A 288358-nucleotide genomic window follows, 5' to 3' on the forward strand; every position below is an offset into this window, starting at 1 on the left:
TAGAGAATTTGTACATCCAACTGGCCTCACAACCGCAGAACACGTGTAGCCCAGGATCTCCACCTCTGGCTTCTTCACCTGCGGAATCGTCTGAGACCAGCCACCCGGAGGACAGCTGGTGAAACATGAGATTTACACAACTGAAGAATTTCTAAACAAACTGTCAGTAACCGTCTCAGGAAAGCTTATCTGCATGCTTGTCGTCCTCACCAGACTCTTGACCTGACTGCAGTTCGGTGTCGTAACCGACTTCAGTGGGCAAATGCTCACCTTCAATAGCCACTGGCACACTGGAGAAGTGCACTCTTCACTGATGAACCCCGGGTTTCAACTGTACTGGGCAGATGACAGACAGCGTGTATGGCGTCATGTGGGCGAGCAGTTTGCTGATGTCAATGTTGTAAACAGATTTCCCTGTGGTGGTGGGGTAATGGAATGGGCAAACATAAGCTACTGACAATGAACACAATTGCATTTTATCAATGTCAATTTGTGTACATTTTTATCAATGTCAACATGTTTCAGTTCCCGAAAATATCCAGCTACTTTGCACACAGCCATTGAAGAGGAGTGGGACAATGTTCCACAGGCCACAACAAGAGCCCATTAGTAAGCATTTCACTCTTGGTGTAAACCTGTTTTTTTTAAGAAGCATGTGATAAATAAAATTTGATTTGATTTAAATATGATGAGGAAATTTGTACTTGCGCATTCAGCTATTTTTCTTGGAAATAAATGACATATTCTTGAGAACTTATTTTTTACTATTTGCTTTCCCCTCCATTCTCTTTCATGCTTGGCTGAGTTTAGCAAGCACCTCAGCCACAAGCCACCCCACTGGTGGACTTACCATTAGGCAGAAGAGGCAATTGCCTTAGTCCTCACATCATCAACCGCCCTCATGAGCTGGGCATATAAAAAACATGTTTATTTTTTTATGTGAAATAATTTCTCTACTTTAAGCCCCCTAACCCTAACCCTACAGTCTTGAGTCTTTTTGGGTATGACGCTACAATCTTGGCAGACCTGTATTTGGGAGTTTCTTCCATTCTTCTCTGCAGATCCTCTCAAGCTCTGTCAGGTTGGATGGGGAGTGTCGCTACACAGCTATTTTCTCCAGAGATCAGGTTCAAGTCCAGGCTCTGGCTGGGCCACTCAAGAACAATCAGGGATATGTCCCAAAGTCACTCCTGTGTTTTCTTGGCTGTGTGCTTAGGGTCATTGTCCTGTTTTTAAGATGAACCTTCGACCCAATCTGAGGTTCTGAGTGCTCTGGAGGAGATTTTCATGGAACATTGCCTGGTCACTTTTACCCCTACCAACATGTACATATTACCTCAACTACCTCACATTGACTCGGTTCCGGTACTCCTTGTATATTGTTATTTATTGTTCTACTATTTTTATTTGCAAATGTTCTTACTTTTTAACTCTGCATTGTTGGAATTGGCTTGTAAGTAAATATTTCACTGTAAACTCTACACCTGTTGTATTTGGCACATGTGATAAATAAAATGTGATATGATAGGAAATGCTTTCTTGATTGTTGTTTATATCCATCACAGAAAAAGGGGGTATTGAGAAGATTACCTAATCTGTGGGTTTTCTCTAATCAATTCCAACATTGGAGTAAGGACAATAAAACAATGTTCATTACAATTCCGTTCTGTGCAAATTACCATTTGTGGGAAAATCAATAAGGAATTATTATTTCTCATCCTCAGGAGAGGTGAGAGGTGGGCGGATTGTAAAGCTAACTCGGGTCGATGGTCGTTGGCTGTAATAGACGCATTCAATGTCACCTGAACTAACAGAGAAGGAGTGAACTTCATTATCTTGTATCGAGGTGTATGTGCACACAATTTTAACACACCAGGCCATCATGGTAAAAAATTGATTGCAGAGTGCACAACCGATTCTTACGAAAGGTTATGTAAAGGAATCAACATTTGTATGCCATGTGAATGTCTAATGGATGTCTTGGCATTTAAATAACGAAAGTCCCTATATGGTAATGCTTCTGTGCATTACTTATGCAGAACATAACAAAATTACCATTCTTGCCACCTTACTAAAGCAGAAGAGAAAAGGATGAAAAAATGTAATAAATTGAATATGAAGAGAGAGAAAGAGAGAGACTGCTGAGGGGCTCCAATATAGGGATCTGCCACTCTTCTTCAAAGCTAGAATTCTTAATTGAAACAATAGCAAAGCAGTCACCCTGCCTGTGTTGTTGTAAAACGATGAGGGATGGGCCTGGAGAAATGTAATCACCCTCAAATTCATAGACAGAGCTATGGATGCAAGGACTGACCATCCACGATATGACCGTTTTAACCATGTTTTGAAGCTATACAATGTTTGTTTACATTTACATGGTTTAGAAACGTAGTTAAACCAGCTTATATTTATGAGTCAGTTGAACTAATGTAGTGGGGCATATTTATAAGTTATATTCTTCAAGAATCGATGGGTATATACAGTATATAATTAATTTATAAGTCCAAAAATTGATGTAGCAACTAAGGATTCCAGCTGTAACCTTGTTTAATCTCCACATTTCTGCCGAAGAGCAGCGGTAACGAGATAGAACTTTTATCTGTGCCAATGGAGGAGCCCAGTGAGATGCCGCCATGAAAAAAAACGCGGGCATAAAATTAAACACAACAGATCCAGGTGCCTTGAGGATAGCCGCCCTTCGACGCAACACAGAGAGCCTCAATAGTGGACCGTCAGGCATATTCCCAGTTCCCCCTTACTTTTAAGGATTATCCTCTAGGGGATTTGTGACGCAAGCAGAAAGGTACAGAAACAACAACGGCACGATAAGTGAGTATTGGCATATCGCAATGATATTTAGCCCATTTTGTGGTGAATCACAACAGATCAAATCAAATTGCCTGACTGAAACAACATCTTTCCAACTGACTTCAGCAATTAAAGCCCTCCTGTTTTGCGAAGGCTGTGCTCACCAAAACCCCAGCTGGTAGCACTTTGAATGCTTTGGAGATATACAAACAAACAAGAGAAAATAGAATCTGTTTCCAGAGATGAAATCAAGATTCATTTGCCAGATTCTATAGAGACGGTTTTTCATCACATTTTAAGTGGGACAACCTTCTGTGTGTTTCGCTGTTTTAAACAAACCTTTCTTCTGGGACTGTTGAGCATGTGCTCACTGCAACACAAGACGCCTCTTGCTTTACACTTGGTTAAACAAACTGTTCATAGCGAGGCCGTTTGTGCTGTTTCACATAATTGAGGGGTAATTCCTCCCTAGTGGGAGGCCTTGTTAACACATCTCTCTAGGGAAAGGAAACACTTGTTTTTCCCAGCTTTGTCAACTGTCTTCCTGCTGTAGTTGGGCACAGGTTTGAAAGACCACTATTTTGGTCTTGGATTAACTGCCTTCATAGAAACCTGAGCCTTTGCTGTGAAAGACGGAACCACAGTGCAAATGTATTCATGTAAGGATTATTGGAATTCAGTTACAGTATAGCAAAATATTAAAGTGTGGGTGTGAAGGTACTTTCTGACCTGGTCAGCAAGGAATTCATATGTTAGGGTTGTGAGATGTTAATCACTTAATAATCACGTATACCGTAAAGGAACAAATTCATGACGTCAAAGTAGTTTGACGAGGTATAGTGGTTGTCTGTCCGAAGGTTCATAGAAAGGCTAAGCGGTTCCGTTTTCTAGTGGCACTCATGAGAGAAATGTTTGTTTTCAGATGAGGCACTACTTTGAAGAGCAATGCTGTGTACTTGTGTAGTATGGTATACAGTGCATTTGGAAAGTATTCAGACCCCTTCTCTGGTCTGATGAAACCAAGACCGACCTTAATGCCAAGCATCACATCTGGAGGAGACCTAGCACCATCCCTACGGTGAAGCATGGTGGTAGCAGCATCATGCTGTGGGAATGTTTTTTGGTGGCAGGGACTGGGAGACTAGTCAGGATCGAGGGAAAGATGAACGGAGCAAAGTACAGAAAAATCATTAATGAAAACCTGCTGCAGAGTGTTCCAGACCTCAGACTGGGACAAATGTTCACCTTCCAAGAGAGTACAACGACCCTAAGCACACAGCCAAGACAATGCAGGAGTGGCTTCAGGACAAGTCTCTGAATGTAATTGATCGGCCCAGCCAAAGCCCGGACTTGAACCCGATCAAACATCTCTGGAGAGACCTGAAAATAGATGTGCAGCGATGCTCCCCATACAACCTGACAGAGCTTGAGAGGATCTGCAGTGAAGAATGGGAGAATTTCCCAAAAAACAGGTGTGCCAAGCTTGTAGTGTTATACCCAAGAAGACTCGAGGCTGTAATCGCTGCCAAAGGTGCTTCAACAAAGTGCTGAGTAAAAGGTCTGAATAGTTAAGTAAATGTGATATTTCATTTTTTTTCTCGAAAAAGGCTGTAACGTAACAAATTTGGAAAAATTCAAGGGGTCTTTCCGAATGCACTATAAATGATTAATAAGAAAAGAGATGCCACTACCATGACATTGTATGGATAACTTTTTGACAATGTACTGATTATTCTAACTTTTAGACATGAATCACAACAAATTCAACCAAACATGGCTTTAGAGAAAGAAAATAACCCCATATTAGGATTTATTTAATGGCAGCATTTAAGTTATTCCCCAGCTCCAAGTGTATCCACTGCATGCCTCTGCTGCAACCTCCCCCTGCGAGGTCCATATGTAATGAGGCAGAAAACCAGGAGTGAAAGCGTCTGTGGAGGATCCGCGTCCGTGAATCCACAGCCTTGAGCTCTTGCAGCTCCAGTCCATGGGAAGCAAGCACTGAAAACCTCATTGGTGATGGAGGAGCGGAAGGAAGGCAGGAGGGGGGATGATGGGAGGGGTGGGTTAAGCAGGGGTGCGAAAAAGACAGGACTGCTTTTTTATAGGGAAAAACCTGAAAAGATTTGATGTCTGCTAGTTTTAGAGGGTGTCAAAACCCACTGTGTGCATTGTGCAGCGGAGAGAGAAGACAATACATTGAGCGATACTGTACGCTCATGTTACATCTAAAACAAGAGATTACCATGAACTGAACTCTGGGTGAATGACTGAAGGCTTACCCAGTGGCAGTCTGAAGGAAGAGATGAATTTCCAGGCGAGAGGTTTCTCATGAGTTGAAGGAGATGTTTTCTGTATGATCCCTTCTAACTCCCCCTCCCTTCCGACCCCTTTCATCCTTCGGACATGCACTCCTGCATTCTGACACTTCACCTGTTCTCGGAACGCCAGTTCCAGTAGAAAAGGGATGCCTAGCCATGGAGTCTTCAGTGCCGTATAGGCAGGACTTGCTTCCAAGCCTCCCAGCACCCCCAAACTGTCACTTCTGAAAAAAGGTCAAATAGGGGGTGCTTATATTTGTCCTGTTTCACACGTGTGCAAGTGTGTAACTTGTAGTATATCTTAGTAGTATTGTTTTGTATTATATCTTTAGTAGTAATGTACAGTACCAGTGAAACGTTTGGATACACCTACTCATTCAAGGGTTTTTATTTATTTTGACTCTTTTATACATTGTAGAATAATAGTGATGACATCAACTATGAAATAACATATATGGAATCATGTAGTTAGTTGAGATTCTTCAAAGTAGCCACCCTTTGCCTTAAGACAGATTTGCACATTCTTGGCATTCTCTCAACCAGCTTAACCTGGAATGCTTTTCCTGCGGTCTTGGAGTTCCCACATGTTCTGAGCACTTGTTGGCTGCTTTTCCTTTACTCTGCGGTCCAACTCCTGCGGTCCAACTTAAATAATGATAGACTGTTTCTCTTTGCTTATTTGATCTGTTCTTGCCATAATATTGACTTGGTCTTTTACCAAATAGGGCTATCTTCTGTATACCACCCCTACCTTGTCACAACATAACTTATTGGCTCAAATGCAATAAGAAGGAAAGAAATTCCACAAATTAACTTTTGACAAGGCACACCTGTTAATTGAAATGCATTCCAGGTGGTTGAGAGAATGACAAGAGTGTGCAAAGCTGTCATCGAGGCAAAGGGTGGCTACTTTGAAGAATCTCAAATATAAAATATATTTTGAGTTGTTTAACACTTTTTCGGTTATTACATGATTCCATATGTGTTATTTCATAGTTTTGATGTCTTCACTATTATTCTACAATGTAGAAAATAGAAAAAAATATTTAAAAAACTTGAGTAGGTGTGTCCAAACTTTTGACTGGTACTGTATGTGTCAGTGGGGAAGTGTGAGAGTCAGAGCGCAGATATAAACATGCAGGAGCAATGGCGGCATAGGGGATGGCTGCCGTTTTACAGGCTCCTTTCCAACTGTGCTATTTTGTTTGTTTGTTTTTTCGCATTTTGTAACTTATTTTGTACATAATGTTGCTGCTACTCTCTCTTATGACTGAAAATATATTCTGGACATCAGAACAGCGATTACTCACCTCGACCTAGATGAAGATTTTTTATTTCACGAGTCTGATGCAAAGGATATACTGCCTTCTCGAGACCAGAACCAAATCCCTGTCATTCGCGTGAAGAAAATATGGAGAAAACGGGGGCGGAGGTCGGGGTGCCTTGTGAGAATTCGGAGGTGGGTGAGTGTACCTCCACTACCATCCGTACTATTGGCCAACTTCAATCTTTGGAAAATAAACTGGACAATCTACAATTGAGACTATCCTACCAACGGGACATTAAAAACTGTAAAACCTTATGTTTCACTGAGTCGTGGCTGAATGATGACACGGATAATATAGAGCTGGCTGGGTTTTCCGTGTATCAGCTACCGCTGGTAATACAAGGGGTGGTGGTCTGTGTCTATTGGTCAATAACAGCTGGTGTGTGACGTCTAATATTAAAGAAGTCTCGAGGTATTGCCCGCCTGAGATAGAGTACCTCGTGATAAGCTACCAAGAGAGTTCTCATAGTATTTGTAGCCATCTATTTAACACCACAAACCGATGCTGGCACTAAGACCACACTCAACGAGCTGTATAAAGCCATAAGCAAACAAGAAAATGCTTTAATGCAGGCGAACCGTTTGACCTCATTTCTACCAGCATGTCACATGTGCAACCAGAGGAAAAGAAAACACCTTTACTCTACACACAGAGACGCATAAAAAGCTCTCCCTCGCCCTCCATCTGGCAAATCTGACCATAATTCTATACTCCTGATTCCTGCTTACAAACAAAAACTAAATCAGGAAGTACCAGTGACTCGCTCAATACAGAAGTGGTCAGATGACACAGATGCTACACTATAGGACTGCTTTGCTAGCACAGACTGGAATACGCTCCAGGATTCATCCAATGGCATTAAGGATGATACCACCTCAGTCACTGGCTTCATCAATAAGTGCATCGACGACGTCATCCTCACAGTGACCATACGTACATATCCCAACCAGAAGCCATGGATTACAGGCAACAACTGCACCGAGCTAAAGGCTAGAACTGCCGCTTTCAAGGAGTGGGACACGCCCTCAGACAAACCATCAAACAGGCAAAGCGTCAATACAGGACTAAGATTGAATCCTACTACACCAGCTCTGATGCTCGTCGGATGTGGCAGGGCATGCAAACTATTACGTAGTACAAAGAGAAACCCCCGAGCTACCCAGTGACGCGAGCCTACCAGACGAGCTAAATGCCTTTTATGCTCGCTTCGAGGCAAGCAACACCTGAAGCATGCATGAAAGCACCAGCTGTTCCGGACGACTGTGTGATCACGCTCTCTGTAGTCGACGTGAGCAAGACCTTTAAACAGGTCAGCATTCACAAAGCCATGAGGCCAGACAGATTACCAGGAAGTGTACTCAAAGCATGCGCTGATCAACTGGCAAGTGTCTTCACTGACATTTTCAACCTCTCCCTGACTGAGTCTGTAATACCTACATGTTTCAAGCAGACCACTGTGCCCACGATAGCGAAGGTAACCTGATTAAATGATTACTGCCCCGTAACACTCACGTTGGTAACCATGAAGTACTTTGAAAGGCTTGTCATGGCTCGCATCAACACCATCATCCCAGAAACCCTAGACCCACTCGAATTCGCATGCCGCCCCAACAGATCCACAGATGACGTAATCTCAATCGTACTCCACACTGCCCTTTTCCACCTGGAAAAAAGGAACACCTATGTGTAGCTCCCTTCAGCAACCACGAGCACAACCGTTCCTTGATTTTAACTGGCGGCTTTATTCTGTAGTTTTAGTCAGAATTATCACCTTCCGTGAGAACTATAAAGTAAATTAAAAATACAGTTAAGCACACTCTTACAACCTTATCTTACGAGTGACTTATTAGCTTGGTATAACTCTGGAGTGCTTACATACATAACAGTTTAACCGGCGTTATAACGGGTTCAGATTAAACACATGAATAAAGGAACAAATACCTCATTGGCTGCTTATTACAGAAGGGAGGAAATCAAACTTCACACTTATTATTCCTGGCATGAATTCACACTTCATCCTAACATACACTCTTCAACCTTTACGAATTACACCCGATGACATGAAAACTTAGCTAACGCAGCGCAGGATTGCCTTCCCTCCAAAAGTGTGTTGCTACAATAAGGATCCCCGTTACAACAGTATTACATTTACATTTACATTTAAGTCATTTAGCAGACGCTCTTATCCAGAGCGACTAGCTACGTAGTTCCGCTTGTATTATAATTTCCCCCGCACAGCGGACACATAAACAATTCAAACAAAAGACAACGACATAACCTGTAAGTGTTACTGTCAGTTACACTATGTAAGAATGCTGTTCATTGACTTCAACTAAGCGTTCCTCACCATAGTGCCCACAAATCTAATCACTAAGCTGAGTACCCTGGGACTATATACCTCACTCTGGAACTGGATCCTGATGGGCCACCCCCAGGTGGTAAGGGTAGGCAACACATCTGCCATGCTGATCCTCAACACTGGGGCCCCTCAGGGGTGCGTGCTTAGTCCCCCCCTGTACTCCCTGTTCACCCATGACTGTGTGGCCAAACACGACTCCAACACCATCATTATGTTTGCTGACGACACAACCGCAATAGGCCTGATCACCGACAACAAAGAGACAGCCTATAGGGATGAGGTCAGAAACCTGGCAGTGTGGTGCCAGGACAACAACCTCTCCCTCAATGTGAGGAAGACAAAGGAGCTGACCGTGTACTACAGGAAAAAGGTGGGCCGAACAGGATCCCATTAACATCGGCAGGGCTGTAGTGGAGCAGGTCGAGAGTTTCAAGTTTCTTGGTGTCCACATCACCAACAAACTATCATGGTCCAAACACACTAAGACAGAGAAGAGGGCACGACAACACCTTTTCCCCTTCAGGAGACTGAAAAGATTTAGCATGGGTTTCCAACATCCTCAAACGTTTCTACAGCTGCACCATCGAGAGCATCCTGACCTGTTGCATCACCACCTGGTATGGCAACTGCTCGGCATCTGACTGTAAGGCGCTATAGAGGGTAGTGCGTACGGCCCAGTACATCACTGGGGCCAAGCTTCCTGCCATCAATGACCTATATACCATATTAGCCTCGTTATTTTTGGTTACCTTTTAAAAATGTATTTAGTAAATAATTTCTTGAACGGCATTGTTGGTTAAAGGCTTGTAATTAAGCATTTCACGGTAAGTTCTACAGTACACATGTTGTACTCGGCGCTTGTGACAAATAAAATTTGAGGAATCCATTTTCCAGTTGTCGTTTTGTAGATGGTGCTCTATTGCCATATGCTTGCGCTTATCCCTTGTAGAAAAACAAACATTGCCCATAATTATTCTAACCAAGGGAGCTGGAACCAGGGGGAAAGAAGTGGCTTACGCAGTTGGAGGATTTACTTTTGTTTGTCTTAGTGTGGATTTAATGTTTCAGAGGTAGTTTCTGGGAATGGAAAATAACTTGGATTAACTTTATATGGGAACTGAGGTAATACTTCCCTTAAGGGTTTTCTTTGCCTCATGACTCCAGGCAAAGCCAGTTAGCCTCCCGTAGACAGAGTTTTACCTGTGATACCTGTCCCATTGGTAATAAGCATTTGCTTACACCGTGGCTGCATTGTGAGACGCATTCCCAGCTCATTTGATGCTGAGGGCGTATCAGCCCAGCTTGCACATAATGGAATATTCACGACTTGCTTTCTGTTCTCACAAGCCCCTTAAATACCTACGGTGATCCCGTCATCTGACAGATGTTTTTTTAGGAATGCAGGTTGCCAACAGATTGCCGGAATCTTTTTTTTTTTCAGACAAGGGGAAAACTAAATAATATCTCCATCTCAAAATGAAGGGAAATCGTCAGTGTGTAGAACTTGTTTAACCCCTGTGATCATGCAAAATATGTGTTTCTCTGTGCTGTAGTGACTGCTAGTGTCCTGTTACTGTGTGACTGTTTTAAATGAAATAACATTTTCATTCTCAATGTAAGGCAGTATGATATCTCAATAGCGGTGCACTTGAAAATGACCAAATAGTTCAAGAAAAGGCTCAATTAACTTTCACATTTTCATCCTATAATCTCCTTATTAAGATGTCACTAGTCACTCTGGAAGCTGTGGCATTATAAAAAATACCTTTTTCTGTGAAGAGGGTGTGTGTGTGTGCATGTGTGTTCACGTGCTGGTGTGTGGGTCTGCATGTCCAAAAAGAGCTCCATTTTTTTCTGGAGTCAGAGTTCCGATATATAACTGGCTGGAGGGGAATCTCAAGCGGCTCCTTCCCCACCTTCTCCCCTCAACCGTCTTTTTACATTTCACGCACATGTGGTACTGGGGATGTTCATGGAATGTTAAAACAGCTCTCTGACATTTAAAAGCAAGGAATTGTGTATCACCTTCCCACACTGAAAAAAAGTGGTACTAGGTTGTACTGACTCAGAAATGCGAACACAATTGAGAATTATCCCTTTACCTAACAAAAATGACCACCAATCCTCATAAACCAATTACCCTTTCACTAAGCCTAGAGCTATGAGCATAGCATGGCACTCATTGTGGGGTATTTCTAAGAAAATGTTTTTGGGTTGAAGCATTCAGTGTGCTGGGAAAGTCATGCAGGCACACAGTTTCACTTGTCGACTCTATGGCAGTTGGACATCAAGAGTATTTTTAGAGGTCAAGTACCAGGATATTTTATGTTTTAGTGTGTTCTCTCCACTAGTATTTGGGACACTTTCCCACTATGGGAACAAGCGTGGAGGAGCAAATGTAATGGTGATGTGCCAGGGGAGGGCTGACTGATTTTTTTTTACTAAAGCCTAGACATAGGCCAACAAAGAAAATCGGAATATAACTGTTATAGAGCAGTATGAAAATCAGAATATAACTGTTATAGAGCAGTATGAAAATCAGAATATAACTGTTATAGAGCAGTATGAAAATCAGAATATAACTGTTATAGAGCAGTATGAAAATCAGAATATAACTGTTATAGAGCAGTATGAAAATCAGAATATAACTGTTATAGAGCAGTATGAAAATCAGAATATAACTGTTATAGAGCAGTATGAAAATCGATACCATTTTCAGGTGGATTAGCAGTTGAGAAAATACAGTGTTTTGGCACTTTGCATAATCCTGAGGACAAAATCCAATTAAGATTACATTTACCTACCACCTCAACATGGCAATCCTCATAGCATTCCTGTTGCATTCCTAATGTTCAGGTAACTACTGTATTAGCATAGAGTAGACAGGAATGTGCACAGGTTTTGTCAGCGTGAGTACCTACTGCTTGTAATCAACATGGCAATTGTTAGCTAAAAGGATCTGATGATATGGTGACTAACACATTATTCAAAGTTTATTTTGAGGAGATTACCGCCACCTCACTCTTTTAAAACTTAAATGCATGGTACAAATGTGCAAGGCAGAGAATGTGCTGAGGAAAGTACCTATACACCAGTGGAGGCTGGTGGAAGGGCCTATAGGAGGACGTGCTCATTGTATTGGCTGAAATTGAATACATGGAATGGAGTCAAACATGGTTTCCATATGTTTGGTACCGTACCATTTATTCAATTTCAACCATTACTATGAACCTGTCCTCCTATAGTTTCTCCCACCAGCCTCCACTGCTATAGACTCTTTCTCTAAAGCCCCTTCCAGATATGACATTATATGGTTAGTTATTCAAAGCTCTTTCCCTTAGTGTTCATCCAGTGAGTACTGGGAGGTTTTTGTGTTGTACAATGCACCATAGAACATCACCTTAGCAACCATTTACAATTTTCAGACACCTTCTAGTTATCATTTAAAGAATGAGCAAAACATTTTTTTTCTGAGATTAACTTGGATTTAATCACAAGGCGCTTGATATTGGGTGCTTATCAATAGTACATCCAGGAGAATTGGCCATGGGTATGGGGTGTAGGGGTGTGTGTTTGTGTTGGGTGGGGGTGCTTCGCTGACAGAGGTACCAGCAGTAACTAATGGGCTTTGTCTGCCTTTCCCATCGCTTGGGTGGGGATCGCAGTTGAAGTGAAAGATTCCATAGTGATGCATTATTCCCATTATTCCCATGTAGGATTGATTGGGTAAACCAGATTTAACAGCTGCGTGGTTGTGCAGTCTAAGGGAATTAGCCATGTTTCTAGCAGATTGATGAGGTTTTGCCTGCTGGTTCTCAAGCAGGAAATGTGTTGGGCTTCCAGTGCTGTGGAATTTATGTCCAATTTCTGCAGTCAATCTCACAGAGACTTGTGGAATTGGAGAAATTAAATCAGGATGCAAGTTTAAGGGAAGGGGTAATGCTTGGTTAATGCAAGAGAAAAGTACTTAACGAGTTACCGTTCTGAGTGTCTAATTCTCTTCTCCGAAGTTGTATATAGTCTACCTTATTTTACTACATTTTAGTTCAGAATTCTCTTCAATGCAAAGGACGTGGATTGGCTTTAATCAGTGTTTGATTTAATTCCAGGTCATTGTGGTCTGGGTTAGGTAGATTAAGTAGGTTTCTTTCGTTTTGGGTAATATCTAGAGGCCCAATTTCTCTCTTGGATTTGTAGAGTTGACTTTCTTCTCAGAAAATGAGTTACAGGGCTCAAACTGGATTGTGTGTAACATCCTCTAAATGTCTCACAAATACCACTGATACCCAAATTAAGGTCTTCATTGTTGTTGGCATACAATACCCACACTGCAAATGTTAACATCATACTAAAGTATCAGCGTTCCTGATCTCGCCATATGTTACCATTGAGTATTCAGCCAGTACTTTAGCAATTGAGAGATTGTAATGATACGCTCTCCAGTGTTGCACATTTACAGGTAGATTGAACAATCGGCCTAGTGGATTCGCTGTTTTTCTTCAGGGTTAACACACAAGTAAATAGACAGCCTCATATTGCCTGAGGAGGTGACCTGTTTTAACATACCCCCCACCCCTCTCTCAATAAACCATGTAAACCAGGTGTGCGTTTAATTTGTTGTCAAAAACTACATTTCACACTCCAGCTCCTTTTTAATTTAACACTGTAGAGGGAGTTCCAGGTAGACAGATTGATATCTAGAGACACTTCAAGCTATTATCTGTGCCTCACAAATGCCCACCTCAACAGACGGCTTGGGGCTTCGTGCTGTAAATGAAAGGCAGAAAACTGACTGCTGGGAAAGAGGGACACACAAGTTTACCCGTGCGGAGCAGAGGGAAGCCTCACCAGTCGTTCCTCTTAGCAAGCTTTTGAACATATTCCCCAGCAGTGTTTGAATTAAAAAGCCAATTAATATGCCACTTGCGTAAATGAAGCATTAAGTAATGCAAGAAATGTCAATTGTCCTCCTCATATGGGGAAAAAAAGGTTGAAACTCTGAGTAACAGATGTATTCTAGGGAGAAACAATTAGTTGCAAGGAAATGTTTGAATGCCACTAGCTAGGTTTCCATCCAATTTGCGACAGATTTTCAGGCCAATATTCTAAAATCTGCATAAAACAATATGCTCATTTTCCTACCAGAGACGTTTCCATCAAACTTGCTTTTTGCGAATAAAAGGTTGTGTGCTATGACGTGGTGCACATAAAAAGTACTTTTGCGGTTAAATTCTCTACAAGTTAGATGGGTTTCCACCACATTTTCAGCTCTACTGATGGTTTTGTCATAAAAACTGTTGCGTTAAATAGTGAATGTGCCCACTCTAGTCTTGGCACGTGCGCTCTAGCCAACAGCTGGCAGATACATGATGAGGTAAGAGTGATATTATTTGTATTTCTCAAACGGCAGCCAAGCATGTCACCAGAATATGACCCTCAGTATTGATTGGAAAGGAGCATCAAGCTCATCACCTTGCATGTTCGCCAGCATATTCACCACCCTGTAAAGTTCATCATAACTTATTTCATCTGTAGCCTAATAAACTGCTTCTCGAGTGGTAGTGGGAGGACCACTATGGAGCCAGATAGCTACCAAAAGATGGAACGTACGTATCGTTAGGATCGCAAGAAAATCCATACGTAAATTGTTAGGATCGTAAGAAAAGACATGAATGAAACATAACTGTTAAATTGGATCTGTAAACATACAGATGTTGTTACGACTATGAATAAACATTTACATGTTCAATTCTTACTTTATGTCTCCCTTTACTCGGTTAGATATATTTGTTGTATGTACAAACTTTTGTCAGAAATGTGGCATCTGCAAAGAACATGAACCGAGCATAGCTAGTTGAAGTTGGCTCGTCAATCAAGCAACTCTAGCGCAGATGTTAGAGTTTCTTTGCAGCTTCCGGTTTCATTTCCAAAATAAAAGTCTAGAGTCTGTTTTAGAACGGCAATTGATAACGACGTTATAGCAGTAGATGGCGTAGTATAGACTTGGGCCTTCAGCAACTGACTTGTGTGAGAATGATACTATAAAGACACAGAAGAGCCTTGTCTAGAATAAATGCCAGAGCTGCAAAATAGAAAGTAATATGATTTAGGCTAGGCCTATACCACCATCTAAATATGCAATGCTGTTGTGTGTTATTTAATGGCCATATAATCGCATTTATTTGTATGGCTGCGTGGGGCTACTGTGGTGATCATGTAACCTAATGAATCACACTTTTTCCAGTATTTTTGAGCACGGACTGTAGGCCTTATATTAGGCTTTTTGACTACATTAGTGAATTCCACTCTGTATGTAGGCTTGCTATAGCCATTTGCATTACACAACCACATCACGCAGAGGCTATATCCATATTAATAAATTAGACAAAACAACATATTGATTCAGTCTTGGCTATAACCTGTCCTGAGCAGAAATAGACAAGGAGTCCCAAATGGTCAAGACTATCTACAGCCTATTCTTATTGACAGATCTATTTTCCCGATCAGCCACTGCATGTGCTTCTTCAACTATTTAGTTGAACATGTATTATTTAGAGGCTATATTTAGAGGCCTGTGAACTAGGGTCTCTTTTTAAGGGGCCTATAATAAACAGTTATAAAACACAAATGGAGTTCTAAAATTATTCCGCAAGACACCAGTACCCAAAATGATAGCCTAAATTGCAATGCCTACAAGTTGAGGGACTATTTTTTTTATTTGTATAGGCCTAAAATAAACAGTGAATTATTAAAATGATTGGCTAAAGAACTTTGGAGAATTTAGATAATTTTGAATACACACATGGATTTAAATACACACTCGAGAGTATGCTGACTGGTTGCATCACTGCCTGGTATGGCAACAGCTCGGCCTCCATCCACAAGGCACTACAGAGGGTAGTGCGTACGGCCCAGTAAATCACTGGGGTCAAGCTTCCTGCCATGCAGGACCTCTATATCAGACGGTGTCAGAGGAAGACCTTAAAAATTGTCAGACTCCAGCCCCTCTAGTCATAGACTGTTTTCTCTGCTATTGCACAGCAAGCGGTACCGCAGCGCCAAGTCTAGGTCCAAAAGATTTCTTAACAGCTTCTACCCCCGAGCCATAAGACTCCTGAACAGCGTAATCAAATGGCTACCCAGGGTATTTGCATTGACAAATACTCCCCTCTTTTACCCTCCCCTCCCCACTTTTACGCTGCTGCTACTCTGTTTATTATCTATGCATAGTTGCTTTAACTCTACCTACATGTACATATTACCTCAATTACCTCGACTAACCACATTGACTCTGTACCGGTACCCCTGTATATAGCCTCATTATTGTTATTTTACTGCTGCTCTTTAATTATTTGTTTGTTTTATTTTTAACTTTTTAACTTTCTGTTTTTTACTTAACACTTATTTGTCTTAAAACTGGTATTGTTGGTTCAGGGCTTGTAAGTAAGCATTTCACTGAATTTGATTTGATGCTGTAGAGATACACCTAGCGGACTGAAACTTCACTGTTGAAGGCATAATACAGCTAGTGCTATCTAGACTTGCGCTGGCAAACAAAATCATTATATTAACTTCCTAAATGTGAAGTAAACTCAACTGAGTAATAGAGAAATTAAATCAAATCCAATTTTTATTGGTCACATACACATATTTAGCAGATGTTATTGCAGGTGTAGCAAAAATGCTTGTGTTTCTAGCTCCAACATTGCAGTAGTATCTAACAGTTCACAACAATGCATACTAACTAAAAGTAAAATAATAGAATTAAGAAATATATCAATATTAGATTGATTGAGCAATGTCAGAGTGGCATTGACTAAAATACAGTAGAATAGAAATATATACATATGAGATGGGTAAAGCAGTATGCAAACATTATTTACACATTATTAAAGTGACTAGTGTTCCATGATTTAAGTGGCCAGTGATTCCAAGTCTATGTATATAGGGCAGCAGCCCCTGAGGTGCAGGGTTACGTAACCGGGTGGAAGCAAGTGATGGCTATTTAACAGTCTGATGGCCTTGAGATGGACGCTGCTTTTTAGTCTCTTGGTCCCAGCTTTGATGCACCGGTACTGACCTTGCCTTCTGGATGATAGCGGGGTGAACAGGACGTAGCTCGGGTGGTTTATGTCCTTGATCTTTTTGACCTTCCAGTGACATCGGGTGCTGTAGGTGTCTTGGATGGCAGGTAGTTTGCCCCCGGTGATATCTTGGGCAGACCGCACCATCCTCTGGAGAGCCCTGCGGTTGCGGTTGGTGCAGTTGCCGTACCAGGCGGTGATACAGCCCGACAGGATGCTCTCAATTGTGCATCTGTAAAAGTTCGTGAGGGTTTTAGGGGCCAAGCTAAATTTCTTCACCCTCCTAATGTTTTATTTATCCGTTATTTTACCAGATAAGTTGACTGAGAACATGTTCTCATTTGCAGCAACGACCTGGGGAATAGTTACAGGGGAGAGGAGGGGGATGAATGAGCCAATTGTAAACTGGGGATTATTAGGTGACCATGATGGTTTGAGGGTCAGATTGGGAATTTAGCCAGGACACCGGGGTTAACACCCTTACTCTTACGATAAGCGCCATAGGAGGGGCGTGCTTCCTCTGATGTTTCCTGAAGTCCACAATCAACTCCTTTGTTTTGTTGACATTGAGTGAGAGATCTTTTTCCTGGCACCACTCTCCCAGGGCCCTCACCTCCTCACTGTAGGCCGTCTCGTTGTTGTTGGTAATCAAGCCTACCACTGTTGTGTCGTCTGAAAACTTGACGATTGAGTTGGAGGCGTGCGTGGCCACGCAGTCATGGGTGAACAGGGAGTACAGGAGGGGGCTCAGAACGCACCCTTGTGGGGCCCCGGTGTTGAGGATCAGCAAAGTGGAGGTGTTGTTTCATACCTTCACCACCTGGGGGCGGACCGTCAGGAAGTCCAGGAGCCAGTTGCAGAGGGCGGGATTCAAACTCGGGGCCCCAAGCTTAATGATGAGCTTGGAGGGTACTATGGTGGTAAATGCTGAGCTATAGTCAATTAACAGCATTCTTACATTGGTATTCCTCTTGTCCAGATGGGATCGGCAGTGTGCAGTGCGATGAAAATTGCATCGTCTGTGGATCTATTGGGGCGGTAAGCTAATTGAAGTGGGTCTAGGGTGTCAGGTAAGATAGAGGTGATATGATCCTTAACTAGCCTCTCAAAGCACTTCATGATGACAGAAGTGAGTGCTACGAGGCGGTAGTCATTTAATTCAGTTATCTTTGCTTTCTTGGGTACAGGAACAATGGTTGACATCTTGAAGCAAGTGGGGACAACAGACTGGGATAGGGAGAGATTGAATATGTCTGTAAACACTCCAGCCAGCTGGTCTGCGCATGCTCTGAGGACACGGCTAGGGATGCCGTCTGGGACGGCAGCCTTGCGAGGGTTAACAGGCTTAAAATGTCTTACTCACAACGGCCACTGTGTTATCCTCAAAGCGGGTGAAGAAGGTGTTTAGCTTGTCCAGAAGCAAGATGTCGGTGTCCATAACGTGGCTGATTTCCCTTTGTAGTCCATGAATATCTGTAGACCCTTTCACATACGCCTCGTGTCTGAGCCGTTGAATTGCGACTCCACTTTGTCTCTATACTGACGTGTTTCCTGTTTGATTACCTTACGGAGGGAATAACTGTATTCTGCCATATTCCCAGTCACCTTGCCTTGGTTAAATGCGGTGGTTTGCGCTTTTAGTTTTACACAGATGCTGCTATTTATCCACGGTTTCTGGTTTGGGTAAGTTTTAATAGTCACAGTGGTTACAACATCTCCTATAAACTTCCTGATGAACTATTTAATACCTATTTCCAGTTTATGTGAGTCCCCGTATTTGTCAATGTTATTCTCAGAGTCTACCTTGAACATATCCCAGTCCACATGATCAAAATAATCTTGAAGCATGGATTCAGATTGGTCAGACCAGCATTGAATAGACCTTAGCACGGGTACTTCATGTTTGAGTTTCTGCCTATAGAAGGAGAGGAGCAAAATGGAGTCGTAATCAGATTTGCCGAAGGGAGTGCGGGGGAGGGCCTTGTAGGCATTTAGTAAAGTTGAGTAGCAGTGGTCCAACGTTAACTCAGGGAGAGTACTACAGTAAATGTTTTCATAGAACTTCGGTAGCGTTTTCCTCAGATTTGCTTTGTTAAAATCCCCAGCTACAATAAAAGCGGCCTTGGGATATGTGGTTTCCAGTTTGTATAAAGTCCAGTGTAATTCTTTGAGGGCCATCGTGGTATCGGCTTGAGGGGGAATATACACAGCTGTTACTATAACCGAAGATAATTCTCTTGGGAGGTAATATGGTGAGCATTTGTTATCACAATCACACCATGAGCATTTAATCATTAAACATACACCCCAGCCTTTCTTCTTCCCGGAGAGTTCTTTATTCCCGTCGGCGTGGTGTACTGAGAACCCAGCTGGCTGTATGGATGGGGACTGTATATCCCGAGAGAGCCATGTTTACGTGAAACAGAGTATGTTACAATCCCCGATGTCTCTCTGAAAGAAAATCCTCGGCCTGAGCTTGTCTACTTTATTATCCAGAGACTGAACATTAGCGAGTAATATACTCTGAAGTGGTGGATGGTGTGCATGCCTCCTGAGTCGGACTAGAAGTCCACTCTGAATACCTCTTCTCCACCGGCGGTGTTTTGGAGCAGCTTCTGGAAAAGTTAAATTGCCCTGGGGGAATACGAACAAAGGATCCAATTGGGGAAAGTCGTATTCCTGGTTGTAATGCTGGCGAGTTACCGCCACTCTGATATCCAAAAGTTCTTTCCGGCTGTATGTAATAACACAAAAAACAATTGTGGACTAATGATGTAAGAAATAATACACACAAAAACAAAATACTGCACCAATTCTTAGGAGCTAGAAGCAGAGCTGCCATATCTGTTGATGCCATCTTTTAACTTGAAAACTTGAAAACGTGCAGGATACCTATTTCCAGTTTCCCTGACTTCCGATTTTTTTTTATACTGTGTTATGCTTGTTAGTGTTTCACTCATCACAGGCCGTTTGGTGTATGTTTTTTGTTTGTTGGTGAGATGAAACTGCTAAAACTCTGAAAGGTATTATTGTACGTCAGAATTGCAACACAATATTGGTTCAAGCCTAAAATGTTAGTCTGTAATCATAACATGGTGTTTGTATGTTCACAGATAAAATTTCACGTTTACATTTCATGTTTTATGCAGGGATTTTCTTACAATCCTAAGGATATGTACATTAAACCTTTTGGCAGCTATCTGGCTCCATATACCACGCAACATATCATCACGTGACTCCAAGTTTACTTCGATATGATGGTTATTAGGCTAGATCAGTGGTTCTTAACCTTGTTGGAGGTACTGAACCCCAACAGTTTCATATGCGCATTCACCGAACCCTTCTTAATTGAAAAAAAAATCTAATTCAAAGCATAGGTATATATTTGACTGGTGCACAAAATGAACCGTGCATCAACATCACTGTGTTCAAAGAACAAAATCATCAAAACATTTTCATACAGATTATCATTTTCACACAAAAACAAAAACATAATAATGAATATTTACTGCAAATCAGTGTGACTTCTTCTGTTGCCTTTCAGAGACCAGTTCAGAAATGCGCGGCTTCACCTTGGCAAGTGCCACTCTCATGTAATTTTCGCAACAAAGTCTGTTCCTTTTCTTAGTTTTTATGTCCAGCATCCTCGAAAAGGATTGCTCGCAAAGATATGTTGTAACAAACGGTATGAAAATCTCCAGAGCTTTCTTAGCAATAACAGGGTACGTTACCATTTGTTGACACCAAAACGTTGAAAGCGTTGTTGTTCTGAAGAATTGCTGTTGGAACCTGGCTCTGCTGAATTTCAATGATTTCATCGAGGTATTCATCATTGACATCTGTTGTCTCAACACTAAACGTGAACGGCTGTCTCACCCATGCTGGATATGACTCTCTTGTAGGGAAGTATCCGTCGAGAGACTTTGCAAGCTCATCTAAGTGCATGGCAATTGCTTGCTTCAGTTCAGCGGGTACAAAAATGTCTCCGATTCCAGATACATCTTCGATCTTACTTACACAGTCGTCCAGCAGGGGAAAGTTTGCAAAGTTATTGTTCTCTGTTCGTCGTTTCCATAACGGTAGCTTTTTTTGAAAAGCCTTCAGGTTTTCCTCCGCTTTGATGATGTTGACCTCACCGCCCTGCATCTTTTGATTGAGATGATTGAGAGCTGCGAAGATATCGGCCATGTACGCTAAAATGAGAATGAACTCAGAATTTTTGAAGCAATCTGCATGACAATGTTGGTGGTCTTGCAAAAACAGGGCTAATTCCACACGCACGGCAAAAACACGATTCAGCACCTGTCCCCGGGATAACCACCTAACGTTAGAATGGTACAGAAGTACCTCGAATTCAGAGCCCATTTCTTTACACAGCTCACTGAAGATGCGATGCCGCAGAGCACTAGTTCGCACATAGTTCACACATTCAACTACAATTTTTAATACTTCTGCCAGTTTTGGAGGCAAGGTTTTTGTTGCCAAAGCATGCCTGTGCAGAATACAATGCGTAACAATGATGTGTGGTGCATTGGCTTTCACTAGCGCACCAAAACCAGACTTTCTTCCCAGCATGACTGGAGCTCCGTCCGAACAAACTGCAGAAACCATATCCCACGAAAGATTGTTGTCTTTGAAGAAGTCATCCACAAGTTTCTTCACATCGGCTGCCTTAGTTGTTGTTGTAAGAGGCTTACAAAATAAAAATTCTTTCTTTATCACGTCGTCTTTCACATAGCGCACGAATACAGCAAGCTGGCTTAGATTGGAAACGTCTGTGGTCTCGTCGAGTTGAAGGCTGAATTTTGCCGGGCTTGAAATCAGATCTGCAACTACTTGAGCCAAGATGTCTTTGCTCATGTCCTCTATTCTGTCGCTGATGGTGTCATTTGAAAGAGGAATTTGGGATAACTTAACTTCGGCCTCTTTTCCCAGCATGATATTCGCCATCTTCAACACAGCTGGTTTTATGAGTGTTTCACCAATGGTGTGTGGTTTGCCCTGCTTTGCGATCAGGTAAGTAACTTCGTACGATGCTGTGAGGATCGGTTTGTTGATGGGTACAAAGCCGAGAACAGGCAGAGTAGCCTTTTCATCTTCATCGAATCTGGCTCTCTTCACCTTGAATTCAGCGAGCGTTGTGTTCTTGTATTTTCCATCTCCATGCAGCTTAAGGAAGTGTTCTCTTAGTTTTGCCGGTGCTAGACTAGAATTGCTCAACTTGGCATTGCAAATCATGCAGTTAGGACACTGACTCCCATCACGTTCGGTTATACATGTAAATCCATATTGTACATATTCGTCCGACCACTTTCTTTTTTTGCTCGACATATTAAGTATGAAGGGATTAAAATATTAAGAAAGAAATCACAAGAAGTACCATCACCACAGTCACAAACTGAGCGCACCAAATTCCCTGCAGCACAGATAGGCCAAGCGATGTAGCGTGATCACCTGCAGCCAATGATGGCCAAGCAGAGCGTGTCATCACGAATCATATGAATCGGATGTTTGTCTTGACCTCCGCCGAACCCCTGAGACTGACTCACCGAACCCCTGGGGTTCGATCGAACCCAGGTTAAGAACCACTGGGCTAGATCAATATTTGCACATAAAGGCGTTTCCACCGTAATTTCTCGCATAATTAATTTAACTTCCATAAAAAGATCTCACTATGTCAAACAAGCAAATTGTCTGTCAGCATTTATACAATTCTACCGGGATTTAATGTTTCCATCAGCCAGGAAAATAATTCATCTGCATGAAATGACTGGATGGAAACGTGGTTAGTGACAGAACTTTTTAACACGTCTTGGTTGATTGTGTTTGGAAATTATAAAGCTGAAAAATAAACACTTGTAAAAATAAGTGTTTGAAGGTTTTTTTTAAATGTATTTTATTCCCAGTAATCCCACAGGAGGCCTATATAAACCAAACAACCCTCTTTTTTTAGCCTCTGACAATGTTACGGTAGTATCAGTAAGCTATTCTGGTTAATGACATTGGTTTTAAAAAAAAATTATCATGCCAATTGGTGGGCCAATATTCTTCTAGTGAAATGTCAAAAAGAGTTCATTCAGTAGACCTATCTGTTTTATCTACACAAGGTTTTTAATTGGTGCTGGTATTGACTGGTAGTAATTAACATGGTCTGAATATTTGATTTTCTGGAATGTTTGTTTACAGCGCCTTGTCTTTGCATTCATTCAGTACCATAAATCGTTGTTTTGAGCACCATGATATTAACAGTTCAAGAACTCCTCACAAAGCAATCCACATAAATATGTGTTGCTTCTCATAACCAAATTACAGTCACATAGATGATAGTCCAATAGTGCTGCTAGATATTTTTCGCCATTTCCATAAAATGGAGGACTTTTAGATTATGTGCATCAAGTCTATTGCTGATATACAATGACTATGTCTATTTCATAATGTATTTCAACATAAACTTTGACTATAAAGGTCAAACTTCAAATCGTAATTGAAATTACATTGTAAGTGCACCTGTTATAGCCTACCTGGTGTGTTATATGTAATTATACACACATTGACACGCATGTATAGCTATATCAAAATCAGTTCCATAGGATGCGTTTAGATTGTGCTTTTATTTCAAAACACTCATAGCCCATGGACTCCAATTCGTGACTTGGCGGTAACAAATAAAAACAACTCAAAGGAACTGTTCAGGTTGATTCAGTGCAGTTTCCCAAAGTTAGTTTGGCCTCTCTCCAGCTGAGACTGTATTTTATCCTGGGTTTAAAAGCCGATTTACCATGGAGATTTATTTACCCATGTCCTCTGCGCGTGCCAAGTCATCCGACGCCTGCGCAATTCCGCTTTTTGGTCCAATCACTTGCTCACTCTCAGGAGTGTCACACCTCTTTTTGGACATTCATTAAAAAAATAGATCCTGAGCACGAGCTTTGATGCCCGGAGCCATTTGTGTAAATACATTTGGAATTGAGAGAAACAGTTTCAGGTTGATGTATTCAATTAATGCCACCCCAAATCTTTTTCACAAAGGCTGTTTATTATACATCTGGTTAATGAGAGTTATTTAATGAGGTGGTTTCACTTTTTACTAAAGCTAGTAAGTAAAAAAGTACAAGTTCGAAATAAACAAATGTTAGCATTGTTTTCATGTTGGCAACACGTAGGTGTCTTCATTTGCCAATAACCCTTCCAATACTCCCGCCTCGCAACTGCTGTTCCGCTAGTGTTCTCCGAGGATGACAGTCCAGTGGTATCTCCGCCTTTCCATCGTGCACTCCCTCCCCCCTTCTCCTAGTCACACATTCTCAATGTAACTCCATCTGTAGATCACTGGTCATATAATCGTCAACAAAAGGAATAAAGGACCATACAGCAAAGAAAAAGGAAGAAGGAAATAAAGGCAAGCGATGCTATCTTCTGACAATACCTCATTCTGTTTGAGAGCGCAGCAGGATGAATTTAATCTTCTCAAGATTATTGGCATACTTTTACTTCGGATTCCAAGTCATTCTACAGTTCTACATCGACCCTTGTCACCTCCATCCCCAGCCGTGTCACATTCTGGCGCAGATAGGAAACACCGTGCGCCTTGGTGCCCTTCTGCCCACCCGCCAGACGGCCAGGGTGCAGGCTGCCCTGAACCGCGCCCTCGCCGGTCTCGCTCAAACTGGGGACAACTTTCTACCTTTCAACCTGAGCCTGGAAGTGGTTCCCCAAGAGCCAGCAAAAGGAGACCCCGAGTCCCTTTTCAGGTGTGTTTGTCAGGCTATCGTTGTTCAAGGGGTCTCCGCTGTGCTCGCCTTCCCCCAGACCCAGGAAGAGATCGTACAAGTGGAATTTATGGCTTCATTTTTGGAAATACCTTTTATAAGCATCATTGAATACGGAGAGCCTCTGAAAACACAGGTAACGCATTTACATGCAGTTTTGTCACAGATGAAGTTGTCTATACAGTGTTTGTTGTCAGGTAACTTTGGCAATTCATATGTCTATCTGTGCGTTATGTTGTGCCAGTGTGCGCAAAAAGTGTCGCGCAGCATTCACCCCCCCAATCGAAAACTAGGGTAGTATGTGCAGTTAACAGGGTTTTCTGGAGATCTAGCTTTATATAATACATGTGTGGATATATATATATATTATGAAAAGAGCACGTGAATACAGTTGCAGTAGTCTTATGCCGAGTAGCCACTATTTTGTCTCTCCAACGTGCCTTTTTCGATTTCTACCCCCAGTGTCAGGGTTTTGGTCCTTATAATATGACATTCTCCCTCTGAATCTGACATTTTGTTATCAAGGGAGATTTTATTCAAAAGTAGGTGCAATTATTGAACTGATCACATACAAGGTCTGTCGCGGTAGAGCACTGTGCGAGAGGGCACTGGTTGTAATCCAAAAACGATTTCCATCATAGGCTATACTTTCCATTCCGTCCTGAAGCCATTCGTTTCTCATTTATAAGTGAGCAGAATACATTGCCAATGTATATGTTTGCATTTGGGCCATAATGTGATTATGTGCTCATTGTGCTGTGTGAAATGCTGTTGTCCACCGCAGACTCACTCGTAATGGTTATTGATTCGCCCTATATGAATCTTCTTGGTCACATGGAATGAGCTACAGCTAATCAGCATATTATTGCAACACAAGAGGCGTCATCCGAAGGCAGAGTATTTGTTTTTGTTTTCTTGTAAAACCTAGATTAGCCTTCTACATTTTTACATATGACAATACATTTTTTTATTTTAGCTTTATTTAACTAGGCAAGTCAGTTAAGAACAAATTCTTATTTTCACAATGACTTGACAATGACTTTTTTTTACCTACCTACACACACTTCCATCTGCATATTATAGAACGTCAGTGACTTCGGAGCAATGTGAAGCAACGTGACTGTCATGGTAAAAAGGCTCCGCAATGATTTCCCTCAAAATGTTGCATATCGGTAACTTCTAGAGAGACCATGACATTGTTCATTCGCCTTGTTGATAAGGGACAAGGCCGTGTACTTGAGAGAATTTCACCATCTTTCATTCAAAATGTCTCTGAAAATATGTATGATTTCACAGTGTAAGTGGAGTTGGTATTGCTATTTCCCTTGGCATGCAAGGGAGACGATTCGCACATAAATCTTGCAAATGATAAGATTCCTTTTGATCACTGCAAGCTCGGGGCAATTCTTGGGGAGAGCTTTCCCTCAAATCTGAGAGAGAAAGCGCGGCAGGGGTTAGAGTTTGAGACACAAAACTGAGAAGTGCAGTTACAGTATGCCTATACTGATTGAAAGCTTGCACTCTTGTCTCATTTTGTATTCATTTTGCCATCAAAATCAAGATCACACCACAACAATGGCTAATGTTGCATCCTGCCCTGTCTTTCAGAGAGTTTGATCAGCACCACATGAGATGACAGGGGGTTTGGCTGGGCTCTGGCAGTCTCTGTCTGACCCTGCAGGCCTGTCATGCTGTATCTAATGCACCTGTCCCAGGTTTAAGATACTCCTGAATAATGGTGACAGTTCCACACCACCAGCTGAGCCACCCCAGTCAGTCAGCCAGTCAGTCAGTCAGGCAGCCTGCCATAGCATGATTTCTCAGAGAGCTCACTCTGGCAGTTCCAGCAGGAGTCTCTAGCTGTGGCTCTCTTATGGTTGTTCTCTGTCTCTTTCTGTCTGTCGGTCTGTCACCCTCTCATTGTCTCTCTCTGTCTCTCGGTTTCTCTCTCGTCAATGGATGCTACCCTTTTTTCCTTATCGGCACTAACATGAAAGAACTGAACAGCTGTCTATGCAAATGGGCAGTAAGTGTCCTCCATGTTGCTTCCACCTATCCTGCTTTTTCATATCAGTGCAGATAAAGGAGAGGAGGGAAAGCAACTTTATGAAACCCGCCTCTGTTTAACCTGCCTCTGTTTAGGTAAAAAGCTGAGGGATGGGCCTGTAACCACTCTCAAATTCATAGACAGCTATGGATGCAAGGACTGACCATCATTGAGATCAAAATGATAGTTTTAACCCTGTTTTGAGGCTAGATAGTATTTGTTTACATTTATATTATTTGCAAACATTGGAGTAAAACAAGCTTTTATTTTGGGTTCTGATGGGGTACGACAGTTGAACTAAGCTCATGACGCATTTATATTAAGTTATATTCTTCAAGATTCAATGGGTATTTGCTTAATTTTAAGTCCCAAAGTGGATGTAGCAAATAAGGATTCTAGATAAAAGCTCACCTTTAGCTGTATGTCTGTGCCTCCACCCTCCACTAGTCATAGACTGTTCTCTCTGCTATCGCATGGCAAGCTGTACTGAAGAGCCAAGTCTAGGTCCAAAATGCTTCTTAACTGCTTCTACCTCCAAGCCATAAGACTCCTGAACAGCTAATTAAAGGGCTACACAGACCACTCTTTTACCCTGCTGCTACTCGCTGTTTATTATCTATGGATAGTCACTTTAACTCTACCGACATGTACACTACCGTTCAAAAGTGTGGGGTCACTTAGAAATGTCCTTGTTTTTTAAGGAAAATATTTTTTTTTGTCTGTTAAAATAGCATCAAATTGATCAGAAATACAGTGTAGACATTCTTAATGTTGTAAATGACTACTGTAGCTGGAAACGGCTGATTTTTTCAAATGGAATATCTACATAAGCGTACAGAGGCCCATTATCAGCAACCATCACTCCTGTGATCCAATGGCACGTTGTGTTAGCTAATCCATGTTTATCATTTTAAAAGGATAATTGATCATTAGAAACCCTTTTGCAATTATGTTAGCACAGCTGACAACTGGGGCGGCAGGTTAGCCTAGTGGTTAGAGCATTGGACTAGTAACCTAAAGGTTGCAAGTTCAAATCCCTGAAGCCACAAGGTACAAAATCTGTCGTTCTGCCCCTGAACAGGCAGTTAACCCACTGTTCCTAGGCCATCATTGAAAATAAGAATTTGTTCTTAACTGACTTGCCTAGTAAAATAAAGGTAAAAAAAACTGTTGTTCTGATTAAAGAAGCAACAAAACTGGCCTACTTTAGACTAGTTGAGTATCTGGGGCATCAGCATTTGTGGGTTCGATTGCAGGCTCAAAATGGCCAGAAACAAAGACCTTTCTTCTGAAGCTCGTCAGTCTATAGTTGTTCTGAGAAATGAAGGCTTGCGAGAAATTGCCAAGAAACTGAACATCTCGTACAACGCTGTGTACTACTCCCTCCACAGAACAGCACAAACCGTCTCTAACCAGAATAGAAAGAGTGGGAGGTCCCGGTGCACAATTGAGCAAGAGGACAAGTACATTAGAGTGTCTAGTTTGAGAAACAGACGGCTCACAAGTCCTCAACTGGCAGCTTCATTAAATAGTACCCGCAAAACACCAGTCTCAACGTCAACAGTGAAGAGGCGACTCCGGGATGCTGGCCTTCTAGGCAGAGTTGCAAAGAAAAAGCCATATTTCAGACTGGCCAATAATTTAAACAAATATTGAGATGGGCAAAAGAACACAGACACTGGACAGAGGTCATTTAAAACATTAACAATGTCTACACTGTATTTCTGATCAATTTGATGCTATTTTATTGGACAAATAAAATAGCTTTTCTTTCAAAAACAAGGACATTTCTAAGTGACCCCAAACTTTTGAACGTTAGTGTACATATTACCTCAATTACCTCGACTAATCGGTACCCCCGCACACTGTGTCACGTTCTGACCTTTATTTCCTTTGTTTTGTCTTTATTTAGTAATAATAATATAATAATAATAATAATAATAATAGTACAGTCAGGGCGTGAGTTGGGGTGGGCAATCTATGTGTGTTTATCTATGTTGTGGTTTTGAGTTCAGCCTAGTATGGTTCTCAATCAAAGGCAGGTGTTGTTAGTTGTCTCTGATTGAGAATCATACTTAGGTAGCCTGGGTTTCACTTTTGAGTTGTGGGTGTTTGTTTCTGTGTGAGTGTTTGTTGCCACACGGTACTGTTTCGTTCGTTTCACGTTTATTGTTTTGTAGTGTTCAGTTTATGTCTTTAAATAAACATTATGGACACTTACCACGCCTCGCATTGGTCCTCCGATCCTTCTCGCTACTCCTCCTCAGACGAGGAAGAGGAATGCCGTTACACACTGACTCTGTACCGGTACCCCCTGTATATAGCCTCGCTATTGTTATTTTACTGCTGTTGTTTAATTATTTGTTACTTTTATTTAAAATGTTTTACTTATTTATTTTTTACTTAACACTTTTTTATGATCTTCTTAAAGCATTGTTGGTTAAGGGCTTGTAAGTAAGAATTTCACTGTAAGGTGAACCTGTTGTATTCGGCGCATGAGACAAATACAATTTGATTTGTCAGTTGGTGTTTGTCAGTTGATGTCACGCCTTGGTCTTAGTATTTTGTGTTTTCTTTAATTATTTGTTCAGGCCAGGGTGTGACATGGGGTTATTGTATTGTTTGTATTGGGGTTTGTAGTATTTGGGATCGCGGCTGATTAGGCTTGGCTGCCTGAGGCGGTTCTCAATCAGAGTCAGGTGATTCTCGTTGTCTCTGATTGGGAACCGTATTTAGGTAGCCTGAGTTTCGCTTTGTATTTCGTGGGTGATTGTTCCTGTCTCTGTGTAGTGTTCACCAGATAGGCTGTAATAGGTTTCACGTTCCGTTTGTTGTTTTGTATTTTGTATATTACGTTATTTTCATGTATCGTCATTTCATTCATTAAAGAACATGAGTAACAACCACGCTGCATTTCGGTCCGACTCTCTTTCGACAAACGAAGAACGACGTTACAGAATCACCCACCACACACGGACCGAGTGGCGTGGTTACAGGCAGCGACAGCAGGAGCAGAAAAAGGAGGACGTTATGGACAGCAATGGCATGGAGTATACGACATGGGAAGAAAGACAGGTGGGCGGCCGACCCAGAGAGAGTGCAGGAGCCCGCCTGGGATTCGCTAGAGCAGTGCGAAGAGGGCTATAGGCGAATGGAGTCGAAAAGAAAGACACGGCGGCGCAGAGCGAAAACCGAAAGTAACCCCCAAATATTTATTGGGGGAGGGCTCAGAGAGAGAGTGGCTGAGTCAGGGTTCAGACCTGAGCCATCTCTCCCTGTTAATAGTGAAGAGCAGTTGCAGTGGGAGAGGCTGCACTACTTGGAGAATTGGACATGGGAGGAAGAACTGGACGGTAAAGGACCCTGGGCGCAGACGGGAGAATATCGCCGTCCCAAGGAAGAACTAGAGGCGGCTAAAGCGGAGAGGCGCTGGTATGAGGAGGCAGCACGGCGACACGGATGGAAGCCCGAAAAGCAGCCCAAAAAATTATAAATTATTGGGGGGGGGGCTTAATGGGAGTATGGCTATGCCAGGTAGGAGACCTGCGCAAACTCCCTGTGCTCACCGGTGGGCTAGAGGGACCGGGCAGACACCGTGTTATGCTATGGAGCGCACAGTGTTTCCAGTGCGGGTGCATAGCCCGGTGCGGTTCATACCAGCCCTTCCTATTGGCCGGGCTAGAGTGGGCATCGAGCCAGGTAAGCTTGGGCAGGCTCGGTGCTCAAGAGCTCCAGTGCGCCTGCACGGTCCGGTCTATCCAGAGCCACCTCCACACACCGGTCCTCCGGTAGCAGCTCCCTGCACCAGGCTTCCTGTGCGTGTCCTCAATCCTGTAGCACCAGTTCCAGCACCACGCACCAGGCCTTCTGTGTGCCTCGCCTGTTCAGCACAGCCAGAGCCGTCCTTCCCTCCTGCGCTACTGTAGTCTCCCGCCTGTTCAGCGCTATCAGAGCCTTCCTCCTCTACAGCGCTGCCGGAGCCTCCTGCCTGTTCGGAGCAGCCTGAGCTGCCAGTCTGCAGGGAGCTGTCAGTCTGCAAGGTGCTGTCAGTCTGCATGAAGCAGCCAGAGCTGTCAGTCTGCAAAGAGCTGCCAGTCTGCAGGGTGCTGTCTGCCTGCATGGAGCAGTCAGAGCTGTCAGTCTGCATGACGCAGCCAGAGATGTCAGTCTGCATGGAGCAGTCAAAGCTGTCAGTCTGTTCGAAGCAGCCAGAGCTGTCAGTCTGCATGAAGCAGCCAGAGCTGTCAGTCTGCAAAGAGCTGTCAGTCTGCAAAGAGCTGCTAAGTCTGCAAGGAGCTATCAGCCTGCATGGAGCAGCCAGAGCTGTCAGTCTGCAAAGAGCTGTCAGTCTGCAAAGAGCTGCCAGTCTGCAAGGAGCTGTCAGGCTGCATGGAGCTGCCAGAGCTGTCAGTCTGCAAGGAGCTGTCAGTCTGCATAGAGCAGCTAGATCCGCCAGTCAGCCATGATCTTCTAGATCTGCCAGTCAACCAGTCTCTTCCAGATCTGCCAGTCAACCAGTCTCTTCCAGATCTGCCAGTCAACCAGTCTCTTCCAGATCTGCCAGTCAACCAGTCTCTTCCAGATCTGCCAGTCAACCAGTCTCTTCCAGATCTGCTAGTCAACCAGAATCTTCCAGATCCGCCAGCCAGCCAGGATCTACCGGAGCCTACTACCTGCCTGAGCTTCATCTCAGTACTGGGCTTCCTCTCAGTACTGGGCTTCCCCTCAGTTCCGGGCTGCCCCTCAGTCCCGAGCTGCCCCTCTGTCCCGAGCTGCCCGTCAGTCCCGAGCTGCCCCTCAGTCCCGAGCTGCCCCTCAGTCCCGAGCTGCCCCTCAGTCCCGAGCTGCCCCTCAGTCCCGAGCTGCCCCTTAGTCCCGAGCTGTCCCTCAGTCCCGAGATGCCCCTCAGTCACGAGCTGCTCCTCAGTTCTGTGGGGTTCTGGGTGAGGACTATTAGGCCATGGTCGGTGGCGAGGGTGGATTATCCCAGGACGCGAAGGGGAGGAACTAGGACATTAATGGAGTGGGGTCCACGTCCCGAGCCGGAACCGCCACCATGGACAGACGCCCACCCGGACCCTCCCTATGGTTTTGAGGTGCGTCCGGGAGTCCGCACCTTAGGGGGGGTTCTGTCACGCCTCGGTCTTAGTATTTTGTGTTTTCTTTAATTATTTGTTCAGGCCAGGGTGTGACATGGGGTTATTGTATTGTTCGTATTGGGGTTTGTAGTATTTGGGATCGCGGCTAATTAGGGGTGTTGTATAGGCTTGGCTGCCTGAGGCGGTTCTCAATCAGAGTCAGGTGATTCTCGTTGTCTCTGATTGGGAACCGTATTTAGGTAGCCTGAGTTTCGCTTTGTATTTCGTGGTTGTTCCTGTCTCTGTGTAGTGTTCACCAGATAGGCTGTAATAGGTTTCACGTACCGTTTGTTGTTTTGTATATTACGTTATTTTCATGTATCGTCATTTCATTCATTAAAGAACATGAGTAACAACCACGCTGCATTTCGGTCCGACTCTCTTTCGACAAACGAAGAACGCCGTTACAGTTGATGTGGTGGCAGGCCACGGGATTGTGTGTGCTTGTCTTTCAGCTGTTGATGCTCCTGTCCTGACATGTGCGTAGTTGCTACGTCAGTGTGTCTTCATGTGCTGTACAGGCCTTACCAGTTTCAGACGGCTTATATCACAAGGAAGGTACTCTAACATATTTAAAGGAAAAAAATCACACACTAAATCTTAGTGTAGGGAGGGAAAAGAGCACACATTTGTCTTGTTTAATGTCTGCCCATTAAAATCGCTTTGGAGGGTTCTTTAACTGACTTTTAAATTATCACTTGACTGAATGGGGCCAACAAAAGAGATGTCATGGAGGCATTAATGGCCCAAATCAACAAGTCAACTGCCCAGTCCACCACCTGGAGTGTTTAACTGCCCAATCCTCTGTGTTCACTAAGCCCACCTTCTGCCAACAAGTCAACTGCTATGATCAGTGGGCAGGCCCACATGAAACAAGTCAACTGTCAGAATCATTCATGACAACAATTTTACAATGTCATGACACACAGCAGTGGGCATTAATGGCCCACCTTCATGGTTAGCCAACAAGGCAACTGCCCAGTAAATCCCTCTGTGTCATGACACACAGCAGTGGGCATTAATGGCCCACCTTCATGGTTAGCCAACAAGTCAACTGCCCAGTAAATCCCTCTGTGTCATGACACACAGCAGTGGGCATTAATGGCCCACCTTCATGGTCATGACACACAGCAGTGGGCATTAATGGCCCACCTTCATGGTTTGCCCAGTAAATCCCTCTGTGTCATGCCAGTGGGCATTAATGGCCCACCTTCATGGTTAGCCAACAAGTCAACTGCCCAGTAAATCCCTCTGTGTCATGACACACAGCAGTGGGCATTAATGGCCCACCTTCATGGTTAGCCAACAAGTCAACTGCCCAGTAAATCCCTCTGTGTCATGACACACAGCAGTGGGCATTAATGGCCCACCTTCATGGTTAGCCAACAAGTCAACTGCCCAGTAAATCCCTCTGTGTCATGACACACAGCAGTGGGCATTAATGGCCCACCTTCATGGTTAGCCAACAAGTCAACTGCCCAGTAAATCCCTCTGTGTCATGACACACAGCAGTGGGCATTAATGGCCACACCTTCATGGTTAGCCAACAAGTCAACTGCCCAGTAAATCCCTCTGTGTCATGACACACAGCAGTGGGCATTAATGGCCACACCTTCATGGTTAGCCAACAAGTCAACTGCCCAGTAAATCCCTCTGTGTCATGACACACAGCAGTGGGCATTAATGGCCACACCTTCATGGTTAGCCAACAAGTCAACTGCCCAGTAAATCCCTCTGTGTCATGACAGTGTTCAGAAATGTGCCATGAACTTACATGAGTAGTATTGCAGGAGTCATGTCTAGAGCCCGACCAATATGTTTTTGGGGGGACAAAACTTACCAATACCGATATCTGCTAATGTACCGGTACTGTTTTTCGCAGGGGAAATGAATACGTTACATTTTTCCACTCTGAATTCTCGTACATTGCTATCCAAAAGAGCAATTGTCAAAGAAATACTGCATGCTTCAAGTGTTGATTTCTTACATTGTGAAATTAATGACATATCATGAGAATGGCTGCAAGTGTACAGATAAGCATGAGGTTCTCTTTTTTCATTCTATTGAATATCGGTTACCGGTGGAATTATCGTTCGATACCGATATGTAGAGTTTATCTAAGGCCCTGATGAGTCCATTAGCTCCACTAGGAGAGATATTTATAACTTCTCAGAAATGTACAGATAAACTAGCCCATGTCAGCTAATGTTGTTTAGCCAGGTTGTTTTGCCCATACATTTTGTTGTAATGCATGTGGGAAGTGCAATAAAACTAAATGTGTTGTCGCCACGGACAAAGACACTTAGACACAAATAGAATCACATGTGCTTGTCCAGGGCTACAACAACAAAAATGCGCTTTGGGGGGTACTGGAGGAGTTGGGAAACACTGATAGGTTAATGACATGGCCTTTGATGTCTTACTCTGCATCTAAAATGACTTTGAAAAATAGGATGATCCCTGTGCCAGGATATCATTTATTCAATGTCTACATGTCATAGTTTTATGTGGGTCATATGCTATGTTCAGTATTGTATACATTGCGTTTCACACAATATAAAGGCGACACAAAGAGCCTTTCAATCCTGTAAAAAGTGTGATGCTGGTATGGGAATGGCATTACATGCATGGGGAAGAGCAGAGATGGGAATCTTAGACACAATAAAGTTCCTCTCCCTTGCCTTCTTCAGTCTGCCAATCAGTCTAAAAGCTCTCATTGGTCTGCACTGTGGCGCATGTTGTGTAACAAAAAATTGATGACAGTGAGTAATATAGAGGGCTTGTAGAACACAATGCCTTATTAGAAAGGGGGATTGGCTGGCTTCCAGCTCCTTTGAGATGCATATTAGTGCCTAGAGCCGAGTCTACTTTAGATCAGACACTGAGATAGAACTATGGGCTCTGTGAGTGGATTAAGCTGAAAGATGGTCCCTGCTGTTCTGGTGAAATGTTTGCTTTAACAAGCATGGTGAGGTCTTGCAAACTGAGATTGTCATACTTTGCTTTCCCGGGCGAGTTTGCCGACTGCACTTGTAATGCAAGCGTGCTTATAAATGAACCAATCATCACTTGAGATGTGAGGCGCAGCCTGTTTCGAAGCTTTAAAAGTGAATCGCTATCAAAACCCTGTAATCTGTTTGAAGATTTGCTGTTGTTTGTGGCAAGCAGACATGATTGTGGCTGCTCTTAACTATAGAGCTAAACCCCTAATTATTTGCTCAATGGAAATGGTCATAGTGAGTTTGACAGGCAATTAACTTTGCCAGTTTTATGTGTTGGTTATAAATGGTTTGTTAATATTGCACAATGATTAAGCTAATATCACAGTAGGTAAGTCCTTTTATTTTTTAAATTGAGCTTTTATTTAACTAGGCAAGTCAGTTAAGAACAAATTCTTATTTACAATGACCGCCTACCCCAGCCAAACCCGGACAACGCTGGGCCAATTGTGCGCCGCCCTATGGGACTCCCAATCACAGCCGGTTGTGATACAGCCTGGAATCGAACCAGGGTCTGTAGAGACGCCTCTAGCACTGAGATGCAGTACCTTAGACCGCTGAGCCACTCGGGAGCCCCTTTTTTCAAGATTAAAATACCAAGCTGTGATGTACCTCTAATGCAAACAGCATTAACAGTAATCATGCCATGTTCTCATTTGAGAACTCCTGAGACATTAACTGTCATGGTGCCTTTTTCTGCTGCGGTTGGGCCAAGTGGATTGATTCTCAGAAATATTCAGCAATTTGCCCCCCTTCGCTTCATAATTCTAGAATCTCATTTAATCTTATTTCTCAGTGGTTCAGCACTAGGCATTTTCTCAGTAGGTCGTTACGCTTAATGAATCGTCTGCCCCAGAGAAATGTTTACAGATGAGTTTGCAGAGAAACACATATTGGAGAGAAATGGATTTTGCCTGAGGGTTCAAATAAATATCTTGCTCCATCCCAATGATAGAGGGCAAAGGCACAACTTTCAGAGAGGTTAACTTTCCTCCTTATGCAACTTACTTGAGTGTAACATTTAATTGGGATTATCTTTAGTGAGATGCTTGACTGCTTTGTTAAATAAGGGGTAAAGCTCTGGTGTGAAAGCTCTTTTGTGTCAATGTGTTTCTTTACCGCCCAATCCGGGCTTTGCTGTCAGCAGCAGAAGTTGGGCTTGCAGTGGTGGAAGTCAAGGCAGGCCAGTGCATTAGAGGAAAAAGGTCTGAGTCAGTAGACTCCTGAGCACCACAGATAGAGGCCTTCCTTTCATACCGCGGGTCTAGTTTCCGCTCAAGGGACAAAGGGCAGGGAGCAAGACGATTAAAACTCCCCCTTCCCCAAGACTTTGCCACAGCAGAACTAGAGGAGATGAGTCATCAAAGGGGATTTGGTTCACAAATGTCTAGCAAAGGTGAGTAAAGAGAAGGGACCTGGTTTGACACCCCTGATTCTTCTATTAGTTTCAGAGGCGCATTCCTATTTGGGCAGCATCTGAACTTTGACCTATTTCTGTTTGCTATTTCCCCCACCAATAAGAGGCGTTGCTGTTCACACTAAGAGGCTTTAACAGACCTCAGGGATGGGTGTTAGAAAACATGAGAAATGGGATTCAGAATATGCTGACATATACAGTAGCTCCATTTCCCTTTCCTCCAGGGAGAGTATGTGAGTGGAGCGGAGCTGGAATGGAGCTGGCATGAGGAACGGCGCTGGAGCGAGGAGCGGAGCTGGAATGGAGCTGGCATGAGGAACGGCGCTGGAGCGAGGAGCGGAGCGTTCCCAATTTGACTGGAGCGCGGAGTAAGATTCCTAAAAGCTGGAGCGTCGGCCTTCTCGTCTGTACCAATTTGCTCCAGTGGCACTCACTCCACGAGCTCAGGACATGCCCGGCCCAGCATGCATTTGTAGCCTACTTGTGTGCTGCTTTAGCCCCTTGCTTTAGCTACTGTCATGGAGTTCGCTGAATATTTTCATAAAGAAACTGATAAAACACACAGGTGCTAAATCAAGGTGACTTACAAAGATGAGGACCAAGAGAGGGAGTGTGGTGATGTAGTGTCCACAACTAAATAATCATTGTTGAATCTGAAAAGACACATATCCTGAAAACATGATGGTGTACTTACTACGTACACATGTTAAAAGAAAGGAACGAGGTGGGTAGATAACTAAATGCGTCATTGTAGCAAAGTATTGATGAACTAAAACTCCGATCTCTTTAACCTTTCATTCATTTTTGTTCTATTATCTATACAATATGGTCTTAATAGATTTTGGCCCAATTTTGGCCTAAAAGCCTTTAGGCCTACTGTACCGATAGAAAAATAAATAAAAACTCAGCATCTCTGCCCAGCCTTGCAAGAGTGATCAAAAGGGTGTTTAGCATCCACAGTGGCTATGCAAGTGTGTAGAGGGTATTCTCCGCTGCTGTCCCGCTCTCCAGGCACCATCAAGCTTAAAAAAAAAACATTACAAATTCTTATTTACAATGACGGCCTATCAAAAAGAAAAAGGCCTCCTGCGGGGACGGGGGCTGTGATTAAAAAGAAAAAGAAATGAAACAAAAAATATAGGACAAAACACATTACTACAAGAGAGACACCACAACACTACATAAAGAGAGACCAAAGACAACAACATAGCATGGCAGCAACACATGACAACACAGCATGGTAGCAACACAACATGACAACAACATGGTACTGTAGCAACACAACATGGCAGCAGCACAACATGGTAGCAGCGCAAAACATGGTACAAACATTACTGGGCACAGCCAACAGCACAAAGGGCAAGAAGGTAGAGACAACAATACATCACTCAAAGCAGCCACAACTGTCAGTCAGTAAGAGTGTCCATGATTAAGTCTTTGAATGAAGAGATGGAGATAAAACTGTCCAGTTTGAGTGTTTGTTGCGGCTCGTTTCCAGTCGCTAGCTGCAGCGAACTGAAAAGACGAGCAACCCAGGTATATGTCTGCTTTGGGGACCTTTAACAGAATGTGACTGGCAGAACGGGTGTTGTATGTGGAGGATGAGGGCTGCAGTAGGTATCTCAAATAGGGAGGAGTGAGGCCTAAGAGGGTTTTATAAATAAGCATCAACCAGTGGGTCTGGCGACGGGTATACAGAGATGACCAGTTTACAGAAGTGATGTGATGTGTCCTATAAGGAGCATTGGTGGCAAATATGATGGCCTAATGGAAAATAACATCTAGACGCTCGAGAGCACCCTTACCTGCCTATCTATAAATTAGGTCTCCGTAATCTAGCATGGGTAGGATGGTCATCTGAATCAGCGTTAGTTTGGCAGCTGGGGTGAAAGAGGAGCAATTACGACAGAGGAAACCAAGTCTAGATTTAACCTTAGCCTGCAGCTTTGATATGTGCTGAGAGAAAATCAGTGTTCAGTCTAGCCATACTCCCAAGTACTTGTATGAGGTGACTACCTCAAGCTCTAAACCATCAGAGGTAGTAATCACACCTGTGGAGAGAGGGGCATTCTTCTTACCAAACCACATGATGTTTGTTTTGGAGGTGTTCAGAACAAGGTTAAGGGCAGAGAAAGCTTGTTGGACACTAAGAAAGCTTTGTTGTAGAGTGTTTAACACAGGGGAGGGGCCAGCTGAGTATAAGACCGTATCATCTGCATATAAATGGATGAGAGAGCTTCCTACTGCCTGAGCTATGTTGCTGATGTAAATTGAGAAGAGCGTGGGGCCTAGGATCGAGCCTTGGGGTACTCCCTTGGTGACAGGCAGTAGCTGAGACAGCAGATTTTCTGACTTTATACACTGCACTCTTTGAGAAAGGTAGCTAGCAAACCAGGCCAAAGACCCCTCAGAGACACCAATACCCCTTAGCTGGCCCACAAGAATGGAATTGTCTACCGTATCAAAAGCTTTGGCTAAGTCATTAAAAATAGCAGCACAACATTGCTTAGATTTAAGGGCAATGTTGACATCATTGAGGATCTTTAAGGTTGCAGTGGCACATCCATAACCTGAACGGAAACCAGATTGCATACCAGAGAGAATACTATAGACATCAAGAAAGCCAGTCAGTTGATTATTGACAAGTTTTTCCAACACTTTTGATAAACAGGGCAAAATAGAAATATGCCTATAACATTTAGGATCAGCTTGAGCTCCCCCTTTAAATAAAGGACAAACTGTGGCTGCCTTCCAAACAATGGGAACCTACCCAGAGAGAAGAGACAGGTTAAAAAGGTCAGAGATAGGCTTGGTGATTATAGGGGCAGCAACCTTAAAGAAGAAATTGTTCTAAACCATCTGACCCAGATGTTTTTTTGGGGTCAAGTTTAAGGAGCGCCTTTAGCACCTCGGACTCAGTGACCACCTGCAGGGAGAAACTTTGTAGCTGGGCAGGGGAAAAAGAAGGAGGATCATCGGGGCTAGTCGCATTAGAAGGGGTGGGAGATGAGGAAATGTTGGACATGCAAGGAGGCATGGCTTACTCAAATAGGAATCCTGACTTAACGAAGTGGTGATTTAAAAAGCTCAGCCATGTGTTTCTTGTCAGTAATAGCCACATCATCAACTTTAAGGGACACTGTAAAACAGTGATCACTAAGGTCATTACAGAAAACACCAGACTGATACCTATCAGGATTATTTTTGAGGATAACATCGAGGAGAGTAGCCTTTTCTGGGTGTTTTGAGTCATACCTTGTGGGATTGGTAATAATCTGAGAAAGATTTAGGGAGTCCCATTGTTTCAGGTGGATAAAGCATGTCCCAGTTTAGGTCACCTAGCAGGACGAATTCAGACTTAGTTTAAGGGACCAGGGAAAAGCTTAGGGCAGGTAGGGTACAGGCCGGTGCTGATGGAGGATGATAATGCCCAGCAACAGTCAACAAAGAGCTATTTGAAAGTTTAATGCTTAAAACCAGCAAATCAAATTGTTTGGGGACAGACTTGGTGAATTGGAGCTGTGAACCCACACTTCCAATTGATCGATTTAGGTAATAAGCTTCTAGTGTTAACGTGCAGAAAACCCAGGCTTTTACGAGAGCAGAAATCAGTGAAACAGATAACAGAGCACAAATCAGAATTGAAGCTAGCAACATTAGCTGGGCCAGAGTGTACATGCACATTTCCAGATAAAGCCTGAAGCCACAGACTGTCCAAACTCATGTTTCTAAAAATGAATTTTAAAAATGAATTCAAAGGCACTATTAAGTAATTTTTTGTTTAATTTGAATTTCATTCTAAGTTAGTCACAGTCTATGTGCTCAATTTATTGACTGCTGATTTAATATGATGAAATGTTGTTTAAATGCTGAGCTCTTTATGTCCCTACCAGCCTATTGTGTCGCACTCACAAATGCTTGTTTTTCTTTGTAGGCCATAGCCTTGAAATAATTGAAATTAAATAGCCTAAATAATTAATTTTAGGCTCCCTGTCTAGCTCCTGACTATTTAATGTTTATATGCTGTTTAATATGACATGTAACCTATTTAGAGTGTTTATATGCTGTTTAATATGACATGTGGCCTATTTGAAATTGTGCGCTTCTTACATTCACTTTTCATGTTTAAGCAAATAGTTTTCATTCAAATCCATATGGTTTGGTTTCAATACTTCAAAACCAAATGGCAGGTCCAAGTCATCACAAAAATAGATGGGTGTTGGTTAATTAGAGATTATAGTGAATGGAGCGATTTTGTATTTTTCTGTGATATGCACACAAGCTGTGAGCACAGAGCGATTTTTAGCAGAGCGGTTGGAAAGGACGGAGCACCAGAGCAATACACAAGCTCTAACCGCTCAACTCTGCTCACATGCTCTGCCTCTAGGAGAAAGCACATACATACACGTACTGTTCACCATAGAAATCTTATAAGTCTCTTTCCTGTCTCTTCATTATGCAAATGCAGATTCACCATAATGGCAGTCTGTTAGGGCTCAAACACACCAATTGCCATTGATGGCCAAGAGTACTTAGCACCAGTGTAATTTACGATGAGGGAGGACAATTTTGAGCATGGCCTTATTTCTATTACAGCAGCATATTTTATGACTGTCATTCATATTCCATTAAACCAGCTCAATGTAACATCGATAGGTTTAGGCTACTACTTGATACTCAAATGTTCCCTATAACCATCAGGAGGTTGCGTCAACCTAGCCTACGAATGAAAGTTTACAGGTCAAGAGAAAATAATGGAGTAATCAAGGTGACAGACAGTGACACATTCATTACCGCCTTGCACACGCTAACACGTCATAGTCAATATATCTAGCTACTAGAAGGCTACTGTAGACATTCATTGCAAAACAGTATGTTTTAATCAATTATTTGGTGACGTGAATATATTTAGTGTAGTTTTATCTAAAAAAGGATAACCTTTTTATTGTTTCAATATTTTTTGTCTCTTCTGAAATTCACTGAGGAGGATGGTCCGCCCAGGTTAGGGCGAGAAGAGGGACAGAAGCAACACTTACATTGCCGCTGTTGACCCAGATCACTCAGTTGAGCTCTGCCCAACTGCTGGGGTTGCTGCGGAGAAGGAAGAGGTCAAAGGGAGGTGAGTGTAACCAGTGTAAAGTGGCTAGCTAGTTTGCAATGCGCACGAGTAGCGTTTCAATCGGTGACATCACTCACTCTGAGACCTTGAAGTAGTTGGTTCCCATGGCTTTTGTGGAGCGATAGGTATTATTTTTTTTAAACTAGGCAAGTCAGTTAAGAACAAATTATTATTTACAAAGACAGCTTAGGAACAGTGGGTTAACTGTCTTGTTCAGGGGCAGAACGACAGATTTTTACCTTGTCAACTCAGGGATTCGATTCACCAACCTTTCAGTTACTGGCCCAAAGCTCTAACCACTAGGCTGCCGGCCCAGGTAATGATGGTAATGATACTTCGTGGAAGCAGTTGTTGATGTTTTCAGAGGGTCTCTGATTCAAACCCAGGTTGGGGCAAGGAGAGGTACAGAAGCAACACTGTTACACAAGCTGGAGGTGCAGACTGGACTAGGGGACCGTGTTGGTGACAAAAAGGTGTGTTTATTTTAAGATAATCTTGTAATGATACTGCTGTAAACCGAGGGTTGTTAAACATTGTTTGCCTCCCCCTCAACAGTCTGCCAGCAGTAGAGCTAACTGGATCTGGCCCGTCTTGGCATCAGGCTAGTGGCTCCATTTAACAATGACAGTGATGCATGAGTCCAGTGAGCAATGGCACTGGACTGCCACTCTGATTTGGACCTGAAAAAACACCCTTGGTCCAACATACAGTAACAGGCAAAAGTTTGGACACCTACTCATATGTGTCATTTCATAGTTTTGATGTCTTCAGTATTATTGACGAAAGTACCAGTCAAAAGTTCGGACACACCTACTAATTCAACTTTTGACTGGTCCACTATTATATTCCCTATTATTCTCCAATATACACTACCAGTCAAAAGTTTGGACACCTACTCATATGTGTTATTTCATAGTTTTGATGTCTTCACTATTATTCTACAATGTAGAAAATGATCAAAATGAAGAAAAACCCTTGAATTAGTAGGTGTGTCCAAACTTTTGACTGGTACTGTTCGTCATCTGGGCGTTTCTGTGAATTGCTTTGTAAACCAACAAATTAACTGAGAGGGATAAGCGTACCTATATCAAATTATGTACTGTACACAATGCAATGTATGTCAGTGCTGAAAATGTATGTGTAGTAAGTAACTGTGATGGCTGAGAGATGTATTTTTAAGCGATTACATTTGATACACTGTAGTAGGAATATGAAAATACTGCACATAAAATTTCTGTTTGGCTTGTAAAAGCATATGTTGACACTGTGGCAAAACTTGAATTCATTTGAAATAACATGTCAGAGGAAGGGAACATTCCTTTTTCTATTGGAATCAGGGCTTTGAAATCAAGCCTAGTTTTGTAGTTTTGATACTGATCTCAATGGTATCAGCTGTTTCCAAAAAATCAATACTCCCATTTGTTGTTCTTAACGCTGCATTGATCTCAGATCTAACTAAAAACAGATTCATATCAGTGGCTTAGCATGTAATTCATAGCATTTTCCAGGGACATTCTGGCATAACTACTGTTTGTTTTGGTTATTGCTCGAATTGCAGATATTATTTTTGTTGAGTGATTTATTAATTTTTTTTACATTAGAGGCAGACTGTACTCAATCACGGTATTGTTTGGCTACTGTTGTTGTGCTTTGCCAAGATAAACAGCCTTGGATTATAACGCAGTCCCAAAAAAGTATTTCATTTGCCCGTATTCCCTCAGTGGATTTGTTTTTCATCACAGAGTATATCTGTATATTTATATATCTGTATTTTCTATTAATTTCACGACTTTTTCGCAAGAACGCCTCAGTACCATTTCCAAGATGACATAGATCACAAAGACGCTATTCGATTACAACCATATAAACAAGTGCAGGAAATAAAGGTGTCAGGTCAGACTGTGAAATGACCCCCAATATGGCTCAGTGAGTGAATATAATCAATACAATGTCATGCTGTCAGACCCCTCTGTGTTATTTCTGATTCACAGAGCATGGCTATTGACCTATCATTACTCTTAGAAGCCCTCCACTCTGCATCATTGCATATGAATTCAGCTGACTGTTTTTTTGTTGGATGAAGCAGCACAGCGAGAACGAGAGACCAGTCCAGCACCAGGGCTAGATGGAGTGTGCTGGCATCTCACTTCAGAGCTAATCCATTGTCTTCCCCTCTGACTGCAAACAGCGTTTTGGCAGGCACCGTCGCTCACTGAATTCTGCATTCGGCTCGTTCGCCTGCCAAAGACTCTCCTGCAGCCTTGCCGTTGCGCCCTTGTTATTGTACAACCTGTAGTTGTGTTAAGCTCTTCTTGTTAAGGTCGTGACCACAATTTTTTTGACACAACCTCATTTGCCCTCCTCTATAATCTAAATAATCACTCTTTGGTGAGTTTATTGCAGAATTTGCTCTGCAACAACCATCCATGCCAACCCTTAAATTAAACGTTGTCCAGACATTACAAGGTCCAGAGGTCCAATTTTCCCCATCATTGCTAAAGTGGGGGTCTTTAAATAGACTCGGTACTTCAGCCAGGACCCCCTCCCCCTCAGAAATGTAAAATCTTTTGAAATAAATAGCTTCTACTTTTCAATTTATTGAGAAGTCATTATTGATTATTGAATTGTAATTTTAGTTTACTTCCTAAATTGACTGCATTCAATTTCGAATTGAGCCCAACCCGTTCTGCCCTTGAGCAAGGCAGTTAACCTCCTACAACAACTGCTCCCTGGGCGCTGATGACGATTACGGCAGCCCCCCGCACCACTCTGATTCAGAGGGGTTGGGTTAAATGCAGAAGACACATTTTGGTTGAATCCAATCAGTTGAATCCAATCAGCTGACTAGGTATCCCCTTTCCCTGGTGTTTATCCAGTCAATTGAGCTGATAGTTAAACAGATCTAAGAACAATCAAAGCCTACAGTATGGGGATATTAGCAGAGCGCTTTCGTTTTCTGTCCATTCTAATCCTATGTAAACATTTTCGGCAAACAAATCCAGCTATTGAAGGGTATACTACTACTGTAACTACCTGTGTCAGTCATCACCTTGTTCACGCTACGATTTAGCAATGGAGGAAACTATATTCGTATACAATACTTTCCTTTCACCAATCTGATTAATTATCTGATAAACCTAAAGTTCATCCAGCCATTTTGTGCCAGACAGTTCCCAATCTTGAGTGGCAATATAATTGAATGATATTTGACAGTCAGCGTATTAGGATACTCTTCTAATAGATTTCTGAAACATTTAATTTAGCAGATAGGGTATGATATAATCTTAAAATATGTTATTCCTAACATTAAGCTAACATAAAGAGTCTGCAAATGGTTTATAATTATTTCTTAACAATTAACTATACAGTAGGTTCATGCAAAATTGAATATTCAAAATTCTGATATAATCTGTTTTATTAATAATGCATGCTCTCAGAGGTTACACAATGTTTAATTTAGTAATATATAGATCAAACATGAGATTAAAAGGACTAATCATACCCTTAACGTTAACATTGTCACCTCTATGCTTCTGTTAATCAGTTGTACAAAACTTATTTTTTGTTTATTACCTCAATAATGATTTATGTTGACTTTGTCCTTCACTCCCCTAATAGTTTGAAATGGGAATGAGCTGAGGGAAGGTAATTCTCTCCACTGAAGGAACTGTAATATATTGTTAATGAAAGCATGCTACTGTAGTATGCATATTTAAGCAACAAGGCATAAGGAGGTGTGGTATATGGCCAATATACCACAGCTAAGGGCTGTTCTTAAGTACGACACAATGCGGAGTGCCTGGGCACAGCCCTTCGCCATAATATATTGGCCATATACCACAAACCACAATAAGGTGCCTTATTACTATTATAAACTGGTTACCAATGTAATTATAGTAAAAGTAAATGTTTTGTCATACCCGTGGTATACGGTCTGATATACCACGGCTGTCAGCCAATCAGCATTCAGGGCTTGAACCACCCAGTTTATAATGTTAATGAAAGCTTGCTAATGCACTCTGCATATTAAGCCATAATAACTGGGTTGATGTGGAGGCGGGAGATGAGGAAGAGAAAAAAGGAAAGAAAAGCTCTGTACAATTGAACTAATCTCTTTGTAAGACTTTCAATTTCAGTTCCAATTTTCTTTTGAGCCCCTTATCATTGAAATGCATCTTACTCCTGCATGCCCATCGAAATCATAAGGGCTTGCCGACTGCAGAGAATGAAAGAAACAAAAAATACATTTGAGAATAACAGGAACGTGTAAATTAGTAACAATCTTCTCTACGGTTTTGACTTGAGGTTATTATTTATAGGGGTGCCAGGTAGGTTGTGCCTACCAGAGAAAACATTGGTTTCTCCTTTTAGTTTGGGTGGGAATGAGTCCCATCTGGTCCGTCAAGTCTACACCAATACAAAGGACGTATGTAAAAGTCAGGAGGGAAATAAACTTTTCATAAACCCTTAAACATTGAAAAGAACTTCAAAAACAACTATATTCTGTTGCGTGGGTTGTATTAGCAACAACAATGATTACACACACACATAATAATATCACAATGAGTTCTGGTTCCTCCAGAAATGTCCTGTACCTCGGGCCTAAAAAGAGTCCTGCCCGGTAAAGGAGTTCAGTGAACTCAAGTGACTTTTGTCACGCGATGTTTGTCCGTTCATTCAGTGTAGCGTAAACCCAGTATTAAACATACAATCAATATAACAATTACTTTACCACAGAACCTTAAAGCGGATCAACTCTTAATTAAGTCCTCAACTACCACTAACTACACAAATCACAGTATACATCACATCCAAACAAATGAAATACCGTATACAAAAAGGTGGTAGTCAGTCGGTCAGTCAGACAATCCAATCCGCCAATAGATCTCCAGCGGAGAAAGGCCACGAAGAACGGAGAGGTGTAGTCCAGGGACGCGAAGAGTGGATCCGATCCTGGGTAAACTCTCTTAGGCTACAAAACACACGTTTAACGGCAACAAAACAAACGGAATAGAGAAGCTTCGGAACTGAGGGTTGAACACATCCTCATGCACGTCTCCATCACAACCCCCTTTCGTGCAGCTGATGCTGGCTATTTAATTGGGAATTAAAGGGAAAGCGCCCTATTGGAAGGAGCTGCACTGAGACGGTTCAGAAAAATTCAGGGCCGTCACACACCCCCTCCCTGGAAAAAGCCGACCATTGCCCTGGAAGGCACATCTTGGTCGGGGGAAACCGAGAAAGGTCTCCTCATCACTTTCCTCTACAAAAATATTCATTACTTTTTGGAGCTCACGCTCCTCAGCTGAGGAGTCACAGGCCTTAAGGTGCGAGACTTCTGGGTCTGGGAATCCGAGAAAAGTATCCTCACTATCCTCTTCAAAGATATCCAGGACCTTGCGGCGCTCAATCGCCTCAATTCCTCAGCCGAGGGGTAACAGGCCTTAAGGCGTGAGACATGGACGATGCGCATATCTTCACCTGTGTCCTCTTTCACCACTCGGTAGTTCAAAGGGCCCATCTGCTCCACAATCCTATATGGTCCTTGCCATTTAGGAGCGAGCTTGGCCGAGAAGAATTGTTCAGCTTTCGAGTAAGGATGAGAGCGAAGCCACACCCGATCACGAAGCTGGAACTGCATGTCTCGTCTGTTCTTATCATAATTTCTCTTCTGCTTGAGTCGAGCCTGGATCATGTTCTTTGAGACAAGAGCTCTCAAGTCATGGAGATGGCCTACCTGGTCATAGCAAGCAGCGTCTGGAGTAAGCTGCTGGGGCTGTAGCACCATATCCAAGGGTCCTCGGAGAGGACGACTTAGGTTCAGCTCTGCAGGTGTGACTCCAGTGGACTCTTGCACAGCAGAATTCAGGGCAAATCGAAACTCGTGAAGGTGCTTGTCCCAGTGTTTGTGCTGGGTCCCTACATAGGAAGCAATCATTGTCTTCAAGGTTCGATTTACTCTCTCAGTGAGATTGGTCTGTGGGTGATAGGCCGTGGTCAACTTCTGCCTCAGGTTCCATCTTTGGCAGGTCTCCTCAAAGAGATCAGAGACAAATTGGGAACCTCGATCAGACAGGATGTAATCAGGCACTCCCCAGCGAGTCAGGATCTCTTTCGTAAGGATGTTAGAGACGGTCCTTGCTGTGGCCTGACGCAGGGAAAAGAGTTCCACCCACTTTGAATAGTAATCAACAAAAACAAGTATGTACACATTCTGATTGGAGCTTCTAGGAAATGGACCCATCAAATCCACTCCTAACATTTCCCAAGGTCGGGTAACCACCGTTTGCTGCAACTTGCCAGCAGGCTTTCTACCTTCTGGTTTGTACATTTGACAAACCTGACAATTTCGGATGTGTGACTTCACATCCATGCTCAGATGTGGCCAGTAGAGTAACGCTTGCAACCGCTTGTAGGTTTTGAACCTGCCCAAATGACCAGCTAATGGGTCTTCATGGAAATGTTGAAGCAGTTGTAGGCGTAGAGTGTCCGGTATGTACATTTGGTAGAGTGTTCTGTGAGGTAGTTGTACGACTCGGTAGACTTTATCTTCAATGATGGTCAGCTTTGTGGTAGGATTGACCATCTTTTCTCCATCTTCCAGGATAGTCTGGTACAAAGCCTGTACTTCTGGATCATCCTGTTGAGCTTTCCATATGGCCTCATCAGAGATGGGAAAGTCCGTTTTGGGCGAGTCTCGACTGCTTGACAGGACAGTAGCACATGTAAGATCAGGGCCACCGTTATCACAAGTAGGAGCTCTGGACAAGGCATCTGGAACAGTGTTGTATTTTCCTTTCCTGTATTCCACTGCAAATGTGAACTCTTGCAACCGTAGAGCCCATCTTATGAGTCTGGTGCTTGGTTTGTTGGTCTTGAACACCCACACAAGGGAGGAATGGTCAGTGACCACAGTGAAGTGTCTTCCCTCCAAGTAGTACCTCCACTTTTCCAAAGCCCAGACCACTGCAAGGCACTCTTGCTCTGTTGTGGAGTAGTTCCGTTCTGCTCCATTCAATGTCCGACTGGCGAACGCTAGCACTTCTTCAGTGCCAAGTCCAGTCTGTTGGACTAGGACAGCACCAAGTCCAACATCACTTGCATCAGTGTAAACAACAAAAGGGCAATCAAAGTTGGGATGACCTAAAATGGGAGGTGTGACGAGATGTCGTTTCAGGGTTTCAAAGGAAGTCTGGCACTCTGCCGTCCATTGGAATTTAGCTCCTTTTCGCTTCATCGCGTTGAGGGGTTCTGCCACCTGGGAGAAGTTCGACACAAACCGATGGTACCATCCAGCCATACCAAGGAACCGTTGAAGGGCCTTGAGTGTGGTTGGCACAGGGAAGTCTTGTACAGCCTTTGTCTTTTCAGGATCCACATGAATGCCGTCGAAAGACACAATATGGCCAAGGAACTTCAGGGAGGTTTGGCAGAAGTTGCTCTTCTTCATATTTAAGGTCAGACCAGCTTCTCTTAGCTTGTCCAACACTGCTTGAAGATCTTGAAAGTGTCTTTCTCTGTTCTGAGAGTAGATAATTATATCGTCCAGGTAGACGAAACAGATCTTCCCTTTGAGCTCACCTAACGCAATCTCCATGAGTCTTTGGAAAGTGGCAGGGGCATTCTTTAATCCAAAGGGCATCACCTTAAAGGAAAACAAGCCCTCGGCACAGACAAACGCAGTCTTGTCCTTGCTTTCCTGGTCCATCTCAACCTGCCAATAACCACTATTGAGATCAAGGGTAGTGAACACAACAGCGCCAGACAATGACTCCAGGATCTCATGGATGGTGGGAAGAGGATAGGCATCAGTCTGGGAAACATTGTTGGTCTTCCTATAGTCCACACAAAATCTAAGACCACCAGTCTTTTTTGGGATGAGGACAACAGGAGCAGCCCAGGGAGAGGAGGAACGTTCTATTATATCTTGGGTTAACATATCATTTATGAGTCCCTTTTGGATGATTAGCTTCGCTGGGGACAAACGATATGGCTTTTGCTTGATCGGCATTTCCTGTGTAAGGAATATTTTGTGCTTCAGGAGCCCGGTGCGTCCTAGCTTTGAAGTACATACATCAGCATTATTCTGCAGCTGCTCCAACAGCCTTAACTCCTCTGGCTGTTCCAGCTGAGCTCTTCTCACAGCCTGTAAAAGGAGATCATCAGAAGGATTATCAAGGGTTAGTGGTACCGGAGCAATGGCAGAGAAGACTGCCACATTTGAACCCCAATCATGTAACTTTTTAGCTTCCGATTGGTGCGGTATTAACTGAAAGGAAGGGGATGTCGATGGGGGCGTAGGCAGTGACTCTTGGGGTTTCAGCTCTGGTTAAAGCACCCAGAGAAGGATGGTCATTCCTGCGAAGAGAGTTAGGTGTGTTGGCCTGTTGTGATTTGTGGTTTCTGGAAGGGTTTACTTGATACGGTCTTGGACATTCAGAGGTGCCAGCTTGGCCCTCAGTGGTCTGAACTGAAGTGGACACCAGGGAAACTCTGTGTAAGGAGTTGTGCCTAATGGAGGCCATGTCCACAGACACGTCATCCAACATTTTAACACAATTAGAGAGTTCTGTCTGCAAGTGGTCTACAGTGTTAACCATGGGAGAAAAAACAGAATTAACATCCTTGAGGACCTCAGTGTGGTGATGTTGCAGGCGCCATTGGAGAGTGGCAGTGAGTTGGTTTCGTTGGTAGTCAAACTGCCTGTCCATGGCACCAGTCATTTCCCGTCTTCCACTCTCACTGAGCTCTTTCAGCGTGTGGGTTAGAGTGCTCAGTGAGTTTCTGAATTCCATGGCACTCTGTTGTTGCTCTTCCCTCAGACATTTGAATTTATGGTGGATAAGAGTTTGGAGATGTTGTTGAGTCCGACGAATATCAAGGATGTCACCTTGAAGTTGTAAGACTACAACCTCTGGAGATAAACCAGACAATGGAGGAAGGTTGGGTGTCAGAGGGAGGACTAGCTCAGTACTTCCACACAGATCCATGTCAATAAGTGAGTAACTGGTTAGACCTCCTGTGGCCTGTGGCTCAGGCCGAGCATTCAGATTCCCAGGGCTCTGGCCCAAATCAACTCCATTATCTCCATTCACATTATGATTTGTATTGTCAGCTTGATGGTCAGAATGGCCCTGTGTATTCCCATTGACAGGTATGACATGGATGAGCACATTATCTTGGGGTGAATCCATTGTTTTAATTCCACACAAAATATTTGCTTTGGTTAGTTCTCAATGTTGAGCTGTCCCATCTGGGGTGCCATTTTTATGTAACGGTTTTGACTTGAGGTTATTATTTATAGGGGTGCCAGGTAGGTTGTGCCTACCAGAGAAAACATTGGTTTCTCCTTTTAGTTTGGGTGGGAATGAGTCCCATCTGGTCCGTCAAGTCTACACCAATACAAAGGACGTATGTAAAAGTCAGGATGGAAATAAACTTTTCATAAACCCTTAAAACATTGAAAAGAACTTCAAAAACAACTATATTCTGTTGCGTGGGTTGTATTAGCAACAACAATGATTACACACACACATAATAATATCACAATGAGTTCTGGTTCCTCCAGAAATGTCCTGTACCTCGGGCCTAAAAGAGTCCTGCCCGGTAAAGGAGTTCAGTGAACTCAAGTGACTTTTGTCACGCGATGTTTGTCCGTTCATTCCGTGTAGCGTAAACCCAGTATTAAACATACAATCAATATAACAATTACTTTACCACAGAACCTTAAAGCGGATCAACTCTTAATTAAGTCCTCAACTACCACTAACTACACAAATCACAGTATACATCACATCCAAACAAATGAAATACCGTATACAAAAAGGTGGTAGTCAGTCGGTCAGTCAGACAATCCAATCCGCCAATAGATCTCCAGCGGAGAAAGGCCACGAAGAACGGAGAGGTGTAGTCCAGGGACGCGAAGAGTGGATCCGATCCTGGGTAAACTCTCTTAGGCTACAAAACACACGTTTAACGGCAACAAAACAAACGGAATAGAGAAGCTTCGGAACTGAGGGTTGAACACATCCTCATGCACGTCTCCATCACAACCCCACTTTCGTGCAGCTGATGCTGGCTATTTAATTGGGAATTAAAGGGAAAGCGCCCTATTGGAAGGAGCTGCACTGAGACGGTTCAGAAAAATTCAGGGCCGTCACACACCCCTCCCTGGAAAAAGCCGACCATTGCCCTGGAAGGCACATCTTGGTCGGGGAAACCGAGAAAGGTCTCCTCATCACTTTCCTCTACAAAAATATTCATTACTTTTTGGAGCTCACGCTCCTCAGCTGAGGAGTCACAGGCCTTAAGGTGCGAGACTTCTGGGTCTGGGAATCCGAGAAAAGTATCCTCACTATCCTCTTCAAAGATATCCAGGACCTTGCGGCGCTCAATCGCCTCCAATTCCTCAGCCGAGGGGTAACAGGCCTTAAGGCGTGAGACATGGACGATGCGCATATCTTCACCTGTGTCCTCTTTCACCACTCGGTAGTTCAAAGGGCCCATCTGCTCCACAATCCTATATGGTCCTTGCCATTTAGGAGCGAGCTTGGCCGAGAAGAATTGTTCAGCTTTCGAGTAAGGATGAGAGCGAAGCCACACCCGATCACGAAGCTGGAACTGCATGTCTCGTCTGTTCTTATCATAATTTCTCTTCTGCTTGAGTCGAGCCTGGATCATGTTCTTTGAGACAAGAGCTCTCAAGTCATGGAGATGGCCTACCTGGTCATAGCAAGCAGCGTCTGGAGTAAGCTGCTGGGGCTGTAGCACCATATCCAAGGGTCCTCGGAGAGGACGACTTAGGTTCAGCTCTGCAGGTGTGACTCCAGTGGACTCTTGCACAGCAGAATTCAGGGCAAATCGAAACTCGTGAAGGTGCTTGTCCCAGTGTTTGTGCTGGGTCCCTACATAGGAAGCAATCATTGTCTTCAAGGTTCGATTTACTCTCTCAGTGAGATTGGTCTGTGGGTGATAGGCCGTGGTCAACTTCTGCCTCAGGTTCCATCTTTGGCAGGTCTCCTCAAAGAGATCAGAGACAAATTGGGAACCTCGATCAGACAGGATGTAATCAGGCACTCCCCAGCGAGTCAGGATCTCTTTCGTAAGGATGTTAGAGACGGTCCTTGCTGTGGCCTGACGCAGGAAAAGAGTTCCACCCACTTTGAATAGTAATCAACAAAAACAAGTATGTACACATTCTGATTGGAGCTTCTAGGAAATGGACCCATCAAATCCACTCCTAACATTTCCCAAGGTCGGGTAACCACCGTTTGCTGCAACTTGCCAGCAGGCTTTCTACCTTCTGGTTTGTACATTTGACAAACCTGACAATTTCGGATGTGTGACTTCACATCCATGCTCAGATGTGGCCAGTAGAGTAACGCTTGCAACCGCTTGTAGGTTTTGAACCTGCCCAAATGACCAGCTAATGGGTCTTCATGGAAATGTTGAAGCAGTTGTAGGCGTAGAGTGTCCGGTATGTACATTTGGTAGAGTGTTCTGTGAGGTAGTTGTACGACTCGGTAGACTTTATCTTCAATGATGGTCAGCTTTGTGGTAGGATTGACCATCTTTTCTCCATCTTCCAGGATAGTCTGGTACAAAGCCTGTACTTCTGGATCATCCTGTTGAGCTTTCCATATGGCCTCATCAGAGATGGGAAAGTCCGTTTTGGGCGAGTCTCGACTGCTTGACAGGACAGTAGCACATGTAAGATCAGGGCCACCGTTATCACAAGTAGGAGCTCTGGACAAGGCATCTGGAACAGTGTTGTATTTTCCTTTCCTGTATTCCACTGCAAATGTGAACTCTTGCAACCGTAGAGCCCATCTTATGAGTCTGGTGCTTGGTTTGTTGGTCTTGAACACCCACACAAGGGAGGAATGGTCAGTGACCACAGTGAAGTGTCTTCCCTCCAAGTAGTACCTCCACTTTTCCAAAGCCCAGACCACTGCAAGGCACTCTTGCTCTGTTGTGGAGTAGTTCCGTTCTGCTCCATTCAATGTCCGACTGGCGAACGCTAGCACTTCTTCAGTGCCAAGTCCAGTCTGTTGGACTAGGACAGCACCAAGTCCAACATCACTTGCATCAGTGTAAACAACAAAAGGGCAATCAAAGTTGGGATGACCTAAAATGGGAGGTGTGACGAGATGTCGTTTCAGGGTTTCAAAGGAAGTCTGGCACTCTGCCGTCCATTGGAATTTAGCTCCTTTTCGCTTCATCGCGTTGAGGGGTTCTGCCACCTGGGAGAAGTTAGACACAAACCGATGGTACCATCCAGCCATACCAAGGAACCGTTGAAGGGCCTTGAGTGTGGTTGGCACAGGGAAGTCTTGTACAGCCTTTGTCTTTTCAGGATCCACATGAATGCCGTCGAAAGACACAATATGGCCAAGGAACTTCAGGGAGGTTTGGCAGAAGTTGCTCTTCTTCATATTTAAGGTCAGACCAGCTTCTCTTAGCTTGTCCAACACTGCTTGAAGATCTTGAAAGTGTCTTTCTCTGTTCTGAGAGTAGATAATTATATCGTCCAGGTAGACGAAACAGATCTTCCCTTTGAGCTCACCTAACGCAATCTCCATGAGTCTTTGGAAAGTGGCAGGGGCATTCTTTAATCCAAAGGGCATCACCTTAAAGGAAAACAAGCCCTCGGCACAGACAAACGCAGTCTTGTCCTTGCTTTCCTGGTCCATCTCAACCTGCCAATAACCACTATTGAGATCAAGGGTAGTGAACACAACAGCGCCAGACAATGACTCCAGGATCTCATGGATGGTGGGAAGAGGATAGGCATCAGTCTGGGAAACATTGTTGGTCTTCCTATAGTCCACACAAAATCTAAGACCACCAGTCTTTTTTGGGATGAGGACAACAGGAGCAGCCCAGGGAGAGGAGGAACGTTCTATTATATCTTGGGTTAACATATCATTTATGAGTCCCTTTTGGATGATTAGCTTCGCTGGGGACAAACGATATGGCTTTTGCTTGATCGGCATTTCCTGTGTAAGGAATATTTTGTGCTTCAGGAGCCCGGTGCGTCCTAGCTTTGAAGTACATACATCAGCATTATTCTGCAGCTGCTCCAACAGCCTTAACTCCTCTGGCTGTTCCAGCTGAGCTCTTCTCACAGCCTGTAAAAGGAGATCATCAGAAGGATTATCAAGGGTTAGTGGTACCGGAGCAATGGCAGAGAAGACTGCCACATTTGAACCCCAATCATGTAACTTTTTAGCTTCCGATTGGTGCGGTATTAACTGAAAGGAAGGGGATGTCGATGGGGGCGTAGGCAGTGACTCTTGGGGTTTCAGCTCTGGTTAAAGCACCCAGAGAAGGATGGTCATTCCTGCGAAGAGAGTTAGGTGTGTTGGCCTGTTGTGATTTGTGGTTTCTGGAAGGGTTTACTTGATACGGTCTTGGACATTCAGAGGTGCCAGCTTGGCCCTCAGTGGTCTGAACTGAAGTGGACACCAGGGAAACTCTGTGTAAGGAGTTGTGCCTAATGGAGGCCATGTCCACAGACACGTCATCCAACATTTTAACACAATTAGAGAGTTCTGTCTGCAAGTGGTCTACAGTGTTAACCATGGGAGAAAAAACAGAATTAACATCCTTGAGGACCTCAGTGTGGTGATGTTGCAGGCGCCATTGGAGAGTGGCAGTGAGTTGGTTTCGTTGGTAGTCAAACTGCCTGTCCATGGCACCAGTCATTTCCGTCTTCCACTCTCACTGAGCTCTTTCAGCGTGTGGGTTAGAGTGCTCAGTGAGTTTCTGAATTCCATGGCACTCTGTTGTTGCTCTTCCCTCAGACATTTGAATTTATGGTGGATAAGAGTTTGGAGATGTTGTTGAGTCCGACGAATATCAAGGATGTCACCTTGAAGTTGTAAGACTACAACCTCTGGAGATAAACCAGACAATGGAGGAAGGTTGGGTGTCAGAGGGAGGACTAGCTCAGTACTTCCACACAGATCCATGTCAATAAGTGAGTAACTGGTTAGACCTCCTGTGGCCTGTGGCTCAGGCCGAGCATTCAGATTCCCAGGGCTCTGGCCCAAATCAACTCCATTATCTCCATTCACATTATGATTTGTATTGTCAGCTTGATGGTCAGAATGGCCCTGTGTATTCCCATTGACAGGTATGACATGGATGAGCACATTATCTTGGGGTGAATCCATTGTTTTAATTCCACACAAAATATTTGCTTTGGTTAGTTCTCAATGTTGAGCTGTCCCATCTGGGGTGCCATTTTTTATGTAACGGTTTTGACTTGAGGTTATTATTTATAGGGGTGCCAGGTAGGTTGTGCCTACCAGAGAAAACATTGGTTTCTCCTTTTAGTTTGGGTGGGAATGAGTCCCATCTGGTCCGTCAAGTCTACACCAATACAAAGGACGTATGTAAAAGTCAGGATGGAAATAAACTTTTCATAAACCCTTAAAACATTGGAAAGAACTTCAAAAACAACTATATTCTGTTGCGTGGGTTGTATTAGCAACAACAATGATTACACACACACATAATAATATCACAATGAGTTCTGGTTCCTCCAGAAATGTCCTGTACCTCGGGCCTAAAAAGAGTCCTGCCCGGTAAAGGAGTTCAGTGAACTCAAGTGACTTTTGTCACGCGATGTTTGTCCGTTCATTCCGTGTAGCGTAAACCCAGTATTAAACATACAATCAATATAACAATTACTTTACCACAGAACCTTAAAGCGGATCAACTCTTAATTAAGTCCTCAACTACCACTAACTACACAAATCACAGTATACATCACATCCAAACAAATGAAATACCGTATACAAAAAGGTGGTAGTCAGTCGGTCAGTCAGACAATCCAATCCGCCAATAGATCTCCAGCGGAGAAAGGCCACGAAGAACGGAGAGGTGTAGTCCAGGGACGCGAAGAGTGGATCCGATCCTGGGTAAACTCTCTTAGGCTACAAAACACACGTTTAACGGCAACAAAACAAACGGAATAGAGAAGCTTCGGAACTGAGGGTTGAACACATACTCATGCACGTCTCCATCACAACCCCCCTTTCGTGCAGCTGATGCTGGCTATTTAATTGGGAATTAAAGGGAAAGCGCCCTATTGGAAGGAGCTGCACTGAGACGGTTCAGAAAAATTCAGGGCCGTCACAATGTGACCAATAACATTTAATTTTTTTAAATTAAAGGTTCATGGAGTATACTTTAGGGGTTGTTCAAATTGAAACTGTGGGGTAACCCCTATAAGTTCTTCAAATAACCCCTTTTAATGGATCCTCAAATAACTTTTTGAAGAACCTTTTGGGGTTTATTTTTGAACTACCCCCTACCCCACTATTATTATTAATAATAATAATCATAACAATAACGAAAGCAACATTATATTTTAGTTCTCAGTGTTTATTATGACTTTATTAGGAAATGGTGTCACATTCTGACCATAGTTCTTTTGTGTTTTCCTTGTTTTAGTGTTGGTCAGGACGTGAGCTGGGTGGGCATTCTATGTTGTGTGTCTAGTTTGTCTATTTCTATGTTTGGCCTGATATGGTTCTCAATCAGAGGCAGGTGTTAGTCATTGTCTCTGATTGGGAACCATCTTTAGGTAGCCTGTTTTGTGTTGGGATTTGTGGGTGGTTGTTTCCTGTCTTTGTGTTTTCTGCACCAGATAGGGCTGTTTCGGTTTTGCCACATTTATTGTTTTGTAGTTTGTTCATGTTAAGTGTCTCTTATTAAAGAACCATGAACTTCAACCACGCTGCGTTTTGGTCCTCCTCTCCTTCCCAGGAAGAAAGCTGTTACAAATGGCATACAAGACCACTGATAATCTCCCTCGATCTGGGGCTCCACGTAAGATCTCACCCCGTGGGGTCAAAATGATCACAAGAACGGTGAGCAAAAATCCCAGAACCACACGGGGGGACCTAGTGAATGACCTGCAGAGAGCTGGGACCAAAGTAACAAAGCCTACCATCAGTAACATACGCCGCCAGGGACTCAAATCCTGCAGTGCCAGATTTGTCCCCCTGCTTAAGCCAGTACATGTCCAGGCCCGTCTGAAGTTTGCTAGAGAGCATTTGGATGATCCAGAAGAAGATTGGGAGAATGTCAGATGAAACCAAAATATAACTTTTTGTTAAACTCAACTCGTCGTGTTTGGAGGACAAAGAATGCTGAGTTGCATCCAAAGAACACCATACCTACTGTGAAGCATGGGGGTGGAAACATTATGCTTTGGGGCTGTTATTCTGCAAAGGGACCAGGGCGACTAATCCGTGTAAAGGAAAGAATGAATGGGGCCATGAAGATGCAAGGGCATTGAAGATGAAACGTGGCTGGGTCTTTCAGCATGACAATGATCCCAAACACACCGCCCGGGCAATGAAGGAGTGGCTTCGTAAGAAGCATTTCAAAGTCCTGGAGTGGCCTAGCCAGTCTCCAGATCTCAACCCCATAGAAAATCTTTGGAGGGAGTTGAAAGTCTGTGTTGCCCAGCAACAGCCCCAAAACATCACTGCTCTAGAGGAGATCTGCATGGAGGAATGGGAAAAAATAGCAGCAACAGTGTGTGAAAACCTTGTGAAGACTTACAGAAAACGTTTGACCTCTGTCATTGCCAACAAAGGGTATAAACTTTTGTTATTAACCAAATACTTATTTTCCACCATAATTTACAAATAAATTCATTAAAAATCCTACAATGTGATTTTTCTGGATTTTTCTCATTTTGTCTGTCATAGTTTAAGTGTACCTATGATGAACCTGTGTACCTCTCTCATCTTTTTAAGTGGGAGAACTTGCACAATTGGTGGCTGACTAAATACTTTTTTGCCCCACTGTATGAAATAGTATTCACTAAGTTGATGGGTTATATTTAGGATGCTTTATAGCTTTGTCACTCTGTTTTTCATATTTAAATATCTCATTTTATTAATTTAGATATTTTTACATGTTCTGAAATGACCTAACATCCTTGAAGGTTTCCAAAATTCCGGTTAGTGTACTGGTAAATTTAGAAAGTTACCGGTAACATTCCCCCCCTTTGCAACCCTAAACAAACCTGATCATTCCATCAGCAGCAAGTTTTTTTTTTACACACTATCCAAAGAGAGTGGGTGACAAATGACTCACCTTAGTGTGGGTAAGGGACATGATGTATGGCATCTGATCTTGGTGCTGGGGTTTCAGTGTGGCAAGCCAGGCTGGATGCGATGGGTGTCAGGGAGGGGGAAAAAGCGATTGAATACCTGCACATAAATATCTTCATGAGGTCATAAATATCCTTGGCGCGACAGGGAACATTCTGCATCACCAAAGGCACAAACTCATTTGTTTTGACTTGAGCAGTTCTATGCTGTTCTGCACTTTCAATGCTTCCAGCTACAGATATCCACTGTACTGTGTTCCATGTTAAAGAATGCATGATGAGGACACTTCAAGCAGACTTGCTGAGTCAGGTCCAAGTATCAAGAAGTCAATACTTTATCATGATACACTAACACAACTATAATTGGTTTTCAGATGCACTACATTACCAAAAGTATGTGGACACCTGTTTGTCGAACATCTCATTCCAAAATCATGGGCATTACTGTGGAGTTGGTCAACCCCTTTGCTGCTATAACAGCCTCCACTCTTCTGGGAAGGCTTTCCACTAGATGTTGGAACATTGTTGCGGGGACTTGCTTACATTCAGTCTCAAGAGCATTAGTGAGGTCGGCAACTTATGTTGGGTGATTAGGCCTGGCTCGCAGTCGGCGTTCCAATTCATACCAAAGGTGTTCGATGGGGTTGAGGTCAGAGTTCTGTGCAGGCCAGTCAAGTCCTTCCACACCAATCTCGACAAACCATTTCTGTATGGGCCTCCCTTAAGGTAAAAAGTCTTCCCCAAACTGTTGCCACGAAGTTGGAAGCACAGAATCATCTATTTCTCTTCACTGGAACTAAGGGGCCTAGCCCAAACCATGAAAAACAGCCCCAGACCATTACTCCTCCACCAAACGTTACAGTCGGCACTATACATTAGGGCAGGTAGCCAAACCCAGATCCGTCCGTCGGCTTGCCAGAGGGTGACGTGTGATTCATCACTCCAGAGAACGCATTTCCACTGCTCCAGAGTCTAATCGTGGCAAGCTTTACACCACTCCAGCGCACGCTTTGCATTGCGCATGGAGATATTAGGCTTGTGTGTGGCTGCTCGGCAATGGAATCCCATTTCCTGAAGTTCCCGATGAACAGTTGTGAGTTGCTTCCAGAGATAGTTTGGAACTCGGTAGTGAGTGTTGTAACCAAGGACAGATGATTTTTACGCGTTATGTGCTTCAACACTCGCCGGTCGTGTTCTGTGAGCTTTGATTGGCCTACTACTTCATGGCTGAGCTGTTGTTGCTCCGAGACGTTTCCACTTCACAATAACAGCACTTACAGTTGACCGGGGCAGCTTTAGCAGTTCAGAAATTTGACAAACTTACTTCTTGGAAAGGTGGCATCCTATGATGGTGCCACGTTGAAAGTCACTGAGCTCCTCAGTAAGGCCAATCTACTGACAATGTTTGTCTATGGAGATTACATGGCCGTGTGCTCAGTTTTATACACCTGTCAGCAACGGGTGTGGCTGAAATAGCCAAATCCACTAATTTGAAGGGGTGGTCACATACTTTTGTCTATGTATTGAATGTTTCCCAAGCCTTTTATTTTGTTATGTTTAAAAGGACTTTAGCAAAGTGTTTTCTTAGTTACTACAGTAGATAGCTCAGCGTTTTCCTGTTTTCAGGGTTGGGGAGTAACAGTTTGTCAATATGTGTTTGATTGGAGTTTAATGAGTGTCATTCCCCACCACCTACTCCACTCAGCCTCTATCATGCCTTCACTTCCCCATGCTCATCTAGCCTGTTGTAACAGTAACAGTTGGCTGAAGGGTTATTCAAGGTAAACAATCAGGGTTCCCCTAAGAATGTGAAGTTAGCGCCGGGGGTTTCCCCCTTTGACTGGTAAAGATCTACAGTAGGGACTAGCTTAGCAGAATTCCAACGCAATGTTGTAGATTTGATTATGAAGTTGGATATTTCACTAACATCCGTCGATCTGACTCATGTTGAGTTTCCTGTTTCCGGTGTTTTCTGTGATCAAAGAGTTGTGTTTTATCATGTTTTATTGTCTATGTGTCTTTTTAAATTGCATTTTACCTATTTAAATACCCACTCATTTCAGTAATAGATTTGACGGCCATGTGGGATAAATAAATGAAAGTAGTAAGTAGAATTCACAGAGGTTATACTTTTCTTTGCTTTTGGTGTCGTTTGTTTTTGTTTTGCCGGCCTGCCGGAACTACAGCGATGTAGGGATCTGTGGCAGTAGAGTGATTAAGACGAGGTCATTCAGGCGCAGGACCTTTAATGCCTGGTATTGAGCGCTTGTTGTTGTGTTTCATCGAGCATGGCAGCTGATTTATTCCTTTCTCACTCAGAGCAACCACTTGTTTAAAAGGACATGGAGGTACTTTACATGATTGAGCTTGACTGATAAGGATCAGGAGTGATTTGGAAGGAGCAGATTGAGAGAAAAAGGAACATCATCCTATTAAAGTTTGAGCTATTCAAAATGTATCAAATTTGACATGTTCTTATTTACTATTCAAACCCAATCCTGACTTTTTTAAAGGGGGGATTGAAGTTTTTTGTCTCGCTATATTTAATCTCATCCACAACATAATACTTGAAATATGTTTGTCTTCTATTCGTCAGCCCTTTTTTCTTCTGCAATGTTCTGATTTTCCACCTGCTACAGTTGGAAGCTGATACCGTTGTTTCTGAATCTGAAACAGATTGCACATTATATGGGTTGCAGCCTTGGTTCTATAAAATGGAGAAATAGCAAAGTGAGGCATGGCATAAATACCTGGACTAAGGGCTGGATTCAATCCGTATCACGGAAGTATTGTGGAAGACCCGTATTAAAATGTAAAGTTCATTTCCGATTAAGCTGACACTTGCAGTGTTTACATTGAATTTGCGCTGTGGTTAATTAGCTAAACCAAAGGGATATTAGCTGGGTTACGGTCTGCATTGATTTATTCCAGATGAATCATATATTTTATACTATAAAAGGTCATTTGGATGTCATTGGCATGCAGCAGAGGCATGAAAGAACTGGTCAAAGTCAGCTCAATGATGACATTAATTTTTTATCCATATACAGTAAGTAACATGTTCTCAGCCGTCTCGTGATGTATTATTCTGTGGTTTTAGATCAGAGGTCTTAGTGCAGAATGAATTGCAGTTGACAGCTCCACACATTCTCGTTACTTGATCAACCTCTTGAATGTCTCCCACCTGTTAGCCTTGCATTTGGATTGAAAGTGATTGCAGTCATTTTGTACCATAAATCAAATCAAATCTCATCCAAGTGCGTTTAAACATCTCAATACACTTTACAGTAAAACCAACAATAAAAAGATGGTCCATTTCCAGCCTTTTTGTCTACTCCTTTATTATCCAAAAACCATCTTCACTCTACAGATTTAAAAGCTTTGATGAAGACAAGTGTCAAAAGCATTATTAATCTGTCCTCGTTTCTCCCAAACGTAACGCATGGCATGATTTATGAGGAGCTGTGTCCTCTCTTATGGATGATCCATTTTCTCTTCAACACTAACACTGCTGGGAGGAAGGGTGCATCTCTCCATTCATCAAGCCCCTAGAACTGTCATTGTGGTGACACGAACGACCAACATGGTGACACCCAAACAATGAGCTTGCTAACTGCCTTTCAACACTAGAGTACTTTGTCATAGATTAATCGTTATGGAACATTGATAAACGTATCTGAGAACGTTCCTCTTCTTGGACCTGATGGCATATTGTTTACGGAGCCAGTCATCTTGTTCCAAAATGACCCTTACCTCCTACCCACATTTAGGTTTGAAGAATATAACATTTCACCTAGCCTGTCGAAAGGCTGGGCAAGGTGGAGCTATTTCCATATTGCTACTGCCTTTAATCCAATCAGATCTAAAACAAGGGGCTAGTGGTCATTTTTGTATTAAGCGATCTTGTATTTTGAGATGAGTTTTTTTTTTTATGTCTCAGAATTTGGACTGCATTTGTGCCCCTCCTCCATTAAGGGCTTATGCCGGGGTTTCTTTGTGTATTTTTTTTTACGCTGAAGCTCCGGATAACTAAGAGATTAAATGGACACTGTTTCCACACAGAGCATCTTAGTATTATCTAGATTAAGCACCAAACTACAATGTTTAGTGCCCAGTATCCACTTACTTGTATGCTACAGAATGTTCCTTTGGAATAAAGAATAGGCTACTTGTGGGAATTGTTAGCGTAAATCTCAAATAGGTTTTTAGCATGCGATATGATTTCAGCCTGAATGAAAATGTATTGGGCGGGTGGGGGAACATGCAAAGTAGTAAGAGGGACAATGCCAATGGGGCGGCAGGTAGCCTAGTGGTTAGAGTTTTGTGCCAGTAAACGAAAGGTTGCTAGATCAAATCCCCTAGCTGACAAGGTAAAAATCGTTCTGCCCCTGAACAAGGCACTGTGCCTAGGCTGTCATTGTAAATATGAATTTGTTCTTAACTGACTTGCCTAGTTAAATAAATGCCTTTTGATGTGTTTAAGATCAGTTGAAATGCCTTTTCAGTCGGCTGGCATCCTGTAGGACAGCGTAAGGGCTAAGTCCTGCCTTTCCTTTCACAATTACATTAGTAACTACTGCACATGGTTGCAGGTAGTGTAGTGATTAGAGTGACAAGCCAGCAACTGGATGGTTGCACGTTCGAAACATGGGTTTGACTGGAAAAATCTGTCAGGAAGTGAACTGGCAATCACATGTTTTCTGGTATCAAATCCTAGATGCCATTGTGCCCTTGAGAACGGCACTTAACCCCCCACAACAACAGCTCCCAGTGTGGCAGCCGTGAAAAAAGATTTGATCTATTTTTACGTATTTTTGATACCGAATGTTACCAGATCTTCAACCAAACCTGATATTATATAAAGGGAATCTGAGTTTACAAATAACATAATATGTATATTTTTTGTAATAGATGTAATGAACAAAATTATGCAACTCCCAATTTCCCAGTGTGAAAAGGTAATTGCCCCCTTACACTCAATAACTGGTTGTGCCACCTTGAGCTGCAATGACTGCAACCAAATGCTTCCTGTAGTTGTTGATCAGTCTCTCACATCGCTGCCCACTCTTGCATGCAGAACTGCTTTAACTCAGCGACATTTGTGTGTTTTCAAGCATGTATTGCTTGTTTCAAGTCCTGCCGCAACATCTCAATTGGGATTAGGTATGGACTTTGACTAGGCCATCCCAAAACTTCAAATTTGTTGCTTTTTAACAATTTTTTGTGGACTTGATTGTGTGTTTTGGGTCATTGTCTTGCAGCTGCGCATAAGCTTCAGCTCAGACGGATGACCTGACATTTTCCTGTATAATTCTCTGATACAAAGCAGAATTTATGGTTCCTTCTATTAAGGCAAGTCATCCAGGTTCTGAGGCAGCGAAGCATCCCCTAACCATCACACTACGACCATCATGCTTGACCGTTGGTATGAGGTTCTTACTGTGGTATGCAGTGTTTGATTTTCGCCAGACATAATGGAACCCATCTCATCCCAAAAGTTGAGTAAAGTTTGCCTAAATGCACCTGGATGATCATCAAGACACTTGGAAGAATGTTCTATGGACAGATGAGTCAAAAGTATAACTTTTTGGATGACATCGGTCCCCATAAACTCAGGTTCCCTTTATCTAATATTAGGTTTTGGTTGAAGATCTGGTAACAATCAGTATCAAAAATATGCAAAAAATAAAGAACAACAGAAAGCGGGCAAGTACTTTTTCATGGCACATGAATGTATGTGTGTCTTTCAGAGGGGTTGGGTTAAATCAAATGTATTTATATAAGTCTTCTTACATCAGCTGATACATCAAAGTGCTGTACAGAAACCCAGCCTAAAACCCCAAACAGCAAGCAATGCAGGTGTAGAAGCACGGTGGCTAGGAAGAACTCCCTAGAAAGGCCTAAACCTAGGAAGAAACCTAGAGAGGAACCAGGCTATGATGGGTGGCCAGTCCTCTTCTGGCTGTGCCGGGTGGAGATTATAACAGAACATGGCCAAGATGTTCAAATGTTCATAAATGACCAGTATTGTCAAATAATAATAATCACAGTAGTTGTCAAGGGTGCAGCAAGTCACATCCAGTGAACAGGTCAGGGTTCCATAGCCGCAGGCAGAACAGTTGAAACTGGAGCAGCAGCATGGCCAGGTGGACTGGGGACAGCAAGGAGTCATCATTCCAGGTAGTCCTGAGGCATGGTCCTAGGGCTCAGGGCCTCCGAGAGAAAGAAAAAAAGAGAGAACGAGAGAATTAGAGAGAACATACTTAAATTCACACAGGACACCGGATAAGACAGGAGAAATACTCCAGATTTAACAGACTGACCCTAGCCCCCTGACACATAAACTACTGCAGCATAAATACTGGAGGCTGAGACAGGAGTGGTCAGGAGACACTGTGGTCCCATCCGATGATACCCCTGGACAGGGCCAAACAGGCAGGATATAACCCCACCCACTTTGCCAAAGCACAGCCCCCACACCACTAGAGGGATATCTTCAACCACCAATTTACCATCCTGAGCCAAGGCTGAGTATAGCCCACAAAGATCTCTGCCACGGCACAACCAAAGGAAGGGCGCGAACCCAGACAGCACGACCACATCAGCGACTCAACCCACTCAAGTGACGCACCCTTCCTAGGGACGGCATGGAAGAGCACCAGTAAGCCAGTGACTCAGCCCCTGTAAACCTAAGGATGTGTAATGGCACTCGGAACAAGATCTAAATTGTGGTTTAATGGATTTAAATATAAAACTTAGTTATCAAGAAGCATTATATAACGCGAAACCATCATGTCCATGACACATTTAATGGGATACCCTTAAGTCATTCAAATTCCATGCCACACATGCAATAGTATTGTTGAATGATTTGATCCATCACAGTGCAGATTAACATTGTCAGCTCCTCCATGTCTGTGGGGAACATATGGCGCATACAATCAATGTATATCTATGGTTAATCAACATGTCAGAAATAAGCTAATTTAGTGCAGCGAATCATTGTCGATTAGGAAGCATGTCTATCAATTTAAAAAACGGACCATATTGCCTTTAGTTTCTAAAGAAGTGTAGAATTTATGAGCAACGCACATGCACCGCCCACCTGAGGATCTGACTTTTTCAGCCATCTACAGTAGTTCCTGTGTTTGAGGGGTGCAACATCCACTTGTCACTTAAATCTCGCTGGATTGATTGCTTTCCAGTTATATTCCAGCGACTCGTTCATACTCTTGCATGTGCCTGTCGTTTCTTCCCGTTAACGTTACGACTGCAGAATCTTTTTTAATAACCTCTCAAACACACCCCGGTAATGGCTGAAATGGGCTCATTGGAATACATTATTTTACCGTTGAATCTATAAGAACGCTCAAGCTTTGTCAGGGATTTAATGCACCGTATTACATCACAAGAAAGAAAGAAAGAAAGAAAGAAAGAAAGAAAGAAAGAAAGAAAGAAAGATAACTTTATTTTCATGGGCATTCAATTTTTGTGGAATGAAAAATCATTCCACAAAAAGTAATAATTTAATACATTTAATGTTTACAAATTTGATGAGCTGAAATGAAATCAACTTCCGAAAATAGACATTCTGATTATTGTGATATTATGTCTGATCGTACGAACAATGTAAAGTATGTTTAGATGGGTATAATCTTGAGCCAAGCATGTTGATTGTTTTGTCCGAGAGTATCCTGCTATTGGCACACTTGTTGAATTATGCAACAGAACGTGACAACAACAGTAATTAATGAGGCAGTCTGGACAGCGCAGGTGAGTAGACAGAGCAAGTGTTTGGTGGTTCCAGTCCTTTATGGTAATGTGTTAATATATATGCAAATACAGCCTGTGTGTTTATGCAAATTAGGCACATACAATTGTCTTTATTTTAATACAAAACTTTTTTTAAATATCCGATGCAGTAATAAAATGTTTACAGGGCCTTCGGGAAGTATTCAGACCCCTTGACTTTTTCCACATTTTCTTACGTTACAGCCTTATTCTACAATGGATTAAATAAATACAAATCCTCATCAATCTACACACAATACCCCATATTGACAAATCACAAACAGGTTTTTAGATATTTTAGCAAATTATTACATTTAAAAAACGAAATACCTTATTTACATACAGTGGGGCAAAAAAGTATTTAGTCAGCCTAGTGGTTAGAGCGTTGGACTAGTAACCGGAAGGTTGCGAGTTCAAACCCCCGAGCTGACAAGGTACAAATCTGTCGTTCTGCCCCTGAACAGGCAGTTAACCCACTGTTCCCAGGCCGTCATTGAAAATAAGAATATGTTCTTAACTGACTTGCCTGGTTAAATAAAGGTAAAAAAAAAATATAAAAAAATAAAAAAAGTTCTCCCACTTAAAACGATGAGAGAGGCCTGTAATTTTCATCATAGGTACACTTCAACTATGACAGACAAAATTAGAGAGAAAAAATCCAGAAAATCACATTGTAGGATTTTTAATGAATTGATTTGCAAATTATGGTGGAAAATAGGTATTTGGTCACCTACAAACAAGCAAGATTTCTGGCTCTCACAGACTGTAACCTTTTTTTAAGAGGCTCCTCTGTCCTCCACTCATTACCTGTATTAATGGCACCTGTTTGAACTTGTTATCAGTATAAAAGACAGCTGTCCACAACCTCAAACAGTCACACTCCAAACTCCACTATGGCCAAGACCAAAGAGCTGTCAAAGGACACCAGAAACAAAATTGTAGACCTGCACCAGGCTGGGAAGACTGAATCTGCAATAGGTAAGAAGCTTGGTTTGAAGAAATCAACTGTGGGAGCAAAAATGGAAGTGGAAGACATACAAGACCACTGATAATCTCCCTCAATCTGGGGCTCCACGCAAGATCTCACCCCGTGGGGTCAAAATGATAACAAGAACGGTGAGCAAAAGTCCCAGAACCACACGGGGGGACCTAGTGAATGTCCTGCAGAGAGCTGGGACCAAAGTAACAAAGCCTACCATCAGCAAGGGCATTGAAGATTAAACGTGGCTGGGTCTTTCAGCATGACAATGATCCCAAACACACCGCCCGGGCAACGAAGGAGTGGCTTCGTAAGAAGCATTTCAGGTCCTGGAGTGGCCTAGCCAGTCTCCAGATCTCAACCCCATAGAAAATCTTTGGAGGGAGTTGAAAGTCCGCGTTGCCCAGCAACAGCCCCAAAACATCACTGCTCTAGAGGAGATCTGCATGGAGGAATGGGCCAAAATACCAGCAACAGTGTGTGAAATCCTTGTGAAGACTTACAGAAAACGTTTGACCTCTGTCATTGCCAACAAAGGGTATATAACAAAGTATTGAGATAAACTTTTGTTATTGACCAAATTACTTATTTTCCACCATAATTTGCAAATAAATTCATTAAAAATCCTACAATGTGATTTTCTGGATTTTTTTTCTCATTTTGTCTGTCATAGTTTAAGTGTACCTATGATAAAAATTACAGGCCTCTCATCTTTTTAAGTGGGAGAACTTGCACAATTGGTGGCTGACTAAATACTTTTTTGCCCCACTGTAAGTATTCAGACCCTTTGCTACAATACTCAAAATTTTGCTCACGTGCATCCTGTTTCCATTGATTGGAGTCCACCTGTGGTAAATTCAATTGATTGGAAAGGCACACACCTGTCTATATAAGTTCCCATAGTTGACAGTGCATGTCAGACCAAAAACCAAGCCACGAGGTCAAAGGATTTGTCCATAGAGCTCTGAGACAGAGTTGTGTCGAGGCGCAGATCTGGGGAAGGGTAACAAAAATGTCTGCATCATTGGTCCCCAAGATCACAGTGGCCTCCATCATTCTTAAATTAAAGAAGTTTGGAACCACCAAGACTCTTCTTAGAGCTGGTTGCCTGGCCAAACTGAGCAATCAGGGGAGAAGAGCCTTGGTCAGGGAGGTGACCAAGAACCTGATGGTCACTCTGAGAGAGCTCCTTAGTTCCTCTGTGGAGATGGGAGAACATTCCAGATGGACAACCATGTCTGCAGCACTCCACCAATCAGGCCTTTTTGCTAGAGTGGCCAGGCAGAAGCCATTCCTCAGTAAAAGGCACATGACAGCCCGCTTGGAGATTTAAAAAAAACTCAAGACTTTCAGACCATGAGAAACAGGATTCTCTGGTCTGATAAAACCAGGATTGAACTCTTTGGCCTGAATGCCAAGCGTCTCGTCTGGAGAAAACCTGGCACCATCCCTACGGTAAAGCATGGTGGTGGCAGCATCATGCTGTGGGGATGTTTTTGAGCGGCAGGGACTGGGAGACTAGTCAGGAACAAGAGAATGATTAACGGAGCAATGTACAGAGACATTCTTGATGAAAACCTGCTCCAGAGCACTCAGGACCTCAGACTGGGGCAAACATTCACATTCCAAAAGGACAACAACCCTAAGCACACAGCCAAGACAACACAGGACTGGCTACGGGACAAGTCTCTGAATGTCCTTGAGTGGCCCTGCCAGAGCCTGGACTTGAACCTGATCGAACATCTCTGGAGAGACCTGAAAATAGCTGTGCAGCAAGGCTCACAATCCAACCTGACAGAGCTTGGTGAGGATCTGCAGAGAAGAATGGGAGAAACTCCCCTAATACAGGTGTGCCAAGCTTGTAGTGTCATACCCAAGAAGACTCAAGGCTGAAATCGCTGCCAAAGTTGCTTCAGCAAAGTGCTTAGTAAAGTGTCTGAATTACCTATGTAAATGTGTTATTTCCATAAAAAACTGTAATACAATTGAAAATGAATTCTAAAAAACAGTTTTTTCTTTGTCATTATAGGATTTTCTGTGTAGATTGATGAGAAAAAAATATATTTAATCAATTATTAAATAAGGATGTAACGTAACAAAATTTGGAAAAAGTCAAGGGGTCTGAATACTTTCCAAATGCAATGAGTTCATTCTAAGTTTTAAAAATATATATATACAAAAAAATGAAATTGTACAATAAACGGAATTCCTGAATTCCCACAAAAACCTCTGAATTCATTATTTGTCCACGCTAATAATTTATTTCTTGTGATAAAACTAAGTAAAAATCTGATGGATCCTAAAAATTCAGAGTATCTTCATCCATGTTCCAACTGCTGCATTTAGTAGAATTGTTTTAAACCCCCTTTTTATTTATTTATTTAATTAAATGTTTACCCTGTTTTCTCCCCAATTTTCGTGGTATCCAATTGTTTAGTAGCTACTATCTTGTCTTATCGTTACGGGCTCCGTACGGGCTCGGGAGAGATAAAGGTTGAAAGTCATGCGTCCTCCTAAAACCCTTTTAACAATTTCAATGACCGTAGCCAATACATAATATACAACCTGAGAGATATAAGCATTGCAATGAGTTCCCTAGCATATGCAGTTTTGGAAGTCTGAGTCATGTTGCCGTTGTTTTTATACCTCTTTCATTTCAAATAGCCTCAGACCGGTAGAGACACCATTTGTAGCAAGTTGAATTTGATACCATTGACAAATGACTTGGCTGTGCTAGTTGGTACATTGGGGTAAAGGGAATGTCTGTCAGTCCCCATTCCCCCCTCCCCTTTCTCTTCTTTGTTGCAAGAAGTTCTCCCTCTGGTCTGTGTGGACCCGCCCCACCAAGACTGCCAGAGGAATAGTGTCGTCCTCACTGTCCACCAACCTCCTTCCCTCAAATCAGACATAGAGGGAACTTCAGGGCCATTCAACGGCTTTCTGGGAACATGGGGTGACAGAGTGAGTGTCTGAATGAGTGAGCACCAGATGACATTTGTCAGGAGTGTCTGTAGCGAGCCTGATAGACTGCCCTGGGTATCTTGCCTTTCACATCACACTCAAAGATGCCTCCGCTACCAGTGATTCACTCACACCGTCCTAGGTGAATAGATAGAAGGAAGAGTTCTGCAGTCTGAAGAGAGACAATAGATTGTTTTTTATTCTATGCAGGGATCTGACTAAAGATTTTTGCTTGATTCATTTTGCATTGTGTTTGGCTTTGGGTTTGAGAACTAGCATTTGGAATCAAGCTTTTCTTAATCATTGGCAAGGCAGGTTTTTTCCACCTAATGTCCTTGACTTATTTTGGGGAAAGCAGAAAGAATATAAAAGGATATATAAATTATGTGCTTAGAAAAGTTGAACAAAGGGTGTGAAAGCTTTCACTAAATCTCTTTTATCTCTGAAGGTTTCATTTTACAATCTTATGATGATAATGCTAAATCCCCTGCAAACTTTTTGTCTTGACATTTTAACAATCAGTACATCAGCTCTTTTATCTGTTAATGTTAAGGAATTTATTTACTAAATGTAATCTTTCTTTTACCTCAACTTTGACCTTTATGTATAGTTTGTAGTAGAGGTATTCCGATTAATCGGTTGACCTCTAGTTTGTAGTTCTGTTCATACTTTGATGCAATACAAGGGGCCAATTGAGATTAAAACTGCTGTCCAGATGTTCACAGAATAAGACAAAACACGTTTATTGCCGAGCTGCAAGAATGTATGTTTGAAAAGCCAATTAAGTCATTGAACATAATTTTGTTCTCATCTTTTCTTTTTTTTGCCAGGATACCAGTCAGTCAGTGTTTTAAGTAGAACTCAGGTTTTGCTCATTTTAAAACGTCAATCTAACGACTACAAAGGCTCTCAATCTGACACCTGTTTGAGGATACACTCTTAGAAAAAAAGGGTTCCAAAAGGATCCTTCGGCTGTCCCATAGAGGTCTTGCTCTCTGCCCAGCGGTGGCCTGTCAGTGGAGAAAAGGAAAGCATGTCATTAGCCTGTCATTTAGAATGTATCCTTCAAGATAATAATAATTGTGTCATTGGGGATGGCTGCCATTTTACAGGCTCCTAACCAACTGTGCTATTTTGTTTGTTTTTTCGCATGTAACTTATATTGTACATAAAGTTGCTGCTACTGTCTCTTATGACCGAAAAGAGCGTCTGGACATCAGAGCAACGATTACTCACCTCGAACTGGACAATGATTTTTTCTTTAATGAGTCCGATGCAAAGGATATACAAGGTCGGAGTACCTTGTGAGGATTCGTAGGCGAGTGAGTTAACCAGCACCACCATCGGTTTTATTGGCCAATGTGCAATCACTGGAAAACAAACTGGATCTACGGTTGAGACTATCCTACCATATCTTATTTTTCACAGAGTCGTGGCTGAACGACAACATGGCTAATATAGAGCTGGCTGGATTTTCCGTGCATCGGCAGGACAGACCAGCTACGTCTGGTAAGACGAGGAGCAGGGGTGTGTGTCTATTTGTCAATAACACCTTTTGTGTGATTTCTAATATTAAAGAAGTCTCGATGTATTGCTCTCCTGAGGTAGAGTATCTTATGATAAGCTGTAGACCACATGTTTTACCAAGTTCTTATCTATATTATTAGTAGCCATCTATTTACCTCTACAAACCAAAGCTGGCCTTAAGACCGCACTCATCAAGCTGTATAAGGCCATAAGCAAACAAGAAAATCCTCATCCAGCAGCGGCGCTCCTAGTGGCAGGGGCCTTTAATGCAGGCAAACTTAAATCCGGTTTACCTCATTTCTACCAGCATGTCACATGTGCAACCAGTGGGAAAAGAACTCTAGACAACCTTAACTTCACTCACAGAGACGCATAAAAAGCTCTCTCCCACCCTCCATTTGGAAAATCTGACCACAATTCTATCCTCTTGATTCCTGCTTACAAGCAAAAACTAAAGCAAGAAGTACCAGTGACTCACTCAATATGGAATTGGTCAGATGACGCGAATGCTACGCTACAGGACTGTTTTGCTGTACTGGAATATGTTCTGTGGTTCATCCAATGGCATTGAGGAGTATACTACCTCAGTCACCGGCGTCATCAATAAGTGCATCAATACGTACATATCCCAACTAGAAGCCATGGATTACAGGCAACATCCGCACCGAGCGAAAGGCTAGATCTGCCGCTTTCATGGAGCGGAACACTAATCCTGACGTTTATAAGAAATCCTGCTATGCCCTCAGACGAACCATTAAACAGGCAAAGCGTCTATACAGGACTAATAATTGTATCCTACCACACTGACTCTGATGCTCGTCGGATGTGGCAGGGCATGCAAACTATTATGGACTGCAAAGGGAAACCCAGCCGCGAGCTTCTCAGGGACGCAAGCCTACCAGATGAGCGAAATACCTTTTATGCTCACTTCATGGCAAGCAACACTGAAGCATGCATGAGAGCACCAGATGTTCCGGACAACTGTGTGATCACGCGTTCCTTATCCGATGTGAGTAAGACCTTCACAAGGCCATGGGGCACGACAAATTACCAGGGTGTGTACTCAGAGCATGCGCTGACCAACTGGCAAGTGTCTTCACTGACATTTTCAATCTCTCCCTGACCGAGTCTGCAATACCTACATTTTTCAAGCAGACCATCATAATCCCTGTGCCCAAGAATGCGAAGGGTAACCTGCATAAATGACTTACACCCCGTAGCACTCACATCGCTAGCAATGAAGTGCTTTGAAAGGCTGGTCATGGCTCACATCAACACCATCATCCCGGAAACCCTAGACCCACTCGAATTTGCATACCGCCCCAACAGATCCTCAGATTATGCAATCCACACTGCCCTTTCCCACCAAAACAAAAGGAGCACCTATGTGAGAATGCTGTTCATTAACTACAGCTCAGCGTTCAACACCATAGTGCCCACAAAGCTCATCACTAAGCTAAGGACACTGGGACTAAACACATCCTTCTGCAACTGGATCCTGGACTTCCTGACAGGCCACCCCAAGGTGGTAAAGGATAGGCAACAACAGATCTGCCATGCTGATCGTCAACACAGGGGCCCCTCGGATGCGTGCTTAGTCCCCTCCTGTACTTCCTGTTCACCCACGACTGCATGGCCAAGCATAACTCCAACACCATCATTTAGTTTGCTAACTACACAACAGTGATCACTGACAACGATGAGACAGCCTATAGGGAGGAAGTCAGAGACCTGGCAGTGTGGTGCCAGGACAACAACCTCTCCCTCAACGTGAGCAAGACAAAGGAGATGATCATGGACTACAAGAAAAGGAGGGCCAAACAGGCCCCCATTAACATCAACAGGGCTGTAGTGGATGGCACGACACCTCTTCTCCCTCAGGAGACTTGATTTGGCATGGGTCTCCAAATCCTCAAAAAGTTATACAGCTGCACCATCTAACATCCTGACCGGTTGCATCACCGCCTGGTATAACAACTGCTCGGCATCCGACCATAAAACTCTACAGAGGGTAGTGCGTACGGTCCAATACATCACTGGGGCCAAGTTTTCTACCATCTAGGACCTACAGTCGAAGACGGAAGTTTACATACACCTTAGCCAACTACATTTCAACTCAGTTTTCACAATTCCTGACATTTAATCTTAGTAAAAAATCAATTTCTTAGGTCAGTTAGGATCACCACTTTATTTTAAGAATGTGAAATGTCCGAATAATAGTAGAGAGAATGATTTATTTCAGCTTTTCTTTCTTTCATCACATTCCCAGTGGGTCAGAAGTTTACATACACTCAATAAGTATTTGGTAGCATTGCCTTTAAATTGTTTAACTTGGGTCAAACATTTTGGGTAGCCTTCCACAAGCTTCCCACAGTATGTTGGGTGAATTTTGGCCCATTCCTCCTGACAGAGCTGGTGTAACTGAGTCAGGTTTGTAGGCCTCTTTGCTCGCACACGCCTTTTCAGTTCTGCCCACAAATTTTCTATAGGATTGAAGTCCGGGCTTTGTGATGGCCACTCCAATACCTTGACTTTGTTGTCCTTAAGCCATTTTTCCACAACTTTGGAAGTATGCTTGGGGTCATTTGGAAGACCCATTTGCGACCAAGCTTTAACTTCCTGACTGATGTCTTGAGATGTTGCTTCAATATATCCACATAATTTTCCTACCTCGTGATGCCATCTATTTTGTGAAGTGCACCAGTCCCTCCTGCAGCAAATCACCCCCCCACAACATGATGCTGCCACCCCTGTGCTTCACGGTTGGGATGGTGCTCTTCGGCTTGCAAACCTCCCCCTTTTTCCTCCAAACATAACGATGGTCATTATGGCCAAACAGTTCTATTTTTGTTTCATCAGACCAGAGGACATTTCTCCAAAAAGTATGATCTTTGTCCCCATGTGCAGTTGCAAACCGTAGTCTGGCTTTTTTTGGTGGTTTTGGAGCAGTGGCTTCTTCCTTGCTGAGCTGCCTTTCAGGTTATGTCGATATAGGACTCTTTTTACTGTGGATATAGATACTTTTGTACCAGTTTCCTCCAGCATCTTCACAAGGTCCTTTGCTGTTGTTCTGGGATCTATTTGCACTTTTCGCACCAAAGTACATTCATCTCTAGGAGACAGAACGCGTCTACTTCCTGAGTGGTATGACAAATGCGTGGTCCCATGATGTTTAGACTTGCGTGTTATTGGGTGTTAACTGCCATGCCAAATCCGACTTGCCAAATCTATAGTTTGTTAACAAGAAATTTGTGGAGGGGTTGAAAATGACTCCAACCTAAGTGTATGTAAACTTCCGACTTCAACTGTATATACTAGGCATTGTCAGAGGAAGGCCCCAAAATTGGTCAACGACGCAAGTCACCCAAGGCTTAGACTGTTCTCACTGCTTCCGCACGGCAAGCGGTACCAAAGCGCCAAGTCTAGGTCCAAAAGTATCCTTAACAGCTTCTACCCCCAAGCCATGAGACTACTGAACAATTAACTGGCCAGCTGGACTATTTACATTGAACCTCCCCCCTTTGTGTTTATACAGCTGCTACTTGCTGTTTATTATGTATGCATAGTCACTTTACCTCTACCTACAGTGGGGAGAACAAGTATTTGATACACTGCCGATTTTGCAGGTTTTCCTACTTACAAAGCATGTAGAGGTCTGTAATTTTTATCATAGGTACACTTCAGAAAAATCCAGAATTCAAATCCAGAAAAATCCAGAAAATCACATTGTATGATTTTTAAGTAATTAATTAGCATTTTATTGCATGACATAAGTATTTGAATAATCAGAAAAGCAGAACTTAATATTTGGTACAGAAACCTTTGTTTGCAATTACAGAGATCTGCAGCAGGGATTTTGGCCCACTCCCCCATACAGACCTTCTCCAGATCCTTCAGGTTTCCTGAAGCTTCCTGCAGCTCTCTCCAAAGATTTTCTATTGGGTTCAGGTCTGAAGACTGGCTAGGCCCCTCTAGGACCTTGAGATGCTTCTTACGGAGCCACTCCTTTGTTGCCATGGCTGTGTGTTTCGGGTCGTTGTCATGCTGGAAGAGCCAGCCACGACCCATCTTCAATGCTCTTACTGAGGGAAGGAGGTAACTGTTAGCCAAGATCTCGTGATACATTGCCCCATCCATCCTCCCTTCAATACGGTGCAGTCGTCCTGTCCCCTTTACAGAAAAACATCCCCAAAGAATGAAGTTTAAACCTCCATGCTTCACGGTTGGGATGGTGTTCTTGGGATTGTACTCATCCTTCTTCTTCCTCCAAACACGGCGAGTGGAGTTTAGACCAAAAAGCTATATTTTTGTCTCATCAGACCACATGACCTTCTCCCATTCCTCCTCTGGATCATCCAGATGGTCATTGGCAAACTTCAGATGGGCCTGGACATGCGCTTGCTTGAGCAGGGGGACCTTGCGTGTGCTTCAGGTTTTTAATCCATGATGGCGTAGTGTGTTACTAATGGTTTTCATTGTGACTGTGGTCACAGCTCTCTTCAGGTCATTGACCAGGTCCTGCCGTGTAGTTCTGGGCTGATCCCTCACCTTCCTCATGATCATTGATGCCCCACGAGGTGAGATCTTGCATGGAGCCCCAGACCGAGGGTGATTGACCGTCATCTTTAACTTCTTCCATTTTCTAATAATTGTGCCAACAGTTGTTGCCTTCTCACCAAGCTGTTTGACTATTGTCCTGTAGCCCATCCCAGCCTTGTGCAGGTCTACAATTTTATGCCTGATGTTCTTATACAGCTCTCTGGTCTTGGCCATTGTGGAGAGGTTGGAGTCTGTTTGATTGAGTGTGTGGACAGGTGTCTTTTATACAGGTAACAAGTTCAAACAGGTGCAGTTAATACAGGTAATGAGTGGAGAACAGGAGGGTTTCTTAAAGAAAAACTAACAGGTCTGTGAGAGCTGGAATTCTTACTGGTTGGTAGGTGATAAAATACTCATGTCATGCAATAAAATGCTAATTAATTACTTAAAAATCATACAACGTGATTGTCTGGATTTTTGTTTTAGATTCTGTCTCTCACAGTTGAAGTGTACCTATGATTAAAAAAAATACAGACCTCTACATGCTTTGTAAGTAGGAAAACCTTCCAAATCGGCAATGTATCAAATACTTGTTCTCCCCACTGTACATGTACAAATTACCTCGACTAACCTGTACCCCCGCACATTGACTCAGTACCAGTGCACCCTGTATATAGCCTCATTATTGTTATGTAATCTTAGTGTGTTACTTTAAAAAAAAATACTTTTGTTTATTTAGGTAATATTTAGTTAATTATATTTCTTGAACTGCATTGTTGGTTATGGGCTTGTTCGTAAGCATGTAGCAACATTTGAAATGTTTTTTTTTTTACATTCTTAAAAAGTAGAGATTCAGAGCTACAAAATGGTATATCATACACTGCACTGCATATGTGAGGAACAAATGGAACATATTTCTGCTTTGAAAGGTGATAAACTTCTAAACTCACTTCTGAGACAAGAGCCTTTGAATATTTTGGTACCTACTGAAGAGCTCTCCTTTGTCTACACCTATTCAGCATTGTTCACACCCTCTTAAGCCAGCCCCACCCATCTCTTTAAGGATTCACATGTGAGGTCATGTGCTCAGCAGTGAATAGTGTAGTAAAGATTAAGACTAAAAGTGGTAGTGGCCTACAATAAGGAGAAATTCCAGGTAAACAGAGCATGTCCAAATAAAAATATTTGATAAATATTAGATGACGCTTACCCAGAAACACTTGTCTAAATTGATGGGTCATGTGAACTAAATGCTATAACCCCCAGCCACATCCAGTGGTGGGAAAAGTACTTCATTGTCATACTTGAGTAAATGTAAAGATACCTTAATAGAAAATGACTGAAGTAAAAGTCACCAAAAACATTTTTATTTGATGTCTTTCCCCAGTAAAGGCCGATATCTATGCGCTGCCTGTATAGAGTGCTTAAGCATGGCTTCTCCGTTGAGGGATTGAATGTGATCTCCCATAAGGGTTGCTACAAGATGCACAAGTAATGCAAATGCTGTCACCCAGCTAATGCTTTTCAAATGACCAGACCAAGGTTAAGGGGGACCAATTAAAGGGTGAGGATTGTGATGTAAGACCATGACTTCTTTCCCCCATGCTGGAGGGTTAATGGGAAACACAATGGAGGGAGAGAGATAGAGGCCTTTATTCTACCAGGTCTTTCTTTCACCCAATGGTAATATTATCCCTAACTCTAACTCCACCGTGATTAGGAACCCTCCTCTCTTTTATATTCTACTCATCGCTCAGCGGTGATGGGCCGTCTTGATTTCGTGAGCTTTTGAAGTGTAGCAGTGTCTAATGGTCACAGGGGAATGATCTCACAGTGCAGTGGGACTGGTGTATGTCCCATGTTTGGGCACAGATCTGCCAGTATTAAGTGTATCTTTATAGAACAAGCGCTAATTATAAGTAGGCATCCTTCTGCCTCCTGATTTGAGATACACCGTAGATGGGAGTGTTTTCACCTCCCAGGTAATTGGTGCATGGTGCACATCAGCCACAGCAACCCACGATAACCTGGGGTCTCCTCGAAGATGAATTCATTTTAAGTTAGTTAATTATTAATTGGTAATTTATCATACTGCTGCAATAAATCTTCTGATAAATGACCTGCTATGAGTTTTTAATAAAAAATGACATCTATTTTTGGCCTGGCCCTAGAATTTCAGTGCTAGCAAATAAAGAAATAAACAGTGGAGCCTGTCATTGCAATCAACCAATCAGTCAATAAAGTTAATGAACAATCAACCAATCAGTCAATAAAGTTAATGAGCAATCAACCAATCAGTTAATAAAGTTAATGAGCAATCAACCAATCAGTCAATAACACTAATGATCAATCAACCAATGATAACTTTTTTTTATCAAGATGTTAATAGTATATGATATGCTGGGGATGGTTCTGGTTTGAGCCACCCGGTCTTGGCCCAAATGAACACCTGAAATGTCAGTCAGATATTCAATATCTTCTATGCCTCCCGTTGTCCTTGCCGTGGATAGTTAAATGGATCAAATTACCCCCTTATCCCCTTAATGGTCCTTTTATTTCTATGTATTTACTTTTACAGACTCTGTCTGAATGGTGTGCATCAGCTTTTGCTGGAGGGGAGAATACATTTCCCTCAAATTGCTTTTTCACAGCAACTGGCTTTAACGGAAGTGAACGGGGCCCCTGGCAGTGTCTTCAAAGACTTGTTAAAGACATCGGTAAAAGTGTCATTTTTATTATCGTGCCTCTTCAGCGTCGTGAAAGGAAGGGGGACTGACAGAGGGGTACAGCCTGGTACAGCCCGCCATTGTCTTGGCGAGCTGAGGAGGACCAGACTAATCGGGGGCCCAATTCCTGTCGTGTCAGGAGTTTCCACTCTGTCTCGAATGCAGATAGGATCCACAGCTGATACTCTTTGGTGACAAGAAAAGTGCTAATGATGCTAGCTACCTAGATTATGATTCCAACACACCCTCCTCTCTCTCTGTCTGTTTGACTACACTGAGGACTAGCAGAGCATCCTTTTCGAAAATACACAGTATTCTGTCCTAGGACCATCATAAGACATTGCTTATTTTTTTATTACAATTCTGAGCAGGTATAAAACTCCTGAATTGAGAATGAGGACACACAATGGCTGGAAGTGCACAGGAACACCTAGCTAGCTGTGCTAATTCTAGTAAGCATTGGCTCGCAAAACTACCTCTAACTTCCTTCATACTGGACACAGGGCTTCATTGACAAAATGTTGAACTATCCCTTTAACACTTCTGGAGGTTTCTTGTCATAAAGGCTTCTCCCAGTTGCACACATGTCTGCTTAGATCTGAAGTGTATGATGGAACGAACATGTCAAGCCACTCAGAGAGAAAGACAGGCTGTAATGGCCTACGTGAAGAAACCAGAGAGGCCCTAAGTACATCACCTGTCAGCAACAAATCAGCCACACTCCCTCTCCTGTTCCCAGGTCTCTTCCTTTGAGCTCCCTGTCTTCCCAGATAAACCCCCCCACTGATGTATGGTTTTGGCAGTCTCCTACCCTCTGTTTCCAAATCCCAATAATCCATGTGTACTGGGATTTGGGCTTCGTGCAAAGCCAGCCTCCATTGGATCCCATGTGTGAAGTGTCACCATGGAAAGGAGAGAGGGATATCTTATTTTCCCAAGACTTACCATGCCCATGGGCTTCATACGTACAGTTTTATAGCTACCTCCATTTTCCACCATTAAGGTTGTGGGCTTGGTAGCCTAGTGTTCAGTGCGAGTGAAGAACAGTGTTCAGCTTGATACAGTACTTAACAATTGATTCTGTGATCTCCCTGCTCCGTGCCGGTAACAATTGAAATCCCACAACACCTCACAGCCAGTGGTGACAAAGGCTGTAAACACAGTTAAGTAGAAGGAGGTTATCTGGAGTGTGGGTCTTGAGTTGGGTTTACTCACCGCCTGTGTATCATATCTTTGATTCTCTTCAAGTGAAAGAATTTCATATTTTCTTGTATTTTGGGAGGGATATAGGAGGGTCGTTCCACCAACACATTTACCCATCTCAAGAGGTTAAATAAAACAATACTATAGTAAGTGCCTGTTAAGTGACAAATAAAGGGACAGGATTGACCGAAATAGGGTTGATGATTTCCTCTTAAATCAGCCATGAATCCCCTTGACAGGGGGAATGGAAGCTTGTTGTGTGCTACAGGGAATGGAAGCTTGTTGTGTGCTACAGGGAATGGAAGCTTGTTGTGTGCTACAGGGAATGGAAGCTTGTTGTGTGCTACAGGGAATGGAAGCTTGTTGTGTGCTACAGGGAATGGAAGCTTGTTGTGTGCTACAGGGAATGGAAGCTTGTTGTGTGCTACAGGGAATGGAAGCTTGTGTGCTACAGGGAATGGAAGCTTGTGTGCTACAGGGAATGGAAGCTTGTTATGTGCTACAGGGAATGGAAGCGTGTGTGCTACAGGGAATGGAAGCTTGTTGTGTGCTACAGGGAATGGAAGCTTGTGTGCTACAGGGAATGGAAGCTTGTTGTGTGCTACAGGGAATGGAAGCGTGTGTGCTACAGGGAATGGAAGCTTGTTGTGTGCTACAGGGAATGGAAGCTTGTGTGCTACAGGGAATGGAAGCTTGTTGTGTGCTACAGGGAATGGAAGCGTGTGTGCTACAGGGAATGGAAGCTTGTTGTGTGCTACAGGGAATGGAAGCTTGTGTGCTACAGGGAGTGGCAATTGAATGCAAGCTTCACAAGTAATGAGTCACTAATCAAATGAAATAAATGATTTTCAGAAATGTCTTTGTCAAAGCAACAAAATAACTAGGGCTTTACAATGATGGTAACTTTTGGAGTTAAGTTGGTTAAAATCTTACTAGAATTCACTGAGGGTGCATTTTGGAACTTTGCCAAGTCTTTATTCATATAAAAAATCTGATTTATAACATGTTCCTTGTAGTCTATACTAAAGGCCCAGCGCATTCAACATTCTGTTTTTTTATCATATTGTACAACAGCTGACTAACACTGGAAAAGTGTGAAAATGTGTGTTATTTCCTGATAGTTGAAAATACAATCTACACAGGACCTTCTAATTCTAGTTTGAGCTTTCCATGGTCACATCACCTTCCATGGTCACATCACCAATCTAGGCAACCATAGACATATAACCACCTAGACTTACAAAAACCCCTAGACATACACAAACCCCTAGACAATACAACAACTAAACAAACCACCCTTGTCACCCCCTGACCTAACCAAAATAATAAAGAAAACAAAGATAACTAAGGTCAGGGTGTGACAAACAGCTATTTTTTTTTCAGTTTTCCCCATCCCACTCAGTAAGGATACAAGGATATAACATCTATATAAAAGACAGGAATGTCTACGGGGGAGGTGTTGCTGTATATATTCAGAGCCATATTCCTGTAAAGCTCAGAGTAGATCTCATGACAAATGAAGTAGCACTGCTGTTGTTGCAGGTTCACCTGCCACATCTGAAGTCTCTTATTTTAGGGTGCAGCTATAGGCCACCAAGTGCAAACTGTCAGTATCTGGAAAATATGTGTGTGATGTTAGATAAGAGACAGGTATTTTCTTGGTGACCTGAACATTGACTGGTTGTCATCTAGTTGTCCTCTCAGGGTTAAGAGCATTGGGCCAGTTTTGAATCCCTGAGTGGGCAAGGTGGTAAAACCTGCTGGTGAGCATGGCAGTTAACCCCCAACAACAACTACTCCCTGGGTGCCGATGACATCGCTTAAGGCAGCTCCTGCACCCCTCAGATTCAGAAATGTACAAGAATGCATTCAGATGTGCAACGGACTAGTTATCCCCCTTTCAAGAGGAAGCTTCTTACTGTGACTAATGCCTGTAACATGACCCAGGTTATCCAACTATAGTGTAAACCAATAGTGTTGGATCTGTGACATCCACTTGTATTGATCATTTATTCACTAATGCTGCAGAGCTTTGCTCCAAAGCAATATCAGTTCCCATTGGCTCTCGTGACCATAATATTGTGGCAATAACAAGGAAAGCCAAAGTACCAAGGCAGGGCTTAAAGTTATTTATAAGAGATTGTACAAAATGTAATCTCAGGACAATTTTGTTGAAGATTTAAAACATTTATGTTGGTCTGATATGTATAAGGAGGAAAATCCAGATGCAGCACTTTGTTGACAAACATGCACCTGTTAAGAAACTAATTTAATAACTGCGTGGTTCAAAGAAATTATGCAAAAAAAGGTGGCAAACAAGTCAGGCTGTTCAGCTGATTGGTTGACTTACTGTCAATTGAGACATTTGTGATTAAACCTAACAGAAAAAGAAGACATTATATTACCAAAATAAGATAAATGACAATATAAACAATCGGAAAAGACTCTGGAGCACCTTAAATTATACTGTGGCAGAAAAGCCCATTCAACTCCATTGTTCACTGAAGTTGATGGGTAATTTATAACAAAATATCTTAATAAAGCCAATCATTTAAATTACTATTTCAGTTGTACATTGGACAAACTGAGAAATGAGATAACCACATTAAACAGTGAACCATCATTTTTGTGTATTTAGGATCTAATAATGACAGAGAAGGATTGCTGTTTTGAATTTGATCAAATTTGTATGAAAGAACAATTGTTATCCATCAATAATGATAGGCCAACAGGAATAGACAACCTAGAACCAAAGCCTAAAGGAGTGTGTGTCCACAGGTGTGTAAGGAAGCGAAAGCAATTCCTCTACCTAAACATTTTAAAACACACTTTGCTGGCTCTAACAGCCAATCAATCAGTTTGCTGCAGTTCTTAGTAAACTGATGGAGAAAACTGTGTATGTATTTTTCAAAGAACAAGTTAACTACTGACTTTCAGCATGCATATAGAGAAGGGCACTCAACTAAAATAAATGGATAATAAGATTATATTTGGAGCTGCATTGTTAGATTTCAGTGCAGCCTTTGATGTTATTGATCATGATTTGTTATTGTTATGGCTTTACATCACCTGTTTGCACAGATATGTACAGTGTGATATCCGTCAGGACTGTGGCCTTGGGCCGTTATCATTGGCTTCTGGTTGGGATATGTACATATGGTCACTGTGGGGACGACGTCATCGATGCACTTATTAATGAAGCCCGTGACTGGTAAACTCGCCAATGCCATCGGATGAAGACCCGAAGGATAGAGTTATGGTCAGATTTGCCAAATGGAGGGCGAGGGAGAGTCTTTGTATGCGTGTGTGGCACAAAGGTGGTCTCGAGTTTTCTCACCTCCAGTTGTACAGGTGACATGCTGGTAGAAATTAGGTAAAAAGGATTGAAGTTTTCCTGCATTAAAATCACCAGCCACTAGGAGCACCGGCTCTGGATGAGCATTTTCTTGTTTGCTTATGACCTTATACAGCTCGTTGAGTGCGGTCTTAGTGCCAGCATCAGTTTGTGGTGGTACAGTTGAAGTCGGAAGTTTACATACACCTTAGCCAAATAAATTTAAACTCAGTTTTTCACAATTCCTGACATTTAATCTGAGTAAAAAGTCCCTGTTTTAGGTTAGTTAGGATCACCACTTTATTTTAAGAATGTGAAATGTCAGAATAATAGTAGAGAGAAGGATTTATTTCAGCTTTTACTTCTTTCATCACATTCCCAGTGGGTCAGAAGTTTACATACTCTCAATGAGTATGCACCTGTTCCCTCCAGCATCTTCACAAGGTCCTTTGCTGTTGTTCTGGGATTGATTTGCACTTTTCGCACCAAAGTACGTTAATCTCTCGGAGACAGAACGCATCTCTTTCCTGAGTGGTATGACGGCTGCGTGGTCCCATGGTGTTTATACTTGCGTAATTGATAGAGGAATTCTAAATTCCTTTATGTTTTACTGCCAAAACCAATTTCGCACTCGTTTCTAATTCATTAATGAGGTGTAAGTTCATTAATTATGCATGAAGTAGATCGAGACCAGTCTTAAAAGCCAGGTAAGAGCGTTTTATTCCAGAGAGTACTAAATGCTTACACACATTTCCACAGGTTATAAACTGAAAATGACGTCAGCGTTTTCCAAACGTTCCATTTCACAAACAGAGGGCCCCTCTAGCTCTTGAGCCCTCGCGTTATCAGCACGAAGTCAAGGCCAGTCAGCATAAATCAACATTCCCGACAATCTGGAGATGGCCCGTTCCCACCACCTGGAGATTTGTACAACTGAATGAACTAAGGAACAGACCTTCATTGTTACTAACTCCTGACTACATTATATACAATTGGGAAAGGGAGCAAGAGAGAAAATTCACATGTACAGTACATTATAGCATTTGGACTAGTCAGTTCTGATTGGAATGTATACATAATTAGTCATTTCAACCATAATTTCCTCTATCAGTACTATTGTTTGACCAAATGAACGTGGTACCTTCAGACATTTGGAAATTTCTCCCAAGGATGAACCAGACTTGTGGAGGTCTATAATTTTTTTTCTGAGGTTTTGGGTGATTTCTTTAGGTTTTCCCATGATGTCAAGCAAAGAGGCACTGAGTTTGAAGGTAGGCCTTTAAATACATCAACAGGTACACCTCCAATTGACTCAAATTATGTAAATTGGCCTATCAGAAGCTTCTTAAGCCATTACATAATTTTCTGGAATTTTCCAAGCTGTTTAAAGGCTTAAAGGCACAGTCAACTTAGTGTATGTAAACTTCTGACCCACTGGAATTGGGATCCAGTGAATTATAAGTGAAATAATCTGTCTGTAAACAATTACTTGTGTCAAACACAAAGTAGATATCCTAACCGACTTGCCAAAACTATAGTTTGTTAACAAGAAATTTGTGGAGTGGTTGAAAAACGAGTTTTAATGACTCCAACCTAAGTGTATGTAAACTTCCTACTTCAACTGTATGTACATGTAAGTAGAATTAAAGTGACTATGCATGGATAATAAACAGAGAGTAGCAGCAGCATAAAAATGAGGGGTGGGGACAATGCAAATAGTCCAGGTAGCCATTTGATTAACTGTTCAAGAGTCTTATGGCTTGGGGGTAGAAGCTGTTATGAAGCCTTTTTGACCTAGACTTGGCACTCCGGTACCGCTTGCCGTGCGGTAGCAGAGAGAACAAACAGTCTTGAAGGTCTTGGCTGGCAGGAAGCTTGGCCCCAGTGATGTACTTGGCCGTATGCACTACCATCTGTAGTGCCTTGCTGGTCGAAGGCCGAGCAGTTGCCATACCAGGCGGTGATGCAACAAGTCAGGATGCTTTCAATGGTGCAGCTGTATAACTTTTTGAGGATCTGAGGACCCATGCCAAATCTTTTCAGTCTCCCGAGGAGGAATATACATTGTTGTGCCCTCTCCACTACTGTCTTGATGTGTATGGGCCATGATAGTATGTTGGTGTGGACACCAAAGAACTTGAAGCTCTCAACCTGCTCTACTACAGCCCTGCCGATGACAATGGGGGCGTGCTCGGTCCTCCTTTTCCTGTAGGCCACAATCATCTCCTTTGTCTTGATCATGTTGATGGAGAGGTTGTTATCCTGGCTCCACACTGCCAGGTCTCTGACCTCTTCCTTATAGGCTGTCTCATTGTTGTCAGTGATCAGGCCTACCATTGTTGTGTCTTTGGCAAACATAATGATGGTGTTGGAGGCGTGCGTGGCCATGCAGTCATGGGTGAACAGGGAGTACAGGAGGGGACTAAGTACACACCCCCGAGGGGCCCATGTGTTGAGCGTGGCAGATGTGTTGTTGCCTACTCTTACCACCTGGGGGCGGCCTGTCAGGAAGTCCAGGATCCAGTTGCAGAGGGAGGTGTTTAGTCCCAGGGTTCTTAGCTTAGTGATGAGCTTTGAGGGCACTATGGTGTTGAATGCTGAGCTGTAGTCAATTAATAGCACTCTCACGTAGGTGTTCCTTTTGTCCAGGTGGGAAAGGGCAGTGTGGAGTGCAATAGAGTTTGCATCATCTGTGGATCTGTTGGGGCGGTATGCAAATTGGAGTGGGTCTATGGTTTCTGGGATAATGGTGTTGATGTGAGCCATGACCAGCCTTTCAAAGCACTTTATGGCTACCGACGTGAGTGCTACGGGTCGTTAGTCATTTAGGCAGGTTACCTTGGTGTTCTTGGGCACAGGGACTATGGTGGTCAGCTTGAAACATGTTGGTATTACAGACTCAGTCAGCAACAGGTTAAAAATGTCAGTGAAGATACTTGCCAGTTGGTCAGCGCATGCTCGGAGTAATGTCCTGTTAATCTGTTTGGCCCTGCGGCCTTGTAAATGTTGACCTGTTTAAAGGTCTTCCTCACATCGGCTACGGAGAGTGTGATCACACAGCCTTTTGGAACAGCTGATGCTCTCATACATGCTTCTGTGTTGCTTGCCTCGAGGTGAGCATATAAGTTATTTAGCTTGTTAGAGTGTTTTCTATCCAAAGCTGTCAATTATATGCATATTCCCGTTTAAAACGGGAACGTTTTTTTCCAAAAATGAAAATACTGCCCCTGGAGTCGCAACAGGTTAATGTGCCGTTGGTAGGATATCCTTGATCGGAGCTCATCCATTTTGTTATCCAATGATTGCAATTTGGCTAATAGGACTGATGGTAGAGGGTGTTTACTCACTCGCCTTCGAATTCTCAGAAGGCAGCGTGACCTCCGCCCCCTCTTTCTCTGTCTTTTCTTCATGCAAATGATAGGGATTTGGGCCTGTTCCCCGAGAAATCAGTATATCCTAAAGCGTCGGACTCGTTAAAGAAAACATCTTTGTCCCGTTCAAGGTGAGTAATCGCTGTTCTAATGTCGCAAAGTTATTTTCGGTCATAAGTGACAGTAGCAGCAACATTATGTACAAAATAAGTGAACAAAAAATATTTAACCCTTAAACAGTGAGCACTTTTTGCCCTCCCTAAAGGCTTGTGTCTGTCTGTATTAGGTATTTTGCCCTCTTAAGTAGCCAAATTTAGTGTAGATTTAAGTGTATTTGGTCTCCATCATCAATAACATTTGGAATTCACCCCACAGAATGGACAGCTTTTTGTTAGCCCGTTTCTCTGACTAAAGAGCTTTCTCCCTCCTAGCTACTACGGTAATATATAAGGCAAATATCCTTAACTTCAGTTAAACACATTATTGCTTTTGCCTTCCAGCTTGAAAATTTCCATCACATATCTTACCAGCAGAACTGTAATGTGTGCAGTGTTGTGTGCTCTGAAGACACCATACAGCGACTGCAGTGAGGGGACAGGTTATTTACCAAAATGGATCAGTAATTGTGCATCCCTAAATAGCCTTCATATTCAAGCTTTATTTAATTAGCCCTTTGGGGCCATGGGAGTCTTTAATATTCATATAGCAGCCATATGTGAAGGCTCATTTTCCATATGAGTATTAGAGCAAATCGTTCACTTTCTAGAAGCTCCAGACAGCCATTATGGCTGTGTTATTGTTTCGGATTGGAGTAATGGATGCTACTGCAGCGCTTTGCTAACCGCTTTTAACAGATCTGCCTCGACTCCACTGCTGTGTTGCTCTACTGATTGACTTGGGCCTTTTCCTGACTCATCCCCCACGGGACCCACCCATTAAACGTCTGGGGTCTCATTGTCCCACGCACTGAACATCAAGAGCAGCAAGCTGACGCTTTCCTTTAATTTGTATGGATCATCGCAAGTCTGATGGTGACAGGTCATTTCCACTGCAGCAGTCTTTTGACTTGAATTTTAGAGTCGGTGAGATTGGTTGGGGCATATTCAATGCTTCACACATTTGACACCCACATCTGTTATGTGTATACTCATGTTTTTTTTTCTTTGGTTGTGATGCAAAGGTTTGTAAATGTGAGGTGACGCTAGAACAAGCGGTGACCCCAGAAGCACGGTCTCCCTGTCTGAACCCTTAGGCTGGGTATTTTCTTAATGTGGTGGAATATAATCGAGTCTGGTCATGCTTCAGTGGTTCCAATCCTGGCCTGACTCAGCGAGCAAACTTACATTGAAACCACTAACAGTGGTCCATTGTCGGATTGCCTTCAGCTAGCCGTCGCATAGCTAGACCGGAACTTCCTGTTCTCATACACCAGGTCAAGGTAGCCCTGAGGCTTTTCTTTCAGTTCATTTTTTAAAATGTCACCTTTATTTAACCAGGTAGGCTAGTTGAGGACAAGTTCTCATTTACAACTGCGACCTGGCCAAGATAAAGCATAGCAGTGTGAACAGACAACAACACAGAGTTACACATGGAGTACACAATTAACAAGTCAATAACACAGTAGAAAAAAAAGAGTCTATATACATTGTGTGCAAAAGGCATGAGGAGGTAGGCGAATAATGACAATTTAGCAGATTAACACTGGAGTGATAAATGATCAGATGGTCATGTACATGTAGAGATATTGGTGTGCAAAAGAGCAGAAAGTAAATAAATATAAATAGTATGGGGATGAGGTAGGTAAATTGGGTGGGCTATTTACCGGTGGACTATGTACAGCTGCAGCGATCGGTTAGTTGCTCAGATAGCAGATGTTTGAAGTTGGTGAGGGAGATAAAAGTCTCCAACTTCAGCGATTTTTGCAATTCGTTCCAGTCACAAGCAGCAGAGAACTGGAAGGAAAGGCGGCCAAATTAGGTGTTGGCTTTAGGGATGATCAGTGAGATACACCTGCTGGAGCGCGTGCTATGGGTGGGTGTTGCCATCGTGACCTGTGAACTGAGATAAGGCGGAGCTTTACCTAGCATGGACTTGTAGATGACCTGGAGCCAGTGGGTCTGACAACGAATATGTAGCGAGGGCCAGCCGACTAGAGCATACAGGTCGCAGTGGTGGGTGGTATAAGGTGCTTTAGTAACAAAACGGATGGCACTGTGATAAACTGCATCCAGTTTGCTGAGTAGAGTATTGGAAGCTATTTTGTAGATGACATCGCCGAAGTCGAGGATCGGTAGGATAGTCAGTTTTACTACGGTAAGTTTGGCGGCGTGAGTGAAGGAGGCTTTGTTGCGGAATAGAAAGCCGACTCTAAATTTGATTTTAGATTGCAGATGTTTGATATGAGTCTGGAAAGAGAGTTTACAGTCCAGCCAAACACCTAGGTACTTATAGATGTCCACATATTCTAGGTCGGAACCATCCAGGGTGGTGATACTAGTCGGGCGTGCGGGTGCAGGCAGCGAATGGTTGAAGAGCATGCATTTGGTTTTACTAGCGTTTAAGAGCAGTTGGAGGCCACGGAAGGAGTGTTGTATGGCATTGAAGCTCATTTGGAGGTTAGATAGCACAGTGTCCAAGGAAGGGCCAGAAGTATACAGAATGGTGTCGTCTGCGTAGAGGTGGATCAGGGAATCGCCCGCAGCAAGAGCAACATCATTGATATATACAGAGAAAAGAGTCAGCCCAAGAATTGAACCTTGTGGCACCCCCATAGAGACTGCCAGAGGACTGGACAACATGCCCTCCGATTTGACACACTGAACTCTGCAAAGTAGTTGGTGAACCAGGCAAGGTATTAGAAAAACCGAGGCTGCTGAGTCTGCCAATAAGAATATGGTGATTGACAGAGTCGAATGCCTTGGCCAGGTCGACAGTACTGTCTTTTATCGATGGCGGTTATGATACCGTTTTGTACCTTGAGCATGGCTGAGGTGCACCCGTGACCGGCTTGGAAACCAGATTGCACAGCAGAGATGGTACGGTGGGATTTGAGATTTATTTATTTATTTAAACCTTTATTTTACTAGGCAAGTCAGTTAAGAACAAATTCTTAATGACGGTTAACTGCCTGTTCAAGGGCAGAACGACAGATTTTGTACCTTGTCAGCTCGGGGATTTGAACTTGCAACCTTTCGGTTACTAGTCCAATGCTCTAACCACTAGGCTACCATGCCGACCCAATGGTCAGTGATCTGCTTGTTGACTTGGCTTTCGAACACCTTAGATAGGCAGGGCAGGATGGATATAGGTCTGTAACATCACTAATGCACCTGAATGAACGAATGGGTTCAGTACAAATTGGTTCAGTGAAGACTGAATAATGTGATTTGGTGCTGGGGTGGAACCTGAAATCCTGTAACGCCACCTAATCATGTCACACATGTAAGTATCTATCTACATCATCCAAATGCATATTCTATGTCCTGTGCATGATGGATGTGTATAACATTGGCTCTTTGATATTGAAATTGCCTGTGATAAGTAGATTTCAATGGGATAGTGTTTTGAAGTATGTTGGCTCTTTTTGATGCCACTAAAAGCCATTCGGGGTCGTTCTTTGATGGCTGTATCATCTAGGCGTGAGAAGATTCGTTGGAACATATTTTACGTGTCAGCTCTGTGGATGACATGGATACTCCACTATCCCATTACTTTTCTCTGTGTTAAATGACTCGAGAAATTATGATCCTGCGACTATGACTGAATGAAATTTTACACAGCACTCAAGAGAAGTGATAAGCTGTTTCCACTTTGTTGAGAAAGAGGACATATTCAAATGTCTTACTTTTTTGCTAGTTTTTGAATACTTCCAATTATGAACTTATTCACAACCTTACAGGGTGATTTGTGATATTTGCGTCGTACTGGCTTTGTGCTACTCTCTCTGCTGGAATGGCCTATTTCAGATATGATTAATAAATATATTGTTCACACTTTATATTATATTGAGTGAGGTCGATATGGGAAATGCATGTGGAGCATAACACAGATGATTCAGTGAACCATGCTCGCGTGATGAGTAACCTTGGCTTTAGCTCAGAGGGCTAACAGTCTTGTGGCATCACTGGCACGTAGGAGACCAGAGTTAAAATCCAGTGGGTCACACATACATACGACTTCTGTATGAAAATTAATACGTTGAATAGCAATGTGACCCGGCAGGACCCGATTTAATATGAATCTGGACGACAGAGTGGAAGATAATCTACCACGGCCATGTTGGAATGTGTACCTTACAGGGGAGCATACCTCATGAATCCTATAACATCGATGGCATTTAAATGGATATAGAGCTCCATTTTGCACACTGTGTCTGTACATGCTTGATGGGAACTGCCAGGGCTGGTTTTGAACTCCCAACTGCCGGTGTACTCTGCCGATCGGCCTGCCCTTTAAACTGGCAGTGACTGAGAGGAGGCGTCCCGGTGTCTCTGCTCCTTCCACTACATTAAATATGTACACAGACTAATGTCTATTATATCTGGCCTCGTCCACTCATCTGTCGTGTGTGATTACATTAAATGACAAAATGCGAGTAGATGATGGTTATAATGTATTTTAATTTCTAATGATCGATGCGGGTTATAAATGTAGCCTCATTACATGCATAGGGCCAACAGGAAACTAGAAATCTAGATTGATCTCTTTGTCATTTTTAGAACATTGCAAAGCAGGAGGTTGTTATTATTGCCTGGTGGAATGAAAGTTGGGCTACAATTACTAGGCTTTGAAAGGTTGTGAGCAAAACTAAGCTTGTTTCGAGTTCAAAACAAAGGTACTGTGTTTTATGGTGTGTAAGTCACATATGACACTTTCCGGAATTGACGTTTTAGCCTTCCTACAGAGAGGAGCGGAACATCATAGACGTCAACGATGAAGAGCTCGTGGACTGACATTTCTGCCCCGGCTGTACAATCTATGCTCCCCGCACTCAAGCGACTGCCTATCCAAAACTGACTCAACGTCCTATCATCGGAAGTTGTGGAAGCCAAGCGCCCAAGAATCTGCCAGATCCTTACATTTGTTTTTATGGTTGTTTTTTTTAAGCAACTAAGAGATTCTATTTGCAAGGAAAGCACTATATAAAATAAAACAATCATTTTTATTAAGTGGGATTTGTGCGAGGTGCAAAGGTTTTTCATATTGGGCTGATTCAATGCTGTATAGAGTTGTTTAGAATGGAAATGTCACTTTACCTATTACGTGAATATACAGTACCTGATGAATGTAGGATTTTTAAAAGTACCCCCCTATACTATCCATAAACCCCTAGAGAGAATAAAACACCCACCATTCACTATGATTCATGTATTACATGTTGTGGTGTGAGTACAATACAAAGAAAGCCATTTGTTGTCTCTCTGAGGCACTCAGATACGCAAACACCCGTTTACCATTTGTGTTTGTGTGGGTCCCCGTTACATGCGGAAACACACTGCTTGAAACACAGCAGATGTCATTTGTCACATTAAGTCCTCTTCTTGTCTGGCCGTTTTCCTCGTTCTGCCATGTTTCATAACAACCGGCTCTACCCGTCACCCATTCTAAAATTGCTTGAGTAGCGGTTGAAAAGAAAGCATCAACTCTCACTTTCACAGAAGTTCAAGCATGGTTGAACAAAGAGAGAATATACAGACCCTGATCAATATTTCATTCCGTGTGTCCTGAACAAGAGCAGAATTCCTTCATTCTGGGAGTTTGTGACCTCAGGAGGACACAGGCAGGGCTATAGCAGCCCCCCTTGATCTGCGGGGCAATCAGCCTCAGACCACTCCTGAGAGAGGGTATCTCCCATCCCTGTCAGTCGCCAACTATCACCAGTCCCTCCCCCTGTCTCGCTCCCCTACCTCTTTCTCTCCCATGGTGCTTCCCTTACCTCTATGATTGGGGTGGAAGCTAACATTACAGGTTTGAAACTTTAAACCAGAAGGCATGAACCTGAAATGGGTCAAACATGCATTTTGAACAGAGAGAAGGAAGTAAGCATAGACAGTTGTGCCTCTATTGGTGGTTATGTATTGTATATTAGAAAGCCAGGACATTTGTTTAGCTTTGGGCTTCGATGCATGAGCTGTCTTAACAGTTACAAATGTCCCAGCGACAATTGCTGAATGGATTGATGGAATAGCCTGTTTTTCCCATTTACAATGTTCCTATTTACGGAGGCACATGTCTGTTTGGCTGGGACAGAGGTCACCCCATGCCAAAGGCATTATATCTATGATCCTCTGTGGGCGGATTGGGCTTGTCTATGATTCAATACCTGAATTCATCTCCCTATACAGGTGGGCTACTAGCCCTTATCACAGAGATGTGTGCCAAGTGACAAATAGTAATTTGGCATAAGTAAGTTCCTCCATCGATCTTCCAGCTGCCAAGGCAAAAAATAACACAAATCAGACAGCCAGAGGCCTTCACTGCAGACCTGATGCCATGCAGACCCTATAGTAGCATTCTATTATGAATTCTAACACAGTAGAGAGTGATAGCCTCTTTATTGTTATTTAATTGTGTTACTTTTTATTTTATTTTTTACTTTAGTTTATTCAGTAAATATTTTCTTAACTCTATTTCTTGAACTGCATTGTTGGTTGAGTGTTTCTAAGTAAGCATTTCACGGTGATGTCTAAGCCTGTTGTATTCGGCGAATGTGACAAATAAAATGTGATTTCATGTTTTAAATTGTGGTATTGATTGTGTGTTTGGCTTAGTCTCCGTCCATTTGGTGATGACAGGCAGAAGTCGCACAAGCAAACATCAGGCCTTGAATGGCATTCCAACTTAAAGATGTTGTTCAGAATTTGACCTTAAACGGGTAATCAGCAAGTTGCTACATACATTTTTTTAAATGATACATTAATGATATGTACCCATTGATTGTTGAAGAATATAACTTATAAATGCCTCATGATTTTAGTGTAACTGTCGTACTCCAGTTGAAAATATTAACTTGTTTTACTCTAATGTTTGTAAACAATGCATCTGTAAACAATCACTGTACAGCCTAAAAACATGGTTAAAACGATTTAGTGTAGTTGTGTGGAATTTTAAAAATTAAATAGTAACTAAACATATCCAATATCCCCACAGTTACTTACGATGGTTAACTAGCTAGCTAAGGTTGTTTACAGTTTACAGGTTGTTTACTCTTCGACACACTTTGCTAGCAACCATAGAGCTCTCCTGTCAAACACCAGTCTCCAAAAATGATGAGGTGTCTCCAGTTGTTTTTATAGCGATTGTGACGCACCTTCTATGCTTATTCACTTTCCATGCATATTTTGGTCTGTGTTGTGTGTCATCATGTCAACATTCTGAATGGCTTTCCCCAATATTAATATTATCTACTATGACCTTAGTTCTTTTTTTATGTCTCTATTTTAGTTTGGTCAGGGCGTGAATTGAGGTGGGCATTCTATGTTTTGTTCTGTTTTGTATTTCTGGTTTTGGCCTGGTATGGTTCCCAATCAGAGGCAGCTGTCATTCGTTGTCTCTGATTGAGAACCATACTTAGGCAGCCTGATTTCCCACTATGGTTTGTGTTGCTGCACCTGACAGGACTGTTTGGTTTTCGTTCATTCTCTTGTTATTTTGTTTTGTGTTCAGTTTAAATAAAAAATAACATGAACAACTACCACGCTGCACTTTGGTCCACACCTTCTTCATACGGCGACCGTTACACTTACCCCCATCCTATTCCAGCCGTACTCCCATGCTAGTACCTCATTTATTAGCAGCATTCTGGGGCCAAGTGAAAAGCGTGTTTGAATTAAGTGTTTGCCCAGACTGTGCTGATAGGTTTGCTTAGCCATTTTGATTAGACTAACGTTGTTGAGTATTGACTATCTCTCCCAGTATGACCTCAGCCCTGCTTAGCACAATGAGATGGCCATGAGGTGTAAACATCAGGCTGATTGTGTTTGGGGTTTGGCCGTAAATAAGAAAGTGTTTACTGAAGACAGAAAAACCGTGCCAAGGATACATTTTGGGGATGTTGTTTTACTCACAAGGGCCCATGAAGGAAAATATTGCAGAGTGCACCTTTAAGAATTTAAATTGACCAAACTCTGTAAAGACTGCATGCATATTGTACTTTCTTTGCAAATGCTCAGTGCTTATGGCGTCACGTGTCCAGAGCTTCTTGTATTTTGCAGTGTAATGATTTTACGGATTCAAGTGTGACTGCTCTGCATGGGCTTCCAAGACCTTTGTAAAGTACCCCCATAACCTCAGGATTACCTGTTCATTACCTCGTCTCTGAACAGAGCATCTCGCTTAATATGGAGGCCGGATGGACATCCCTCTCCTGTTAATGTCCCAGTCTCCACTAATCCCCTATGGCAACCCATTTAAAATACACTGCCTTGATATTGCCTATGACTGTCTGTACCGGACAGATAAACGCAGTCATTTACATGGACAACCATGGGCTCGCAGCTCCGTTCCATACCAGCTGCCAGACAGCTCTCTCAGTAAGCCCACAGTTCTCTGGAACTGCCAGATAATTGGAACTTATTTAATTTCGGAGGGGAAAATATGTCATTTTTGAAGAGAAACTAGTGCATGTGGCCAAAGCAGCATTTATTGTGGAAGTTATTTTACTGTCATGTTTGGGTATAACGGCAGTACAAGAAAAAACTGCTGGGTTTGTTTGCTCTTCCCTGACTAATCAAATCAAATCAAATGTATTTATAAAGCCCTTTTTACATCAGCTGATATCTCAAGGTGCTGTACAGAAACCCGGCCTAAAACCCCAAACTGCAAGCAATGCAGGTGTAGAAGCATGGTGGCTAGGAAAAACTCCCTAGAAAGGCCAGAACCTAGGAGGAAACCTAGAGAGGAACCAGGCTATGAGGGGTGGCCAGTCCTTTTCTGACTAGAAATGACTCCTTCACCATCTCATATCAGATTCAAAAGAGATACTGTAATGCTGATTATAATCCCGCTCAAATGTTCTCTCTCAGCATTAAGAAAATACAGTTGCCATGTCCCAGACTATGATTATTTTAGTATGTTGATTGGCTCAATTCCAAGCGAATTAGTACACTACATGACCAGAAGTATGTGAACACCTTCTCGTTGATCATTTCATTCCAAAATCATGGGCATTAATGTCGAGATTGTCAGACCTTTGTCGCTATAACAACCTCCACTCTTCTGGGAAGGCTTTCCACTAGATGTTGGAACATTGCTGCGGGGACTTGTTTCCATTCAGCCACAAGAGCATTAGTGAAGTCGGGTACAGATGTTTGGCGATTAGGCCTGGCTCGCAGCCGGCGTTCCAATTCATCCTAAAGGTGTTCGATGGGGTTGAGGTCAGGGCTCTGTGCAGGCCAGTCAAGTTCTTCCACACCAATCTTGACAAAGCATTTTTTGTCATGCTGAAAAAGTAAATGGCGGTCCCCAAATTGTTGCCACGAAGTTGGGAGCACAGAATCGTCTAGAATGTTGTATGCTGTAGTGTTAAGATTTCCCTTCACTGGAGCTAAAGGGCCTAGCCCGAACCATGAAAAACAGCCCCAGACCATTATTCCTCCTCCACCAAACTTTACAGTTGGCACTGCAGGTGTTCACACAGCTCAGGACACCAGCTGTTGGAGCTTAGTGTTTTACTGCTACATTAACACAAAAGCAGGTAGCGTTCTCCTGGCATCCGCCAAACCCAGATTTGTCCGTAGGACTGCCAGATGGTGAAGCGTGATTCATCACTCCAGAGAACACATTTCCATTGCTCCAGTCCAATGGTGGCGAGCTTTACACCAATCCAGCCAAAGATCGGCATTGCACATGGTGATCTTACGCTTGTCTGATGCTGGTCGGCCATGAAAACCCATTCCGTGAAGCTCCCGACGAACAGTTATTGTGCTGATGTTACTTCCTGAGGCAGTTTGGAACTCGGTAGTGAGTGTTGCAACCGAGGACAGACGATTTTTACACAAGATGCGCTTCAGCACTCCGTGGTCCCGTTCTGTGAGCTTGTGTGGCCTACCACTTCACGGCTGAGCTGTTGTTGCTCCTAGACAGTTCCACTTCATTATAAATGCACTTACAGGAGCAGCTTTAGCTGACTTGTTGGAAAGGTTACATCCTATGACGCTGCCATGTTGAAAGTCACTGAGCTCTTCAGTAAGGCCATTCTACTACCAATGATTGTCAATAGAGATTGCATGGTTGTGTGCTCAGTTTTATATAGCTATCAGCAACGGGTGTGGCTGAAATAGCCGAATCCACTCATTTCAAGTCCACATACTTTTGTATATATAGTGTATGTATTTGTTAAGATTTGGCTGCACATCATGCATGTTTGGAAATGAGTTGCATAAGCAAAGACAAAGGCAAAAAAAGATTGGAAAGACATTTCTCTCATATTGCATTGTATTTCTCACACTATGGCCAGAAGGCTGAGCCAATACAAGTTTCTGAGTCTGGCTCGAAAGGCTAGTGCATTCTCTGGACTTCCAATACCGAGTAGGCTTGTTCCAATTATTTTTGTCAGTATATGAATCCAGTTCTCCGTCTGCTGTAAAAGGCTTACTGCAGTTCTCTTCCACTGTTCAAGGTTTTCTCCTCTTATCATTATTGTCAATTTTTGTTTCCTGTCAGAGACATCAAAGTCCATCAGTTCTGCCTGTCTCCTCGTTTGCCTACTCTCCAGTCATGGTTGAACCTTCCCCCTGTCTTTCTGCTATTTCTCATTCACAGAAGACTACTGTACTGTTGCGTGTAAAAGCAGTGATCTTTGAGAAGGTACCTTTGCTTTTTCATAAGGTTTGGCCTTAAAGTCACTGTACTTAGTCTAGCTCCAGCCACATTGAGCCAATAACACTTTGTGAACAGAGGGGTGGGTCTTCGCGAATGTAACTGACACTGTTTGTTGAATTCTGTGGTAACCAATTGATTGATTGATTTGCTTATTCATTAATGGGTAAATGCCACCTCATCTGGGGGTGTGGCTTCTACAAGGTTTTACACGGATTTGCTAATCTTTTAAAAATAAGAATCTGGTTAACCTCAGTAGTATTTCCAGTAAAGGTGATTTGTAGATCAAGAGTTTCTATGCAACACCTGTATCAGGCCAACCCGTATTACCAGCACCTTCTACAGTTCTACAATTATTAGCTGTAGACTTGTTTAAGAAATGCTAATCAATCTGCTAGTCTGTATGCCCGGGAGCAGTGGTATAAACGACTGAAGTAAAAATACTTTAAAGTACTACTTAAGTCGTTTTTGGGGTATCTGTACTTTACTATTTATATGTTTGACAACTTTTACTTTTACTTCACTACATTCCTAAAGAAAACTTTTTACTCCACATATTTTCCCTGACACCCAAAAGTACTTGAATGCTTAGCAAGACAGGACAATTGTCAAATTCACACACTTATCAAGAGAACATCCCTGGTCATCCCTACTGCCTCTGATCTGGCGGACTCACCAAACACATGCTTCATTTGTAAATTATGTCTGAGTGTTGGAGCGTGCCCCTGGCTATCCGTAAATAAATAAAACACTAGAAAATGGTGCCGTCTGGTTTGCTTAATATAAGGAATTTGAAATGATTTACACTTTTACTTTTACTTTTGATACTTAGGGATATTTTAACAATTACATTTACTTTTGATACTTAAGTATATTTAAAACCAAATACTTTTAGACTTTTACTCAAGTAGGATTTTATTGGGTGACTTTCACTTTTACTTGAGTCCTTTTAAAGGTGTCTTTACTTTTACTGAAGTATGACAATTGCGTCCTTTTCCCACCACTGTCCGGGAGTCTAGCCTAGTCTGCACATTTCATACCAGAGGGATTACTTAAGAGTTTTCTCCACATTACACATGACTGGTTTTAAATCCCTGTTATGGATTTCTCCATTGATCAGAAAATTGTCAGATCAAGCTCTCTGGAATATCATTTTGACTGTGTCATTATCGTGTTATTACTACTCTAACACGATGAAACGCTGTATTTCTGATGATAAGCAATCTCTTTAGAAATAGCTTTTATAGTAACGATAACTTGATTGGCTGTAGTTTCAGAAAATGATTGTATGGAGTGGATTGATATTCTTATGCTATGGTAGCTGGCTAGATACCACACAAACGTGAAATTATAGGCCCACGTAGGCGCATTCCAAAAGAGACATTACTCCAGTCTGAAAAAGGTTTTCCAGTGAACATTCACAAAGAAACCAATGAATATAGCCTAAACTGAGATGAGAACCAAAGAAATGAATAGATTCTCTAACATTATGTCTCATCTCTACTGTTGCAAATTCCCAGTTTTTCATATTCAGGTCATGCTCACTTGGGTTTGAGTGATCTGTGTAGTACTGAGAAAGTTCTTAGCTAGCTATGGGCCTTAACTTCACAATGCACTTGACTATTGTAAGGCAGATAAACACTGTCACATGAAATGTAGAATAAATTAAGATTTGTGCCGAGTAGAAGAGTCTGCATTAGACACAAAGCCTGCTGTCTATCAGAGCCTCTGTATGGGAGAAGATAAACGTAACAATTCAGAGATCAAACCGCCAGAGGAAGAATACGCAGCAGTCCCAATTTTTTTTGTTTACGTATGAATTCAAGTGCATAGGCAATGTTGATGTATAAATCTGTCACTTAGAGTTTGAGGTTTAGCACACGCCACTGTTTTGTTGCGTCTCAGTGGGTTTTTCAATCCCCGATTGTTTCTACCCCTGCAGAGTTTCAGCTTGCAAACCTTTCTGCTGCGCCGCGCCACAGCTAACTACAGTCTACAGAGTCGTGTCTCTTGAGTTTTAGAAGTCAAACGTATTTGAAGGCAAACTCTAAACCATGGACAGAGTTCCAGAAAGGGTCATTTGCTGCTTGCTCATTGGCTACATAATGTAGGCCTATGTCTTGCGTGTGAGTGCAGAGTGATCGGCATGAGGGATATGACATTGGTCAGGTAGGCTCCAGGCAGAAAAACATACCGTAACACACAACTTGTCCTCTTGTGTAACAGGGCTGTGGGATCACCACAGAGCCGGGTGCAGGCAAACAGTCACGACTCCTTGCTCTGACAGCCAGCCTCTTGTAGCTAGCTCTTCCATTCAGTCTGTAATTGATAAGATCCTTGTCTTGCTCAGGAGGGACCTACTGTAGTCCTTCTGACATGGCGTTTTGCTTTCTTCCTCAACTCTCAACGAACTCCGCTTGTAACATTCCATCAAACATGAATACATGAAAAATAAAAAAGGGATGGTATAAAAAAGGAAAGGGAGAGAGAATAAATAGGAAACCTTGGGTGTTCCACCTCACTCACCTCTATTCCATATCTGTCTGAACTCTGTCCTTCCCCTGGGGCTGGATTTACTCACTGTACACCAGTCCACAGTGACTGCCTGCTAGATTTCTAGTCCACAGTGACTGCCTGCTAGATTTCTAGTCCACAGTGACTGCCTGCTAGATTTCTAGTCCACAGTGACTGCCTGCTAGATTTCTAGTCCACAGTGACTGCCTGCTAGATTTCTAGTCCACAGTGACTGCCTGCTAGATTTCTAGTCCACAGTGACTGCCTGCTAGATTCCTAGTTTACAGTAGCTGCCTGCTAGATTTCTAGTCCACAGTAACTGCCTGCTAGATTCCTAGTTTACAGTAGCTGCCTGCTAGATTCCTAGTTTACAGTAGCTGCCTGCTAGATTCCAAGTATACAGAGCTGCCTGCTAGATTCCTAGTCTACAGTAGCTGCCTGCTAGATTCCTAGTCTACAGTGACTGCCTGCTAGATGCCTAGTCTTTAGTGACTGCCTGCAAGATTCCTGGTCCACAGTTGCTGCCTGCTAGATTCCACAGTAGTTTACAGTAGCTGCCTGCTAGATTCCAAGTCTACAGTAGCTGCCTGCTAGATTCTAGTTTACTAGTCTACAGTCCACAGTGACTGCCTGCTAGATTCCTAGTCTACAGTGACTGCCTGCTAGATGCCTAGTCTTTAGTGACTGCCTGCAAGATTCCTGGTCCACAGTTGCTGCTTGCTAGATTGCTAGTCCACAGTAGCTGCCTGTTAGATTCCAAGTCTATAGTAGCTGCCTGCTAGATTCCTAGTCTACAGTAGCTGCCTGCTAGATTCCTAGTCTACAGTAGCTGCCTGCTAGATTCCTAGTCTACAGTAGCTGCCTGCTAGATTCCTAGTCTACAGTAGCTGCCTGCTAGATTCCTAGTTTACAGTAGCTGCCTGCTAGATTCCAAGTCCACAGTGACTGCCTGCTAGATTCCTAGTCTACAGTAGCTGCCTGCTAGATTCCTAGTCTACAGTGACTGCCTGCTAGATGCCTAGTCTTTAGTGACTGCCTGCAAGATTCCTGGTCCACAGTTGCTGCTTGCTAGATTGCTAGTCCACAGTAGCTGCCTGCTAGATTCCAAGTCTATAGTAGCTGCCTGCTAGATTCCTAGTCTACAGTAGCTGCCTGCTAGATTCCTAGTCTACAGTAGCTGCCTGCTAGATTCCTAGTCTACAGTAGCTGCCTGCTAGATTCCTAGTCTATAGTAGCTGCCTGCTAGATTCCTAGTCTACAGTAGCTGCCTGCTAGATTCCTAGTCTACAGTAGCTGCCTGCTAGATTCCAAGTCTATAGTAGCTGCCTGCTAGATTCCTAGTCTACAGTGACTGCCTGCCAGATTCCTAGTCTTTAGTGACTGCCTGCAAGATTCCTGGTCCACAGTTGCTGCTTGCTAGACTGCTAGTCCACAGTAGCTGCCTGCTAGATTCCTCATCCACAGTTGCTGTCTGCTAGATTCTAATCCAAAGGCTATAAAATATAAAATTGAACCAAAGGTAAAATGAAGATTGGGAGACAGATAAGATCTGAATGTAAAGTGTGAACAAAGGCAGGTTCATGGTTCTGTATATATTTGGAGGGTATAAAACAGAAGTGTTTCAACCAAAGGTATAACAAGGGTTTTGGGAGAGGGATAAGATCTGAGGGGAAAGGGTAAATAAAGACAGTTTCATGGTTTTATCTGTTCCTTTTATTCCCGTTTACATATGCGCAACGCTAACCAGTGTCCCCAAGTCCACCTCCATTCCCCAGATTCTCCCTCTGTCATCATCAGTATTTTAATGAATTACACACCGAGTCATGGGGGGTGCTTTAGAAATAGAATGTGTAACTCTTATGGGGGTGCACACCTTTATATGCTTAAACTGACTGCCTGCTGTCTGTAAGTAAAGTGTTGGAGAAATCATTTTGGCTGCTGCTGTGTGGTAAAGGATTTGGGACGGAGACTTACATTTTCATTCCCTCAATTTTCCTTTTCTATTTATTTCTATTTCCAGGAGTAAGAAAGATTGGATTCTAAATGGAGCTGTCATTCTATGGTTGCCCACTATATCCCTCTTCTCTTTTCTTCTCTCTCTCTCTTTTGTTCCAGGTTCCAATCAAACAGACTATCAGATAATGTCCTTGTCCCTTTGTCCTCCCTCAGGTTACTGGAGTCATTAGTTACAGTGCCTATAGTAAGTTTACACCCCCTTGAATTTTTTTCACATTGTTGCGTTACAAAGTGGGATTGAAATAGATGTAATTGTAATTGTTTGCCATTGATCTACATAAAATAGTGCATAATGTCCAAGTGAAAAGGAAATTCTACACATTTTTACAAATTAATACAAATTAATTAACTAAAATATAGTAGTTGCATAAGTATTCACCCCTTTGTCTAATTAAGCAAGCCTAAATTAGTTCAGATGTAAAATGTGGCTTAATACATCACGTAATAAGTTATATGGACTCACTCTGTGGGAAAAAATAGGGCTCGACATGATTTCTGAATGACTAATCCTTCCTCTGTCCCCCATACATAAAACATATGTAAGGTCCTTCAGTCAAGTATTCAATTTCAAGCACAGATTCAACTACAAAGACCAGAGAGCTTTTCGAAAGCTTCGTATAGTAGGGCAGTGATTGGAAGATGAGTAACTACAACTAATCAGACATTGAATATATTTTTAGTCCTTAAGAGTCTATTGATGCACCCACGCGTCAATCTATTGAGCATAATGAAAAAATCCCCATCAAAATCTGTCAGTTTAAGTTTGAGATATCTTTTTTTGCATGGGCTGTGTCTCAATCCGCCACATCCACCTATGTCACCCTTACACATCTGCGATGGAACGTGACAGAGCTACAGCACTGTTTGTCAGAGCACAAGACATCCTGAAAATCGGTATTCTCACAAAAACGTCTGTAGTGTTCGAACGGTTTGGCCTTCTAACTAATATAACCACTCTATGGAAAGACGAGACTCACGAACACGATGGTGTTCTCTGTTCCGCACAAGCCCCACGGGACTCATCTGAAGGTAACCCACACAAATTAATAGAAGTATGGAGGTAGTTTTATGCCAACAAAAATATGGGGTTAAATATATGTCCAAAAAAACAAAAAAAATCCTGAGCTTTCTTATATCTCCTTGACATTTCAAAACCTTATTCCTGATGATACATATTTTTATAACCTACATCACAAAGCCAAATCTACCCAGGAGTTGCTTACCACAGTGAATGTTCCTCAGTGGGCAAGATACAGTTTTTACATAAATCTGTGCTGTGTAGCCATGATCCCGAACACCTTGACAGAGCTTGACTAATTTTGAAAATAATATTGGGCAAATATTGCACAATACAGGTGTGCAAAGCACTGAGACTTACCCAAGAAGACACAGCTGTAATAGCTGCCAAAGGTGTTTCTAACATGTACTGACTCAGAGGGGTGAATACTTATGTAATACTTATGTAATCGAGGTATATTTTTTATTAAAAACAATATTTTTAAATGTTACAAATTTTCTTCCACTTTGACATTACAGAGTATTTTTGTGTAGACAAAAAAAAAATACAACTAAATCATTTTCAATTCTATTTTGTAACGTAACAAAATGTGGGGTGTAGACCTTCTATAGGCACTTATTGACCTCTAAGAATACGTAGGATCTTAATTTGAGCCATTGTTCTATAGCAGGAAAATAATATTGCAGGAATAGGAAATGTGAATTATTATGTGGATTATAGTTAATGGATTTTCTTGTAGAGGTTGATTGATTTATCGTAAGAAAAAATCAAGTTGAAAATTCAAAGTAGAAATTAAACAATTTGAGAAGCCTTTTGAAACATCAAATGCACTAACAATACACTACAAGTTTTACAATTCCTGCATTGCATGAAAGTTCTCCTGCAACAAGGTGATCAAATTAAGATCCTACATACAGTTGAAGTCGGAAGTTTACATACACCTTAGCCAAATAAATTTAACTCAGTTTTTCACAATTCCGGACATTTAAACCTAGTAAAAATTCCCTGTTTTAGGTCAGTTAGGATCATCACTTTATTTTAAGAATGTGAAATGTCAGAATAATAGTAGAGAGAACGATTTATTTCAGCTTTTCTTTCTTTCATCACATTCCCAGTGGGTCAGAAGTTTACATACACTCAATAAGTATTTGGTAGCATTGCCTTTAAATTGTTTTACTTGTGTAAAACATTTCGGGTAGCCTTCCACAAGCTTCCCACAATACGTTGGGTGAATTTTGGCCCATTCCTCCTGACAGAGCTGGTGTAACTGAGTCAGGTTTGTAGGCCTCCTTGCTCGAACACACCTTTTCAGTTCTGCTCACAAATTTGCTATAGGTTTGAGGTCAGGGCTTTGTGAAGGCTACTCCAATATCTTGACTTTGTTATCCTTAAGCCATTTTTCCACAACTTTGGAAGTATGCTTGGGGTCATTGTCCATTTGGAAGACCCATTTGCGACCAAGCTTTAACTTCCAGACTGATGTCTTGAGATGTTGCTTCAATATATCCACATAATTTTCCTACCTCATGCCATCTATTTTGTGAAGTGCACCAGTCCCTCCTGCAGCAAATCACCCCCATAACATGATGCTGCCACCCCGTGCTTCATGGTTGGGATGGTGATCTTCGGCTAGCAAGCCTCCCCCTTTTTCCTCCAAACATAACGATGGTCATTATGGCCAAGCAGTTCCAGTTTTGTTTCATCAGACCAGAGGACATTTCTCCAAAAAGTATGATCTTTGTCCCCATGTGCAGTTGCAAACCATAGACGAGCGGCCTTTCAGGTTATGTCGATATAGGACTCGTTTTACTCTGGATATAGATACTTTTGTACCTGTTTCCTCCAGCATCTTCACAGGGTCCTTTGCTGTTGTTCTGGGATTGATTTGCACCTTTCACATCAAAGTACATTCATCTCGAGGAGACAGAACGTGTCTCCTTTCTGAGTGGTATGATGGCTGCGTGGTCCCATGGTGTTTATACTTGCGTACTATTGTTTGTACAGATGAACGTGGTTCCTTCAGGCGTTTGGAAATTGCTCCCAAGGATGAACGAGACTTGTGGAGGTCTATCATTTTTTTCTGAGGTTTTGGCTTATTTCTTTAGATTTTCCCATGATGTCAAGCAAAGAGGCACTGAGTTTGAAGGTAGGCCTTTAAATACATCAACAGGTACACCTCCAATTGACTCAAATTATGTCAATTGGCCTATCAGAAGCTTCTAAAGCCATTACATAATTGTCTGGAATTTTCCAAGCTGTTTAAAGGCACAGTCAACTTAGTGTATGTAAACTTCTGACCCACTGAAATTGTGATACAGTGAATTATAAGTGAAACAATCTGTCTGTAAACAATTGTTGGAAAAATTACTTGTGTCAAACACAAGGTAGATGTCCTAACCGACTTGCCAAAACTATAGTTTGTTAACAAGAAATTTGTGGAGTGGTTGAAAAATGAGTTTTAATGATTCCAACCTAAGTGTGTGGTAACTTCTGACTTCAAATGTATGTTCCTCTATTTTTATTTGATTATTTTACCTTTATTTAACCAGGTACGTCAGTTAAGAACACATTCTTATTTTCAATGACTGCCTGGGAACAGTGGGTTAACTGCCTGTTCAGGGTCAGAATGACAGTTTTATACCTTGTCAGCTCGGGGGTTTGAACTCGCAACCTTCCGGTTACTAGTCCAACGCTCTAACCACTCATGATGTGAACTGTTGAATTCTATTTTGATACTGCTTTGCGAGACAGGAATAACTCACACAATATACTCCTGTGGTCTCAGTGAGATGTTATTGAAGGTTTTCTTTGAACTGATTTATGAGGGGTCAAATAAAATTGTATTTGTCACATGTGCCTAATACAACTGGTGTAGACTTTACCATGAAAAGCTACTTACAGTATGAGTATTCATACGAAGTAAGATACTTTGATGACAGGACTTTTGCTTATGTGCCATGTGTAAATCATTGTCAAGCCCGACTCACTGACACCATTCCATCTGTTATTTTCTTTTAAATTTGATTTATTTCACCTTTATTTAAACAGGTAGGCTAGTTGAGAACAAGTTCTCATTTGCAACTGCGACCTGGCCAAGATAAAGCATAGCAGTGTGAACAGACAACAGAGTTACACATGGAGTAAACGATTAACAAGTCAATAACACAGTAGAAAAAAAAGAGAGTCTATATACATTGTGTGCAAAAGGCATGAGGAGGTAGGCGAATAATTACAATTTTGCAGATTAACACTGGAGTGATGAATGATCAGATGGTCATGTACAGGTAGAGATACTGGTGTGCAAAAGAGCAGAAAAGTAAATAAATATAAACAGTATGGGAATGAGGTAGGTAAAATTGGGTGGGCTATTTACCGATAGACTATGTACAGCTGCAGCGATCGGTTAGCTGCTCAGATAGCAGATGTTTGAAGTTGGTGAGGGAGATAAAAGTCTCCAACTTCAGTGATTTTTGCAATTCGTTCCAGTCACAGGCAGCAGAGAACTGGAACGAAATGAGGTGTTGGCTTTAGGGATGATCAGTGAGATACACCTGCTGGAGCGCGTGCTACGGGTGGGTGTTGCCATCGTGACCAGTGAACTGAGATAAGGCAGAGCTTTACCTAGCATGGACTTGTAGAATACCTGGAGCCAGTGGGTCTGACGACGAATATGTAGCGAGGATCAGCCGACTAGAGCATACAGGTCGCAGTGGTGGGTGGTATAAGGTGCTTTAGTAACAAAACGGATCGCACTGTGATAAACTGCATCCAGTTTGCTGAGTAGAGTGTTGGAAGCTATTTTGTAGATGACATCGCCGAGTCGAGGATCGGTAGGATAGTCAGTTTTACTAGGGTAAGTTTGGCGGCGTGAGTGAAGGAGGATTTGTTGCGGAATAGAAAGCCGACTGTAGATTCGATTTTAGATTGGAGATATTTGATATGAGTCTGGAAGGAGAGTTTACAGTCTAGCCAGACATCTAGGGACTTATAGATGTCCACATATTCTAGGTCGGAACCATCCAGGGTGGTGATGCTAGTCGGGCGTGCGGGTGCAGGCAGCGAATGGTTGAAAAGCATGCATTAGTAAGCAGTTATTGTGAGCTTCAGTACATTACAAAAGGGTCACAGCACACTTCGAAGTGAACTATAAACGCATTATGCCTTTTTGTTAATTCTGCTCAGTCTAGGGGGTTTCCAACCTCTGGCCTCTGGCGGCAACATCAGTCTATTCTTCCTCTATGCCCAGGGAGGAGTTGACTCACTGGGTGCCACACTACAAAGCTCATTCTCCCTCAGTCCCAGGAGAAACCAAGCTTTGATCTCTTTATCTGGAGCAGAAGAATACTTTTGATGAGCGTCATTGAAATGGTTAATGGCTGCTGCCTGCAAATACACATGTATCAAACATTCACCTTTCAACTTATCCTCTGATGCACCTGTCCCAGCAGCTATTTGAGGTTGCAGGAGTCGGAGAGAGGCAAACACCAACACACATTGAGATACACACACACACACACACACGCACGCACGCACGCACGCACGCACACACACACACACACACACACACACACACACACACACACACACACACACACACACACACACACACACACACACACACACAAGGGGAACCCGACATAGAGCATGAATTGCAATTTGTGCTTCCATCTCTCCTGTCTGTTTTCTGCAGCGAAGCGAATTAGCAACGTGTCAGGGAGGGTTACGGAAACGGGCACCCCAATTTTGAATGGGTATGTAGTGGTAATCAAACCAAGGCCTTTGAAACAGGCGGTTTGAAATTGTCCCTCTTATCCGGTGATATTGCTTTTTGAGTCAAAGAGTGGCTAGGGAGAGCATAAGCTTGAAGCTCACCACAGTTTTTGTTTCATGAAAAAAAAAGGATTTAAAAGATAACCACTTTTCTCCATCGTTTAACATACAGAGGGTGTTTGAATTTCAATCAGTGATTAGAGTTGCATTCTCCAGTGTTTCAAAAAGAAAAGCCTTTAGGGTGTCCATATGTCACTCAGTCATTTGTTTTGGTTCTGACTTTTTCTTTGTAATATTTTCGGAAATGAATGATTCATGATGCCTTTATAAGCCCTACATGCTTCACAACTTAATAACCACATTTCATACTGTTCTAATTCTCAGAGTAAAAACTCAATGGACATTATGAAAGCTTAAACAAGTTTATTCTACCCAAAGGGTCAATACAGCTGCATTCAGATAAAACATGTTTCCACCACCACAAGTATATGTATATATACTCCAATTTAGGCACTGCTCCTCCTCGCCAATCCTTACATCTATTATGGTTCGACAGGAAGAGGGTAAGAGGGTAATAAACCATCATTTCTCCCTTAAGAGGATCTGACCTGACCTCAACCCCTCATTTGCTTAACCCACAGATGTCCATCCGTATCCCCTATAGCAATCCTTGTGACTTCCTCCCGTCCACCCAACACATTCCAAAGCCATCTGGCTCCTACAGATAACCATTAACTTCTGATGTAAAAACTAGTCTCTTTCACTCCTCAGATACTATACTTCTGAGTATAACAATGTTCCAAATTTAACCCAGAATCTAACCATACTGAAGAGATTGTGAAGACCATATGTAGATTGCTTTGCCAAATGTAACTACTATGTCATATTCCAACAAAGTTGAGCTTTACAAAGGGTGAGCAATGCTGTTTGATTACAGCAATTGTGAGACTCATGCTCCAGTTCTTTTCTTTGGATCTGACACGGTTTCTGATTCTTTCTCTCTCTCTCCTCCCAGAACCGCTTCCACCTACAGATGGTTACTCGGATCCCCCCGTCGGGCCTGTCGGAGCTGCTGCTGGCCGTCCTCCAGCGGAGCGGCTGGCAGGAGCGCATGGCCGTGCTGTGCCAGGGTTGGGAGGAGGATGGCCTGCTGGAACTACTGGACCTCCAGAGCCACCTGGGCTGTGGTGCAAACCGTTGGCAACTCCGCGCCCTCCTCAACCTCACCCGTGCTGGCCCAGCAGAATCCCAAATCCAGGACTTCCTTTCAGAACACTTCCGGGGGCAGGACCCAAGTCAGATCCCACCACCGGCCGCGGTGCTGCTGTTTGGGGGCGACCCAGAGTGTGCCGCGGCGGTACTGCAGAGCGCCCAGGACTTGGGGCTGACGCTGCCCATGGTGCACTGGGTGCTGGGCTACCCACTGAGCCCCGACGCCCTGCACTCCATCGGCCTACCCCTGGGTCTGCTGGCCTACGGTGAAGTGGAGCGCAAGCCGCTGGACTTCTACATCCACGACGCAATCCAGCTGGTAGGCCGGGCAGTGTCAGCGGCCACAGTGGTGCGCCCAGACCTGGCGCTCATCCAGAACATGGTCAACTGCTACGACAAACCCAACAAGCACGAGGTGCCCTCCTCCGGACAGTACCTTGCCAGGTAAGGCTGGTTTACTTTGAACCTTTAACTCACAATGTCTCTGGAGGTTTAAAATAATAGTTTACATACATACACACAGTCAGGTCCAACATTATTGGCACCCTTGATAAAGATGAGCAAAAATCTTTACACCCCTTCATATTTTCCATATTTTGGTGTGTTACATCCTGAATTTAAATGGACAAAATGTTGAGTTTGTGTTACTGTCCTACACAAAATATCCCATAATGTCAAAGTGGAATTATGTTTTTAGAATGTTTTACAAATCAATTACAAATGAAAAGCTGAAATGTCTTGAGTCAATAAGTATTCAACCCCTTTGTTATGGCAAGCCTAAATAAGCCTAAATAAGTTCAGGAGTAAAACTTTGCTTAACAAGTCACATACAAAAGTTGCATGGACTCTGTGTGCAATAATAGTGTTTAACATTATTTTGGAATGACTATCTCATCTCTGTACCCCACACATACAATAATTATCTGTAAGGTCCCTCAGTAGAGCAGTAAAAAAAACACCCAGTCACTACAAAGATACAGACGTCCTTTCTAATTCAGTTGCCGGAGAGGAAGGAAACCGCTCAGGGATTTCACCATGAGGCCAATGGTGACTTTAAAGCAGAGTTTATTGGCTGTGATAGGAGAAAACTGAGTATGATTCAACAACATTGTAGTTACTCCACAATACTAACCTACATGACATAGTGAAAAGAAGGAAGCCTGTACAGAAAACAAATATTCCAAAACATGCTTCCTGTTTGAAATAAAGTACTAAAGTAAAACTGCAAAAAATATGGGAAAGAAATGTACTATGTCTTGAGTACAAAGTGTTACGTTTGGAGCAAATCCAATACAACACATTACTGAGTACCACTTCGAAATTTCAAGCATGGTGATGCTGCATCATGAAATGGGTATGCTTGTCATCAGCAAGGACTAGGCAGTTTTCTAGGATAAAAAGAAACGGAATACAGCTAAGCACAGACAAAATCCTAGAGGAAAAACCTTGTTCAGTCTGCTTTCCAACAGGCACTGGGAGACAAATTCACCTTTCAGCATGACAATAACCTAACACAAGGCCAAATATACATTGGAGTTGCTTACCAAGACAACAGGGAATGTTGCCGAATGGAGTTTTGACTTAAATCTGCTTGAAAATCTATGGCAAGACCTGAAAATGGCTGTCTAGAAATGATCAACAACCTATTTGACAGAGCTTGAAGAATCTGGAAAAGAATAATGTGCAAATTTAGCTTAATCCAGGTGTGGAAAGCTCTTCGAGACTTACCTAGAAAGACTCACAGCTGTAATCGCTGCCAAAGATAATTCTAACATGTATTGACTCAGAGGGTTGAATTCTTAACTAATCAAGATATATTAGTGTTTTATTTTTCATTCATGTTTTACAAATGTTAGCATTTTGTGTAGATCATTGACAAAAAAATGACAATTAAATCAATTTGAATCCCATTTTGTAACACAACATAATGTGGAAAAAGTCAAGGCATGTGAATATTTTCTGAAGGCATACATACATACAAAAGTTTGTGGAAATTCTTTCAAATTAGTGGATTTGGCTATTTTAGCAACACCCGTTGCTGACAGGTGTATAAAATCGAGTCCACAGCCATGCAATCTCCACAGACAAACATTGTCAGCAGAATGGCCCATACTGAAGAGCTCAGTGACTTTCAACGTGGCACTGATGCCACCTTTCCAACAAGTAATTTCGTCAAACTTCTGCCCTGCTAGTGCTGCCCCGGTCAACTGTAAGTGCTGTTACATTAGGAGCACCTTCCTAATATTGGGTTGACTCCAACACTTCCTTCAGTTGTGTCAAGTTGGTTGGATGTCCTTTGTGTGTTGGACCATTCTTGTTACACACAGGAAACTGTTGAGCTTGAAAAACCCAGCAGCGTGCAGTTCTTGACACAAACCGGTGCGTCTGGCACCTACTACCATACCCCTTCAAAGGCACTTAAATATTGTGTCTTTCCCATTTACCCTCTGAATGGCACACACACATCCATGTCTTAATTATGTTTAGGCTTAAAAATCCCCTTAATTTACACTGATTGAAGTGGATTTTTAACAAGTGACATCAGTAAGGGATCATAGCTTTCAACTGGATTCATCTGGTCAGTCTGTCATGGAAAGAGCAAGTGTTCTCAATGTTTTATATACTCAGTGTACATACACGCACACGCACGCGCACACACACACACACACACACACACACACACACACACACACACGCACACACACACACACACACACACACACACACACACACACACACACACACACACACACACACACACACACACACACACACACACACACACACACATACATGCATACTGTTGTATTACATTCTGTTGCATCTCCTTTTAGCCAAGTTGTGTCTGAATAGTGTTTTCAAGTCCATGTTATTATAACGAATTGGTTCGGTAAGTGCTGTAGACAGTTAAGTAGTGATTCTCTCCCAGTGTCAGTGTTCGCAGGAGACTGCAAATAGGCCTATCTCTTGCTGAGGTCAGACTTTTCGTCACCCCCAACCACAAAGCAGCTCTTCTAAACACAATGATAGATGCAGCCTCCAGTGTTTGGAGAGAGGCTGGAGTGTGTTTGTACACATACGTACACAGACTCTCTCTCACACACACGCACGCATGCACAAACACACACGTGCACACACACACACACACACACACACACACACACACACACACACACACACACACACACACACACACACACACACACACACACACACACACACACACACACACACACACAGACAGACAGACAGACAGACAGACAGACAGACAGACAGACAGACAGACAGACAGACAGACAGACAGACAGACAGACAGACAGACAGACAGACAGACAGACAGACAGACAGACAGACAGACAGACAGACAGACAGACAGACAGACTCTCTCTTTCAAACACACACACACATGCACACGCATGCACTCATCCAGCTGGAATACAAACATGAAGTGGAGGAGGGTAGAGTTTTAAGCTTTATTCATGAGTTCCAGTCAGTTGCCTCCCCAACAGGGCAGCCAGGCTCCCTTATCAAAAGAGCCCACAGTCCTTTCTGTCTCTGCGTGGCTCAGAGCAGTGCAGAGCAACAGCAGCACACAGCTTTACAACTGCTGTATCTGCCACAGACCAGAGTAACAACAGCTGCGCAACCTAGCCATTCAGCCAGCGTCTCAGCACAAAAACACAGTAGAATGAGCTTCAATTGGACCAATTGTAACTAGGCTCAGCTATATCATGTTGGCAAAAACGATACACCAGAAATGATGCAATAGCTTGTGGGTCTGGAATGCTAGAGCACCATGTTGTATTTATTAATTGGCTGAAAGAGGCAAGTCATTTTGAGCAGTAAGCAGTTAGCACTTCATTTCAGGAGTAGTGTTTGTTGCCTGGGGCGTCAACGCAGAGGAGAATGATTACAACATTTTGGAAAGCACCCCTTTATAACTATAATAAAACTATATTCAGTTCGACCAAGTCATTTAGGAGGGCCATCTAACTAATGGGATTGACTGGGTGCCTAGTGCAGAGTAAAGATCGACGATGTCGAGATTTGCTCAAGAACAACTCCATGATAATCATAATGTCACCTAGACACATAATTAAGAAGAGGGCTTCAGGGGAGGAAGGAATGGATCATGAGAGAAATGCATGAGGGTTGATGAGAGCGGTAGATAGAAACCCAAAGAGGTTGAGGTGAGGGAGGTGGATGCTTTTAAGTAATTGCAACCTGTGCCTACTGTTAAAGAGGAACACATAGCCTTTCAATGTAATGATGTAATAGCATCCAGCTCCTTTTACCTTGTGTGGGGTTGAGAAGAAGGAGGGGAGGAGGGGGGATGTAGGCTGAGACAGAGAGAAATTAATGACCTAAAGGTTTGGAGACAAATGACCTTTTAATTTTCGATGAAAGAAGTTCAGCGGCGATCACATGGTGTCATCTCAGTTATTGATGGCTGCACACATTCATCCTGACAAAACATGACTGTCACAGCTACCCTCAGCCAATGGGATTGGCTGGATCTGTATTTCCTGAAGTGACCCCTTCGCTAAGCTAACCGCTAGCGCTAAGCTAAACCACCATGCCGTAATTCATTGAAGGGCTAACCGCTAGGGGCTAGCATTTCACCATGGATCCGAGGCAGAAATGTATGAACTGGGGCAGGTTTTCACATGGAAATTAACTACTCACTCGCTCAACTAAGCAGAGCCTGGCATTCAGAGTCTGGGGTGAGGCCAAAAAGGTGTCAGCCAGAAAGATAGCCAATCCTAGCCATGGGGAAATGACTAGCTGTCAATCAGAGTGGTGATGGTATACACTGCTGGCCTTGCTGCAGGTGCAGGATGGATTAGTTTGGCTTCAATAGATGCCAATCCTGCTTTTGACATGTTGTGCTACAGTAGCTAAGGTGCCTGTCTGGACTGTGCTGCAGGTCAGGTGTGGAGAGAAGAGGTGTAGGTGGTTACAATCAGATCACATTTTGGAGTTCACTGTGCATTTCCTGAAATGAGTTTGATACTGTACAGTCTGACTCACTATCCCTGTGGCCAGAAGTCCATGTTCCCCTCCCCCCGCCACCACACCATAGAAATCATCTATAGGAAATGCAATATCTTGGGACTCAAATGCATGCACTAAATAGCCTGAAGGGTAATGAAGTCCTGTAATCTAATGTGATCTCCTCTGGCCTATAGGTTCCTGTCCAACACATCGTTCTCAGGGTTGACGGGGCCGGTGTCGGTGCAGAGGAACCTATCCCGAGTTCTCACCTCTCAGCGATTCCACATCTGGAGCCTGCAGCGGGACGCGGTGGGCCAGCCCACCTGGGTGACAGTGGGCAGCTGGGAGGGGGGCCATCTGGAGGTGGAGGACCAGGGCCTGTGGCAAGGGCACAATGGCAAGGGCCATGGCCAGGGGGAGGGCCAGGGGAGGCGGGGCGGGGGCCGGTGGCGAGCCGGCAGTCCTGTGGCAGGCAGCCGGGTGCGGGTAGTCACCCTAGTGGAGCACCCCTTCGTATTCACGCGGGAGGTGGATGAGGACGGGAACTGTCCGGCAGGACAGTATTGCCTGGACGCGGGGACAAACAGCTCGGATATGCTGGAGCGCTACTTCAGTGAGCGTGCCACGGGAAACTCTACCTTCCTGCCCACGGACTACGGCAAGTGTTGTTACGGATACTGCATAGACCTGCTGGAGAAAATGTCAGAGGACATGCACTTCGAGTACGACCTGTACATCGTGGGCGACGGGAAGTACGGTGCATCGAAAAGCGGCCGCTGGACTGGGCTGGTGGGTGACCTGCTCAATGGCGTGGCCGACATGGCCGTCACCTCATTCAGCATTAACTCAGTACGCAGCCGTGTCATCGACTTCACCTCGCCCTTCTTCTCCACCTCGCTGGGCATCCTGGTGCGCAGCAAGGACACGGCGGCGCCCATCGGCGCCTTCATGTGGCCCCTGCACTGGTCTATGTGGGTGGGCATCTTTGTGGCGCTGCATATCACCGCCCTCTTCCTCACCCTCTATGAGTGGAAGAGCCCGTTTGGCATGACGCCACACGGACGCAACCGTCTGCGCGTCTTCTCCTACTCGTCTGCGCTCAACCTCTGCTACGCCATCTTGTTTGGCCGCACGGTCTCCAGCAAGACGCCCAAGTGCTGGACGGGTCGGTTTCTGATGAACCTGTGGGCCATCTTCTGCCTGCTGGTGCTGTCCAGCTACACAGCCAACCTGGCCGCCGTCATGGTCGGCGAGAAGACCTTCGAGGAGCTATCGGGGATCCACGACGCCAAGGTGAGTATTTATTTTCATTATTAACTCTCCCGCCACAATCTTGTTCTCCCTCACCCTCTAATCTTCCCTCTCTCTCTCCCTCCCTTCCACCTCTCCCTTCATCCCTTTCCCCTCTACCTTCATCCCTTCCACCTCTACCTTCTTCCCTTCCACCTCTCCCTTCTTCCCTTCCACCCCAGCTCCATCACCCATCCCATGGTTTCAGGTTTGGCACGGTGAGGGAGAGCAGCGCTGAGGAGTACATGAAGAAGAGTTTCCCAGAGATGCACGAGTACATGAGGCGCTACAATGAGCCCACCACACCCGATGGAGTGTCCACCCTCAAGTAAGAGATCACAACCCTACTTCTGGAGCGCTACAGGGTGTGCAAGCTTTTGTTCCAGCCATACACTCACATACCCGATTCAGCTAATCAAGGTCCTAATGAGCAGCTGCTTAGTAGAATCAGGTATGTTCGAGTGGGGCTGGGACAAAAAGCCTGCACCTGCAGTATCACTCCTAGAGTAAGATAGTCCATGGCACCTCTGAGCTACATCCATAGAAATACTATTTAAAGGCACTTTAACCTACGTTTGATTGTATCCATGGGTGTTTATACAGTGCCTTGCGAAAGTATTCGGCCCCCTTGAACTTTGCGACCTTTTGCAACATTTCAGGCTTCAAACATAAAGATATAAAACTGTATTTTTTGTGAAGAATCAACAACAAGTGGGACACAATCATGAAGTGGAACAACATTTATTGGATATTTCAAACTTTTTCAACAAATCAAAAACTGAAAAATTGGGCGTGCAAAATTATTCAGCCCCTTTACTTTCAGTGCAGCAAACTCTCTCCAGAAGTTCAGTGAGGATCTCTGAATGATCCAATGTTGACCTAAATGACTAATGATGATAAATACAATCCACCTGTGTGTAATCAAGTCTCCGTATAAATGCACCTGCACTGTGATAGTCTCAGAGGTCCGTTAAAAGCGCAGAGAGCATCATGAAGAACAAGGAACACACCAGGCAGGTCCGAGATACTGTTGTGAAGAAGTTTAAAGCCGGATTTGGAAAACAAAAAGATTTCCCAAGCTTTAAACATCCCAAGGAGCACTGTGCAAGCGATAATATTGAAATGGAAGTATCAGACCACTGCAAATCTACCAAGACCTGACCGTCCCTCTAAACTTTCAGCTCATACAAGGAGAAGACTGATCAGAGATGCAGCCAAGAGGCCCATGATCACTCTGGATGAATTGCAGAGATCTACAGCTGAGGTGGGAGACTCTGTCCATAGGACAACAATCAGTCGTATATTGCACAAATCTGGCCTTTATGGAAGAGTGGCAAGAGAAAGCCATTTCTTAAAGATATCCATAAAAAGTGTTGTTTAAAGTTTGCCACAAGCCACCTGGGAGACACACCAAACATGGGAAAGAAGGTGCTCTGGTCAGATGAAACCAAAATTGAACTTTTTGGCATCAATGCAAAACGTTATGTTTGGCGTAAAAGCAACACAGCTCATCACCCTGAACACACCATCCCCACTGTCAAACATGGTGGTGGCAGCATCATGGTTTGGGCCTGCTTTTCTTCAGAAAGGACAGGGAAGATGGTTAAAATTGATGGGAAGATGGATGGAGCCAAATACAGGACCATTCTGGAAGAAAACCTGATGGAGTCTGCAAAAGACCTGAGACTGGGACGGAGATTTGTCTTCCAACAAGACAATGATCCAAAACATAAAGCAAAATCTACAATGGAATGGTTCAAAAATAAACATATCCAGGTGTTAGAATGGCCAAGTCAAAGTCCAGACCTGAATCCAATCGAGAATCTGTGGAAAGAACTGAAAACTGCTGTTCACAAATGCTCTCCATCCAACCTCACTGAGCTCGAGCTGTTTTGCAAGGAGGAATGGGAAAAAAATTCAGTCTCTCGATGTGCAAAACTGATAGAGACATACCCCAAGCGACTTACAGCTGTAATCACAGCAAAAGGTGGCGCTACAAAGTATTAACTTAAGGGGGCTGAATAATTTTGCACGCCCAATTTTTCTGTTTTTGATTTGTTAAAAAAGTTTGAAATATTGAAATGTCGTTCCACTTCATGATTGTGTCCCACTTGTTGTTGATTCTTCACAAAAAAATACAGTTTTATATCTTTATGTTTGAAGCCTGAAATGTGGCAAAAGGTCGCAAAGTTCAAGGGGGCCGAATACTTTCGCAAGGCACTGTAAGTGTTATTTAAGTTATTTGGCCAGAGGTGGATCAAGTCAAGCACAGAGTAGATAGATACTTTCTCTGTCTGCTCTGTCTTCCTCTGTGAGAAGTGTTTGTTGTGTTCCTCAAAGAAAGGTCTGTCATCAAGGAAGGCAGAAGAGAAAGGCAATGGAGAGGAGAGGCCAGTGGTATTGCTTCAAAACAAGATAAAATGGGAAAGGGAGCACACACAAAAAAACTGTCTCTCTACATGTGTTGTCTGACTCTCTAGAGACACAAGGCTGCAAAGTTGATCCTCAGGTGGAAGGTTGTCATTTGAACTTGTGATTGTGTAGACTTTGGATCCTCCTATTTTATCTTAGTTTTGTAAAAATCTTTTGACAAGGTTAGCCAGTATCCACATAGACATGTTTGAATATTGTGTTACAAAATAACCTAGAAGGGTGTCGTGGGAGGCGGCTTCAGCCTGGCCTGAAGAGGGAGACATGAAAAGAGGGTGAGATTCGGTAGTTTGTGGGGAGCTGTAATCTATATGTCACCTTGTTGACCCTCCGGAGAACCTTGAACGGCCCCATAAACCAGGGGCTCAGTTTCTTACAGGGCAGGCGGAGTGGGAGGTTCCTGGTGGAGAGCCAGATGCAATCACCAGGATGGAACACGGGAGCCTCACTGAAGTGGCGATCCGCCTGCTTCTTCTGGTGGCGGATGGCACGCTGGAGCCTCATGTAGGCATATTTCCAAACTTCTTCTGCGTGCCTGAACTACTCTTCCACCACAGGAGCTTTAGTCTGGCTCGGGGTCCACAGAGCCAGGGCCGGCTGATAACCCAGAACACACTGGAAGGGAGTCAGCCCGGTGGAGGAGTGACGCAATGAATTCTTGGTGTAATCCGCCCAGGGAAGGAATCGGTCCCACTCTCCCTGCCGGTCCTGGCAGTGACTCCTGAGGAACCTCCCTAGCTCCTTGTACATCATCTCCACCTGCCCGTTAGACTGAGGCCGGTACCCGGAAGTATCCTCCAGCTTATCCATTATGGTTTTCCATACCCGTGACGTGAATTTGGGGCCACGGTCGGAGACGATGTCCTTCGGAAGGCCATAGTGCCGGAAGAGCTGCTGGAACAGTGCCTCAGAGACCTGGAGAGTGGTAGGGAGACCAGAATGGCAGGATTTAGAGAATTTGTCCACAACCACTAAAATGGTGGTGAAACCATCAGAGGAGGGGAGAACAATGACAAAATGTTTGGACAGATGTGACAGGAAGGGGAGGTAGTTTCCCTGCTGGAACGTGAAGGGGAGTTTTTTGATTGAGTACATACTGAACATGAGTTGACATAGTAGGCGACATCCTGTGCCAAAGTGGGACACCAGTATTTATCAGAAAGGGATTGGATGGTGCGGGTGATACCTGGATATCCAGTGGCGAGGGATGTGTGTGCTCAGGTCAACAGCTGATCTCTCACCTCCGCAGGGACGTAGATGCGCTCTGGAGGGCAGGTGGTAGGAGTGGGTTCCCTCTCTAGAGCTGGGCAGATGTCCATATCTACGTCCCACACCACGGGGCCAACAATACGGGAGCAACGATTGATGGGCTAAAGGGCACTCACAGGACAGGGAAGGAATCGACATTGAACCACAGGGTGTGGGAAAGCAGTTCCTCCGACATCCTGGTCCTCAGGCGATGATTCTCATCTTAGACCAGGAGATGGTGGGTTTATGAAGTTGAAGCCACGGGAGGCCAAGGATGACTTTGTGCACTAGTGCAGAGGTGATGAGAAAGGGTAGGCTTTGAGGGTGCTGTGACGTGCGTAATAGTGACGGGTCCCCGCTGTCATGGTCGGGGCTCCCATCTGATGAGCGAAATAGAAGGAGCACTGGAGTAGGAAGCCTTGGCATTTGGATGGAGTCCCGTCATATCTTCCCGGGAGGGGCAGTTGGGCATCGGTGACCTGGGCAGATTACTGGGTAGGCTGGGAGACTGGTTCGCTGGGTTGACTCATGCTAGAGGGCTCTGCTATTTGAAAGTAAATCCTCTCGTGTGGTGTCGAGGTGGTAGAGGATGCGAAGGACCTCATCCGTAGCCGCATGCAGTTGGGCCAGCTGATCGTGGTATTGGTGGAGTAGGTGTCTCTGTTCGCCAACAGTCTGCCATATATATATATATATATATATATATATATATATATATATATACAGCGGGGAGAACAAGTATTTGATATACAGGTAGAATATATATATTTTGATATACAGGTAACGAGTTCAAACAGGTGCAGTTAATACAGGTAATGAGTGGAGAACAGGAGGGCTTCTTACTGGTTGGTAGGTATTCAAATACTTATGTCATGCAATAAAATCCAAATGAATTACTTAAAAATCATACAATGTGGTTTTCTGGATTTTTGTTTTAGATTCCGCCTCTCACAGTTGAAGTGTACGCTGATAAAAATTACAGACCTCTACATGCTTTGTAAGTAGGAAAACCTGCAAAATCAGCAGTGTATCAAATACTTGTTCTCCCCACTGTATATATCTATATATATATTCTGCTGCTTCCATATTTTCGAGGTAGTATTCTGTAACGTAGACCCAGGGAGTCTGGAAGCAAGTGTAGTGTGATTTTAATGAAAACAACCATGGAACGAATACAAAACAAGAGCAGCATGTAACAAGGAAAACATAAACAATACTACCTGAAGCGGTGTGTGTAATGAGGGTTGCCAGGTGAGCATAATGATGGGTTGCCAGGACCAGTGGCTAGTAAACCGGTGACATTGAGCGCCAGGGAGGGGGAGCGGGAGTAGACGTGACAAGTTTATCCCTTCTGGAATAAGAGTTCACTCTTCTAAGTGGGTGGTTTGATGGATGGCTTGATTAAACAGCCAAAGTGCCAGAAAATTGCTGGTAATATCCACTGTTGATTTCTTACCGAAGAGGTCATCCCCTCCTTACAATTGAAGCTGAAGTCAGAGGACTCCAACGCTGACACATTTGATAATGTGCAGTTTTGACATCTTGAACCTCAATTATGATAGTTCCCATGACCCATAATCCTCTCTGGTTCAGCTGATGTGCCTAGTCAGGAGTCAGCATCATAATGGAAGTTGAGTGCCTGATTTGGGCACTGTACTCTGTCTGCATTCATTCCGGTGCTGAATCTGGAATGAGGGAGGACATAGCTTTATGATGTGTGGTGCGTAGGAATGAGACATGGTCAATTTCAAACTTGGCCTTTTTGGTTTGTGGTTTACAACGATTAGGACGTGGCCTAGTTGGTGTGTTGTGATTGGGACGTGGCCTAGTTGGTGTGTTGTGATTGGGACGTGGCCTAGTTGGTGTGTTGTGATTGGGACGTGGCCTAGTTGGTGTGTTGGGATTGGGACGTGGCCTAGTTGGTGTGTTGTGATTGGGACGTGGCCTAGTTGGTGTGTTGTGATTGGGACGTGGCCTAGTTGGTGTGTTGTGATTGGGACGTGGCCTATTTGTTGTGTTGTGATTTGGACGTGGCCTGTTTGGTGTGTGGTGATTTGGACGTGGCCTAGTTGGTGTGTTGTGATTGGGACGTGGCCTGTTTGGTGTGTGGTGATTGGGACATGGCCTATTTGTTGTGTTGTGATTGGGACGTGGCCTAGTTGGTGTGTTGTGATTGAGACGTGGCCTAGTTGTTGTGTTGTGATTTGGACGTGGCCTAGTTGGTGTGTTGTGATTGGGACGTGGCCTAGTTGGTGTGTTGTGATTGGGACGTGGCCTAGTTGGTGTGTTGTGATTGGGACGTGGCCTAGTTGGTGTGTTGTGATTGGGACGTGGCCTAGTTGTTGTGTTGTGATTTGGACGTGGCCTAGTTGGTGTGTTGTGATTGGGACGTGGCCTAGTTGGTGTGTTGTGATTGGGACGTGGCCTGTTTGGTGTGTGGTGATTGGGACATGGCCTATTTGTTGTGTTGTGATTGGGACGTGGCCTAGTTGGTGTGTTGTGATTGGGACGTGGCCTATTTGTTGTGTTGTGATTTGGACGTAGCCTAGTTGGTGTGTTGTGATTGGGACGTGGCCTATTTGTTGTGTTGTGATTGGGACGTGGCCTAGTTGGTGTGTTGTGATTGGGACGTGGCCTAGTTGTTGTGTTGTGATTGGGACGTGGCCTATTTGTTGTGTTGTGATTGGGACGTGGCCTAGTTGGTGTGTTGTGATTGGGACGTGGCCTATTTGTTGTGTTGTGATTGGGACGTGGCCTAGTTGGTGTGTTGTGATTGGGACGTGGCCTATTTGTTGTGTTGTGATTGGGACGTGGCCTAGTTGGTGTGTTGTGATTGGGACGTGGCCTATTTGTTGTGTTGTGATTGGGACGTGGCCTATTTGTTGTGTTGTGATTGGGACGTGGCCTAGTTGGTGTGTTGTGATTGGGACGTGGCCTATTTGTTGTGTTGTGATTGGGACGTGGCCTAGTTGGTGTGTTGTGATTGGGGGCCGATTGGGCGTGGCCTATTTGTGTTGTGTTGTATTGGGGCGTGGCCTATTTGTTGTGTTGTGATTGGGACGTGGCCTATTTGGTGTGTTGTGATTGGGACGTGGCCTATTTGTTGTGTTGTGATTGGGCGTGGCCTAGTTGGTGTGTTGTGATTGGGACGTGGCCTATTTGTTGTGTTGTGATTGGGACGTGGCCTATTTGTTGTGTTGTGATTGGGACGTGGCCTATTTGTTGTGTTGTGATTGGGGATTTGTTGTGTTGTGATTGGGACGTGGCCTATTTGGTGTGTTGTGATTGGGACGTGGCCTAGTTGGTGTGTTGTGATTGGGACGTGGCCTATTTGTTGTGTTGTGATTGGGACGTGGCCTATTTGGTGTGTTGTGATTGGGACGTGGCCTAGTTGGTGTGTTGTGATTTGGACGTGGCCTATTTGTTGTGTTGTGATTGGGACGTGGCCTATTTGTTGTGTTGTGATTTGGACGTGGCCTATTTGGTGTGTTGTGATTTGGACGTGGCCTATTTGGTGTGTTGTGATTGGGACGTGGCCTGTTTGGTGTGTTGTGATTGGGACGTGGCCTATTTGGTGTGTTGTGATTGGGACGTGGCCTATTTGGTGTGTTGTGATTTGGACGTGGCCTAGTTGGTGTGTTGTGATTTGGACGTGGCCTATTTGTTGTGTTGTGATTTGGACGTGGCCTATTTGTTGTGTTGTGATTGGGACGTGGCCTAGTTGGTGTGTTGTGATTTGGACGTGGCCTATTTGTTGTGTTGTGATTTGGACGTGGCCTATTTGTTGTGTTGTGATTTGGACGTGGCCTATTTGGTGTGTTGTGATTTGGACGTGGCCTATTTGTTGTGTTGTGATTGGGACGTGGCCTAGTTGGTGTGTTGTGATTGGGACGTGGCCTGTTTGGTGTGTTGTGATTGGGACGTGGCCTATTTGGTGTGTTGTGATTGGGACGTGGCCTATTTGGTGTGTTGTGATTTGGACGTGGCCTATTTGTTGTGTTGTGATTGGGACGTGGCCTATTTGGTGTGTTGTGATTGGGACGTGGCCTGTTGCGTGTGTGGTGATTGGGACGTGGCCTATTTGGTGTGTTGTGATTTGGACGTGGCCTGTTTGGTGTGTAGTGATTGGGACGTGGCCTATTTGGTGTGTTGTGATTTGGACGTGGCCTAGTTGTTGTGTTGTGATTGGGACGTGGCCTATTTGGTGTGTGGTGATTGGGACGTGGCCTATTTGGTGTGTGGTGATTGGGACGTGGCCTGTTTGGTGTGTGGTGATTGGGACGTGGCCTAGTTGGTGTGTTGTGATTGGGACGTGGCCTATTTGGTGTGTTGTGATTTGGACGTGGCCTGTTTGGTGTGTGGTGATTTGGACGTGGCCTATTTGGTGTGTTGTGATTTGGACGTGGCCTGTTTGGTGTGTTGTGATTTGGACGTGGCCTATTTGGTGTGTTGTGATTTGGACGTGGCCTAGTTGGTGTGTTGTGATTGGGACGTGGCCTATTTGGTGTGTTGTGATTGGGACGTGGCCTAGTTGGTGTGTGGTGATTGGGACGTGGCCTATTTGTTGTGTTGTGATTGGGACGTGGCCTAGTTGTTGTGTTGTGATTGGGACGTGGCCTAGTTGTTGTGTTGTGATTGGGACGTGGCCTATTTGTTGTGTTGTGATTGGGACGTGGCCTAGTTGTTGTGTTGTGATTGGGACGTGGCCTAGTTGTTGTGTTGTGATTGGGACATGGCCTGTATGTTGTGTTGTGATTGGGACGTGGCCTATTTGTTGTGTTGTGATTGGGACGTGGCCTAGTTGTTGTGTTGTGATTGGGACATGGCCTGTATGTTGTGTTGTGATTGGGACGTGGCCTATTTGTTGTGTTGTGATTGAGATTTGGCCTGTATGGTGTGTGGTGATTGGGATGTGTATAACCCCTTCTCCCTGTGTGTTGAAGGGTAGATCCCCCTCAGCTTGATGCCTTCATCATGGACAAGGCCCTGCTGGACTACGAGGTGTCCATCGACGCAGACTGCAAGCTGCTCACTGTGGGCAAGCCCTTCGCCATCGAAGGTAAGAAACCACCCATCCACCCTGACACTGTATTGTTTTGACAGCCCTCAGACTTGACGGCTCTAGAGTCATTGTCTGTCTGTCTGTCTGTGTCTATGTGTGTCTCTCTGTTTATGTTTATGTGCATGTGTGCGTCTGTGTCTGTGCGTGTGTGTGTGTGTGTGTGTGTGTGTGTGTGTGTGTGTGTGTGTGTGTGTGTGTGTGTGTGTGTGTGTGTGTGTGTGTGTGTGTGTGTGTGTGTGTGTGTGTGTGTGTGTGTGTGTGTGTGTGTGTGTGTGTGTGTGTGTGTGTGTGTGTGTGTGTGCGTGTGTGTGTGTGCTTTCTTAAGTGCCCTGGTATGTAGGTAGGCATGCACTTGCTTGAATGTGTGTTTGGATTCCCTGTCCTCTCCCTGTTTTCTAGTTAATCTCAAATTCACATTATTTTCATTTGAATATGTATTATTCAAATATATTCATTGCTATTTTGTCTGAACCAACATCACACCCATGTTTCTGAGAGCCTGTGCAGGATTATGGGGAGTAAGTGGAAACAGCCTCCCGCGGTTTGCCTTTCTGTGTTTGTCTTTCTGCATTGCTGCTCCCACATTGTCAACGTATTAAGGTTCACTTTTCACTGTCAATCTTTTTTAGAGCAGTTACAGTAGGTGTTATGGGTTCTGGTGACCCACAGGGTGTGTGGGAACAGTGTGAAACAGGGACATACTATCTAAACTTGTCCAATAAGAAACATGTGTTTATTTTCTGTTGCAAAATGTCATTTGTTTGCCATAATAACACAACCCTAATTCAGTTCACCAAGAGCATGATGAGTACTTGATAGCAGATGTATTGTGCAGGATAGAAGGACATGATGAGTACTTGATAGCAGATGTATTGTGCAGGATAGAAGGACATGATGAGTACTTGATAGCAGATGTATTGTGCAGGATAGAAGGACATGATGAGTACTTGATAGCAGATGTATTGTGCAGGATAGAAGAGCATGATGAGTACTTGATAGCAGATGTATTGTGCAGGATAGAAGGACATGATGAGTACTTGATAGCAGATGTATTGTGCAGGATAGAAGGACATGATGAGTACTTGATAGCAGATGTATTGTGCAGGATAGAAGGACATGATGAGTACTTGATAGCAGATGTATTGTGCAGGATAGAAGGACATGATGAGTACTTGATAGCAGATGTATTGTGCAGGATAGAAAAACATGATGAGTACTTGATAGCAGATGTATTGTGCAGGATAGAAGGACATGATGAGTAATTGATAACAGATGTATTGTGCAGGATAGAAGAGCATGATGAGTACTTGATAGCAGATGTATTGTGCAGGATAGAAGGACATGATGAGTACTTGATAGCAGATGTATTGTGCAGGATAGAAGGACATGATGAGTACTTGATAGCAGATGTATTGTGCAGGATAGAAGAACATGATGAGTACTTGATAGCAGATGTATTGTGCAGGATAGAAGGACATGATGAGTACTTGATAACAGATGTATTGTGCAGGATAGAAAAGCATGATGAGTACTTGATAGCAGATGTATTGTGCAGGATAGAAGGACATGATGAGTACTTGATAGCAGATGTATTGTGCAGGATAGAAGGACATGATGAGTAATTGATAACAGATGTATTGTGCAGGATAGAAGAGCATGATGAGTACTTAATAATAATAATAATATATGCCATTTAGCGGACGCTTTTATCCAAAGCGACTTGACAGCAGATGTATTGTGCAGGATAGAAGGACATGATGAGTAATTGATAACAGATGTATTGTGCAGGATAGAAGAGCATGATGAGTACTTGACAGCAGATGTATTGTGCAGGATAGAAGGACATGATGAGTACTTGATAGCAGATGTATTGTGCAGGATAGAAGAGCATGATGAGTACTTGATAGCAGATGTATTGTGCAGGATAGAAGGACATGATGAGTACTTGATAACAGATGTATTGTGCAGGATAGAAAAACATGATGAGTACTTGATAGCAGATGTATTGTGCAGGATAGAAGGACATGATGAGTACTTGATAGCAGATGTATTGTGCAGGATAGAAGGACATGATGAGTACTTGATAGCAGATGTATTGTGCAGGATAGAAAGACATGATGAGTACTTGATAGCAGATGTATTGTGCAGGATAGAAGGACATGATGAGTAATTGATAACAGATGTATTGTGCAGGATAGAAGAGCATGATGAGTACTTGACAGCAGATGTATTGTGCAGGATAGAAGGACATGATGAGTACTTGATAGCAGATGTATTGTGCAGGATAGAAGGACATGATGAGTACTTGATAGCAGATGTATTGTGCAGGATAGAAGAGCTGGATGAGTACTTGATAGCAGATGTATTGTGCAGGATAGAAGGACATGATGAGTACTTGATAGCAGATGTATTGTGCAGGATAGAAGGACATGATGAGTAATTGATAACAGATGTATTGTGCAGGATAGAAGAGCATGATGAGTACTTGACAGCAGATGTATTGTGCAGGATAGAAGGACATGATGAGTACTTGATAGCAGATGTATTGTGCAGGATAGAAGGACATGATGAGTACTTGATAGCAGATGTATTGTGCAGGATAGAAGAGCATGATGAGTACTTGATAGCAGATGTATTGTGCAGGATAGAAGGACATGATGAGTACTTGATAGCAGATGTATTGTGCAGGATAGAAGGACATGATGAGTACTTGATAGCAGATGTATTGTGCAGGATAGAAGGACATGATGAGTACTTGATAGCAGATGTATTGTGCAGGATAGAAGAGCATGATGAGTACTTGATAGCAGATGTATTGTGCAGGATAGAAGGACATGATGAGTACTTGATAGCAGATGTATTGTGCAGGATAGAAGGACATGATGAGTACTTGATAACAGATGTATTGTGCAGGATAGAAGAACATGATGAGTACTTGATAGCAGATGTATTGTGCAGGATAGAAGGACATGATGAGTACTTGATAACAGATGTATTGTGCAGGATAGAAAAGCATGATGAGTACTTGATAGCAGATGTATTGTGCAGGATAGAAGGACATGATGAGTACTTGATAGCAGATGTATTGTGCAGGATAGAAGAGCATGATGAGTACTTGATAGCAGATGTATTGTGCAGGATAGAAGGACATGATGAGTACTTGATAGCAGATGTATTGTGCAGGATAGAAGGACATGATGAGTACTTGATAACAGATGTATTGTGCAGGATAGAAGAACATGATGAGTACTTGATAGCAGATGTATTGTGCAGGATAGAAGGACACGATGAGTACTTGATAGCAGATGTATTGTGCAGGATAGAAGGACATGATGAGTACTTGATAGCAGATGTATTGTGCAGGATAGAAGGACATGATGAGTACTTGATAGCAGATGTATTGTGCAGGATAGAAGGACATGATGAGTATTTGATAGCAGATGTATTGAGACTCCAAGACCATTGAGTGCTTTTGAAGTGACAGGTTGCCACTAAAGCAAGGCCATTTGACAATTAATATAGGCTACAAGATAGATAGAATAATTCACCTATTACAAACAGCCTATGTGAATGCAGCCGTACACACAGCGTCTTACCAAAATAATGCACACTAAATGCTGAAACGAGTAGCCTAGTTACTCATGCAAAACAAAAATACTAAATAGCCATTTGGGTTAGAATATCGACACAACTGCGAATGCAAACGAATGAATGTGAACAGAACAAATTAGCGGTAGGTGCACTATAGGCCTACAATCTAAATATCAGATCGATAAAGGTATGACACAATCTATATTTAGCCTATTTACGCTTCAAACATGGAAAATCATGCAGCTCATTAATTCAGCAACACATGCACTAAATAAACTTCTGTCGATCAAATTCAACCCACCCACGTAATCATTTAATTATTTATTATTATTATTATTTAATCAATGCCGGCCTACTGTAAACATGTTTCCAATACGTACAGTTCCATTTACAACCAAGCAATGGACTATCTATTGCTATGATGAAACATACCAATATGTAGCTATACCCAGGGGCGTAATTTGGGTTATTGCATTGGAATTATATTGAATTCTGCTTATATCACACTATACTACTATAAACATAAAAGTTCAAATGCAGAGACCATTGAGTGGTTTTGACACATCTACTGGGTATTCCAGCCAATCTCTTCCTATGAACCAGTTGCTATTAAATTAAGGATTTTGGACAGAAAACCTACAGCAAGGGTAGGATTCAATAGGCTAATCTGGGCTGGCTACTCTGTTCCAAAAATGGTCAGGGACAGTCGGAGGTGGGAGTGGCTGTGGAGCCATTATCCTGCCGGTGCTTGTGGAAGGGCTGGTGGGCTCTGCACTTGGTGCTAGCTGGAGTTCGGCAGCATCATCGCTGCTGGGCTTGGTGGTGGCCTCGGTGGTTTGATTTCTGATATCCATTGTGGCAGATTAGCTGGTTAGAGCTAAATAGGCTAATAACTAAGACCTTTTAAAGCTAGTTAAGAAGCTAACTAAACTCTGTAGTGGTGGGGCGCATTAACTGTGACCCCGTCCTTCTAAATGTAAATAAAACATTCCAGGCGGAGGTGTATCACATTATTCACGTAGCCTACCACAGATGAGCAGCGTTTTTCATGATTTTTATGGAAACCCAAAGGAGTCATACATAACCGCCCAGTGGCTTTCCCCTTATCACTCTGGCAGGCTCTCAGTCCATGGTGCTGATAAAGCGCAGCGAAGATACAGATTTGGCGCCAACCTGTCACTCAAACATTTGAAATTTGAGCTATTTTTGTATGGGGACATAAAACTAAAACTAAGGGGGGACAAGTTTCAACTGTGGGGGCTAACCCAGGTGCGTATCTCTTCTTGATCCTGATTCCCCCAATCTATCCTTTACTGAGATGTGCATTTGGAAAGTATTCAGACCCCTTCACTTTTTCCACATTTTGTTACGTTACAACCTTATTCTAAATTGTATTACATCTTTTTTTTACCCCCCCCCCCCATCAATCTACACACAATACCCTATAATGACAAAACAAAAACAAGTTTTTAGAAAATGTTGCAAATGTATTAAAAATTAAAAACTGAAATATTACATTTACATACGTATTCAGACCTTTTACTGAGTACTTTGTTGAAACACCTTTGGCAGCGATTACAGCCTCGAGTCTTCTTGGGTTTGACCCTATGAGCTTGGCACACCTGTATTTCGGTAGTTTCTCCCATTCTTCTCTGCAGATCCTCCCAAGTTTGATCAGGTTGGATGAGGAGTGTCGCTGCACAGCTATTTTCAGGTATTCAGAGATGAAAGACCGTGTTCAAGTTCGGGCTCTGACTGGGCCACTCAAGGACATTCAGAGACTTGACCAAAAGCCACTCCTGCGTTGTCTTGGCTGTGTGTTTGGCTGTGGGGGAGAGGGGGAATGGTAATAGGAGGGATGAAGGAGAGAGGGAACGGTAATAGGAGGATGGGGAGAGAGGGAACGGTAATAGGAGGATGGGGGAGAGAGGGAACGGTAATAGGAGGATGGGGGAGAGGGGGAACGGTAATGGGAGGATGGGGGAGAGAGGGAACGGTAATAGGAGGGATGAAGGAGAGAGGGAACGGTAATAGGAGAATGGGGAGAGAGGGAATGGTAATAGGAGGATGGGGGAGAGAGGGAACGGTAATAGGAGGGATGAACGAGAGAGGGAACGGTAATAGGAGGATGGGGGAGAGAGGGAACGGTAATAGGAGGGATGAAGGAGAGAGGGAACGGTAATAGGAGGATGGGGAGAGAGGGAACAGTAATAGGAGGGATGAAGGAGAGAGGGAACGGTAATAGGAGGATGGGGGAGAGAGGGAACGGTAATAGGATGATGGGGAGAGAGGGAACGGTAATAGGAGGATGGGGAGAGAGGGAACGGTAATAGGAGGGATGAACGAGAGAGGGAACGGTAATAGGAGGATGGGGAGAGAGGGAACGGTAATAGGAGGATGGGGAGAGAGGGAACAGTAATAGGAGGGATGGGGAGAGAGGGAACGGTAATAGGAGGATGGGGAGAGAGGGAACGGTAATAGGAGGATGGGGAGAGAGGGAACGGTAATAGGAGGATGGGGAGAGAGGGAACGGTAATAGGAGGAGGGGGAGAGAGGGAACGGTAATAGGAGGGATGAAGGAGAGAGGGAACTGTAATAGGAGGATGGGGAGAGAGGGAACGGTAATAGGAGGATGGGGGAGAGAGGGAACGGTAATAGGAGGATGGGGGAGAGAGGGAACGGTAATAGGAGGATGGGGGAGAGAGGGAACGGTAATAGGAGGATGGGGGAGAGAGGGAACGGTAATAGGAGGATGGGGAGAGGGGGAATGGTAATAGGAGGGATGAAGGAGAGAGGGAACAGTAATAGGAGGGATGAAGGAGAGAGGGAACGGTAATAGGAGGATGGGGGAGAGAGGGAACGGTAATAGGAGGGATGAAGGAGAGAGGGAACGGTAATAGGAGGGATGAAGGAGAGAGGGAACGGTAATAGGAGGATGGGGGAGAGGGGGAATGGTAATAGGAGGATGGGGGAGGATGGGGGGAATGGTAATAGGAGGATGGGAGAGAGGGAACGGTAATAGGAGGATGGGGGAGAGAGGGAACGGTAATAGGAGGGATGAAGGAGAGAGGGAACGGTAATAGGAGAATGGTGGAGAGAGGGAACGGTAATAGGAGGGATGAAGGAGAGAGGGAACAGTAATAGGAGGATGGGGGAGAGAGGGAACGGTAATAGGAGGATGGGGGAGAGAGGGAACGGTAATAGGAGGATGGGGGAGAGGGGGAACGGTAATAGGAGGATGGGGGAGAGAGGGAACGGTAATAGGAGGATGGGGGAGAGAGGGAACGGTAATAGGAGGGATGAAGGAGAGAGGGAACAGTAATAGGAGGATGGGGAGAGAGGGAACGGTAATAGGAGGATGGGGGAGAGAGGGAACGGTAATAGGAGGATGGGGGAGAGAGGGAACGGTAATAGGAGGATGGGGGAGAGGGGGAACGGTAATAGGAGGATGGGGGAGAGAGGGAACGGTAATAGGAGGATGGGGGAGAGAGGGAACGGTAATAGGAGGGATGAACGAGAGAGGGAACGGTAATGAAAGAGTCTGTCATCTGGATGCTGTTTCTATTAGCCTGAAAGGGCAGGCCTGCTGTGTTGGATGTGTAGAATGTCAGCTGACGCTGTGATTTCAAATTCATCACTGGGCAGGGCACACACATACAGTACACACACACCCATATGCAAACACACACACACACACACATATGCAAACACACACACACACACACTTCCGTTTGTCTTTTTCCCTTTTCGTCCAGAAATTCTAAAACTGTGGGATAGCTCGCACATGCTATTTTCCTATTTTTGGTGGCATGAAAGTGTGTGTGTGTGTGTGTGTGTGTGTGTGTGTGTGTGTGTGTGTGTGTGTGTGTGTGTGTGTGTGTGTGTGTGTGTGTGTGTGTGTGTGTGTGTGTGTGTGTGTGTGTGTGTGTGTGTGTGTGTGTGAGAGAGATGCCCTCTCATCTCATTTGCATATTTTATACTTGTGAACTTCATAGCTCACCAGCTTTGAAACGACAACATTTTGTCTGCCAGATATCTTTCATGTGACTAAGTCAAGCGCTCTGGACGGGCTATTGGGGGAGCAAATTCAATTTGTGTCAAGCTTTTTCACTTTTTTCCTGAAAATAATACCCCTGCTACTCACATTTCCTTTATATCACAATATTTCACGAAACAGACTTGTGAGAACTGCATTACTCAATCAACTGGTTGCTCTAGAGAGCTGATTTAGTGAGCAATTTCACCAGGGAAGAGGGATCTTTGTTTTTGTTTTTCTGAGTTTGGGGAGACAACTAAACCATGTGTGGAACAGGATCTACACCTTCTCTTTTCACAGTAACTCCTGGAATATTATATTGCTTTTTTTGCCTGTGTTTTGAAGTGAGAAATGTTCCTCCATTTTGGGCCCTGACCTCTAGACAGTCATTCATAATAAAGCAGTAATTGGGGTTTTGCTCAATTAGACCTCTCCTATCTCATCTCTCCTCTCCGTTAATTGCATTTTCTAGCCTCCCTCGCTCTTCCCTTTCACTTCCCTCGCTCTTCCCTCGCTGTTCCTTCGCTCTTCCTTCGCTCTTCCTCGCGCTTCCTAGCTGCTCTTCCTTGCTCTTCCCCTCTTCCTTTTTCCCTCGCTCTTCCTTCGCTCTTCCTTCGCCTCTTCCTTCCCTCTTCCTTCGCTCTTCCCTCGCTCTTTCCTCGCTCTTCCCTCACGCTTTCATCGCTCTTCCTTCTCTCTTCCCTCAAATCTTCCCTCGCTCTTCCCTCACTCTTCCTTCGCGCTTCCCTCGCTCTTTCCTCGCTCTTCCTTCATTCTTCCCTCGCTCTTCCCTCGCTCTTCTCTTGCTCTTCCTTTCGCTCTTCCCTCACTCTTCCCTCGCTCTTCCCTCGCTCTTCCCTCGAATCTTCCCATCGCCTCTTCCCTCGCTCTTCCCTCGCTCTTCCCTCGCTGTTCCTTCGCTCTTCCTTCGCTCTTCCTTCGCTCTTTCCTCGCTCTTCCCTCGCTCTTCCTTCGCTCTTCCCTTGCTCTTCCCTTGCTCTTCCCTCGCTCTTCCCTCGCTCTTCCTTCGCTCTTCCCTCGCGCTTTAGCTGCTCTTCCTTTGCTCTTCCCTCAAATTTTCCCTCGCTCTTCCTTCGCTCTTCCTTCCCTCTTCCTTCGCTCTTCCCTCGCTCTTTCTCGCTCTTCCCTCACGCTTTCATCGCTCTTCCTTCTCTCTTCCCTCAAATCTTCCCTCACTCTTCCTCACTCTTCCTTCGCGCTTCCCTCGCTCTTTCCTCGCTCTTCCTTCATTCTTCCCTCGCTCTTCTCTTGCTCTTCCTTCGCTCCTCCCTCACTCTTCCCTCGCTCTTCCCTCGCTCTTCCCTCGATTCTTCCCATCGCCTCTTCCCTCGCTCTTCCTTCGCTCTTCCCTCGCTCTTCCTTCGCTCTTCCCTTGCTCTCCCCTCGAATCTTCCCTCGCTCTTCTCAACACTCTTCATTCGCTCTTCCCTTGCTCTTCCTTCGCTCTTCCCTTGCTCTTCCCTTGCTCTTCCCTTGCTCTCCCTCGCTCTTCCATCGCTCTTCCCTCACTCTAACCTCACTCTGCCATTGCACTTTCTCTGTGTTTCTTCTCACTATTCATCACTCCATCCAGTTTTGTATCTCATACACACACTCATATGTACACACACACAACAGTCACACACACTGCCTTCCTCTCCACACACACACACGCACACACACACACACACACACACACACACACACACACACACACACACGCACACGCACACACACACACACACACACACACACACACACACACACACACACACACACACACACACACGCACACACGCACACACACACACACTCCTTGGTTGGCAGCTAGTCCTCTACTTACTAATTTACTAAAACAATCAAGCAACTCAAATACAGCTATTGAACTTTCGCTTAACACAGAGTCCCTTCTTTCTGAATGTCTGTCCCTGCCGCTTTAGGATTTCATTTGTCACTATCTTTTGGACTGAGTTGTAGTGGGCTACAGACAGTGTAACTGGAAGGTGCCAGGAATGTCAATTTGGTGATTAAAGCCAACCAGTATTTAATGATTGTGACTCAAAGCTGCGAGCCCACGCTTTATTAAGAATAACATCCTCATCAACACTTGGCTACAGGGACATCTGTGCCAGTCTGTGACAGTCTGTGCCAGTCTGTGCCAGCGCAGAGGGCCAACCCTGTTGGCTTTAAGTGAAACAAAGGAAACTTAACGGGATCTGAAGAATGTTAGACTGAAGCACACGCTTTACATAAGAGTTCAGCTGTTTCTGCATGAGCACACAGGCAGGCAGGCAGGCGACTGACCGACCGACAACAGCCACCACTGCCCTTGCAGAGCAAGGGGAACCACTACTTCAAGGTCTCAGAGCAAGTGACGTCACCGATTGAAACGCTATTAGCGCACACCACCGCTAACTAGCTAGCCATTTCACATCCGTTACACTCACCCCCCTTTTGACCTCCTCCTTTTCCGCAGCAACCAGTGATCCGGGTCAACAGCATCAATGTAACAGTACAACTTTAGACTGTCCCCTCGCCCATACCCGGGCACGAACCAGGGACCCTCTGCACACATCAACAACAGCCATGCACAAAGCACCGTTACCTATCGCTCCAAAAGCCATGGCCCTTGCAGAGCAAGGGGAACCACTACTTTCAGAGCAAGTGATGTCACCGATTGAAACGCTATTAGCGCGCACCACCGCTAACTAGCTAGCCATTTCACATCCGTTACATGTGCTTGACTGTGTGTGTGTGTGTGCATGCTTAGGCATGTCTCGCTCTGATGAAACATGTTAATGTCATAGCTTGTCTATTATCTGTCATCTCGACTGGCCCGGGGGGGGGGGTGAGTGACATACATTAGCCATGAGAAACAGAGAGATAGGTAGAGGTAAAACCCTTTCAGTGATCAAATAACATTTCTGCCAGTCCTCTTTTGAGATGGAGGGATACAAGAAGAGAGGAGAGGAGGGAGGGGAGGAGAGAGTTGGGGTGAGGGAGAGATGGAGGGAGGGAGGAGAGGAGAGAGTTGGGGTGAGGGAGAGATGGAGGGAGGGAGGAGAGGAGAGAGTTGGGGTGAGGGAGAGATGGAGGGAGGGAGGGGAGGAGAGAGTTGGGGTGAGGGAGAGATGGAGGGAGGGAGGGGAGGAGAGAGTTGGGGTGAGGGAGAGAGGGGGGGAGGGAGGGGAGGAGAGAGTTGGGGTGAGGGAGAGATGGAGGGAGGGAGGGGAGGAGAGAGTTGGGGTGAGGGAGAGATGGAGGGAGGGAGGGAGGAGAGAGTTGGGGTGAGGGAGAGATGGAGGGAGGGGGGGAGGGAGAGTTGGGGTGAGGGAGAGATGGAGGGAGGGATGGAGTTGGGGTGAGGGGAGATGGAGGGAGGAGAGAGTTGAGGTGAGGGGAGATGGAGGGAGGAGAGGAGAGAGTTGGGGGAGGAGAGATGGAGGGAGGGGGAGGAGAGAGTTGGGGTGAGGGAGAGATGGAGGGAGGGAGGGGAGGAGAGAGTTGGAGGGAGAGATGGAGGGAGGGAGGGGAGGAGAGAGTTGGGGTGAGGGAGAGATGGAGGGAGGGAGGGAGAGAGAGTTGGGGTGAGGGAGAGATGGAGGGAGGGAGGAGAGGAGAGAGTTGGGGTGAGGGAGAGATGGAGGGAGGGAGGGGAGGAGAGAGTTGGGGTGAGGGAGAGATGGAGGGAGGGAGAGGAGAGAGTTGGGGTGAGGGAGAGATGGAGGGAGGGAGGGGGAGGAGAGGAGAGAGTTGGGGTGAGGGAGAGATGGAGGGAGGAGAGAGTTGAGGTGAGGGAGAGATGGAGGGAGGAGAGGAGAGAGTTGGGGTGAGGGAGAGATGGAGGGAGGGAGGAGAGGAGAGAGTTGGGGTGAGGGAGAGATGGAGGGAGGGAGGAGAGGAGAGAGTTGAGGTGAGGGAGAGATGGAGGGAGGGAGAGAGTTGGGGTGAGGGAGAGATGGAGGGAGGAGAGGAGAGAGTTGGGGTGAGGGAGAGATGGAGGGAGGAGAGGAGAGAGTTGGGGTGAGGGAGAGATGGAGGGAGGAGAGGAGAGAGTTGGGGTGAGGGAGAGATGGAGGGAGAGTTGGGAGAGATGTGTCTAAATGATACAGGCTCTCGTCCTCTGTTATCCCCAGCCCACCACAACTCATTATCTGCTGTCAGAGCCCACACACACACACACGCACGCACGCACGCGCACACAAGCACGCACGCGCACGCACGCACGCGCACACACGCACGCGCACACACGCACGCACGCATGCACACACTCCTTGTCATTATATAATGGATGCTCGGAACGTTCTTCACTTCTTCCTGTTTTTCCCATGTATTCCTCCATCCATCTTTCCTCCAGTTGCCACTGAAGACTACGAGATGGGGATTTTCCCTCTACATCCTTCCACACACCACAGGAATCAGATATCAAAAATCTCATTTACTAAATGTAATTTAAACATCAAAGGAGTTTAAAGTACAGGATCAGCAGTACAGGTAGAAGAGGAATTTGTCGAGGCTGAACTCTTTGGTTCATCTATAATATCCATAGCCTCATGTTCCCCTTCTGGAAGGGATGAAGGTAAGGTCATCCGATTTGGTTTAGTATTGATCCACTTCATCTCCTTGGGCGGACGGGATCCAGACACAGTCTGCCAGTTAACTCACTCTGCGTGAAGTTTGGAATGATACGCCTATAGACCCCTGCTCAGTTCTCCACCAAACAATTTAAGACAATCTGTAAAGCATTTTGGGCGTTTTATGTGGAACAGAGAAAAACAATGATTTTGTAAAAATGCCTTCTGTTTATTTTGCAGATATGAGACGTCTGTGTCACTGTTTGTATCCAGGTTAATGATAGCGCAGCCATGTGACTGGTGATATAGAAGGGGACGCACCACAATTATTTCCATGAATTTCTACCAACTACTATACCCATTGTACTATGCTGACGGTAATAGTTTCTCTATCCCCCCAGGCTATGGAATAGGCCTCCCACAAAACTCCCCTCTAACCAACAACGTGTCAGAGTTCATCAGTCGCTATAAGTCAGACGGCTACATGGACATGCTGCACGACAAGTGGTACAAGGTGGTGCCTTGTGGGAAGAGGGTGTTCGCCGTCACCGAGGTGAGTTATCCGTCCGTCTGTCTGTGTGTGTCCCGGTCCCAGACCAGTTTGGACTATGTTGTCAACAACTTCTATGGTGGTGTTTGACCATCGACGTCAGCCTGGGCCCAGATCTGTTTGTGCAGATAGGGACCAGGCTAGTGTGGCTGTGGTGGAGTGGCTGCCCTGTAGGCACACCACGTGGGTTGCAGACAGTTGATGGACATTGGGTTTGGCCATCCTAACACATCTGGACATATCGAACTGGATGTGTGGCTCTATTCCAAAATCCACACTAGCATACCACTTGAATGAAGCAACATATTGGGCATGCATTCTAAGAGATATTTAAGTGTGGTTTGCAGACACTCCTCAGACAGTCTGGACTCCATCAGTGTCAGATGTTAAGGGAAAAATATTTATTCCTAGATTCGACCTCTGTGTGTCTATGATATCCTCTCAGGATTGTGTGTCATCCTGAGATGATCCTTTAACACCAAGCACCCAGTTGGTCGAACTTCCTGCCCTAATGGACTGCTATCATAGACATACACTGAGTGGACAAAACATTACAAAAACAACTGCCCTTAACCAACACAAAAACATCCTATGGCGTTCTGCATTAGCATCGAACAGCCCCCGTGATATGCAGCTGTTCAGGGAAGCTAGAAACCATTATACACAGGCAGTTAGAAAAGCCAAGGCTAGCTTTTTCAAGCAGAAATTTGCTTCCTGCAACACTAACTCAAAAAAGTTCTGGGACACTGTAAAGTACATGGAGAATAAGAACATCTCCTCCCAGCTGCCCACTGCACTGAAGATAGGAAACACTGTCACCACTGATAAATCCACCATAATTGAGAATTTCAATAAGCATTTTTCTACGGCTGGCCATGCTTTCCACCTGGCTACTCCTACCCCGGTCAACAGCACTGCACCCCCAACAGCAACTCGCCCAAGGCTTCCCCATTTCTCCTTCTCCCAAATCCGTTCAGCTGATGTTCTGAAAGAGCTGCAAAATCTGGACCCCTACAAATCAGCCGGGCTAGACAATCTGGACCCTTTCTTTCTAAAATTATCTGCCGAAATTCTTGCCACCCCTATTACTAGCCTGTTCAATCTCTCTTTCGTGTCGTCTGAGATTCCCAAAGATTGGAAAGCAGCTGCGGTCATCCCCCTCGTCAAAGGGGGGGACTCTCTTGACCCAAACTGCTACAGACCTATATCTATCCTACCATGCCTTTCTAAGGTCTTCGAAAGCAAAGTCAACAAACAGATTACCAACCATTTTGAATCTCACCATACCTTCTCTGCTATGCAATCTGGTTTCAGAGCTGGTCATGGGTGCACCTCAGCCACGCTCAAGGTCCTAAACGATATCTTAACCGCCATCGATAAGAAACATGACTGTGCAGCCGTATTCATTGATCTGGCCAAGGCTTTCGACTCTGTCAATCACCACATCCTCATTGGCAGACTCGACAGCCTTGGTTTCTCAAATGATTGCCTCGCTTGGTTCACCAACTACTTCTCTGATAGAGTTCAGTGTGTCAAATCGGAGGGTCTGCTGTCCGGACCTCTGGCAGTCTCTATGGGGGTGCCACAGTGTTCAATTCTTGGACCGACGCTCTTCTCTGTATACATCAATGAGGTCGCTCTTGCTGCTGGTGAGTCTCTGATCCACCTCTACGCAGACGACACCATTCTGTATACTTCCGGCCCTTCTTTGGACACTGTGTTAACAACCTTCCAGGCAAGCTTCAATGCCATACAACTCTCATTCCGTGGCCTCCAATTGCTCTTAAATACAAGTAAAACTAAATACATGCTCTTCAACCGATCGCTACCTGCACCTACCCTCCTGTCCAACATCACTACTCTGGACGGCTCTGACTTAGAATACGTGGACAACTACAAATACTTAGGTGTCTGGTTAGACTGTAAACTCTCCTTCCAGACGCATATCAAACATCTCCAATCCAAAGTTTAATCTAGAATTGGCTTCCTATTTCGCAACAAAGCATCCTTCACTCATGCTGCCAAACATACCCTTGTAAAACTGACCATCCTACCAATCCTCGACTTTGGCGATGTCATTTACAAAATAGCCTCCAATACTCTACTCAACAAATTGGATGCAGTCTATCACAGTGCAATCCGTTTTGTCACCAAAGCCCCATATACTACCCACCATTGCGACCTGTATGCTCTCGTTGGCTGGCCCTCGCTTCATACTCCTCGCCAAACCCATTGGCTCCATGTCATCTACAAGACCCTGCTAGGTAAAGTCCCACATTATCTCAGCTCGCTGGTCACCATAGCATCACCCACCTGTAGCACGCGCTCCAGCAGGTATATCTCTCTAGTCACCCCCAAAACCAATTCTTTCTTTGGCCGCCTCTCCTTCCAGTTCTCTGCTGCCAATGACTGGAACGAACGACAAAAATCTCTGAAACTGGAAACACTTATCTCCCTCACTACCTTTAAGCACCAACTGTCAGAGCAGCTCACAGATTACTGCACCTGTACATAGCCCACCTATAATTTAGCCCAAACAACTACCTCTTTCCCAACTGTATTTTATTTATTTATTTATTTTGCTCCTTTGCACCCCATTATTTTTATTTCTACTTTGCACATTCTTCCATTGCAAAACTACCATTCCAGTGTTTTACTTGCTATATTGTATTTACTTTGCCACCATGGCCTTTTTTGCCTTTACCTCCCTTCTCACCTCATTTGCTCACATTGTATATAGACTTGTTTATACTGTATTATTGACTGTATGTTTGTTTTACTCCATGTGTAACTCTGTGTCGTTGTATGTGTCAAACTGCTTTGCTTTATCTTGGCCAGGTCGCAATTGTAAATGAGAACTTGTTCTCAACTTGCCTACCTGGTTAAATAAAGGTTAAATAAAAAATATAAAAAATTAAGAACACCTTCCTAATATTGCATTTTACCCCTCCTCTGTGGCCATCAAAGCTTTCCACAGGGATACTGGCACATGTTGACTCCAATGCTTCCCACAGTTGTGTCAAGTTGGCTGGATGTCCTTTGAGTGGTGGACCATTCTTGATACAAACAGAAAACTGTTGAGCGAGAACCCAGCAGCGTTGCAGTTCTTTACACAAACCAGTGTACCTGGCACCTACTACCATACCCTGTTCAAGCACTTCAATATTTTGTCTTGCTCATTCACCCTCTGAATGGCACACAGACACAATCAATGTCTCAAATGTGTCAAGGCTTATCATAGCTTTCAACTGGATTCACCTGGTCAGTCTATGTCATGGAAAGAGCAGTTGTTCTTAATGTTTTGTACACTCATTACTAATGAATTAACTGGTTGTTATAATCATATTAAATAGTGTTATTATTGTTGATATCCTGTTACTGGGGCAATCGTCTGGTCCCATCAGCATGACGATATGGGCTGTTTACCTTTTGGCTCCTAGTCCACCCACCCACCCGGACGGACGGACGGACGGACGGACGGACGGACGGACGGACGGACGGACAGACGGACGGACGGACGGACAGACACAGACAGACAGACAGACAGACAGACAGACAGACAGACAGACAGACAGACAGACAGACAGACAGACAGACAGACAGACATGGCCTAGCAGCCGAGGACTCTGGGATTGCTTTTCTAATACCAACACCACATCAGCCTGTGTGTGTGTGTGTGTGTGTGTGGTGTGTGTGTGCGCATGCCTGCTGGTATGCATTTTCCCGGATGGGGAAAATGGTGCTAGAGAGACAAGCAGTGATCCCAGCCATCTGTGCAGAAACATCAAAGTCATTCCCAGTCTTGTTATTACTAATCATCAAATGATCACCTGATTTACGTTGGGGAGAGACTGACGAATGGATGGTACAACACTGATGTTTCCCACATGACATCTCTCGTTCATTTCGACGACACGACTAACAATAACATCTCTTCTTTTAGGTACGTCAAGGGAACAATTTGAGTTTGTTTTATTGATTTACCCCGGCTGACACTCCTTTGAACTATGATGTCGTCATGTACCTGTCCACGACGACTCCTCAAAAGATACTCAAATTCATATTTGGAAATGTAAAATAATATATGTTTTTGACAGAATCACATTCCAGCCTGTCATTTTCAAGCTGCCTTGGATCAATGTTAGAAACTCCAAGGAGTGTACATGCAGCGCATCTATCATCTATCAATCCAAAACTACCACATCCTACAAACCATATGTTTTTCGCATTTTAATCTTTCCCAGTTTCCTCTATATGTTTCACACAGGAGCACCCGGATGACATTTCTATTTTACTCTAATTTGAAGGGCAGAATTACCTTGTCTTGCATTGAACAGATTATTCCTCATTTTCATTCCACATCCTTCTGCTCACATGGATTCGGAGGGGAAAGGCTGAGGGACAGGGGAAGAACGGGGGGAGACGACCTACCCCTCCCAGAAACAATATGGCGGAGGACGGATCCACTCTTAAACACAGTCGACAGGCTAACATCATCCATACTGGGGGCCCTAAGTGCTAATAGGATGAGTTATTCCCCCTGCATACTGATCACTACTTGGTCAGGGAGAGAGGGAGAAGGAGAGAGGGGTGAGAGTATAGAGGGAGAAGGTCGGATGGAGAGGGGGAGGGAGAGAGAAGGATGGGGGAGAAAGGGGGAGAGAAGGACAGATGGGGGGTGAAGTGGGTAAGATGGAGAAGGGGAGAGGGAGGGAAGGTGTAGAGGAGAGGAGAAGGGAGAGAGATATAATGGTGAAGTGGAGGGAGGGAGGGAGGGAACAGAGTGGCAGAGGGAGGGGGAGAGCAGAGGCTGGCAGCTCCCTCTCTTGGCCGAGTCCCAGAATTAAATGGGAGGAGGGACTGGGTCTAGGATGGGAGGGTGGCAGGAGGGATGGGGAGGGCCTGTACTGCACCCCTGGGGTTCACTGTGTCAGCACTTCGGAAACAAGCCCGCCGTCCTCCACCACTCCCTCTCTCAAGTTGTTCTTCTCTCACATCTACGTCCAAACCTCTACAGATAAGATCAGAGGCGGCTTTCGGTTTAGAACATTTCCTCTGAAAAGTTCTCTCTCCTTGACTGCAAAGTGTCAGACAGCGTTGAACAATGTGGCTGCCTATATATACAGCACATCTCCAACAACTCATGTTGTTAGACCTTGATAGGCTAGATTCCTATTTTATTGGAGGTGTACAGCACTATACAACTACTGTACTGTATTGCTGGCAGGCACTCAGACAGGGTTCTCATTGCTCGCACTGTGCTTCTCAAACACACACTGTCGTCCATCTACTTTTAAAATTCTAAGTAGTTATTTTTGGCAGGACAGACATGATGATGTCCTGATGTCAAAACTGTAACGGCCCGATTCAGACTTGGGAAAAACACTTTTTGGTAGTTTTGACTCTATACTGTCATTTGTGCATGGCTACATAAATCTATAGCTTGGGTCTCCACATTTCATATCTGCAAGTTATAAGGCCAGCATTTCATACATTTTACTGTGGAAAAGTTGATATGTTGATATGCTTCAGTTTGCTTTCATGTGACTGGATTCTCATTTGTCTCCAGCAGTCATAAGGGAAAATAGATATAAAACAATTGTCACTTATATTTACAATCCCCTTATCCAAATGGCTTACTCATTTACTCATTCTATGGACCATGTCGATCTCTGTCTGAATAGAAATTAATAGAGACTGCCCCCTAGAGGTGAAAACAGGGAGCATCAGAAAAGATGAGAGACCTGAAATGATTCTCAGTATCCATTGGATAGAGATCTAATGACAAGGTTCTCAGGGACCAATCACCATCATCCCAAGGACTGATGTCGGTCCATGGACCAGAGGTTGACAATTTACTACATTGTTAAACCCTTTGTTACAGGTGTTAACCCTACTCAAGTAACCCAACTGTCCCCTCCCTTTCCCTCCCCCTCCTTATACAGACTCTCCAGATGGGCATCCGTCACTTCTCAGGGCTGTTTGTGCTGCTGTGTGTGGGTGTGGCCACGTCACTGCTCACCCTGGCTGGGGAGCACGCCTTCTATCACATGGTGCTGCCACACATCCGACGACGACAGAAGTACAAGTACTGGCTCCACACCAGCCAGGTGAGATGGAAGGAGGGACTGTGTGAGTGAACCAAAGGAGAATGTAAGTGTGAGAGTGTGTGTATGTGTGTGCACAAGAAAGAATGAGAAAACAGAGAAAGTGTGATTGAACCAAGTGTGTGTGTCAGAGAGAAAGAGAATGTGTGAGAGAAAGAAACAGACAGATGCTGTGTGTGTGTGTGTGTGTGTGAGCGTTTGTGTGTAAATAAAATAACCTTCATAGTGAGCCTCTCTGCCTCAGGCTTCAGACTTTTTCATAGCTTCTTTCATTGGCCTTTTTAAAGTGCTCGTTTTTACTTGAACACATTTGTGGCTTTCCCTGTCATGTTTTACGAACTCTATATCTAAAAGCAGTTACGCTTCACAAATCCTCCGGGAATTAAATATGAACAAATATTGATTGCTTGTAAAAGGTTGTTTATGGTGTAGGTTTTTTACTCTCTTGGATAAACAGTCTTTAAAACATTTTAGGACTGTTTATCACCTTGGCTGTCATTTGATAACACAAAGGCAACATCGCCATCTGCTGTTGACTTAGAGAACCACCATTTGGGAACCGTAGTTGAAGTGAAGTATTAAAAGCACTGAAAATTCAAATCTGCCCAGCTTAAGTCCCCGGAGGTCCTCTAAGCTCCTTCCCCAGTTGGAGGATTATTAACGAGAGGGGGAAAGTAATTACAATTTCTAAGATGGTGTTGATTCTGTCTGTTTTGAATAAATCAGTGTGGAGCTTTTCTCCCCCTCCCACCTCTTCCCCTGGCTCAGTGTAACTATGGCCCCATTTGTTATGTAGAAAATCCACCGAGCCCTGAACCAGACCTATGAGGATGTGAAGAAGAAGCAGGGCGCCAACACAGAAAAAAGGTGACAAAATGGCTGCTATTATGGAGACCTGTTTTAAATATGTTTCTTGTCCTTGTCCTTTCCTCTATAATCACTGATCTGACAGGACCTGAGTAGAATCTAGAAAAAACAATATATAGTTGAAACCTTTCCAGTCCCTTTACCAGTGGTAATGTCTCCGGGGGAAAGGAGACAAGGAGATGAAGCATTAGGGTTGGATTCAACCCTTATCGTGGAAGTATCCCCGTTAAAATGTAAAGGTACTTTCCAATTGAGTCGACATATGCAGCGTTTACCATGAATGCAGTGTTTACCCCGAACATGGGAACATTGCCTTTAAATTTCAATCGAGCGTTAAACGCAGATTTTCCGCGATACTATTCAGATATGGATTGAATCTAGCCCGAATACTGAGATACAGATTGAAAGCAATCTAACATACTAGTTAGTAGTGGTTGTTTAAGCACCAGACCTGTGTCTTTCTTTCTTTACTGACACAAGCCTTTTATCTCCATGTAGCTGCAACAACCAGAAGAACCAGCACCCCCAGCCTCCCCCAGACGCCCCTTCCCCCGGCGCCTCGGCCAAGTGGAACGAGAGCAGCAGGGACTCCACTGCTGCAGCCGCTAAAGACAAGCGAGTCCACTTTAACCTGGAGACCCTCAACAGCCGCCGCCTTCTAGCCCGGGCCGTGGCCGAGTCTGAAGGGGGGAAGGAGGGGTCGGCTGGATGTGACACTAACCCTAGGACCAACCCGGCCACACGGGTCTGTGCGAATGGGGGCTTCGGGACTTCCTTTGCCAGTCTGGTGCTATCCCTCCCCTCCTCTTCTTCATCCATCCCTTCTTCCTCCTCAGGCGTTCCTTTGAGGCCAGGAGAGCTGCAGGAGCTGCAGGAGAGGATCGACCTGATCCGGGATCAGCTGAGGACGGCTCTGGCCAGGAGGGCTGAGCTGCAGACTTCCCTGGCCAAGGAAAAGGCTGCCTGCTCCGCCCCCATAGTGACAGGAATGACCTCCGTGGTTGTAGCTACTGCAGCCCTCCCCTCCTCCCGCTGTGCCACCACCATGACAGACCCTGTCCTCAAGTCCCTGCCCACAGTCCTCACCATCCCTCCCATACACACCAATGAGAAGAGCTGATGCCCCCTGGTGTTTGGAAAAGCCAATGGTGTATTAGGGTTTATTGAAAGAAGTTGGATTACCTTGGATTGGGATTTATCCAATTGCTGTGAGCCCGATGCCATAGCATGGCAGCTCTTTCCCTGGACACTCTTTTGCTATTGGGTGAGATGAAAGAGCTTTTCAGGGCACTGGGAATCCCTTGTGATCTTACATGTGCCCAATTGGTCAAATGTGTGTTTGTGTTTGGGCTACCTCAGGCCTACTTGGATCTACCATGCCAATGGAGTGGGGCTAGAAGTACCAGCATGACCCCATGACGAGCCTCGCTGGCACTGCACCCATTCTGGGAACTTAAACACTGACTTTCAGGTGGTTTCTCTTCTGCCACAGGAGCCAAAATGGCTGCCACCCACAACCTTCTGTTTCCAGTCTCTTGTTGATTTTAGTGGTGGGGCGATAACTGAATTTGGTCAACAATGCAATGGCAACCTGAAACAACAATCAGTAATACATGGAGTTCAGACTGTATTCAAATCAGTAGTGGTGCTTTTATGGTGTTTCTGTTTTCTTCCTTTGAGTTCCGAGTCGATATCGTTCAAGAATAAAGTCTGATGGAAGTGTTGGTTGTGATGGTTGAAATGTGAATCCTTGTCAAGTGTACTTTGTGTCGTCTGTATTTTTACCGCTAGGTCCAGAGGGAAAGTAGGGATTTTTTCCTCATGGAAATGCTGGAATATTTCAGTGATAGAATAACAGGTGGTACCTGAACCATGAAGTCTGTAATACACATGAACTCTATGTGGACTTTATTTGGAATAGCCTGTCAGTGTTTCCCTGGGGACCCCAAATGGTGCACGTTGTGGTTATTGGCTCAGCATTACATAGGCCTACCTAGCTGATTCAAATAATCGACTCAACTTTTTATTTGAATCAGCTTTGCAGTGCTAGGGCCAAAACCAAAACACGTACCCCAGGTTCAAGTTTGGGAAATGCTGGCCTATTTCAACCTACAATAACCAGTGGTGCACGTAACCCTACCTACTGAAGGATAGGATTTACATAACCAATACTAGGACACACAAACAACCACACCAACGACAATTGTTTGTGCAAAGAATGCTTCTTCTGCACTTAGTTTACCGAACAGTTAAATACATTTGAATGAGAGAAGGAATCTAGTCCATCACAGATTGAAGGATTCATTTACATTGCCTAAAATGAACTACAAATGGACAGCAACTGTTGCATTGCTACAATCATCCTGTTTTTTCTTACAGAACGGCATTTAGGCACAGATAAAGAAACTGATCATAAAACGTCATTGATAGAGCATATTTGTCGCATCTGTAAAAGTATCCTCTTCTACAATGAAGACTTTTCTCTTTAAACTGACTTCCTGTCATATTGCACAATTTGGACCTTTCAAACCAGAACCACGTCCTTGGTCCTGCCCACTGCATAGCCATGACTACACCTCCACCCAACACACTGAACAGAAATGATTCTACTCCCATCTTAATAGAACTAATGGAAAAGTCTAACCCATTTTGCTAAATGTCCCATGGTTATCGTGATTACGTTTAAATATAAACTATTTTCCTCATATCAGAGGTCACTATATGCCAAAAACCTGCTTAAATTTGACTGCTAAGGAAGTCTCAACATGCACTTCCAATAATATCTCATTTGGAATCATAAGGCATCAAAATAAAGCTCAGTGGGCAGGAAGTTGTTCTGTTTCAACAGATGAGGATGAGGTCATTGGAACACATCTGTCATTATTCCCTGTTTATTCTGCCCTGACAGTTTCTACTTGGAGTTATAGTATGGAGTTATGTTTTAGAACTTTTGTTACACCCTGTCCATCTTAGAACGGCGTTCAGCAGTTTGGAGAAAGGGGAAGCAGGATGCATGTCAGGTCCATCTGATGACCGGTAGTTTGTCTCACAGTAGCATCTTACTAGGCTTGCAAGTCCAGTTTAGTCTCTCGTGAGCTAACGAACAAACAGTGGCCACACAAGTCTGGTAAAGTTTCCAAGGTAGTCTTCAGCAGCTTCATCATCAAGAGGTTTTAAAACAAGAAACATTATAAAAATACGCTCTTTACCAAATTAAATTGGAGCGTCCAAGGCATGCAATTTCATCACAACTTGTCATTTTGGCAGCAGAATGGTAGATCAATGACACATGTAATGGAGATTGGTTGGCGTGGTTACAATAGCTTTACCCTGAAGCCATTTATCATAGCCTGCTATCGTCTTGTGCTAGTCTGAAGCAAAGACCTGTGTGTTACCAGGTCACATGCTCCTCTTTTGGAATACAGGATGTAAGGCAAGGTTTCACAAACTGCTTCCTGGGGCCCCCGGGGGCATGTTCTGGTTTTTGCCCTCGCACCATAGAGCTGATTCAAATAACCAACTCCTTATCAAGCTTTGATTATTTGAACAAAACATGCACCGAGGGGGGTTAGTATAGTGACTTAGCATTACAGACCATGAAACAGGTGCCTGGTCAAGCCTTCCAGTTGATCATGTATCTGCACGGTGAAGCGATTGCAATTTGAAAGACAAAACCTGCTAATGAGTTATGGGTGAGAAAATGGGCCTAGTGTCCTGACTGTACACAGAAAAGTTCCCAGAGGGAAGTAATGATGCAGGTTCACTCAAAAAAGAGAGGTTAAGACAAAAGAAACTGCAGTCATGACAGCTCATCTGCTGCTCAAGCAGTACGGGAGCAACTGCCAAGCATTGTAAGAGCAGTGGATTGGCAAAACATCCGAGCAAGGAGGTCTACTCAACACTCAAAAACAGTGGATATCAACTCAATTTCCCACGATGCTCCAGTCAGGGATAGAGATAGCTTGCGGAGCCAGTTGGAGAAAAAGTTGAGAGCTTGTGAGAAGTGGGGTTTGACCAAGTATCATGACAACCCACAACAACTTTATTAGCCTGTTTAACAGTTCTGAAAGAAAAATGAGCAACTCAAAACACGGGGTTGTCTTTTTTCTGGGTTTGACGACCAGATGGAATGAATGGATGGATAGGACAAGAGGTCATGTGTTGCAGCCCTGTATAGTCCACTGTGCTCTCAAAAGGAAACATACACCGCCATCTCCAAATCCAGTCGAGACACCCCCTAACCAACAGAATCATCATCTTTAAGGAATTGTATATCACCAATGCAATAGGATTGATTATTTCACAAATACATTTCCCCCCAAAAAATGTATGTCCGGGTAGCCATTTCCGAACAATTCCACACCTTTGAAGAGGAGCTTTTCTTTTCCTCAGCTTTCCATCCCCCTCTTCTCCTGGTTGTCGTAAGAATGACATTACAGGAATAAAGCCACGTCGGCATCTTGCGGTGTTGGAAGAAGAATTAAGGGGGAGAAGATATGTTTCCTCTGCGTATGGGAGCACGTGTGTGTGTGTGTGGGGGGGGGGTTCAGGATGGAGTGGGGCTGGGGGCTTTCTCTTTCTTGGAGTCCCAATCTGTGGGGCTCTGTCTGGGGCATTCTGGCTCCCCAACCACTGCCCTACTGCAGTCTGTGTGTGGAGAAGGTGGTTGAGGAAGGGACGGCCTGACACTAGAGAGGCAAGTCTCTGCTTCCTGGAGTCCTCCCACTGGAGGAGAGGGAGGAGGCAGGCCTGATCCTGCTGCACTGCCTCTACAGGCCACTATCAAGCTGGGACCGGTGCCACTTGTGCTCTCTCCACCATCACTCCCCCCCATTCGAATCTCCGCCACCACGCTGAGGCCTGCCCCAGGAACACCAACCCTCCCAACCCCTCTGGCCTCCCCCAGCAATCCCCCTGCCGTGCTCTCCATCAAAGACCCCCCAGGTTGGGGGGCTGAGGAGGACAAGGCCTCCGTGATGATGGCTGTCGTCTCCGCCATCCAGTCCAGCTCCGTTGTCAACTCTCCTACGGCCCCTTCTAACGTACCACTCCCAGCCAGGCTATTTGACTGGGAGGCCAGGGTCGCTGAACCTTGTGCCTGGGCAACCGAAGAAGCCAGTGGCCCATCTGGCGGTAGGACCTGTCCGTTGGCTTCCCCTCCCCGAGCTGGGGCTGCTGCAGCGGTGGTGGTGTTGTTGTTGTTGAGGTTGTCCTGCAGGGCCGTCTGGTTGCCCCCCTGGCCCGCCAGCTGGTTCTGCAGCAGCATCTCCTGGATGCGGATCTGTTGGAGGATGGCCGGAAGCTCGTAGTGGTGGAAGAAGTAGATCATTGAGTGCTAGGGATGGAGAAGAGATGTAGGCGCTTAAAGTAAGTCTGTTTAAGTCATGGCGTGAGAAACAGGGTCGGGGGAGGCTATAACCTAGAACTAGAGGTGGCTGGCATTGGCTAAACTCTAGCCTAGGATGCTAATCTCTTTGGTCCAGCCACTAGCATTTGGGATAAACAATTAGAATCAATCACACACACACATACATATATGTATATATGTATAAATGTGTATATGCGCGCACACACACACACACACACACACACACACACAGGACATTCATTTATAATCGTTTTGAAGACACACCAACCCGATATGACCTTCTTTAGCGATTCGCTAAAATAAAATGTTATTCTATGTTTTGTTTGTTTAGCATAACATCTAATGAATAATAAGCTAATAGAAGGCCACAATAACATGTCCACTTGCCTAAAGATGAAGCACTTTCCAGCTCAGTGTTTTGACTTGGTGCTCATATTCAAAATGCTGGAGGATGGAGTGTGTGGGCTACTAACTAAACACACGCACACACTTTGAAATCACACTACAGTTTGAGTGAGTTTATTTTCTCTAGTCAATTTCTTTCCTCCAACCCTTCTCACCTGTATGAAGAGCCAGGAGGTGACCAGAGCCAGGCTGCTGTACTGGCCGTTGAAGCGGTAGTGGTAGGCGTAGAACGCAAAGTGATACAGATAGAAGAACCTGCAGGAGACAGACAGCCTCCTTAGAGAGTAGCCAAAAATAATTGGACTGACAAACAGAGGAATGGATAGACTGTCTGGAACTGGAGAGACACAGTGATCGGTTGCATGTAGTGGAACGAATAAGCAAATTAGTTAGACTACATAGAAACAAAGCAAATAGTCTTCATGTTCCAAAGGCCCTTTCTCTTCCTGTTCCAAGGGCCCTTTCTCTTCATGTTCCAAGGGCCCTTTCTCTTCATGTTCCAAGGGCCCTTTCTCTCTGCCCATCCCCATTTGATACAAGATAGTAGGGTATGAATAGTTTATATCAGCTATTGGCATTTGCTGGTGTTTGTGTGTGGAACTCACCTCAGCCAATGACGTTTACTGGTGTTTGTGTGGCAGCAGATGGCGTCGTACTGGTCGGCCAGCCACACGATGAGGATGATGTAGAAGGCGGTGGTGGTGTCGTTGAAGAACTCAGACATGATGGCCTCCATGCCTAGGAGAGAGAGAGAGAGATTTGTACCACCTGTTCAATCTAGAAACAGTCTCAAGACCCAACTTGTTGTCGTTACATCTGTAGTCGAATATGGTGGCACCCTTAGCACTTTACAATGGAGCGCAATAGACAGAATGTTCTGTTTTCTCTTCTCAAAACTTGTTGAATTACTTTTTTTTACCATGTAGGCACCTATAACAGGTGAGAAATTACACAGTAAATGAGAATCATTGCATTCAAACAAATTTTATTCAAATTTTAAATAATTTAGTCCGGGCCATTTTAAAATCATACAAATACAAAAGTAAACAAAGTACTTTCAATTTCATCTCATTTTAGAAGAAACGGTGAATCACGCAAAGGTGCCAATATATTTGACCACATCTGTAACTGTAGAGAGGGCGCCTCAATGGTATGACACTCTTACCCACGAGAGCCAGGATCACGGTAAGCAGAGGCGCTGCTGGGAAAGCGATGGTCATGTTCATCTCCAACATCTGCAGAAGGTCCACTAGAGAAACAGAGGTTAAAGGTCAGAGATTAAGCATCTGGCATGTAGAGATGTATTCTTCCAGGACTACTAGAGTTGAGAGGGGTGTGAGTTTGACTCACCAATGAAGACAAAGATCTGGTGGTGGGAGTAGCGTAGCAGCATAGACACGGACAGGGTCTGTAGACAGGGAAGGAAACAGACAACTTATCTTTCATGAATAACCCAGGGAGTTAGTTAAGCACCAGCTCATTTATCATACCAAATATGTTGTATTGTTTGTGAAACTTCAGAGTAAAGAACCTGAATGATGGTTTCTCATGGGCTACATTTAACACTTTGGATTTGATGCTAGTTTGACAAAAAGGTGTGTGGAGATTGCTACTTACAAATATTACCATGATGACAAAGGCAGCCAGGTAGGAGGTGCGAGCCATCCACATGCTGACAAATCGGTAGTGTTCCCCGGACACCACATTCCTGAGGAAGCCTGTTCTCACACAGAGCACTGGTCAGAAACACACACACAGGCCTTTGCACACCACCAAGAAAAGAAACATATGGGAGAATCCCTGACACACACACCCATCCCTAAGCACCATGTACCTTTGTCCTCCTCGTTCTCTGCCAGGGCCTTGACACTAGACATCAGGATGTCATCGTAGCCCAGGAACTCATCCAGGAGGAGGCGACTGAAGCTGTCCCCAAAGCACGGATCCTTCATGGGGTCTGCACACACACACAGAGCCCCTCCTACCCTCTAACACTTGTTTGTGGTACCCGTAACAGACTTGTTAGTGTTATGATGACTACTTATCTTGGTGTTTCTACAACACCTACACCCTTTAAGCTCTGAATAAGAGGATCTGCTAAAAGACAAACGCTCATGTGAAAGTTGGCCGCGGACGCTCAACAAAAGGGTGGTCTGAGAGCCTTCAGCTTCAACTTCCATTAAGTGCAGAATTGTTTTGGCCAATATGACCTACAACCCAAATGAATTTATATTTCAAAATAAAAGTCTGTAGCTAGCTACAGTCCACCTTTGCCTTGGGTGGCTAAGGGAGGTTTTGTACTAGGCACACCAGCAGGTAACTACTGATCAAACCAAATGCTGCTCATTGGCAAGCAAGTCAGTGGCCATACTTCCTATCCCTTTATTAACTTCAGTCCCCCTGACTGTACCCACTGTAGTCCCCCTGACTGTACCCACTGTAGTCCCCCTGACTGTACCCACTGTAGTCCCCATGACTGTACCCACTGTAGTCCCCATGACTGTACCCACTGTAGTCCCCATGACTGTACCCACTGTAGTCCCCATGACTGTACCCACTGTAGTCCCCATGACTGTACCCACTGTAGTCCCCATGACTGTACCCACTGTAGTCCCCATGACTGTACCCACTGTAGTCCCCATGACTGTACCCACTGTAGTCCCCATGACTGTACCCACTGTAGTCCCCATGACTGTACCCACTGTAGTCCCCATGACTGTACCCACTGTAGTCCACATGACTGTACCCACTGTAGTCCACATGACTGTACCCACTGTAGTCCCCATGACTGTGGTGTTACATGTAGACTAGAAAATTACATGTCCACGAGCAGCACTGCAGATATTGAGATGAGAGAAATTAAAGACTTCCCTCCGTCACCACGCATGTGCACAGGTCGGTATCACACAGTTACAGCGTGGTAACCACGGGAGAAAAACAGCGGAGCGCTTCAACGCTCTTAGGTGTTGCGGAAATTGGCCCAGTATGCAGTTTACTTTGTGCATTTATGTCATTTCGATGAGTCTACCTTTAAGTAGGCTTAAGTTAATAACACAGCTTACCCAGGTACTGAATGACTGTTAATAACACCTGCTATGTCATGGTTAAGGTGGTGTTAAGCAGGCTTAACACACCTCACCAGCTATGACTGTTCATAGCACCTGCCATCATGTGCTATGTCAGTGTTAAGTAGGCTTTATAACAGCTTACCCAGCGTGACGACCATGACAGGGATGTTGAGGCGTTGCCGGGTGGTCTGGGACAAGCGGAGGAAGCCGTACTCCAGAGAGTACTCCACTATGTAATCATCCTGAGGCCACACTGAAGGCACAGAGACACATACTCACAGGTAAGCATCACAGCTTACCACATCCCGTAGCTCACCAACCCCACTGCACACACGATTGCATTGGCCCCAGTGATGTGCTGGGCAGTACACACTACCCTTTGTAGCGCCTTACGGTCAGATGCTGAGCAGTTGCCATACCAGGCGATGATGCAACCGGTCAGGATGCTCGAAGCTGCAGCTGTATAAAACTTTTGAGGATCTGGGGACCCATAACAAAGCTTTTCAGTCTCCTGAGAGGGAAAAGGGTTTGTCTTGCCCTCTTCACGACTGTCTTGGTATGTTTGGACTATGATAGTTTGTTAGTGATGTGGACGCCAAGGAACTTAAAGCTCTTGACCCGCTCCACTTCAACCCCGTCAATGTTAATGGGGAACAGTTTGGCCTTCCCTTTTCCTGTAGTCCAGGGTCAGCTCCTTTATCTTGCCCACATTGAGAGAGGTTGTTGTCCTGGCACCACACTGCCAGGTCTCTGACCTCCTCCATATAGGCTGTCTCATCGCTGTCTGTGATCAGGCATACCACCTTTGTGTCGTCAGCAAACTTAATGACGGTGTTGGAGTCGTGGGTGAACAGGGAATACAGGAGGGGACTAAGCACGTACCCCTGACGTGCCCCAGTGTTGAGGATCAGCGTGGCAGATGTGTTGTTACCTACCTGTTACCTGTTACTTACCACCTGGGGGCGGCCCATCCGGAAGTTCAGGATCCAGTTGCAAAGGGAGGTGTTTAGTCCCAGGGTCATTTGCTTACTGATGAGATTTTTTAATTTTACCTTTCTTTAACTAGGCAAGTCAGTTAAGAACACATTCTTATTTACAATGACAGCCTAGGAACAGTGGGTTAACTGCCTTGTTCAGGGGCAGAATTACAGGTTTTTACCTTGTCAGATTGGGGATTCGATCTAGCAACATTTCGGTTACTGGTCCAATGCTCTAACCACTAGGCTACCTGCCGCCCCAAAGTGATGAGCTTGAGGGCACTATGGTGTTGAACGCTGAGCTGTGGTCAATGAATAGCATTCTCACATAGGTGTTCCTTTTGTCCAGGTGGGAAAGGGCAGTGTGGAGTTAAATCGAGATTGCTTTCAAGTCAGACACCATTTTAATCATGAGAATCTCATCTTTCTAATTATCTAAGTCTGGGCAGCGAGCTTGGTTGTCATCAAATGCTAGCCCCAAAATATTTTTTGCCTTTGGAACGCTTGAGCTCCCTCCATTACTTTCCTATGGAGAGACATGCCGGTCTATTTCGCCAAATATCACATAATGTGTATATTCAAGTCGGACACCGTTTTAAAAATCAGGAGAATCTCCTCTTTGTAATTATGTAAGCCTGGGCAGCGAGCTCGTTTGTCATCGATCACTAGACCAGAAATAGAAGTTCATTTTTTCCCTACTTTCTCATTACGCAGACATAAGCACAGTGAACACCAGAGGTGCGGATGTTACTTTCTATACGAATAGATTTTTCCACAATTCTGTCCGATGAACAGATTGTAGCGGTAAAATAAAAAAGGAAACATTGGTTGTTGCCATTTAGGCAAAATTTTATTCTAAACATCACCCCAGTCAAAACAGGCTCTGCGAACGTTCGATTCCATTCATTTGCCATGGGCTCGCGCTAGTGTTCCAGCTTAGCCAAAGTTATTTAGCTGTTTTTCAACCTTTGGTGAATTTTGACTCGTTCTGTTGTCCAGCCTAGCAATGGAAGAACAGTCTGGAGACAACCGACGCATACAGCAGCAGAACAACGTGCAGAGTTTTTACAAGAGTATGTAACACTGAAAGCTTCAGTATACAAGCTATTAGCAAGTTAGATGGACATAGCATGACATTTCCCCCCAATTTCGAAGTCCCCACATCATGCATTGTGCTAAATATGAATTTACCTTGCATTCACTATAAAGTAGTGGGTGGTGGTCACGAAGATGACTGAAGTTTTTCCCCCTTTCGCAGTGATTTTTTGTTGCATATTCTGTAGACCGGGCGACCATCTTCTATTAAGTTTCCCTCAGCACTCTTGTAAAACCCAAAATACGACCCCACTTCAAATTTGGTCCTCTTAGAAGGCTGAAAATTCTCCCGAGCGCTGTCACTGCCTTCCTCCATGTTCACACAAAACATAACCCACGTTGCATGCTACACCTGTGTCAGACAGTTGCTAACTTTGGTTGAGGCTAGATAGTATTTACCGCGAGTTTTTCAAATTACAATTTGAAACAGTAATACTAACCATCGGGAATTTTACCGTGGTTTATCGTGAAATCGGTAACCCTTTCATCCCTAGACGTAATAATTTAGGCAGGTTACCTTCACTATCTTAGGCACAGGGACTACGGTGGTCTGTTTGAAACATGTATGTATTACTGACTCGGCCAGGGAGAGGTTGAAAATGTCAGTGAAGACACTTGCTAGTTAGTCTGTGCATGCTTGGAGTACACATCCTGGTAATCCGTCTAGCCCTGCGGCCTTGTAAGTGTTGACCTGTTTAAAAGGTCTTGCTCACATCGGCTACGGAGAGTGATCACACAGTCATCCGGGAACAGCTGGTGCTCTCAAGCGTTCAGTGTTTCTTGACTCAAAGCAAGCCTAAAAGGGCAGCTCGCGGCAGAGTTTCCCCTTTGTAGTCCATAAAAGTTTCCAAGCCCTGCCACATCCATACCCTACTCAAAAAATTGGATGCAGTCTATCACAGTGCAATCCGTTCTGTCACCAAAGCCCCATATACTACCCACCATTGCGACCTGTACACTCTCGTTGGCTGGCCCTCGCTTCATACTCGTCGCCAAACCCACTGGCGTCATGTCATCTACAAGACCCTGCTAGGTAAAGTCCCCCCCTTATCTCAGCTCGCTGGTCACCATAGCATCACCCACCTGTAGCACGCGCTCCAGCAGGTCTCTCTCTCTGGTCAAACCCAAAACCAATTATTTCTTTGGCCGCCTCTCTTTCCAGTTCTCTGCTGCCAATGACTGGTACGAACTACAAAAATCTCTGAAACTGGAAACACTCATCTCCCTCACTAGCTTTAAGCACCAACTGTCAGAGCAGCTCACAGATTACTGCACCTGTACATAGCCCACCTATAATTTAGCCCAAACAACTACCTCTTTCCCTACTGTATTTATTTTATTTTGCTCCTTTGCACTCCATTATTTGTATTTCTACTTTGCACATTCTTCCACTGCAAATCTACCATTCCAGTGTTTTACTTGCTATATTTTATTTACTTTGCCACCATGGCCTTTTTTTCCTTATCACACCTCATTTGCTCACATCATATATAGACTTGTTTCTACTGTATTATTGACTGTATGTTTGTTTCACTCCATGTGTAACTCTGTGTTTTTATGTGTTGAACTGCTTTGCTTTATCTTGGCCAGGTCGCAATTGTAAATGAGAACTTATTCAACTATTGATGCTTTGTTTGTTTTTTTACCCATTTTTCTCCCCAATTTCATGTTAACGCCTTGCCTGTTTGATGGTTCGTTTCGAGGGCATAGCAGGATTTCTTATAATAGTCTGGATTAGTATCCCGCTCCTTGAAAGTAGAAGCTCTAGCCTTTAGCTCAGTGCGGATGTTGCCTGTAATCCATGGCTTCTAGTCTTCTAGTACATATGGTCACTGTAGGAACGTCATTGATGCACTGATTGATGAAGCCGTTGACTATGGTGGTATACTCCTCAATGCCATTAGATGAATCCCGGAACATATTCCAGTCTGTGCTGGCAAAACAGTCCTGTAGCGAGGCATCCGCGTCATCTGACCACTTCCATATTGAGCTAGTCACTGGTGCTTCCTGCTTTAATCTTTGCTTGGAAGCAGGAGGATAGCATTATGGTCAGATTTGCCAAATGGTGGTAAAGCGGATTTAAGTTTGTCTGCATTAAAGTCCCTGGCCACTAAAAGCGCAGCTTCTGAATGAGCATTTTCTGGTTTGTTTATGGCCTTACACAGCTCATTGAGTGTGGTCTTAGTGCCAGCATTGGTTTGTGCTGGTAAATAGACAGCTACGAATAATATAGATGTGAACTCTCTTGGTAGATAGTGTGGTCTATAGCTTATCCTGAGGTATTCTACCTCAGGCAAGCAATTCCTCAAGACTTCTTTAAATATTAGACATAGCACACCAGTAGTTATTGACAAAAAAGACACACCCACCCCTCGTCTTACCAGACGTAGCTGCTCTGTCCTACCGAAAAACAGGGAAGCCAGCCAGCTCTATACAATCTGTGTAGTCGTTCAGCCATGTCTCAGTGAACACAAGATAATACCGTTTAATGTCCAGTTGGTAGGACATTCTTAAATCGTAGATCGTCCCAGTTTGTTTTCCAGTGATTGCACGTTGGCCAATAATATCGAGGGTAGTGGTGGTTTACTCACTCGCTGACGAATTCTCATAAGGCACCCCCTATATTTTCATATTTTCTTCACGCGAATGACGGGGATGAGGGCCTGGTTTCCGGGAAGCAGTATATCCTTTGCATCAGACTCATTAAAGAAAAAATATTTGTCCAGTTTGAGGCGAGTAATCTCTGTATTGATGTCCAGAAGCTCTTTTTGGTCATAAAAGAAAGTGGCAGCAACATTATGTACAAAATTAGTTACAAATAAATGCGGTTAGGAGCCAGTAAAACGGCAGCCATCCCCTCCGGCGCCACTGTGACCATCTAAAAGCAAATTACGGAAAGGAGGACTCAGGTTTACACAGACCATGCATAGCACAGAAAAACACTTATGCAAAGGCAATTTAGAATGGTTAAAAACCAATGCAAGGACAGAGGCACACAACACAAACTGGGCCTAAACTAAAGTCTGGCTCTCAACTGCTATTGCTGGCCCGATTGACAGAGGGTCAAGCTCCAAGCCCACACACAGTCTTTGTCTGGGCACAGCCAGGGCCCACTGGGGAGGTGAGATGGCATCGCGACATGGCCACACAGTCTGATTCAAACAATGATCCTTGACAACAACAGCTACAGAAAGTCGTTGAGGGGCAGAAGAGAAGGGAACACATTTATGGAATAGAATCATGGGGGTGACTAACGACAAAAAGATGGCTGGAAGGGAAGATAAGGGAGCTAACTAGCAGGAAGTGGAAGAAAGGAATGGATTGAGGATTTCTCACTCACTGGGGGGGTTGAGTTTACCTGCTCGAGTTAGCATCTCAATCTGGGAGACTGTCTCCCTCAGCGGCTGCATACCTTTAGTGGGTGCCTGGCTGAAGGAGAGGTCCTGGCTGTCGTTGAGGCCCCGTCCCCCACCACTCAGCGAGGGCTTCAGCCGCGGCTCGATGTCAAGCTCAAACTGACAAAGAAAAAGAGAAAGACTTATTGAGTTAATGTATAAATGATGCAGGATTATTGAGTCTCTTTCAGCCCCTCCCTCCACACGAGTAGCAGTGTCTCACCCTTACAGAACTGTTGTCAAACATCTCCAGGGTCATCTCCTCCTCGTCCTCCTCCTCGTGGTGGAGCGCGGCCAGGCCCAGCCCTCCTCCCTCCCCCTCAGGCTCCTTGACCAGGCCCTGGAGACCGTCTGAGTCGTAGAACTGCAGGAAGATGGGCGCACGCGACGAGTTGCGCTGGATCTCCACGCGCAGGATGCCGTCACGCGGCCACTTCTCCCGAACGTGCTCCAGGCAGTTGATAGGCGAGCGTGAGAAAGCGATGTGGATATAGGCCAAGATGAAGAGAATAAAGAGTGCCTGGTGGAAATAGAGGGTGGAAGGCATTAACTTATGGCAGATGGAGTCTAGAGCAGTATTGAGATGTAAAGGCCAATCCCCAAATTGACTTACATATGTTTAATGGTGCCTAAGGGGACACATTTACTAGGATACATGTTTTTGTACGTTCCCCCTTCTGCAGCATTGTTAATGTTGATGACAAACACATTGAAGGAAAAAGGATATAATATATATATTATAAAAATGGTATAGCGGGGCATTTTAGTGCTAGAGGCATCACCACAGACCCGGGTTCGATCCCGGGCTGTATCACAACCGGCCATGATCGGGAGTCCCATAGGGTGGCGTACAATTGGCCCAGCACCGTCCGGGTTAGGGGAAGGTTTGGTCGGGGGGAGTTTAACTTGGCTCATTGCGCTCTAGTGACTCCTTGTGGCAGGCCGGGAGCCTGCAGGCTGACCTCAGTTGTCAGGTGAATGGCATTTCCTCTGACACATTGGTGCGTCTGGCTTCCGGGTTAAGCAGGCCGGTGTTAAGAAGCGAGGTTTGGTGGGTCATGTTTTGGAGGATGCATTACTCAACCTTTACCTCCCGAGCAAACTGGGGAGTTGCAGCGATGAGACATGATTGAAATTCGGGAGAAAAAGTGGGTAAAATACAACAAAGAAAGAAGAAACTTATTGCACACAAGATACCCGTCTGATTCAAGCCTGTCTGGGTGGACTAAACCATTGCAGAGGACGCAGGGATGGCACACCAGTATCACCGGAAGTCCATTGACCCTTAATTCCCAATCTACAATATGTTGGGTTACGTTAATTTGTGTTAAATGCATTTAATCAATTATTATTTCAGTCTTACTTGTCATTGCAGGGGTGGACACATTGTTTGCAGAGCACACAACGTAAGGTATACAAAAGTTTTTGGTTAATTTCATTACATTTGAGTTGTGAATTTATTCATCGTCTTTCGCTTGGAGCCCTCCTGTCAATCTTGAGTAAGGACTCGCACCTGATTACACAAAGAAGTAGTACTAGTCTACCTGGCCTGCGCGCAAATGTAGACCTATAAAATGTGCCCATGTGGGGATCGGATTCAATTTCTGATTGTCTTAACTCACCACCACTAATGCGCTGTGGAGCTTCTCAAGTAGAGGTCGGCCGATTAATCGGAATGGCCGATTATTTAGGGCCGATTTCAAGTTATAACAATCGGAAATCTGTATTTTTGGGCGCCGATTTCCGGATTAAAAAAAAAAAAAAGATTTAACTAGGCAAGTCAGTTAAGAACACATTCTTATATTAAATGACGGCCTAGGAACGGTGGGTTAACTGCCTTGTTCAGGGGCAGAACTACAGATTTGAACCTTGTCAGCTCAGGGGACCCAATCTTGCAACCGTACAGTTAACTAGTCCAACGCTCTAACCACTAGGCTACCCTGCCGCCCCTTTCTGTGTGTTATTATGTTATAATTAAGTCTGATTTGATAGAGCAGTCTGAGCAACAGCAGGCCCGTAATCATTCATTCAAACAGAACTTTCGTGCATTTTGCCAGCAGCTCTTCGCAAAAACAGAGCCGTTTACGACTTCAAGCCTATCAGCCTAATGGCTGGTGTAACCAATGTGAAATGGCTAGCTAGTTAGCTGGGTGTGCGCTAATACCGTTTGAAACGTCACTCGCTTTTAGATTTGGAGTAGTTATTCCCCTTGCGCTGCAAGGGCCGTGGCTTTTGTGGAGCGATGGGTAATGATGCTTCGAGTGTGGCTGTTGTCGATGTGTTCCTGGTTCGATCCCATGTAGGGGCGAGGAGGGGGACGGAAGCTATACTGTTACACTGGCAATATTAAAGTGCCTATAAGAACATCCAATAGTAAAAGGTATATGAAATACAAATGGTATAGAGAGAAATAGTCCTATAAATACTATAATAACTACAACCTAAAAACCTCTTACCTTGGGATATTGAAGTCTCGTGTTAAAAGAAACCACCAACTTTCATATGTTCTCATGTTCTGAGCAAGGAACTTAAACGTTAGCTTTTTTACATGGCACATATTGCACTTTTACTTTCTTCTCCAACACTTTTTTTTGCATTATTTAAACCAAATTGAATATGTTTCATTATTCATTTGAGGCTAAATTGATTTCATTGATGTGCTTTTTTGGTCCTCCAATAATCGGTATCGAAAAATCACAAGGCTTTCGACTCTGTCAATCACCATATTCTTATCGGTAGACTCTGTCGCCTCGGTTTTTCTGATGACTGCCTTGCCTGGTTAACCAACTACTTTGCAGACAGAGTTCAGTGTGTCAAATCGGAGGGCATGCTGTCCGGTCCTCTGGCAGTCTCTATGGGGGTGCCACAGGGTTCAATTCTCGGGCCGACTCTTTTCTCTGTATATATCAATGATGTTGCTCTTGCTGCGGGCGATTCCCTGATCCACCTCTACGCAGATGACACCATTCTGTATACTTCCGCCCTTCCTTTGACACTATGCTATCTAACCTCCAAACGAACTTCAATGCCACACAACACTCCTTCCGTGGCCTCCAACTGCTCTTAAAACGCTAGTAAAACCAAATGCATGCTTTTCAACCGTTCGCTGCCTGTACCCGCACTCCCGACTAGCATCACCACCCTGGATGGTTCCGACCTAGAATATGTGGACATCTATAAGTACCTAGGTGTCTGGCTAGACTGTAAACTCTCCTTCCAGACTCACATCAAACATCTCCAATCTAAAATCAAATCTAGAGTCGGCTTTCTATTCCGCAACAAAGCCTCCTTCACTCACGCCGCCAAAGTTACCCTAGTAAAACTGACTATCCTACCGATCCTCGACTTTGGCGATGTCATCTACAAAATTGGCTCCAACACTCTACTCAGCAAACTGGATGCAGTTTATCACAGTGCCATCCGTTTTGTTACTAAAGCACCTTGTACCACCCACCACTGCGACCTGTATGCTCTAGTCGGCTGGCCCTCGCTACATATTCGTCGCCAGACCCACTGGCTCCAGGTCATCTACAAGTCCATGCTAGGTAAAGCTCCGTCTTATCTCAGTTCACTGGTCACGATGGCAACACCCACCCGTAGCACACGCTCCAGCAGGTGTATCTCACTGATCATCCCTAAAGCCAACACCTCATTTGGCCGCCTTTCATTCCAGTTCTCTGCTGCCTGTGACTGGAACGAATTGCAAAAATCGCTGAAGTTGGATACTTTTATCTCCCTCACCAACTTCAAACATCTGCTATCTTAGCAGCTAACCGATCACTGCAGCTGTACATAGTCTATCGGTAAATAGCCCACCCATTTTTACCTACCTCATCCCCATACTGTTTTTATTTATTTACTTTTCTGCTCTTTTGCACACCAATACCTGTACATGACCATCTGATCACTTATCACTCCAGTGTTAATCTGCTAAATTGTAATTATTTGCCTTCCTCATGCCTTTTGCACACAATGTATATAGACTCCCTTTTTTTCTACTGTGTTATTGACTTGTTAATTGTTTACTCCATGTGTAACTCTGTGTTGTCTGTTCACACTGCTATGCTTTATCTTGGCCAGGTCGCAGTTGCAAATGAGAACTTGTTCTCAACTAGCCTACCTGGTTAAATAAAGGTGAAATAAAACAATCGGTCGACCTCTATTCTCAAGTAAATGTTTTCACATCAAAAAGCAAGTAAACAAAGTCTGTTTTTACATCCATCCATTGAGAATGACAATAGTTCCTCAACGTAGCCCATTTAAAACATTGTTCCAGCTCTTTCCCTTTCGATGACCACTGTCATGAAAGGGGAAAAGAGGTCATGCTCTGATCCGGTGGAAACTTCGTAAAATAGGCCTACCTGGTTATCAAATCAAGTCACGTGTGCCAAATACAACAGGTTACAGTGAAATGCTTACTTACAGGGGCTAACCAATAGTGCAAACTAAAATGTGTGTGTGTAGGTAAGTAAAGAAATAAAACAGTAAAAAGACATTTGAAAATAACAGTAGCAAGGTTATATATAGACACCGGTTAGTCAGGCTTATTACATTTTTTACATTTAAGTCATTTAGCAGACGCTCTTATCCAGAGCGACTTACAAATTGGTGCATTCACCTTATGACATCCAGTGGAACAGCCACTTTACAATAGTGCATCTAAATCTTTTAAAGGGGGGTGAGAAGGATTACTTTATCCTATCCTATCCTAGGTATTCCTTAAAGAGGTGGGGTTTCAGGTGTCTCCGGAAGGTGGTGATTATTGTGGTAGTATATACATGTAGGCATGGTTAAAGTGACTATGCATATATGATGAACAGAGAGTAGCAGTAGCGTAAGAAGAGGGGTTGGTGGGTGGTGGGACAATGCAGATAGCCCGGTTAGCCAATGTGCGGGAGCACTGATTGGTCGGCCCAATTGAGGTAGTATGTACATGAATGTATAGTTCAAGTATGCATTTATGATAAACAGAGTAGCAGCAGCGTAAAAGAGGGGTTGGGGGGGGGAACACAATGCAAATAGTCCGGGTAACCAGTCTTATGGCTTGGGGGTAAAAACTGTTGAGGAGCCTTTTTGTCCTAGACTTGGCACCCCGGTACCGCTTGCCATGCGGTAGTAGAGAGAACAGTCTATGACTGGGGTGGCTGGGGTCTTTGACAATTTTTAGGGCCTTCCTCTGACACCGCCTGGTGTGGAGGTCCTGGATGGCAGGCAGCTTAGCCCCAGTGATGTACTGGGCCGTACGCACTACCCTCTGTAGTGCCTTGCGGCCAGAGGCCGAGCAATTGCCGTACCAGGCAGTAATGCAACCGGTCAGGATGCTCTCGATGTTGCAGCTATAGAACCTTTTGAGGATCTCAGGACCCATGACAAATCTTTTTAGTTTCCTGAAAGGGAATAGGCTTTGTCATGCCCTCTTCACAACTGTTTTGGGGTGTTTGGACCATTCTAGTTTGTTGTTGATGTGGACAACAAGGAACTTGAAGCTCTCAACCTGCTCCACTACAGCTGTCAATGAGAATGGGGGGTGCTCCTTTTTTTGTAGTCCACAATCATCTCCTTAGTATTGGTTACGTTGAGGGATAGGTTGTTATTCTGGCACCACCAGACCAGGTCTCTGACGACCTCCCTATAGGCTGTCTCGTCGTTGTCGGTGATCAGGCCTACCGCTGCTGTGTCGTCTGCAAACTTAATGATGGTGTTGGAGTCGTGCCTGGCCATGCAGTCGTGGGTGAACAGGGAGTACAGGGGGTGACTGAGCACGCACCCCTGGGGAGCTCCAGTGTTGAGGATCAGCGTGGCAGATGTGTTGCTACCTACCCTCACCACCTGGGGGCGGTTGTGTTTAGTCACAGGATCCTTAGCTTAGTGCTGAGCTTTGAGGGTACTATGGTGTTGAACGCCGAGCTGTAGTCAATGAATAGCATTCACATAAGTGTTCCTTTTGTCCAGGTGGGAAAGGGCAGTGTGGAGTGCAATAGAGATTGCATCATCTGTGGATCTGACGGTATTCAAATTGGAGTGCGTCTAGAGTTTCTGGGATAATGGTGTTGATGTGAGCCATTACCAACCTTTCAGAGCACTTCATGGTTACGGACCTGAGTGCTACAGGTCTGTAGTCATTTAGGCAAGTTGCCTTCGTGTTCTTGGGCACAGGGACCATGGTTGTCTGCTTGAAACATGTTGGTATTACAGACTCAAACATGGACAAGTTGAAAATGTCAGTGAAGACACCTGCCAGTTGGTCAGCACATGCCCGGAGCACACGTCCTGGTAATCCGTCTGGTGAATGTTGACCTGTTTAAAGGTCTTACTCACTTCGGCTACGGAGAGCGTGCTCACACAGTCGTCCGGAACAGCTGATGCTCTCATGCATGCCTCAGTGTTGCTTGCCTCGAAGCAAGCATAGAAGTTATTTAGCTCGTCTGAAAGGCTCGTGTCACTGGGCAGCTTGCGGCTGTGCTTCCCTTTGTAGTCTGTAATAGTTTGCAAGCCCTGCCACATCCGACGAGCGTCGGAGCCGGTGTAGTATGATTCAATCTTAGCCCTGTATTGACGCTTTGCCTGTTTGATGGTTTGTCGCAGGGCATAGCGGGATTTCTTGTAAGCTTCCGGGTTAGAGTCCCGCACCTTGAAAGCTGCAGCTCTACCCTTTAGCTCAGTGTGAATGTTGCCTGTAATCCATGGCTTCTGGTTGGTGTATGTACGTACAGTCACTGTGGGGACGACATCCTCGATGCACTTATTGATAAAGCCAGTGACTGATGTGGTGTGCTCCTCAATGCCATCGGATGATAGCAAAACAGTACAGGTGATCTAGAATTTTGGTAGATCTGATTTAAGTTTCCCTGCATTAAAGTCTCCGGCCACTAGGGGAGCCGCCTCTGGGTGAGTGGTTTCCTGTTTGCTTATACAGCTGACTGAATGCGGTCTTAGTGCCAGCATCTGGGAGGCAGCAGGGTAGCCTAGTGGTTAGAGCGTTGGACTGGTAACCGGAAGGTTGCAAGTTCAAACCCCCGAGCTGACAAGGTAAAAATCTCCAAAATTCCAATTCTAAATCCAATGCTCCTCAATGCTTCTCACCAACCCCGGATCCTGTATTTCAATGGGGGAGAAATAGCTTAAATGACATCACAGAGGCTGCTTAGTGAATGTGCACACTACAAAGACACAGAAGGATAGATTCCTACAGAGAGCAGTCAGCTGAGAAAAAAAGTGTGGTGCTAGAGAACTTGTCTATTGATAATGCTCCTCTTCAATAGGAAGCCAACACACTCAGAACATCTAAAAGATGCTCGTATCCTTGTCGGTCCAAAGCTAAAGCATCTGACAGAGGGAGAACACGCCATTTTGTTTCACATCCAATCAGTAGCGCACAGCAGGGGCTCTTATCGCCGGACTGTCTGATAACACACTCAGGCAGTCAGATTCCGACTGTCAGTGTTTTTTTATGCACCGGATATGTGCAGTGAAATGTGTTTTACATGGTCAACCATAGTAGTACAGCGACCCTGGAGCAAATTAGTGTTGCTTCCTCAAGGGCACTTGATTTTTTTCACCTTGTCAGCTTGGGTATTCAAACTAGCGACCTTCCAGTCACTGGCTCTAACCACTAGGCTACCTGCCACCCTAGCTTACAGGTAGGCCTGGTGCACCTGTCACTGTTGACCCAACTGCTGCTCGTTCAGTGTGTTTACACGCACATATGCATACACCTTGACTGCATAAAGCCCTTTTCAACATTCTCAATCTCTGATAGAATTCTGAAACTAGCTCCAACTGGAATTCCAAGTAGGAAACTCTGGCATCTTTCTAAAGCTCCGACTTAATGACCAGAAGATCACGGACATCATGATTTGATCAAGTTTTTTTTCTCTCCAGACTTCCCAGTTGTCTTGAAAGCACAATTACAGGCAGCAACTAGCCACGTCCCTATTTGTGTTGTGGTATGCAGGGCCTATTGCAGTGTTTCCCAAAAGGTACGAGTTTTGGGTTGAGTTAGCCTAAAGTGGGCCTATACCGAGTGATAGCTAAATACAATTGAAGTCAGAAGTTTACATCCACCTTAACCAAATACATTGCTCAAAAAAATAAAGGGAACACTAAAATAACACATCCAAGATCTGAATGAATGAAATATTCTTATTAAATACTTTTTTCTTTACATAGTTCAAATCACACAAAAATTATCAATGGAAATCAAATTTAATCAACCCATGAAGGTCTGGGTTTGGAGTCACACTCAAAATTAAAGTGGAAAACCACACTACAGGCTGATCCAACTGTGATGTAATGTCCTTAAAACAAGTAAAAATGAGGCTCAGTAGTGTGTGGCCTCCACGTGCCTGTATGACCTCCCTACAACGCCTGGGCATGCTCCTGATGAGGTGGCGGATGGTCTCCTGAGGAATCTCCTCCCAGACATGGACTAAAGCATTCGCCAACTCCTGGACAGTCTGTGGTGCAACGTGGCATTGGTGGATGGAGCGAGACATGATGTCCCAGATGTGCTCAATTGGATTCAGGTATGGGGAACGGGTGGGCCAGTCCATAGCATCAATGCCTTCCTCTTGCAGGAACTGCTAACACACTCCAGCCACATGAGGTCTAGCATTGTCTTGCATTAGGAGGAACCCAGGGCCACCCGCACCAGCATATGGTCTCACAAGGGGTCTGAGGATCTCATCTCTGTACCCAATGGCAGTCAGGCTACCTCTGGCGAGCACATGGAGGGCTGTGTGGCCCCCCCAAAGAAATGCCACCCCATACCATGACTGACCCACCGCCAAAATGGTCATGCTGGAGGATGTTGCAGGCAACAGAACATTCTCCACGGCGTCTCCAGACTGTCACATGTGCTCAGTGTGAACCTGCTTTCATCTGTGAAGAGCCAACTGGCTGTCGGGCCCTCATACCAAAGGCGGAGGTAGCAGTCCTGCTGCTGGGTTGTTGCCCTCCTACGGCCTCCTCCACATCTCCTGATGTACTGGCCTGTCTCCTGGTAGCGCCTCCATGCTCTGGACACTACGCTGACAGACACGGCAAACCTTCTTTCCACAGCTCGCATTGATTGTTCATCCTGGATGAGCTGCACTACCTGAGCCACTTGTGTGGGTTGTAGACTCCGTCTCATGCTACCACTAGAGTGAAAGCACCGCCAGCATTCAAAAGTGACCAAAACATCAGCCAGGAAGCATAGGAACTGAGAAGTGGTCTGTGGTCACCACCTGCAGATCCACTCCTTTATTGGGGGTGTCTTGCTAATTGCCTATAATTTCCACCTGTTGTCTATTCCATTTGCACAACAGCATGTGAAATTTGTCAATCAGTGTTGCTTCCTAAGTGGACATTTTAATTTCACAGAAGTGTGATTGACTTGGAGTTACATTGTGCTGTTTAAGTGTTCCCTTTATTTTTTTGAGCAGTGTACATTTAAATTCAGTTTCCCAATTCCTGACATTTAATCCTAGTAAAAATGCCATGTCTTAGTTCAGTTAGGATCACCACTTTAATTTAAGAATGTGAAAATTCAGAATAATAGTAGCAGGAATGATTTCAGCTTTTCTTTATTTCATCACATTCCCAGTGGGTCAGAAGTTTACATACACTCAATTAGTATTTGGTAGCATTGCCTTTAAATTGTTTTACTTGGGTCAAACGTTTGGGTAGCCTTCCACAAGCTTCCCACAATAACTTGGGTGAATTGTGGCCCATTCCTCCTGACAGAGCTGGTGTAACCGAGTCAGGTTTGTAGGGCTCCTTGCTCGCACACGCTTTTTCCAGTTCTGCCCACAAATTCTCTATAGAATATAGGTCAAAGCTTTGATGGCCACTCCAATACCTTGACTTTGTTGTCCTTAAGCCATTTTGCCACAACGCTTGGGGTCGTTGTCCATTTCAAAGACCCATTTGCAACCAAGCTTTAACTTCCTGACTGATGTCTTGAGATGTTGCTTCAATATATCCACATAATTTTCCATCCTCATGATGCCATCTATTTTGTGAAATACATCAGTCCCTCCTGCAGCAAAGCACCCCCACAACATGATGCTGCCACCCCCGTGCTTCAAGGTTGAGATGGTGTTCTTCGTCTTGCAAGCCTCCCCCTCTTTTTCCTCCAAACATAACGATGGTCATTATGGCCAAACAGTTCTATTTCTGTTTCATCAGACCAGAGGACATTTCTCCAAAAACTGCAATCTTCGTCCCCATGTGTAGTTTCAAACCGTAGTCTGGCTTTGTTATGGCGGTTTTGGAGCAGTGGCTTCTTCCTTGCCGAGTGGCCTTTCAAGTTATGTCAATATAGGACTTATTTTACTGTGGATATAGATACTTTTGTACCCATTTCCTCCAGCATTTCCATAAGGTCCTTTGCTGCCGTTTTGGGATTAATTTGCACTTTTTGCACCAAAGTACATTCATCTCTAGGAGACATAACGCGTCTCCTTCTTGAGCGGTATGACGGCTACGTGGTCCCATGATGTTTATACTTGCGTACTATTGTTTGTACAGATGAACGTGGCACCTTCAGGCATTTGGAAATTGCTCCCAAGGATGAACCAGACTTGTGGAGGTCTACAATTTTTTGGTTGTTTCTTTTGATTGTCCCATGATGTCAAGCAGAGGCACGGATTTTGAAGCATAGGCCTTGAAATACATTCACAGGTACACCTCCAATTGACTCAAATGATGTCAATTAGCCTCCAGAAGCTTCTAAAGCCATGACATAATTTTCTGGAATTTTCCTAGCTGTTTAAAGGCAGTCAACTTAGTGTGTGTAAACTTCTGACCCACTAGAATTGTGATACAGTGAATAAGTGAAATCTGTCTAAACAATTGTTGGGAAAATTACTTTTGTCATGCACAAAGTAGATGTCCTAAACGACTTGCCAAAACTATAGTTTGCTTGCCTTGAAGCGAGCATAGATCTGGTAGGCTCGACTTCAACTGTATGTAAATAGATTTGTTTATTTGGGCGGAATAGTTGTTACCACAGATCTGATGCATTCAAGTGGATTTTTTTAAACTTCTGTTCTACCAGATTAAGATCTAAGATCCAAACTAATCCACATCAAAACAAAGGCTGGACTTTGCAAATGAAAAGTTTGTTAACAGAATGGACACAACATCACTAACCATAATTATGTTACCAAACTTTGCATCTGCACTGTTCAAGTAAATGTTTTTGTAAAATGTTCAGTGGAAATGGTCAAAAGTAGTCCTTGTGCATAGTCGTATGGCTCGTTTAATTTCGCAATCATTGTTTTGTTTGACATACATTTTATAGTGAAAAATCGGTCAGAATCATTCTGTGGAATTGCCCCTTTCCTTTGATAATTGAAAGTTAGAAAATAAATATAAACTAATTTATTTGGAGCAAATTAGCTGAGCGTCCTTGGTGAGTGTACTTGATATCATATCCTTGACCAATTGTAGCCTACATGAAGGTAAAATCATGTGAGGGGAAGTCTTACCTTTAGTAGGATAAAGAACTCGAAGATTCTTCTGAAAGATGGTGGAAACAATCTGGCATAGGTAACTGCCATCTTGAAGAATAGGGCATGGAAAAGTCTGTCTCGAACACTGATGAGTGGGTTTTGGTTGATATTAGGGTTTCGTATCCTGTTCGCCCCGCCATTGTTATTTTGCGGGACGTTGTTATTCGCGTTGCCCTGGTTTTCTGACATTTTATCTCTGGCAGGACGATTGGTAGTGGCTAGTTAGTTATCTCAATCCTGGTCAAACGTGGCACCAAAAACTCTAACTGTAGAATGGTGCAAAACTGCATTTAACACAATGCAATAAAGCAGCTGTCAGTTTACACAGAACAGTCCATTTCTAGAGGTGACCAATTTCATGTCTTAATGGGCTGTGCTGCACTACGACCATGTCGTAGAAATAGATGCAATTATCCGGCTACAAACTCGTTCCACCAAAGTTAGCAAATTAGTTTCAATACAATTTAGCTAGCACGTAAACGGGCTGTATTAATCTAATTAGCAATGGCACTTGAAGGATTGTCAAAATCGTCTTTACAATAAGCAATGTTCTATTAAGTTGTAGGCCTTATAACTAAGCGTCAGTCAGTCATAATTCACACCAGCAATCTAGTTACCTGCAACATAGCTATCATGCTAGCTACCACGCAACCTTCCGATGAAACATTGACGATTATAGTGATGTTATCGAGGTATATTCTTAGTATATTATGTTCAATTCGCTATTATGCAGTTGTCTCATTGCCAATCACCAGAAATGTCCCAATAAAATAAAGTTATTAATACCCTACTCACGCTACAATACGCTACTAGCTAGTGTCACTGACGACGTTCAAGCTCTACGACGAGAACCGCCTTGTTACTTTTTAGTCGAGACTGTCGATCATATATCTCAGATGGAAATGATAACTATGATTCCAGTTTGTGCCTGATTCTTGAAAAAAAAGCATCCCTTGCTAGTTAGTTGTTGCAATACTCTCAACGATTCCTGGGAAGCAACAACAATAAGGCAAGACAAAATGTAAGAAAGAAAGTCTGACAAGAAGAGTCTATTCCCCCGCGAGCGCCCTCTGTAGATGGACCGTCAATACATACACATTTTTATAAAGAGATCATAGAAAAAGTAATATCCAAATAGTAAACATAATATGCTAGATGAAACTTGTTATTCATTTTCGATGAAATTGTACTCTACTAAATACATTTCTAACGTTTTTACAAAAGAATAGGGCTGCAGGCAACTGAAAATACGCCTAAATTCGCTTGTCAGGGGTCCTACCGCACCATCTTTGTATGTAACATTTTGTAGGATGAATGGTAGAGTAAATGTATTTATTTAACGTTAGAGATTTAAAATCTAACTTACTACCTCTATAAATAAGGCATTTAGCTATATTATTAGAAGTTCGTTTGTAGTTGCTTCATGATTTGGTTCTAACGTACTACATTATCATATTGCTAGCTAACGTTAGCTCTATAAACCAGCTAATGGAAGTAGCAGCTAATGCGTTTTAGCTAGCTGTATACATATAACTACGTTGACTAACACAGTAGCTAACCTAACTAACATAGGTGACAGTGTTAGCTCGAAGAAGACTGATGCAAGTAACGTAAACTTGACATCGAATTCTGTGTCTTGTTTGTGATATAGCTGCAAAGTGCAATCAAGTACATGAAGGTGACTGAACATTTCTCTGATTGGACAAGGACACTTGCACAACCAGTGGAAAAGCATATGGTTGAATGATGGAGGTTGCCTATGTTTGTGAGTGGGAGAAGAGACCCAAGAGCAACCACTATCCTTCCATCCCACTGGTGTGTGCCTGGTCCTGCAGGAACCTCGTTGCCTTTACCACAGACCTAAAAAATGAGGAAGACGAGAAAGGTACACAAATGTGCTTGGTACTGATCTTGTGACCATTTTGTTGTGTGTAGCAAGAGCACAGTAGGAATGTGAAATGGAACAAATCGCATTGCCAGTATCAGGTTTGATCCCATATATCTGTATATAATTTTGCATATGTAACTCAATGCCTCATAACTTGATTAGCAGAACATGCACTGCAGTGATCACAGTGATTTGCTTTATTTCAGAAGTCAGTCATATGGTCCACATCATTGACACAGAACACCCATGGGATGTGTACTCCATTAACTCTGGACATGGCGAGGTCATATCCTGTCTGGAGTGGGACCAATCAGGTGGGTCAACATAGTAACCACCAAAACTACTCTTAAAGGTGCAACTGCCCTATCAGTCCAAGTAGACTGATGTGGAACTCAGTACAATGCCAAGAAGTGTCCCTAGTGTATTGAGTTAAAATGTGTGTGAACCTATGACTACGTTCATTCATAGGTTCCAGGTTGCTGTCTGCTGATGGAGATGGGCAGATCAAGTGCTGGGCGATGGCAGATCACCTGGTGAACAGCTGGGAGAGTTCACTAGGGAGTGCAGAGGACGGAGACCCCATCATAGCTCTGTCCTGGCTGCACAATGGAGTTAAGCTGGCTCTGCATGTGGAGATGGTAATGGTCCAGCAGCTTGTTCTCATCTTCACACAGTCTACCATCTCTTCTTAACTGTCTGTGTGGACCTTGTGATTTATTACCATGTCAGTATTTTATAGACCAGTTTAAAGCTCTTTTTTTACAAGACATTTTAGTCATCCAGAGCGACTTACAGGAGCAACTAGGGTTAAGTGCCTTGCTCAAGGGCACATCAACAGAATTTTCATCTAGTCGGCTCAGGGATTCCAACCAGCAACCTTTCGGTTACTGGCCCAACGCTCTTAATCTCTAGTCTAAGTTACCTCTTGAGATAAGACAATACTGTATATGCCATTATTTGGCAGGGGGTGCTGTACACTGGCTGTGGAGCACTGCACACAACAGCATTTAAGAAGCATATAACAATATATACTAGGACATATAACTGTCATTTGCCACTTCGTTTGTTGAAATGTGCCACACCCCACTCTCGCTCTACCTCTCTTCCAATCTTCCTCCCCCAGTCGGGCTCCACCAATTTCGGTGAGAAATTTTCACGGGTCAAGTTCTCACCGTCACTCACGCTGTTTGGGGGAAAGCCCATGGAGGGCTGGCTGGCAGTGACAGTGAGCGGCCTGGTCACCGTGTCCCTGCTGAAGCCCAACGGTCAGCTGCTCACAGCCAGCGAGAGCCTGTGTCGCCTGAGGGGCCGTGTAGCCCTGGCCGACATCGCCTTCACCGGCGGGGGTAACATTGTGGTGGCGGCCACGGATGGCAGCAGCTCATCACCTGTGCAGTTCTACAAGGTATGTATTAGCTAGCGATGATATTACACAATTATTTTTGTTATTCTTATCATTACTGGCTACCACAAGAAGTGCTAGCCAGTCGCCTTGTCTCAGAAAAGTCTGGCAAATAATACTGTTCAAATGCTAACGCTTTTTATTTTCTTGTAAAGAGCGTTTACCATCCGATAATGTGAAGTTTTACTCCAACATACGTTATTAAGTAGTGCTAGTATTGTAATAATATCACTGACTTTTCGTGATTTTAAATTTCCGTTGTCATCCCAACTCTACATCAAGGTGTGCGTGAGCGTGGTCAACGAGAAGTGTCGCATCGACACTGAGCTGCTGCCCTCGCTCTTCATGCGCTGCACCACGGACCCGGTCAGGAGAGACAAGTACCCGGCTGTCACACACCTCAAGTTCCTCACCAGGGAGAACTCGGAGCAGGTGAGAGAGACACTGTGAACACGTTGCTTTCCAAGTGTCCTTTATTTTTAATTCTTTCCAGCTTTATCACTTACCAGTATGCCAAATGTGCATTCAAACAGTGTAGTGTTGTGTGTGTGTGTGTACTAAACCGCAATATGAATACTCTTTTAGGTGCTGCTGTGTGCCTCCAGTCAGATGGGCAGCATCGTGGAGTGCTGGTCATTGCGGAAGGAAGGCCTCCCTGTCAATAACATATTCCAACATCGTTCACCAGTAGGTAAGGCAGAGAACGATAAACCAAGGAACAGCACACTCAACCCAATTATAAGTATTACTGTAGTTCACTTATGGCATCTCAATATTTTGAAGTTGTTTCCAATTGTTGTCCTTTAAAGAACTGAAAAGGTGACAGTAAATTCCCTTTTAGGCATCCTCCATTTTATATTCAGATCAATGCAGTTAAAGGAAAGGAGACGATACATTATTCTACAATTGAGATGCCCCCATAAAGAGACACCCCTTACTCACCCTTTCCTCTCTCCATCCCCACAGTGGGCGAGAAACAGCCGACGATCCTGAAATGGCGCATCCTCTCGGCCACCAATGATCTGGACCGCGTGTCGGCCGTGGCTCTGCCAAAGCTGCCAATCTCCATCTCCAACACTGACCTAAAGGTGGCGTCGGACACCAAGTTCTGCCCAGGCCTCGGTATGTGCTGATGCCAAATAACCTGTCATTCCCCCTCCAGATCTACTATTGAGCACTCCAGGTGGCAGCATACACCTTTACAGAATGGTGGTTTGTAGCTCTATTAAACCTACCAAAGAAAGTGGTTCTATGCTCAAGAAACATGTTAGGGAAGTGGTACCTACATGGATGTGTCCCACACAATATAGTAGTAGTAACAACACAGTAACAACACATAATGCATAATGGCAGAGAAAGTGATGAGTGGAATGTTATACACTTACTGTGTTGCCCCTGTCTGTGCTGCTGGGGTCATTCTCAATGCCTCCCTCTGGAGATCAATAAAGTGAATTCAATTGATGTGATTCTGTGTGGTGGTCCCTCCCAGGCCTGGCTCTAGCCTTCCACGACGGCAGTATCCAGATCCTCCACCGGCTGTCCCTTCACACCATGGGCGTGTTCTATGGATCCTCCTCGGGCTCCTCCCAGCGGCCCGGTGATGAGCCGACCATAAAGCGACAGCGCCCCGGTGGCCCAACCGTCCACTTCAAGGCCCTGCAGTTCTCCTGGACCTCACTGGCCCTGGCCGGAGTGGACAATCACGGCAAGGTGAGAGTGCAGCAATGCGTTGAGATCCGTTGACTGTGATCTTACATGTCTCACAGTACGATATCAGCACCTCATCCCCCTTTTATAAAGATGAGAAGGCTATTCCGGATTTGAGGTTGTAAAGCTTAGATGGCTTAAGTTTTTGAAAAGGGAAAAATTGGGAAAAATTGTCCCTTGAATACACACCCCAGCCATTGGTGTTAAATCTTACAGGAGTTTATGGTCTGCAGGCAATAATGTATGAAACAAATACAATAAATGTATCCTCTCTTACAACAACAAGCTGTTCATGTCCTTATTCATGACTTGTGTCCGTCCCCGACCATCCCTCAGATATGAACAATAGTTTTATCCATATTTTTAATATCTCTCTTTTGGCTCTTCTTCTCTTCTCAGCTGCACATGATTCGCGTATCTCCATCCATGGGCCAGATGCTGGACATGAACACACTTCTGCGCCACCTGCTGTTCCTGCTGGAGTACTGCATGGTGACAGGCTACGACTGGTGGGACGTGCTGCTCCACGTGCAGCCTGGCATGGTCCATAACCTGGTGGAGAAGTTGCATGAGGAGTACATGAGACAGAACCAAGCCCTGCAGCAGGTAGGTGGACCATGATGAGCCAGAACTAAGCTCTGCAGCAGGTAGGTGGACCGGGATGAGCCAGAACCAAGCTCTGCAGCAGGTAGGTGGACCATGATGAGCCAGAACCAAGCTCTGCAGCAGGTAGGTGGGCCATGATGAGCCAGAACCAAGCTCTGCATCAGGTAGGTGGGCCATGATGAGCCAGAACCAAGCTCTGCAGCAGGTAGGTGGACCGGGATGAGCCAGAACCAAGCTCTGCAGCAGGTAGGTGGGCCATGATGAGCCAGAACCAAGCTCTGCATCAGGTAGGTGGGCCATGATGAGCCAGAACCAAGCTCTGCATCAGGTAGGTGGGCCATGATGAGCCAGAACCAAGCTCTGCAGCAGGTAGGTGGACCGGGATGAGCCAGAACCAAGCTCTGCAGCAGGTAGGTGGGCCATGATGAGCCAGAACCAAGCTCTGCATCAGGTAGGTGGACCGTGATGAGCCAGAACCAAGCTCTGCAGCAGGTAGGTGGGCCATGATGAGCCAGAACCAAGCTCTGCAGCAGGTAGGTGGACCGTGATGAGCCAGAACCAAGCTCTGCAGCAGGTAGGTGGGCCATGATGAGCCAGAACCAAGCTTTCAGTCAGACAGACTGAAATCTGTTGTAAACTAATTTGTGACAATAGATGGAAGTGTTTTTGTTTGTTTGTTTTTCTAATATCCAGTATCTGTGTGTGGAAGGTGCTCTCGACACGTATCGTGGCGGTTAAGGCCTCCCTCTGTAAGCTGTCATCGGCCACAGCTGCGCGAGCCTGCGACTTCCACGCCAAGCTCCTCCTCATCGCCATTAGCTCCACCCTCAAGTCCTTGCTGAGACCCCACGTCCTCAACACTCCAGACAAGAGCCCCGGGGACAGGCTGGCAGAGATATGTTCCAAAAACACTGACACTGGTAGGAGGCTAGCATCACTACCATTTATACCTGTATAATCAATGAATAGACGGATTCCACTTCTGACACCAATTTCACTTAACGCGAGGCTGAAAAAATGAATTATTGTCCGTTTTAACTGAACAGGACTTTTGTTATTGTTGAACAGACTAAAGGCTAAGGCTGCGTTGTTTGCCGTCCTATTAGCTTGCTAGTATCTACAGTGCGTGTCGTTTTTATTTGAAGACTTCAGTGATTCTGGTGAAGATTGACCTTCCACCCCCTCCATAGATATCGATAAGGTGATGATCAACCTGAAGACGGAGGAATTTGTGCTGGACGGCCCCCCTCTCCAGTCTCTGCAGCAGCTCATCCAATGGGTGGGAGACTTTGTGCTGTACCTGATGGCCAACCTACCCAATCAGGTGTTTTTTTTTATGAATCGAGCTACCAATGTAGGCCTTTCACAGAGCTACCAATGTAGGCCTTTCACAGAGCTACCAATGTAGGCCTTTCACAGAGTTACCAATGTAGGCCTTTCACAGAGCTACCAATTTAGGCCTTTCACAGAGCTACAAATGTAGGCCTTTCACACAGCTACCAATGTAGGCCTTTCACACAGCTACCAATGTAGGCCTTTCACACAGCTACCAATGTAGGCCTTTCACACAGCTACCAATGTAGGCCTTTCACACAGCTACCAATGTAGGCCTTTCACACAGCTACCAATGTAGGCCTTTCACAGAGCTACCAATGTAGGCCTTTCACAGAGCTACCAATGTAGGCCTTTCACACAGCTACCAATGTAGGCCTTTCACAGAGCTACCAATGTAGGCCTTTCACAGAGCTACCAATGTAGGCCTTTCACAGAGCTACAAATGTAGGCCTTTCACAGAGCTACCAATGTAGTGTTCAATCAAGTGTAGAGCTGGTGCTAGTAAAGTGTTCTTCTGTCTGTCTCTGTCCTTCTGTATGTAGAGCTGATGCTAGAATAGAGTGTTACTCTGTCTCTGTCTGTCTTTCTGTGCTATCTACCTCTTGTTTTAACCCTTGTCCTGTCTCAGGGCTCCGTCGTGCGTCCTGGCTTTGGGTTTCTGCGCGACGGTTGGTCCCTGGGTATGCTGCGGGAGATGATGGTGATGATCCGCATCTGGGGCCTTCTGAAACCTGGCTGCTTGCCCATCTACACGGCCACCTCAGACAACCAGGACAGCATGTCGCTGCTCTTCCGTCTGCTCACCAAGCTCTGGCTCTGCTGTAAGGATGAGGAGAACATGTGTATCTGTGGACTATATATTATGTGTATGTAGCTATGTGGCGTTAAATGTGCCAGAGATGCCTTAAGTTATAAGTGTCATCGGTCTGTGTCTGTCTGTATATGAGTCTACTCTGTCCATTCTTCTGTCAATGTGTCTATGCATCTGTTTAGACCTTATGGCCATCAATCTGTCTCTGTATGTGAACCTGGCCTTCACCCATGTATCCCCCTCCCCCTTCCAGCTCGGGACGAGGGCCACCCCCAGGAGCCAGATGAGCCGCTGATAGACGAATGCTGCCTGCTGCCCAGCCAGCTGCTGGTGCCCAGCATGGACTGGCTGCCCGTCAACGACGGCATCATCTGCAAGCTGCAGGGCAAGCACCCGCTGCGGCTTCAGTTTGGCAAACCCTACAGCCTGCCAGGTCTCAACTCCACACCCCAGGTGGAGGTCTTCTCCAGGTAAGAGTGAGGCCTCAGGAGAGGGCTAGATGATATTCAGGAGAAAAGGTATTTCTGCCACCTGGTAGGCTCTTTAGGGTTAGAAGTAGGTGTAGTGCTCTTGGCATTTGGCCCACATGGCACTCAGTTGTCCTTTTGACATCTGTTTGTAGTAAATGTGCTTCTGTTTAATATTGCTAATATTACAGTCAAAGCTCAGGTGAAGCCTTCCTGGCAGATGCCATTGGTCAATATATTCATTGTGTGTGTATCTAGGAGCCCGGGGGTCCAGAGGATGGATCATCTACGTTGTCTCTACATGGGAGTCTGCCCCACAGAGGACAGCAAAGCCTGTACCAGGTCAGACACCACACCACTTCCTCTATGACCCACTCCCCAACACTTCCTGCTTTTCCTTAATTTTTATATCACTCTACCGCTTTACGTTTTCATTATTTTTAAGAACCTTTTTTTTTGTCCAAGTAACAATTTTCCTGGTGTTGCTTTTTCAGTCTGACCATGCCTGTGTTGACATTCACTCTCTCTCTCTCTGCCTACCTTTCTTTTGGTGGCTTTCCACCTTTTTATTTGGCTCTCTCTTTCTCTCCCTCCCCCATCTCAGGTGTGGCTGTGTGACTATGCTCCGCTCGCCTAACAAGACCAACGCCATGAAGCAGTGGGAGCAGCGCTGGATCAAGAACTGCCTTTGTGGAGGCCTCTGGAGAAGGATCCCCTCCACACTGTCCTGAGATCTGTCCTGAGACCATTATCACCGCAAACCCTGACCTCAGGTCAGCCTTTGGACACTAGCCTGCATGACACTGCTGCCTCTTAGCAGATCTCTTTGGGGGACAGATGAAGTACTGGATATCCATAGGGTTGTATTTCAAAGATCGCTGTTTGGAGAGGCGGTGATCGTGCCGTCATTGGGGTTAAATGTGCCAGAGATACCTGTAAATAGGAACCACGTGTTTTTTATGTCTCTTTATATTCAAACCTGTGTCAAGAAAATAAATCTTATTTGGTGACCTTATGGTTGAGCGGTGTGGCTTTTCTCTTCAAATCCTATTTGAGATCTGGACACGTTTGCTCCTATTTTCATGTAAATATTGCATTTATGTCAATGGGAGATAATTAGGATTGGTCCTTGGTGGATGATTGTCTGTTTCGATGTAGTTAGAATGTGGCGACTAGACTATTGTCTATTGTGCATAGAGCCTAACCTGGCTTTAGTCTTGTCATGTGCACCAGGGATTAGACGAAGGAACTAGTCATAATAAGCAATACTATTCACGTTAAAAAGTGAAATATGGGTGATATTTGATAAATGCATCTCAAGGCTAGAAGTATCAGAACCCCTAGGAAGTTAGTTGTAACCTTGGATATGACTGGGCAAAGTGTTAAGATTAGGAAAGACATCTGTTTTATAATACACAAGAACACAGCAAGAATGTCTGATTGTGTAAGGGTCTTGTCTAAAGGACTGTCCTTTGCCCCCACATACTCAACTAATTAATTCATTACAAAGATTGACCTATTTTGTTTCTACAGCAATCTACATCTGAACGCCTGGTACAAGCAAAACATCTCCAACTACAGAAACCAGTGTTTCAGGTCAGGCAGTTGGTATCCTCAAAAACAACTTCCACCTTTTGTTGCATTGTCCAGAATGCCACACTAAATACATTTACAAAGAAGGTGAATTTTGATGTGGAGAATCTGTTTACGGGTCAAATGGACTCCAACCAAACACGATGTAACCTTTCTAAGACAGAGAGGCATACATTTGAATCATTGTCCAAAAATGGACGGATTGTGGTTTAACTAAGCAGACCAGGGTGGCGCTACACTGAAATGAAAGGGATCCTCACAGAAGCTAAGGAGAATAACTACATTTCAGACAATGAGTTCAAATTGATTTTCAATGACAGTATGGCTTCTTTTTATCTTCCAGAAGTCCACAAGAAATCCTGAAAACCACCTTGGCCGACCGGTCATTAGTGGTAATGAAAGTTTGACAGAACCCATCTCCAAGTACATTGATTACTTTATTAGGCTGGGAGTGATGGCGGGAAAGGCTTATCTTCAAGATACCACAGATGTGTTGAACAAAATTAAGGAATTTAACAAAATAATTCCTTTTTAGTCACCATGGATGTGGAGTCTCTATACACCACCATTGAACATGAACAGGGATTGGCAGCTATGCACCATTTCTTGAGTACCCGGCCTGAGACTGAGATGCCTCCCACGTAATTCATTGTCTCATTGACTGAATTGTCTCATTGATGCCTTCAAGACCACTTAGCAGAACACAAGTATGCCATACGGGTAGGCAATGAAGACTACCCCATGGCAAGGCAGTACATGTCCTACACCATGGCAACCCTGCCTCCCTGCAAACTATGGGTATTGATCATGTTTCGGCCTCGATTAGAAAAGGAGACCATCTTAAACAGCTAAACTAAAGAGAAAGTTTTGGGATTTACAAACTACAGGCCAATAAGTACCCTGGTTAAAATTAAGATATGGTGAGAGGGCCCTTTGCTGTCATCTAGTGGACATTTTTCTCTATTGCCCTCGGCTATGTTTAGACTGTTGCGGACCATATTTGCTGTGTTCTAGTGTACTGTACAATAAAATAGATGGTTCTCCGATTCTTGACACTTTGCACAGTCATATTCCAGGTTAGAACTACCATTCAAGGTGTTCTGATGCTTCTAGCCTTGAGATGCATGTTTTATAACATATCTACAGTAATTCACTTTTTATTGTGTATAGTATTGCTTACTAGGCGTTGTCCAATTAATTCTCTAACCACGCCCTCTTCAAATCAGGGTTGATTAGAAAAAGTTGTTCAAAAGAGGACATTGTATTATCACATATTTGTACTCCCAGACGAAGGCCATGCAGCCAAAACTTTGTTTCCACGTACCATATAAAGGCATTTTAATTTATTATACGAGAAGTGCCTTGGTCCTCCTTTCTTTTTGATGACCAATTTACCAAAGAACACCTTCTGTTTACCAAAATCTACTATTGTGTACGTGAGCACTATATTTGAAGTCATCAAATCAAAGTTAATTTGTCACGTGCGCTGAATACAACAGGTGTAGACCTTACAGTGAAATGCTTACTTACAGGCTCTAACCAATAGTGCAAAAAGGGTATTAGGTGAAAAATAGATAGGTAAAGAAATAAAACAACAGTAAAAAGACAGGCTATATACAGTAGCGAGGCTATAAAAGTAGCGAGGCTACATGGTTAATCGGGCTGATTGAGGTAGTATGTACATGTAGATATGGTTAAAGCGGCTATGCATATATGATGAACAGAGAGTAGCAGTAGAGTAAAAGAGGGGTTGACGGGTGGTAGGTGGGACACAATGCAGATAGCCCGGTTAGCCAATGTGCGGGAGCACTGGTTGGTTGGCCCAATTGAGGTAGTATGTACATGAATGTATAGTTAAAGTGACTATGCATATATGATAAACAGAGAGTAGCAGCAGCGTAAAAAGAGGGGTTGTGAGGGGGGGCACACAATGCAAATAGTCCGGGTAGCCATTTGATTACCTGTTCAGGAGTCTTATGGCTTGGGGGTAAAAACTGCTGCCATGCGGTAGTAGAGGGAACAGTCTATGACTGGGGTGGCTGGGGTCCTTGACAATTCTTAGGGCCTTCCTCTGACACCGCCTGGTGTAGAGGTCCTGGATGGCAGGCAGCTTAGCCCCAGTGATGTACTGGGCCGTACGCACTACCCTCTGTAGTGCCTTGCTGTCAGAGGCTGAGCAGTTGCCGTACCAGTACCAAGAATCACTGCCGTACCAGGCAGTGATGCTCTCGATGTTGCAGCTGTAGAACCTTTTGAGGATCTCAGGACCCATGCCAAATCTTTTTAGTTTCCTAAGGGGGAATAGGCTTTGTCGTGCCCTCTTCACGACTGTCTTGGTGTGTTTGGACCATTCTAGTTTGTTGTTGATGTGGACACCAAGGAACTTGAAGCTCTCAACCTGCTCCACCACAGTCCTGTCGATGAGAATGGGGGTGCTCTGTCCTCCTTTTCCTGTAGTCCACAATCATCTCCTTAGTCTTGGTTACGTTGAGGGATAGGTTGTTATTCTGTCACCACCCGGCCAGATCTCTGACTTCCTCCCCATATGGCTGTCTCGTTGTTGTCGGCGATCAGGCCTACCACTGTTGTGTTGTCTGCAAACTTAATGATGGTGTTGGAGTCGTGCCTGGCCATGCAATCGTGGGTGAACAGGGAGTACAGGAGGGGACTGAGCACGCACCCATGGGGAGCTCCAGTGTTGAGGATCAGAGTGGCAGATGTGTTGCTACCTACCCTCACCACCTGGGGGCGGCCCGTCAGGAAGTCCAGGATCCAGTTGCAGAGTGAGGTGTTTAGTCCCAGGGTCCTTAGCTTAGTGATTAGCTGTTTTCATTTGACCTTTATTTAACTAGGCAAGTCAGTTAAGAACAAATTCTTAACTTAGCTTAGTGACGATCCTTAGCTTAGTGATGAGCTTTGAGGGTACTATAGTGTTGAATGCTGACCTGTGGTCAATGAATAGCATTCTCACGTAAGTGTTCCTTTTGTCCAGGTGTGAAGGGGCAGTGTGGAATGCAATAGAGATTGTATCATCTTTGGATCTGTTGGGGCGGTATGCAAATTGGAGGTGGTCTAGGGTTTCTGGGATAATGGTGTTGATGGGAGCCATGACCAGCCTTTCAAAGCACTTCATTGCTAGAAACGTAAGTGCTATGGATCTGTAGTCATTTAGGCAGGTTGCTTTAGTGTTCTTGGGAACAGGGACTATGGTGGTCTGCATGAAACATGTTGGTATTACAGACTCCGACAGGGAGAGGTTGAAAATGTCAGTAAAGACACTTGCCTGTTCGTCAGCACATGTTCAGAGTACACGTCCTGGTAATCCGTCTGGACCTGCGGCCTTGTGAATGTTGACCTGTTCAAAGGTCTTACTCACATCAGCGGCGGAGAGCTTGATCACACAGTTGTCCGGAACAACTGATGCTCTCATGCATGTTTCAGTGTTACTTGCCTCGAAACGAGCATAGAAGTAATTTAGTTTGTCTGGTAGGCTTGTGTCACTAGGCAGCTCTCGGCTGTGCTTCACATTGTAATCTGTAATAGTTTGCAAGCCCTGCCAAGTCCGACGAGTGTAAAATCTCTGAGACAGGACAGTGTTGAGGCACAGATCCGGGGGAAAAAAACACAATGGCCTCCATCATTCTTCAGTAAAATACGTTTGGAACCACCAAGACTCTTCCTAGAGCTAGCAGCCAGGCCAAACTGAGCAATCGGTAGGGGGAGGTGACCAAGAACCTGATGGTCACTCTGACAGAGCTCCTGAGTTCCTCTTTGGAGATGGAAGAACCATCCAGAAGGACAACCATCTCTGCAGTACTCCACCAATCAGGCCTTTATGGTAGAGTGGTCAGACGGAAGCCACGTCTCAGTAAAAGGTACATTACAGCCTGCTCAGAAAGGCAACTAAAGGACTCTCAGACCATGAGAAACAAGATTCTCTAGTCTGATGAAACCAAGATTGAACTCTTTGGCCTGAATGCCAAGGGTCACATCTGGAGTAAACCTGGCACCATCCCTACAGTGAAGCACGGTGGTGGCAGCATCATGCTGTGGGGGTGGTGGCAGCATCATGCTGTGGGGATGCTGTTCAGTTACAGGGACTGGGAGACTAGTCAGGAACAGTGGCAACCCATTCAGAGCCCCAGTTTTGAATTTTTTTTATAAATTAGTAAACATGTAAACCTGTTTTTGCTTTGTCATTATGGGGTATTTTGTGTAGATTGATGAAGGAAAAATGTATTTAATACATTTTAGAATAAGGCTAATAAAATGTTAAAAGTCAAGGGGTCTGAATACTTATTTGTACCCCACACATATAATTATACAGTTGAATTCGGAAGTTTATATACACCTTAACCAAATACATTTAAACTCAGTTTAAATTCCTGACATTTAATCCTAGCAAGTCCTACCCTGTCTTAGGTCAGTTAGGGTCACCACTTTATTTTAAGAATGTGAAATGTCAGAATTATAGTAGAGAGAATGATTTATTTCAGCTTTTATTTCTTTCATCACATTCCCAGTGGGTCAGAAGTTTACATACACTTGATTAGTATTTGGCAGCATTGCCTTTAAATTGTTTAACTTGGGACAAACGTGTAGCCTTCCACAATCTTCCCACAATAAGTTAGGTGAATTTTGGCCCATTCCCCCTGACAGAGCTGGTGTAACTGAGTCGGGTTTGTAGGGCTCCTTGCTCGCACACACTGTTCAGTTCTGCCCACAAATGTTCTATAGGATTGAGGTCAGGGCTTTGGGATGGCCACTCCAATACCTTGACTTTGTTGTCCTTAAGCCATTTTTCCACAACTTTGTAAGTATGCTTGGGGTCATTGTCCATTTGGAAGACCCATTTGCGACCAAGCTTTAACTGATGTCTTGAGATGTTGCTTCAATATATCCACATAATTTTCCATCCTTATGAAGCCATCTATTTTGTGAATTACATCAGGCCCTCCTGCAGCAAAGCACCCCCACAACATGATGCTGCCACCCCCGTGCTTCACGTTTGGGATGGTGTTCTTCGGCTTGCAAGCCTCCCCCTTTTTCCTCCAAACATAACGATGGTAATTATGGCCAAATATTATTATTTTTTTTTTCATCATTTCTCCAAAAAGTATGATCTTTGTCCCCATCTGTAGTTGCAAACCGTAATCTGTCTTTTTTATGGTGGTTTTGGAGCAGTGGCTTCTTCCTTGCTGAGCGGCCTTTCAGGTTATGTCGATATAGGACTCATTTTACTGTGGATATAGATACTTTTGTACCTGTTTCCTCCAGCATCTTCACAATGTCCTTTGCTGTTGTACTGGGATTGATTTGCACTTTTCGCACCAAAGTATGTTCATCTCTAGGAGACAGAATGCATTTCCTTCCTGAGCAGTATGACGGCTGCGTCCCATGGTGTTTATACTTGCGTACTATTGTTTGTACAGATGAACGTGGTACCTTCAGGCGTTTGGAAATTGCTCCCAAGAATGAACCAGACTTGTGGATTTTATTTTATTTTATTAGGATCTCTTTTAGTCCCCATTTGGACTAATCTTCCAAGAGTCCTTAACATTAAAATACAATTTATAATACAAACACACTTTCACATATAACACACTATTACAAACATACATAATACTAGCATAATGACCCAATAAATACTCAAACTAAAAAATATTGATTCTTCATCTACTATAGTCCCACAACATTTCTATGTACTATATTTAAATTGTTTTAAAATAATGTTTAAATGTATATATTGAAAGGTTTCTGGTTTGCTCAGTTAATTTATTCAATTTCTTTATTGCTCTAAATCTAAATGTTCTTTTGCCTATTTCTCTTTTCTGTCTGGATAACACACAGATGGTGGACAATCTATTCGTAGTATTTACGGAATGTCTGTCTCTTACCAACTGAATACCTTTGTGAATAGAACTTGGCCGTTTTAAATTATGTATATTATAAAATAAAATAAGCATGTTTTTTTCAATTACCTTGTCGATTGATGACCAACCAGAAGAACCATATCTCCACCTTAAAACAACCCATGACTGCAACAGAAGAACCATACCTCCGCCTTAAAACAATCCTTGCTGCTTCATTCTGTGCATTCTGCAGCCTCCTAACTTCACTTGATGATGCATTTCCCCAGACCACCGAACAGTAGTTCACCTGACTCTCAATTAATGCTTGTGTTATTTGCTGAAGAATTTTTCCTGTTAAATATTTAGCTATCCTATGCCTCCTGGAGGTGGAGGTGTACAATTCTTTCTCTGAGGTCTTGGCTGATTTCTTTTGATTTTCCCATGATGTCAAGCAAAGAGGCACTGAGTTTGAAGGTATGCCTTGAAATACATGCACAGGTACACCTCCAATTGACTCAAATGATGTCAATTAGCCTATCAGAAGCTTCTAAAGCCATGACATAATTTTCTGGAATTTTCTAAACTGTTTAAAGGCACAGTCAAATTAGTGTATGTAATCTTCTGACCCAATGGAATTGTGATACAGTGAATAAGTGAAATAATCTGTCTGCTCAGGTAAGCTCCTGGCTGATGAGCAGCTCTGGCAGCTCCTGGCTGATGGGCGGCTCTGGCAGCTCCTGACTGCCGGGCGGCTCTGGCAGCTCCGGACAGACGGGCGACTCTGGCAGCTCAGGACAGACGGGCGACTCTGGCAGCTCAGGACAGACGGGCGACTCTGGCAGCTCAGGACAGACGGGCAACTCTGGCAGCTCAGGACAGACGGGCGACTCTGGCAGCTCAGGACAGAAGGGCGACTCTGGAGGGAGGAGACGGAGAGACAGCCTGGCCCTTGGAGGAGGCACAGGATAGACTGGGCCGTGGAGGCGCACTAGAGGTCTCGAACTAAGGGCTTGCACAACCCGTCCTGGCTGGATGGTGATTTTACCCCGGCACGTGCGGGGCGCAGGCACAGGACGCACTGGGCTGTGTAGACGCACTGGAGACACAGTGCGCAGGGCTGGCGCAGGATATCCTGGCCCGAGGAGATGCACTGGAGGTCTGGAGAGCAGGGCTGGCACCATCCGTCCTAGCTGGATCCTCATCCTAGCCCGGCAGATGTGGGGAGCTGGGATGTAGCGCATCGGGCTAAGAACGTGTACTGGAGACACCGTGCGCTCCACCGCATAACACGGTGCCTGACCAGTACGATGCCCGCCATGGTAAGCACGTCTTGAAGAGCTGTAGCGCCGAGCTGGCACAGGACGTGCAGGGCTAGGGAGGCGCACAGGAGGCTTGGTGCGTGGGGCTGGCACAGTCTTCACCAGACGGCTACTACGCACTTCAGGACGAGTATGGAGAGCTGACGCAGGTGACATCAAATCCCAGACACGTTCCGTCGGGCGGATGTCGTGGCTCATTCACCAACACAGCAACTCCATCATTACTCTCTCCTCCAATCTCCCCATTAACTCCTTCACTGTCTCTGCTTCGCTCCCTTCGCTCACCTGCAATTCCACCCCGACTGGCTCTGGTTCCATCCTTGGCTCCTTACGGTAAGCATGTGGAGTTGGCTCAGGTCTGACTCCTGACTCTGCCACACTCCCCGTGTGCCTCCCCCCCGATACATTTTTGGGGCTGCTTCTCGGGCTTCCTTGCCAGCCGTGCCAGCTCCTCGTAGTGTTTCCGCTCAGCCTTAGCTGCCTCCATTTCCTCCTGTGGACGGCGATACTCCCCAGCCTGTGCCCAGGGTCCCTTACCGTCCAGTATCTCCTCCCATGTTCATTTCTCCAGATAGCTCTGCTGCTCCTGGTTACCATGCTGCTTGGTTCTTTTGTGGTGGGTAGTTCTGTAACGGTTCTCCTCGTCATCTGAGGAAGAGTAGTCAAGATTGGACCAATGCGCAGTGTGGTATGTGTCCATGTTAATATTTAATAAATCAACTGAACACTGAATAACAAAACAACAAAGAGAGTGAATGAAACAGTCCTGTAAGGTGCAAACACACAAAACAAAAAACAGGAAATAACTACCCACAACTCAAGTGGGAAAAACAGGCTGCCTAAGTATGGTTCTCGTTGTCTCTGTTTGAGAACCATATTTAGGCAGCCTGTTTTTCCCACTTGAGTTGTGGGTAGTTATTTCCTGATGGGTGAAAGAAAAACATATATATAATCAATTTTGAATTCAGGAATAAGTCAAGGGGTATGAATATTTTCTGAAGGCTTTGGATGTCTCTTAGAGAAAATAATGACCGGAGTGATCCAGTAGAGATAATATTAGGGATAATTGGGTGTCTGGTATTAGGCCTAGGTGGTATAAAGACGAGAGAAATTAGTATCTAGGGTAGATAGTAGCCATCTGATTTTCAGGGTTAAATTGGTATTATGGGCCCTACAGCAGGGTGCAACATTACAGAATGTTCGGTGAGATACTGTATGTACTCGGTAGAACAGATATGAAGCTTTCCTGTTGTAGAGTTGGAAATTGGGTCAACTCAATTCATGTTATTTTTATCTGCAGCATTCTGAATGTTGGAATATCAATCTCTTGTCTAGAGCTTTTTTAAGAGTAACATGGAAGTTTGGAATCCATCTGGGGATGAGCCTCTCCATACAGTTGTGCCTCAGCCGAGCCTTTCACCAAATACAATTCTTGAGGTGGAGTAACTCTGCAAGATCACAGTCGAACCAGGGGCTGAACTTGTTTTTAATTCTCATTTTCTTTATGGGGGTGTGTTTGTCAACAATACTACTGAAAATATAAAAAAACAAGGTCCAAGCGTCTTGGACAGAGGGGATCAAACTGATTATATATAATTTTACAGAGGCCAGTACATGAAGGAAGGGTTGCTCATTAAAGGTTTTTAGCAAGCGTCTATGACAAATCAGGACAGGTTGTTTCACTGAGCAGCCATTACGAACACAGGCTGTTAAACAGTGATCACTAAGGTCATTACTGAAAACACCAGACTGATACCTATCATGATTATTTGTGAGGATAACATTGAGCAGAGTAGCCTTTTCTGGGTGTTTGGAGTCATACCTTGTGGGATTGGTAATAATCTAAGAAAGATTTAGGGAGTCCCATTTAGGACTTGGTCAGGTGGTTTAAGCATGTCCCAGTTTAGGTCACCTAGCAGGACAAATTCAGACTTAGTGTAAGGGGCCAGGAGAGAGCTTAGGGCAGATAGGGTACAGGCCGGTGCTGATGGAGGACAATAGCACCCAGTAACAGTCAACAAAGAGCTATTTGAAAGTTTAATGCTTAAAACCAGCAAATCAAATTGTTTGGGGACAGACTTGATGGAGACACCGAGCACTGAAGGTGATCCTTGGTAAAGATTGCCACTCCCCCACCTTTGGAAGATCTGTCTTGCCAAAAAAGGTCATAACCAGAAAGGTTAACATCAGTATTCAAAACACTCTTCCTTAACTACGTCTCAGTAATGACCAACTCATCTGGATTGTAGCTGTGAACCCACACTTTAAATTGATCCATTTTAGGTAATAAGCTTCTAGTGTTAACGTGCAGAAAACCCAGGCTTTTATGAGAGCAGTATGGGGTTGTGTGGGCAAGCAGTTTGCTGATGTCAAATTTGTGAACAGAGCGCCCCATGGTGTTGTTGGTGTTATGTTATGGGCAGGCATAAACTACGGACAACAAACACAATTGCATTTTATTGATGGAAATTTGAATACACAGAGATACTGGGACGAGATCCTGAGGTCCATTGTTATGCCATTCATTCGCCACGATCATCTCATGTTTCAACATGATAATGCACGGCCCCATGTCGCAAGGATGGCTGGCCATCACTACATATCTGTCGCCAATCTCACTGGCTCCAGGTAATCTATAATTCTTTGCTTGGTAAAGCCCTGCCTTATCTCAGCTCACTGGTCACTATAGCAACACCCACCCGTAGCACGCGCTCCAGCAGGTACTGTATATTGCACTGGTCATCCCCAAAGCCAACACTTCCTTTGGCCGCCTTTCCTTACAGTTCTCTGCTGCCAATGACTGGAACTAATTGCAAAAGCTCTGAAGCTGGAGACTTATATCTCCCTCTCTAACTTTAAGGATCAGCTGTCAGAGCAGCTTACCGATCACTGTATCTGTACACAGCCAATCTGTAAATAGCACACCCAACTACCTCATCCCTATCCCTATTACTTACCCTCTTGCTCTTTTGCACTCCAGTATCTCTACTTGCACATCTTCATCTGCACATCTATCACTCCAGTATTAATGCTAAATTGTAATTCTTTTCACCTCTATGGCCTATTTATTGCCTACCTCCTTACTCTTCTACATTTCCACACACTGTACATGAATTTTTCTATTTTTCTTTTATTTTGTGTTATTGACTGTACATTTGTTTATGTGTAACTCTGTTGTTGTTTTTGTCGCACTGCTTTGATTTATCTTGGCCAGGTCGCAGTTGTAAATGAGAACTTGTTCTCAACTGCCCTACCTGGTTAAATAAAGGGGAAATAAAATAAATAAAAATTATTTGTACATAATTCCTGGAAGCTCAAAATGTCCCAGTTCTTCCATGTCCTGCATACTCACCAAACACCCTGTTTGGGATGCTCTGGATTTATGTGTCTGACAGAGTGTTCCAGTTCCCCCCAATAGCCAGCAATTTCTCACTGCCATTGAAGAGGAGTGGGACAACATTCCACAGGCCACAATCAACAGCCTGATCAGCTCTATGCAAAGGAGATCTGTTGTGCTGCATGAGGCAAATGGTGGTCACACCAAATATTGACTGTTTTTCTGATCCACGCCCCTACCTTTTTTAAAGGTATCTGACCAACAGATATATTCTGTATTCCCAGTCATGTGAAATCCAAAGATTAGGGTCTAATGACTGATTTCGTTATATGAACTGTAACTCAGTAAAATAATAGAAATTGTTGCATGATGTGTTTATATTTTTGTTCAGTGTAGTAAATACATAATTTGTCCAGATCAATATGTCTTATGTGGTGAGTAAGGAGGGTAGCCTGACCTGGCTGCTAGCTGCACTAATGACCCAGCAGGCCCTGATGCTGTGTGTGTGTGTGTGTGTGTGTGTGTGTGTGTGTGTGTGTGTGTGTGTGTGTGTGTGTGTGTGTGTGTGTGTGTGTGTGTGTGTGTGTGTGTGTGTGTGTGTGTGTGTGTGTGTCTGACTACGAGGAGGTTCCCTTGAGGGTCCACTGCTACCAACTAAAGTTGAAAGGACCTCGAACGTGGCCTGAACACGACCTCAATCATCGAGAGAGATAGAGAGAGAGCGAGAGAGAGAGCGAGAGAGAGAGAGAGAGAGAGAGAGAGAGAGAGAGAGAGAGAGAGAGAGAGAGAGAGAGAGAGAGAGAGAGAGAGAGAGAGTTAGAGACTGTACTGCATCCCCTTTGTAAATTGCAAAGCCTCTTCATTAAGTGAACAGAGGTCCTCTGGCTCGTAATGATGACACTTAAACACCATCTCCATTCCCCACTGCACTGTGACGCATTTCCCTATGTCTGCATTGAGCGTGGGTGTCAGTGCAGATATGAGGCTTTTCACGCTGGCAGGCAGGCAGAGTGATGCAGTGGATGACACACCACCAGACATGACATTTGGATCCGTTTCTGGGTCCTGCTCACACAGGCACAGGTACAATGTGCCGCCATTGCTCCTGTGTCTAAACTCGTGTAGGAGAGCCAGTGTTATGTGAATGATAGAGTGCTGTGTTATGCTGAGTTTCTGACATGTATTATTAGTCATTTATGACCATGAGACTCCATCTGCTCGCTCTTGTTGTAAACGCTAAGCTTGCCAGGGACAAATTTGCACAGAAGTTACAGGAAAAATCGGTAGGTGTTCTCAAAAGGTATAGCCTACTATTAATTATTTGCATGTGAAGTGATTGACTATACAGAGATAGTAGTAAAACAAAACTCCCATTTATAATATCTGTATAATAAGGAGCATGGAGCTAAACCAGGACTGTGGGGAATGTGTTGCAGGCACAGGCAGTGTATAGTAAAGGACAGAATGCTGGTACACTCTTAGAAAAAAGGGTCCCAAAAGGCTTCTTTGGCTTTCCCCATAGGAGAACCCTTTTGGGTTCCATGCAGAACGGTTTTGTCTAGAAGGGATACAGCTTTAGTCAAAATTGACTTTTCGTAGCAAGTTTAGGAGAACTTGCGCAGCAAGGAGAATTAACGTAGCAGTTTAGGAGAACTAGGTTAAGGTTAGGAAAAGTGTTAGGGTTGATGCCAAATTTGACAGAAACGTTATCTCATCTAGACATCACCATGAAGAACCCTCTGGGGAAAGTGTTCTACATGGATCCAAAACAGGTTTTTCAAAGGGTTCTCCTAGCCAAAGAACCCTTTAATGCTCTAGATAGAAGCTTTTTTCAAAGAGTGTAGGCCTATATCATATTCTTCCAAACAAGCACTCTATGCTAAGGCAAGCACAGCTTCAGTGGACAATGCTTTGCAGCACTACCTCCTGGGTAGTGATAGGAGGATAGTTTTCATTGAATGGCAGTGAGTGTCTCTGGCAATTACCTGATTAGTGAGAGAAGCTTTAAAAATGGACGTGCTGCACAGGTGCCTGTTTGTGGTCCCAAACAAAGTTCTTTGAGTGTAAAGCTTTTTAAAAGTTAACTAGGCATGTCAGTTAAGGACAAATTATTATTCACAATGACGGCCTACTGGGCTTGCAGTGGGTTAACTGCCTTGTTCAGGGGCAGAACGGTTACTGGCCCAATGCTCTAACCACGCTCAAACCACTAGGCTACCTGCCACTACTCATTTTGCTTACTGTGTATATGTGTATATTTAGGAGCAGGAGCTCCACTATACTTTTTAACTGGCATTCTATAAGAGGAACAGGAGCTCAAGCAGTAGAACATTTGAGGTGCCAGTACTCTGCTCAGGTGAGCTCCTGCCCAAGTCAAGCACTGAGAAAGAGAGAAGGGAGAGTGAGAGAGAGCATGCATGAAGGCAGACAGACACCATGTGTCCTTTTAAATTATGCTGGGTGAAGAAACCGTCTTTCTCTCACACCCACTCACATGCTGCAACATACACACATGCACTAAACAAAAGGCTACACACACCCCTCCCCTGCACGTTCTGCTTTCACGTATTTGTGCAGTAGACGCATCATTGACAGCCCCGAGTTCCTTGTGATGAAATACCAGTGTTGTCAATAGACAGGTTATCAATTCTTAATGTTTTCTGTCATCTATCTAGCCAAGGTGAGACGCAAGACCAGAATATCCGAGGCAACCCTTGGAACCGGCGTTTCTCGCTAAATCGTCAGCTTTGCCCAAGTCAAAAGCCCCCCGAGGTCGGGAAATCGTGCGTTTTCCCTCCACACCAAAGCTGCACCAGCGCTACTAAACAATTTCTTCGGGATCGCTCGGTAAGAAACGTGAGCAGAAAGTAGAATGTGAAATGGACTGAGTTGCTGTGAGAAACATTGAAGGTCGGTGGAAAGAGAAAATATTGGATTTTATTAGGAATTTTCCCATTTATCAAATTAAGGTGAGAAAACTATGTGTACTATTTATTCCATGAAACGTGCATTGTCAGTGTTTTTTATAGACGCGATGCAGTCGATTTGACAGTAAATGACTGAGGGAGCTTGTGTGCGCAATTCGAGTACAGTAATAGTTTTATTATATGAACAGTTTTACAATCACACCTATTCCTCGTGCTACCTGTCATCAATCAAGCTGATTTTATATTTGTTATTTGCATGTATACATTAGGCTAATAGATATAGCCTAGGTGAGTTTTTGACTTTATTATTCTCTTACGCGGATATTATGCTTTACATTTCTTCATGGATTTAAAAAAAACTTAATATTGTGATATGCATAGCCTAAGCTTTAATTGTTGCTCTCTCTGATTGTATGTGAATCAATCATCATCCATGATCATGCTATTTTCAACCATGTGTTGTTATAGTCCTAACTAGTGATTCATATATAATGCGATTCCCGAATTGATTTGAGGTATCCTAGGCTATTGCCTATATTCAGATACCAGGCAGCACGTTTTGTCGTTGTGCCATAAACCGCCCGTTATGTTTTGGATGGCTGACGATTTGCATACATTAAAAGATAAAAAATCAATGCCGCAGTTTTATCTCTGAATTTTCTCAATTGATAGCTTGCACCATCCGTTCTAAGACACGCATAGGATCTAATGTCTGCACACATACATTTGGAACCATTTTTATTGTTGCACCAACTATATGTTAATGTCTTCCTCTGTCTGTCTGTCTGTCTGTCTGTCTGTCTGTCTGTCTGTCTGTCTGTCTGTCTGTCTGTCTGTCTGTCTGCCTGCCTGCCTGCCTGCCTGCCTGCCTGCCTGTCTGTCTGTCTGTCTGTCTGTCTGTCTGTCTGTCTGTCTGTCTGTCTGTCCCTACTGATCTACGAAGTTAATAATCAGTTAGGCAGTATTACTGTAGTACTTAATTAGTGTATTTTGGACCATTGAGCTGGCTTAATCCTCTTTATCAGTCTAATCCTGCCTCTTATTAAACCAAGTGTCAAATTGCAGAGTAACAGTGTACCTCAACACACTGGTATGTTGTAGGTGCACTCTTAGAAAAAAGGGTTCCAAACAGGTTCTTCGGCTGGCCCCATAGGATAACACAGATAGAACCATTTCTTGGTTCCAGGTAGAACCCTTTTGGGTTCCATGTAGAACCATCTGTGGAAAGGTTCTACATGGAACCCGAAAGGGTTCTATCTGGAACCAAAAAGGGTAATTCTAAGGGTTCTCCTTTGGGGACAGCCAAAGAACCCTTTCAGGTTGTCGATAGCACCTTTTTTTCTAAGAGTGTGGTGGAACATCACAGGGGCCAAGCTCCTACCCCACAAGCATTTCGCTACACCCGCAATAACATCTGCTAAACACGTGTATGTGACAAATAAAATTAGATTTGCTTCCAGTTCGAGCTATAAGACTGCTAAGTAGTTTGTTAAATAGTTAACCAATAGCTACCCGGAATATCTGCATTGTGTCACGCCTTGGTCTTAGTATTTTGTGTTTTCTTTATTTATTTGGTCAGGCCAGGGTGTGACATGGGTTATTGTGGTGTGTTTTTTGTCTTGGGGTTTTGTGTGGTGTCTACGTAGTCTATGGCTGCCTGAGGCGGTTCTCAATCAGAGTCAGGTAATTATCGTTGTCTATGATTGGGAGCCAGATTTAGGCAGCCATACTCTGTGAGTGTTTTGTGGGTGATTGTTCCTGTCTTTGTGTTTGCACCAGATAGGGCTGTTTCGGTTTTCGTTATTTCATTTCGTTATTTTTGTAGTTTCTGTATGTATAGTTTTTCCTTCATTAAAATACCATGAATCATCATCACGCTGCATTTTGGTCCGATCCTTGTTCTACCTCTTCGTCAGAGGAGGAGATAGAAGAGAGCCGTTATAGAATCACCCACCACACCCGGACCAAGTGGCGTGGTAACAAGCAACTGCAGCGCGACAAGAATTTCTGGACTTGGGAGGAAATCCTCGACGGGAGAGGACCCTGGGCTAAACCAGGGGAGTGTAGCCGCGCCAAGGTGCAGCGAGAGAGGGACTGGACATGGGAGGACGAACTGGACGGTGAAGGACCTTGGGCTCAGCCTGGAGAATATCGCCGCCCCAAGGTAGAACTGGAGGCGGGGAAAGCGAAGAGGCGCTGGTATGAGGAGGCAGCACGGCGACGCGGATGGAAGCCTGAGAGTCAGCCCCAAAAATTTATTGGGGGGGGGTGGCTCACAGGGAGTATGGCTATGCCAGGTAGGAGATCTGCGCAAACTCCCTGTGCTTACCGGGGGGCTAGAGAGACCGGGCAGGCACTGTGTTATGCTATGGAGCGCACAGTGTTTCCAGTGCGGGTGCATAGCCCGGTGCGGTTCATACCAGCTCTTCATATTGGCCGGGCTAGAGTGGGCATCGAGCCAGGTAAGGTTGGGCAGGCTTGGTGCTCAAGAGCTCCAGTGCGCCTGCACGGTCCGGTCTATCCAGAGCCACCTCCACACACCAGTCCTCCGGTGGCAGCTCCCCGCACCAGGCTTCCTGTGCGTGTTCTCGGTCCAGTTCCACCAGTGCCAGCACCACGCATCAGGCCTACAGTGCGCCTCGCTTCTCCAGCGCTGTCGGAGTCTCCCGCCTGTCTAGCGCTATCAGAGCCTTTCTCCTCTACAGCGCTGCTGGAGTCTCCTGCCTGTTCAGCGCAGCCTGAGCTGCCAGTCTGCATGGAGCAGCCAGAGCTGCCAGTCTGCATGGAGCAGCCAGAGCTGCCAGTCTGCATGGAGCAGCCAGAGCTGCCAGGTTGCATGAAGTAGCCAGAGCTGCCAGTCTGCATAGAGCTGCTTGTCTGCATAGAGCTGCCAGAGCTGCCAGTCTGCATGGAGCTGCCAGTCTGCATAGAGCAGCCAGAGCTGTCAGTCTGCATGGAGCAGCCAGAGCTGCCAGTCTGCATGGAGCAGCCAGAGCTGCCAGTCTGCATGGAGCAGCCAGAGCAGCTCGATCCGCCAGTCAGCCAGACTCTTCCAGATCTGCCAGTCAGCCAGACTCTTCCAGATCTGCCAGTCAGCCAGACTCTTCCAGATCTGCCAGTCAGCCAGACCTTTCCAGATCTGCCAGTCAGCCAGACTCTTCCAGATCTGCCAGTCAACCAGACTCTTCCAGATCTGCCAGTCAACCAGACTCTTCCAGATCTGCCAGTCAACCAGACTCTTCCAGATCTGCCAGTCAACCAGACTCTTCCAGATCCGCCAGCCAGCCAGGATCTGCCGGAGCCAACTACCTGCCTGAGCTTCCTCTCAGTGCTGAGCTTCCTCTCAGTGCTGAGCTTCCTCTCAGTGCTGGGCTTCCCCTCAGTGCTGGGCTTCCCCTCAGTGCTGGGCTTTCCCTCAGTGCTGGGCTTCCCCTCAGTCCCGAGCTGCCCCTCAGTCACGAGCTGCCCCTCAGTCACGAGCTGCCCCTCAGTCACGAACTGCCCCTCAGTCCAGTGGGGTTCTGGGTGAGGACTACTAGGCCATGGTCGGCGGCGAGTGTGGACTATCCCAGGACGCGAGGGGAAGGAACTAAGACATTTATGGAGTGGGGTCCACGTCCCGAGCCGGAGCCGCCACCATGGACAGACGCCCACCCGGACCCTCCCTATGGTTTTGAGGTGCGTCCGGGAGTCCGCACCTTAGGGGGGAGGTTCTGTCACGCCTTGGTCTTTGTATTTTGTGTTTTCTTTATTTATTTGGTCAGGCCAGGGTATGACATGGGTTATTGTGGTGTGTTTTTTGTCTTGGGGTTTTGTGTGGTGTCTACGTAGTCTATGGCTGCCTGAGGCGGTTCTCAATCAGAGTCAGGTGATTATTGTTGTCTCTGATTGGGAGCCATATTTAGGCAGCCATATTCTGTGAGTGTTTCGTGGGTGATTGTTCCTGTCTTTGTGTTTGCACCAGATAGGGCTGTTTCGGTTTTCGTTATTTCATTTAGTTATTTTTGTAGTTTCTGTATGTATAGTTTTTCCTTCATTACAATATCATGAATCATCATCACGCTGCATTTTGGTCCGATCCTTGTTCTACCTCTTCGTCAGAGGAGGAGATAGAAGAGAGCTGTTACACATTGACCCTTTTTGGACTAATCTCTTCTGACCCATCACATATGTAGCTGTTATCTATCCCGTTGCCTAGTCACTTTATCCCTACCTATATGTACATATCTACCTCATTTACCTTGTGCCCCTGCACATGGACTCGGTACTGGTACTCTGTGTATATAGCCAGGTTATTGTTACTCATCGAGAATTTATTCCTTGTGTTATTCGTTTTTTAATTTTTCCCTCGTGTTATTATTAGTATATCTTTTATTTACTTTTTTTTAAACCATTTTTTATTTATTTTCTCTCTTCATTGTTGGGAAGAGCCCGTAAATAAGCATTTCACTGTTGGTCTACACCTGTTGTTACGAAGCATGTGTCAAATAAAAGTTGATTTGAACTGTCCCCAAAACATATGTTTAATAATACTTTAAAATCAAACGTAATTTACATTCTTTCCTTTCTGCCTAATAAGGTGTTGGAAACCCTGATTTCAGCCTCCAAAAGGCGTCCCCACCTTTGTGTAGAAAGTGTTGTTTTTCTCTTGAGCAAGGCCAGCATTGCCCACAGCACTCCACATAAACATTGTGGAGGACGTGTGAAAATGACTCGCTTTCTGTTCTAGACTGAGGGACCATCTTCACTCCCACTTGAGTGCAACAATAGACCCAGTGAGGATGGCCATTTTCTAATCCACCCTGTTTAATTAAAAAGACTCCCCATTCAAACCCTCTCGCTGGCTGTCAAGCTGGTTCTCTGACCACAGACATAGACAGACCTCAGCTTGTTTAAGACACTCCCTCCCTTTCCATTCTCCCCAACCCTTTCAACACACTCAACCATTTTTATTGCTGCACTAACTACACTATATAAACAAAAGTACAGCTCCTTCGGAAAGGATTCAGACCCCTGGACTTTTTCCACATTTTGGTACGTTACAACCTTATTCTAAACTGGATTCAATTGTTATTTTTCCTCATCAATCTAGACAAAATACCCAATAATGACAAAGCAAAAACAGGTTTTTAGAAATTCTTGCTAATTTGTTGAAAATAAAAACTTTTATAATAAATATACATAACTATTCAGACACTTTACTCAGTACTTTGTTGAAGCACCTCTGGTAGCAATTACAGCACCTCTGGCAGCAATTACAGAGTCTTCTTGGGTATGACGCTACAAGCTTGGCACACCTGTGTTTGAGGAGTTTCTCCCATTCTTCTCTGCAGATTCTCTCAAGCTCTGTCAGGTTGGATGGGGAGCGTTGCTGCACAGCTATTTTCAGGTCTCTCCAGAGATGTTCGATCAGGTTCAAGTCCGGGCTCTGACTGGGCCACTCAAGGACATTCAGAGACTTGTCCCAAAGCCACTCCTGTGTTGTCTTGGTTGTGTGCTTAGGGTCGTTGTCCTGTTGGAAGGTGAACCTTCGCCCCAGTCTGAGCTTTCTGGAGCAGGTTTTCATCAAGGATCGCTCTGTAATTTTCTCTGTTCATCTTTGCCTCGATCCTGACTTGTCTCCCAGTCTCTGCCCCTGCAAAACATCCCCACAGCATGATGCTGCCACCACCATGTTTCACCGTAGGGTTGCTGCCAGGTTTCATCCAGATGTGACGCTTGGCATTTAGGACAAACAGTTCCATCTTGGTTTCATCAGACCAGAGAATCTTGTTTCTCATGGTCTGGGAGTCTTTAGGTGCCTTTTGGCAAACTCCAAGCAGTTTGTGATGTGCCTTTTACCAAGTAGTGGCTTCCGTCTGGCCACTCTACCATAAAAACCTGATTGGTGGAGTGCTGTAGAGATTGTTGTCATTCTGAAAGGTTCTCCCATTTCCACAGAGAAACTCTAAAGCTCTCGGGTTCTTGGTCACCTCCCTGACCAAGGCCCTTCTTTCCCCTGATTGGTCAGTTTGGCCAGCTCTAGGAAGAGTCTTGGTGGTTCCAAACTTCTTCCATTTAAAAATGATGGGACACCCATTGCCCTGTATAAAAAATTGAGCACACAGCCATGCAATCTCCATAAACAAACACTGGCAGTAGATTGGCTTTACTGGAGAGCTTAGTGACTTAACGTGGCACCCTCATAGGATGCCACCTTTCCAACAAGTCAGTTAGTCAAATTTCTGCTCTGCTAGAGCTGCCCCTGTCAACTGTAAGTGCTGTTATTGTGACCTGGAAACGTTTAGGAGCAACAACATCTCAGCCGCGAAGTGGTAAGCCACACAAGCTCACTGAACGGGACCACTGAGTGCTGAAGTGCGTAGTGCGTAAAAATCATCTGTTCTCGGTTGCAACTCTAACTACGGAGTTCCAAACTGCCTCTGGAAGCAACATCAGTACAATAACTATTATTCGGGAGCTTGATGAAATGGGTTTCCATGGCCGAGCAGCCGCACACAAGCCTAAGATCACCATGTACACTGCCAAGCGTTGGCTGGAGTGGTGTAAAGCTCACCGCCATTGGACTCCGGAGCGGTGGAAATGTGTTTTCTGGAGTGATGAATCACGATTCACAATCTGGCAGTCCGACAGACAAATCTGGGCTTGGCGGATGCCAGGAGAACACTACATGCCCCAATGCGCAGTGCCAACTTTAAAGTTTGGTGGAGGACGAATAATGGTCTGGGGCAGTTTTTCATGGTTCGAGTTAGGCCCGTTAGTTCCAGTTAAAGAAAATCTTAACGCTACAGCACACAATGACATTCTCGTTGATTCAAATCAAATCAAACTTTATTTGTCTCATGTGCAGAATACAACAGGTGTAGGTGTCACCTTACCGTGAAATGCTTACTTACAAGCCCTTAACCAACAGTGCAGTTCAAGAAAGAGTTAAGAAAATATTGACCAAATAAACTAAAGTAAAAAAAATTCAAATGTAACACAATAAAATATCAATAATGAGGCTATATACAGGGGGGTACCGGTACAGAGTCAATGTGCGGGGGTACAGGTTAGTCGAGGTACGAGGTAATTGACTATGCATAGATAATAAACAGAGAGTAGGAGCAGTGTAAAAAACAAATTGGTGGGTGGTAGAAGCTGTAAAGGAGCCTTTTGGTCCTAGACTTGGTGCTCCGGTACCGCTTGCCATGCGGTAGCAGAGAGAACAGTCTGTGACTTGGGTGACTGGAGTCTGACAATTTTTGGGTCTTTCCTCTGACACCGCCTAGTACATAGGTCCTGGATGGCAGAAAGCTTGGCCCCAGTGATGTACTGGGCTGTACGCACTACCCTCTGTAGTGCCTTACGGTCAGATGCGGAGCAGTTGCCATACCAGACAGTGATGCAACCTGTCAGGATGCTCTCTAAGGTGCAGCTGTATAACTTTTTGAGGATCTGGGGACTCATGCCATATCTTTTCAGTCTCCTGAGGGGGAAAAGTTGTTGTCGTGCCCTCTTCACGACTGCTTTGGTGTGTTTGGACCATGATAGTTCGTTGGTGATGTGGACCCCAAGGAACTCGAAACTCTCGACACTGATGAAGCCGATGAGTGAGGGCATTGGATGAATCCCGGAACAAATTCCAGTCTGTTCTAGCATAACAGTCCTGTAGCATAGCATCCAAATCATCTGACCACTTCTGTATTGAGATAAGTCACTGGTACTTCCTGCTTTTGATTGTAAGCAGGAATCAGGAGGATAGAATTATGGTCAAATGTGCCAAATGGAGGGCTTGGGAGAGCTTTGTATGTATCTCTGTGTGTGGAGTAAAGATAAAGTCTAGAGTTTTTTTTCCCTCTGGTTGCACATGTGACATGCTGGTTGAAATTAGGAAAAACAGATTTACGTTTGCCTGCATTAAAGATAAGAACTCTCTTGGTAGATAGTGTGGTCTACAGCTTATTATAAGGTACTCAACCTCAGGCGAGCAATACCTCAAGACTTCTTTAATATTAGACATTACACACCAGCTGTTATTGACAAATAGACACACACCCCCTCCCCTCGTTTTACTAGGCATAGCTTCTCTGTCCTGCCGATGCATGGAAAATCCTTCCAGTTCCATGTTATCCATGTCGTCGTTTATCCACAACTCTGTGAAACACAAGATATTACAGTTTTTAATGTCCCGTTGGTAGGATAATCTTAATCGTAGATCATCCATTTTATTTTCCAATGATTGCACTTTGGCCAATAGAACGGATGGCACTCGTCTACGAGTTCTCAGAAAGCAGCCTTTGCACAAGCAAATGACTTGCATTTTCCCTACACAAGCAAAGGACTTGCATTTTATCTACACAAACAAGGACTTGCATTTTATCTACACAAGCAAAGGACTTGCATTTTATCTACACAAACAAGGACTTGCATTTTATCTACACAAGCAAAGGACTTGCATTTTCCATACACAAGCAAATGACTTGCATTTTCCCTACACAAACAAGGACTTGCATTTTCCCTACACAAGCAAAGGACTTGCATTTTCCATACACAAGCGAAGGAGCATCTACATATTTTCAAGGAAGCACTTTCTTTGGGACTACATAACATATTCATACACCATTCATAATTGATGTCTACACTGTACATAATGCTACATTCTGTCAATTGCAAGTTTGTATGTCACTACATACCCAATTCAATCCGTAGATTAGCGTTTGTGAATGTGCAGTGCTTATTTAAACAATAAAGCACGAGGGGTATACCACGGGTATGACACAAAATAACTTTTACTGTTCTAATTACGTTGGTATCCAGTTTATAATGGCCTGGGGTGTTTTTGGTATATGGCCAATATACCACAGCTAAAGGCTGTATCCAGGCACTCCGCGTTGCGTCGTGCGTAAGAACAGCCCTTAGCCATGGTATATTGGTCATATACCACTTCTTATACCTCTGCTTATACCACTGCTTTCAGCCAATCAGCATCCAGAGTTCGAACCACCCAGTTTATTTTAGTGTTATAAATTACTTATAAATGTATTATATAGCCCTTATTCAGTGGCTTAAAAAAAGACCATTGCCCAGGAGATGTAATTCACCATAAAACCATCATATTTCCATATTCCATTTAGATACATTGATGGGGTTATATGTAAAAAGATTTCCTATTTGGTTTTCCAAATATGATCCTTAAATATCAACGTCAGTCAGACCTTTTCAGGCCTCAAAGTGGTCTTATGTCAAGAAGACTATGTCCCACGCCGCCATGTACTGGGGGCTCCCGAGTGGCGCAGCAGTCTAAGGCACTGCATCTCAGTGCTAGAGGCATCACTAGAGACCCTGGTTGGATTCCAGGCTGTATCACAACCGGCCCAGCATCGTCCGGGTTAGGGTTAGGGTTTGGCAGGGGTAGGCCGTCATTGTAAATAATAATTTGTTCCTATCTGACTTGCCTAGTTAAATAAAGGCTAAGAAAAACAAAATAAGAAGATATGTCTCAATATTCCACAACATATGGTGGAATAACTACAACTACTTCCACAACTACATTAGACTACTGTTGAGGTTTGAAAACTTTGTTTTATCACTTTATTGAATCAATACACTCTCTATGGCCTTATGTTTTGTGAATATTCCCATACTGGATGAGAAAAGGAGAAAATCACTATAATTATTTTGCTATTCATCAGTACCCACATCGAGATGGGTATTAGCAACAATTAGTTTCCAAAAAGATGTACCACCTGAAGTTATCTCCTGCTGGTTAGCATGAATAGCAGCTAGCAGAGAAGCTTAACAGTTTGAGCTACAGTACCAGTAGAGAGAGCTTGTTCCAGGCATGGCTTCTCACCTGTATGCTCGGGGTGCCAGGGAGGCTGGCTGTGTGTGTGGTTGGGCCAAAGTCAGCACTAGTTACTTTGGCATTATCCTCTCCATAGGTATGGGTCAGTCCCATAATAGCCCTATCAAGGTATGTATCGGCTATAATAATGAATCAACCACTTTCAATGTGTGTCCTCTCACTGGCAAATTTGGTTTATACAAGTAGGCTCCCGAATGGCACAGCGGTCTAAGGCACTGCATCTCAGTGCAAGAGGCGTCACTACAGTCCCTGGTTTGAATCTGTGATTGGGAGTCCCATAGGTCGGCACACAATTGGCCCAGTGTCGTCCGGGTTTGGCCGGGGTAGGCCTTCATTGTAAATAAGAATTTGTTCTTAATTGACTTGCCTAGTTAAATAAAGGTTCAATTTAATAATAATAATTACCTGTAAGCCATATGCTCAAGCAATGAATATAGATTATTGTCTGATCCTTGAAGGCTGCTGATTATCCTGTTGGTTTTGGGCTTTTAACCAGTGACTGATTTATATCTGGAACCAGGTGTGTGCACTCTCCAGCTGACCAGTAAGATTAATTGATCAATAAATACCAGACAGAAACAAAAAGCAGCAATACTCCGGAACTTACAGGCTTGAGTTGTGCACCCCAGGAGTTTTGACATGTCATCCATTATCACGAACATTAACATGTTTTACCTTGCATCAGGACCATCTGCTTTCTATGTTAATGGAATAAATAAATACATACATGAATAAATAAATAAATAAATGTAAACAAAATGTTAATATTAAAATAGAAAAGAGATGTCCCTGAGCTCATTCAGTACTATTATTTTATTAGAACTTCAACTATGCGTTCTTTCAGGTTTGTCCACAGACGTCACAATGATGACTACAAGAGACCCAAAGCCCAAGAAAACACAACCCAAAGACAGCTTGACATTGTTGCCTTGCTTCTATTTTGTAGAGGTGGGTAGATATATAAACATTATGATAATTGCATATTTTGAGGAACTGTGACATTTAACATGTTACGGTGATAATCTTTGGTTGTATCTGAATGAATGAGTGTGTGAATGAATGAATGAACTCACAAACACCAGATATTTGTCTTGTGCTTTGCCTTTCTCTTGGGTGGATGATTAGGAATCAATATGCTGCAGCTGAAGTGAGAGAAAACAAATCTGGATGACCTGTAGCTGAGGATGAGCTGCTTTCGTATCATTTCAGCTCACGTCTTTTAAACAGTCTGAGCCTCATTCATAGACATTTAATTACTAACTATCTATATGCAACCATTGTAGATCCGTCCCAGTAGTCTTAAATGACTTTGTTTTCTATCCTTCATTACCTCTGATCTGATAGGACTTCATAGGGAAGGTTGTGGCCACATAGAGACTATGTAAACAGATGAAAACTAATACGCATTCATGATGGTCCGTGTTTGTTTGTCAATTGTTCAACTCATCTCAACTACTTTCAGACAAGTTGCATATGCAAAGAGCGAGAGGCAGAAGTTCTGTATAGTATATTCACGGTTAGGGTTAATAGTAGCTAATAAAGTGACAAGTCTGACAACAACCTTTGACATACACTTCAACGTCCTGTTTCCCAGCTGCCCATTGTGGCTTCTTTTATGGTGTCGCTCTACTTCTTGGAGCTGACGGACCTGCTCCACCCGGCCCAGGTGGGTTTCCGTTGCCATGACCGCATGCTGAGCATGCCCTACGTGGACGGTGGAGACGAGCTCATCCCTCTACTCATGCTGCTCAGCCTGGCCTTCGCTGGGCCGGCCGCCTCGGTGAGGACACCCCTCTAAACACACTTTCACGAGTGCAGGCACACACACACACACGCACGCACGCACGCACGCACGCACACGCACGCACGCACGCACGCACGCACGCACGCACGCACGCACGCACGCACGCACACACACACACACACACACACACACACACACACACACACACACACACACACACACACACACACACACACACACACACACACACACACGCACGCGTGAGAAGCCCTATAAACATACCCACGTTTGGCCTATGTCAGTGTTTCCCTCAAGTACCCCCAACAGCACACATTTTTGTTGTACCCCTGGACTAAAAAACCTGATTTCACCTGTCAAGGGTTTGATGATTAGTTGACAAGTACAATTTAGTGTGCTTGTCTGGGGCCACAACAACAATATGTACCATTGGGGTTACTGGAGGACTGGAGTTAGGAAACAATGGCCTATGTGATACACTCTATGTATAATGAAGCCATTATACACTCAAACTGCATGTACTCATGCCATAAAAACTCAATAGTGTAGAATGTATGAAGGCATTGAAACCAGCGGTAGAAAGCCAAGTGGTTAAGAGCGTTGGGTCAGTAACCGAAAGGTTGCTGGTTCGAATCACTGAGCTGACGAGGTGCAAAATCTGCCAATGTGCCCTTTAGCAAGGCACTTAACCCTAATTACTCATGTAAGTTGCTCTAGAGTGTCTGCTAAATGGCTGAAATGTAAACCGTTCAAACTACACCATAATATAGTTGTGAATATGCATATAGGCCTACATTCAAATCAGACCACAGAAGATGAGACAAACATTTCTCAAAACCATAAACCAAATATTGTTTTCTCAAATAGCCCATTCTCTCTAGGGTTGAGCATGATTGTCAAGTAGAAATGCGTCGACTAGTACATGGCCATTAAATGTTTCTATATCTCTGACTGTGTGTTGTCATCTGGTCAGATAATGATAGGGGAGGGCCTGGTCTACTGCATGCAGTCACACCTTAAGATCCGCCCTGGGGTGGAGGGCAGCATCAACGCCGGCGGGTGCAACTTTAACTCCTTCCTACGGCGAACGGTGCGCTTCGTAGGTATGGTTCCACTCAGTGTCAAATGAATGTGGCCTGTTCCTGGATTTCTCCAGTGTGACAATGACTCACTCTTTCTTTATTTCCTCCTCTTGTTTTCTCGTCTTCACTGTTCTCCCTCTCCCCATGTCACTGCTCTCCCTCTCCCCATGTCACTGCTCTCCCTCTCCCCATGTCACTGCTCTCCCTCTCTCCCCATGTCACTGCTTTCCCTCTCTCCCCATGTCACTGCTCTCCCTCTCCCCATGTCACTGCTCTCCCTCTCCCCATGTCACTGCTTTCCCTCTCCCCATGTCACTGCTTTCCCTCTCTCCCCATGTCACTGCTTTCCCTCTCTCCCCATGTCACTGCTTTCCGTCTCTCCCCATGTCACTGCTCTCCCTCTCTCCCCATGTCTCTGTTCTCCCTCTCCCAATGTCACTGCTCTCCCTCTCTCCCCATGTCACTGCTCTCCCTCTCTCCCCATGCCACTGCTCTCCCTCTCTCCCCATGTCGCTGCTCTCACTCTCTCCCCATGTCACTGCTCTCCCTCTCCCCATGTCACTGTTCTCCCTCTCCCCACGTCACTGCTCTCCCTCTCTCCCCATGTCATTGCTTTCCCTCTCTCCCCATGTCACTGCTTTCCATCTCTCCCCATGTCACTGCTCTCACTCTCTCCCCATGTCACTGCTCTCCCTCTCCCCATGTCACTGTTCTCCCTCTCCCCACGTCACTGCTCTCCCTCTCCCCATGTCACTGCTCTCCCTCTCCCCATCTTACTGCGCTCCCTCTCCCCACGTCACTGCTCTCCCTCTCCCCACGTCACTGCTCTCCCTTTCTCCCATGTCACTGCTCTCCCTTTCTCCCATGTCACTGTTCTCCCTCACCCCACGTCACTGCTCTACCTTCCTCCCCACGTCACTGCTCTCCCTTTCTCCCACGTCACTGCTCTCCCTCATCCCACGTCACTGCTCTCCCTCTCCCCACGTCACTGCTCTCCCTTTCTCCCATGTCACTGCTCTCCCTCTCCCCATGTTACTGCTCTCCCTCTCCCCACGTCACTGCTCTCCCTCTCCCCACGTCACTGCTCTCCCTTTCTCCCATGTCACTGCTCTCCCTTTCTCCCATGTCACTGTTCTCCCTCTCCCCACGTCACTGCTCTCCCTTTCTCCCACGTCACTGCTCTCCCTCTCCCCATGTCACTGCTCTCCCTCTCCCCATGTTACTGCTCTCCCTTTCTCCCATGTCACTGCTCTCCCTTTCTCCCATGTCACTGCTCTCCCTCACCCCACGTCACTGCTCTCCCTCTCCCCACGTCACTGCTCTCCATTTCTCCCATGTCACTGTTCTCCATTTCTCCCATGTCACTGCTCTCCCTCTCCCCATGTCACTGCTCTCCCTTTCTCCCATGTCACTGTTCTCCCTCTCTCCCCACATCACTGCTCTCCCTCTCACCCCACATCACTGTTCTCCCTCTCCCCACATCACTGCTCTCCCTCTCTCCCCACGTCACTGCTCTCCCTGTCCCCCCACATCACTGCTCTCCCTCTCCGCCCACATCACTGCTCTCCCTCTCTCCCCACATCACTGCTCTCCCTCTCTCCCCACGTCACTGCTCTCCCCCACGTCACTGCTCTCCCCCACGTCACTGCTCTCCCTCTCCCCACGTCACTGCTCTCCCTCTCCCCACGTCACTGCTCTCCCTTTCTCCCATGTCACTGCTCTCCCTTTCTCCCATGTCACTGTTCTCCCTCACCCCACGTCACTGCTCTCCCTTTCTCCCCACGTCACTGCTCTCCCTTTCTCCCACGTCACTGCTCTCCCTCACCCCACGTCACTGTTCTCCCTCTCCCCACGTCACTGCTCTCCCTTTCTCCCACGTCACTGCTCTCCCTCACCCCACGTCACTGCTCTCCCTCTCCCCACGTCACTGCTCTCCATTTCTCCCATGTCACTGTTCTCCATTTCTCCCATGTCACTGCTCTCCCTCTCCCCATGTTACTGCTCTCCGTCTCCCCACGTCACTGCTCTCCCTCTCCCCACGTCACTGCTCTCCCTTTCTCCCATGTCACTGCTCTCCCTTTCTCCCATGTCACTGTTCTCCCTCTCCCCACGTCACTGCTCTCCCTTTCTCCCACGTCACTGCTCTCCCTCTCCCCATGTCACTGCTCTCCCTCTCCCCATGTTACTGCTCTCCCTTTCTCCCATGTCACTGCTCTCCCTTTCTCCCATGTCACTGTTCTCCCTCTCCCCACGTCACTGCTCTCCCTTTCTCCCACGTCACTGCTCTCCCTCACCCCACCCTCTCCCCACGTCACTGCTCTCCATTTCTCCCATGTCACTGTTCTCCATTTCTCCCATGTCACTGCTCTCCCTCTCCCCATGTCACTGCTCTCCCTTTCTCCCATGTCACTGTTCTCCCTCTCTCCCCACATCACTGCTCTCCCTCTCACCCCACATCACTGCTCTCCCTCTCACCCCACATCACTGTTCTCCCTCTCCCCACATCACTGCTCTCCCTCTCTCCCCACATCACTGCTCTCCCTCTCTCCCCACGTCACTGCTCTCCCTCTCCCCCCACATCACTGCTCTCCCTCTCCGCCCACATCACTGCTCTCCCTCTCTCCCCACATCACTGCTCTCCCTCTCTCCCCACATCACTGCTCTCCCCACGTCACTGCTCTCCCCCACGTCACTGCTCTCCCTCTCCCCACACATCACTGCTCTCCCTCTCCCCACACATCACTGCTCTCCCTCTCCCCCACCTCACTGCTCTCCCTCTCCCCCCACATCACTGCTCTCCCTCTCCCCCCTCGTCACTGCTCTCCCTCTCTTCCCATGTCACTGCTCTCCCTCTCCCCCCATGTCACTGCTCTCCCTCTCTTCCCATGTCACTGCTCTCCCTCTCCCCACACATCACTGCTCTCCCTTTCCCCACACATCACTGCCCTCCCTCTCCCCCCACATCACTGCTCTCCCTCTCCCCCCTCGTCACTGCTCTCCCTCTCTTCCCATGTCACTGCTCTCCCTCTCCCCCCACGTCACTGCTCTCCTTCTCCCCCACGTCACTGCTCTCCTTCTCCCCCCACATCACTGCTCTCTCACTCACCCTCCTCTCCTTTTCACTCCCTTACTCTCTCTTCCCTTCTCCCTGTCTCTCTAGGCGTCCATGTGTTTGGGCTGTGTGCCACGGCTCTAGTAACTGATGTGATCCAGTTGGCCACAGGCTATCACTCCCCCTTCTTTCTGACCGTGTGTAAGCCCAACTACACTCAGCCAGGTGTGGCATGTGACAAAAACCCCTACATCACCAAGGACATCTGCTCCAGCCACGACCAGCACGCCATCCTCTCTGCCAGGTAGCTGCATTACATAACATGACATACACTGTAAAGGGGCTGTATTGAATTTGACAGTAATTTACAGGCAGCTCATTGGAAAGTAAGTTGCTGTATTTCATAATGCAGTACACCTACTCTAATCCATACAGTATCAAAGCAAGTGGTGTGTAATAACACACAGTACAATACTGTAGAATTGACTGTATTATACTGTAACAAAGTAAATGCTACCGTAATCGTAATGAATGGATGGATGATTGGGGTTTGTATTTCACAGTATTTTGCTGTAATTACATGGGATTGGTGCAAGCAGGTCGGCTGCTATGTAATGTGTTTGCACATTACAGAATATCAATAAATATGTGGTGTTCCACTTAACAAATGCTTCTAAACTGGCAGCGACTACATGGCAAAACCATTGGCAACCATTAAAGGTTTAATCTGTCCCCTATACATTTTACTTTGAAGGGACACAACTACCACACACCGGTTAACTTTGTACAGCACTCTCACTAACAGGTGCAACAAATATAACCTCATACAAGACAAGCCTCAGAATATGTTAATGAGCCAGAAACAACAATACCATGCACCCACTAGTGGTCAAAACGTTTTTAGCCATCTAAAAATACAGTACAGCACAGATTGTGTGGGATGAAATTACAGTACCATTCAAAATACAGCAATTATTTCCCTGGCCACAATCACCTGAACCAGGAAGAATTAAGGTTCTGTTCCAATATTGCTAGAGTGGTTGCTAGAGTGGTTATGGGAAGATACTATAGCTCTTGTGTGTCCACATCTCATGAGGCAAACTAAACACAGCAAGGGAAAAAGAGAAGCTAAAAAAATGAAGGGTGAATATGAATTTAATGGGTTTTCAAGGACATTGTTTACTTAAGATCAATTACTTGTTCATTCAGTTACACTTACAGAGCAAAACATGAACATTAAAGGAATACTGATTCATTGGTTCAGTGGAGATGAGGACAGAAAATGATTTCAAAGTATTGGAATGCAGCCTTGGACAGACCATCTTATTTTCTCTGGTGGGGGAAGTGTCCTAATACTCCTGAAAAAACACATTTTCATGTTTTCTTCCTCTCTGGACCACTGATCTAAACTGACTGGGTAGGTGAAAACCAAAGCAAGTTGTCCTTTCCTCCATGTTGCTTTCAAGTAGATTATCCATTCTTATTCAGTCTTAGGTAGGCTACGGGATTATAAAGGTGGCATTAGTAAGGACACCATTTTGGCCAGTCATAGACAGATAAACAGGGAGGTATGTTTAGACAGATATAGCACACAACACCCCAACGCTAACCTGCATTGTAGCAATGTGCAGGTGTGATCTTTATTCCTTACGCCACACTGGCGCTGTTCTCTCCCCTTTCAAGTTATGATCAAAGCTGTGTGACATACGGTGTCTGTCTTTCTGCTTTCCTAGCATTTCGTCTCAAGGCTAACACGTTTTCTGTTTCTGGACAGGAAAACCTTTCCCTCCCAGCATGCAACCCTGTCTGCATTTGCTGCTGTGTACATATCAGTAAGTACACCTCCTGGGACAAATACACAGTATGGAAGCTAGTAATCAGTGGCATCTGTAAAACTTTTTGGATAGTCCATCTGTAAATGCTCTACAGACTATCTACAGACTATCTACAGACTATCTACAGACTATCTACAGACTATCTACAGACTATCTACAGACTATCAGTAACATTTCCTCTAACATTTTCAGTTTTCATGAAATTTGCTGAGGCAGTGTTTCCCTATTGGCCACCAGGACTCAACTGGAGAAAAAAAAAGTCTGTCGCTTTAAGTCAACTGAAAACCCAAACTGCGACAGAACATGATAAGCTAGTTTATTGATTAAATGTGCAGAGAACACTGTTGAAGTATTGATAAGAAAACATCCCCCCAGATATTGTCTTTGGCTCTTTTTAATGCTTTGTTCAGTGGCAGGTCAAGTACAATAGAATTTGATAGGCCACAAATTAGGACATTGGGCTAATATTGCTTGTGAATATAAATGGTATCATAGCCAAAGTAGTCACACCAGATTCTCAATGCACAAATCCTTGGGGAAAATCTGTCCCCACTGTTTATTTTAAGGAAGAGCTTAGCGTACTGTGCCAAACACACTGGGTTTTCCCACATAATATATTTGGTAACTCTTAAATAGAAATGTTTGCTTATAAACCGCTTAAAATATTATCACAGAGCTTAAATGATGTGGATTGAATTAAGTGAAAACGTGTAGAAGCCTGTTCAGTTTATTAATAGTTAACAATGCATGTCATAATGCAGTTTATAAGCAGAACTGTACATGATCTTCATAGATGAATGGAATGTATTTGAGTTTTTCTTTTATAATATCTGACCATTTATTTTCTAAATTTCTCTCTTCTTGCAGATGTACTTCAACTCAACCATCTCAGACAGCACCAAGCTGCTAAAGCCAGTGTTGGTGTTTGCGTTTGCCATCGCTGCGGCACTAACCGGACTGACCCAGATCACCCAATACCGCAGCCACCCCATCGACGTCTACGTGGGCTTCCTCATAGGGGCCGGCATCGCTGCCTACCTGGTATGACCTGACTTCCATTCAAATCTATCTTGACTTCTATAATGTATATAACATTTCTATGTTTGATACTGATGATGCAAATTAATATTTATTTCTGTAAATGTTCGTTTTTTTATCTGCAGGGCAGGATTGACAGGTGATTAAAACATTTAGGAATATGGAATTTAAGGATTCTACCAAGGCTGATATACAAAGGGCTATTCATGTGCGCATATATTTCTGAAAGGAAGATGTGAGGGAAGTCTACCTACTACTTCTATAGTAGCCGTTCTGTCATTTCATTTGAGGCGAGCACAGGAGAGGAAAGTGTTATTTGCAAGACACTGGTTTAGGATTTTAGCCAATCAAACTGTACTGCATACCATCTCTCCCTCCCCCACTTAAATGGCATACCTGCCATTTAGCGCTAGGCTCTTTGATATCTCTAGATTACTGCTCTCATTAAAGTTTCTGAATACTCCCGCTCTCATTTAAGTTTCTGTCTCCTCCCACTCTCATTCAAGTTTCTGACTCCTCCTGCTCTCATTAAAGTTTCTGACTCCTCCCACTCTCATTCAAGTTTCTAACTCCTCCTGCTCTCATTAAAGTTTCTGACTCCTCCCACTCTCATTCAAGTTTCTGTCTACTCCCGCCCTCATTTGCTTTTTGCCATCATTAGACTGTCCTCAGGACGGGATGGAGTTCACTTTCATACCCATCATATATCTCTCTCTCTCTCTCTGCCTCTCTCTCTCTCTGCCTCTCTCTGCCTCTGTCTCTCCATTTTAGATACGGTCTTTCCATCCTTCACCTCAATGGTGATTATTTGAACAGATTCTGGAGGTGTTGTTCCATGACGTTCTGTCTTTCTATGGGAGGGCCTACTCTACATAACCCATTTGTCTTATCATGCTCTTTCACTCTTATGTCCTTCTTTCTCAGCTCTTTTCTGTCTTGTATCTTGTATTTCCCTCTCTCATTTCCTCTTTGTCCCTGTGTTCTCTCACTCTTATCAGAGATATAGAGAGCGGTGGTTAGAGCTAGCTCATCAGTTCTGTTGAAGTATACCCAGGCAGACGAATGAGAGTGAATGATATTGCCTTTCCACAGAACTATTAGACTGAGTACCCATAGAGGAGTTTCAGGCGACCAAGACCTTCTCTTCTTCTCTTCCAGGCTTTCCACGCCGTTGGCAACTTCAGGTCCTCCGACGACATCATCGTCAAGCCAGCTCCGCCCCTCCAGAAGGAGGACGCCCTACGAGCTCTGACCCAGCGGGGCCACGATTCAGTCTACAACAAAGGTGTAGCTTCAGCGTCGGAGAGCGCTGACGAGATCGCTGCGCCCCCCTCCCTGGAGCGGCTGGAAGGCATGGGGCGTCCGCTGCAGCGCGAGAAAGCCTCCATGGGCAGCCTGAAGAGGGCCAGCGTGGACGTGGAGCTCCTGGCACCCCGCAGCCCCATGGGTCAGCAGACCATGGTGACCTTCAGCTACACGCTGCCCAGAGCTAGCATGAATGCAAACGGGGGCATGGGCACTAATGGGGCCCCCGACGATTCCATGATGCAGCCCACCCAGCCTGTAAAGAGGAGGCTCAAGGCTGTGCAGGTGCCTATGGACCCCATGCGCTCACAGCAGCTGGTGACAGAGTGGAAGCAGAAGTCCATGGAGATGCGGGGTCTGAGCCTCAGAGATGAGGCAGAGCGGGAGGCCAGTGAGGAGGGCTCCGAAGGGGAAGAGGAAGTGTCTGAGGACGGGGGGCCACAGGCCTCGTTATACCCATCTACGGTACAGTCCAACAGTGGAGCTTCCACTGGCCAAATCCCCATAAGTGTGGGGCCTCCGGGGGGTGTGAGGGTGGTGGCAACCCCCAGACCCCCCCACATCCCAGAGACAGGTCCGCCGCCGGTGTCGCCCAAGAGCGCATTGACCCGCGCCAAGTGGCTGTCCATCACAGAGAAGAGCAGTGGCAGCGGGTCGCTTCGGGGGGCTCCCAACCAGCCACGCATCATGCAGGTGATCGCAATGTCCAAACAGCAGGGCCTCCTTCAGTCCTCCTCCTCGGGGGACACACCCAAGTCCTCCGAGACCACCTCCACCTCCTCCTGCACCTCCTCTACGGCCAGCGCCGACTCGCCCCACTACCACCCGCCCTTGGAGGCCCAGCGCAATTCGGCCATCATTACGGTAGACGCCCACGCCCCCCACCACCCTGTGGTGCACACTGCCCCCCAGCCCTCCTCTGGCAATGGGAATCCCTGGAAGTGGAGAGACGCGTCTGATGGCAGCGACCCCCGCGACGCCTACGAGCTAAACAACCTGAACCGCAGCGCTGCTCGAGGCAGCTTCCGGCCGCACCAGACCATCTCGCCCTGCTCCTCCACTGGTGACGGCGACCACGAGGTGCTCCCCCCTCCGCCTCTTCCTCACACCGAGGTCCTCCATGACGGGCGAAGCCGAGAGTCCACTTTACAATGCAAGACCGCCCTAGTTCAATTTCAAAACAAGACTGGACAGGAGAACTACTATAAAAAACTACAGGGTGCCCGGAGGAATAAGGAGTAGTTACTAACTAACTCTCTTACTAACTAAATAACTAACTAACTAACTAGTTAGTCTTACTAACTAACTAACTAATTAGCCTTACAGTCAAACCACAAAACCTTGACTGACAAGCTGGGGTCTGCTGCTATGCAGCTCTCAGACTTTGTGTGATGTTATCAAACGAGTTCCGCAATACGGTGATAGCCTACATGTGTATGATGTATGCTAGCTGGAGGAATACATCTTGAGTGGATGTGGAACTGGTGAGTGTCAAGGCAGGTCTGTGCAAAAAGGGATGCTGAGGTATTTCATTTCAGGAGCACAAAGAAGCTTTTCAAAGATTAAAATGGGAAGAACACCACCACGCAACTCAAACCAAAAAACACATTTGAAGGATAACGTATTAAAGCTCCATCTACTGAGCTGAACCAGGAAGTTTTGAAACATTTACAACATCTTCATTGACTCCATCTTCCTTTCAATGATTCCTGTTACTCAATGGGCTGATTGTCTAGTGTTGGTATGGCATTGACTCTATGTTGTGGACTTTTTGTTGTTAATACTTAATTGCTAATGTGTAGATTCTGAGCATGTATGTCTGTGTGTTTGGGAAAGTGGGTCAGGTGCTTGTGTGTATGGGTGTGTGTTTGTGTTGAAGAAGCACAGTATGTTTAAAAATATATATATTCTGCTGTATTCAGCAGAATGTGTAGGGGCCAATGATGGTGCCAATTCTCAACCAAGTTCAGACCTTGATCTGAACTCTAAAGCTGAAGAAAAACAACAATTTTAACCTGAACTTCTTCTGTTGTAGAATACTGACAGGACTGAATGAAAGTAAGTTGTGTAAAGGAGTGCTTTTCAATTCCAATTTCTCCATATGGATCTTACTTTTGAGAGTGCTACTAGAGTGCCTCATAAACTGACTTAAAGCATAAACCGTGTGTATTTTTTACTGGACATGTTATACGAGAACAAAACTACAATAAGGAAAGTCCCATCAGGGGAACAGTCATTCTATCAAAGCAATAGCGGCAGTACGAGGCAGAATGTGTAAAATAAGATGGGTAATATTGACGGTTTCCTTTTTGCTGATCGTTGAACCCTTCGAAGTGAACATGCACACAAATCAATACACTCCTGTGGATGGACTACTGCACGTATGTACATGATTGTCAGGTTGGAAGTACTATTTTGTCAGAAACAAAAAAAATACATTAAAAGTTGTCATTAGTAACTGAACTGTGAAGCACTAGTGTGGCAAATGTTGTATATCTGAGGCATGTTTGGTTCTTAATGTCCACCAAAGCCCTCCAACTGACAATCACAAGTTGGATCATCAATTCCTCACAAAAACTTCAGTACAGTATGCGCTGTATTTGGGCTGCGCACTGAAATACCAACAATGCGCCAGCGAGAATCCTTAGTTGCTACATAAATTTTTTTACTTATAATTTATGATATTTACCCATTGATTCTTGAAGAATATAACTTGTAAATGTCTCATGGACTTAGTTCAACTGTCATACCCCATCAGAACCCAAAATTTAAGCTTGTTTTCTCCAATGTTTGTATACAACATAAATGTAAACAAACACTGTATATCAAAACATTTGATATCATGAATTGTCAGTCATTGCATCCATATCTCTGTCTATGAATGTAAGAGTGGGTACATTTCTACAACTCCCTCCCTTAGCTTTTTAGAGAACAGGGGAGAATGCTTTGTTATTCTTTCAATGAAAGACTCTAGCTTTAAAGGGAATTTCCCCACTGTTAACGGAGATCATATTCATGGTAAATGCTGAGAGTGTTGACTGTGTGGGGGTATAAAGCTCTTCAAAGAGCATCTATTTTTCTCATTCTAAAACTCTCAGCTATCATGATACACATCAGTGCTCATTATCCTAGTCACTTCTATAGGCTACAATAACTACATCAAAGAGCATCTATTTTTCGCATTCTAAAACTCTCATCTCAAATCAAATCAAATCAAGTTGTATTTGTCACATACACATGGTTAGCAGATGTTGATGCGAGTGTAGCGAAATGCTTGTGCTTCTAGTTCCGACAATGCAGTAATAACCAACACGTAATCTAGCTAACAATTCCAAAACTACTACCTTATAGACACAAGTGTAAGGGGATAAGAATATGTACATAAGGATATATGAGTGAGTGATGGTACAGAGCGGCATAGGCAAGATACAGTAGATGGTATTGAGTGCAGTATATACATATGAGATGAGTATGTAATGATACACATCAGTGCTCATTATCCTAGTCACTCCAATAGGCTACAATAACTACATGAAATAGCAAATAGACCAGTATTTTGTCTAGAATGTAGACACCTTGTTTTGTCTGGGAACAGCACCATGTGCGTTCCCCCATTTGTTTTATTACAGTCGTTTATCCTAAACACACTTACATGTGCAGCAGACTAGACAACAGCTGCACAGCAACTGCACCTTGGAAAGATGGTTATTTGCTGGGTTATCATGTGAGTTGTGGTTGGCTAGCTGGGCTATTATAGTGGGTGGGAGAGAGAGAGCGAGAGGCCCCAGGCACATAACAGATTGCTGTGGATGGTCACTGGGAGTCTAAATGAGCACCACAACACCTAAGGGAATACACTGACTATGATTTATTACTGAAGATTATGCTAAACAGGCAAACAGGCATGTACGCTCACGCACACACACATGCAGGCACACTCACACGTCACACACATACTCATGCATTCAAATGAATGTATCCACTCACAAAGGAACACATACACTGAATATACAAAACATTAAGAGCTCTTTCCATGACATAGACTGACCAGGTGAATCCAGGTGAAAGCTATGATCCCTTATTGATGTCACTTGTTAAATCCACTTTAATCAGTGTAGATGAAGTGAAGGAGATAGGTTAAAGAAGGATGTTTAAGCCTTGAGACATGGATTGTGTATGTATGCATTCAGAGGGTGAATGGGTAAGACAAAATATTTAAGTGCCTTTGAACGGGGTATGTTAATAGCTGCCAGGTGCACCGGTTTGTGTCAGGAACTGCAACGCTGCTGGGCTTTTCACACTCAACAGTTTCCTGTGTGTATCAAGAATGGTTAACCACCCAGAGGACATCCAACCAACTTGACACAACTGTGGGAAGTATTGGAGTTAACATTTTTATTATATGTATATTTTTTCACCTTTATTTAACCAGTTGGGCTAGTTGAGAACAAGTTCTCATTTACAACTACGACCTGGCCAAGATAAAGCAAAGCAGTGTGACACAGACAACAACACAGAGTTACACATGGAGTAAACAACAAACAAGCCAATAACACAATAAACAAGCCAATAACACAGTAGAAAAAAGAAAGTCAACGTACAGTGTGTGAAAAAGGCATGAGGAGGGAGGCAATAAATAGGCCATTGGAGCGAATAATTACAATTTAGCAGATTAACACTGGAGTGATAAATGAGCAGATGAGGATGTGCAAGTAGAGATATTGGTGTGCAAAAGAGCAGCAAAGTAAAAAAAAAAAAAACAGTATGGGGATGAGGTAGGTAGATTGGGTGGGCTATTTACAGATGGACTATGTACAGCTGCAGCGATCAGTTAGCTGCTCAGATAGTTGATGTTTAAAGTTGGTGAGGGAAATAAAAGTCAGCATCCCTATGGAACACTTTCGACACCTTGTAGAGTCCATGCCCTGATGAATTGAGGCTGTTCTGAGGGCAAAAGGGGAAGCAACTCAATATTAGGAAGGTGTTCCTAATGTTTGGTACACTCAGTGTAGCTACATACAGTAGAACTGGTTAAACTCCATGCCCCTTGAGGTGACTGGTTAAACTCCATGCCCCTTGGGGTGACTGGTTAAACTCCGTGCCCCTTGAGGTGACTGGTTAAACTCTGTGCCCCTTGAGGTGACTGGTTAAACTCCGTACCCCTTGAGGTGACTGGTGAAACTCCATGCCCCTTGAGGTGACTGGTTAAACTCCATACCCGATGATGTGACTGGTTAAACTCCGTGCCCCTTGAGGTGACTGGTTAAACTCCGTGCCCCTTGAGGTGACTGGTTAAACTCCATACCCGATGAGGTGACTGGTGAAACTCCTTGCCCCTTGAGGTGACTGGTTAAACTCCATACCCGATGAGGTGACTGGTTAAACTCCTTGCCCCATGGGGTGATATGAAAAGACATTAACAAACATGAACTGCAGAATCCTAGATAGTCTCCAGGGTGTAACATAGTCTGCTATCCACATCTGAACTTGTGTCAATCCACTGGGAGATTTTAAAATCAACCCGCAGAGGCCATTTAATTAACCTTGTAAATCATACATGCTCAGTGATTGAGAATGGGAGTTGGCTGTTTTTTGTTGTTGTTGCTTATAGTGAGTTGCCTTGGCAAGGAAATGAATAATGTAAGTGTAGATCTGGACAGGAGAGCTGCCCTATCAGATGGTTGCGTCCATGGCCGATGATATCCTTGAAGATGCAAACAGAACATTGTGTCCCACACCTGAGGCCTCACTATGCAGTTACCAGGGCAACAGTCTAGATGCTTGATGCTGGAGATGGGAGCCCAGTGTTGGAGAAACACACTTCCCCCTCTCTCCTTCCCTCCTTCTCTCCTCTATCCTTCTCCCTCTGTTTTTCTTCATACACACACGCACACTCACACAGGAGATGGGACACAGGCCCAATACCAGTCAATTTCAGATAATTCTGCATTAGTAAACACCTGGGGTCAGCATCCACTTGGCGACGCCCGTCTGATTTGATTTTGTTGCCAGACAGGTTGCAGACAGGTTACTTGCAGTGTAAAGTATATTGTGTGTACACTGCATTGTATCCTAAATTCAGGCTTGCGTTTGTATTTTTCTGAATAGATCAATTCCAGCTTTAAGTGTGCATGTCTTCACTGACAACTCATACCCTGAGAGCTTGAACTTTTCAGATCATCTGATACAAAAACACTTCTCTAACGATTTCATCCAACAATATTTTATGGAAACAGAGGCTTACTATGCCATCTGATTAAAATCCTGAGTAGATAGACACCCACTATTAAAATCCGTCATTGCAAAAGCATTGTGTTTACATGATTGTCGAATAGACCTGGTACATTGTAATTTAATCCAAGTCATTAAATGATCAAAGTAGCAGGTAATGATGATTTATTCAATGTAGGAGTCACCAGCTGAAGCCTGACGATGATGAAAAACGTATGCAATATCAGACTTGTGAGAAGTTTTGGTCTCAGTATCTCTTTAATTAAACAACCAGACACAAAAAGGGACTTGAGTTCATCCCCTGCCTACATACAGTAGCTAATGGTCCCTTTTTCTCATCTGCTTTGCACTGAACTTCAGGTACAGTCTCAATAACCCACATACACACCCACCCACCCACCCACCCACCCACCCCACACACACACACACACACACACACACACACACACACACACACACACACACACACGCAAGGGCAGAGGCGGCGGTCAGCACCCCATAACATATGTTTATTTCTTTATTTCCTGGAGCTCAGCCCGGGATGTTGCTATGGCAACAGGGGCTAGGCAGTGTGCATCTGGAGTGTGAAGCTATTTATCACTTTAATAAGGAGTGTGCGTGTGCGTGTGCGTGTGCGTGTGCGTGTGTGTGTGTGTGTGTGTGTGTGTGTGTGTGTGTGTGTGTGTGTGTGTGTGTGTGTGTGTGTGTGTGTGTGTGTGTGTGTGTGTGTGTGTGTGTGTGCGTGCGTGCGTGCGTGCGTGCGTGCGTGCGTGCGTGCGTGCGTGCGTGCGTGCGTGCGTGAGAGAGAGAGAGAGAGAGAGAGAGAGAGAGAGAGAGAGAGAGAGAGAGAGAGAGAGAGAGAGAGAGGGGGGCCAACAGAGGAGTGGTCAAAAGGTGTACATGAGACAGGCATTCAATTTTTTTGATTTTTCTGACATTTTATGAAAGACTGCATTTGAATTAATCTCTTACCGTACCTTGTCTGTGCTTCTGAATACACTGAAAGGCCTTAATAAACTAAATCTAAATTCAAGCATAACATTACACACTTTGAGTGGTTTGCACATCAAACAGGTGACTATTAAGCTGAGAGTCAAATATCTGTGACGTGGTACCTTGCAGTAATGTGCTTGGTAAACTTTTAACAAACGGCAAAACAGGACTGGAGGCAGGGAAGGACGCAAGGCAGGGTAGGAGAGAGGGAAGGAAGGAAGGCAGGGTAGGAGGCAGGGAAGGAAGGAAGCAAGGCAGGGTTGTAAGCAGAGTAGTTGGCAGGGTAGGAGGCAGGGAAGGAGGCAGGGAAGGAAACAAGGCAGGGAATGAGGTAGTGAAGAAGTTAGGGAAGGAAGTATGGCAGGGTAATAGCAGGGTAGTAGGCAGGTTAGGAGATGGCGTAGGAGGCAGGGTAGGAGGCAGGGAAGGAAGGAGGCAGGGAAGGAAGCAAGGCAGGGTATGAGGCAGTGAAGAAGTCAGGGAAGGAAGTATGGCAGGGTAGTAAGCAGGGTAGTAGGCAGGGTAGGAGATGGCGTAGGAGGCAGGGTAGGAGGCAGGGAAGGAGGCAGGGAAGGAAGCAAGGCACGGTATGAGGCAGGGAAGGAGACAGGGAAGGAGGCAGGGGGTGAAGCCGGGTAGGAGGCAGGGCATTTCTTTACCACATATTCTTTACCAAGGATATTGTAATGGTTTCAATCTTCTCTATATCCCATTGATCATAAGGCTGATGTGTGGATAAGAGGAGGTACAGCGTACCCAATGAAAATAACTCCCCTTCCAGAATGTATTATTGTTCTTCCCCTTTGCCTTTCAGTGTGAAGAAAGTGTGAAGCTATTGGAATGTGAATAGCTCATTTAAAAACAAACTATTAATAATTGAACATATAGAACAACAAACGAGAGTGTAAGCAAATGTTTTCCAAGTCAATGATAATATGGAGTTGTTTGGAAATTCTGTGTGGTAGTTTATTGTCTATTTTGGTCTTGTCTATTATTTCCTTCATTAACCTCTCACTATTTTCTTGTGTGGGAATATCTCAATACCCACCGGAGTACAGTGAGTACAGTTTTGCATGGATTCTCTGTCGTCTTTTGGTTATAACCATCCATTTTCCTTTCCTACCTCCTACTCAGATCTCATCACGTTTAGCTTCAAAAAGCTTTAGTGTGCCTGTCTGCCTGTTGGCATAAGTTAGGCTACTCTATGAGAACAAGACACCTCTCCTATACTGAACAAAAATATAAATGCAACATGCAACAATTTTAATGATTTTACTGAGTTACAGTTCATATGAGGAAATCAGTCAATTGAAATCAATTCATTAGGCCCTAATCTATGGATTTCACATGACTGGGCAGGGGTGCAGCCATGGGTGGGCCTGGGAGGGTATAGGACCAGCTACTGGGGAGACAGGCCCAGCTAATCAGAATTAATTTATCCTCATAAAAGGTCTTAATTACAGACAGAAATACTCCTCAGTTTCATCAGCAGTCCAGGCCGCTGGTCTCAGACAATCCCGCAGGTGAAGAAGTCAAATGTGGAGGTCCTGGGCTGGTGTATTTACACGTGGTCCTTGGTTGTGAGGCTGGTTGGGAGTACTGCCAAATTCTCTAAAATGTAATTGGAGGTGGCTCATGGTAGAGAAATTAACATTAACAGAGATATAAACCAATTTGTGCACAAGATTTGAAAGAAATAAGCTTTTTATGGAACATTTTTGGGATCTTTTTTTTCAGCTCATGAAACAACACATGTTGCGTTTCATTTTTTGTTCAGTATAGATTTGTCACTCAGAAGAGTGGAAGTCAGCTTCAATCATACACAGCACAAGCCCTTCGGAGACAGAGGGCAGCCCTGACAGGTACCACGCTTTAGCCCACTCACACCAGCTAGTTTCCCATTGTAATGCTGTTCATGATCTGTGCTGTGGGAGTCCTCTTACACCAGCACAGTTGTGAAGAAGGCACGGCAGACCCAACAAAGGCTGGTACAGACGGCTGACATTTACTCCTGAGGTGCTGACTTGTTTCACCCTCTACAACCACTGTGATTATTATTATTTGACCCTGCTGGTCATCTATGAACATTTGAACATCTTGGCCATGTACTGTTACAATCTCTACCCGGCACAGCCAGAAGAGGACTGGCCACCCCTCAGAGCCTGGTTCCTCTCTAGGTTTCTTCCTAGGTTTGTGCCTTTCTAGAGAGTTTTTCCTAGCGACCGTGCTTCTACATCTGCATTGCTTGCTGTTTAGGGTTTTAGGCTGTGTTTCTGTAAAGCACTTTGTGACATCAGCTGATGTAAAAAGGCCTTCATTAATACATTTGATTGATTGATTGATCACTCCCAGCCTAGCCATCCAGGATGTGCATGTGCAATGTCCAAAGGCTCCAGCCACCTGAGACATGGACTGTTCTCAACGCTCCCGTTCAGCAGGCAGTACCAGTGCATCAAAGCTCAGACCAACAGACTCCTTAACAGATTCTATCCCTTGGCCATAAGGCTAAATTATTATTGATTCGATATATTACCATTACTATTAGTATCTATCTATTTATCCTGTTTTTGATCATTATTACTCCTGCTTACATGTATATATCACCATTAGTATATTACCATAAGTATTTATATATTCCTGCTACCAGTCACTTTTTAGTCCTGTTTACATGTATATATTTGCATAAGTATTTATATATTTGTCACACCCTGATCTATTTCACCTGTCTTTGGGATTGTCTCCACCTCCTCCAGGTGTTGCCCATCTTCCCCATTATCCCCGGTGTATTTATACTTGTGTTCTCTGTTTGTCTGTTGCCTGTTCGTCTTGTTTGTCAAGTCAACCAGTCTTTCTTTTTCTCTCCCTCCTGGTTTTGATCCTTGCCTGTCCTGACTCTGAGTCCGCCTGCCTGACCACTCTGCCTGACCTCAGCCTACACTGACCCTGAGCCTGCCTGCCATCTGGTACCGTTGCCCCACCTCTGGTTTTATTACCTGCACTTGTTGAATTATTAAACTATTGTTAATTCGACAATGTCTGCATCTGGGTCTTACCTGATAGTACGAACTGGCCATGACTGACCCAGCAGACCCGGCCGGGCCAGTTGCACAATGCCATCTCCTCCCAAGGAGCCTCCATTGGTCGGCACGAGGAATTGCTTCGTGGTCTTACGGAGGGGGTCCAAACGTTGGCTGAGCGCCTTGACTGGGCGTTGGACATGCTGCTGGAATTCCGTAATTCCGCAGGTTGTCTGGCAGCCTTTCACGATGGTAACCCCACCGCCCATCAGTAACTCGGCGGTTAGCAGCGCCGCCCCACCGGCCACTCCACCTTCCCGGGAGCCTCTTTGATCTCTCCCAGAATGCTTTAATGGGGAGCTCATTTAATGGGGTGCCCTCATTATCGAGCTTCAGCCCTCCTTCATCCCCTTGGATTGCTCCAAGATCGCCTACCTCATTTTATTTTTTTTATTTTATTTTACCTTTATTTTACTAGGCAAGTCAGTTAAGAACAAATTCTTATTTTCAATGACGGCCTAGGAACAGTGGGTTAACTGCCTGTTCAGGGGCAGAACGACAGATTTGTACCTTGTCACCTCGGGGATTCGAACTTGCAACCTTTCGATTACTAGTCCAACGCTCTAACCACTAGGCTACCCTGCCGTCACGCTGATGCCTGTGAGGGCTCTCACCTGGGCTACCGCCATAAGGGAACAACAGCCGGCCATGTACGTGAGTCTGGAGGGGTTCGTGGGAGAGGTGAGGAAGGCTTTTGATTCCCCGGAAGCTAATCCAGCTCCGGCAGGATGCCCGCAGACTATGCGGTGCATTTCCTCACATTTCCTCATTTCCTCACGTTGGCAGTTCTCCACTGTGAGTGGAACTAGAATGTACTGTTCGACATGTTCCTGCACGGCTTCTTGGAGGAGGTTATGGACGAGCTTGCTGCTCGGGAGTTACCCACAGATCTTGACTCCCTCATCGCTTTGATCATCCGCATCGATGGGCGATTGCGGGAATGACGGCTGGAGAGGAAATTCGATTTCACTCGCACATCCAGCGATTCCACCTTGCCTCAAGAGTCATCCCGGAAGTCCCCGATGGTCCCGTTGCCGAGAGCACTCGAGGGTTCCCGACCTTCCTCGAGAGTCACCAAAGACGGCCGAGGCACTGTTTCCCAAGCATAGGCAGAGCTGGGCTGTCGCCAGCGGAACGGAAACACAGAATCAACACAAGGAGCAGTCTATATTGCGGGACTTTTGGTCATTTTGTGTCCTCTTACCAGGTAAAACACCAGGCTCACCACGGCGCCCCATGGAGGTCTGTATTCTCTGTCGGGACCAGAGACCAAGGCTATGGAGACCTACATTGGGGACTCCCTAGCTACAGGATTTATCCATCCCTCTTCCTCTCCCTCTGGCGCAGGGTTCTTCTTCCTGGAGAAAAAGGACAAGACACTGCGCCCGTGCATTGACTCCTGGGACTCAATGACATTACTGTGAAGAACTGTTATCCGTTACCACTCATTTCCTCTTCCTTTCTTGCCGCTCCAGGGGTTGTTTTCTCCAAGCTGGATCTACGAAAAGCCTACCACCTGGTGCGGATACGAGAGGGGGACGAGTGGAAGACTGCCTTCAACAAGACCAGCGACCACTACGAATATCTGGGCGTACCCTTTGGCCTCAACATCTACCTTGCCATGTTCCAGGCTCTGGTGAATGATGTTCTCCGCAACATGTTGAACAGATTCGTCTACGTTGATGACATCCTCGTCTTCTCCCGCTCCCCCCAAGAACACGTGTTCCACGTCCAACAGGATCTCCAGCACCTTCTGGAGAACCAGTTGTTTGTTAAGGCAGAAAAGTGTGAGTTCCATCGCTCCACCACTCCTTTTCTGGGCTACATCATCTCTGCTGGGAGTGTCCAGATGGATCCCGAGAAGGTGAGAGCGGTGGTGGATTGGCCTCAGCCTACGTCCAGGGTGCAGCTGCACCGCTTCCTGGGGTTCGCTAACTTTTATTGCCACTTTATCCGGGGTTACAGCACCCTGGCCTCCCCCTGTCTGCACTCACCTCTACAAATGTTCCTTTTGCCTGGTCCTTTGCCACTGACCAGGCATTCCGGAACCTTAAACACCACTTCACCACTGCTCCTACCCTGGTTCATCCTGACACTTCTCGTCAGTTCATGGTGGAGGCCGATGCTTCGGATGTCGGAGTGGGGGCTGTCCTGTCCCAACATTCTGCCCTGGACCTTAAGCTGCATCCCTGCACCTTCTTCTCCCACCGCCTTATAATGCCACGGAGTTGAACTACGATGTGGGGAATCGGGAGCTTCTCGCAGTGAAGATGGCGTTGGAGGAATGGAGGCACTGGCTAGAAGGGGCGGAACATCTGTTCATTGTGTGGACGGACCACAAAAACCTGGAGTATCCCCGCATCGCCAAGTGCCTCAACTCCAGGCAAGCGAGATGGGCAATGCTGGTTAACCGGATCAACTTTTCTCTCTCCTACATGCCGGGGTCCAAGAACGTCAAGCCGCTATAACCCCACAGTTACCACCCCGGAGCCTGAAACCATCCTTCCCACCTCGTGCCTTGCGACTGCACCCAGCTGGGGTATAGGGAAACAGGTCTGGGAGGTGCAGCGGTCCCAGCCGAACCCTGGAGGGGGCCCAAATAACCAGATGTTTGTGCCTGATGCTGTCCCCTCCTTGGTCCAGAAGTGGACCCCTTCCTCCTTGCCTGTCGCCCGGGCTCTCGTTGGACCCTGGCCTTCGTGCAACAACGCTTTTGGTGGCCTACTATGGATGTTGCCGTGTTTGTTTCCACTTGCAAGGTCTGCGCACAGAGCAAGACTCCTCGGCAAGCTCTGGCTGATCTTCTCCAACCACTGCCTGTCCTTCACCGTCCCGGGTCTCATACATCCCTGGATTTCGTCACGGGTCACGGAAATATCACATTTACATAAGTATTCTAACCCTTTGCTCAGTACTTTGTTGAAGCACCTTTGGCAGTGATTACAGCCTTGAGTCTTCTTGGATATGACGCTACAAGCTTGGCACACCTGTATTTGGGGAGTTTCTCCCATTCTTCTCTGCAGATCATCTCAAGCTCTGTCAGGTTGGATGGAGAGTGTTGCAGCACAGCTATTTTCAGGTCTTTCCAGAGATGTTAGATTGGGTTCAGAGACTTGTCCCGAAACTGTTCCTGCATTGTCTTGACTGTGTGCTTAGGGTCGTTGTCTGGTTGAAAGGTGAACCTTTGTCCCAGTCTGAGGTCCTGTGCGCTCTGGAGCAGGTTTTCATATTTGTCTCGACTAGTCTCCCAGTCCCTGCTGCTGAAAAACATCCCCACAGCATGATGCTGCCACCATAATGCTTCACCGTAGTGATGATGCCAGGTTTCCTCCAGGCGTGACGCTTGGCACTCAGGTCAAAGAGTTTAATCTTGGTTTCATCAAACCTGAGAATGTTGTTTCTCATGGTCTGAGTCTTTAGGTGCCTTTTGCAGGCTTTTGCATGCGCATTTACTGAGGAGTGTCTTCTGTCTGGCCACTCTACCATAAATGCCTGATTGGTGGAGTGCTTCGGATATGGTTCTCCTTCTGGAAGGTTCTCCCATCTCCACAGAGGAACTCCGGATCTCTGTCAGAGTGACCATCGGGTTCTTGGCCACTTCCCTGACCAAGGCCCTTCTCCCTCAATTTCTCAGTTTGGCCGGGCAGTCAGCTCTGGGAAGAGTCTAGATGGTTGCAAACTTCTTCCATTTAAGAACGATCGAGGCCACTGTGTTCTTGGGGACCTTCAATGCTGCAGAAATGTTTTGGTACCCTTCCACAGATCTGTGTCCGTCGACACAATCCTGTCTTGGAGCTCTACGTACAATTCCTTCGACCTCATGGCTTGGTTTTTGCTCTGACATGCACTGTCAACTGTGGGATCTTATATAGACAGGGTTGTGCCTTTCCAAATCATGTCCAATCAATTGTATTTACCACAGGTGGACTCCGATCAAGTTGTAGAAACATCTCAAGGATGATTAATGAAAACAGGACGCACCTGAGCTCAATTTGGAGTCTCATAGCCAAGGGTCTGAATATTTACTGTATGTAAAAAAAGGTATTTCTGTTTGAGGTTTAATACATTTCCACCATTTTCGAAAAACCTGTTTTGGCTTTGTCATTATGGGGTATTGTGTGTAGATTTCTGGGAATAATTGTATTTTTAATCCGTTTTAGTATCAATCGAACGTAACAAATGTGGAAAAAGTCAAGAGGACTAAATACTTTCCGAAGGCACTGTATATTCATCTACCTATCACACCTACACTGACACTCTTGCACTCAGTGCTGTAAAGTACTTAATTAAAATGTTTTTTGGGGTATCTGTACTTTACTTTACTATTTAAATTTTTGGCTTTTACTTTTACTTCACTCCATTCCTAAAGAAAATAATGTACTTTTACTCCATACATTTTCCCTGACACCCAAAAGTACTCGTTACATTTTGACAGGAAAATGGTCCAATTCACACACATATCAAGAGAACATCCCTGGTCATCCCTACTGCATCACACCCGAGATGGCATAGCAGTTCAGACGTCTTTTGTCCTCGTCTTGTCGTGTCCTGTATATATATATATTTACAACTTTTTTTCACATACATTTTATTTTTATTTTCCATCAACTCATCTTCAAAACACTCTCCTGCAACCCGCCTCACCAATTTATATTTATAAATAAGTATTATTTACCTCAAATCTGCAATCCTCCAAGAAGCTAGCCAGAAGCTAGCCAGAAGCTCCAAGAAGCTAGCCAGAAACTAACCAGAAGCTAGCCAGGAGCTAGCTAGAAGCTAATCAGAAGTTAGTTCAGAAGCTAGTTAGCTTCTTTACTGGCAAATCGTTAGTATTCAGCTAACCACGGTTTGTGGTCATCAGCTATCCTTTAGCTCGAAAATCTATCGCCAGTTTTTGTACAGCGCGGCTCGGAACTGAACATACCGGACCAATTTTTCTCTCCATGTCCTTGGATTTCGGCTGCTCTCTGGACATTCATTCCCGGATCTCACAGCTGGCTGGCTGCTGTCCGTGTGTCTGTCTGCTCTCGTCGATTCCGGAGCAAGCATCGGTTGCTCCAGAGCTGGCCAGCTCCGTCAGTCGCTCCTGAGCTCCGTCAATCACTCCTGGGCTGCAGTCACCTATCCGGACCCGTTTTACTGCCTACGCGGAGCCCCACCGGGCCTTCACAACTGGACTGCTGACGTTATCTACCCGAAGGAGATCCGGCTGGCTCCTCCGTCGCGACGTTTCCTGAACGCCCGTCTGCGGCCTGCTAACCGTTAGCTGTCTTACCGGCTGCTCTCAGAATAGACAATCGGACAATTTATTTATTTTTATTATTATTATGTTTCTTCTTGGGCCTCTATAACTATATCTATTGTTTTTATTTTATTTTTGTTGTTGTGTGATTTGGACTAATCCCCTCTACCACATGGAACCCCACTAATCTACTGACGGAACGCAAGAGGTGGCTAACAACAGACCTCCATCCTATGCTAGCTTGCTACCGATGTCCTGGCTAGCTGTCTAAATCGCCGTGACCCCCAAACCAACCACTCCACTCACTCGACTAAGGATGCCTCTCCTTAATGTCAATATGTCTTGTCCATTGCTGTTCTGGTGAGTGTTTATTGGCTTATTTCACTGTAGAGCCTCTAGTCCTGCTCACTATACCTTATCCAATTTATTAGTTCCACCACCCACACATGCAATGACATCTCCTGGTTTCAATGATGTTTCTAGAGACAATATCTCTCTCTTCATCACTCAATACCTAGGTTTACCTCCACTGTATTCACATCCTACCATACCTTTGTCTGTACATTATACCTTGATGCTATTTTATCGCCCCCAGAAACCTCCTTTTACTCTCTGTTCCAGACGTTCTAGACGACCAATTCTTATTGCTTTTAGCCGTACCCTTATTCTTCTCCTCCTATGTTCCTCTGGCGATGTAGAGGTGAATCCAGGCCCTGCAGTGCCTAGCTCCACTCCTATTCCCCAGGCGCTCTCTTTTGATGACTTCTGTAACCGTAATAGCCTTGGTTTCATGCATGTTAACATTAGAAGCCTCCTCCCTAAGTTTGTTCTATTCACTGCTTTAGCACACTCTGCCAACCCGGATGTTCTAGCTGTGTCTGAATCCTGGCTTAGGAAATTTTAATTCCAAATTACAACATTTTCAGACAAGATAGAACTGCCAAAGGGGCCGGTGTTGCAATCTACTGCAAAGATAGCCTGCAGAGTTCTGTCCTACTATCCAGGTCTGTACCCAAACAATTTGAACTTCTACTTTTAAAAATCCACCTCTCTAAAAACAAGTCTCTCACCGTTGCCGCCTGCTATAGACCACCCTCTGCCCCCAGCTGTGCCCTGGACACCATATGTGAACTGATTGCCCCCCATCTATCTTCAGAGCTCGTGCTGCTAGGCGACCTAAACTGGAACATGCTTAACACCCTAGCCATCCTACAATCTAAACTTGATGCCCTCAATCTCACTCAAATTATCAATGAACCTACCAGGTACCCCCCCAAAGCCTTAAACACGGGCACCCTCATAGATATCATCCGAACCAACTTCCCCTCTAAATACACCTCTGCTGTCTTCAACCAAGACCTCAGCGATCACTGCCTCATTGCCTGCATCCGTAATGGGTCAGCGGTCAAACGACCTCCACTCATCACTGTAAAACGCTCCCTGAAACACTTCAGCGAGCAGGCGTTTCTAATCGACCTGGCCGGGGTATCCTGGAAGGATATTGATCTCATCCCGTCAGTAGAAGATGCCTGGATATTTTTTTTAAATGCCTTCCTAACCATCTTAAATAAACATGCCCCATTCAAGAAATTTAGAACCAGGAAAAGATATAGCCCTTGGTTCTCCCCAGACCTGACTGCCCTTAACCAACACAAAAACATCCTATGGCGTTCTGCATTAGCATCGAACAGCCCCCGTGATATGCAGCTGTTCAGTGAAGCTAGAAACCGTTATACACAGGCAGTTAGAAAAGCCAAGGCTAGCTTTTTCAAGCAGAAATTTGCTTCCTGCAACACTAACTCAAAAAAGTTCTGGGACACTGTAAAGTCCATGGAGAATAAGAACACCTCCTCCCAGCTGCCCACTGTACTGAAGATAGGAAACACTGTCACCACTGATAAATCCACCATAATTGAGAATTTCAATAAGCATTTTTCTACGGCTGGACATGCTTTCCACCTGGCTACTCCTACCCTGGTCAACAGCACTGCACCCCCAACAGCAACTCGCCCAAGCCTTCCCCATTTCTCCTTCTCCCAAATCCATTCAGCTGATGTTCTGAAAGAGCTGAAAAATCTGGACCCCTACAAATCAGCCGGGCTAGACAATCTGGACCCTTTCTTTCTAAAATTATCTGCCGAAATTGTTGCCACCCCTATTACTAGCCTGTTCAACCTCTCTTTCGTGTCGTCTGAGATTCCCAAAGATTGGAAAGCAGCTGCGGTCATCCCCCTCTTCAAAGGGGGGGACACTCTTGACCCAAACTGCTACAGACCTATATCTATCCTACCATGCCTTTCTAAGGTCTTCGAAAGCCAAGTCAACAAACAGATTACCAACCATTTCGAATCTCACCATACCTTCTCTGCTATGCAATCTGGTTTCAGAGCTGGTCATGGGTGCACCTCAGCCACGCTCAAGGTCCTAAACGATATCTTAACCGCCATTGATAAGAAACATTACTGTGTAGCCGTATTCATTGATCTGGCCAAAGCTTTCGACTCTTTCAACCACCACATCCTCATCGGCAGACTCGACAGCCTTGGTTTCTCAAATGATTGCCTCGCCTGGTTCACCAACTACTTCTCTGATAGAGTTCAGTGTGTCAAATCGGAGGGTCTGCTGTCCGGACCTCTGGCAGTCTCTATGGGGGTGCCACAGGGTTCAATTCTTGGACCGACTCTCTTCTATGTATACATCAATGAGGTCGCTCTTGCTGCTGGTGAGTCCCTGATCCACCTCTACGCAGACGACACCATTCTGTATACTTCCGGCCCTTCTTTTGACACTGTGTTAACAACCCTCCAGGCAAGCTTCAATGCCATACAACTCTCCTTCCGTGGCCTCCAATTGCTCTTAAATACAAGTAAAACTAAATGCATGCTCTTCAACCTATCGCTACCTGCACCTACCCGCCTGTCCAACATCACTACTCTGGACGGCTCTGACTTAGAATACGTGGACAACTACAAATACTTAGGTGTCTGGTTAGACTGTAAACTCTCCTTCCAGACCCATATCAAACATCTCCAATCCAAAGTTAAATCTAGAATTGGCTTCCTATTTCGCAACAAAGCATCCTTCACTCATGCTGCCAAACATACCCTTGTAAAACTGACCATCCTACCAATCCTCGACTTTGGCGATGTCATTTACAAAATAGCCTCCAATACCCTACTCAACAAATTGGATGCAGTCTATCACAGTGCAATCCGTTTTGTCACCAAAGCCCCATATACTACCCACCATTGCGACCTGTACGCTCTCGTTGGCTGGCCCTCGCTTCATACTCGTCGCCAAACCCACTGGCTCCATGTCATCTAAAAGACCCTGCTAGGTAAAGTCCCCCCTTATCTCAGCTCGCTGGTCACCATAGCATCTCCCACCTGTAGCACACGCTCCAGCAGGTATATCTCTCTAGTCACCCCCAAAACCAATTCTTTCTTTGGCCGCCTCTCCTTCCAGTTCTCTGCTGCCAATGACTGGAACGAACTACAAAAATCTCGGAAACTGGAAACACTTATCTCCCTCACTAGCTTTAAGCACCAACTGTCAGAGCATCTTACAGATTACTGCACCTGTACATAGCCCACCTATAATTTAGCCCAAACAACTACCTCTTTCCCAACTGTATTTAATTAATTTATTTATTTTGCTCCTTTGCACCCCATTATTTTTATTTCTACTTTGCACTTTCTTCCATTGCAAAACTACCATTCCAGTGTTTTACTTGCTATATTGTATTTACTTTGCCACCATGGCCTTTTTTGCCTTTACCTCCCTTCTCACCTCATTTGCTCACATTGTATATAGACTTGTTTATACTGTATTATTGACTGTATGTTTGTTTTACTCCATGTGTAACTCTGTGTCGTTGTATCTGTCAAACTGCTTTGCTTTATCTTGGCCAGGTCGCAATTGTAAATGAGAACTTGTTCTTTACTTGCCTACCTGGTTAAATAAAGGTGAAATACATTTTTGTTTTTTTAGAATCTGATCTGGCAGACTCACTAAACACACATGCTTAATTTGTAAATTACGTCTGAGTGTTGGAGCGTGCCCCTAGCTATTCATTAATAAAAAATAAAAAATAAAAAAATGATCCTGTCTGGTTTGCTTAATATAAGGAATTTGAAATTATTCATAATTTTGATACTTTAATATGTTTTAGCAATTCCATTTACTGTTGACACTTAAGTATTTTTTTAAACAAATACTTTTAGACTTTTACTCAAGTAGTATTTCACTGGCTGACTTTCACTTTTACTTGAGTCATTTTCTGTTGAGGTATCTTTACTTTTACTCAAGTATGACAATTTAGTACTTTTTCCACCACTGCTTGCGCTCACCCACACACTCACACTTACGTAGACACTCTCCCCACCACGCAGGCACCCACTCACCACTTATGCTGCTGCTATGCTGTTTACTATTGGTATTATTATTAATGCTGTTACCAGTCACTTTCTCCTAATGGCTGCCTACATATTTACATCTACCTCAATACTCCAGTATCCCTGCACATTGTAAATGTGTTACTGGCTCTGACTCTGTATGTATCTTCCTCTCTAATTTCTTATTTCTCTGTGTTATATATTTATTTATTTTCCGCTCAGTGTTCTGCCCTACTGTTGCTCTGCTCAGTGTTCTGCCCTACTGTTGCTCTGCTCAGTGTTCAATCAATCAAATTTTATTTATATAGCCCTTCGTACATCAGCTGATATCTCAAAGTGCTGTACAGAAACCCAGCCTAAAACCCCAAACAGCAAGCAATGCAGGTGTAGAAGCACGGTGGCTAGGAAAAACTCCCTAGAAAGGCCAAAACCTAGGAAGAAACCTGGAGAGGAACCAGGCTATGTGGGGTGGCCAGCCCTCTTCTGGCTGTGCCGGGTGGAGATTATAACAGAACATGGCCAAGATGTTCAAATGTTCATAAATGACCAGCATGGTCGAATAATAACAAGGCAGAACAGTTGAAACTGGAGCAGCAGCACAGTCAGGTGGACTGGGGACAGCAAGGAGTCATCATGTCAGGTCGTCCTGGGGCACGGTCCTTCGGCTCAGGTCCTAGTTGTTCTGTCCTACTGTTGCTCTGATCAGTGTTCTGTCTTACTGTTACTCTGATCAGTGTTCTGTCCTACTGTTACTCTGATCAGTGTTCTGTCCTACTGTTACTCTGATCAGTGTTCTGTCCTACTGTTGCTCTGATCAGTGTTCTGTCCTACTGTTACTCTGATTAGTGTTCTGTCTTACTGTTGCTCTGCTCAGTGTTCTGTCCTACTGTTGCTCTGATCAGTGTTCTGTCTTACTGTTGCTCTGATCAGTGTTCTGTCCTACTGTTGCTCTGATCAGTGTTCTGTCTTACTGTTGCTCTGATCAGTGTTCTGTCTTACTGTTGCTCTGATCAGTTTTCTGTCCTACTGTTACTCTGATTAGTGTTCTGTCCTACTGTTGCTCTGATCAGTGTTCTGTCTTACTGTTGCTCTGATCAGTTTTCTGTCCTACTGTTACTCTGATCAGTGTTCTGTCCTACTGTTACTCTGATTAGTGTTCTGTCCTACTGTTACTCTGATTAGTGTTCTGTCCTACTGTTGCTCTGATTAGTGTTCTGTCCTACTGTTGCTCTGATCAGTTTTCTGTCCTACTGTTGCTCTGATCAGTGTTCTGTCCTACTGTTGCTCTGATCAGTGTTCTGTCCTACTGTTACTCTGATTAGTGTTCTGTCCTACTGTTGCTCTGATCAGTGTTCTGTCCTACTGTTACTCTGATCAGTGTTCTGTCCTACTGTTGCTCTGATCAGTGTTCTGTCCTACTGTTGCTCTGATCAGTGTTCTGTCCTACTGTTGCTCTGATCAGTGTTCTGTCTTACTGTTGCTCTGATCAGTGTTCTGTCTTACTGTTGCTCTGATCAGTGTTCTGTCCTACTGTTGCTCTGATCAGTGTTCTGTCTTACTGTTGCTCTGATCAGTGTTCTGTCCTACTGTTACTCTGATTAGTGTTCTGTCCTACTGTTGCTCTGATCAGTGTTCTGTCCTACTGTTGCTCTGATCAGTGTTCTGTCCTACTGTTGCTCTGATCAGTGTTCTGTCCTACTGTTGCTCTGATCAGTGTTCTGTCCTACTGTTACTCTGATTAGTGTTCTGTCCTACTGTTGCTCTGATCAGTGTTCTGTCTTACTGTTGCTCTGATCAGTGTTCTGTCCTACTGTAGCTCTGATCAGTGTTCTGTCTTACTGTTGCTCTGATCAGTGTTCTGTCCTACTGTTGCTCTGATCAGTGTTCTGTCCTACTGTTGCTTTGATCAGTGTTCTGTCTTACTGTTGCTCTGATCAGTGTTCTGTCCTACTGTTGCTCTGATCAGTGTTCTGCCCTACTGTTGCTCTGATCAGTGTTCTGTCTTACTGTTGCTTTGATCAGTGTTCTGTCTTACTGTTGCTCTGATCAGTGTTCTGTCCTACTGTTGCTGTTGTGGACTTGTGGTGCCCGTTGATGCTCAACCCATCAAATAGCAATTACCGATAGTTATTGATTGCACTGGGCAACAATGAAATCCCTCATTGATTCCCATGCGCAACAATAAAATACCTTCCTTGCACAAAAACCTTGTCATTAATCAGAGCAAATGGAGATGTGTTGAGTTACCACGGCAACTGCCATGCCGACTCGGGTGCTGCGCTCAAGCTGTTGGAGAATCTGTGTGTCGGGAATATTGGTGGGGGTTTGGGGGAGTGGGGTGGGGGCGGGGGCGGGGGGGTGGAGCCCCATAGACAGCCCAACAAACGAGCAGCCCAAGAGGAGCGTCACCCCCCAGCTCTGCTCCTGCATTGATATGAGGTATACATTCACCCAGCTGGATTTCGATTCAACACATTCCAGACAGAACAGGCCCTAACAGACCGACACAACAACACCCCCTCAACCATCCCTGGAGAGCTGAAGAGGGAGAGAAACGTGTCTGCACTCTGGACTGTGGTGACAAAACTCTAACAGAAGGGAGAGGAAATACAGCCCAGCTGGAGAAGGAGGGGAGAGTGCTGAAGGAGGAGGCATGGGCCCTCAGATCCTCAAAAGGTTGTACAGCTGAGCAATTGAGAGCATCTTGACTGGCTGTATCACTGCTTGGTATGGCAATAGTACAGCCCTCGATCGCATGACGATACAGAGGGTGGTGCAGACAGCCGGTACATCACTGGGGCCTAGCTCCCTGCCACACAGGACCTCTATATCAAACGGTGTGAAAGGAAGTCCTGGAAAATCGTTAAAGGCATCAGTCACCCAAGCCATAGATGGTTCTCTATGCCACTAGGGGCAACAGTGAGCGCTGTTACCTTCAAGTAGGTTTTGGTTTTGCTAGGGTGTTGTGGACGGGGATTTCAAAGGTTGCAAATTCAATCCAGTGATAGAAAGTTGTTTTTGAGATTTTTGTTTTAAGCCTATCCCAAACCTTAACCCTAACCTTAACCATTCAGAGTTAAAATGCCTAAACTTAAGATTTCTGAGTTAATGTCTAAACTTTTTCTTTTTAATTTTTAATTTCACCTTTATTTAACCAGGTAGGCTAGTTGAGAACAAGTTCTCATTTGCAACTGCGACCTGGCCAAGATAAAGCATAGCAGTGTGAACAGACAACACAGAGTTACACATGGAGTAAACAATTAACAAGTCAATAACACAGTAGAAAAAAAGGGGAGTCTATATACAATGTGTGCAAAAGGCATGAGGAGGTAGGGGAATAATTACAATATTGCAGATTAACACTGGAGTGATACATGATCAGATGATCATGTACAAGGTGGAGATATTGGTGTGCAAAAGAGCAGAAAAGTAAATAAATAAAAACTGTGGGGATGAGGTAGGTGAAAATGGGTGGGCTATTTACCATTAGATTATGTACAGCTGCAGCGATCGGTTAGCTGCTCAGATAGCAGATGTTTGAAGTTGGTGAGGGAGATAAAAATCTCCAACTTCAGCGATTTTTGCAATTCGTTCCAGTCACAGGCAGCAGAGTACTGGAACGAAAGGCGGCCGAATGAGGTGTTGGCTTTAGGGATGATCAGTGAGATACACCTGCTGGAGCGTGTGCTACGGATGGGTGTTGCCATCGTGACCAGTGAACTGAGATAAGGCGGAGCTTTACCTAGCATGGCCTTGTAGATGACCTGGAGCCAGTGGGTCTGGCGACGAATATGTAGCGAGGGCCAGCCGACTCGAGCATACAAGTCGCAGTGGTGGGTAGTATAAGGTGCTTTAGTGACAAAACGGATGGCACTGTGATAAACTGCATCCAGTTTGCTGAGTAGAGTGTTGGAAGCGATTTTGTAGATGACATCGCCGAAGTCGAGGATCGGTAGGATAGTCAGTTTTACTAGGGTAAGCTTGGCAGTGTGAGTGAAGGAGGCTTTGTTGCGGAATAGAAAGCCGACTCTTGATTTGATTTTCGATTGGAGATGTTTGATATGGGTCTGGAAGGAGAGTTTGCAGTCTAGCCAGACACCTAGATACTTATAGGTGTCCACATATCGGTCGGAACCATCCAGTGTGGTGATGCTAGTCGGGCATGCGGGTGCAGGCAGCGATCGGTTGAAAAGCATGCATTTGGTTTTACTAGCGTATAAGAGCAGTTGGAGGCCACGGAAGGAGTGTTGTATGGCATTGAAGCTCGTTTGGAGGTTAGATAGCACAGTGTCCAATGACGGGCCGAAAGTATATAGAATGGTGTCGTCTGCGTAGAGGTGGATCAGGGAATCGCCCGCAGCAAGACCAACATCATTGATATATACAGAGAAAAGAGTCTGCCCGAGAATTGAACCCTGTGGCACCCCCATAGAGACTGCCAGAGGACCGGACAGCATGCCCTCCGATTTGACACACTGAACTCTGTCTGCAAAGTAATTGGTGAACCAGGCAAGGCAGTCATCCGAAAAATCGAGGCTACTGAGTCTGCCGATAAGAATCTGGTGATTGACAGAGTCGAAAGCCTTGGCAAGGTCGATGAAGACGGCTGCACAGTACTGTCTTTTATCGATGGCGGTTATGATGTCGTTTAGTACCTTGAGTGTGGCTGAGGTGCACCCGTGACCGGCTCGGAAACCAGATTGCATAGCGGAGAAGGTACGGTGGGATTCGAGATGGTCAGTGAGCTGTTTGTTGACTTGGCTTTCGAAGACCTTAGATAGGCAGGGCAGAATGGATATAGGTCTGTAACAGTTTGGGTCCAGGGTGTCTCCCCCTTTGAAGAGGGGATGACTGCAGCAGCTTTCAATCCTTGGAGATCTCAGACGATATGAAAGAGAGGTTGAACAGGCTGGTAATAGGGGTTGCGACAATGGCGGCGGATAGTTTCAGAAATAGAGGGTCCAGATTGTCAAGCCCAGCTGATTTATACGGGTCCAGGTTTTGCAGCTCTTTCAGAACATCTGTTATCTGGATTTGGGTAAGGAGAACCTGGAGAGGCTTGGGCGAGGAGCTGCGGGGGGCCGGAGCTGTTGGCCGAGGTAGGAGTGGCCAGGCGGAAGGCATGGCCAGCCGTTGAGAAATGCTTGTTGAAGTTTTCGATAATCATGGATTTGTCGGTGGTGACCGTGTTCCCTAGCCTCAGTGCAGTGGGCAGCTGGGAGGAGGTTCTCTTGTTCTCCATGGACTTCACAGTGTCCCAGAACTTTTTGGAGTTGGAGCTACAGGATGCAAACTTCTGCCTGAAGAAGCTGGCCTTAGCTTTCCTGACTGACTGCGTGTATTGGTTCCTGACTTCCCTGAACAGTTGCATATCGTGGGGACTGTTCGATGCTATTGCAGTCCGCCACAGGATGTTTTTGTGCTGGTCGAGGGCAGTCAGGTCTGGAGTGAACCAAGGGCTGTATGTATCTGTTCTTATTTCTGCATTTTTTGAACGGAGCATGCTTATCTAAAATGGTGAGGAAGTTACTCTTAAAGAATGACTAGGCATCCTCAACTGACGGGATGAGGTCAATGTCCTTCCAGGATACCCGGGCCAGGTAGATTAGAAAGGCCTGCTCACAGAAGTGTTTTAGGGAACGTTTGACAGTGATGAGGGGTGGTCGTTTGACTGCGGCACCGTAGCGGATACAGGCAATGAGGCAGTGGTCGCTGAGATCCTGGTTGAAGACAGCGGAGGTGTATTTGGAGGGCCAGTTGGTCAGGATGACGTCTATGAGGGTGCCCTTGCTTACAGAGTTAGGGTTGTACCTGGTGGGTTCCTTGATGATTTGTGTGACCCTAACCTTAACCATTCAGAGTTAATGTCTAAACTTAACCCTAACCTTAACCATTCAGAGTTAATGTCTAAACCCTAACCCTAACCCTAAACCAAACGTTAACCCTAACCTTAACCATTCAGAGTTAATGTCTAAACATAACCCTAACCTTAAACATTCAGAGTTAATATCTAAACTTAACCCTAACCTTAACCATTCAGAGTTAATGCCTTAACTTATGATTTCTGAGTTAATGTCTAAACTTAACCCTAACCTTCAACATTCAGAGTTAATGTCTAAACTTAACCCTAACCTTCAACATTCAGTGTTAAAGTCTAAACTCAACCCTAACCTTCAACATTCAGAGTTAATGTTTAAACTTAACCCTAACCTTCAACATTCAGTGTTAAAGTCTAAACTTAACCCTAACCTTCAACATTCAGAGTTAATGTCTAAACTTAACCCTAACCTTCATCATTCAGAGTTAATGTCTAAACTTAACCCTAACCTTCAACATTCAGAGTTAATGTCTAAACTTAACCCTAACCTTCAACATTCAGAGTTAATGTCTAAACTTAACCCTAACCTTCAACATTCAGAGTTAATGTCTAAACTTAACCCTAACCTTCAACATTCAGAGTTAATGTCTAAACTTAACCCTAACCTTCAACATTCAGAGTTAATGTCTAAACTTAACCCTAACCTTCAACATTCAGAGTTAATGTCTAAACTTAACCCTAACCTTCAACATGCAGAGTTAATGTCTAAACTTAACCCTAACCTTCAACATTCAGAGTTAATGTCTAAACTTAACCCTAACCTTCAACATTCAGAGTTAATGTCTAAACTTAACCCTAACCTTCAACATTCAGAGTTAATGTCTAAACTTAACCCTAACCTTCAACATTCAGAGTTAATGTCTAAACTTAACCCTAACCTTCAACATTCAGTGTTAAAGTCTAAACTTAACGTTAGCACTTTGAAATTTGACATTTGCAACAACTTTGAAATTTTACCTTTGAGAAACATTGATGAACATCTAATTCTGACGGGAGAGTGAAATGCTTACTTACAAGCACTTAACCAACAATGCCTAAGAAAAAAATAGATAAGTTAAAAAAAATAGAATATAGAAAATAAAAGTAGCAAATAATTAAACAGCAGCAGTAAAATAACAAGCAAGGTTGTATACAGGGGGTACCGGTACAGAGTCAATGTGCAGGAGCACCGGTTAGTTGAGGTAATTGAGGTAATACAGTTAAAATCGAAAGTTTACATACACTTAGGTTGTTCATTAAAACTAGTTTTTCAACCACTCCACAAATTTCTTGTCAACAAACTATAGTTTTGGCAAGTCAGTTAGGACGTCTACTTTGTGCATTTTTCCAACAATTGTTTACAGACAGATTATTTCACTTATAACTGTATCACAATTCCATTGGGTCAGATGTTTACATACACAAAGTTGACTGTGCCTTTAAACAGCTAGGAAAATTCCAGAAAATGATGGCATGGCTTTAGAAGCTTCTGATAGGCTAATTGGCATCATTTGAGTCAATTGGAGGTGTACCTGTGGATGTATTTCAAGGCTTACCTTCAAACTCAGTGCCTCTTTGCTTGACATCATGGGAAAATCAAAAGAAATAAGCCAAGACCTCAGAAGAAAATTGCAGACCTCTACAAGTCTGGTTCATCCTTGGGAGCAATTTCCAAACGCCTGAATGTGCCATGTTCATCTGTACAAACAATAGTACGCAAGTATAAACACCACTGGACCACGCAGCCGCCATACCGCTCAGGAAGAAGACGTGTTATGTGTCCTAGAGATGAATGTACTTTGGTGCAAAAAGTGCAAATCAATACCAGAACAACAGCAAAGGACCTTGTGAAGATACAGGAGGAAACAGGTACAAAAGTATCTATATCCACAGTAAAATGAGTCCTATATCGACATAACCTGAAAGGCCGCTCAGCAAGGAAGAAGCCACTGAATCCAAAACCACCATAAAAAAAGCCAGATTACAGTTTGCAACTACAGATGGGGACAAAGATCATACTTTTTGGAGAAATGTCCTCTGGTCTGATGAAAAAAAAATAGAACTTATTTGGCCATAATTAACATCGTTATGTTTGGAGGAAAAAGGGGGAGGCTTGCAAGCCGAAGAACACCATCCCAACCGTGAAGCACAGGGGTGGCAGCATCATGTTGTGGGGGTGCTTTGCTGCAGGAGGGACTGGTGCACTTCACAAAATAGACGGCATTATGAGGATGGAAAATTGTGGATATATTGAAGCAACATCTCAAGACATCAATCAGGACGTTAAAGCTTGGTCACAAATGGGTCTTCCAAATGGACAACGACCTCAAGCATACTTCCAAAGTTGTAGAAAAATGGCTTAAGGACAACAAAGTCAAGGTATTGGAGTGGCCATCCCAAAGCCCTGACCTCAATCCCATAGAACATTTGTGGGCAGAACTGAAAAAGTGTTTGCGAGCAAGGAGGCCTACACACCTGACTCAGTTACACCAGCTCTGTCAGCAGGAATGGGCCAAAATTCACCCAACTTATTTTGGAAAGACTGTGTAAGGCTACCCGAAACGTTTGACCCAAGTTAGACAATTTAAAGGCAATGTCACCAATTACTAATTACTAATTGAGTGTATGTAAACTTTTGACCCACTTGGAATGTGATGAAAGAAAGAAAAGCTGAAATAAATCATTCTCTCTACTTTTATTCTGACATTTCACATTCTTAAAATAAAGTGGTGATCCTAACTGTCCTAAGACAGGGAATTTTTACAAGGATTAAATGTCAGGAATTGTGAAAACTGAGTTTAAATGTAGTTGGCTAAGGTGTAGCAGCAGCGTAAAAGAGGGGTCTGGGTAGCCATTTCATGAGCTGTTCAGTAGTCTCATGGCTTGGGGGTAGAAGCTGTTTTAGGGATAGACCCTTTTTCTCCATTTTCACCTAAATGACATACCCAAATCTAACTGCCTGTAGCTCAGGCCCTGAAGCAAGGATATGCATATTGTTGGCACCATTTGAAAGGTAACACTTTGAAGTTTGTGGAAATGTGAATTGAATGTAGGCGAATATAACACTAGATCTGGTAGAAGAAAATACAAAGAAAAAAACAATATTTTTTTTCTACCACCATCTTTCAAATGCAACAGAAAGGTCCCACTTCCAGCCATCACTCTGGTTGTAATTCCTATGGTGTTCACAAAATGGCAGCAGTGTGTGTGCAAATAACTTGAAGTTTGAGCGGGTTACATGACATTTAGTGTGAAGTCACCAGGTACATTTGGGCAAATCTTGAAGGAGCCATTTGCATTCATATGACATTTTTTCTACAGTCAAATCTGTATACTTGGACTTTGATTTCGCTTTTCCAGTATTAGTAGACATATTATAAGTTCAACATTTGCAAAACAACCCGTTTTCAAAACTTCATAACTCTGAATATTCTTATTGTAATGTCAGGATTGTGATGGGAGTCAGGTGCAGAGAACAGAAGTTTCACGGGGAAAAACACTTTAATGTCCACAGTAAACAGAAACAGGTACAAAAATGGGTGAAGCCAAAACACAGGCGCAACACAACCCAAAGACCACTGTTACATAAACCGGACAGCAAAAACCCTAAATGAACAATACACCTCCAACGTACAATGACAACAAGCCCGCACAAACACAAGCGGGCTAAACAAACTTAAATAATACCCATCCCAAAACCCCAACAAGGAACAGGGGAAAACAATGAGACCAAAACAAACGAAAAGGAAAAAGGGATTGGTGGCAGCTAGCAGACCGGCGACGACGACCGCCGAGTGCCACCCAAACAGGAAGGGGAGCCACCTTCGGTGATATTCGTGACACTTATAATTTTTGTCCAAAAGGGAAAGGCACGCTGTCGCAAAAGGTTAGCGTCTACATTTTTCGACCGAGACAGTGTTTCTGGATTCTCCCGTAAAGCCCAGCTCATTGGCTATCTAGCTAGCTTTGTTTGACCCCGATTGGTGCTTTATTGATGAAGATATAGTCGATCAAATGAAGACCGGCCGAGTCATCGACGTGCCAGGAAGGTGTCGCTTTATGACCAAATTTGGTGTCCTATAAGATATACGACACCCCTAATGATATAGTGAAGTCTGGTTACATTCTAGGACCTCTGAGGAATACATATGAATGTGAATTGACCGGTTGAAACAACGTTTAGAGTTAGATTTTCATTCCTTTCTTTGCAAATTGAACGAGTGGAAATACAAAATCGACAGTGCATGCTATATGGACCTTTTTAGGATATGAAAAAGGATTTTATCTTACAAAACAACACTTCATGTTATTTCTGGGACCCTTTGGATGATAAATTAGAGCTAGATGTCAGAAAGTAAGTACACATTTCACCTTCATGAGGTGAATTTATCAAAACTATTAGCTACTGTAAATTGGACAGTGTAGTTATATTAACAATAATTTAAGCTTTCAGCCGATATAAGACACTTATATGTGCCGATATTTGTTGTTTCTCTAAAATCTGCGATGTTGACATAGGGCGCTGCATAATTTACAACTGTCCCGTTAACTTCTTGGTGCACCCATCCCGTTAGCGGGATCATTTTCGTCAACATCAGCTGAATTGCAGAGCACCAAATTCAAATTAAATTACTAAAAATATTACATTTTCATGAAATCACAAGTGCAATATAGCAAAACACAGCTTTGCTTGTTGTTAATCCACCTGGCGTGTCAGATTTCAAAAAAGCTTTACAGCGAAAGCAAACAAAGCGTTTATGTAAGGACATCTCTCTCAGCAGACAAAACATTACAAACAGCTAGCAGCAAAGTAGATTGGTCACGAAAGTCAGAAAAGCAATAAAATTGAATCGCTTACCTTTGATGATCTTCGGATGTTTGCACTCACGAGACTCTCAGTTACACAATAAATGTTCCTTTTGTTCCATAAAGATTATTTTAATATCCAAAATACCTCCATTTGTTTGGCGCATTATGTTCAGTAATCCACAGGCTCGAGTGGTCACAACGGGGCAGACGAAAATTCCAAGTAGTATCCATAAAGTTCGTAGAAACATGTCAAACGTTTTTTATCATCAATCCTCAGGTTGTTTTTACAATAAATAATTTATAATATTTCAACCGGACCGTAGCTTTTTCAATAGGAGAGAGAGAGAAAATGTCTGCTCTAAACTGTTGGCGCATGCAAAACTCTGCTGGCACCCAGCCATCCACTGACGCGATGTGATCGTTCATGCTCACTTTTCAGAATAAAAGTCTGAAACTAAGTCTAAAGACTGTTCACACCATGTGGATGCCATAGGGAAAATAATCTGGTTGATATCCCTTTAAATGGAGGGAATGCATGCAATTGAACAGGGAGCTTTCAAAATAGAAGGCACTTCCTCTTTGGATTTTTCTCAGGTTTTCGCCCGCAATATCAGTTCTGTTATACTTACAGACAATATTTTGACAGTTTTGGAAACTTTAGAGTGGTTTCTATCCTAATATGACAATCATATGCATATTATAGCTTCTGGGCCCGAGCAATAGGCAGTTTCATTTGGGTACGTTTTTCATCCAAACGTCAAAATACTGCCCCTTACACTACACAGGTTAACGGGACGCCTATCCCTAAATGAAGCCTATTTGGCCTCGAATTGGCGCTCTGGTACCGCTTGTCATGCGGGAGCAGAGAGAACAGTCTATGACTAGGGTGGCTGGAGTATTTGACAATTTTTAAGGCCTTCCTCTGACACCGCCTGATTTAGAGGTCTTGGATGGCAGGATGCTTGGCCCCAGTGATGTATGGGGCCATACGTATTACCCTTTGTAGTGCCTTGCGGTCAGAGGCCGAGCAGTTGCCATACAAGGCAGTGATGCGACCAGTCAGGATGCTCTCGATGGTGCAGCTGTAGAACCTTTTGAGGATCTGAGGACCCATGTCAAATCTTTTCAGTCTCCTAAGGGAGAATAGGCTTTGTCGTGCCCTCTTCACAACTGTCTTAGTGTGTTTGGACCATGAAAGTTTGTTGGTGATGTGGACTCCAAGGAACTTGAAGCTCTCAACCTGCTCCACTACAACTTCTTTGAGGAAAAGATTATGATTATTAGCAAGCAAATTACGGACTCCTCTTTAAATCTGCGTATTCCTTCAAAGCTCAGTTGTCCTGAGTCTGCACAACTCTGCCAGGACCTAGGATCAAGAGAGACGCTCAAGTGTTTTAGTACTATATCTCTTGACACAATGATGAAAATAATCATGGCCTCTAAAACTTCAAGCTGCATACTGGACCCTATTCCAACTAAACTACTGAAAGAGCTGCTTCCTGTGCTTGGCCCTCCTATGTTGAACATAATAAAGGGCTCTCTATCCACTGGATGTGTACCAAACTCACTAAAAGTGGCAGTAATAAAGCCTCTCTTGAAAAAGCCAAACCTTGACCCAGAAAATATAAAAACTATAGGCCTATATCGAATCTTCCTTTCCTCTCAAATATTTTATAAAAGGCTGTTGCGCAGCAACTCACTGCCTTCCTGAAGACAAACAATGTATACGAAATGCTTCAGTCTGGTTTTAGACCCCATCATAGCACTGAGACTGCACTTGTGAAGGTGGTAAATGACATTTTAATGGCATCATAGCAAGGCTCTGCATCTGTCCTCGAGCTCCTAGACCTTAGTGCTGCTTTTGATACCATCGATCACCACATTCTTTTGAAGTGATTGGAAACCCTAATTGGTCTACACGGACAAGTTCTGGCCTGGTTTAGATGTTATCTGTCGGAAAGATATCAGTTTGTCTCTGTGAATGGTTTGTCCTCTGACAAATCAACTGTAAATTTCGGTGTTCCTCAAGGTTCCGTTTTAGGACCACTATTGTTTTCACTATATATTTTACCTCTTGGGGATGTCATTCGAAAACATAATGTTAACTTTCACTGCTATGCGGATGACACACAGCTGTACATTTCAATGAAACATGGTGAAGCCCCAAAATTGCCCTTGCTCGAAGCATGCGTTTCAGACATAAGGAAGTGGATGGTGTCGTGGAAATTTCCTCTATTTACCAAATCATGGGAGCAAACCACACACACACGTCAGAGTTAGTTATAAAAGTCCATATTTAATTATATGAGCTCTTATCACAATCCTGTGACTCTCAGATAAATTCAGTGTCTCCCAGTGGATCTTCTGAGAGCCCCCTTACAATGCAACTGAGTTCCTTTTAATAGCAAAGACACACATAGTCAGACAGCATAGACATAATTCATCGTTCAGCTTTGTCTCCTTTCCCAAACCTCAGAACCATAAACCAATTCCTCCATATCAACAGGCATATATCAAATTGTCATTTATATACAACCCACTCAAAATACAAACTCCTGGACAAACTCACGGAGAGGGGGTGAGGCTATAGGTTAAGATAGAAACAACATAAGAGGGAGCATAGAATGATTCCAGACACCTTCTTTCCCCACTGGGAAAGGTAGGGAGTAAAATATATGTTTACACGTGATGACACTTTGACCTCTCCCCTCTCAGCGGCCCATGCAACTTAGTCCTGACATAGAACAGATAACTGCCAATGGCCACCACTATAGTACAACAAAATACATTCTTATGAGAAGTAACTTACACACATTTGATGAATATTAAACATCTTACAAATGTTACCAACAAATTCTGATAATTCCACGACAATGGCTGCAAACGTTCTACTTTAAAAAAACAGAGATGCTTGTTCTAGGTCCCAAGAAACAAAGAGATCTTCTGTTGAATCTGACAATTAAACTGTGAAGGACCTCGGCGTTACTCTGGACCCTGATCTCTCTTTTGAAGAACATATCAAGACCATTTCAAGGACAATTTTTTTCCATCTACGTAACATTGCAAAAATCAGAAACTTTCTGTCCAAAAACGATGCAGAAAAATTAATCCATGCTTTTGTCACTTCTAGGTTAGACTACTGCAATGCTCTACTTTCCAGCTACCTGGATAATGCACTAAATAAACTTCAGTTAGTGCTAAATACGGCTGCTAGAATCCTGACTAGAACCAAAAAATGTGATCATATTACTCCAGTGCTAGCCTCCCTACACTGGCTTCCTGTCAAAGCAAGGGCTGATTTCAAGGTTTTACTGCTAACCTACAAAGCATTACATGGGCTTGCTCCTACCTATCTCTCTGATTCTGGTCCTGCCATACATACCTACATGTACGCTACGGTCACAAGACGCAGGCCTCCTAATTGTCCCTAGAATTTCTAAGCAAACAGCTGGAGGCAGGGCTTTCTCCTATAGAGCTCCATTTTTATGGAACGGTCTGCCTACCCATGTAAGAGACGCAAACTCGGTCTCAACCTTTAAGTCTTTACTGAAGACTCATCTCTTCAGTGGGTCATATGATTGAGTGTAGTCTGGCCCAGGAGTGGGAAGGTGAACGGAAAGTGTCATGTATTGTCATATTATGTCTTGTTCCTGTTCTTTCTCTTCACTCCGTCTCCCTCTGCTGGTCGTATTAGGTTACCTTCTCTTCCTCGCCTTCCCCAGCTGTTCCTCATCTTCTCTAACTACCTCGTTCACCCTTTTCCCACCTGTTCCCTTTTTCCCTCTGATTAGGTATCTATTTCTCTCTCTGTTCCTGCTTCTGTCTTTGTCAGATTCTCGTTTGAGTTTCTCATGCCAGAACCAAACTATCGTCTTGTTTGCTTCACCCTTGTCCCGTCGGAATCTACCTGTTCATCTGATGCTACGTGTGATCAGGTACCTCTGTCCTCTACGACCCGCGCCTACCCAGAGAGACCAGCAGTCTGTCGCCGCTCACCCAGCTATTCTCCTCTGCTGCTAAGAAGGGGACTCTAACCCAGCTATTCTCCTCTGCTGCTAAGAAGGGGACTCTTCTGTAATATTCAGAAGGACTTTATGATTCATTTGTCGCCCTCTCTGCGGGTTGTCTATTTTGCCATTTTATACATCTGAAGAGTATCTATGTCTTCCCTGTGTTTTGACATTAAAAGACTCTGTATCTGTTAAACCGCTTTTGGGTCCTCACTCACGTGAAAGGCTCTGGAGCAACGAACCGCCCTTGCTGTCTCTGCCTGGCCGGTTCCCCTCTTTCCACTGGGATTCTCTGCCTCTGACCTTATTACAGGGGCTGAGTCACTGGCTTACTGGGGCTCTCTCATGCCGTCCCTGGAAGGGGTGCGTCACCTGAGTGGGTTGATTCACTGATGTGGTCATCCTGTCTGGGTTGGCGCCCCCCCCTTGGGTTGTACCATGGCGGAGATCTTTGTGGGCTATACTCAGCCTTGTCTCAGGATGGTAAGTTGGTGGTTGAAGATATCCCTCAAGTGGTGTGGGGGCTGTATTTATGCTGCAGTAGTTTATGTGTCGGGGGGCTAGGGTCAGTTTGTTATATCTGGAGTACTTCTCCTGTCCTATTCGGTGTCCTGTGTGAATCTAAATGTGCGTTCTCTAATTCTCTCCTTCTCTCTTTCTTTCTCTCGGAGGACCTGAGCCCTAGGACCATGCCCCAGGACTACCTGACATGATGACTCCTTGCTGTCCCCAGTCCACCTGGCCATGCTGCTGCTCCAGTTTCAACTGACCTGAGCCCTAGGACCATACCCCAGGACTACCTGACATGATGACTCCTTGCTGTCCCCAGTCCACCTGGCCATGCTGCTGCTCCAGTTTAAACTGTTCTGCCTTATTATTATTGGACCATGCTGGTCATTTATGAACATTTGAACATCTTGGCCATGTTCTGTTATAATCCCCACCTGGCACAGCCAGAAGAGGACTGGCCACCCCACATAGCCTGGTTCCTCTCTTGGTTTCTTCCTTGGTTTTGGCCTTTCTAGGGAGTTTTTCCTAGCCACCGTGCTTCTACACCTGCATTGCTTGCTGTTTGGGGTTTTAGGCTGGGTTTCTGTACAGCACTTTGAGATATCAGCTGATGTACGAAGGGCTATATAAATAAAATTGATTTGATGTGAGCCATGACCAGCCTTTCAAAGCACTTCATGGCTACAGATGTAAGTGCTACGGGTCGGTAGTCATTTAGGCAGGTTAACTTAGTGTTATTGGGCATAGAGACTATGGTGGTTTGCTTGAAACATGTTGGTATTACAGACTCAGTCTGGGACATGTTGAAAATGTCAGTGAAGACACTTGCCAGTTGGAGTACATGTCCTGGTAATCCGTCTGGCCCTGCGGCCTTGTGAATGTTGACCTGTTTAAAGGTCTTACTCACATCGGCTACGGAGAGCGTGATCACACAGTCATCTGGAACAGCTGATGCACTCATGCATGTTTCAGTGTTACTTGCCTCAAAGCGAGCATAAAAGTAATTTTTATCTTGTCTGGTGTGCTCGTGTCACTGGGCAGCTAGCGGCTGTGCTTCCCGTTGCCATGAGAAAAGGGCAACCAGTGGAGAACAAACAAAACTGTAAATACCACCAATATGTACCTGTTTATTTATGTTCCCCTACTATTTGTTCTACAACTATTTGCACATTGCTAAAAAAAACTGTACATACTGTAGCTGATAATATAACATTTGAAATGGCTTCATATTTTTTTACATTTTGTCAGTGCAATGTTTACTGTTAATTTCTAATAGTTTTTGTTGATGTTGTTTTGTGTCTTCTCACTTTTGTTAATTGTTTATGTAATTTGCTTTGGCAAACTAAACACATGTTTCCCATGCAAATAAAGCCCTATTAAATTGTAAATAGGGGGGGGGCTTTAGGCATCGTATTAGTCATCGCATAGAGACTTGATTCCCCCCTCAAGAATGCAACAATAGTCTGGGGTAATTAACTTTAAGCTATCCTATAGGGGACTATTGTCTTGGTTCTCTGATTTAGAGTGGACTAACATAACTATTCTGGTGGACACTGTTGGGTTAGATATGTTTTAGCGTTTTAAGGAGAAAAAATTACACATTAGCTATGCTCATCAAACCGCAGGAGATTACTTGTTATCTATCGCAAGACAATCTGATGCATCTGGACTGGTAGCTTATATGTACTGAATCTGATGCAACTACGCTTGACACTAAATGATCAGCTCTTATATTTTACAGCCAACACAACACAGTGAACAGCCCATTGTGTTTGTTTGGTGTTTGATTCTCTGTATGGGCTGGCCCCAGCCAGCAGCAAGCCAGGAGCCAGCCAGTGTAACGGATGTGAAGCGGCTAGCTTAGTTAGCGGTGCGCGCTAAATAGCGTTTCAATCGGTTACGTCACTTGCTCTGAGACCTTGAAGTAGTAGTTCCCCTTGCTCTGCAAGGTCCGCGGCTTTTGTGGAGCGATTGGTAACGATGCTTCGTGGGTGACTGTTGTTGATGTGTGCAGATGTTCGCGCCCGGGTATGGGCGAGGGGACGCTTTAAAAGTATACTGTTACATTGATGCTGTTGACCCGGATTACTGGTTGCTGCGGAAAAAAGGAGGAAGGTCAAAAGGGGGGTGAGTGTAACGGATGTGAAACGGCTAGCTTAGTTAGCGGTGTGCGCTAAATAGCGTTTCAATCGGTTACGTCACTTGCTCTGAGACCTTGAAGTAGTAGTTCCCCTTGCTCTGCAAGGGCCGCTGCTTTTGTGGAGCGATGCTTCGTGGGTGACTGTTGTTGATGTGTGCAGAAGGTCCCTGGTTCGCGCCCAGGTATGGGCGAGGGGACGGTTTAAAATTATACTGTTACACAAGCAGCCAGCTAGCAGCCAGCCAGCAGCCAGCCAGCAGCCAGCCAGCAGCCAGCCAGCAGCAAGCCAGCAGCCAGCCAGCAGCCAGCCAGCAGCAAGCCAGCAGCCAGCCAGCAGCCAGCCAGCAGCAAGCCAGCAGCCAGCCAGCAGCAAGCCAGCAGCCAGCCAGCAGCCAGCCAGCAGCCAGCCAGCAGCCAGCCAGCAGCAAGCCAGCAGCCAGCCAGCAGCAAGCCAGCAGCCAGCCAGCAGCCAGCCAGCAGCCAGCCAGCAGCCAGCCAGCAGCAAGCCAGCAGCCAGCCAGCAGCCAGCCAGCAGCAAGCCAGCAGCCAGCCAGCAGCCAGCCAGCAGCAAGCCAGCAGCCAGCCAGCAGCCAGCCAGCAGCAAGCCAGCAGCAAGCCAGCAGCCAGCCAGCAGCCAGCCAGCAGCAAGCCAGCAGCAAGCCAGCAGCCAGCCAGCAGCCAGCCAGCAGCCAGCCAGCAGCCAGCCAGCAGCAAGCCAGCAGCCAGCCAGCAGCCAGCCAGCAGCAAGCCAGCAGCCAGCCAGCAGCCAGCCAGCAGCAAGCCAGCAGCAAGCCAGCAGCCAGCCAGCAGCAAGCCAGCAGCCAGCCAGCAGCCAGCCAGCAGCAAGCCAGCAGCCAGCCAGCAGCAAGCCAGCAGCCAGCCAGCAGCAAGCCAGCAGCCAGCCAGCAGCCAGCCAGCAGCCAGCCAGCAGCAAGCCAGCAGCAAGCCAGCAGCCAGCCAGCAGCCAGCCAGCAGCCAGCCAGCAGCAAGCCAGCAGCCAGCCAGCAGCCAGCCAGCAGCCAGCCAGCAGCCAGCCAGCAGCAAGCCAGCAGCAAGCCAGCAGCCAGCCAGCAGCCAGCCAGCAGCAAGCCAGCAGCAAGCCAGCAGCCAGCCAGCAGCCAGCCAGCAGCCAGCCAGCAGCAAGCCAGCAGCCAGCCAGCAGCCAGCCAGCAGCAAGCCAGCAGCCAGCCAGCAGCCAGCCAGCAGCCAGCCAGCAGCAAGCCAGCAGCCAGCCAGCAGCCAGCCAGCAGCCAGCCAGCAGCCAGCCAGCAGCAAGCCAGCAGCCAGCCAGCAGCCAGCCAGCAGCAAGCCAGCAGCCAGCCAGCAGCCAGCCAGCAGCAAGCCAGCAGCCAGCCAGCAGCAAGCCAGCAGCCAGCCAGCAGCAAGCCAGCAGCCAGCCAGCAGCCAGCCAGCAGCAAGCCAGCAGCCAGCCAGCAGCAAGCCAGCAGCCAGCCAGCAGCCAGCCAGCAGCCAGCCAGTCAAGCCGCTTTTTGTCCCATCCCTTGATGGGATCATTGGTGGTGGTGGGGATAGATGCAGCATGCAGCAGGCAGTAGACAGTAGACATGGCTATACTCACAGCAAAGAGCTGCATTACAGCAACAGATAAAGTTACTGGGGGAATGGAATCCATGTGATTGTTGATAGGTGTAAATATTTGGAAAGATTTAACTATAGGAACACTGCAGACTGAATAACAATGGCTATTCGTGCTTTTACAACAGTGCTGGGTAAAAATGATCTGATTTTATATAGTAACGCTTTGGATGGTCTTTGAAGTCTTTTACCAATAACTAACTCTCTGACGTAATCCTTCAATTTGACATATTTTGACATTTTTCCCTCCAAAGCAAGTGCATTCTCCTATTTGTGCGTCATGCTTGGGTAAAAATCATTTGAAGTCTGTGTCTGTGCAAGTCTGTGCAGATGTTTCCACGGGAGTTGGGCTCTTACGCCAACTACAGGCAAAATGGTTTGATCAATATATTCACTGTGTATCCATTTTTCCCCCATTTTTTTCGAGACAAGTCAGGTAAGAACAAATTATTATTTTACAATGACTGCCTACCCCGGCCAAACCCTCCCCTAACCCGGACGACGCTGGGCCAATTGTGCGCCGCCCAATAGGCCAACCCTACTCCTGAAAAGCTACAGTATGCAGGCTTTTGTTCCATCCCTGCAGTAAAACACCTGATTCAGCAAATCAAGGCCCTAACGAGCAGCTAATTACTAGAAGTGGGTGATTTAGAGTTGGTGTGGAACAAAAATGTGCACACCATACAACTCTGCAGGAGACCCTGTTAAGATTGTGCTACAAATCTCCAGTAGGTGGCGGTTTCATCCACTAAATGGAGTGTCTTGGTTGATTGATGGTCACTGCAACACAGTATTGCATTAGAACCACGAGGAGAATCCAACCCTGTAGGAGCCTTTAATATAAGAACCAGTGTAACCTCATTGTGTGTTATGATGCACATCATGTCTGAAAATAATGAAGCTGAGTTAAACAAGTATTTATTTGACTTATTTCCAGGCCAATTAAATAAAGTGAATGATGCAGGTCATAATTGAACTAGAGTAAATATATTGAATTGTATTTAATTGAGTTTGGTTGAGTTTACACATATATATGTAAAACATACAACCATTTCTCATTAGCTGACTTTTAAGAGAATTTACATAGAAATGTTGAATTACTAATATGACTTTAACATCATATTATCAACATTGATGAATCATTATTACACCAATAATTTGAGATGCTTAATTCCGTCCCCTCCAAATATATTTGTATTGATGTTTGAAAGAGTGATAGTTCACTCAAAAACAATTAAACTATCAGTTAACAGTGAGCCAATGAACAAAATATTAAAATAACGTTTTTGAGTGCACTATCCCTTTCCACACGTAGGCCTATGACCTAAGTGACCTATTTATGCTACTGGACACACATAGTATGGCGTCCAATTATCAATTCATCAATCACTGAAATCAGAGTCACAAAGTGTCACACCATAAACAATAGCACTGGTAGGCCTGAAAGTGGGCGCTGGCATAAGAGAGCAATGGTCATATTAAAGCGGCAATCAGAAGTTGAAACAATAACAAAGTGTCTTCCCTGCCCGTTTCAGTAAAAAGCTGAGGGGCGGGGCAGGACAAATAAAACCACTCTCAAATTCAAAGACAGAGCTATGGATAATGCAAGGACTGACTATCCACGATATCAATATGATAGTTTTAACCATGCTTTGAGGCTATATAGTGTTTGTTTACATTTACTTTGTTTACAAGCTTATATTTTGGGTTCTGATGGGGCATGACAGTTGTTATATTCTTCAAGAATCAATGGGTACAAAGCATGACATCTAAAGTCCAAAAATGGATTTAGCAACTGCAGATTGCCCCTTTTAAGAGACTTTAGTTTCAATAATATATCATTGCAATGAAAGTAGTTGAAAGCCATCACACAAACCACTTAAACCCTTGCACCTGGCAGATCACCAGTGGTCGATGGAAGTTGATGGAACAACGTTTGGGAACCTCTTGTCTAACAACATTTGGGAACTTCTTGTCTGGAGGTAACACTGTCTTTGTACAAAGTGTCATCTGTTTTAACCCAGCAACAATTTGACTGTATTTATGGTTCCCTGTGATTGTTAGCTTAGAGAGAGACAAAAATGTCAATATCCTCTGAAGCAACTCATTTGCAAGTATGGAAATGATAATCTGTTAACAGTGCAGGTTGACTAAGGCCTCGTGGTAATGTAGTTCTGGCTTAACGCGGCAGGTAGTCTAATGGTTAGAGCATTGGACTAGTAACTGAAAGGTTGCAAGATCGAATCCCCAAGCTGACAAGTTAAAAATCTGTCGTTCTGCCCCTGAACAAGTCAGTTAACCCATTTGTTCTTAACTGACTTGCCTAGTTAAATAAAGGTAAAATATATATATATAATGCACTATAAAATAAAACTTTATTTTTAAGTATATTTCAAACTATGGGACAAAGTTTAAAAAATGAATAGCTATCTCAATGATGGTACCATTCCTTACTTTGATGATAGGGCCTAGACAACTTTAAATGCTGTAGTGTAGGCTAACAGGTGAGTAGTCTAGGATACAGTGCATTCGGAAAGTATTCAGACCCAACCCCTTTTCCACATTTTGTTAAATTACAGCCTTATTCTAAAGTGGATTAAATAAAACATATTCCTCGTCGATCTACACAACAATAACCCACAATGACAAAGCGAAAACAGGTTTAGAATTTTTTTGAAAATGTATTAAAAAAAAATATATATATATATGTGTATATATACCTTATTTACATAAGTATTCAGACCCTTTGATCATTCTTGAGATGTTTCTACAGCTTGATTGGAGTCCACCTGTGGTAAATTCAATTGATTGGACATGATTTGGAAAGGCACACACCTGTCTATATAAGGTCCCATGTTTGACAGTGCATATCAGAGCAAAAACCAAGCCACGAGGTTGAAGGAACTGTCCATAGAGCTCCAAGACAGGATTGTGTCGAGGCACAGATTTAGGGAAGGGTACAAAAAATATTCTGCAGCATTGAAGGTCCCCAAGAACACAGTGGCCTCGATCATTCTTAAATGGAAGAAGTTTGGAACCACCAAGACTCTTCTTAGAGCTGGCCTCCTGGCCAAACTGAGCAATAGGGGGAGAAGGGCCTTGGTCAGGAAGGTGACCAAGAACCCGATGGTCACTCTGACAGAGCTCCAGAGTTCCTCTGTGGAGTTGGGAGAACCTTCCAGTAGGACAACCATATCTGCAACACTCCACCAATCAGGCCTTTACGGTAGAGTGGCCAGACGGAAGTCACTCCTCAGTAAAAGGAACATGACAGTTGGAGTTTGCCAAAAGGCACCTAAAGGAATCTCAGACCATGAGAAACAAGATTCTCTGGTCTGTTGAAACCAAGATTGAACTCTTGGGCCTGAATGCTAAGGGTCACGTCTGGAGGAAACCTGGCACCATCCCTATGGTGAATCATGGTGGTGGCATCATCATGCTGTGGGGATGTTTTTCAGCTGCAGGGACTGGGAGACTAGTCAAGATCGAGGAAAAGATGAACGGAGCAAAGTACAGAGATCCTTGATGTAAACCTGTCCCAGAGCACTCAGGACCTCCGACTGGAGTGAAGGTTCGCCTTCCAACATGACAACGACCCTAAACACACAGCCAAGACAACGCCCCTGACTTGAACCCGATCTAACATCTCTGGAGAGCCTTGAAAATAGCTGTGCAGCGACGCTCCTCATTACAACCTGACAGAGCTTGAGAGGATCTACAGAGAAGAATGGGAGAAATTCCCCCAAATACAGGTGTGCCAAGCTTGTAGCATCATACCCAAGAAGACTCTAGGCTGTAATCGCTGCCAAGAGTGCTTCAACAAAGTACTGAGTAAAGGGTCTGAATACTTATGTAGATGTGACATTTCTAAAAACCTGTTTTTGCTTTGTCATTATGGGGTACTTACTGTGTTGTAGATTGATGAGGGAAAAAGTCAAGGGGTCTAAACATTTCCGAATGCGCTGTACATCATAGGTTGCATAAGGTAGCCTATGTTTAACATTTTGTCATGTTTAACAGTTTTCATCTCCTAAATAAATTAATTGATGTGCGAGAATTAAAGTCGAGCTATATCGATTCTATGCCTACACAGTATTTTTTTTGATCCATGTGGGGGCGTATCTCCTCACCTCAGTCGAGCGCGCAGCGAACAAACGATTCAACATTGCGGCGTATGAGCTCAAACGCGGAACAAAAGACATCCTCATAAAACAGGGAATGGTGGGAGAAGCGTTGTGAAATGTATAGAAGTTATTGTGAACGCATTAACAAAGGCGAATAATTATTTGGGCCATTGATTTAAAGGGTTGTGTCTTGTGTGTTGCCAAATCTGCGGGACGCGCGTTGCTCCCCATCAAAGCCAACTACAGGGGAGGGACATAGCAGATTTCTCGACATCCCCGCTCTGTTTGAAGGGGAGGGGGTCCGTAGACCGAAATTGATGGTAGTGGGCTACTGAGAAAGACGAGCTACTCCTGTTGATAATAAAGGCAAAATACACCTTTCAGTCGAATACAGCTGAGTTGGTGAAACGGGCCGGTGGTGAAACATGGAGTAAGTAGCCTTTTGACTTTAACTGCATGTATTGCATATGCTATTGTATGCACTCACGCACAGATCATTTCGGGCGTGCTCAATTTGAACGCTTTTCACCCTTTTTGTCACACCTGCAAAAGGAGGACAAATATGTACTCTAGCTAATTGCACTGTCGGCCTTTTTGGGGAGTGCACTGTGGGATTTATTTTTTGAAAACAGTGAAGAAAGGATGGTATTAGGCTGTGTGAATAGTTTGATTATAAATTCGAACATCAATAGGCAGACAAAATATAATAGAAGGGTATTCACCATGACTGTTTTTATTTTGTCGGCTTTTTGAAATAGCCTCCCTGTGTGCCTGTGCTTTGAAAGACATTTGACCTATATCTAGGCTAGGGCAAAGCCGCATGGTCAATCGGCAGTCCATGTAAGGGATATCATCTAGCAACAGCTGGGGAGTCAAGGGAAATACAACATTTGCCCTAAATAACCACTCTCGATAATATGTCCCAATGTGTAACTCCCGGGGATTTGAATGGGCAACCAAAAATACTGTGTGTAATTGTCTATCGATTTAGGCTCTCAGTGATGTTTGTATTTTCGGGGATCAATATGGGAATGTGTAATGCTTGTTCCTGAATAATAGCGCGGTGTATATGGGGTTCCTGAATAATAGCGCGGTGTATATGGGGTTCCTGAATAATAGCGCGGTGTATATGGGGTTCCTGAATAATAGCGCGGTGTATATGGGGTTCCTGAATAATAGCGCGGTGTATATGGGGTTCCTGAATAATAGCGCGGTGTATATGGGGTTCCTGAATAATAGCGCGGTGTATATGGGGTTCCTGAATAATAGCGCGGTGTATATGGGGTTCCTGAATAATAGCGCGGTGTATATGGGGTTCCTGAATAATAGCGAGGTGTATATGGGGTTCCTGAATAATAGCGCGGTGTATATGGGGTTCCTGAATGCCATAGTGCTACGGAGTGCATGTCGCGCTTTATGGAAATAGTAGGGAGCGCTAGATTACCGTACCAGAGGCCGTGCCTGCTCTAATTGTGTGAGCGGTGGGCGTGCATGTGTAGGAGCCAGGGCAAGCGTTCATTTTCTCCCGGGTGGGCGTGCATGTGTAGGAGCTAGGGCAGGCGTACATTTTCTCCCGAAATTGGCTGTTCCAATATGGCTGAGAGCTGATGCGGTTGCTTTAGTGTAGGCTACTCAGACAGATGTTCTAGGAAACATGACTGGTGTTTTATCCCCATGTCATTATGGCTGACTACTTATCAGGGACATACAAAAGATAAAGGGATACATGGAAGTACAATAGGATCCCATGGCCATGAGAATGTTACATTGTTGCAGGCCTAGGAAGCCACAAATATTAGTGTTACAATGACTTTGTTTGAATTGTGCAAATTTGCCATAGTCTACATTGCTTCAATCTGACTCCAGGTAGGAAAACCCCTTCATTTAACCTGACATAAGCAACATCCTCAAGAACACTAGTTTATACGCTACCAATTTTGAACATCAAATATTTGATGATTAAACACAGTAGGTTCATTGTCATATTGATAAATATTGTGTCTTCCTTCCACTTTTAGTGTAATTAGGAGGTTCCAGGAGGTTTAGGTTCAGTGTTCAGAATAGTGAAGGTGCCATCAGTACACAGTAGGGTACAGGTGTGTGATTTGAAGTTCAAATAATGCAGTAGGCTCCGATTTGAGTAAAGCTGTGTTATAAGAGAATATAGTGCAACACAAACATGCCAGACAGAGCGCATGTTTGATATCCATAAGACTTTGATGGAGCCTTTGACTTGAGGAACAGCTGTGGAAAACACGTAGCAAGAAAATCTTGAATGCATTTGAGTAGATTTTTTTGTCTTTTAATTACTTATTTCCAATTATTCGACATCTGGTCAATATTTTGTTTACCAGACCATTGATAGCCGTACAAATCTGAACACCACAAATCCTTTGTAATTTCCCTCCCAAGTTGGCTGCTGACATACAGATGCACAGAGATACAGAGTGTTATTGCACCTGGATGTTCCACAGTGCTACTGGCAAAATATTCTGGGACAGATGAAACTACAGTTGAGTTTTTGGAAGGAACACACAACACTATGTGTGGAGAAAAAAAGGCACAGCACACCAACATCAAAACCTCATCCCAACTGTAAAGTATGGTGGAGGGAGCATCATGGTTTGGGGCTGCTTTGCTACCTCAGGGCCTGGACAGTTTGCTATCATCGACGGAAAAATGAATTCCCAAGTTTATCAAGACATTTTGTAGGAGAATGTTAGTCTCTGTCCACCAATTGAAGCTCAACAGAAGTTGGGTGATGCAACTACAGAAAACGTTTGGTTGAGGTTATTGCTGCCAAAGGAGTGTCAACCAGTATTAAATCCATACTTTTTCCACCCTGCACTGTGAATGTTTACACGGTGTGTTCAGTAAAAACATGAAAACATATAATTGTTTGTGTGTTATTAGTTTATGTAGACTGTGTTTGTCTGCTGTTGTGACTTAGATGAAGATCAGATCAAATTTTATGACTAATTTATGCAGAAATCTGGGTATTTCTAAAGGGTTCACATACTTTTTCTTGCCACTGTACATAGCCGATAGCATATCTGATACTTATATAGATGATAGATATATAGCTGTAATATATGCGTAGTAGCCTATACTAAAAAGCCTTTATTCTTTTCATGTTGTGTTTTAACACATAGTGGTAAATATGTTTCAATGTACTGTGCTACTCGCCTGGCTACCCAAATTCCTTGCTCCAGCCAAACGCTACGCCATGCCCACGGACGTCAGTTTCTTTTCCACAATGAGTCTGGATCTGAGTACCTTCCCAACGATTTCTAAAATGGTAACACATTCAAACAGTTGTGATTGGTCCTAGAAACGGATGGTTTGGGCCAGAGCCAGAACACACGTGGGCAGAGCAGCATTTTAAATATTCATCATTCGGTTTGATACTCTGATTGGTTAGAGATGATCCAATTGCTTATGAAAGTTTTGTGCAACACCCCTTATTTTGATGTCACCACAAATGACTTCAACAATGGCAGTTTCAGACTGAAGTATGTAGTGAACAAAGAGCAGCAAAATAATTCAGTTTGAGTCATCAGGCAATTGTGCAACTGCCACTCTGTACTTTTGCCTTCATTGGTTTTACACTGGTGACAACTCCAAGGGTTCGGGAATCGGATAAGATCGAGGAGCATAGATTGATTATGTGTTGCTGTTCCCAGCACAGCAACTAGTCCCCCCACGGATAATTTTTTTGCAGGGACGGTCTCCATAGAAACCACGGGCGCATTCCTCTGTCAGCCGGACAGTTGTGTTAGTCCTTTTAATTAATAACAGCTTTACAGAATTGCACAACAAAAATATATTAATCTCAGCGTAGTACTTTGTGGCCGACAGCTCTGGAGAAAGGTTTGCCCTCTAAAAACAGAGATAGACTATGACTACAAACAAGGCTTTGATATATTTCTATAATTTATATCTACACTCAATTATACGAAAGTCCAGTTATTGGTTGTTTCATGTTTGTCTCCACCATAAAGGCCATCATCCAGCGTTTAAAGGGGTGGCTCTGTTTTTTTCATGACTTACAAAAGCTGAACCATCCCTTTAAGAGCTTTGTTTTACTGTAGTTTACACGAACATTATACTCAATAACAGTATGACAATAATGGGATTTACTTTCACGTTTGGTGCATAAGCAAAAATATATCAAGTTCAAGCCTTTGTCTGAAATATTGAATTGATCAATTTGACTTTGAGATCTTTGAGACCACAGTTTCATGACTTCCAGCCCTGAGAGAAGTGCTATGATCTTGAATTGTTTGAACAGTATCTTTCTCGCACCGCCACTGTGTGTCATAACATAACTGGAGAATATTTACACAGCAGGACTTCTATTGGTACTTGTGCAGGCAAGGTAACATTGCTTCTTAGCAGCTCATACCCCCCTGAATGATGACTAGATAGTGGGCCGTGCCCCCTGTAAGGCCTCAGCACTGGACTTAAGTGGTAGATATATAGTTTCTAATAGTTTCTTCTCATCGCACGGTCAACTGAGCAGACTAAAATATATAATGTTACTTCTAGATTTGTGCCCTTATTGTTGCTATATCTGTCCATTTAGTATCTACTGTATCATACATGTTAGAATATTACATTTTTGTTATATATATATATATATATATATATATATATATATATATATATATATATATACTGAACAAAAATATAAACGCAGCATGCATGCAACAATTTAAAGATTTTACTAAGTTACAGTTCAGATGAGAAAATCGGTCAATTTTTGCATATGGAACATTTCTGGGATATTTTATTTCAGATCATGAAACATGGGATGATGTGTTTATATTTTTGGTCAGTATAAATGTACATTTGAGTCATTTAGCAGATGCTCCTTTACAGAGCGACTTACAGGAGCAATATTCATTCACATGACATTGCCACATCCTGACCATAGAGAGCTCTTGGTTCTCTATGGTGTTGTAGGTCAGGGCATGACTAGGGGGTGTTCTAGTCGATGCATTTCTATGTTGGTGGACTTAGTATGGTTCCCAATTAGAGGCAGCTGATATTTGTTGTCTCTAATTGGGGATAAGGTGCCCCTGTTCCCACCTGCATTTGTGGGATATTGTTTTGTTGAGTGCTGATGTGCGCGCTGTTACTTCACAGTCATTGTTTGTATATTGTTTTGTTTAAGTTTCACTAATAAAAGATGTGGAAGTCTAATCACGCTGTGCCTTGGTCCGTCTATCATAACAACCGTGACAGACATTCATATGCATTGTCATACTCAGAGGGCTGTTTCCGACAATACAGTGGTGGTTTTCTTTGTGTTTTTCACTCATGTATGTGGCTGTGAATTGAATTATTTTAGACTCTAATGGCTCAGTGTCACACCCCATCCTGTTGTCCAAACAGGATGAGACCAAGTAAACCCACATGTTAACATAGATTCATCGATCGTCAAAGTTTGAAATTAGACAAATCCAACACACACTGTTCCTGAACAATAAACAATTGTAACTATTTCTAGACAAAAGTATTCAAGAGCATTTTTGAAATGGCTACAATTTCATTTTGAAATACACAATAGTAAAAGGTCAAATATCGTGACAACCGGAACTGATTTAGGAGTGTAGCGCTTTCAACACCTTCCTTTCATTTTACAAAATGAACCTTGTAATCTGCTCACAGCCAGGAAGCAAATTCATCCATCAGCTTTGGGATATTTTCCTCTGTCTTCTTCATGCTTAAAGGTTAAATTGATCATCCATGAGCCCTGAACTTGTCAGTGGTGACATTTCCTCATGGTTTTATTGGGCACGGATTATTTATCTGTGTGGACTTTATCAGGGTACACCACATTAGCCTATTGAGGGTTTGAGTTGGAACCTCTATTGTCCTGTGGAGATGGTGGTCGAGGCTCGGACAAAATTCAGGAAACTTTCCCCAAATTCCCTGTTTTTTTCAGAAAAGCTTTCCCCATATTCCCTGTTTTATTTTTCTTTCAGAAATTTCAGCTGAATGATTCCCAGTTTAAGGATTCTTTCTCTGTTTATTCACTTGTGATTTTGGGAATCCTCCAATTGGGATTCATGAAAACCCTTGGAACCTTTTTAAGGAATATTGCAACCCTCACCTAGAGTACAGAGTGTACTGACAGTAGCAGCCACAACACCGGGACACACCTTCCCCATGAGGCTTATTAGTTAATGGTGTTACATCACCGTCTGTCTCCATTTCTCTTCTTTCATTATTGTTGTTCATAGATGTTGATGGCACCGTAATGGCTTACCAGAGGTGGGACCAAATCATTGTTATTCGAGTCACAAGCAAGTCTCAAGTCACAAGGTCTGAGTCTCAAGTCGAGTCCCAAGTAGAAAGAGTCAGGTCCAAGTCGCACATTCTAAGAGCAAGTCATGTCGAGTCATGCGTTTTTTCAAGTCATGTCAAATAAAAAAATTATCTATACATGCAAAAACATGTTAAACTACAGCAAATGTTGTCTATTTATTGAGGCTAACAGACAGCCATTTTCATTATTTTGTCAACAACACATTTTGATTATGTAATGTTCTAACAACAAAATCCAAATTGGTTAACCATGTTACCAATAGCTTAATAGCTTTTGTAGGACCAGATAAGCTGTTGTAAAGTCACTAAAATGAGATATTTTACCAACCTAAATAAAGACTAGATTTATGTGTATTCAGTGCAAGTACCCCACCCTATTCTCAGCAGGCCAGCAGGGCAATACTATTTGTTGAGATTAGTAGTGGTGTCTGACTCCGTGCCCCTTCCTTCTGTTGCTGCTTGTAGAGGGTGTTGGAGGAAGTGCCACAGTGTTGTGTTTGGGGATAGAAAAAACCCCAAGTCCTTATTTTTTACTGTCTCATTGTCGGTCTGCATGATGTGACCCCACCCAGCCTGTCACTGTGTCTGTGTCCCGCACGTCTCCCTCCATGTGACGAGGGACAGGATATGCCCGTTGGCCTCGATCACATTACACTGCAGACTAGAGCCAATCAGGGTGAATCAGGCTCTCTAGAGCTTCCCTTTGCCGACTCTGCAGAATATTTTCTGTCATTGCGAGGGACAGTGGTGTTGGTCATGAAGCCGTAAAGCTTCTCTTTGTCACCCGCCTGCATGTTTTTTTTTTTGGGGGCGTGACAGCAAGACATACTCAGCCCTGCTTTCAAAACAGAACGCCTGACCAGTGAAGTGTAGGGCCTTGAATTGAAGACCTTACAGTGGAAACAGAAGGAGAGTAAAATAGGCTGGTCCAGCTAGACATACTCTCTGCCTGGGAGGAAAAACATATGTTTCAGCTCATTTGTGTGTTTGATTTCTTTGGAAATACAGAATAGATGCCTTAGATTCCTTATTCTCAATGAGCTGTTTTTTTCTCAGGAAGGATACAGAGAAATGGCAAAGAAATCAGCGTAAAATGTGTATTATTACATTGCTAGTGATCGTAGGTGCCTCTGCACTAACACTGCATTTCTTTTAAAAGGAAGCTCATCATTCTGTCATATTTGACCAAGTATCTTGCTGAAGAAACTGTTCGGTTTATGCTTTGGTTTCTGAATTGTTATTATGAAGCACTCAGCATAGCACCACGCCCTCTAGAAATCCCCAGACCACATCAACTAAGCGGAACACATCTCTTAGTATTTGAAGTGACTCTGCACCTGTGCTCACTAATTTCCCCATCTCCCTTTAACTTTTTACCTGCCTCATCTAATCTGAGTGGACATATTTCACATGATATTTTTTGTTTCCCACACACAGAACTGTGTCATTGTCCTTGCTATCACTGACACCAGACTCCAGAGTACATATCCCGAAATCACTGATTCTGAGGGGAAATTTGAATCCTTGAAAAGCCTGCAGTGTTCCCAAGGAGTAGGATTCCGGTATGTGGAATGGATCCAGGGATGCCAAACTGGTCTAAGCATAAACAATAATGATACAACAATAATATACAGGCAGCACTACTGTTAGCACCTCCAACAGAAGTATGACTAAGATCCAATACCACATAGAATTTCACAATTTACTGTAAGTGGAAACACAGTAGTTTAAAAATATCCATGGAATATACTGTAATGAACAGCAGGGAGCAGGTCTCGAACCTTTGACCTTCGACCCCAAGGTCCGGCGCGCTATCGACTGTGCATGAAAAAAAAGCGAAAAGCATGCTCGAGTGGCCGGGTCGATTTCCGCGCTTATAAACCCAGGGTCGTCACAATATGTATATCTCTATATCTGAACAATATACTGCACTCTAAGAAAAACGTTTTCTATGTAGAACCATACAGGGCGCTTTGGTTTGTCCTCATAGGGGAAACCTTTTTGTTGCTGGGTAAAACCCTTTGCAGAGTGTTCTATCTAGGACCATCTATGCAGGGTTTTTCAAATAACCCCCTGTATATGGTTCTGCCTAAAACCTTCTATAAAGGGTTCTCCCGAGAACCCTTCCTAGAACCCTCTATGAACGGTTCCACCAGCCTTTATTTATGACAATTTATTACATATATCATAATGCCTTTCTTTGAGGCCCTAGTTATACCCTAACACAGTGGTCAAATCAAATGAAATCAAGCTTTAGTTATACAGCACATTTCAGACATGGATGTGCTTTACATGAAAAAATGAATAAAAAACAATGAAAATAAAAGCTGAAATATTTACTACACAACAAACATAAGATAAACAACTAAAGAATGACACAAACTGAATGACTAAAAAGCACCCTAAGGAAAAGCAAAGCTAAAAATATGTTTACATATGTTCTACGTTTCAGCCCTCCTCAGGTTCTCTGGCTGCCTCTCCATGCCTCTTGGTCCTAGGCTTTGGGATAGTTAAAAGGCCAGTGCCAGAGGACCCGAGGGACCTACTGGGTACATAACTTAAAGCACATCTGACATGTATTGGGCTGCACAATCATGGACTGATTTAAAAACCAATAGAAGAATCTCAAAATGAATTGTAAAACTCACAGGCTGCCAGTGCAGAGACCTTAAAACCGGTGTAATGTGTTCTCTCCATCTCGTCTTTAGTAAGTACCCGTGCTGCAGCATTGTGTATGTTTTGCAGTTGACCAATGGCTTTCTTGAGTAGACCAGACAGGAGTGCTTTACAGTTGTCAAGCCTGCTTATAATAAAAGCATGGAGAAGTCTCTCTGCATCAGCAGAGAGAGAAACAGTCACTCGTCAGCATTTAAAAAAAAAAACTTTATTTAACTAGGCAAGTCAGTTAAGAACAAATTCATATTTCAATGATGACCTAGGAACAGTGGGTTAACTACCTTATTCAAGAGCAGAATGACAGATTTCTACCTTGTCAGCTCAGGGATTTGATCTTCCAACCTTTCAGTTACCTGCCCAACACTCTAACCACTAGGCTACCTGCCGCCCAATGCCAGCAATGTTCCTCAGGTGGTAAAAACCTATTTTGGTCACGTTCAACGTTTTGTTCAGAATCTAAAATAACACCTAGGTTTTAAACCTGGTGTGTTATCTTTATTGCCCGTGAATAAATAAATAAAATGTGAAGCTACATTCTCTCTCTTTGCTTTGGCTCTAACAATAAGTACCTCAGTCTTTAGCTGGAGGAAGTTGTGACCCATCCAAGATTTAAATCACTAATACAGTCTAATAATTTATCCATGGAGCTAAAAATCCTCTGGTGACACAGAAATATATAAAGCTGTGTATCGGCTGCGTAGCTGTGAAAATCAGTGCTGTGTTTTCTGATAATGCTGCCAAGGGTGACAAAAAAACCTGTGACCGCTTAAATAGGTCCTAAACCAATTTAGAACTGGACCAGAGAGGCGATCCCACCTCTCCAGTCTGTCCAGAAGGACATCATGGTCAAAGGTATTGAATGCAGCACTTCAATCTAAGAGTACAAGGACAGAGAGCTGTTTGTTATCTGTGTTGGCTCTAAGATAATTTACTATTTTAACTAAGGCTGTCTCTGTGCTGTGGTGGGCACGAACACCAGATTGGATTTTTAAAAAAAATACATTTGGCACTATTTAGATATTTGAAAACCAATTTCTACACAATTTTGCTTAAGAATTGAAGATTTGAGATTGGCTGAAAATTGCTAAGAGCTGAAGCATCTAGATTACTTTTCACCATAGCAGTTTTAATGCAGTGGGGGAAGTGCCTGTGAACAGGGAGTGATTAACAATAGCTTGCACTTCTTCATGTATGCAATTAAAAACTGTTTTGAAGAATGTGATGGGGATAGGTTTGAGTAGGCAAGTAGAAAGCTTAAGTTGTGGTATCACTTTCCTGAGCATGTCCGTGTCAACCAGAGAAATCCATATTGCCTTTGCGTGGTAGGCTAGAGCACATATCAAACTTCCCATCATATCAAATCAACTGTTATTAGTCACATGCGCCGAATAGAACAGGTGAACACCTTACATTGAAATGCTTAACTTCCAAGCCCCTAACCAACATTGCAGTTTAAAAAAATACAGATAAAAGTAACAAGTAATTAAAGAGCAGCAGTAAAATAGCAATAGCGAGACCATATACAGGGGGGTACCGGTACAGAGTCAATGTGCAGGGGCACCGGTTAGTTGAGGTAATATGTACATGTAGGTAGAGTTATTCAAGTGACTATGCATAGATGATAACAACAAAGAGTAGCAGCGGTGTAAAAGTGTGTGTGTGTGGGGGGGGGGGGGTGTAATGCAAACCATTTGCTTAGGTGTTTAGGAGACTTATGACCTGGGGTTAGAAGCTATTTAGAAGCCTCTTGGAACTAGACTTGGCGCTCTGGTATCACTTGCCGTGCGATCGCAGAGAGAGCAGTCTATGACTAGGGTTGCTGGAGTCTTTGACAATTTTTAGTACCCTCCTCTGACGCTGCCTGGAATAGAGGTCCTGGATTGCAGGAAGCTTGGCCCCAGTGATGTATTGGGCCATTCGCACTACCCTCTGTAGTGCCTTGCGGTCAGTGGCCAAGCAGTTGCCATACCAGGCAGTGATGCAACCAGTCAACATGCTCTCTGGTGCAGCTGTAGAACCTTTTGAAGATCTGAGGAACCTCCTGAGGGGGAATAGATTTTGTCGTGCCCTCAACACGAATGTCATGGTGTGTTTGGACCATGTTAGTTTCCTCTTTTTCCTGTAGTCCACAATCATCTCCTTTGTCTTGATCACGTTGAGGGAGAGGTTGTTGTCCTGGCACCACACGGCCAGGTCTCTGACCTCCTCCATAAAGGCTGTCTCGTCGTTGTCGGTGATCAGGCCTACCACTGTTGTCATCATCAAACTTAATGATGGTGTTGGAGTCGTGCCTGGCCTTGCAGTCATGAATGAACAGGTAGTACAGGAGGGGACTGAGTACACACCCCTGAGGAGCCCCTGTGTTGAGGATCAGTGTATCGGATGTGTTATTACCAACCCTTACCACCTGGGGGCGGCCCATCAGGAAATCCAGGATCCAGTTGCAGAGGAAAGTGTTTAGTCCCAGGGTCCTTAGCTCATTGATGTGCTTTGAGGGCACTATGGTGTTGAACGCTGAGCTGTAATCAATGAATAGCATTCTCACATTGTTTTTCCTTTTGTCCAGGTGGGAAAATATCTGTTGGGGCAGTATGCAAATTGGAGTGGGTCTAGGGTTTCTGGGATGATGGTGTTGTGAGCCATGACCAGCCTTTCAAAGCACTTCATGGCTACAGACATGAGTGTTACGAGTCGGTAGTCATTTTGGCAGGTTAACTTAGTTTTCTTGGGCACAGGTACTATGGTGGTCTGCTTGAAACAGGTTGCTGTTACAGACTCGGACAGGGAGACGTTGAAAATGTCAGTGTAGACACTTGCCAGTTGTTCAGCGCATGCTCGCATTACACGTCCTGGTAATCCGTCTGGCCCTGCGGCTTTGTGAATGTTGACCTTTTTACAGGTCTTACTCACATCGGCTGCGGAGAGCGTGATCACACAGTCTTCCGGAGCAGCTGGTGCTGTCATGCATGTTTCAGTGTTATTTGCCTCGAAGCGAGCATAGAAGTAGTCTAGCAGGCTGATGACACTAGGCAGCTCTCAGCTGTGCTTCCCTTTGTAGTTTGTAATTGTTTGCAAGCCCTGCCACATCCGACGAGCATCTGAGCCGGTGTAATATGATTCGATCTTAGTCCTGTATTGGCACTTTGCCTGTTTGATGGTTAGTCAGAGGGCTTAGCGTGATTTCTTATAAGCTTCGGGTTAGAGTCCCGCTCCTTGAAAGCGGCAGCTCTAGCCATTAGCTCAGAGCAGATGTTGCCTGTAATCCATGGCTTCTGGTTGGGGTATGTACGTACATGACTGATGTGGTGTACCTCAACTAACACATTGACTCTGTACCGGTACCCCCCTGGATACATCTGACCAGTTTTTTTTATTGATCTAGTCACTGATGCTTCCTGCTTTTATTTTTGCTTGTAAGCAGGAATCAGGGGAATAGAATTATAGTCAGATTTTCCAAATGGAGGGCGAGGGAGAGCTTTGTATATGTCTCTGTGTGGAGTAAAGGTGGTCCAGAGTTGTTGTCCCTCTGGTGGCACATTTAACATGCTGATAGAAATTTGGCAAAACAGATTTAAGTTTCCCTGCATTAAAGTCCCTGGCTACTAGGAGCGCCGCCTATGGGTGAGCGTTTTCTTGTTTGCTTATGGCGGAATACAGATCATTCAATGCAATCTTAGTTCCAGCCTCTGACTGTGGTGGTATGTAAACAGCTGCAAAAAAAAATACAGATAAACTCTCTAGGTAGATAGTGTGGTCTACAGCTTATCATGAGATACTCTACCTCAAGCGAGCAATAGCTCAAAACTTCCTTAGATATTGTGCACCAGCTGTTATTTACAAAATACATCGTTCCACGCCACTTGTCTTACCAGACACCGCTGTTCTATCCTGACGGTGCACCGTATAACCAGCCAGCTGTATGTTGATAGTGTCGCCATTCAGCCACGACTCCGTGAAGCATAAGATATTACAGTTTTGAATGTCCCGTTGGTAGTTTTAACTTCCATGTAGGTCATCTATTTAATTCTCCAGAGATTGCACGTTTGCTAGCAGAATGGAAGGAAGTGGGGGTTTATTTGATCGCGCCTGAATTATCAGAAGGCAGCCCACCTTCCGGACCCTTTTTCTCCACCTCCTCTTCACGCAAATCACGGGGATCTGGGCCTGTTCCCGAGAAAGCAGTATATAATTTGCGTCGGGCTCCTAGAGGGAGTTGATGTCATGGACAATGGCTCCTGGGTGACAGAGGACCTTGGTCGGTCAACAGATCGTAGGCAAGCCAAAATCTCTCAGTATCGGCTGCCCACATTGATGGTGGTCGTGATGGATTCCGATGGGGAAGTGATCTTCTGAACTATGGCGGCCAGGATCTGTGCTGACTCCCGGGGCTAGTAGATCCGTCTCAAGCTGGGAAAAGCTGTTTGAAAGCTGGATCAGATCTTCTTGGATAGATGAAGGGTGGCCAGACTGCCTCCCCGATCTCTTACGCCTTGCGAGTGTCCAGTGTCCCATGGGCTGCGGAGTTGAGCTGAATATCTGTCTGTTGGATTGGGACAGATCAACCCTGCCCAACTCACCGACAGCTTTGCTATCAGGCATTTAAAACTGAGATTCGGTTTGCCTGGGTTACAGCAAAGTCGGTGTACTATTAAAAGCAGATTGTTCTTTTCTCACAGCCGAGCTAACAGCCGAAGGATCTCTTCCCTAAGCTGCTCGATGGTGTATGCTGAATTTAGGGCAGACAAATCTCTGTCCATTTTCCAGTTCCACCTTATCTTCATCTTGTGTGGAATTCATTTCACACCTGAAGTATTTGTGCTCAGCTGTGGATAAAAGCACTGGTGGGTTAGCACTGCTAGCCTTAGCTGCTAGCCATCATGAAAATGGAGCAGGCTAACTGCTACTTAACAGGAACACAAACTTGCTGTCCCAGATGTAAAGGCTGACCGCATTGCAGATCGCGTAGCAATACAAATTTAGCTATGATTAAAAAACGATTTAATGAAAACGATTTCATAAAAGCAACAAACCGAGTGTAGACTATCTCCTGGTGTCAGGAATCTCCTGGTTTACAGACATCAGGCCTGCAAGTTACATTATGCTGGTTGGCAAATTGATTTGTAATTCCTATTGATCGGAATCCAGACAGTGTTAGGATATCCAACAAGTGGAATTGTTAATCACCCACATATTGCATTCAGAATGACTGCCAGTGTAGGGAAGATGAATTACTGACACTACCTCAACCATCTAAACTTGAACAACCTAAATTACGGGTGCAATAAATCCAACAGATTGGACTGTATTATGGACTGTATTAAACTGTATTATGCTATTTTTGTGTAGCATAAAATCTATTAACCAATCACTGTAAATGCAAAAACACAGAAATTACAGCATAACAAAACATTCTGAAATTCTCACTCAAATAGAGCATGCTGGGAAATATTATATATGGTTCTATGTAGAACCCTTCTTGCCTTCCAAATAATTATTCTTGCCTCCCAAAGAATCATCAAAGAACCCTTTCTTCCAAAATGGCTCTTATGATGTTAAAGTTTCTAGGTAGAACCCTTTGCATTACAATGAAGACTTGTCTTCCAAAAAGGGTTCTTCTGAGCAAAATGGTTTTTGGTAGAACCATATCCCTCTGCAAAGAACTCTTTTGGAACCCGTTTCTTCTTAGAGTGTGTAGTATGAAGTGATGTCATTAGTGTCACTAGTAATATCACTATTAATGACTCCCTGTCAAATTTGAGGTGTGATCCCTTAAGCCCCCCATCTGTATATAGCTCCTGTAGGCCCCTATGGAGCTCAGCGTGTTGCAGCAGTGCAGTTTTACTGGTGCTTTGACAGGTCCTCTTCTGGAATGCACCCACATACAACCCCCTCACATACACGCTTGCAAGAAAGCATGCACGCACACACACATTCTCACACACAAACACATCAGGTAACAGTGCCCTCAGATTCACCTCCAATGAAATGTTCACGTGTAATGAAAAGGGCTGGACATGATGCACCAGTTAATGGTCAGTATTCATGAGTGAAATTGACCAGTGCTCTGCAATACCCCCAGAGGCATTAAAACCAAATGTGTGTTGATCCTAGAAGTTTGAACATTCCCACAGCAATTTACCACAGCCATTTTGTTTGGCCTCATATTGATGCATTCATCATCCTATTTCTAATGACAAAAAGCTTCAAGGGCTAATATTGGGCAACATAACAATTCATTTATGGGATAAAAAAAAATGAAAACGAATCAATGCCTGTTGAACAGGAACAAGCCTCTCTTTGAGGGCTGACCAAAACCAGAACCCTTCTGCCGTTGTTGGCACTTCATGAAAATGTGCATGTGACAGTGAGAACATTAGCGTGTGATGTTTTTAGAGAATTCCGAGCTGCAGCTGGGAAGGAACAAAAAAAATCCAGTCTAAATGGTTGGTTTTACACATTAATAATGCAAGGTTATGTAATCGATTCACCACTACACTTTGACCCACTCGCGCTCTGAAGGTTTCTACTCAGATGAATTAGTTTATCTCCTGATGTACTGTAGCCACTCCAACAGCCTCCATCAAACCTAGCCTGTACAGATTGGTGGGTAGCTTCTACTTATTGGTAGATAGCCTTTACTTATTGGTGGATAGCCTTTACTTATTGGTGGATAGCCTTTACTTATTGGTAGATACTCATTTTCCTCAGACAATACAGCCATCTACATGATGCAGCACTGCTGAACTCTGCATACTCAGGCCTAGCAGTCGAAGCCACACAAAGCAATAGCATTAGCCTAGTGTAGCATCTAAGATGAGCCACATGTGATACGCTAATAGCATTTAGTCCCAGAGACATAGCATCGACGCAAACACCTGTGTTTTGCATATATCACAGAATTTTCAAAGGGAGCATCCCATTTTCAACCTCTCCTTGTCCATGTCTGTTATCCCCACATGTTTCAAGCTGACTACCATCATTCTTGTTCCCAAAAACTCTAATGATGATATGAAAAAAGTAACTTGAAAAGCATGAGCTCTACTTAGTTTTTTTGCACGGGCTGTACACAGTACATCGTTCACTCAATTACAATTTGACAAGCACTCGATAATGCCTAGAATTTTATGACGGTATCCCCTTTGTGTGGCCATAATACACACTAAAAAAAATCCAGGCCTTTTACCGCCAGTGGCTGTTGTGCCCTTGGCCCAGAGTGCTGTGCGCTCCAAATCACCTCTCACTCACATGCCTCTCCATCACGTGATGGGGTCTTTCTCACAGGCTACAAGTGAAAACGGACACATCGGGGATGCAACTGCGCGTGTCCTTATCCAATTTCGAGGTGCATATCGAAGATATTGGAAGCACTGTCCACATTTACTTATCGTCAGCCAACAAGAGGAGTAGGCCTAACAAACAGCAAAAGCTCTAGTCTATGTCAATCTACTGTCCACCATAGTGCAAAAGTTGGCCTATTCTATTCCAAACATAGTCTGGGACAGTTGGGGGATGCGATAGATCCCAAATTAATACAACTACTAGCATCTAAAAATGTAAAACTTTTTACCCAATGTGGCTGATGCAACAGTTAGAAAGTTTGGCTTAAAATATTGATAAACTATTAGGCTGTTTCTTCACATTATAAGTGCAGCAATGCACACATGGTAGTAGGCTATAAGGGCAAATGTTCCATTAGCGGAAAACACCATTATCAAATGTGACGACAAATGCAATTATGCATGTAATGCTTTTATTATAAAGGTGCATTTTTATGGTGAAAATTATCTTCCCCAAACTTGAAACTGTGCGAATATGATTTGAAAAGTTGAGAAAAAAGGCATTTTTTTATGCTGGGCATCAGTCACAGGTGATAGGCTAATATTGTCACCCATCAGACCATTCTTGATTTAGTAAAATAATATATGAGTGAAATTTGTTTTGATTTAAAATGGACCATTATCATGCACCTACATCGAAACAGTGGCAGAGGGAAAAAAATGTTTTTCTCACAGTAAAATACCCACTGAGTAAGAGTCTAAAAGTATTTGGTTTGAAGTATACTTAAGTATCACAAGTAAATGAAATTGCTAAAATGTACTTAAGTGTCAAAAGTTAAATGATTTAATAAATTCAAATTCCTTATTGTAACGGCGTTCTTCGTTTGTAGAAAGAGAGTCGGACCGAAATGCAGCGTAGTGGTTACTCATGACTTTTTAATAGAAAAGTGACACATGAAATAACGATACAAAACAACAAACGGAACATGAAACCTAATTACAGCCTATCTGGTGAAACTACACAGAGATAGGAACAATCACCCACAAAATACAAAGCGAAACCAGGCTACCTAAATACAGTTCCCAATCAGAGACAACGAGAAATCACCTGACTCTGATTGAGAACCGCCCCAGGCAGCCAAGCCTATACAACACCCCTAATCAGCCGCGATCCCAAATACTACAAACCCCAATACGAAAATACAATATAACATAAACCCATGTCACACCCTGGCCTGACCAAATATATAACGAAAACACAAAATACAATGACCCAAGGCGTGACACTTATATTATGCAAATCAGACAGGACAATGTTCTTTTAATTTTTTTTACATTCATGGATTGCCAGGGGTACACTACAACACACTGACATTCATTTACAAACCAAGCATGTGTTTAGTGAGTCTTCCAGATATTTATTTCTTTATTTATTTATTTCACCTTTATTTAACCAGGTAGGCCAGTTGAGAACAAGGTCTCATTTACAACTGCGACCTGGCCAGGATAAAGCAAAGCAGTGCGACAAAACAACAACACAGAGTTACACATAAACAAATGTACAGTCAAAAGAATCATAAAAGATGTTAAAAACTGTCCATTGTGCCAATAGATGGAATGCACTCACATGAGATTTGCCGTGATGTTGACAGAGTGGCATGGGAGGTTTATTTCTTAGACTGGGGTAAGATGTCAATTTTGGGACACATCCTCAGTAGTGTGCCTTCGAATCAGTGGGTGTTTCGGCCTTTAATCACTAAACACCCTCATCAAAGGTGGCCAGCTAAAGGGTAATCAAGCCTTAGCTTGTGTCCCATGCCCAATTAAGATGTCCCACGGGACTATGCAAGGCAGGGGCGTCCTCTTCCCTGAGCCAGCCATACAGCTGACCGCATACCTCATATGCCCTCCTCAAGTTGGAGGGATCTGAATTGGGTTCTCAGGTGGGGGTGGGGGTCATGAAGTTATAGCCCAGCAAGGGTCCTTCCGTTTGATCCAGATCCACTGGCTGCCTCTTTCAGCTGCTTGAGAAACTGCTCTGACGGTCTGCCGCAGAGCCTGTCCATAGATTCCAAGTTCTTTCAGCAACCTGATGATGGAAGAAGCCACGAAACCTCTGCATCCCACTTCAACTGGCCAGACCTTTGCATTCCAGCCACGCTGAGTTGCGTCTGCTGCCAACTCTGTGTAACGCAGTTTCTTACGCTCGTAGGCCTCTGCAACAGAGTTTTCCCACGGGACTGTGAGCTCTATGATGTACACAGCCTTTCGTGAAGGGGACCAGAGTACCATGTCTGGCCTAAGGTTGGTAGAAGCAATCTCAGGTGGAAAAATGAGTTGCTGGCCAATATCGACAAGCATCTTCCAGTCCCGGGCCATGGCTAGGTGTCCAGTTTCTGGCTTTGTAGGAGGATACTTGGGCCTTTTCTGTCCCTCCCGGATGAATGTTGTTGTTTTGACGGGATTGCTTGTTTTGGAGGTAATGAATTGGTTGCACTCCTCTTGGTCTCAAGTGCTGCAGCCAGGCTCTTGAGGACCTGATTGTGCCTCCAGGTGTAGCGGCCTTGTGAGAGGCTGGTCTTGCAACCTGTCATTATATGCCTGAGAGTCGCTGGAGCTGGGCAGAGGGGGCAGGTCGAGTCCTCGCCATACCATTGATGTAGATTTTTTGGTGATGGAAGCACATCATAAACAGCTCTTATGATGAAGCTGATGTTGCTTGCCTCCATTTGCCAAAGCTCACTCCAGTTGATCTTTCTCCTCTCCAGGCCTTCCCACCGCGTCCATTGCCCTTGTTTAGCAAGAGAGACAGCCTTTGCACTTCTTGCAGTCTCCTCCTGTCTGCGCACCTCCTCGACCACCAGCTTCCTGCGTTCAGATGTTGTTGCCTTATGGAACGTTGGTTTGCTTGCTGCCAGGCCAAAGCCGCCTCTTCCATGCTGGATATTCCCCACAATGTTTTGGTGTCTCAGGGCTGATGTTGCTTGCTGCACAGCCTTGGATGATGTCCATTTCCGTCCAGTTTGTAGGAGAGGTGCAGCCTTGCTAATGGTCTGGTCTTTGGAGTCCTTCAATGTCATCTGAAGTCTTACTTTAGAGCACTTGTACTCCTCCGTTAGACTTGTAAGAGGTAGTTCAAGGACCCCTTTGCCATAGAGGCCGATGTTACTCAGGCATCGTGGGACACCCAGCCATTTCTTCACGTTTGAGGTAATGGTTCGCTCCATCTTCTCCACTGTTGTTATTGGGACCTCATAGACGGTGAGTGGCCACATTACCCGGGGGAGAAGTCCAAACTGTAGGCACCAAAGCTTGAGCCTCCCAGGTAGTAGGGTCTTGTTGATGTTCTCAAGACCGTCGGCGATGTCCTGCCTTACTTGCTGCACTTGATCTTTATCCCGGAGGCTTTCGTTGTACCATCTACCCAGGCTCTTGATGGGTTGCTCAGATACCGTTGGTATCGGGTCATCTCCAATGCAGAACCTCACATCTTTAAGCTGTCCCTTGACTATGGAGATTCTTCGAGATTTGCTTGGCTTGATTTTCATCCGGGCCCACTTGATGTTATCCTGCAGTTTTGCAAGTAGCCGCCTGGTGCATGCTGCAGTGGTGGTCAGTATAGTCATGTCATCCATGTATGCTCGGATAGGTGGGAGACGGAGCCCTTCCTTAGTTCTCTCACCGCCGACCACCCATCTCGATGCCCTGATGATGACTTCCATGGCCATAGTGAAGGCCAGAGGAGAAATTGTACAGCCTGCCATTATGCCTAATTCCACAATAGAAAAATATATATAAAAAAAATAAGAGGTAGTAGGGATGACCAGGGATATTCTCTTGATAAGTTGTGTGAATTGGACCATTTTCCTGTCAAAAAAGTACTTTTGGGTGTCAGGGAAAGTGTATGAAGTAAAAAGTATATTATTTTCCTTAGGAATGTAGTGAAGTAAAAGTTGTCAAATTGTAATATATATATAGTATATAACCCAAAAATCTACTTATGTAAAACTACTTTAATGTACTACTTAAGTACTTTACACCACTGCAGCCAGGTAGGCTATACTCCTGTTGTAAATAAGCAATGTGCTTAATATTAGGAAAGTTGAGAAATAAATATAGTAGGCCTAGCCTAGAGAAGGCTGATGGGATCCTCCTCTTTTTAGTAGAGGCCGTCACTCTGTTTTCTTGCGCAATTGCATAGCCTATAGAAATGTTGAGTATGATTATTGATTCGACTTATTTCTACCACTACACTGTTGTTCATTGATTATTGATTACCAGTAGTATCTATATATTTCTTATCCTACTGGTCACTATTACTCCTGTTTACATTACCATTAGTATATTATCATACGTATTTATATATTCCTGCTACCAGTCACTTTTCAGCCCTGTTTACATGTATATATTACCATTTAGTATAGTACCATAATTATTTCTATAATACTGCTACCAGTCATTTTTCAGCTTTTCAGCCTTGTTTACATGTATATCCATCCACCTACACTGACACTCTTGCACTCACCCACACCTCACACTTACGTAGACACTCTCCCCACCACGCAGGCACCCACTCACCACTTATGCTGCTGCTATGCTGTTTACTATTGTTATTATTATTAATGCTGTTACCAGTCACTTTCTCCTAATGGCTGCCTACATATTTACATCTACCTCAATACTCCAGTATCCCTGCACATTGTAAATGTGTATATATCTCTGTATATTTCTTCCTCTCTTATTTCTTATTTCTCTGGGTTAAAAAAGTAAATGAGTCATAATATTTTGATATTGAATACTACACTGTTGGCTAGGGCTTACAAATTAAGCATTTGTGCTTGTGACAAATAAAACTTGAAATTTGAAACAATAAAACATTTTGTCCTCTTTTTTTGCCTGGTACACATGGTCCTAGGCTGAGTTCTGCTGGCTCGCCTTGTTAATTAAAATAAAGGCCCTCATTGTAAATTATAACCTCCCGCTTTCCACTCTTTCCGCTTACCCCCTCAGCTTCTCATACCACTCTCCACTGTAAGCCAATCAGCCAAGCATATTTCACTTAGGAGCCCTGAAAAACACATGATATTTTTACAGGTGGTGTGTGTTACAGTATATGGGGGCGACAACACATGTTGGGGTAGCGGGGGTGTTGGGTCAGTGGAGAAGGACCGTAGCGGAGGCCAGGCATTCCTGCGTTCCCTCGTGGATTGTTGTACATCTCATCTTTCAAACAGGGCTATCAGAGGGGGGAAGGTCACTCCTGACCAACACAGTCTGGGACTGGATGGAATGGTGCTGGATGGGATGCACCCGTCTGGGACTGGATGGGATGCTTCTCAACATCAACATGTTTCAAATGCAAAGAGACCCATAGTATTTAAGACCACAAACCTAATAGACTGGCTGTGTCTTCAGAATGTTGTCTTCACGGCCAATTGTCTTGTGGGTTTCTTGTTAACCGTGTTTAACATCCTCTCTCTCTCTCTATTTTTCCCCCTTCCTCTACCCACCCTTTTCTTCTTTCTACCACCCTTCCTTCATTCCCCTCTCTCCCCCTCTTCCTACCTCTGTCTCTGTTTCTCTCTCTCTCTCTCTCTCTCTCTCTCTCTCTCTCTCTCTCTCTCTCTCTCTCTCTCTCTCTCTCTCTCTCTCTCTCTCTCTCTCTCTCTCTCTCTCTCTCTCTCTCTCTCTCTCTCTCTCTCTCTCTCTCTCTCTCTCTCTCTCTCTCTCTCTCTCTCTCTCTCTCTCTCTCTCTCTCTCTCTCTCGTTTCTCTCATTTCAATTGTTTCTCTTTTTCTGGCAGTATGTCTGAGGGGCTGTCACAGCAGGAGAGAATCCAGGCTATAGCGGTAAGTGATGAGATCATCTGTTTCACTCTCACCCTCAAAACACTTTCTATACAGTACAATCTACACTGACTGACATACTCCGACATTACTGCGCAGGGAAACGATTGCAGCACCTAATATGCTTGTATAGAGTTGTAGATGGACTGGTTGGGGTTTGATGGATTTTATTGGAGAGTTCCTCATCCACTTTCATTTACGTCTTGAGCTTTCCGAGGGTGTTCCATGAGCGTTTCGCGCATTCATCTTTTGAGGCTTTAATCATTCATTCTTACCAACTGGGAAGGAGAATTAAAACCTTTCATTCCTAAGCCCGTGTCTTTCAGCCCAAAACTCTTTCTCCTCTCCTCTATCTTGCTCTCCTTATAACAATCTTTCTCTATGTCTTTATCTGCCCTACACACACACACACACACACACACACACACACACACACACACACACACACACACACACACACACACACACACACACACACACACACACACACACACACACACACACACACACACACACACACACACACACACACACACACAATTATCTTCAAAGATTCTGCCTTATTCATTCTTTGCCTGGATGGAGAGAGAGGTCTATCTATGCCTCCATCTCTACCTCCCCCTTCCTCTACACACCCTTTTCCCTCTCTCTCTCCTCCTCTCTCGCTCTGTCTCCTTCTCTCATTCTTTCAATTTAATTCGTACCCTTTTTAATAGTGCTGCATGAGAAAAACTACAGACAGACCTAGCCAAGGCCAGTGCTGCAGACTGCACAGTTTAAATGGGCACTGTAAATAAAAATGCTAACAAACACTCACTTCCAATACAGCCTCATGCCTATACCCTCAACTCCCCTCCCCTCTCTTTCTATCAGCCTTATGTCTTCCATAACGATAGTAAAATAATTTAGCTCATTCTGCCCACATGGTAATTGAACCCACTACTGTAGTGTTATAAACTCTGCACTCTAACCAACTGAGCCAGCCATCTTTAACCTTTTATTTAACTAGGCAAGTCAGTTAAGAACAAATTATTATTTGCAATGACAGCCTACCCTGGTAATGCTGGGCCAATTGTGCGCCACCCCGTGGGACTCCCAATCACAGTTGGATCTGATGCATCCTGGATTCGAACCAGGGACTGCAGTAATGCCTCTAGCACTGAGATGCTAGAGCAGCCTTACTCTAAAATTGATTACAGCCTTAATCTAAAATTGATTAAATTGTTCATTTTCCTCATCAATCTACACATAATACACCATAATGACGAAGCAAAAACTGATTTTTTAGAAATGTATGTAAATGTGTAAAATAACATATCACATATACATAAGTATTCAGACCCTTCACTCAGTACTTTGTTGAAGCACCTTTGGTAGTGATTACAGCCTTGAGTCTTCTTGGGTATGATGCTACAAACTTGGCACACCTGTATTTGGGGAGTTTCTCCCATTCTCCTCTGCAGATCCTTTCAAGCTCTGTCAGGTTGGATGGGGAGCGTCGCTGCACAGCTATTTTCAAGTCTCTACAGAGATTTTTGATCGGGTTCAAATCTGGGCTCTGGCTGGGCCACTCAAGGACATTCAGAGATATGTCCCCAAGCAACTCCTGCGTTGTTCTTGGCTGTGTGCTTAGGGCCGTTGTCCTGTTAGGTGAACCTTTGCCCAAGTCTGAGGTGATGAGTGCTCTGGAGTAGGTTGCTCTGGAGTAGGTTTTCATCAACGATCTCTGTACTTTGCGTCGTTCATCTTTCCCTCGATCCTGACTAGTCTCCTGCTGCTGAAAAATCATGGGCATTAATATGGAATTGGTCCCCCCTTTGCTGCGACAGGGTAAGTGGGTGGCAGGGTAGCCTAGTGGTTAAAGTGTTGGACTAGTAACCGGAAGGTTGCAAGTTCAAACCCCTGAGCTGACAAGGTACAAATCTGTCACTCTGCCCCTGAACAGGCAGTTAACCCACTGTTCCTAGGCCGTAATTGAACATAAGGATTTGTTCTTAACTGACTTGCCTAGTTAAATAAAGGTCAAATAAAATAAATACAATTACAGCCTCCACTATTCTGGGATGGATTTCCACTAGATGTTGTAGTAACATTGCTACAGGGACTTGCTTCCATTTAGCCACAAGAGAGCATCTGTGAGTTTGGGCACTGATGTTGGGCGATTAGGCTTGGCTCGCAGTCGGCGTTCCAGTTCATTACAAAGGTGTTCGATGGAGTTGAGGGCAGGGCTCTGTGCAGGCCAGTCAAGTTCTTCTACACCGGTATCAACCATCCGTTTTTGTATGGACCTCGCTTTGTGCACCGGGGCATGCTGAAACAGGAAAGGGCCTTCCCCAAACTGTTGCCACAAAGTTGGAATCATCTATGTTGTAGCGTTAAGATTCAGCACTCGGCAGTCCCATTCTGTGAGCTTGTGTGGCCTACCACTTCGTGGCTGAGCTGTTGTTGCTCCTAGACATTTCCACTTTTAACAGTAACAGCAGAAATTTGACCAACTGACTTGTTGGAAAGATGGCATCCATCATAAGATGGCTTCCTATGATGGTGTCACGTTGAAAGAGTGTGGCTGAAGTAGCCGAATCCCTCAGAGACATTCAAAATGGGCCAAAATAGATTTGAAAGGTACAGAGTAGCTTCAGGCCTAAACTTGAAAAATGTGGCATTTCAAGTTAATACACTGATTTACTCTATGGGTGATGAAGTCAAGGATATATTACATCCTTCACCTTTGACTGAGGAAGAGAAACGTAACTACAGTGCCGTTAAGACTGTTTTGAAATGCATTTCCTAAGGCGACACAACATTGTATTTGAGAGAGCTAGGTTTAATGTGGGCAAACGGGAGCAGGGTGAAACCGCTGACAGCATTATCACACCTGTTCACAAGCTAGCAGAACATTGTTATTTTTGGCAGAGTGAAGAGAAGGAGGAAATGCATACATCTTTATACTGTGCTAAAAAAACTGAGGGGAACAGAGACAGAGACAGATGTGGAGAAAACAATCACAGACAGGGCCAGTTTATCCAACACAGAGCAAAGATAGAAAGAACGAGGCGTTGGCTATCACATTGGCATGTGAAAGGCTCAGCAAATAACTTATTACCGTATCCCCCCACCCCCAATAGGCTGAAAGTTTCAACCATATTGCTCACACCCTATCCAATTATTATCTGATCAACAAGTGCCTGGGTTTAGGGGTAAGTGGATTGTCTTTGATTGGGTTTCAGTTGGCAGGCTTGTGAATTGTATTTCTAATGCTTGGAGCTGGCTTGGAGCTGGCTTGTCTGGAGACAGAGCAGAGACGAAGTCATGTAGACTATGGCCAGATCTTTTAAACATAATAATCTGCCACCAGTTGCGATTGGTGCTGTTTAAATTTAAGGAAGATTTTTTATATTTTATGAAAATGGCCTTATTGCTATTAAGGCATGTTGGATGACGGTCATTCATATTCCATTCACTCAGCTCAATGTAACATGGATAGGTTTAGGCTACTACATGATACTCACATTTTCCCTGGACCCATCATGAGGTTGTTACAACCAAGCCTATGAATGAAAGTTCCTCTGTCCAGTGTCTGTGTTATTTTGCCCATCTTCATCTTTTATTTTTATTGGCCAGTCTGAGATATGTCTTTTTCTTTGAAACTCTGCCACCCGGAGTCGCCTCTTCACTGTTGACATTGAGACTGGTGTTTTGTGGGTACTATTCAATGAAGCTGCCAGTTGAGGACTTGTGTGGTGTTTGCTTCTCAAACTAGACACTCTAATGTACTTGTCCTCTTGCTCAGTTGTTGCTTCTTTAATCAGGACAACAGTTTTCAGCTGTGCTAGCATAATTGCAAAAGGGTTTTCTAATGATCAATTAGGCTTTTAAAATTGTAAACTTGGATTAGCTAACACAACGTGCCATTGGAACACTGGAGTGATGGTTGCTGATAATGGGCCTCTGTACGCCTATGTAGATACTCCATTAACAATCAGCCATTTCCAGCTACAATAGTCATTTACAACATTAACAATGTCTGCACTGTATTTCTGATCAATTTGATGTTATTTTAACAGACAAAAAAATGTGCTTTTCTTTCAAAAACAAGGACATTCCTAAGTGACCCCAAACTTTTGAACGGGAGTGAATTTTGTATAGTTTTATCCAAAAAGTCTAACTTTTTAAAATGTTTCACTGTTTTTATTTTATTAAATGCACTGAGTAGGATGGGTCTCCCCTTCCTCCTCCTCAGAGCCTCCTTTGCCTGGCACAATGAGAAATGCACGGCTCATTGTGTGTATGTGTGTGATGTTGTGGGGGAAGAACATTTTGGAAGTGGGCTGCTCATTTGATTATTACATGGATCCGGCCTCTGACAAGCTTCTTAAATTCCAGGCCCTTGTATCGCGCTTGAACAGCCTGGGATATAAGTGCAAGTTGGTGGCGCTGATATTTGTCAGTCTCGGCCACGTACATAGGCTTACGGTATGTGGCCTTCAGATGGCACGCCTGTCTCAGACTATGGCAAAGTAACCGGCAAGGTACTGCTCTGTTTCAGCCGTTAAGGGCAGCCTAGCTGTGTGGATGGACAAGGTGCTTTTTGTATCCTAATGTGTCCTTTTAAATGTTTGAATCCGTCTTGATGTTATATGATTGGTGGATTCAAATAAAGGTGTGTGTGTGTGTGTGTGTGTGTGTGTGTGTGTGTGTGTGTGTGTGTGTGTGTGTGTGTGTGTGTGTGTGTGTGTGTGTGTGTGTGTGTGTGTGTGTGTGTGTGTGTGTGTGTGTGTGTGTGTGTGTGTGTGTGTTGCGTGCATCTGTTCATGTGCATGCGTGTGTGTTTGGGAGGTTGAATATAAGGACTTGAATTAGTCCAAGTCATCTTGGGGTATAAGAGAGTCATGCCATGTGTTCCTATAACCTCAAGTAAACAATTTCTATCCAGCAAACCGTCTGTATACTCAACATAGAGCACATATTGATTTAGATTAGTCACCTTATCCAGCACTGTATGAAATTCAGCCTAGAATGCCCTTTCAAACAACTCTTTCATATCAAAATACCAAGCCTGAAGGAGGGACACTGTGACACAGCACATGCCAAAGTATGTAACTGTTGAGCAGGACAGCTCTTCAGGAGGAGAATGTTTATGGTTTCCTCTGTACTAGGGTGGAATGGCCTAGTAAATCTTATATCTGTAGTTGGCCACTACAGCCACAGGGTCTGTGTCAGGAGTGTAGCTCTTCTAACAGTGTGGACCTTTCATTTCTCTATTGCTATGATCTGTGGTAGATTGTATTTACTGAGGAGATTGAATGGACAGTCTGGACAGTAGCCTCTCTGTAAATACACGCAAGAATAAAAAGTATTCTTGTATATTTCTGTACACACTTGAATATGGTTAGTACTGGTCTTTAGTAGATGAAAGTTTGAGTTTTTACATATTTATTCCAGCTGAGGAGTCCAAGACACAAACGAAATGAGGCCAAATATCAGTTGCACTGGGAATTTAGTGCCATAATGGTTACTCACTGTTATGTCACTGTTTACTAGAAAACGGAGACGATTCCAGTGTTGCTGGCACTATGCCCCAATCCACTGAGCAACAGGAACCTACAGGGGTTGCCACTGTTTATTGGGGTGATCATATCATCTCTAATCTGTGTTTTCCCTATGCACCAACAGGAGAAGAGGAAGTGGCAGATAGAGGTCGAGAACAAAAAGAGGCAGCTGGAAGATGACAGGAGACAGCTTTCACATCTCAAGGTAAGAAGGGGGACCTTCCCCTTCTTACGTCATGCTCTGATTCATCATACTCTGGTACTTCATGCGGTGGTACGCTACGCTCTAGTACGTCATGCTCTGGTTCGTCATGCTCTGGTACGCTACGCTCTGGTACGTCATGCTCTGGTACGCTACGCTCTAGTACGTCATGCTCTGGTTCGTCATGCTCTGGTGTCCTACGCTCTGGTACGTCATGCTCTGGTACGTCATGCTCTGGTATGTCATGCTCTGTTTCGTCATTTCTCGTACATCATGCTCTGGTACATCAAGCTCTTGTATGTCATGCTCTGGTACATCATGCTCTGGTATGCTATGTTCTGGTACGTCATGCTCTGGTACATCACACTCTGATACGTCATGTTCTGGTATGTCATGCTCTGGACGCTACGCTCTGGTATATCATACTCTTGTATGTCTCACTCTTGTATGTCATGCTCGGGTACGTCACGCTCTAGTATGTCACTCTCTGGTATGTCACTCTCTGGTATGTCACTCTCTGGTATGTCACTCTCTGGTACGTCGTGCTCTGGTACACCATGCTATGGTACGCTATGCTCTGGTACGTCGTGCTCTGGTACGTCATGCTCTGGTACTTCATGCTCTGGTACGCTACGCTCTGGTACGTCATGCTCTGGTACGTTATGCTCTGGTACTTCATGCTCTGGTATGTCATGCTCTGTTACGTCATTTCTCATACGTCAAGCTCTTGTACGCTACGTACTTGTACGTTATTCTCTGCTATGTCATGCTGTGGTACGTCATGCTCTGGTACGTCACTCTCTGATACGCCATGTTCTGGTACGTCATGCTCTGGACGTTACGCTCTGGTACATCATACTCTTTCTTGTATGTCGTGCTCTGGTAATGCTATGCTCTGATACGTCATGCTCTTGTACGTCATGCTCTGGTATGCTACTCTGTGGTACGTCATGCTCTGGTACTTAATGCTCTTGTACGCTAAGCTCTGGTACATCATGCTGTGGCTCGTCATGCTCTGGTTCGTCACTCTCTGGTACGTCGTGCTCTGGTTCTTCATGCTCTGGTACGCTACGCTCTGATATGTCGTGCTCTGGTACGTCACACTCTGATATGTCATGCTCTGGTACGTCACGCTCTGGTATGCTACTCTGTGGTACGTCATGCTCTGGTACTTAATGCTCTTGTACGCTAAGCTCTGGTACGTCATGCTGTGGCTCGTCATGCTCTGGAATGTCATGCTCTGGTTCGTCACTCTCTGGTTCGTCACTCTCTGGTACGTCATGCTCTGGTACGTCGTGCTCTGGTTCTTCATGCTCTGGTACGCTACGCTCTGGTACGTCAGGCTCTGGTACGTCATTCTCTGGTATGCTACGCTCTGGTACGTCACGCTCTGATACGTCATGTTCTGGTTCGTCATGCTCTGGTACGTTATGCTCTGGTACGTCATACTCTGGTACTTCGTGCTATGGTAATGCTCATGCTCTGATACTCTGTGGTACGTCATGCTCTGGTACGTCATGCTCTTGTACGTTATGCTCTGGTACGTCATACTCTGGTACTTCGTGCTCTGGTAATGCTATGCTCTGATACGTCATGCTCTGGTACGTCATGCTCTGGTATGCTCTCTACTCTGTGGTACGTCATGCTCTGGTACTTAATGCTCTTGTACGCTAAGCTCTGGTACGTCATGCTGTGGCTCGTCATGCTCTGGTTCGTCACTCTCTGGTACGTCGTGCTCTGGTTCTTCATGCTCTGGTACGCTACGCTCTGGTACGTCACGCTCTGATACGTCATGTTCTGGTTCGTCATGCTCTGGTACGTTATGCTCTGGTACGTCATACTCTGGTACTTCGTGCTCTGGTAATGCTATGCTCTGATACGTCATGCTCTGGTACGTCATGCTCTGGTATGCTACTCTGTGGTACGTCATGCTCTGGTACTTAATGCTCTTGTACGCTAAGCTCTGGTACGTCATGCTGTGGCTCGTCATGCTCTGGTTCGTCACTCTCTGGTACGTCGTGCTCTGGTTCTTCATGCTCTGGTACGCTACGCTCTGATATGTCGTGCTCTGGTACGTCACACTCTGGTATGCTACTCTGTGGTACGTCATGCTCTGGTACTTAATGCTCTTGTACGCTAAGCTCTGGTACGTCATGCTGTGGCTCGTCATGCTCTGGAATGTCATGCTCTGGTTCGTCACTCTCTGGTTCGTCACTCTCTGGTATGTCATGCTCTGGTACGTCGTGCTCTGGTTCTTCATGCTCTGGTACACTACGCTCTGGTACGTCAGGCTCTGGTATGTCATGCTCTGGTATGCTACGCTCTGGTACGTCACGCTCTGATACGTCATGTTCTGGTTCGTCATGCTCTGGTACGTTATGCTCTGGTACGTCATACTCTGGTACTTCGTGCTCTGGTAATGCTATGCTCTGATACGTCATGCTCTGGTACGTCATGCTCTGGTATGCTACTCTGTGGTACGTCATGCTCTGGTACTTAATGCTCTTGTACGCTAAGCTCTGGTACGTCATGCTGTGGCTCGTCATGCTCTGGAATGTCATGCTCTGGTTCGTCACTCTCTGGTTCGTCACTCTCTGGTACGTCATGCTCTGGTACGTCGTGCTCTGGTTCTTCATGCTCTGGTACGCTATGCTCTGATACGTCATGCTCTGGTACGTCATGCTCTGGTATGCTACTCTGTGGTACGTCATGCTCTGGTACTTAATGCTCTTGTACGCTAAGCTCTGGTACGTCATGCTGTGGCTCGTCATGCTCTGGAATGTCATGCTCTGGTTCGTCACTCTCTGGTTCGTCACTCTCTGGTACGTCATGCTCTGGTACGTCGTGCTCTGGTTCTTCATGCTCTGGTACGCTACGCTCTGGTACGTCAGGCTCTGGTACGTCATGCTCTGGTATGCTACGCTCTGGTACGTCACGCTCTGATACGTCATGTTCTGGTTCGTCATGCTCTGGTACGTTATGCTCTGGTACGTCATACTCTGGTACTTCGTGCTCTGGTAATGCTATGCTCTGATACGTCATGCTCTGGTACGTCATGCTCTGGTATGCTACTCTGTGGTACGTCATGCTCTGGTACTTAATGCTCTTGTACGCTAAGCTCTGGTACGTCATGCTGTGGCTCGTCATGCTCTGGAATGTCATGCTCTGGTTCGTCACTCTCTGGTTCGTCACTCTCTGGTACGTCATGCTCTGGTACGTCGTGCTCTGGTTCTTCATGCTCTGGTACGCTATGCTCTGATACGTCATGCTCTGGTACGACATGCTCTGGTATGCTACTCTGTGGTACGTCATGCTCTGGTACTTAATGCTCTTGTACGCTAAGCTCTGGTACGTCATGCTGTGGCTCGTCATGCTCTGGTTCGTCACTCTCTGGTACGTCGTGCTCTGGTTCTTCATGCTCTGGTACGCTACGCTCTGGTACGTCAGGCTCTGGTACGTCATGCTCTGGTATGCTACGCTCTGGTACGTCATGCTCTGGTACTTAATGCTCTTGTACGCTAAGCTCTGGTACGTCATGCTGTGGCTACGTCATGCTCTGGAATGTCATGCTCTGGTTCGTCATGCTCTGGTTCGTCACTCTCTGGTACGTCATGCTCTGGTACGTCATGCTCTGGTTCTTCATGCTCTGGTACGCTACGCTCTGGTACGTCAGGCTCTGGTCGTCATGCTCTGGTATGCTACGCTCTGGTACGTCGTGCTCTGATACGTCATGTTCTGGTACGTCATGCTCTGATATGTCGTTATGCTCTGGTACGTCATACTCTGGTACTTCGTGCTCTGGTAATGCTATGCTCTGATACGTCATGCTCTGGTACGTCATGCTCTGTATGCTACTCTGTGGTACGTCATGCTCTGGTACTCTAATGCTCTGGTTTGTCACGCTCAGCTCTGGTACGTCATGCTGTGGCTCGTCATGCTCTGGTTCTTCACTCTCTGGTACGTCTGGTGCTCTGGTTCTTCATGCTCTGGTTTGCTACGCTCTGCTCACGCTCTGATATGTCATGTTCTGGTACATGTCACACTCTGATATGTCATGCTCTGTTACGTCACGCTCTGGTATGCTACTCTGTGGTACGTCATGCTCTGGTACTTAATGCTCTTGTACGCTAAGCTCTGGTACGGCATGCTCTGGTACGTCATGCTCTGGTATGCTATGCTCTGGTATGTCACGCTCTGATTCGTCATGTTCTGGTATGTCATGCTCTGGTACGTCACTCTCTGGTACTTCATGCTCTGGTTGTCTACTCTCTGGTACGTCATGCTCTGGTACGTCATACTCTGGTACTTCGTGCTCTTGTACGCTAAGCTCTGGTACGTCATACTGTGGCTCGTCATGCTCTGGTACGTCACTCTCTGGTTCGTCATTCTCTGGTACGTCATGCTCTGGTACGTCATGCTCTGGTTCGTCATGTTCTGGTACATCATGCTCTAGACGTTACGCTCTG

General features: G+C 44.4%; 4 protein-coding genes across 14 annotated transcripts; 3 read left to right on the top strand and 1 right to left on the bottom strand.

The window, feature by feature from the left end:
- Positions 1–24159: 24159 nt before the first annotated feature.
- LOC118381688 (glutamate receptor ionotropic, NMDA 3B-like) lies at positions 24160–146107 on the top strand. The gene is made up of 9 exons (XM_052475803.1): positions 24160–24805; positions 109109–109749; positions 114495–115593; positions 115773–115918; positions 124212–124327; positions 136933–137084; positions 143027–143191; positions 143985–144055; positions 144554–146107. The coding sequence occupies exons 1-9, from the start codon at positions 24353–24355 to the stop codon at positions 145173–145175; spliced, it is 3465 nt and encodes a 1154-aa protein (XP_052331763.1). The 5' UTR covers positions 24160–24352; the 3' UTR covers positions 145176–146107.
- A 146-nt stretch (positions 146108–146253) lies between these two features.
- On the bottom strand, positions 146254–170930 carry LOC118401484 (membralin-like). 7 transcript variants are annotated; one of them, XM_035799027.2, is made up of 11 exons: positions 169838–170930; positions 158593–158883; positions 158381–158483; positions 153039–153149; positions 151663–151785; positions 151446–151564; positions 151179–151236; positions 150994–151077; positions 150434–150566; positions 149984–150083; positions 146254–149390 (listed from the first exon to the last, which is right to left on the bottom strand). In XM_035799027.2, exons 1-11 carry the CDS (start codon positions 170048–170050, stop codon positions 148602–148604), a joined length of 2124 nt encoding a protein of 707 aa, XP_035654920.1. In that variant the 5' UTR covers positions 170051–170930; the 3' UTR covers positions 146254–148601. The 7 variants fall into 7 exon arrangements, with proteins under 7 accessions (XP_035654920.1, XP_035654921.1, XP_035654919.1 ...); XM_035799028.2 differs by having other exon boundaries at positions 151446–151546; positions 158587–158883; XM_035799026.2 differs by having other exon boundaries at positions 158587–158883.
- Positions 170931–171042: 112 nt separating this feature from the next.
- Positions 171043–179092, top strand: LOC118401483 (mediator of RNA polymerase II transcription subunit 16-like). 3 transcript variants are annotated; one of them, XM_035799021.2, is made up of 16 exons: positions 171043–171178; positions 171513–171746; positions 171956–172063; positions 172218–172387; positions 172873–173154; positions 173434–173583; positions 173737–173842; positions 174118–174273; positions 174641–174861; positions 175258–175464; positions 176174–176384; positions 176655–176788; positions 177428–177620; positions 177864–178080; positions 178336–178419; positions 178682–179092. In XM_035799021.2, the coding sequence occupies exons 2-16, from the start codon at positions 171605–171607 to the stop codon at positions 178806–178808; spliced, it is 2508 nt and encodes an 835-aa protein (XP_035654914.1). In that variant the 5' UTR covers positions 171043–171178; positions 171513–171604; the 3' UTR covers positions 178809–179092. The 3 variants fall into 3 exon arrangements, with proteins under 3 accessions (XP_035654914.1, XP_035654916.1, XP_035654917.1); XM_035799023.1 differs by having other exon boundaries at positions 171159–171746; XM_035799024.2 differs by having other exon boundaries at positions 171159–171746; positions 171959–172063.
- A 13632-nt stretch (positions 179093–192724) lies between these two features.
- On the top strand, positions 192725–215801 carry LOC118400790 (phospholipid phosphatase-related protein type 3-like). 3 transcript variants are annotated; one of them, XM_035797789.2, is made up of 8 exons: positions 192725–193147; positions 203797–203900; positions 204547–204732; positions 205688–205817; positions 208957–209152; positions 210623–210680; positions 211551–211724; positions 212880–215801. In XM_035797789.2, exons 2-8 carry the CDS (start codon positions 203817–203819, stop codon positions 214266–214268), a joined length of 2217 nt encoding a protein of 738 aa, XP_035653682.1. In that variant the 5' UTR covers positions 192725–193147; positions 203797–203816; the 3' UTR covers positions 214269–215801. The 3 variants fall into 3 exon arrangements, with proteins under 3 accessions (XP_035653682.1, XP_035653683.1, XP_052331204.1); XM_035797790.2 differs by having other exon boundaries at positions 192725–193025; XM_052475244.1 differs by lacking the exon at positions 192725–193147 and adding an exon at positions 198025–198139.
- The last annotated feature ends 72557 nt before the right edge of the window (positions 215802–288358 follow it).

The sequence above is a fragment of the Oncorhynchus keta genome, chromosome 22 (genome assembly GCF_023373465.1).
Source record: "Oncorhynchus keta strain PuntledgeMale-10-30-2019 chromosome 22, Oket_V2, whole genome shotgun sequence".
Lineage (NCBI taxonomy): Eukaryota > Metazoa > Chordata > Actinopteri > Salmoniformes > Salmonidae > Oncorhynchus > Oncorhynchus keta.

Bases quoted from the DNA above. Each gene is read 5' to 3' on its own strand.
- LOC118381688 (XM_052475803.1), top strand. From the start codon at position 24,353: ATGAATTTAATCTTCTCAAGATTATTGGCATACTTTTACTTCGGATTC. The intron at 109,750-114,494 runs GTAAGGCTGGTT...TCTGGCCTATAG, and splicing joins TCCGGACAGTACCTTGCCAG to GTTCCTGTCCAACACATCGT. The intron at 115,919-124,211 runs GTAAGAGATCAC...TGTGTGTTGAAG, and splicing joins GATGGAGTGTCCACCCTCAA to GGTAGATCCCCCTCAGCTTG.
- LOC118401484 (XM_035799026.2), bottom strand. From the start codon at position 170,050: ATGTCAGAAAACCAGGGCAACGCGAATAACAACGTCCCGCAAAATAAC. The intron at 158,884-169,837 runs GTAAGACTTCCC...TATTTCCACCAG, and splicing joins AGTTCTTTATCCTACTAAAG to GCACTCTTTATTCTCTTCAT. The intron at 151,786-153,038 runs GTAAGCTGTTAT...GTGTGTGTGCAG, and splicing joins TGTCATGGTCGTCACGCTGG to ACCCCATGAAGGATCCGTGC.
- LOC118401483 (XM_035799021.2), top strand. From the start codon at position 171,605: ATGATGGAGGTTGCCTATGTTTGTGAGTGGGAGAAGAGACCCAAGAGC. The intron at 173,843-174,117 runs GTAAGGCAGAGA...CCATCCCCACAG, and splicing joins CCAACATCGTTCACCAGTAG to TGGGCGAGAAACAGCCGACG. The intron at 175,465-176,173 runs GTAGGTGGACCA...TGTGTGTGGAAG, and splicing joins AGAACCAAGCCCTGCAGCAG to GTGCTCTCGACACGTATCGT.
- LOC118400790 (XM_035797789.2), top strand. From the start codon at position 203,817: ATGATGACTACAAGAGACCCAAAGCCCAAGAAAACACAACCCAAAGAC. The intron at 204,733-205,687 runs GTGAGGACACCC...TCATCTGGTCAG, and splicing joins TCGCTGGGCCGGCCGCCTCG to ATAATGATAGGGGAGGGCCT. The intron at 210,681-211,550 runs GTAAGTACACCT...CTCTTCTTGCAG, and splicing joins TTGCTGCTGTGTACATATCA to ATGTACTTCAACTCAACCAT.